The sequence below is a fragment of the Chlamydotis macqueenii genome, chromosome 26 (genome assembly GCF_036417535.1).
Source record: "Chlamydotis macqueenii isolate bChlMac1 chromosome 26, bChlMac1.mat, whole genome shotgun sequence".
Classification (NCBI taxonomy): Eukaryota; Metazoa; Chordata; class Aves; order Otidiformes; family Otididae; genus Chlamydotis; species Chlamydotis macqueenii.
Window position 1 is genome coordinate 5101340 of NC_141581.1, and position 277200 is coordinate 5378539.

The window sequence follows — 277200 nt, forward strand, 5'->3', positions numbered from 1 at the left end:
GGCTGTGGAGAGCAGAGCGGGGGCCAGATTGAGGAGGAAAGGATCATGGGGTGGTTAACGGTACCTGAATCTGGGAAAGAAGTTGGGGAATATGGGGGCATGCAGGCCCCTGTGGAGCAAAGTCACCAAGTCTGCTTTAGGAGGTGGAGTAAGTAAGCCCTTGCTGCAGTCAGGACAAAGCAGGTGGCAGGGGCAGTGAAGCAAAGCCAGAGCGTATGAAAGGATGGGAGAGGGCAGTTGGGGTACAGGGATGTGTTTAATAGGGCTCATCCCAGGGCTGTTGGATGCTCTTGTTTGTGGCCTCAGTGGACACAAACGCCTGATGATCTTCCCAGAGTCAGCTCTTGCCTGACAGAGAGAAGGTGACTCATTCATACAGCAGAAGAAATAATTTACAGCGCTTATCAAACTGCAACTTCAGGTGTATTGTTCAGTTCCCTAAGTATTTAGGGATTGAAATTTCAGAGACAGGCACTCAAACTCACTGGCCTCTGTTATGTATTGTACTATTACAGATTATAGCTAGTTCCATAACACCAGTGCTTATTTTCACAGAAAAAGCCCTGCTGTTTCATAACATATCCTGCATCTTTTTATATCATAAATTTAGCTTCCTCTTAAGTGTAGATTTTTTAAATTTTATTTTACGCATGGATTTATTTTGGAGTAATCAAAAAAGATCCTTTCCTTTCTTTCATTAGTCTTATGCCCTTATTATAAGAAGCCAGGCCATCAGCATAGACTTACTGGGCTGTTTAATTGCTCTGCAGACACGGAGGGGTGCTAATAAGCTTTCTTTCAAGCATGTGTTCATATGTCAACACTTTTGCTTCTGTCAGAAGCTTAAAAATGGAAACAGTTTTCTCTTTAAGAAAACAGGACCCAAATAAGGAGATGATGGAGTGGTGAAGATTCCTCTAGTGAGTCTGTTCCAGCTCATTCCTTAGAAAGGCTGTGTATGAAAGATCAGAGGCCAGTAGATCTGGGTTTTGTCCAGGGGTCTCTAGGTTTAAAGCTCTCTACAACCACTTGAGCTCATTTTCCCTGTAACTTGGCTGGGTACGACTTCTTTCTCTGCCCAAGCTGTTAAAAATCTAAAACTTTACTCTTTGGAATTCTTTCAGTTGTGTGACAGATACAACCTATCCTTTAGCAAAAATGGAAGCTATCAAGAAAAAGATGCAGATGTTGAAGCTAGACAAGGAGAATGCCATTGACAGAGCAGAGCAGGCTGAAACGGATAAGAAGGCAGCCGAGGACAAATGCAAACAGGTAAGGAGAAATAAAATCCCTGATTGTGTGTGCACTGAGGAAATAAGTGTAACAAAATACGATGTTGCAACTTTCTGATTCAGAAAGCAAAAGAATTTGAAGTCGGGGTTTGCTGTTAATCTTCTTTTGAAGTCTTTTGCCTTTTTGTGATGTTGCACTTGCACAGCCAGGGCTAGGTATTAACCTCTCTTGGCAGCCATCTGAGTCTTTGCAAAACCAGCACTATTATTAAGAGTACGTTGTTAAGTTTTCTTGAATCTTACATAATTGCCTTAATTCTCTTATGGTTCTATGGAAAAGGCCTCACATACTCAAAATAAAAGCTGTGTACCTCCAACACCTAGTGTTAATACCTCCTGAAGAGTCAGCTGTGTCTAAACATTAGTTGAGCCTCTCCTTGAGGTGGATTAGTAAAGTTCCCTTTACTAGTCCGTGGCTCACAGAGTGCCCCTTAGAGGTGCCAGCTGTGACTCATCAGTAGGTAATGTATTATTTTCTCGTTAAGAATAATCAGAAATATCTTAATTAGAAATATCTTCTTTTAACTGATTTATACTGGTAACATTTTCACATTCTTTTGCTTTTCAATGTTCTTTATCCTGGCTATCTACCTCATAGCTGAGCTATAGTGTTTTCTGAACGATCTCGAAATGTAAGTTGACTACATTTAAGTTTCTTGCAGCACTTGTAAAATTACCGTGTCTTTTACTTTCACATCCTCTAAATGTGGCTGCTTCTACTGCATCTTCCAGACTGCTGTAATACATTATTAGCATTCATTTGGCCAAATATTTCTGGTGTTCAAGTTCAGTTTGAGATCCTGGATGATATATCTAAACTTTGAACAGACATCCGTTTAGCTAAAGCGATGGGAAAAAAAAGTTTCCGAAAGGATCAGCTGCTGCTATCTTCCCCTTCCACCTCCTCCACGAGGAATACTTGTCTCTTCTGTGTCATTGCAGTAAGCTTCTACAAGCTGCGCGCATCGCCCCGTGTACGTAGTCCCTGTTTCTTTCCTAGCTTCAGAGGTGTTGATGAGATGCTGCTCTCTTGGGTCACAGTTTCCACAGCTAGTCTTTCTGCGCTCAGTAACAGCCACAGCAGATTGTTCCTCAGAGCGGTGAGCAGTGATGGAATGCTTAGCCTTCCCTTACATTTAGTTATCAAAGGTTTATCAGAGTGATAAACGACACACTTGTGGGAATTTTCAAGTACCTGAATGGGGGTAATTCACAATAAAAAGCTAAAAGAGAAAAATAAATCTTTAGTCTTACTACTCTTTTCTGAACTATCTCAAATTTTTCAGCCTTGTTTTTTTAATGTGGGCGCTGTACTCAAGTAGTGATTTGAATGTCATACACAAAGTCAGCATCACTTCCTTATCCTGCTTTCCGTCCCTCCGTTACAGCATCCAGGCACGCATACTGTGTTCTCTCACGCTGTCTGGGTACTCTGAGTGAAAGTGTAGCAACGTAACAATGTTCACCACCAAAAATGCTGTTACAGCTATCTTAGAAGCTAGAATGAAGGAAGTCAGTGCGCTAAAACACAAACTAGTGTGAGTGAACTATTTTGATAGACTACATTTGTGTGAAGGCGGAGCTAAACGGTTAAATCAGTTTCTCCACAGACTGAACGGTTTTGTGTTGCAAATGAAACGATGGAGCAGATGGGTTTGCAGGCGCACCCTTATCAGCAGCAGGCCTCCTGATAATGTAAATTCTTCAGGGAGCACGAGACAGTTTGTCATGAAACAGTCTCCCAGCAGGTTATAAATAGTACCGTTCTGGCGTACGGTATGGATTTATATGGTATGGAGCATGGCCCGAGCCTCAGGGTGGGATGGAGCGTACCTTGTTGGCCCACAGTTAGCCATGGAATCCTGCAGGTTGGAAGGGATCTCCGGGGGCCGTCGAGTCCCACCTCCCGCTTCCAGCAGGCTCTGCCGCGAGCCAGGCCTGTTCCCTCCTGCTTCCAGACTACCACCTTTGCTTTGAGGTGTCTTGGACAACATACAGAAGATGAAGAAGGGCTTATACCACATCCTGTATTAAACCAGACCCTGTGCGTGCGGCGACAGGGAATCGTGTTCTAAGGAGGATGTGTTTTTAATGATCTTTCCCTGGCAGCTGCTACCAGTCATTCTCAGAGTCCTTGCCCCAGCAGAACTTTGATCTGGTCCTTTGTGGCTCTGTATGTTATGTCAGGTTAAAACTAAGGGTAAAGAGAGATTTTAACCATATTAATCTGTAACTGGAAATACATCAAAACTCACTTTTTTTTTTTTTTTTCCCCTCTCTTGAAAGGTAGAGGATGAGCTGGTAGCTCTGCAGAAGAAGCTGAAAGGAACTGAAGATGAGCTGGATAAATACTCAGAGGCTCTCAAAGATGCCCAGGAAAAACTAGAGCAGGCTGAAAAGAAGGCGACAGATGTACGTACCCACGGCTAATGATTTGCCCTGACTATGCTCTGTATATTTTGCAGTACATATGTAGTACATTGGTGATAAGAATGGCCGAGAATTTTTGTGTTGCAGTCCTTCGACGGGGGGATAGGAAGGGCAGTGTTGTGCTTCAGGTACACAGCCTCCCGTCCCCCTGCCAAAATGGCCTGGGGCTGGCTCTGCGCCCAGTGCAGCCCCTGCAGCCGGAGTCGCTCGGGGCCTCACCCAAAGGGGAGTTTGTAGCGCTGCACCCGTCGGGGGTTTCCGAAACGGGGGAAGTGTTTGTGGGCGGGAATTCTGTAGGAGAGGGGAAATTTCCTTTAGCCGAAGTAAACAAAACGGGGATCTTTCTGGGAAGCTGGGACAGAAGCAGGGATGCGCTGTGGCGTAAGGATGCAGTTTGGCATCTGCCACATCGCACGCCTCAGAGCCGGCCCAGCTCCCCGCGCGTTTTGCTGTTGGAACGGCCGGGCTTAGCTCCTCTCCTGCCTGCGCGGGCCCGAGCGCGGCGGCGCAAACGGGAGCGACCCTCGGCGACGGCGGTTTGTGGAAGCCCGCCTTCGGGGCCCTGGGGAGGGCCGGGGCGACCCGGGGAGCCGGGCCGTGGGCAGCGGGGTGCGCGCCACCCGGCGATGCAGCCCCCGGGGCACCGCTCCGGGCCCGGGGCCGCAGCCGCAGCGGGGACCCCCGCGGGAGCGGGGAGGGGGGCGGGGAGGGGTGGGGCCGCCCCGGCGCGCGATCGTCCCGGCGCTGCCCGCGCCGGCTGCTCTGTGTGCTACGTCACCGCCCCCACCTCCACCTCCAGCCGCGTGACGTCATCGGCCCATTGAAAGGCGCGGGGCCGCGCGCCGCCACGTGCAGCCCCTCCGCGCCCTGCCCGCCGCCAGCGCCGCGCCCATGGCCGCGCCGAGCTCCCTGGAAGCGGTGAAGAGGAAGATCCAGTGCCTGCAGCAACAGGCGGATGAGGCGGAGGATCGCGCCCAGGTCCTCCAGCGGGAGCTGGACCTGGAACGGGACCTGCGGGAGAAAGTGAGACCGCCCGGGCCGCCTGCTCGCCTCTCTCGGTCGCTCTCTCCCGGGCTGCCCTGCTCCTTCCTTCCTGTCTCTGGCTCTCTCTGGCTGGGGCGTGCCTGGCTCTCCCCTGCTCCGGGAGGACGGCTCGGCCGCCGGCTGCCTTCATTCCTCGGCTGTCCCCCCCTCCTCGCTGCTCGGCTCCGCGAACTCCCTGCGGAAACCGCTGGCGCTGCCGCAGCGCCTCGCCCGCGCCCACCGCCGGGCACGGCGGCGGCTCGTCCCGGGCGCCCGCCGCTTATCGCGCTTTGGGGCCCTTCCCTTCGGAAAAGGCGTTGCGAGCGCCCGTCGGCATCGGGAAGCGGTTACGAGTTTAGTAGGAAATGGCTGTTTAATTAGGAAAAAGCACTGCATGACAACGAGCGGGGAGTTCCCGCCTCTCGGCGCCGCACCGCTGGCTCCAGCACAGCTGGGAAATGTCCGAACTGCTGGAAAATAACTTTCCCTCCTGGTTTGCACAGAGAAATGAGAACTCTCCACTAGTGTGCGGCTCTCCCGGGGCTGGACAGCTGGTTTCACTTAGATTTGTGTGTGATCAGCCTTCCCGGCATCTTCCTGCTATTTTATCACATGTCAGCGAGTTAGTTTTACCGTATAAGGACTGCGGGCTGCTTCTGGGAGAGGTGGAGCCAGACTAACTCCAGCTTCCCAGTGGCCCCGTCTCCATAGCTTTGGAATCTTGGTTAATTAAAATATGACTTAAAAGTGTCCTGTCTAGTGGAAGGAGTCGCAGGCTGCCACATAACAGATGGCAGTTTTCTACATGATCGATGCCTTGTGTGTAAATCAAAGACGTTAAACACACAGCACTGGGTAGAAAATAAATGAAAGAAATGCTGGATAATGTCTGACCAGAGGAATCCTGGGTCAGCTTCCATTTGCATCAGTCGCTGAAATCCTTTCCAGGATGGTACAGCTATGAATGGAAACCACTTCCTCCAGCTTAGGAGGAGCGGTCAGTAACCGAAGTTGAGAAGCTGCAGCAAAACAGATATTTTTTTCAAAGTGTTTAACATAAAGCATAAAACAATTGCCCTTCCAGGATCTATAGCCCATAAAAGTGGGTTTTTAAAAAAAAAAAAAAAATCTTACACATAGCAGCCACGCACAGATTAGGGGACAATTAAGCGCGCAAACCTGGCAGTTACTAAAGTAGGGGTTTATTTTCCTTCAAGTAACAAGCAATTAAAGCTTAATAAATACAATTCATTGTTCATATTGTCTGTACACGAGCGTTTCTCCCAACAATCTCTCCATTTATTATCTAGTCTGGTTTTTAAACATTAATAGTGCTTCCAATTACTGTGCAGTTTATTCAATAATATATAAACAGACTATTAAGAAATGCTTTCTGCCTAATTCCTTAAGTACCACAGGAAGTAATGAAAAATAAAGTGAGCTTATTTTGAGAACGTATCTAATTTTGCCGTATTTATATTACAAAGAAGACTGACTCTCCCGTGCTGAGGCCAACTGTATCTGGCCAGCTGACCACATAAAGATTATATAGCAGTTGCAGGCTCCGGAGCCCATAATGGAAAATGAAATGGCTTTAACTCCAGCAATGGGCTGTGACAGGATATTGCTGCAATCTGTGATGAAACCAAGAGCAGAGAATTAGCTGTGAAGTTTTTAGAACAAGCCGTTATGGAAACGGTACAGTTTTTAAACTTTCCGGTTCTATGGGTAGATCCAGCCCTGTGAAGTGACCTGAAAATAGTTCTCCATCGGCAATCAAAGCCTTTGTTGCAGGGCAGGAATGATAAGTAGCATTAAAAAAGAAAAGAAAGGAGAAGCACACACTGCATACCTTGAAATTCCTGAGATGCCATAGTTTAAACAAACAAAAAGCAGAGACAGAAAGGTTCCTAGAGCTTCCCTGCGCATAGCAAGGAGAAGCCTTTGCAATTATAAGGAAACTGATCAGTTGAGAACGTTTGTCAGCCAGCAAGTGGCTTGTACATAACCTCACCTCTGCGCGCTTGTATTTTGCACAGGCTGAAGGTGAGGTGGCAGCTCTCAACAGACGTATCCAGCTAGTGGAAGAGGAGTTGGATCGTGCCCAAGAACGGCTGGCCACAGCCTTGCAGAAACTGGAGGAGGCTGAGAAAGCAGCGGATGAGAGCGAGAGGTACATTTCCTTTCCCCCCCCCCCCTTTTTTTTTTTTTTTTGTAAAAAATTATATGAATAAAATATTCCTGTACAATTTAGTATCTGCACGTGCTAATGCATATAGCAGATCAGAGACTCCGAATTTTTTTATAAGCTTGAATGAGTAGTTCTGTTAGTCCTGAAATACGTTATTCTATGCTCATAACGGGCCACGTTTTGGTTACAAATACTGAATTCTGCTGTAGGACCTTTGAGGCAGAAGTGCTAAAACACTTCTACATTAAACACACTTGCTTTGACTTCTGCAGAGGAATGAAGGTTATTGAGAACAGAGCAATGAAAGATGAAGAGAAAATGGAAATTCAGGAAATGCAACTGAAGGAGGCTAAGCATATTGCTGAAGAAGCTGACCGCAAATATGAGGAGGTAAAAGGGATAAGGAAATTATTAAACTTGCAGGAGAACTGTGAACAGCTTTGTCACTCTTCAGTTTGGTCATTCTTTCTACGCTTTTCACTGTGTGACGGTTCGACTTTAGAACATTCCCAAAAAGGAGTAATTTTACTAGTGACTTCAGCAGCACCTTAGATAGGTAATGCTAAGGACGCTGCGAAAGTCTCACTTATTTGGGGAAAAAGTCCGTCCTGTCTGTGCATGTATGTTTTACTTCCATCATTCAGAAGGAAAGCACGAGCAAAGTGCTTTGAGAGAAGTGTGAGAGCAACTACGGACTGGCTTGATCCAACTGTTATCTCTTTACAGGTTGCTCGTAAACTGGTTATTTTGGAGGGTGAACTGGAAAGAGCTGAAGAGCGTGCAGAGGTGTCCGAAGTGTGAGTAACTTCAGAAGCAGTTCAGTGTACAAAAAATGTCAGAGCTATATTGCATTAGGAAAATCTACTGCTGGTAGGCAGGCAGGCATGTAGTATATGTAGAAGAGCTTTTTTGTACCCTATATGCCAAATTTTCTCCTTTCAGACTTGATAATTACTTCACCTCTTGTATTTTTAGACTTCTTTAAAATTAATTATAACAGGGACAGTAGTAATGTATACTTTTTTTTTCCCTATAGTAAATGTAGTGACCTTGAAGAGGAGTTAAAGAATGTCACTAACAATCTGAAGTCTTTGGAAGCTCAGTCTGAAAAGGTTGGTTCTTTCAGTAAACCGAGGGACAGGGGCAAAGTCAAAACTTGTAAATAAAATCCACAGAAATAATGCAGAAGCACAACGGAAGTGAAAGGTTTAGCTGACTGCCTGTTTAACTGAGACGGTTGGTAACGCTGCGTCAGTTCTGCCCAAACCCAAGTCCCTAACCTGATAACGACCCGCAGCACTGCTTCAAGCCAGGACCTGAATCTCCCTTTCCCACACCAGTCTGCTGCCAACTGCTCTGGATTTTCTCACCTTGCTCTTTTTGTGGTTTTTGCCCTCAACAACGAAAATCGTTGATTTCATTAACGAGTTGTTTCTGACTAGTCTAAATTGGTACGGAGGGCTTCCTGTTCTCTTCCACATTCAGCCGGCTTTGTGCCACACAAGAAGCTCGGCCTATTAAGGAACTTGGATGTCCCCCGTCTTAAAATGAGGGTTTATGAACCAGAGTCTGAAAAACCTTGGCGAGGAGGAGAAAAGTATGGAAGGGGTGTGTGCAGCTGTTGGAAAAGGAAAAGTGGTTATACACGGGTCAGGGTTTCATAAACATTTATTATTGTTGCTACAACTTCCCTTAAAGAGTGTTTATTGTTTTCTCAGTACTCGGAAAAAGAAGATAAATACGAAGAAGAAATCAAGATTCTCTCTGACAAGCTTAAAGAAGTAAGTTTGCCCATCCCCAAACTGTATTTTGGCATCATTTTTTAACAGCATCCAGTTACTCTATTAAATATTTTTTTAGGCTGAAACTCGTGCTGAATTTGCAGAGAGAACAGTTGCCAAACTGGAAAAGTCTATTGATGACCTGGAAGGTATGAAATTACTCGAGTTTCATTTAAAAGGGATCCATTCCAAATCAGAAAATAAGATTTTAGGAGTGGGTATTAGATTTTACTGGGAAAGAAGTACTCGTCAGGCGTAGTGGTAGATCAGCGTGATGACACTGGACGTGTCTGACCCACGTGGTACCGCCTGGCTGGAGGGAGCTTTCCTGAAAGAGGTTCTCTTTCAAAAAGTTGGTAATTTTGGTGAACTCACAGATACAGGGACTCACGGGCTCTTTCTGTTAATAACGAGATCCAACCCTACTTAATCTGATTATGGAAAAATAATTTTGAGACATTAAAGAAAAGGAAATTTAGAGGAAGCTTCTGACCTAGCAGCTGTCGGGGGGATTTTTTGCTTTCAGACCGATACTCAATTATGCATCTGTTTTCTTCTTTTGTCTTCCTCCCCAACTGCTTTGGCTGCTGCCTTCTGACTGTCTCCGCGTCTCCTCCTGTGCCTCTTCTCTGGGCTGTTTCTCTGCATTTCTTGCTGAAACGTGCCTTCTGCCCTCGTGACCGGTAGATGAGCTGTACGCTCAGAAGCTGAAGTACAAAGCGATCAGCGAGGAGCTTGACCATGCTCTCAATGACATGACCTCTTTGTGATCTGCGCCCGGGGGGCGCCGGGGGCCGCTCTGACTCCCTGCGTTTCTTAAGCTTTTCTTGCCTGTAACACCTGTCACTTCTGTGCGACTCCCACAAGCAATCCTTCCATCTCCGGAGGAACTGAGCTCAATAAAAACAAGATACCTCTACCTTTCAGCTTCTGGGGTTTATTGCCTTATAGTTCACCCAAAATACACTAGTAATGACCCTGGAAATACAGGTCTGTCACGTGACACGTAAGACATGCCCAGAAAACTCACTAAATGAGAGCAATTACAAAAAACATGGCCACATTTTACAGTTCTGGTATTGTCTTGAGCGCGAAGGTAAGCGAGCATGGTTTGTATTTAAGGAGCAAAGGCTGTAAAATGGTGTCTGGTTTAAGTCTTGGTTTTTTCTTCTTCCTCCCCAGAAAAACTTGCTCAGGCGAAAGAAGAGAACTTGGGGCTGCATCAGACACTGGACCAGACGCTAAACGAACTGAACTGTATATGAAAGGGCGAAGAACTCCCAGCGGCCAAGAGAAACGGAAAACTCATCGCATTTACCGTATCATTCCTCTCTCTTTCTCTCTTTGTATCCTGGAAAAAACAACTAAGTTATGAACAGTACGGCCACCCGTAAGGCTCCGGGCGTCCCCGGGCGGCAGTCCCACGCCAGCAGCGCGGCCCCGAGCCCCTCCGGCGCGCTCCTCCCGGAGGCAGTGGCTGCGGCGGCCAGGCGCCCCCTCCTCGAGTGCCGATTCCGCAGGCTGTCGCTGGCGTGGCTGTAGCTGTTCTGACGGTTGGTTGCTCGTTTTTATATACGCCCCGTAGAAGCTGTGCCCCGGCAGTAGTGTCGCCCTCCGCGGTTCGCCTCTTAGTGACGTTTCATATTAAACCATTTCTCACAGTACCGGCGTCTCCTCCCGCTCTTTTCCCAGCGCTTCCGTTCGGGTGACGTCACGACCCCGCGGGCAGTTAAAGACGTGATGTCATCGTTTAACCGCCTTCCGCCCGCAGCCGGAAGTGACGCTCGGGCGGGCACGCGGAGCGGGGCCAGCCGCCAATCGCGCCGCCGCTTACACACCGGGCGAAGGCCGCCCTCCAATGGGGCCGTGCTCTTCCTGCCGGGCTCTGCGGCGACGCGCGCCGGGCTCAGCCAATCAGCGCGCGGGGGGCGGTGATGGGCGGCGGGCGCGGCCCGTGAGGCGGCGCGGGGGGCGGGCGCGGCCCGTGAGGCGGCGCGGGGGGCGGGCGCGGCCGGAGGGGCGGCGCCCGCGAACATGGCGAAGACGTACGATTACCTCTTCAAGCTGCTGCTGATCGGCGACTCGGGCGTGGGGAAGACGTGCGCGCTCTTCCGCTTCTCCGAGGACGCCTTCAACGCCACCTTCATCTCCACCATCGGTGAGCGGCCGGGGGTCCCGCCGAGGGGCCGGGGTCCCGCCGGGGGCCGGCTGCCGGCTGCGGCTCGTTCCGCCCCGTTCCGCCCGGCGGAGGCCGAGTGCGGCGGCCGCCCGTCCCGGGCCGGGCCGCGGGAGCGGAGGGGGCGGGCTCAGCCGCCGCGGGCGGCCCCGGCGGCCGCCGAGGCTCGGTGCTGGCTCCGGGGCCGCGGTAAGGGCCGGCCCGCAGCCCCGGCTCCGCTCCGCTGCTCGGGGGTCGGGGCCGGGTGGTTGGTACCGGTACCGGCACGGCCGCGGTGCCGCGGGTCGCTCTCGGCTGCGCTGCTGGGCGGGAGCTGCGGCGGGGTTCGGCTGGCGCCGCTGCGGGGAACGCGGGGCAGCGGGAAGGGCGTTGAGCTGGGCTTCGGCAGAAACTCGCAGTAACCGAGTTGCTTCTCCGTTCAGGTATTGATTTTAAAATCAGGACGATAGAGCTGGACGGCAAGAGAATCAAACTGCAGATCTGGTAAGGCTCCTCCGCCCGAGTTAACGCCTGATAACCGGCCTCTGTGCCCGCGGGGTGGTGCTGCTGTCGCCAAGTCCTCGCTCCAGCTGTGCTCTGTACCAGTTTACAGTACTGTGTCTGAAGGCTGGTTCAAACGAAACGAATTAAAACTTGTGGTGGCTTTGAGCTGAGCGTGACGGTGCAGGCGGTTTGCGTGAGCCCCTGCGTTCTCTCTGTTCCAGGGACACCGCCGGGCAGGAGCGATTCCGAACCATCACAACCGCCTACTACCGGGGAGCAATGGTAGGAGCGACACGGGCGCGCGAAGCATACGCCAGGCGGGTCAGCTGCGCAGTCGCGCCGGCTGGCTTTAACGTGGGACGTGCGCAGCTGTCACTCTTCCAGCATGTAAACTCTGCCTGGCTAAATATTTACAGTTGTGCTCCTGGTTCAGGCGGCGCTGGAGCTGCGCTGGGACAGCGTGGGGGCTCCTGGAGGCAGCAGCTTTGCTCTGTGACTCACCCCGTAAATACGTGTCCTGCACACCTTATCTAGCAAGGCACAGACCGCGATTAAATGTTATGCAGAACTGTCAGTGTTAAAAATAGTCTGTGTGAAGTTGCTCCTTTCTGCTACAGACAAGGCTTTAACTCTTGCTTAAACTGCCGCTAGCTGAAACAGTCTGTCTCCTTCCTTTCAGGGCATTATGTTAGTCTATGACATCACCAATGAAAAATCTTTTGAAAATATTCGGAACTGGGTCAGGAATATTGAAGAGGTAATTTCTCTGTTCACTTACTGAATGTCAAAGGTGCTGTTTCTTCCTCCAAAAATAGTTGAAACTTAATTGCTTCAGAAACGTTAAATTTCTCTTGAATCCGTGTGCTGAAGGGCGCTTGGAAACTAAATTGAATGAAAGTCAGTAACAGCTCCTGGAATGTCTTGGTTAACAGCAATTCGTTGTGCTGTGGGGACTACAGCCCTTCTGGTGAGGAGGGGACCTACAAGTTGGTGTTTTCCTGCCACGACAAGTGAGCTGAGAGCTGTCGCTGTGCAGGACACGCGCTGGGCTGCGGCGGTGAGGGCCCTGCGGAAGGTGCTTAGCACCAGCATCTCCATATTGAGCACTTGTGCCTGCTTCATCTTTCTGACAATAGTTCTCTCAAACCGCCCGAGCCAAAGTCCTTTCTTTGGTCTGTTTCTGTCTCAGCACGCCTCTCCAGACGTTGAAAAAATGATCCTCGGGAACAAATGTGATGCAAACGACAAAAGACAAGTTTCTAGAGAGCAAGGGGAGAAGGTGAGTGCCGTAGCTTTAATGTGTTTCAACTTAGGATTTTTCAAAGTGTAAAAGTTGCTTTTGTTATCGTCTCTGCTTCTCTGGTACTCGTGTGGCATTTCTGAGTGGAGCTACTGAGCGCTCCCAAGGCGTAGCTGCAGTACGCTTCCCCGCTCGGATACAAAAGAGGAGTCTGTATGAAGAATTCCTGTCAGTGATCTGGTCAGGATGTGTTAGGTGCAAAGCAACAAGCTGTTTTGGTTTTTTTTTGTTTTGGTTTTGTGTTTTGTTTTTTTTTTTTTTTTTTTTTTTTTTAGAAAAAGGAAGAGCGAGACATTTAGGAAATGTCTCTTTGCGGCTGAAAGCCAGTGGGACAAGGTAGACAGGATTAGCTTTTCTGGCATCAGGTGTTGCTTTAGTCGAGGTGCAGAAGGTGCTTCTGTGCACTGCAGATGTTACACGACTGACAAGATATCTGTGCAAGAAAAAAGGCTGAGACAAGGGAGCAGATTAAATGTGTACAGAATGTAAAGCAGCAGAGCGAAGCCCAGGAAGAACAGATGCTAATAAGAGTAAGAGTTAGTTCCTGATTTCTGTAAATTGTTCTGCTTGAGTAAATCCCCAAGCTGCTGCGACGCGCGCCCAGAGGCGCGGATCCTGCGCGGCTGGTTGTATTTAGAGCTGTTCCCGCCATTGCCCAACTAACGTGAAACCTGCTTTTGTTCAGCTTGCGGCAAGTTTTGGAATTAAATTCATGGAGACCAGCGCAAAAGCAAATATAAACATAGAGAATGTAAGTACTCTAACCTTTCCCTTATATTTATTGTCGTCTTACGTGTGCAAACAAGCAATAAGCACGTTTGGCCGTCCTGGCTGGGGGCAGAACTCAGTTGTGAGATACTGCAGGGGGGTTGTTAAGTGCGTACCCGCGCGTTTCACGAAGGCGTTGTCTAACCAGTGTTATGCTGCTTTATTTAAACTGAACTTGGTGCTTAGCGCGTAACACAAGGGTGTTACAGCAAACCGCGCTAGAGCAGCGCGCTGAAAACCTCCGCTCATGTCTTTGTGTTCCATCACGTGGCTGCTGAAGGGCGGCGTTTTGCCACTCTGAACCCCGGCCGTGCCCCGCCGTGGGGGCCGTGTGCCGTCGTGGCCTTCAGGCTCAGGAAGGAGGTGGTGGAGTCAGCAAATGAGCATTAAAAACTGGAGGGGGGGGGGGGGGGAAGACTGAAAACTTGATTTCTTCAGGTGTTCAGTGTATGTAGAAACTCAGGAGGGCGGCTTATTGCTAAACAAAAATGTTAGAATATATTCTAACATAAAATATTTACCAACCTAACTGCTTTGCTTGTCACAGGCATTTTTCACTCTTGCAAGAGACATCAAAGCAAAAATGGACAAGAAGTTGGTGAGTAACCTTTGCTTCATCCATGCTGTATTTAAACAGGGGAAAAAACCCAAAAGCCAAACAGCGAGTACTGATTCACAGCGCATAAAAAATATTTTGAGAACTCTTTTATAGGGGATGCACTGAAGGTTACAGAAATTTATTTTTAGTTTTGTCAAGCTGTGCTCTGACCTTGGCTGATAAACAGTTGTCTCTGCGTTTCAGGAGTTAACGATGTTTGAGATTTTCCAAATAAAATTATCTTTTATTTGTTTTATTGAAAGTTAAATGAGTGGTAGAGCAGTTTAATGATATTTCTTGCTCTTGCAGTCTGAAAAATGGAATCAGATAAATTAGAGCTAAAGGAGGCGCACTTCAGGGTAGTCTTCAAACTAGCACGTTTTAAAATAGGTGAAGAACTAATTAGTGTTTTGGTAACTTTTGCAAAAGCGTCCTGAGAAATGATTGGGCCGCCTTTCGTACAACAAATAAACGTGCACTGATGTCAGTTTGTTCCGTACAAAATGAAGCTAACGAAGATTCCCTCTGCTTGCACTGAGCACTGCACCTTCACGTGACCAGGCGCGTGCTGACAGAGCCGTGATGCTGTGGCTCCTGCTGACGATTCCCAAGTCTTTCAGCAACAGCCAAACATGTCTCGTAATTATTATTTTTTTTTAAGTCTCAGCTGTCTTCTGAGTTTATAGAAAGAAGAAGTATAGCTACCGTGCGTGGTAGTTGAAGCCAGGAGCAGCAGATGCAGTTCAGTGACTTCTCGTAATCGCTGACACGAGGCTCAAAGGAACGAGCGCAGACTCCTGTTGACGTTAGTAACGGTTTTGTGTATGGCAGGCTTGGTTCAGCCACGCAAGCAGACGAAGCACGGATGCTAGATCTTACAGCAGCGCGAGAAGCTGTTAAGTATAAATAAATAACTTAATATTCTTTGCGTCTTCAGGAAGGCAATAGCCCGCAAGGCAGCAACCAGGGAGTCAAAATCACACCAGACCAGCAAAAGAAAAGCAGCTTTTTCCGATGTGTTCTTCTGTGAGGGACACGGCCTTAATCTGAGCGTCTGCTCGGCTGAACTGGACTGTGCCTGTTCTGAGTGAGATTTCCTCTGTCTGCGGACTTAGCGTTTTCAACATACCTTGTCACTTTGTGACCACCTGAATAAGAAATGGTTTATTTTAATAATTGTCTGACTCTTCAGTTTTGGAGATGAAACAGGTTTATTTTTGTCAGATTGCCACTGGGCATGCGTGTTGTCTAGCAGAGGGAGTACAGATCAGACGTGACCTGTGAGACAGCACCTTTGCTGACAGGCTGCAATCTTTCTGCTCCTATCTGTAACCTGTCCAAATTAGAAAGATTAAGTTACGATCAAAAGAAGGAACTGAAACGCCAATGTTAATGAAGTACAGGTATGTGTACGATAGGTGTGCATATCCATGTCTGTAGATGCACGTAGAACAGTTGCATCAGAACATCGAATAAATGCACTTACGTAACAGCCAATACCTTTCTGAAGGTAGAAGGAAGCTTTCTGCATCTCCACCTCTTCGCTCCTACAGAGAAAATCCTGTATCTGCCTGTTACTTATTCAGTTGGTTATTCTAGACAATCCGCAAGTACAATTGAAGTTTAAAAAAAAAAAAAATTCCTCCTTAAAGGAATATCTATTTTTTTAAAAAACCAAAGTGTGCTGTAAATATAATGGATCCTCACCACCAGGAATTACTTTATCCATGTTAGACCTGACCACGCGTAATTAAATACTGCAGACGTTCAGACGCGTTTAACAGGAGATGGTAGCTGCAGTGAGTCCCGTGCGAGTGATCTGTCGTCTGCTCCTGGAGAGACAGACCCTGGTTCAGGTAGGGACGCTTCCTCCAGGTTTGTACCGTTCCAATGGGCGGCTGCTCCGGTTGGGAGTGGCTCCGGATCCGCCGTGACGTAGTAGCTAGTTTAAAATTTTGACAAGAAAATGTATTGCACTGCTTCCAGTTGTGTGTTTTCATGCACACTTGCTCACATATGCAAATAAATGATGCACATACGAACACTTTCTGAAAACAAACTTTTTTAAACGGAGACTTGCCTTGCTGCTGTGGATCGATCGTTTCCGATTGCAAGCAGCAACAACCCTGTTAATAGCGTGCATCAATGCAAATGATGTTTAGTCCTCAGTGGAAATATTCTATGTATTTATTCCTAGCAACACAGTCTTTTACATTCCGATGTACAAAATGTAACGGCCAAGCAAAGCTCCGAGGTGGCTAATTGCTGCCAGGTCAGAGGCTGTAAGCCTGGCTCTTAATTAGACTGACGAAAGGAGCCGTCAGAGCCGCCTACTTCAGAGTCTGCTGTCGAGTGCTGGGAGTTACGGTGTGTTTAATTCAAGCGAGCATGTCGGCTGTGTCCTGCAACTTCACTGGAATTGTTAACATGCTTTGTTTACATTGACAACTGCACTTAAGGAGAAAATTAAAGCTGATTTTAAAGTTAAATGAATTTACTCACCAGTTTTGTGTTCTTCTGGCCTCAAGGTAGCAATTGTAGGTGTTACTGTAGTTACAGATCTGTCAGATTCGGAATTAAACGTTGGAAATCTGCAGCATGCAGTTGGGCTCAATGGGAATATTGCCTGTACTGGTTTATATGAATGCATTTTGTATGGTAACAACCTTTTTTTTTTTTTTTTAAATAGCTAGCAGATTACAATGAGCTCTGTTCACAGTTAAAACCATACATAAAGCTTTCCTCTAACCAGAGGTGGGTTTTTTTTCTTCCCTTGTGGCTTTTTCGCCCGAGGACTTGGTGCGCGTGCACCGTAGTGGGTTACACGCAGGTGTATTTGTAGGATGACATCATGTTAAGCTACTGGAGAGCCTCCTAGCCAGTGTGGGCTTCCCAGTGTAGTTAATACAGAGCTGCAGATGGGAGAAGCTGTGCTTCTATCTGGGGATCAGGATGCTTTTAAAAGATGACTTTGTGTATGCCTCAAGAAATTGTTGAGGCAGAACCGGGGAGGTGATTAAGGCACGGCCTGAGTGCTGTTTTCCTACACCAAACAGATCTGTGTAACGGTGTGGGAAACGTGGACCGTGTCACATCCATCCTTCTGCTTCAACGCAGCCAGGTGTTGCAGTCAGAGGCATTTTCCAAAGCCGCTGGAAAAATAAGTGGTCAGTCTAACTTGATACCACGAGCCGTCTGCCACGATGCGGGGTATTGCCTGTTCCCAGTCTCTAAATCAATAACTTGTCTTGAGGTGAGAAAGAAAACCGCATTAATTTTCAAGGGGATCGAACTGGAAGGATGGAATTGTGTTTTTCACTCCTCATTTTCTAAATCTGAGTTACTCTTTTGCATTCAGAGCCAGCTCTTTGTATGTGAACACCTTGTGTTTAAACTTACGCCAGTTGTTGCACGTTTATGCACCTAACTTATAGCGTGATTTCCTTTTGATTGGTTTGATTCAATTAACAACTGCGTTATTGCTCAATCTCAGGAAGTTTCACGCCGTTACTGTGACTACAGTCATCACTGTGCTTCCAGGGTGTACTCTGCACAGAAATTATATCGGTGTAAGCAATACGAAATGGAAAATGCCAGTGTAAGACAGGAGAAGGCTAAAGACGCTGCACGTGCACGTATGCTTGGCTGTGTGCCCCGAAATACGGACATTGGATTTTGGAGAAGTACAATGCGTAGTTGGTATTTCCATCACGTAATTAATTAATTAATACTGTGTTTAAGTATGAATGGTCAAAAGAGGTACCGTGTAAATACATACAGTAGAGTATTTTTATCTAAGCTTTCTTCAAGGAGGAAAAAATATCTGAAATTTGATACAAAAGTTGTAAAACTGAGGAATTTAAGTAGATCCAAAAAACTAACTCTGTGCTTACTACACATTCTCAGTGTCGAAATGCCACTAGAAGGTCAGGTAACCCATTAACACTTGGTTTGTAGAGAAACAAACCTATTTTTGAGCGTGTTCTCACATTTCCTTACTTTGATGTGTATCTTAGAGTTACGTGGTTGTCCTTATTTTTGAGGCTGGTCGCAATATTTCACATCGTCTTCACCCTTCCAGGTGTAGACCTGCCAGTAGCTCATCTGTCAGTAAACGGTGGAACTGCTGGTTTAACGCTTTGCCGTACTAACACTTACGCTGTCTCGGTTCTGTGCTGACAGGCGCGTCTGACATTCCTCGACATCAGAGCCTTGGGCCAGCTTCAGGTTTTCAGCCTCAGATTTATAAATCCTATGGATTATTGTAAGTCTCTACTGCTGTGAAAATTATTTGGTCTCTCCTTTCATGTGAGATGCTGAGAATTGAGGGTTTACTGTGGCGGCGGCGGTGTCTTTGGCTGATGATCGCACTCAGAAGCTGCTGTGATTTCTTGTTCTCTTGGACTTGAAACGGCTGGGTTTGTGCTGGAGGGGAAAGGGACAAACAGCCGCGTAGAGGATGGTCTCCATTTGTACTAAAACTTTATAGGGGATGAAAGAGAACTATGACTGACTTCTGTCTTCATTTGTAGATGAAATGAAGTCTGTCCAATGGAACGTGGATGGTAACGTGCAGCCTGATTGTCTCAGGCTGCCTTATTCTCTCACCGATCATCGGAGGTTTCGTTTCTGTAGGCAGTGCAAGTTTAGTGGGCTGGTCTCTCTAGTCTTTCTGCAGAAACTGTATGCTCTACGTTGAGCGTGAGTTGGGGCTTACAAATTTGTTTTGAAGGAAACTGAATGCCTCCAAATATTTTTTTAAGTAACTGTAAATTGCATTTTTAGAATGACCACTCTTGGCTGCCACCCTTCCCACATCACTGCTTTCTCCAACACTTCTCGTTGATATTCATGTTTGTATGAAAAACAAAGCTGTGGTTTATTACGCTATGTATATTTTCCTCTGTTGTACAGGACCCCGAGCACTGCATAAATAAACTTCTTACAAAAAGAGAATTTTACAAACGTAGTTTGAGAGTCCTGTTCATCATTTGTGCATACGGGTTCCTGTGTGGAAAATGGGGTGTTTCTACAAATGGACAAGTGGGACAGGAGCCTGGGGTAGGCTCTTTTGTCCTGTAAAGTACGATGACTTTTCATTACAGATTCTGAAATAGAGAGCTCTTGATGATGTTCTCAGAACCTGCAAAGGGCTTCTGTGACCTGCGAGGAGAATACTTCAGCAAATGCGTTCACTGGACCATTTGTTAAGACTGTAGCTGATCAGGAGTTGCTGACACAATTTTTATTAACTCTAAGTTTTTTTGAAACTGTTTTCAAGTTCTCTTACTGGTTAAGGCATTTTCTTAGGAATTTTTTTAGAAGCTATAATTTGCTACAAGTTCCTTTACTACCTGGTGATATCTGAACTTCCAAAGATACTTCCCATCTCACCGTCTAGGCTAGATTTGCTCTAACTGGGAGGGAGATGGACATTTTGTTAAATTACAGGGAAATCTTGATGAAGAGCTTAATGGATTGTTCTTTTTAAAGAGGTAAACAAGAGACAGTTCTCTGACGGGTTCGGTTACCAGAAATCGTCCTCTTTGCTCCCCTCCCCTCTCTCTGACAGCAATCTCGGGTGGAGCACCAGTCGTTGAAGGTTCAAGAGACATTTCCATCTACGTGGTTCGCTAGATTCAGATTCGGATGTGAAATGTGCTGTTAAAAAAAGGAAGTAAAGATCACTTATGTATCACTCTTCTCTAGTCGCTATAATTAATCCTAGGGCTCTATTAGAAACTGGAAACTTCGTTTTGCGAAGTACTTGCAAAGAATCGGTATGTTAAATGCAAGATCTGAGTGCTGCTTTGTGTAAAATGTGCATCAGAAACCATATTCGGACGGTGTTACGCATTGCGTGAGCTAATCTCACGTTCTCCTCAATGGGGCCTAAGTGCTAATATTATCTTTTTAAGTTACTAGGACTTTTTGCGTATAAACAGTACATGGGAGCATCAAACAGCAAGTCAAGAAGCCTCCACACTTTGTCTCTTTTCCCAATCTTTCTGGTGGGCACCTCCACTAGAAACTGTCAGGGAAGAGCGGTGATCTGTAACGGCTGGGGAGATGTAAAACAAACAAACAAAGAGCAATTTTGTGTTTGAGATTAAAAGCAAACACTACCTGAGGAAATCTGGAGCTCGTATTATCATTTGCTGAAAGTCTTCCAAAGACAGCTTGCCATCGTTGTCCGCGTCAGCTTCGTAAATCACCTTTTCGCATGCAAGACGAACTTCTTCCGGGGTAAGTTCATTTCGGGTTAATTTGTTAACGGTTTTCTCTAGATCTGATTTGCATATGTAGTCATCGTTGTTAAAATCTGTCAAGGGAAATAAAATTAATTTAAAGTGACAAAAGCCAGCATTTTACGTTGCCAAGATCTAACAGGAAGGGTTTGTCCTTGGACAAAAACGCCAGAAGCGTGCTGCGCTACCTCCCACCTCCCCCTGCCGCAGCCACCCTCCAGATTTCTGGGCAGCCAAAGCCCTTGTGCTGCGCTGTTCCAGGCGGCCCCGCAGACAGAAGTATTTCTTAAATGTTTATCAGCTCTTGGAAACTGCAGATAATTTGAGGTTGTAAATTTTGTAGTAAATCCTAATCTCAAGTAAATAAGAGGAGACGAGACAAAATGCTAAAGAAGACCAAAAGATTCTAGGAGAGCGAGCAGGCGTTCAAATGCAGTCAAAAGAAAAGCTGTATTAAAAATGTATCCAACAAGAAATCATTCTGGTGGCAGAATGAATCTTTCGCATCCCTACATGAAGCTGCAGGATGTTTCCAAAGTTTACTTTTTATGCATGTCTCACTCACCATAAATTTTAAAAGCATAGTAAGCTTTCAAATCTCTGGGAGCCATTTCACTCAGCACTGAGAACATGTCCAAAAAATCATCCAAAGTCAGATTGCCGTCTCCGTCCTCCGAGAAAACCTCTGCTATCCGCTGGCGGAAGGGATTGTCCTGGAAACAGAGCAACAGGAGCAAGGGAAGGTCATCTTCACCAGCATTTATTTCAGTGCAGATAAGACGCAACTGGAGCGAGATTATTTTTGCTGTAACTCCTTTTTGGCAAATCCTCCTCCTTCTGCTATTATCTTCTTGTCTGATGTCGTATCAGAGGCAGACGCAGCTGCAGCTGCCTTTAACCTCTCTGCAGTTTCAGGGTGTTTTCAGGGAATCGCTAAAGCTTCCAGAAAGACTTTTTACTTCAATAGCCAAAATGTATTTGTATTTCAGCCTCCCAGCAATTAGCACTGGATGAATTATTAAAAAAGAGCGGATTAAACGGAAACGTGTCACTCGATTCCAGTTGTGTTCCTTGCTCTCACCTTCAGCTCTGGCATGCTGGCAATGAGTTCGTAGGGAAGCGTCACGTCTGGTTTATCGGTGTAGTCGAGCGGAACTAGCTGCGGGGCCAGATCTCGGTATCTGTAGAACAGTCTGGAAGAGAAAGAGAGGCTTGTTTAGGGAACAAGTTGTTTAGACCACCGAGAGCAATGTGTTTGCCTTCTCCACGTCGCGCTTCACACTTTGCATCCTTTACCAGATGGATGATACCAGTTGCTAAGTAACATTTCACATGCTTTGTAGTTGTTGGTGGAAGAGACAGCGTTAAAAAGAAAAACGTAGCATAACGGGTGAAAAATACACAGCCTTCGCACCTACAGAACGATTAGGTGAAAGTGCTTGCGCAGGTCAGGCAGCCAAATCGCTAGATGCTCCGTGAAAACAGATTTTTAGGAAGTTTCAGATTTACTTCCACAGTGGTGGCAGCGGCACTGAGCCGGCAGTGCAGTTAGGACGTTTTAACGCTGTTACGTGTTTATAGAAACAAGGCACAACCTGAAGGTTCACCTCATCACTTTCCAAACGCACAAAAACTCGTGGCAAGGCAGAAGTGATCTGTTTCCCAGGTCCGCAATGAATGTGACCAAAAAGAATGGGCTTCAACTGGAGCATGAAAGATGCAGTTTAAAAGTCAGTATAAAACCCTGAAGGAAAAGATCTGGGACCGACTCTACCAGGCTTTTAGCCACCTCAAGTATCTTCCTGTTTTCCACAGAACTCGGGTTCAAGAGACAGAAAATGTGCATAACAATTTAATGTATGCAGCAGTTCTTGAGCATGCTGTTGGCTTCGGTTCTCCTGCTGGAATAAAGATCCCATTCACAGCTGTTATCAACAAAACAATAGGGCAGAATTTTGAAAGGGATCCTTATCAATAATAAATGTCTCATTCATGACACAGTTATGGCCTCTACTTACTCTGTGGCAAGGCAGACTGATTTAGATTTCAGTGCTGTGTGCGTTATTATCTGGGGAAGGATCTTTTACAAGAGGAGAACAAGTTCAGGTTTTCAGGGAAGACAGAACAGAACTCTGAACCTGTCCTTATCAGATCCCTTGGCAGAGATTAAACGCAGTATTTGATGAGGTGCGTGAAGGCTTTGGGAAAAATGCACCTTACAGTATCAGCATAATTATTTACAAGAAGACATGAGGAAAACGTGAAGAAAATTTGACAAAAACATTAAGGTTTTCATAAACCAGGCAAAGTATTTCAAAGAATAACAGTATATTTTGAAGCATCTGACATAAAACAAGGTGAGAGGAAGGTGGATGTCACTGGCAAAGTGTGAGCTAAAATATAACTTGTTCCATTTGTTTCTGATAAACAACGAGAGACTGCTACCTTAATATGAAATTTAGAATTCTGGCTCAGGTCGATAACACAGGGAGTTTTTACACACAAAATGCATATATAAGACTCACCTTAGAATTTCTTTCCTTGTAAAGAAAGTGCAGTCCTACAAAACAAGAAAAGATACAACATCATGACAGTTTTTAGCATGCGTTGGCCCAAACTTTTCCCATACAGGGACTTAAATTAAGTTATATTGTAATATAAGTGTCCAAGCATTCAAACTTTTTTTTTTTGGTATATAATTAGGAGTATTTTATAACCCTTCTTCTTGATGTAAGAATCAAACTCTGTTACTAAGAATCTTTGCTGTAATTAGTACTCCTATTTATTTTTTTTTTAATATTGTTTTTAAAAAGCCCTCGTCATTCTTCGATGTGCTGTCCAAAGAGCCATTTAGTTTGTTTTATACCTGATATGCATCTAGTTGCTCTGGAGTGAAAACGGTTTGCTTGTTGCCCATTTCTGGCTCTGAACGCTGACTCCTGTCCCACCATTCTACCCTCAACGGCACCTTTGCAGGAGCTCCGGACAGCCGGTTATTAAAAGCCACAACAATGAGGTTCAGGTGTAGCAGCGGATCGAGTAACCAGCTTCCCTGGTCCACAGGCTGCGAAGGATCATAACAGGAGCGTTTCATCGAGTCTTTAGTCTCGCTGCTTGCGGCTCTCGCCCCGCGCCGCTCGCCTGCCTCTGTGCGCACCACGGCCTCACCTTGCGGTAGTTAGCCAAACAATTAACAGCGTCTTCTCTGTGCTGCCGAAGCAGCAGGTAGACTCTGCAGATGATACTTTTTCATTCTTTCAGATACAGTAAATGAACTGAAAAGTGTTAGCAATGTCTTTCTTCTTTAAGAATTAACAGCAAGTGCTGGAAATTAGTCAGAGTGGTAGCAGCCCCTTGTCCTTTCCTGACACTAATGGTAGTTTGTACTGGAGGGGGTTTCTATAAAGTTTTCTTGCTGCCTTTATTCTGCATTGTCTGCTAATACACACCACCACAAGTTAATGATTATTAATAGTCCGTGATACATAAATACTGATATGCATATGGCCTTTACACTGAAAATATGAGTATATAGTTCAGACGTAAACAGAAACGTGTTGTTACAGGCTGTCAGAAATATGAAAAACAAGGGGGGGGAATGAGAAACTGACTGCCCAACTACAGCATGTGGCAGGCTGCCTTATTTATTGATCAAGGGCAGTGGCAAAACCTTCATTTCTGGGTCATTCCTACCCATTCTGGGTGAGGCCCTGCAGCCGGCGCAAAGTCTATTCCCCTCAGGGAAGGAAGGTGCGCCTTCAAACAACCAAAAATTATTCAGTCCGGCGTGGATCGCGGTGCGTGGGGAGGGTTGGGGCTGGTTTTTGTTGGTTTTTTTTTTTTTTTGCTCCCGGCGCAGCGCGGACCTTGGGGCTTCTCCCCCGGGCCAGGCTCGGCCCGTGGCGGCTTTTCCCTCGCGGGGGGAGAGGAGGCGCCGCCGCCGGCAGGGGGCGCCGCAGTGCGGCGGGCGGCGCGGCGGGCGGGCGATGGCGGACTACGAGGCGGTGCAGCGCGGGCCGCTGCGGCTGAAGGGCGGCGGGGGGCCCCTGGGGGCCGGCAAGCGGTGAGGCGCGGGCGGAACCGGGGCGGCGGGCGGCGGGGCGGGCAGCCCGGGGCTGGGCGCTGACCGCCCGTCTGCCCGCAGGAAGAAGAAGAAGGCAAAGGACAAGGCCAAGATCCTGGAGCAGATCGTGAGCAGCAAGAAGCAGGAGGAGGAGAAGAAGCGCGGCCTGGACAAGCGGACGCCGGCGCAGGTGGCCTACGAGAAGATGCAGGAGAAGCGGGTAGGGCTGCCCTGCCTGGGCCAGACCCCGTCTGGGGGCTGCGGGGGGGATTTAAAAACCCCAATTGACCCCTCAGATGCAGGCCGTGAGGGGCTGCGCGTGCTGGAAGTAACCGGCCTCTTGTGTCTTCCTCCAGCAAATGGAGAGGATCCTGAAGAAAGCGTCCAAAACCCATAAGCAGAGAGTGGAGGTAGGTGACATTATCCCGGTGTCCTCTGGCCAGCAGCTGTTCACCGGCACACGGGCTTGTTGGGCTGGAGGAACAGTTTCCCCTTCGCGAAGCAGAAGCGGGGCGGCAGAGGGTCCTGTGGTTCAGCGGAGGGGATGTCGGCACCGGACACTGAATGGTTTTTTCCCTCCGTCTCTCCCCTAGGACTTCAACAGGCACCTGGATACCCTGACGGAGCACTACGACATTCCTAAAGTCAGCTGGACTAAGTGAAGGGACTGCCTTTGGACGCTTTGCATCGGAGTTGTGCTTTGTTTGTACTGAACGGGGTTGCCGTGCAAATCTGTGCATTCTCCTTACTGAATGTTTGATATATCTTCTGAACGTTTATGCCTTTGTCTTATTTAATTGTTTTGTTGTTGCTTTTTTTTAAGCCACATGTTCAGCAGAGCGTCTCGGCTGAGGAGCTCTGGTTCGATAGGTGCACAGGGCTGGTTTTTTAGCGCTTGAAGCAGGATTAAGGCCAAAATCAGTTGCTGGAAAACGTTCCTTTATTTGATAGTAACAGTTCTCCTTTTTGGAAGTGAAGAGTTTTTGACAGCTTCACATGGCATAAACCTCGTGTAAGGTATAGAAATGCTGTAATTTCTTTCTGTCTGGAGTTCTGTCAGGTGGGGGGGTTCGTTGTAACTTGTAACTGCGATGTAACTTTTTATTAAAATGCTGCTTTCATCCTTTTTTTGGTGCTGACTTGCCTATAAAACCAGGGGCGATGCACTGACAAAACAGTTTGCGTGTGGAGTTTTTTAATTGCCTTGCCTCTGAGAGATGATGTGTATCTTGATGTTTGAAACCCTAACATATATCTTAAACTCAATGGTTTTTTTTTTTTCTGCACTCCAAATATCGCCCCTCTGCGGTCACTGGTTGGGCCCTGGGAGCTCCCACCTCAGCCTGGCCAAACCTCCCCGGGGGCTGCGGTCCCCCGGCCCGGTGCTGCCCCAGCGCTGCGGGACCATTTCCCGCAGGGGAAGAAAAGACCCCCGGGACTATTTAACGTGTCGTAGCCATGGTGCCCTTCCGCGGCGGAGCCCTGCGCGTATCCCTCCCCGCAGCGGCCGGGACTCGTTTCGTCACTTCCTAGCGGAAGTGCCGGGGCGGGAAGCGGAAGTCGGCGCGGCTGTGGCCGGGCGACACGGCGGCCCGGGCGGGAGGCGGCGGCGGCGGCGGGGCGATGTCGGCCAGCGCCGTCTACGTGCTGGACCTGAAGGGGAAGGTGAGGCCCGGGCTGCGGCGGGGGGCTCTGCGGGGCCGAAGCGGAGGGGCCTCCCCCGCCCCGGGCCGCGGAGAGGGGCGGGCACGGCCCGGGCTGCGCGGGGACCCGGGGCGCTGCGGCTCCCCCGGCCTCGCGGGGCTCTGCCGGAGCCGCTTTCCCCTTCCCGGCCCGGGCGCCGCGGGGCCGGGCGGTGGCCTGTGTCTCCTGTGGTGGCTGCTGGTGCAGAGCTGCCAGCAGGGCCCCTGGGCGTCCCCCGGGGTAATTAATCCCCGCCGTAATTGGAGGTAGCCTGTCTCTGAGGAGCTGCGTGTTTTCCTATCTTAAAGCGTTATAGGGCGCGTGCAGCAATAGGTGGAAAATAACTCCAGAGAACACAAACACGGGAGTTTGCAGTGGAAGGCTGGGATTTGCGTGTTCAGCAAGGTGTTGCGGCGCTGCGATCCGCATCTGCAGCGCGTGTGGGGGCTGCAGCGGGGCCTGCGGACGTTTGGAGTTGCTTGAAGAGGCCTTCCAAATGTCCTGGGTGTTGGTCTCGCATGGTAACATCTCGTGAAAGAGAAAAAAATGCCAGGAGTTTGTCGCTCTCTCTGTAGGTTCTCATCTGTCGGAATTACCGCGGAGATGTGGACATGTCCGAGGTGGAGCATTTTATGCCGATCCTTATGGAAAAGGAGGAAGAGGGGACGCTTTCTCCTATCCTGGCACACGGAGGAGTTCGCTTTATGTGGATCAAACATAACAACCTGTATCGTATCCTTTATCCTGCCGGCAGCTCCCAGGTGCTGACAGGCCAAGTGCTGCTCTGGCGTTTTTGGGTTTTGTCTAGATGCAGAGCTGGAGAAGGGGTGAAGTGACATGCGGAGGCTCTGACCTGATGGTAATTTTATACTTTACGCAGGGTCACGTGCAGAAAAGTGTTTGTATTAATTTTACTCTAATAAATTATTTCCTGAATGTTTATCTTTGTATCTCATTAGGCCAGAGGTACGGTTAACTAATTAACACTTAATTTTTTGGCCAAAACTGGTTGTGTGAAGGCTTTGAAAAAGGCGCTTAGTAAGCGTTTTTCTGGAATGATGACTTTGAATGTGTGTTCCTGAACGTCCTCTCTCAGTCGTTGCAACTTCTAAGAAAAATGCTTGTGTATCACTGGTGTTCTCGTTTTTATATAAAGTAGTTCAGGTGAGTACGGAATTGCAGACGTAACCTCCGCCGCCTCTTCCGCTCAGTCTGTATCTGATGTAAATAGCAGTGCGTAGAGCTTTCACGTTTTCCAAGAACTCGATGGTAATAGCATTTCTACTTTATATTTGATTATTTTATAGAACTATCTTCCTAGCCGCTAATAACGGGATTGATATTTTGTAGCTGAGTAGGCAAAGGATGTGACGCAGTGCTGTAAGTAGTTGCACAAGACCCGAGAACGCAGAGGAGAGTTGTGAATTTGATGCATGAGTAGTGGCAGATCATAGAGATCCTGTGCTCCGTTCGTCTCTACCCAGCATGAAAAATATTTTCCCCAGAAGAAATATTTTTCGTAATAGTTCGAGTTGCTTCTAGGATTCTCTAGCTCTGTTTTAATGGAGGTGGGTTTCCTGGGGGTAATCTGAACAGAATGCCGCTTGTGAATTACGGGGTTTGGTTTGGGGCTTTTTAAGAATTAGGATTTTAGAAGCAAGAGCACGTTCCGAATGCGCTGTACTGCCTCGGTTAATGTCCTCCTCCTTCCCCTCCCTCCTGTCGCTCTGTTTCAGGTTTTTTCTGAATATTTCAAGGAGCTGGAAGAAGAGAGCATTAGGGATAATTTTGTTATTATTTATGAGTTGTTAGATGAGCTTATGGATTTTGGGTATCCACAAACCACTGATAGTAAAATTTTACAAGAGTAAGTATCATTCTGCATCGCTTACAGTGAGAAACTCCTTGGCAAGTTTTAAGCGTTCTAGTCACAGACAAATGTATCAAAAAATATTAATTCTCACCTTTTCACGCCGATTATGTGGCTGTAAAGGTACATCACTCAGGAAGGTCACAAACTTGAAACTGGAGCTCCGCGTCCACCTGCCACTGTTACAAATGCTGTTTCCTGGCGATCGGAAGGGATAAAATACAGGAAGAATGAAGTGTTCCTGGACGTTATAGAGTCTGTTAACCTCTTGGTGAGTGCCCGTAGCGTTTAACGGGGATTGTAATCGGAGGTGATGAGAAGGGCTGACTGTCTGAAAGCCTGCAGGGCTACGATGAAAAGCCAGACTGGCTGTGGCTGGTGTACTGTGACGCTCAGAACAGCGTCAGTCCTTAAGGCAGAGTGTTCCTGAGGACACCCAGTAGGCAAACAATGCTTTACTTGCGTGCACTGCTGCTTTCTGGCATGTCCTTTCCTCCTCCGTCTGTTCCCAGCACCTCCCTCACCAAATTCTACTCTGCTGGATTAATTTCTCAGGAGGGGGGTGGATGGGGAGTATTGTTTGGTGTCACGACATATCGCGTCAGAGCAATCTTACCTGTCGTTTCGTTTTTATTCAGGTCAGTGCCAACGGAAACGTGCTGCGGAGTGAGATAGTTGGATCCATTAAAATGCGAGTCTTTCTCTCGGGAATGCCAGAGCTGCGCCTTGGTTTGAACGACAAAGTTCTCTTTGATAATACAGGCCGTGAGTGTTTCCGTGATATCTTGGTAATCGGGAAAAACGTCACCTGAAGCCCTATATTTTGGGATGCTTGAGGTTCAGCTGAAGGGATTTGTTTTAAGATGATAGAAATACTCCCGTTATCATTGTAGAAAATCACGTTAGGCCTTGTCTGACGATACCAGGGAAGGATGGAATACCGCGGTAACCATCTAGGCTCCCTCACCTCTTTCGTTTGTTGAGACTTCTGTAGTCCTAAAATCCCACAGCAAGCTGAGGAAGGTACTGGCTGACAGGGAGGAATGTCAGCAGGCCGCTGCTTTACTGTGTAACTGGCTGCGATGAGACTTTGGACATCATTTGTGCAGCACTTTGAAATGTGTCTTTTCTGCTAGGCGGCAAAAGTAAATCAGTAGAACTGGAAGATGTGAAGTTTCACCAGTGTGTTCGTCTCTCCCGCTTTGAAAACGACAGGACCATTTCTTTCATCCCGCCAGATGGAGAGTTTGAACTCATGTCGTATCGTCTGAATACGCACGTAAGCCTGGATGTTAGCATTTCTTCTTCATGATAATGTTTTAGATTGTAGGCAAAAATGCTAATGGCTTTCCCTTCTTTTTTTTTTCCTTAAAGTGTGGGCAGCATAGTGGTTTTCAAGTCAACCATTAATAGCAAAGCTTTGTGTTGGCTCTTCTTGGAGGAAGTGTTAAATTATTAAATATTTTGGAATGCAAGTGTCTGTCAGGGGTTAGGCTGAGCCATAGCTTTTTAAACTTAAAATTCTTGTAACGCTTGGACGTTGGTATGTCAACGTTTGCTCATTTGTAGAATTGTTTGTTTGGGGTTTTGAAAATAAAAACACAACTTGTTTGTTATTCCGAACACCACAGGCTTTCTGTTTTCTTAGGATTCAGGTGCTGAGTGTAGCTTTTTGGGGAAGCAACGTTTTCCTGGCCGTGTCAGAGCACAGCCTACAGTTGTTGAGTGTTTTTTCCCCGTTAGGTAAAACCACTGATCTGGATTGAGTCTGTGATTGAAAAACATTCCCACAGCCGCATCGAGTACATGATCAAGGTCAGTTCTAAAATAATTATGGCTCATTTCAGTCTTCTCTTTCATTTGCTTTCAAAGCTTGACCAGCAGTGTGTGCGTTTCTGCACAAGCATGTAGTATTTCTGTAGGACTTCATCTTTTCGAGAATTTCATTTCTAAGTTGCGATCTCTGTGTTACAGTCTTGTTCTCGCGAGGTGGATTGGGGTGGAGGGGAGTTGCGTGGCTCACAGCCCTCTGAACTCACCAGCACTATGGAAATATTTAGAGGCCTACTTTTCTGATTTATTTGTTTTATTTTTTTTTTTCCCTTCTTTAGGCAAAAAGTCAATTCAAGCGTAGATCAACTGCCAACAACGTGGAGATTCACATTCCAGTTCCCAACGATGCAGACTCGCCGAAGTTTAAAACCACTGTTGGAAGTGTCAAGTGGGTTCCAGAGAACAGTGAAATTGTCTGGTCCATTAAATCTTTTCCAGTAAGTTATTACTAATAGTGTAATAATTAATTACTTCATATTCCATGAATGTTCAGACTCGGCGTAAAGCGAATTGTAATAGTATCAGAGAAGTAGAACTGGCCTCTTCCTCTTTTCCCTTGGAGGAAGGCTTGGAACTTGCGAACAGCTGTTTCAGATGCTGTTTGTGTTTTGTGTTTCACTGGGTAATTTTTCAGGACTGGGTTAACGAGCAGATTTTTGAGCGATGCCTGTGGATGCTGTAATCCCTTGGCCCGGATTTAGCAGCAGCTGCTTTAGTTTGTCGGGCTGTGCTGCTTGGGTGGTTCCGTGAGCGTGAGCTCTTCCGAATGCTGGTGCTGCGGTACTGCAGCTGTCTGTCACCATGCAATCAGAATGGTCACCGGCACAAAAAAAAATTTTTTTTTTTTTTTTTTTTCCTCCCTTTGAGTATGAGGCTGGAAGAAAACAAATTATGCCTTGGGGGGGATCCTAATTTAATCTGCATTTTTTAAAAAAAGCATTTTTAAAATAAAAAGAAGTGCTCATTTTTAAGCCCTGGAGAAGAGCTGAAATGAATAGTGGAGTTCAGCAATTTGACATTAAGAAAACCACTGGTATCATTGCAAGCTTTTTTATGTTTTGTTTCAAGAGAAAAAAAAAATCTGTCTTTTTTGGGCAGGGTGGAAAAGAATACCTGATGAGAGCTCACTTTGGACTTCCGAGTGTTGAAGCTGAAGATAAGGAAGGAAAACCTCCCATTAGCGTGAAGTTTGAGATCCCGTATTTCACCACTTCAGGAATCCAGGTGAGTAGTTGAAGTACCGGTAAGGTAACACGCTAGGCGCTTAACACACACGTTTTTCTCATCATCTTGATGATTCCTCTGCAGGGTTACCCAGAAACCATTTTTGACCCCCAAAAATTCTTTTCTTTTTTGCTAAATGCCGCTTGGCTGACATGGGAGACTTCATTTCTTAACGTGCCTTTCTTTCCAGGTTCGCTACTTGAAGATCATTGAGAAGAGCGGCTATCAGGCTCTCCCGTGGGTTCGTTACATCACCCAGAACGGAGGTAAGTGCAAGGCAGGCGACTGTAGATATCCCCAGCTCGCAGATTTTGTTTCTCCAGCATACGCCTGCAAACTGAAACGCACAAAACCAGTTTGCTCATATTCTGCAAGGTTAAACTGTATGGTTTAGGTACATGTTAGATTAAGGTATGCTGCTTTTTTCCAGTCACCTTTTTGATGTCTTAACGAAAGACCCAGTGGGATAGTTCGTTATTGCTGTTCACAAGTATTTTGTAATTAAGCTGGGATTCGGTGAGATTTTTTTGAATGTAAATTTAAAAATAAATTGCTCACACATAGCATTCTGCCAGCTTTGAGATGCATAAGGCACTGTCTACTGTTTTCCTAATCTAATGTTTTCTGGCATGGAAGCCTGACTGTCTGCAATTACCTTAATCATTTTAGAGCTCGTTATCGTGGCCATTCTAAGCGAGGATCTGGTTTTATTTTTTATCACTTCACCCCAATTTGTTGATCTGTTTTACTGCTTTTACTGAGACAACTGACTACAAAAGTTTTGTGGTTTTCTCTCCTTTACAGACTACCAGCTTCGAACACAGTAAAACACCTCGCAAGCGCCACAGACCACGAAACTTCAGGCCTCAAATTTGTTTGCGGAAGCTCCTGCGGTACTGAGAGCTGTGAATGTTGTTGCCAAGGGTCTTGTTGCTGCGATCTTGGATTGGCAGGAGAAAGATTGGAAATTTACCGTTTTCAGTAATGTGTTTGAGCATTTGAACCATTAGTATTGACTGTGTGAATATTTATTTCATCCTTAGAACATGCTGATCTTGCTGCTAAGTGCTAATTACGTTAGGAGTAGGAGTTACCAGCGCCAGGAATACAGAATGAACCTTGAGAATGTCTTGTCGATGCCTTGTCCGTTACACTCGCAAAGTTTCTAGTGTTTGTATTTTAGGATCTCTAAAGACACTGGCAGCGTTACGCTACAAATTAGGGAGATGATTGTGCAATTAAATGACTGCTGAACACTTAGTTGTATTTAGCCCAAGGTATTTATTTTTTTCTGGGCATATGGGTGCCTTAGCTCATTCAAAGCTCTGTTAACTTATAAAAATTTACAGAATATGAGTAAAAACTGTGTGAAGTCCAAAAATACTATTTGTTCTTTGTGCATGGTTTCAAAACAATCAGAACAATTTCAAGTGAAGGGTTTGTAAACAAAATTATGGGTTTGTTAAAGACGAAGTTAATTGAGAGCAAGAGATCACAGAAGTAGATGTCCATGGGAGCAGCTCTGTGGGAGCACGATGATTGCGAGGCCAAGTTAGCCAAAACGCAGACGGAAGAGTTTCAACCCTGTGGTACCCCTGGGGCGTGCAAACACTGTGCCAATTGACTCGTATTTGCTTTTTTATAATTTCTATTTGTAAAACAAGTTCAAAACTGTAATACGTAGGCATAAGACCTTAGATTAATTAAAAAAAAAAAGACCAAAACCATTTTGGAGGCAATGAAATTTGTTAGGAAGATTGTTTTGTTTTTTTTTTTAATTACTATTTTTTCAGATAACAGTAATATACTCCAACCTCTTCCTGAAAATTTATTTTTGTTTATGAAGAGGCCGATTAAAAATACAGTTGCCATCTTTCTTCCAGCTTGCCTTTGTGTTAATTTGGGGCAAATATTTCCCTTTTTCGCTATAGTTTGCTAGAATTGTTTCACTTCATTTGCCCTTAGGGGGATGCTTGCTTTCTCAGTCTTTTCCGTTTGTAAACAGCTATTACTATAACTTCCTGGCAGAATGGGTAACAGTTCAGAATGTTTTACTTAAAGGTATTATTTTTCTTTACATGCTGTTTTTGGTTGTGTTTTGGTTTTTTGTTGTTTTTTTTTGTTGTGTTTTTTTTTTTTTTTTTCTCTGAGAAGCTAAGATTGGCAAGGGTGTACATAGTTATTTTGATTTTTCAGAAAAATTTTGACGGTTATCAGTATTTTCTTTAAGCAGTTTTTGGAATGTCTTGGTGCTCCTGATGTGCTAAATTTAAACCATCAACATCTACGTATATGTCTGCAAACGTGACGTAGTACACTGTGTGTGTGCAGGGTTCTCCACACCGCTCTGTCCACGGGACAGCACGGATATCTCAGTCCTTGTCCCCACTGAACCCTTGCAGACTATATATTTGGATGTATCTGTACAGTATGTGCTTTAGGAAAAAATCGGCTAAATTCCCCCGAGGGGCAGCTGCTGTACCGTTACAGAAGATCTGGCTCCGACAGGACAGGCAGCTGAAGGTACCTAGGCGATAACCGGCCAGCTGGTTGGGCAGCGGTGGGCGCGGACGCGTGTGTTCTGGAGTAAGGGTACTGCATTTGTCACCCAGCAAGCTTCATGTTGAAACAAACAATCACCTTGTTCAAGATCTTGGTTCCACTACTCATTCTCATTTGAACAATTACGCTTACGACTGGATGAAACGTTTTTATATTAAAGCTGTAACTGGTTGACAGACCACTTTCTGATCATTCTTCCAAGTGTTAGCTTTAATTATTTGCCTGTACAATGTGACTCTTGTTTTCCTTTTGAAGGTTGTATTTTGCGGACCAGAACAGTGTTTTTCTCATATTTTGTCGCAGTTTAACTCTGTTTTGATGACGGGGCATCAGCCGTGCTTGTCCAGGAAGTAATAAAGGGCAGAAAGTCCTCTTTGAATCCGTCGCAGCTCGCTCGCTCTTTGTTCGGTTTGGTCTACAGTTGTAGCCTCTCATCGTCGCGTGCCCTCAGTTCCCGTGTGAGGCCTGGATAAGTGGAACTGAACTCCAGCAAAGCTGGAATTACTTGTATTCCTGATTTGTTTACCAACAACTGACAAAATCTTTACTTTTCTGTTATTGTCTGCAAATTTGCAACATCATAAAATCAGTGCTCATGAACGCTCTCTGTTTCAGAAAGCAAAAAAGCAGAACCCCCCCCTCTTCATCCGTTCTGTGTTGGAAGGTGGGGTCCCTGTGTACTCAGAGGCAGAAATGGAGATGTGATCTTGTTCGAGGAGTAACTTTCCTTTAGTTTTTAGCAACTGCCAAATCGTTCTTACCTTGGTGGCTTCTCTTCTCTGCCTCGTGGAAAAATGTAAATTTGATGGTCTGCCACGGTGTTACAGATAAGTGCCTAATGTGAAGTACTCCACACGACAATTTGCATAACTCACGTAAGCGGTGAAGTCTCTCATCTGGCTTCCCAGCTCCGTGTGGCTGCCTAGCTGTGCTACCTGGAGTCTGGAGTGTTAAAAGACCAAATTTCTCAGGTGGCTCTGAAAACGCATCTGTGTTCCTCACACCAAGCCAGCGAGGTTTCAATGTTCTCCGCAGGCTGCTTTTTGTAGTAAGTAGGTTTTTTTTTCTCAGCAAGCTTAAGTGCGTTTCCCCTGCTCTCTCCTTATCCCAAACTGCTGGCTCAGAATATTTCGACAGCAGGAACCATTCCCCCCTCTCCCCAGGCACGCAAAACCATAACCTCATCTACGTGTTATTTAATTGCTGCCTGATTAGATAGCTGTTCGTCAAGGTGCGTCACTGGCGTAAACGCGGAGCTTTATTTCCTGCAGCAGGGTGTGTGTATCTGATAGCTTGGCTTTCTTAGAATGAAAGATTGCAACAAACTACTAGGTCTAGTTTTATTTCCTTCCCCTCCACGGCCAGTTCTGCCAGTAGATGGCATTCTGAGCATGCTGCAGGGTTCCCGTTAATTACCAGAGAGTCACAAACTCGGTGCGTACACAATGTGTCTTTTCATTTGGAAGGTATTATTTGTGCTCCTCTGAGCTCATTAAAAAAATCTCCAAACCTATATTTTTTTTAAGGCTTATGAAATACGGTCTTTGGAGTTCAGCGACTTCTCATTTTAGTTTGACAATTCTCTCTTAACCTTATTTCTTTCTGCTACTCACGCTGCTGATAACGGCAATACCGCGAAACGGAGGAGAGGGCACCAGCGCAAAGGGAAGGGATGAGCAGCTTCTCCGAGTTCTGCGCTGGGGGTGTTGGACGCTGCTGGGGCACAAAATTCAGACTCAGCTCGAGGTCTGGACATAGGAAAGAAGTATCTTTCCCCCCCCCCCCCCCCCCCACTTGATTACCTCTCAAGAAAACTGGTTGTCTTGATAAAAGAAGCCAGAACACACCTTCCAATCAAATAAAATGGGTGCATTAGAGAACGTTCATTCCACCTCTGTCTTCCAGCTGGAGTGGGGTCTTTTGTTGGTTTTCTTTTCGGTATTGCTACTCTTCCTTCCTTGTTTCCATCCTTTTATGCCTGTATACTGTTCGGACTGCTTGTATTTGCTTCCCAACTCTAATCTGAGCTGGTTTTGTCTATAAACCATTCTCACACATAACGAGAGACGATAAGACTTCACCCATAATGAGTTTGTCTCGGGTTAAGAGGCTGCACCTGTTTATTTCCGAATTTATATTTTGCGACAAGAAATGGGCTAAACCTTGGCACCTCTGTCTTCATCTTGTGCCAAATGCAGTGTGTTGCAATTCGTTCACTGCTTTTTTTTTTTTTTTTTTTCTTCCCCCCCTCTGTGGTTGGCACCCACTGCTGTTTGTAATTTCAGCAGCCCTGGCACGGCGAGGGTTGATGGCCTTGCAGAAAATAGCATGAGAGAGCAAAGTTAAGGAACAATGTCAATAATCTTAATTGCTATGGTAATTAATTATACAACAATGTCATTTATGCTACAGGATAAGTTGTGCTGAAATCATGAACGATCGTAAACCTTTTTTTTTCTGCTGAATTTTGTGTAATGCGGAGTGTCAGACCAGTCATGCCCTTCCTACGCGCAGATAAAACTCTAGTAGTTACGGCACGTTGTCTTGACTCAGCGTTTATGAAAGCACAGTTAGTCACATCTCTCGCCCTACTCAGATGCAGGAGGTTCCCTTTTGTAGTTATTTCACTTTGTCATTAGCGCATTGGTTAAAACTTTGGGTCCCTCTCTATTTCTTCCCTTCCTGGGGCTGTGATCTGAGCAGCAACCTTGATCTCGTTGGCTCTGGCAGCGCAGGGGCTGTGTGCAGACCGCGGCCAGCTCTGGGTGTGGGCTCTTCACGACGTGACCATCGCTCCGGGCAGCAGCGCGTCCCACTCTGTTCCTTGCGCACTGGTTCCTAACCGGAAAAACGTAATGTGTTTTTAAAGACAGGGCTTCTAGCTAAACTGGTTCTATGTGTGTTCCCCTGAAAATGAAGGATTCTTGTTTTATTAGGACGCGTTCTGGGCTAAGTTCCCGGGAACTTGGTGCAAACAGCCATCTGAAATTGAGATCATCAATAGTCCCACAAAAGCAATGGCATTGCACAGGAACGTTAAAGCCGCTCTGCTGCTCTGTGGTTGTTGGCAGGCTGGTTGAACCAGAGGATTTGGATAATATTGAGTTTAATATCAGAAATTACGCCCAGCTTAACCTTCTGACCTCTCTCTCCTTCCACTTCTTCCCCCTTCAAGCTGCCAGCTTTTCTTTACGCTCGTTCTGGTCTCGCCGGCTGCCCTGGCCGTTGCGGCATTGTGCTGATGCAACTTGGTTGTGCCGTAGGTGGAATTACTCTGGGCTATTCTCAAAAAATTACAGACCAAAACTGGAGCCTCCAAGTTCATTTGCAGGCTGATGGTCAAATAAATAAGCAGAAACAGGCCTGAATCAAATGATCGGCAACGTGAAGAACAAGATGCTCCCAAAGTCAGCGTGCTGGGCTACAGCCTGTTCTGGAGAAAGTTTTGTAGGCTTAGTTCAAATCTTGGCTGCGGGTTTGTACCTTGGATCAAAGTTTTGTTGCAGGCCCTTCTCCAATATAAAGCAAAGAAACGTAAAACAACAAATATCTAGTGAAATCCAAACACAAGCTGCTCTATGTTATGCTACAAAAATGAATGAACTCTGCCTCCCACCCTCTCCCACTGTGGCTTGCTGTGAATAAGCGCTGCTCAAAGGAAACGCTCGCAAGAAGTTCTGCCTCTTTCCAGCAGGAATAACAACTGAGCAAGGGAAAACACTGACTAGTTCTGTCGCTGCTCTTCCAGTTGGGCAGGTGTAGGTGAAGCACCACTTGGTCTTTTAAGCAGCATTGAAAGGACTTGCCCTTGGCACAGAACTGAAGCCCAAATAATAAATTATAAGGCTTTTAAAATGTTTTTCTATTCAGTTAAGGAAAACTCTCTTCTGTCTTTCATAAGGAGCAGCCTATACCTCATTTGAGGCTTGCTTAGACCGTCTGAAGCAGCATGGTTGTTGCACCATGAATTTTGAAGGACAGAAGAATATCTAGGGAAATCAAGCATAGATTTCTCATTATGAATCTTTAAGCCCCTGGGTTCCAAGTCATTGATGTGCACGGGTTGCACTGCTGGGAAACCTCGTGTGGAGCCTTATGCTTCAAATTAGAGAAGAGGACAAATCTCATTCCAGGTTTTTCCACTTTGAGCCTTGGTTAAAGAGCTCGTAGGAGCTGCGGGTTCCTGCCCGTGTTCTGGTGAGTGTAACCGTGCTCCCGCAGGGAATGAGGGATCTGAGAATCCTACAAATCCAGGAGCGAGCAGAGGTGCTGGGTTTCTTGTCGTGTCCTGATTTAGGTTTTGCCGTGAGGGCTTTGTGAGTGGGCTGGCAAATACCCACTGGGTGCTGGGTAGGAGAGCTCAACTGCGCTGTGACATAGGCAGTTAACAGGTGATACAACACCCAAATCCAGCTGTGCTTTTGTATTTTCCTTAAAGCTCCTGGAGTTCTGCGTACCGGTGACTGCTGTGGTCTGGCCAAGGAGAAGTGACAAGGCTACCCAGACAGGAAGAGTTTGAAGAAACTGCAGTGTCAAAGTTGGAGAAAAGGTTTGGGGGCTACGAAGGAGGTCTGTTTAGAAATGCCCACCTTATAAACAAATGAAATCTGCTTTTTAACCTTCAAACATGAAAAAAGTGTCTGTCAAGTTGAAAAGGAACATGTTTCAAACTGACAAAAGAAGATATTACGGTGTAAAATTCCACTTTTCGCTGTGTTTGTTTAGAAAAGGACGTACCAGTCAGCCCTGCCCCGTGCCAGCGGTAGGAACCCTTTACTACCAGCGCGGAGCTCTCGTCTGCGTTCCAGCCACCTCTAATTCCTCCCCGGCCATCGCGAGCGCACGGCTGCAGAACGAGTGTTTATTTTCCTTCTTGCTTATTTATTAAAACAAAAGCACAAGACAGAGCGCTTCTACGTGTTGTGAACGCCACAATTGTTAAAGTTTCCGCGAGGTCACGAGGGTCCCAGATAACATTAGCAGCTAAGTGCTATGTTGTCCTTTTGTCTTATCAACAGGAAACATCTTTACCAGCACAGGAACTACAGCTTTGTAATTGGCCTGGCGCAAGAACATGACAGTATTTTCTCATCCTATCAGGACTCGGATATTTTGGGAGCTGGTATATAAAGCTCGCGGCACACAGTGTCTTTCGGACATCGGGAACAGGTTCATGGCAGAAGTCGGTCTGCTTTGCTATTTTAGTAGTTGCTATAGTTGCAACATGAACGATTTTTTCTTGCCCGGCATGGTTCAGGGCGGTATTTCATTACAGCTCATGTGTATATTTATATTATTCAAGCGCAGATGGACATATTTAAAGTAATTAATGTGGTGATATAAGTCTTGTAAAGCAGCCTTTAGCAAATAAACAAGGAATCCGTAACTCATTTCAACGCAGGCCTTGTGTAGCGTTCATTAAATGCTCGCAGACTTCAACGGTGCGGGACTGAGCTCTACCCAAGCAAATTTGGGATCACTAGATGATAAAATGTCGTGTTTGGGCTCTGCAATAAGAAGCGTTCTGCGTGCTGAGTGATCTGTGTGTTGAAAGGAGCAGCCCTTCTGCCTCATGTCCAGCAACCTCCAGCACGAGAATGAGCTCAGAGCAAACAGCGTTTAAACGGAGCCATGAAGAGCTGAGCTGGAGGGTGGCCAACACTGCAATTAATATGCTGTCCAGAATTACACCACTCGCTGATTATTGCAGCCCTCACTCCGACCATTTGATAAAGCCGGAGTGGTTTTTTCCACAGCTGCCATCAGGCTTTTGATCCAAAGTAGCTCCCATCTGAGTGACTCCTGAGGAGGAAAAAACGACGGCAACAAACCCCAAAATTTGTCCTAAAAGGTGTATAAGGAGAAATTCTGATACTGGGAGTTTGTTTTAATCCTTCAGAATAAGCAGTGCTCCCCACTGCACTGCACAGTCCATGGCTGCTTTATAGAGTTCCCAAAGTCACATTTTCTAACTTCCACTCTGATCACAATTTTTCTTAAACGGCCCTTAGCTTCAGCCATCAACGTAATTTCCACACGGCAAATTCTTCTGCAGAGACGGGCGACAGGATCGCTTTGCTATCGATAAACCTGACGTCTGCCGTGAGGAAGGTCAGGATTTTGTGTTTCTTTTTATTCTCTAACACAAAAGGAAAACCTCCGCGGTTTGCAGGCTCGTGTCAGTGCTCAGCTGGGCGCACGGGCTGCGTCTGGCACGGGGCAGCGTCCCTCTCCGACGCCCATCCCTGTCCCCAGTGTCCTGACGGCTCCGGGCAAAGCCAGAGCCAGGGAGCTGGGTCACTCGGTGAAATTCCGTCCCCAAACTTTTCCCCGTGTATTGTGTCAAATGCCAAAAATACCAGGGGCTGATGACACAGGAGTTATTTCAGAGGAACTGACACCCTGCACAGATGGGCGCTGTAAGAGCTTTTTTCCTCCCTCTTGCTCACTCTTGCCACGTGCCGGCGGAGGTGCCGGGAAAGGAGGCAACGTTTGGGTTCCTACCTCAAGGTTTGAGTAAGCGGGCTCTCCGAGGCGGTGGCGGTGAAGCAGCTTTCTTTTTGCCAAGCACTCTTTTGTGACAGGATAGCCGGAGGGGTTTAGATTAATGAAGTGAAATTCTTTTGTAAGCAAACACAATATTTTTTTTTTTTTTTTCATTGGAGTAGGAACATGACTTCAGCAGAGAAAAGAAACAGCAGCTGCAACGGCTGGAAGGTACAGCTAAGGAAAGTCAAGTCAGAAAATAAGTGTTTGCTTCCAGCTGAGAGTGTGTGTGTGTCTGTGTGCGTGTATTTGCTGCTGGAAGAATTGCTGCAGAGGTCCTTACGTGAAGATGGGGACACCTCCCCCAAAAGCTGCACCTTCTCCAACAGCTGCCGTCCCAGGACAGCTCCATGGGGATGGCGTGGACGCCGCGCAGTGCATGCCATCACAGGTGATGCCGTGAAGGACCACAGCGGTCCCTCGCCTCCAAAACTTCGCAGTAAGCCTTCCTAGAGGTTTTATTTCCCCTGCTGCCCTCATCAAAGCTCCTGCCCTCGCAACAAGCCGCACACCTCCACACTCAGTTTAAATTTCCTGCAGGTACCATGGGACGTCCCCGGCTGCGAGCGGGGCGCCGCACGCTGAGTCAACCCGCCGCTGTGCCGAGGGAGGCTGGTGCCCGGGTGCCTCCGTGGGCAGCCGGCGGCAGGATTACATCTGCTCTCGGAGAACTTCTCACCCACGTTTCCTGCATGAATCCTGGGTGAGAGTGGCGGGCGGGCGAGGGCACGGGGGAAGCCAGCGGCGTGGGAAGGCATGACAGCGCATGGTATGTCCTGTCCTGCCTGGTTGGGCAGCTGGTACCAAAAACGTCCTGTTCCCTGCCCTCTGTCCACATACACGGCCCGTTGCTGGAAATTCTGCCTCTTTTTAGGACTAAGCACCAGGTATTTGCCACTTTCCCCTCCACGACGTTGCTTACCCTTCCCGTTGCCATACGGGTTAGAAGCTGTTGGCTTCGTGCTTGTGTGGGGGACACCGGCCTCACATCTCCTGGCTTCTGATCATCTCCTCTCCCCATACCCACAGAGCGAGAGGGAATATAAATGTTCCAGCTGCTTTTCCCTGCATCCCTAGTGCAGCTCCAAAGGGAGGCTCTCCGTGTGCCTTTTTACGGTCCAGCACGGAATCGTGCCCCGTGCTGGCTCCCATCAGCCACAGCCTTCAGGTCAGAGCCATCAAAAAGCTCCATAAGCAGAGGGAAGGTTTCCAGACCGTACTGTGGCTACGGGGCCGTCTCAGGGCACAGGAGGGATTAGCAGGTGCCAGTCATAACAGATTTCCTTCGAGATCTTATTCCTGGCGGTGCGAGCGCTGCTCTCCGAGGCTGCCCAGCGCTGCAGCAGAGGTTATCGGCACAGCAGGGCACTGCACCAAGCCCCTGTCCTACAAAGCAGAGCTTGAAGGAGTTGGGACAAACCTGCTGGAGCCTGGGGAGCGGGGCACGGCCACGCTGTGCCGAGCAAAGGTTTGCGTTTTGGTGGAGCCTGGCAAGAGCGGTTGCTGTTAACTGGAGTTACCAGCGTTGTGGCAGTGCTTTCTACGAAGGAAACGCAACTACAGCTGCACTTTGCTCACGAGAAGGGTGAGGCACCCTCTTCAGATTTAGCAAACCCAACCTTCTGCAGGGCTTTGAGAGGCTGCAAAGCACAGAGTTTGTAGCACCCTCAGGGTGGCGAGGCGTCTGGGGCTGCAAGCCTTGGCCTCTTTTTTTTTTTTTTTTTTTTGGTGGCTCTGTCACCGCTTTTGTCTTGGTCTGCATCGGGGAAGGACAGTTGCAGCTCATTCCCACGGGCCTGCAAAGCAGCAACGAAAGAAATTGGAAAAGTTCCTCAGAGAAAGGCAGAGAACTGTTGCTGTTGGTGTGGCTGAAAGCGAAAAGCCTGAAGCCGCCTTTGGTCCGTGTGGGGAGGGGACCATCTTCTTGTTTCTCTGGTACTCTTGAAAAGAAACAACCAGCTGCTTCCCATTTCCTGGGCTACCCGGCCCGGTGGCTTCAGCAGGGAGCAGGGGCTGGCCCGTGTCGCTGGGGCATCGGTGGCACCGCTCAGCAAGAGCAGCGAGCACAGCAGTGGGAAAATGTCCTTAATATTAATTTCTATTAAAAAAAAAAAAATCTCCAGCTTGTTTTAAACTGGTTTGACTTTTTAAGCCTACGTTAGAATGAAAGCAATTTCCCATTCCCATTCCCATGCTGGGGCGTCGAACCTCTGCAGTAACAAAGAGCTGGCGCTGAGCACGGGGCAAAGGAGAACGAACCTTTTCTATTATTCTGCAGAAAAATACACTCCTAGAGCCCTCTGTAAAAATACCTTTGGGCAAAACAGATTATTTTGACTTTGGGCAACATCATTCACGAAACGCTACGCCGCAAGTTTGGTCTGAAGGAAACCACACGCAATTTGACTCTTTATCTCGTATCGGCGGCGGAGAGCTCGGTGCGGTTACAGTTCTCCTCATTTCTGAGAAGAGAGGATCATATTTAATCATTGTGTCAGTTGGCACAAACACCGTGTTTGTAGTGAAATGCTAAAAAACAGCGCGTTTATCTTTCCCTCGATCAAGATCCGTACGATAGAAGCTCTTAACGTTAGAACTCATCAGTGATGAGACATCTGAAGGGCTCAGCTACCCGGCTTGTTTACTGTCGCTTATTTTAAAGAATGGGCTGACCTCTCCTGCCTAATATAAAAAATGCGATATCAGTAATCTCCACCCTAGGGCATGCGTTCCTTGGCAGACTTGCTTTGGCTCTGAGATATTGTTCCTGGGCTTTTTTGGGGGGGGATGATGATGAGTAACTTGCTTCGCGGAGCAGCACATTTCAAAACCCAATGGCAGGTGTTGACTCGTAGCACGTCCTTACCAGCTGCACGAGCAGAGGAGCCAAGAGCAATTTGGAAGGGAGAAGGAGATTCGGAAGCCCGGGGAGAGCACTGCGATTCCCCATCTGACCCACGCCAGAAGGAACGGAGAATTTCACCCGCCGGTTCCTGCAGTGAGCCTGGCACGTCTGCGTGGAGCGCTGCAAATCTCGGGGATGCTCTTGCGTACGGCGATACGACGTCACCCGCTGCCGAAACGGCCCTGGTATCGACCTGCCCTGGTCCGTGTCGGTTTATTGGCGCTGACTTCTGCAGTGGTATGGAGCAGCCCCAAGCACGGGAGAGCCTCCCCTGCACCACAGAGTGACCAAGCACCATTGAGAAAAGTCAGTCCTTGCCCCAGAGAGCTCCCTTATCCTTCACTCATAAATCCAGGTGGGTGTTAATCGCTTCTGTACGGCCGGCATCCGTACGATACCCACCTGGCACAGATGTGTCAGTGATAGCAAAGGCTGAGCGCTCAAGGAGAGAGGCAGTGCCATTGGTGAGATGCAATGAGTTTTGTGTGTGCTCAGGATGCAGTTCCAAAAATGACAGTAAGTTTGAAGAATTGCTTTTCTAAAGGAAAGGCCATTTGACTTCTCAGAAAACCAAACAAGAGGGACAGGGGTGTCGTGTCCTTCTCCAGCAGCGTCCGTTGGCTCCAGAGGAAAAGAGGAGGGCCACTGACAGTGCCACCGAGTCATGCTGTGCCAGCTCAGCCCCTGCATCGGGAGCTGTACAGCAGCTCGCGCTGTGTGGGTCCATTGCTCTCGTAGAGGTTTGAGTTTCAGTGGTTTCTAACGACGTGTTCAGTTGATACGAAATTGTGGAGGAGTTGAAAACTCAGTTGTGCTTTTGGCAAAAGCCAAGCCAAGCGACAAGCCCATCCCCCAGGCAGCCCTTAGCCTGCACCCTGTCCCTCAAACGAGCCATCACCCCCCGAAGGCGCCTGTTCTCCTCCTGCCGCCGACAGCCCGTCGCTGCGCCAATGCCACGGTCACGGTCTGCAGGACCATCCCTCTGCAGAAGCATCTGGGATGACAAACTGAGCTGCTCCTCTGCTGTCACATTCCCCTCGCTCCGGAAGCGCTGGCACACGGCCGAAGGCGGCGGCAGTGGCAGGATGGACAAGGCACTGTCGGCATCGCGTCGCTAGCAACCCCTCCCCACCACGTCTGAGCTCACAGCGTCACAGGAGGGATGGGCTGGCTCACCAGCAAAAAAAAAAAACAAACCCCAGTCACAAAAATCCCACCCAGATGAACCCAGGATAGGACAGCTTGTGAGATTTAGAGTGGTGGGGTAACCCCAGGAGCCTTGCGCTTTGTTCTCCCACCTTTTCCAGGCTGGAGCCCTCAACGGGCTTTCCTGGGAGGGTTAACTGGGGCGTGCTTGCTTTGTGCCGTTTGGTATTGGGCTAGTGAGAGGTTCTGTTGTATTTATACACGATATGCATTTATACATACAGCAAGGGGGTTGGTGGGCCCCCCCCCAAATATGTTGAAACATTTAAATCCAAAACCCTACACTATTGGCTAAAGAGCTGCTTTTGTACAGAGGTCTCTGTATAGTCAAGAGCCCTTCTCCTATCGTGGTCTTCCTCCAGTGCACCTCTCAGGTAAAATCATGAGGGTCACGTACACACAGCCCTATGTACGTGTGTGTGTGCAGACGCATGTAAATATCGATTCTATAGAGCTGGTTTATATATGTTCTACGTATAAAACCAGATATAATTTAACCAGAATGCAATGACTTAAGTGTGCTTGCTCTAAAAGTGAAATACCAATAAAAGATGAGTTACAATGCTGTAAATCTCTATCAGTCAGGAAATTGGACCTTTGCTCATAACAACTGCAGCACCTCGTACTTGCTGTCCACCACAGTATTCTAGCAGAAAGCTAAAAAACCACCAAACCAACCTGAGTCCAGCACAGCGCTGCTCACACGAGGGAAACAACTTTCACTTACTTGGCGGCTGCGAGGGAGCAGGTGTGCGGCGAGCAGCCGGCCGAGCCGGAGCCGAGTTTCATGGCTTGCCTCTTGGGGAAACGGAAGCAGAGATGCACACACGTCGCAATTCCACTGGCTGGCTGGCATTTCGCTGTAACCTGGAAGCTTTTTCTCTCTCTGGAGGCTTTGGTGTCTCCTGTCTCGGTGCGTCTCGGAAGGAGGGAGCTGGAGGTCCCGTTAGCGTAAATGGAGAGCTAATGCTCGTAGGGTTGAGTTAATACTTTGACATTATGTTGATTGAACCCAGGTACAAGTCCTAAAGACAAAGCCATACATCCTGAAACATGAAAACCGCTTTATTTCGTCTGTCATCCTCTTCCGAAGTATTCTGAGCATCTTAGAAAGGCTTCAGCTTCCTTGGCCGTGGCCATATGAACTGGATTGCCAAAGGAGCATCTGCAAAGATCCAGGACAAACCTACCCCAGGAAAAGTCATTGCTGTGCTGCAGCCCTCAGCTGAGAACCCAGGCAAAGGGCAGCTCGCACAAACGTCGGTCGGGAGGAAAAAAGGAAAGAAAAACACAACTTGGGGGGAGGAGGGGGTTGGCGAAACACACCTCTTGAAGTTTTTCCTGCAGGTGGCTTCAGTTTCAAAGGCACTTGTGCACTTTACGACAGAGTATGTGGCTGTCCACAGCCCCTTGAGGTTTACTGAGCGACTGCTGGGCTGCTGGAGCCGATGGCAGGGCTTTATGCTGACACGTGGCGGACAGAACCGGCAGCTCGGCGGCCTGCACAACAGCCCAGGTGGATCCAACGGCAGCGTCGGGATGAGCAAGGAAAGCAACAACAGCAGCTTCGGCCTTCGAAATGCCAGCTTACAGCACGAAAGCAGTGAAAAATAATTCTTCACTAACTTCTTGTTTAGGAAAAAAAAAGCAGCCCACTTCCTTTAATGACATAGTAGCTGACAGTGGTGCTTTTATGGCTCTGTCATAGCCAGGGATGAATCACTGGATGGAAGCCCAGGGACAGGCTGTTCCTATCTAAAGGTTCCCATCCCAGAGGGTCACTGTCACCCGGAACAAGGTGCTGCTCTTGCTCTCTTTCATGTCATCGGCATCGGCGATTCAGCTGCTCCGAACCCTGGCAGGGCTGACCACCGAGACAAACCCAGAGGTCTGTGTGTCACCAGCGCAGCCATGGACGACGGCAGCTCCATCCCAGACCTGGCTTTGGGCTCTCGCCACCCTCACTGCCAGCGTTACGGCCGTGCCACCACTGCCACCGCTCGTGCTCCCCACCATGGCCAGCCAAGGTGTCTCTGGAGCTTATCAGGCTCCTCTTCCATTGTGTTCCCTCCTAATGCAGTTCATATGCAGACATTTCCCTTCGCAGGCATCCGTTCTTTCCAAATTCCTTACATTTTGGATTCTATATCCCTGGTTTTGATCTTTTGCAGTAAAAAAATGCTTTCATTTGAAGCTTCATAGTGAGGGCTCAGTGCATCTGCCAGAGCTCCTGGCACCGTTAGTGTCCTGCAGGAGCAATTACTTTCCAGTGAGTCTCTAAAATTGCTTATTTACTTTCACTTGTATGCCAAAAATACTTTAAAATCAGGACAGTTTTTTCCAGTTACACAATCACCAGAAATATCTTGAATCCATACACTTCCACTGCGGTTCAATAGTCAACCTGAAAATAGTCAAAACCGTTTCTAAAGTACGTAAAAAGCGTTCTCTCCCAGAACCAAGGCTTCAGAAGCTCCAGGCGGCCAAGTCAACGAAGGCTACAAAGCAAAAGCATCCCCCCTCTTTCAGAACGACGCGGGGAAAAGCGGCAGCGAAGGCACGGGCAGCCAGGCTCTGCTGCTCCTCAGCAGCTTCCTGAGCGGAATTATCGCAGCCAGCCGCTTCTAGAAAGTCCTTTCATGTCTTTTCATGTCGGGTTTATTTACTGCTCTTGGCAAAACAAAGCGACCGTTGATTTCTGACGAGCCGTGAGATTTAGGATATTTTTCCATTAGAGCTTTTCAATTACTTGTAGTTAATTTAGAACATTGCTGTGGGACAGTAGCTGCTCCTACCCCTTCGGATTTATCAAAAGCACCGATAAAACTCAGGTTTTGGCAATCCCAGTTGAAGTATCAGACCCTCTCCCCTCCCTGTCTTGAGGCCACAGGTAACAAAATGGGCAACGATCTTCTCAAGATCTCAAAGCACTTTGCAGTTTGAGGGCTCCGGTTGTTTTCCTTACTCATGCATATTTTAAATTCCCTTTTAAGTTTCAACGGTTTGCATGGGTGTAATTCACAGCAGACTGGGGCCTTACATATTTTGCATACCAACGAGTTATGTGAGTCCAATTTCTGAAAAAAAAAAAAAAAAAGAAAGAAAGATTATATGAGCATTATGATGCAGTTGAGGAGTAACTGGCTGGGGAAAAAAAAAAATTACAACAAAACCAGAAGGATTGACTTTGTAATTTTAAGCGCATGTTCACAAATGAAAGCAAGCATTGTGTCCACCAACAATGACCAGAACAGAATCAGCCTTTCTCCAAACCCGCTGAAGAACCATGGTCTTAATTTGTAGGTTTAAGTTACTAGCACTCTTTTATATATATAAATATATATATATATATATATAAGCCATCTAGACTTTAAATGATATTGCAAAAGTAGAAATAGCATGATAAACCTTCAAAGCAGAAATAAAAAAGAACCTGTGTTTTAACTTAGCGTGGAGTATTTATACAGCCGGCACCGTTTAGTCCGGCATGTTTGAATGAGTGCAAGTCTGTGGTCGCAGTTGTGTATAAAAATATTGTAGCCTGCTCCTGCTTTAGGAACTAAACTCCAGTTCCCAATAGCTCCCTCTGTAATTCTCTTTCCAAATAAAAGGAAGAACTATTCCTGGCTCGTAACGGTGTATTTCTGTGGCTTCTTGAACTATAATGAAGGCAGTCTGGAATGTTAAAAATTACATACTCCGTGCCAGCTCTTTACCCACGGTAATTTAGGCTTTAAATGTTTTGAAGTTTACATTTTCAGTCTGTTATTGTACAACTTTTTAATTAAAATGTTGCTGTAGTCCAGATCACTAATGCTCCTTGCTCAAAGATCCATTAACATCTATCTTAAAACCACTACTTAGGGAGTTTGATAATTTTGGTATCGAGGGCTAAGGCCATCTGCTTGGAAAATCATTTGGTTTTTATTTGGCTCCTTCTAATTGTAGAAATTCAAAGACATCTTTGATAGCCACTGGACTCCAACAACGGAAACATCAGTTCTCTTTCCGTAAATGCTTCAGTGCGCGTCTCTACTGTAGACTAAATCTTGGTGCGGCTCAAGATATGATCTGCCAAGCTTGTAGCTGATGAATCAGGTTTGGATTTTCCCTGTGCGCTGTAGAGACAAGATGTACCATTGATGCTCGTTATCATCTCAGTGTTTTCCCATTGAAATGCTACTAAATAAATCAGAAAAATGTGACAAGCTCACTTGGGGCTTCTAGATGCCATCACAACCCAATAACAGCTATTCTTAGGATTAATAGCAGCCTGGACTCTTCTTACGATGAGCTGTAGCAGAGTCTGTAGACATTTATGCCCAAAATACACCTTCACATCTACATCCTATGTACAGCGGGAATTTAGTCCAGTGCCAGCGAGAGACACAAAATCTCTCAAGTCCCTCAGTGAGGGATTTTTTGGGGGGAGTCGGGGGCAGGGATGAGTGGCCCTCCTAAAGGCAGTGTCAGCGCTTGCCCAGTTTTTGAAGGAGATTCCCTCAAGGATGGAAACATCTCAGCTGGCTCTAGGAGCAAGCCAGCAGAACAGCAACAGCTTCGTGCTAACTCTGTCCATTGAAGGGGAAGTCAGAGCCTTGCAGCTGAAACAGCTGTGTGCTTCCTTGTGCTAAATAACTCACAAGTTCATTACATTTCGCCCAGGTTTAGATTCCTCTTTGGTTGGAGGCACTTGAATACACACCGCACGTGCGTGCGTGTGCATAAACATACACGTACCTCTCCACGGGACAGTGTTTCAGTCCCGAGACATCGCCTAGCTCACAGCGGCAATCTTGTAAGTCCTCTACCTGAAGCAGGTCTGCTCCCTCTGAGAACTCATTAAAACCTGTTGGACCCCATAGCAGGAGGACCCCAAAATGTGGGAGCAGACACAGAGTCTGCAGTCCAGGAACGCGGCTTTCTAACGGGGGGAAGCACCCGGTGCGCCCTGAGTCTGTGTAATGCGCAATTCTGCAGCTATTATTCTATTAACATTTACAAATTATGGTACAATCGTAACAATTTCGAGCAGAGCATCCATGGGATTTTTATGCAGCTCCCTCCACGCAGTGTAAATGACCCCTAAGAACTTAGAGAAACCTCTGGGCTGCTCTAAGAAAAGAAACAAAACCCCAAGCCCACAGTCGGTCAGCCCAAAGGTACACTGAAAAATACAGCGGACATCCTTAGTCTCTGACCGTGTTGCCTGCGGAGGCTTCAGACCTTGACTTTTCTCACCCGACACCTTGATATTCTGCAGCTGGAGAAGCAAACCCCTCCGACATATCAATTCGAATGAGCTCTCTTCGTATCCACTGCGTGCTTTCATCCGCAGCGCATCTCCTGCTGTGACACGGAATTCTGCACCATACCTTATTTTTAGCTATGAATTTTGTTTTTCAGGTGTAAGTAAAACGAGGTGTTATTATTTCCACATAATCAAGGCAAAAACAGTTTCACTTTCTTTGAAGCTTTTTATCTCCCTACAACTGGATCTGAATCTCTGACTTCATCACCACAACCCCAGAGCCATAACCACAAGGCCACATGGTCCCAGAGCTGTTTTTGGAGGTGGTAGTGATGTGAGTTATTTTAGAAGCTGCTAGCTATAAATTTCAGTTATATTTGAAGGAGGGTAAGTTAGCTTTGAAAGCCCTTGGTGAGTCTGTCCTTCAGCGGCTGGTGGGCAATTACCGAGGCCACTGGCAAGAGCGCGAATGGAAGGCTGGCCTGCAGTTTCTACCAGAAACCACCAAGTACAAACAAACAGCAATTGTGAACGACAGTTAAACTAATTGTCCTTGTTGGTATTGCTGTCCCAAGACGGGCCGTGACGCAGAAAGGCAATCTGCACAAAGCCAGGTTTTCATTACGGTGAGCTCCAAATAGCATCAAAACAAGTCCATTTTAGAGCGCTCGGCTGCGTGTGATAAATGCAACCCAGCCACCTTGAGTCTTTTTTAAAAAGGCTTCACCCTGACCCCTCAGTTCACGACGCATTTTTGCACTCTTGGTTTCCTGCCCGAAAATAAACGTGAATCTGCTGTTGCATACCACTTGTTCCATAAACTACACAGGCAACTGCTACGATTGTAACTACAAAACTCACACGTGCAAAAGAAAGATCGCCTGCCAAAACGATACCCTGCATTTGAAAGACTTGCTTGCCAGGGTTCATTCAAAGGAGGGTGCCCCTGGCACAAGCAAAGCCCAGTTTGGGGGTGGCAGGAGATAAAAGCCCCAAACAAGGTGCACACGAACAGCAGAATGAGTTGGCAAAAACTACAAAACGCCACATTCAGCCCTTTCACATCTAGAAACTGTTTACATTTTTCTGTTCTCATAAGAGTAATTTTCAACTGCAAAAGCTAACCACATCTGTGTGAAACGTAGATAACTTCGGGAGCAAAACGATTTCAATCAGAATAAGGGTCATCTGAGCGACGGTGGTAGTTAAGCGTTCAAGATTGTGCTTGATACACCCAGTTCAGCGTTTCATTGTCGCTGGTGTAGCAAAGCACAGCGGCCTGAGCAGCGTTCTCGAGCTCAGTAGAATAGACATTGATTTTACTCTCTTCCTTGTGATACAGATGAGCCTTCCTATTGGAGATACTCGCACACAGCAGCCAAGTGCCAAGGAAAGACGGAGGGACAAAAGGCTGCTGTCGTACAAAAAAAAAAGATGATCAGTCTAAAAACTAGAATTTATTTTTTCCTTTCTATAAGGCTTCACCTAGTGGTTCAGGGTGCGACTGGTGAGACTGAAGGACTGAAGAGTCATTTAAGGAGGAAAAAGAAAATAAGGGGGAATTCCACAAATCTGTAGGGCTGGAATAGCATTAACTGGCCATATCACCCCAGGGTGGGATGAATTCTCCATCGCTCTCTCCTTTAGAGCCTCACCATTCCTTAGCCTCCATGCTCAACCTGTGGATGATCAGAACTGAGGGGGAGAATAAACACACCTTCCTGCCCCGCTAGCAAGAAGGGCAGGCCAGGGAAATCCTCTTGTGCAGCGAACCTGCTCCCAACAACAACCATCCTCGTCCCGCCAGGGTCGGAGTTAAATACTGGTAGCAGAGGCCAGGCACCTGCTGTGGATGGTTCTTGTTCATGCCCAGGGCAATAAATAACCCTTAAGGTGATGATGACCCAGACAAAGATGAGACTACTGGAAATACTCCTAGAAAATCAGAAAATCACAGAAGGTTTATGTTCTGGAGTTCTCATCTACGATTCCCAGTCCTCATTATTGACACACACAAGAAGTCTCTTTATGGTAAGATTTCTTAGCATATTGTAAAATGTCAGCTCAGGAGAAAATAGCATTCTCAGCACCAAAGGTCACATCTATTCTGATACTTGAAAGCATTTTTGGAAGCAGGAGTCCCCTTGGAATTACAGTGAAAAGTCTGCAAGGAAAAATAAAACACGAAGGCCCTAAAACGCACGGGTAAAGGCACCGATAAAGCGCAGCTGACCTCTTCTGTCGTCTCTCAGGAAATTGGAAGGCAGTTGTGCCTGCTATAACTATTATTTAAGGGTTGAGGAATGGCAGCGTTTGGAGACTTGTGCTCAGCGCTGGACACAGGCCTTTTGCTGAAGAACTCACAACAGCCATTTTGTCCTGGTTTCCAGGAAGGAAAGGTTGCTCCTGGAGCCTAAGAAAACTGTCACAAAAATCTCAAAGGAAAAAGAAAAAAAAAAAAATAAAAAACCCCAAACAAACAAGGAAAACATTTCACTAGAACCCATCTTTGGAAAAATATAAAAATATTTTTCCATCCAGAGAAATAACTATAAATAATGTTGGAACTATTAAAAGGGTGAACGCAGAAAAAGGCTATTTACATAGGAGCATTTTGTGCCGTTTCAGTCTAATTTGTCACCGATGTAGGAGCCTCATACGTTAGCTGGAGGAAATCCAGCGCTTTCAAAGGTTTTCTGTCAAGGCTTGAAAAGTTGCCAGTTTTTTTAATGGAGCCGAGCAGTCTCAGGCCTGTTGTTCTCAGAGATTTTGCGAGCCAGGGCCGCATGTTAGCAGGAAACAGAGCCAAGTGGGCTTCCTGAGCGTCTGAGAGAGGAAACACTGTAATAAGCATGGAGGCTGTGGTTAAAAATAACTCTGGTATATAAAGGCTGCGCAGGATCCCCTCTCGCTCATACGCGCCGCTGCCTCTTGGCTGGCTGCTTCGCGCTGATTTCATGTGAATGGGACGCTTTGCCATCTCATCGGAGCAGGTGGTTTTTAAGCAGAAGACGACAGAAAAACAGCCGGCGAAGAAGCCGCGCGCAAGATCGCTCTTGTTTTGCACTTTTTCAGTAAGCCGGAGCCCAGGCTTTATTTCAAGAGCGCCGGCGGGCTGAGCTGAGCTGTAGCTACGGACGTAGTGTTTCGGTATCTAACTTTAGGCTGAAGTAAAAGTTATGTTGAAAAATAACTCGGTTCTCTGTGATATGAAACTGAAAAAAAGGGAACAGGGTGAATCACGCAAGCTCTTGAGCAACAGAAGAAAGGGCCCCCTCCGATTGTCACCGCCGGGCCCAGCGCGGCCTGGACCACTTCTGCTACGGGAGCTTTAATCCCACCCTGTGCCCCCCCTGCCCGGCGTTGGCCAACTGGAGGAGCTAAATGTGGCAACCGCCAGCTGAAGGGGTTGGCCACCATCAATCAGGGTTTCGCAGTCCCCACGCTCTGGTTTCCCACCAAGCTGAAGGCTGCCTGCTTCTCCTCGCTGAATTAATTTTGCATAAAATTAGACCCATCTCTTTTCTCTCAAAGGCAGCGATTTTCCTTGCAAATCTGGGATTAGAAACACGCGGGTTCTTTGGCAAATTAAGGCACCCTTTTCCCTGCTGTAACCTGACACTAACATCCATACCGAGCTCCATTCTGAACACTTCTTTGTAGCCCACATCGTGCTGTAATTGGCAAAACACATTCTTCCCAGGCTTGTATTTTTATTGCAAACATTTCTTTGGCACTTTACGTGGCGAATGAAAAGAAAATTTCACAACTCGTCCTACAAAGTTGCATTGTGTTAGGCTGTCCCTTGAAAAAGCATTTTATTGCTCAAGAATAGCTGTAACCGTGCAAGGGATTTCAACAGCGTTATTCTCTTAAACTATAATTGCTGTATACGCTATAGCACCAAATATTAATAATTTTGATCAGTATCAACCCTGGCACTTAATTCCACCCTAGAGCTTCTTGTCAGCAATACGCGTGACGTTCCTTGAAGGCATAGCAGCTGAACAATTCGGAGTAAATTTTCAGGTGGATGAAAAAATAATTCTGTTTCTGAGTAGAAAGCATCTTCTACCAGACAAAAAGCACTGTTCCTAAGCTCAGATGCATCCAGGAATTTAAATATAGAAATATCCTAAGAGGTAGGCATTAATAGTTCAAGAAAAAAAAAAAACTAGTCACAACAATGGACATAAGTGTCTGGAAAAAAAAAGTCTGTCCCAAAATATCCCACTGGAGTTTCAAAGCATAATCATAATGATATAACTAATTGTGATCATGGAAAAAAATATATACCATGCTGAATACTTCAGTGATCTAAGCCTGAAAAGGCTTTCATGGCCCAGGAAGACAAATGAGATCAGCTGCTCTATACGTACGGCCCGTCATGCAAAGACGCCCGTCTTTCTCTGGCTGGCTAATCCACCGCACTGTGATTCATGCTTCCATGTATTCAAACAGGGAAAGTCATGCCAGGCAGCGAGCAATACCAATTAACAGTGTCACAGTTAATGAAATGCTTGCTCCAGTATTTCCCATTACTCAACTGCAGGACATATGACTAATAAATAATACAGGTGCAGCACAAAGAAGGTATTTCATAAACGAGAGCTGAACCCCACGTGTCGGGCACGCCAAACGAGGCTTTCCACCCTACTCCCTGTGTGAACTCCTACTTCGTGTGTTTGGTGAATAAACCTCCGCTTCTCAGATAAAAACATGAACTATAAAGATATTCTGCCTGTTAATGAGGGAAATAAACCCAAAGCCTTCCTCGCTTCTCAGTAATTCTCTGCTGGTGGCTGGTTTTAAGCTTTGTCCAGTCCTCTCTCCCCCTCCCCCTGGTAAAACCTACGAACTTCAAAGTGACAAAAAAGATGGCTGCGAAGGCGGCCATCTGCATCTGCCGTGCTGACTCAGACTGCAACAGATCTCACAAATCAAAAAAGAGAGAAAAGTGCAGCTGATTACTTCTTTGAAGTTCCCTCCAACAGAATTTTTTCCTGCAGTAATTAAACCCCAAACACAGTTCTCACTTCTGAAACCTGGGAACTTCGCGTGTCGTATAAGAGTACTAATTGTCCCGAGTGGACATGGGAGGTAAGGCATCGGTTTACTTTTTCTCCTGTCATCTCCAACCAATTATGGGAGCTCTTTCCTAAAACGCAGACCAGGGCAGACATGGAGTTTCCTCTTACTGGGCTCCTGACCTCGTGGAGGCTGTTACATGTTTGTGAAGAGCAACAGTCATTTTACTGAATGAATTTTTCTGACCTTGTGCTCCTATTATTCCACACCCTCACCGCCCGTTTCTTAAGCAGAGATTTGATTCTGCAATAAAAAGTATTTGCCAAGAGCTGAAATCTGCTAGTCATAATCCGTGGCTGGTAGTTCAAGTAGTTTCACCGATACAATTAAACAGGCATGCAGAGGTTTTGAAACTGTGGTATCATTTCACAGTGCTGCGAAACAAATAAAAGATCTCTCCAATGTGTTTTTAATTGACATCTGCAGTACGACATATGTGCATCCAGCACGCACATCAGTAAAAGCTGGCAGCAGCACAGCTACATACCTAATCAAAGCTGATAATTTAAAAGCTGGCATAAATTGCTTAGGTTAGAGTCTCCAAATCAAAAACGACAAAAAAATCATCTACAGCTGAATGCTCTCATTCCCCACACAGCAAACTCGAGGAATGATATATAATTACCTCGATTAAATTCATTAACTTAAAGCTGATTTTTTGCACGATTTACTGAACCATGAAAGTACCTTAATGATGGGAACAGTATTTTCTTGAGATTTCTGAGAAAGGTTTCCTTAGTTGACTTATTTATTGACATGGAATTGAAACTTCATTCTCCTCTGCATCCATGCTCTGCCTGGCTAAAGCGTGCCATGGCTGAAAGCATCTGTGCTTTATGTTTGCTCATCGTTACGAACCGAGCTAATAAGGCTTTCGCTAAAGCAAATTAAGATTGCCATCACAATGAATGGAAATGATAGGACTGTCAATAATCACGGCGAAAAAGCGGAAGTGCTAAGAAATATTTCTGTTCTCTCTTTGGGAAAAAGCCAGATGCTGCATTCAGATCCGACTATAGCGATGTTGAAATACTTTCCATTCCAGTAACCAAGGAGGATGTTAAAACAACTGCTACTCAACTCAGACAAGATTAAGTTGCCAGGTCCGAGTGAGGGTTTCGAAAGAACCAACTAAGGACATCTCCAGATGGTTCATGTTTATTATCAATCCATTTCGGAACAGCGGGGAAGCCCCAGGTGACTTGAAGAATGCTAATATTATGTCAATATTTTAGCAGAGTAAACAGAATGACCCAGATACGCTGGCAGTGTTACATAAACCTGGGCAAAAGACTGGAAGGACCTGATCCTTAAAAAGAATGATAAATAAAGAGGGTTTAGTTAATCACAATGGCTTTTAGCAGTGTTTTAAGGAAGGCAGCAGTGCTGATGCAATAAGGAAATCTCTGTGAGGGTTCGCCTCCGTGCAGTACAATTTTCGCAGCAAGAAACAAGAACACAACAAATCAATATGGTGTGCACACGCGAACTGGTCCAAACACAAGCTGATACATCTTGAAATCTAATTTAAATTTTAATCAAGCAGGTTTATTAGTTCTTGATCTTTTTTATCATCACTTACCATTCGACGTTGTTAACAATGACCTGGAAGAAAACAGAAGCTGTTACTGATAAAGTCCTAGGTGACAAAGATCAAGGAAGTGCAACATAATTTGAAGAACATGCCATTGTTTAAGAATTATTGTAACTGCTTCACTGCCCTGGCAGAAACAAACACCGTGCCCGGCCGTAAAGACAAGCTTCAGGCCATACTTCTAGGAACAAAAAATGCAAGCAGCTCTGCTTTTTGGCATAGGCAAAAATAGTTTCCTACTCAGTCCAACAGACAAAAAACTGGGGCAGAAAAATTCCTCTGCTGGAGACGGCCATTGTCAGGTGCCTCTTCTCCTGCTACCTTTTTGCGGGCTCTGCCTTACATCCCTGCAGCCCTAAATAAGCCCAGTTGTTCCAAGCACCTAATGATGCTTCCCAGCCCCACACCACAGCCTCCCAGGGCTCTGTTCCCCCTTCCAGTCTCCCCCCGCGCCCCGCGTGTTCTGCTTTCACTATTGCCATGAAATAAATTGAGTCCAAAAGCCTGGAGCCAGCCCCGGGTGCAGACCGTACGTATGTGGTGGTGGTGGTGGTACCCTTGAGTGGGTCACTGAGATGCGATGGAAGAGCTGGGGAGAGGAGGGCTGTCCTCACCAGGGAGATTCCAGGGCAACGCCGTGACGGAACGTGCGCAAGTGCAGTCCTTGGCTGAAGAGAGGTGATTCCTGTTCATCTGCCACTCCACCTTTCCAGTGCTCAGACCTCAAGAAATCTTTGGAAAACATGCACATAGTTCAAAGGAAAATCTCAGAAGATATTAAAGGAAAATATGTCATACTGAAAACTTCATGAGCCCCATCAGTTTATCAAAGAGATGGTTCACCTTTGGTTTTAAGTCCCTGAATGGGAACTAACTTGAGTCATAAAAGGTCTGGTCAAAAAGGTTCCTTTATCAAATTAATTCATGATATTACTTTAACCAGCCTACATTATTATATCAGTCTCCCCAAATGAAGACATGCCTCAAATTAAGACATACCTCTCTGACAAATACCCGTGTATTTCATTTTATGTGTTTACATCATTTTATCACCTTCCTTGAGAGCAGCCTCTAAAAAGTACTAACTTAGCATCTGCAGTTTAAATTAGCAAAAATAAAAATTGTACAGTCAGCACAGCTATGGCAATTTGAGATGCAGGCAGGGAAATCCTCCAGCAGGGCTTCTCCCGTGTAAGTATGAAGGGGTTGGTGACAGTGTTGCAGGTGCTGTGGTCTTGAACAGTGGTGCAGAGGTCTCACTCTCAGCTCGTGTACCCTGCTATTATTAGCTTGGGTGTAGGTGCAGTCAGGACTTTCTGTCCAGGATCCCATGAGAAAAGAGGGTTTTGTTGGTTTGCTGAGTTCTGCAGTGACTCAGAGGGCTCCAGCAGCCAGGTGACATGGGCATTCTCACCAACAGCCCCAGCTCTCTTTCTTCTCTTAACGTGTGGAATCCTGACTGCCATCCCTTAAAAAGTTCCTGTTGGTGTAAAAGCAACAACAGTGATCAGTAGCAACACCTAGAAAAATCAGCTTCGCCATAGAAAAATGGTCGAGCTGGTGTTTACTTTGGCTGGAAGACAAATCACACATCATTTAGCTCTCCCCTACCCGCAGCAGATTAACAAATACTTTCTAATCTCACATTCTTCACATTTATACACCAGTGGCATCGCTCCTGATCTACGCTGCCATAAGTGAGATCAGTGCCAGGGTCTTGGATTTAGATGTTTCAAACAAGCGTTGCACACAGCAAAGAGCCAGAAAATGTCAGCACAACGATCACGGACCAAGTGGAAGGTCATGGCAAAGTTGTGCTCAGTTTGTGCAGAACTAGTGACTCACAACGTAAATAAATTCTCACATTCGCCTCACCAGGTTTAGTACAGCTATAGTTTAGCCTCACCGCTTTGCTTGCAAACAAAAAGAAACTAAAGGCAGTGAATTTATTATTTGCTGCACTTGGCTTTCATCCTCACTACCCACTAAACGTTTCCTTTATGCAAAGAAAAAGCACAGTTAGGTGAGAGAATCAGTGCCGTGCTATAAACAAACATCCTTCCAGTGCCCACTGCAAGACAGCGTCCGACCGGAGCGTCTCCCTGAGACGTACACATATGGCTGTATATCCTAGAAACAAAATATTTTGTTATAGCTGCTGCTGAAATCACAAGCACATAAACTGACACAGACAGCGGGGTGTGTTATCAAGGGAACATTCACATTCATTCTGAATTCATCAGAGTGTATTTTCTTGGCTGACTCACAGCACCATATATACATATTGTACACTCACTAACATTTTATTAGAGGAAAAGAGTTTACATTGAAAGATTACACAAGTGTGACATTACAGAGCTATGAGTCATACATCTTTGTGTACTTCGTTACCATGCACTCCGTGTATTGATTCTGCTCCAGTCACAGAAGTTTGGCTGCTCCTCCTGGCCATCCTGTGAACTTTTAGAATAAAAAGTATAGAAAGTTAAACAAGAGATATCCATTATTTTAAAACATGTGTAGCTATTGAAAAGCTCATTTACTCACCCTAGCAACCATCCTTTCCCGAGACTGCTGCAGGACGGGCTCTAGCAAACATGCCCAAAACGCTTCCGAGACCCAGCGCCCACCAAGGACCATCGCTCCTTCCCCTCATGGGGCACACGGCGCGTAAAAGCGCGAGTTGTTCTCCTGCGCTCTTCTGATCCCCAGCTCACTTAGAAATCCTTTTAGAAGTGACTGCAAAGGAAATACGGAGGAGGTAAGGGGAAAGCATAGCTCTTTCTCTGAACAGGCTCTCAAAGAATCGCTCTGCCCTGCGATAGATCATCATTTTTCCTCCGTTAAGAATTGCCACTTTTGCTCTTTCGCTCTTGGACGACTGCCAAGCAGCCGTGATGCTCAAGAACGGGACTCTGGGGCACATTATCAAAAACTATTGGAGAATAGCTCCTTCAGACCGGGCATCTGAGCTAGAGACCAAGGTGAGGGAGGAGAACAGTCTTCCCTTCTGAAAAATCCAGCCCAGGACCATAAATTGGCTCTGAGTAGAGGGGATCACAGAAGCTACTTGCATTATTTCTCTCCTAATGTCACAGAGAAACGTTGATCTTGGCAATCTCTGTGCAGCAAATGGAAACTCTGCTAGACCTGAACTTCCATTAAACGCAAGTCTCCAGCATTTTCCTCGCAGGGAGACCATACCAGAGTGGCATTGACCACCTCTCTGTCCCTACTGGGATGGGTCTGTGAGACCTGAGGGCGACCAGAGCTGGAGGCCCCGGTCACCAGCTCCCCAGTGGGTTTACCCACGTGGAGCGGGACATCTGCCTCCCTTGCTGTGCTCGTTACACCTCCCACTCCCACCCTCGTTTTCTGGGTACAGTCCCACCACGTGTCCCGGGGTGAATCCAGGCTGTGAGGGGCGGAGGAGACCCAAGCCCTCATTCACGATGTCTTCCTCAGTGTCCCTGGGGCAGGGACCCCTCGGTGTCCCCCACCCCTCAGCAGGTCCCTCACAGCCTCCGCTGGAGCGTAGACCCGCCAGTGCCCCCTCCTGTCAGGGAGGGTCCCTTCGTGTTTCCCGGACAGGGTCCCACCACTGAGGTCCCTCACAGCGTCTCTCAGCGCATGGTCCCCTCGTGTCAGGGAGGGTCCCGGGGCTGGGACGCCCTCCCTGTCCCCTCGGCTCACGAGGCTCCCTCAGCCTCCCCGGCACAGGGACCCTCCCCGAGGCCGGGGTCTCCGCTCCCCCAAACCCGCCACCGAGGGGACCCGCGGGCCGGGCCGGCCCCGCTCGGCTCCGCTCCGCCCCGCTCGGCCTGGGACCGCCGCCGCCGCCTCCTTTTATACCGGGGCTAAATTTAGGCTGCGCCCGAGCCGCTGCCTCCCGCCCGCCCCGTCCGGGACGCGTTTCCTTCGCTCCCTGCAATTGGCCTGGAGGCGCCCGCGCCCGCGTTATAAGGTGGGGAGGGAGGGCGGCTCTCCGCGCCGCGCCGTGCCGTCCGCCGTCCCGCCCGGCCGCACCATGGCGCTCAGCGACACCATCCTGCCCTCCTTCGCCACCTTCGCCAGCCCCTGCCGCGAGAAAGCCCTCCACGAAGTGAGTCTCGGGCCGACATCCCCCCCCCCCCCCCCGCCGACCACCACCTCCCCGACCCCACGCCATCTTCCCGCCGCCGCGCTGAGGCCGGCGCGGCTCATCGCACGGGTGGGCGGCGGTGCCGCGGCCCCGCTTCTCCCTAACCCCCCCGCCTCAAACACCACCTCTAACCTTCTCCTTTTTCTTTCTTCCCCAGAGGTGGAAGTGTGACCAAGAGGCCAAGACCCCCGCCGGCACCTGGGGTGGCCTCTCCCCGCGCAAAGAGGATGAAGACCTCAACAAGGTGCTGGATTTTATCCTTTCCATGGGCAGCGACAGCTACGGCCAAGGTGCTGCCGGTGGGGACTATCCCCCTGCCCAAGGGGAGAGCGGTGGCTTTTACCAGACAAACCCGTCCCCGGGATGCTACAGTGCCCTGGAGCAGGGCAGCCCCCCACCCTACAACGCCGGCATGGTGCCAGAGATGATCCACTCCGAGATGGACTCCAACTACTGCCCTCCCGGCAACGTCCACGGGCGGTTCTTCGTGACACCCAGCTTCGGGGGCCCGCAGTTCGTTGAGAACATTAAGCCTGAGCCCGATATGGACAATTATGGACCAGTTCTGGGTCTGGTGCCCCAGGCTTGCCCAAAGATCAAGCAGGAGGGCAACGTCACCTGCATGATGGCTTATGAGCAGCCCCGGGTGGCCAGCTCCCCCCAGATCCCCGGAGCAGAGACGCCCCCGCTGAGCCCCGAGGCTTTCATGGTGAACGACTGCCACACGCAGATGATGTGCCCCTCGTCCGTGTCCTTCCAGCAAAGCTACCACCCGGCCTCCGGCTTCCACCACCCGCAGACCCATCTCCAGTACCAGAGCACCTCCCAGTATGGTCTTACCAAGGACAGCCTGAGCGTACAATCCAGATGCATGCCCACCCCTCCTTCCTCTCCGCTGGAGCTGCTGGACTCCAAACCAAAAAGAGGACGTCGGTCCTGGCCGCGGAAGAGGACTGCCACTCACACGTGCACCTACGCCGGCTGCGGGAAGACCTACACCAAGAGCTCACACCTGAAGGCCCACCTCAGGACGCACACAGGTAAATACGACCAGTTGCCTTCATCCGGAGACGCGATGCTTGCCGGTTGCGATAGCCGCCTGTGTAAAACAGTTTGCAGCCTGAGCTTTAACCCTGTAGTCTCTCAGACTCCAGGAGTATTTGCGGTTGAGCTGGGACAGGTGGTCAGATCTTTAACGTCTAAATGTTTTCCTATGCATACATAGATCAAAGCTTTTCTAAGGGCTTCTCCCAAAAGGAATTTCTCACAAGATTTTCACTGCGGGTGTAGATTAGTAATGAATTGCCAGAGCAGTCTCGGGGCTGGAAAGCACTTGGATCTTGTTGTAGAAGGGCTGGGTGGCAAACGAAAGGACGGGCTGAGATAAACTCGGAAGGCTGCCGGGCACGCGATGCTGCCAGCCCGTGGGAGTGCCGCGCTGAGTCACGCGCTCTGTGATTTCTCCAACAGGTGAAAAGCCCTACCACTGCAACTGGGAAGGCTGCGGCTGGAAGTTCGCTCGCTCCGACGAGCTCACCCGGCACTATCGCAAGCACACCGGCCACCGGCCCTTCCAGTGCCACCTCTGCGACAGGGCGTTCTCCCGGTCGGACCACCTGGCCTTGCACATGAAGCGGCACATGTAGCCCCGGAGACCCACCTGCCGCCCGTGGACCTTACTGAACTGCTCAGGTGCAGAAGCGTGAACAAACTTGTAGCTGGTACTACGTAGGGAGGCACCGAGGCTCCGGCAGTGGGAGCTGAGGAGGATTCGACACAAGGAGACTTAGCCAGGCATCTCCTGCAGAGCATTTGATGTGAGCGCGTCAGCGAACCTGCCGTCCCGGTCAGCGGAGCGGGGGTATTTATGCAGCTTCTGTGAAGGGTAAACTCCGTAAGACTCCATACAGACTGTAGAGAAGCTGTAAATATGTTTTATTTTCCGATTCTAACTGCCCAGTCCTAAGCTTTACGAGACAATGTTTGTATGGAAACTGCCTGAAGTTGACCCTAGAAGAGATTAAATGAATGTTACTGTAGCTAACGATGTTATTTTAGATCTCGGTTGAAGGCATGGCTAAGAGAACACTCCTATTGTTAGACTGTTTGTTTCACAGGTGCAATAATATTCTTGTTTGCCATGATCTACACTAGAAGTACAGGGCTTGATGTCTTGTAAGAAAATAACCTATTTTACTGTAATTTTTTTATATATTGTAAATAATTTTATACAATGATAAATATTGTATATGTAAATAGAAGACAAATGGGTATTTTGCCTATTTCTGTTTTTATAAAAACGTAATTTTTCAATGTTTGAAAACATTTCATCTTTTTAATAAAATAAGTTTTTAATTGCTGTGATTTTTATTCTCCTTTGAGTTCTCCCTGCTACTTTTCCCCCCATGATGGCTGGACCAACGACCACCTGGGTATGTTTTAAATTACCAACCACTGTAAGAAGACGCTTAAAAAAAAAAAAAAAAAATCTGAGTTATGGATTTTTCTAAAATAGATAACAGAGTACGTAATTCATTCTCAGTGGTAAACAAGATACAATATGGTGTTTTATCAAAAAAATGCAATAGGAAAGTAGATCATATTCAAAATATACTTCCTAAAAATGGTTAAGTAAGCAACACTGTAATTTCAGTCTCATTTCTAGTTTATGCTAGACTATTTTAATAGCATCCTTAATGTTTTCCAGATGCAGTTATAGTTTTGCCAGCAGTGTGTGGGTTTTTACTATAAATTTAAACACTGCATTTTTGTAATTACGGAGGCTTATTTTAAGGCATTCTTGTACATAAATTATCCTTGCTCTCAAGAGCTCGGTGCAGAATTCCAATAGAACAGTAGTGGAATTTAAACATAAATTCACAACCCAGGTTGAAACACCTTCATAACTCATTCCCCAAAACTTAAAATCACTTAATAATTTTGCATCCCACCTAGATCTTGGGAGTTGAGAAAGATACTTACTACTTTGGAGGAAAATAAGTTAGCCAGGAATCCAGATGCTGAAAACTAATTTGAAACAAACTGGGTACTGCAACAGCTCCGGCAGTAAATAGCTGCACCACGTCAACCGGAGCCCCCCAAAAAGCTCTTCCACAGCTGTAAATGAGATCATAACAGTGCATCGATGAATTACTCTGAAAATCTAATGAGGATCCTCTGCTTGTACAGCTACGGTTTAGTGGGGAGCCTTGGTACTTGTCAAACAAAATCACTGTTAATTAAGTATGTAGAGTCAGCTTAATATTGGGCATTATTTCTTAACATCTGGGTACTTGGAACTTGATTTTAATCAAGGTTGTGACATTTTCCTGACTTTACAAGTCAGAATACACAAGAATGCAATCAACGGGAATACATTTAAACTAACTACAAATATAGCTGTTGTTCTGTGAAAGCAAAGTCTGCAGTTGTTCATGTGGAACAGATGTACTTTGGGCTCCTAATCATCGACATGGAAGAATGAGTTCCACATTTCACTTTTATAGCTCTTTCAAAGTGACAAATAAGGGAGGTTTAACATTTCTTCATTAAAAACAAAACAAATTTATTTGCTAGAAAAAAAAAAAAAATTGCACAATCTAATTCCAGAAAGTGAGGATGACTTAAAGATGTTCTAAAATTAGCACATTCATTGTTGCAACAGTTCTAGGTATTTCCTTCTCTTTCCCCGTAGCCGAAGATTTTCATATTTCAGCATGTCCTTTGGTGTTTATAACTTCAAGAACACAATTTTTGAGATTAATTCTTACCCTTACCCTTTCCATAGTCACCTGGCTTTCCCTCGCTCTTTCTGAAGAACCTGGAAATGGTTTTAGTCATTCCCAGGTTTCAGTGATACAGTGCAGCCTTAAACCATTCTCTCTTTTGTAATGGAATTAAAAGAGACGCAGGGGTTTGAGACCTCGCTGCCGTGGGCAGGGCCCAGCCCTACATCTGGCTCAGGAAGGGCCCCAGACAGAGCTCACCAGCAGAAGGGCAGAGGTTTGGAAGCATCACACCACGCTTCCCTGGCTGTGCTCATCCCCAGCCGTCTCTGGTGACCTCGCTCAGAGGCAGGGGAGCAGGCTAGGTGGCCTTTCGCTCTGGCCACTTCCAGTATCCTCCCGAACTACACGGGTGGAAAAGCTACAGCCGGGGAACCGGCACAAAGCAGGAATGCTGCACAGTGCCTGCGTGCAGAGATAAACGTTACTGCGTTCACCGACCCTTAAAAAACTCACTCGTGTGGCTTCTCTGTAGCACCCACTGCAATGCAACGGGTGCTCCTCCTCCGGTGCCTCTGCACGGGACTGGTCAAGCTGCCCTCCACTGCAGTCTAGCTGGGAAGGTCGTAACCTCTGCACCTCTTCGCTAGAAGGTCTGCAGATAAGGCACTTGTTATCTGCGTGATGCCATCTTACCAAACAGCTCTCAAATCATGATGAACGGCGCAGACGTGCTCTGCCCTGTGCTGCTCACGATGTAAAATGAGCAGGTTGTGTCCTCTGAGCTCTGAGATCTGTTGCGACTCCACTGAAAATAGGCAAAGCCGTCCGGTTACACATTATTATTATTTTTTTAAATAAATATAAAATATATAAATACAGGCCTCTGAAAGTGGGGAGGGATGGGGACACGAAACACTAATAAAGGCTCATGACCAACTTTATTTTAATTGTTTAAGGGAGGGCATATATGATAATTTCTGTGCGGTCTTTACAGGAAATTGCAGGTTCTTGAATCTTGAGATAATCTTGTAGCATAAAGAAAGAGATGCTGATCTCATTCTTCTCACATTCTATTATGAGTAATTGTCAACTCTCTTTTTCTTCTTCTTTTTTTTTTTTTTTTAATTGCCTTAAATTAGTACATCCAAAGATGTGTTGATGGAATTCCACCAACCTACCAAGCCTCCCCTGGCCAGCAGGAAATCACTAATGCCCTGCAACATCTAATACTGAATCATCAGGTCATCATCTTGTAAGTAATTTTGTTTTGAAGGACTTGGAATCCCAGATGCTCCCAGGGAGCACGCAGTGAAGACCTGCCCTTTCCATCTGCAGCTATCCTGGATTTGATTTTGACACACTAGGAAAACAAAAAAAAAAAAGAACTCGTAGTTAAACCCGATGGGAGGAAACGTAGAGTCCGTTGTAAACAACATTTTCACACATATTCTTATAAGATACCACAGTGATGGGCTCACTCTGCTTGCAAGATAGATCGCCAGATTAGATAGAGCACGTTACAGAAACTAGCAAATCCTGCACGATCCTAGTGAAAGTTTTAGCAAATATTGCTGAACTCGAGATACCATCCAGAGGAGTTACTGGTTAAAGGCAGTTAATTCCACTCGGGGTTTCAGAGTGCTGTGTTTCGCTACGCTGAAAACGGTTTTTCTCTCACCTGCTGACTTCAGAAGAGTCAGTTAAATCGGTACTGCATGGGAACTCTTCAGAAAACACCGTAGCACGGAGGCTGTTGCTGCTGAAACAGCACCCAGCACAGAACGGCGTCCTGCTGCCTTGCGGGGCTGTCGTTGTCGCGCGGCTGCCTTCCCGCTCTCGGGGGAGACGCGACACCCTGCAAAGCCGCCCAGCACCACCCCAGCACCCTGCGAGCGAGCGGGCAGGATGCTTTCAAATCAATTTTTTTTTTCAACCCTAAAGTGGAAGCCTGGACTAAAAACCCTCCGGCTTTTCTGGAAGTTCATTTTAGATTTGCAGTTTTGCAGATGGTCACGGCTGGGGGAGTTTAAGCTTTAAATTTTGGCCGTAGCTCACCTCGTGCAGGGATGGGGGCATTTCAGCCTGTCAAGTCCTTGGTTACTCACAGTCGTTTACAAACTGCCTGAAAACACTGACTCGCTCTAAACTTTGGTCCTCCATCCACAAGAAGTGCCAAAAAAAGTTTGTCCATTCTTCAAATTATAGGATTGCGCGGTTCTGTGGTTTTCTGTGGTAGAAGCTCTGTGGTTTCTAAAGCTATTTTGTGCACCTATAAGACAGAGTAGCTGTTAGGCTTTTCTTAAGTTGAATTTTCGAAGCCAGAATCCCATGCTCTAGCAATTTCTTTTGCTATATTTAAATAAAACAACTACAACAAAGTCATGTAGCCATCGCTATGGTAACTAGCAGTGTTGGGGGGAAACATAAAGAGGAAAATTCGATCCAAACTCCATGTAATTTAATAAGGAAAAAGCTATCCCCATCACTAACATCCGACATGTACTTGGTGGCATCTACAAACCTTAAAATTCCTGTGTGTCCTCACAGCCGCGCTCAGCTGGGGCTGTAACAGGTCCCACCTGGCCAGGACTCATCCCGTGTGCCAAGGGCAGAGTGGGTCGAGCTCCTGAAACCGGCTGGGACCACAGCAACCCCTCTCCGCCACGACTGAAGAGCCAGGCTTAGGCACACCTCCGTTCCGAAACGCGCTTCCCATCAATTTGGAGGAGAAGGAACAGATTTTCAAGCCAAACACCAGTAACGTAAAGCACGCAGCCACGCACAGTTCACAGGCCCTGAAGGTACCTGGCCCAACTCACGTGTTCCCAGAGACTCCTCAAAGCTCCGTAGTGTTCAATCCCAACCAACCAATTCCCATCACTTAGGCTGGGATTGGGAACAGCCTCTGCCACAAAACAGTCTTTAAACTTGAAATGCACAGGGGCAGGTATTTATCCTCAACTTGTTAGGCAGAAAATATGTTTGATTTAATCTTTTGAGGTCTGACTTTTCAGCCACAATTATTTGATCTTATAATGTATATTTAGACACAAAAAAAGAGTCATATGCACTGCTTTATGTAATGAAAATGTATTAACTTTACCAAAACCCCCTTTCTAAGCACAGGGACTGCAGGAGCAACACACTTTTCATTTACTCTGTAAGCATCGTTAGCATTAGTTACCCGCTTAAATTAAAAATCCTTTTAGCAAATCAAAAGTATTCTGTCCTTTGTAGTAAGCATAAATTCAGCAACGCAGAAATTGCGGATGAACTTACCTGTTACGGTTTTATAATTAGAGATGGTATCCCTTTAAATCACTTTTACTTTAGTTTCTTCCACTTCTTACAGCTCAGAGCATTCCTGGAGTTCCGACCTATCATTATGTCATCAGGAAACATCTGGAATATCACACTGGACATCCCCCGTGGCATTTAATACGTTAGGCGAGGCGTAACTGAGCCTGAGGCTTAAACACAAAACAAAACACACAAAAAGTCCTCAAATCCCAACAATCACTTCTTTTTTCCCCAGACTGTGCACGATGACAGCATAAGTGGGTTTTGATTTATTAATGACTTTATAGCATAAGCGCTTGCAGAATAAGGGATACGGGACGCCTGGGTGCCCTTCCTGCGGGTGGAAGGGATGGGCAGAGAGCACCCAGGGCTTTGGTCCTCTGTCCAGTTCCCTCCCGCAGAGCTGTGACTGAGGACAACGGACGGGAAGTTAAACAGCAGAAATGTGTTTGGCAGAGCGTTACGAAAATTCATCAACAGGGAAGGCTATAGCATTTGTAAGAGACACTGTATCAGCACCAATCAAAAGTTTTAATTGCAGTGATTACGTTAAAAAAATGCTAACGAGATAGGAGGTAAAAGATGTCCAGAGTGACTGAACCGATAGTCACGTACAGCAGACAGGAGATGCAGCAGTTTTCTCCCCACAGCGCCTCCCTAGGAAAAACACGACTGCAATTTCAGTGGCGAGGATGGCAGCAAGGGCTCCGAGAGCTCAGGCTTCCAAAACGCAAGCTGGTCTTGGGTCATATTTAGGTACAGCCAACAAATGCTGCATTTGTTTTTGAGGTTTAACAGCTAGGCTGGCAGCTTAGAGCTCCTTTATGTCTGAGTTTCCACTTGCCAATGTTTCTTCTTGAACAGGATGCCCAGGCTTCTCTTCCCTTCCCAATGGGGAGCCTCTCGGCCTCTGCGCGACACCCGGTACAGGGAATCCTTTTGGATTAGGCACAGACAATGCGGATTAGGCAAGCACTTGGGGAAGTGTGAGGATGAGAATGTTGTACTTGTCAGACTCCAAAAACCCAAGTGGGAGCAAAATACGGAGTTGCAGCTCGCGTTTTTGCAAGCGAAGAGGAGCATTACACGACAAGAGAACCTGGGTAGAAATTGTGCCTGGCTGTGACACGCTACAGTAAAATCCTGGCTTCAAAATGTCAGCGTACTAAAAATATTGCTGGACAGCAATTTCAAGAGAAACCTGCCTTGGCAATCTGGTGTTAACCGTGCCAATGTGTGCAGAAGCAGAGTAAGTAAAACAAACAGATGGGAGAAGAATGAGTCAAAGTGAATAACGCCGAATGGTATGATAGTGAGGTGTGTTTTTCCAGTGAGCAGAAAGGGTTTGTCTCTGGTGATCTCTCTAACCCCTCCCAGTATAAATTGCCTGGATGTTTAGCATTGCGGCACACAAATTGTTTTGGAAAGGGTGCGGCGTTGGATTTTCTGACTGGTCTGTACGGACCAAATGTGGCCAGGACGATGAAGAAGGGGAAGGACAGGAAGGAAAACAGTGCGTGGAACGCACCAGCCAAAAGGAAAAAAGATCTCAAAGCAGAGAGTCAAGCAAGATTCACAAGTTTGACACAGAAGCTTGTGGAATCATGGACCAAAAAAAATAAAGAAACATTGCCGAAGTCTCAGAGCTCCAAAAAGTAACTTTTCATTTATTATATTAAACAATAACATTTCTCTTATTATATTAAACAATAAACACATGAGATGGGTTAAAATTAAAATACCTTTCAATTTGTTATGATATTTGAAAGATAAATATAACTACAATAATGTACATATTTGGAGACATTAGTCAGATTTAGGTCAACATTGCAGTTTCCACTTTGTGTTTCCACCTTTTTTAGGTCAGACTAAAGAACGTTGTATGAAAAGGGACACCAGAAGAGCACTCTATAATTGTAACACCAGAAGGAACCACAGTCACTAGGAGTTTTCCTTTAAAGTTAAACTTAAAGGGGAAGGCAGAAGTTGGAAAAACGAAAAATCCATTTTATAACAAATTAGCCTTTATTTATAAAACTTTCAAGTAAAAAGAGCAGTATATCAACTGATCAAACAGGTGTGTCGATGAATAATAGTTAACATATTTACTCCAAAAATAAATCTTCTATGATTCCACCATACTCCAAGCAAAATTCCTTTCTAAGAAAAGATGTTTGTTGTGAAGTCTACAGAGATGCAATGGTTGACACACAACAAAACCTTAGCCGTTCCACTGATGTACAAAGATATTTGAACTAGATCATTATGAGCACAGATCAATTCACTTCAACAGAGTTCCAACTCTAAATGAGGATTAAACAGAAATGAAATTCCTGAGAGGGAGGAATAAAATGCAGAAGAAGGGGGAAAAACTCTTACACAGAGGAAAGCAACAGTTCTACTTGGACCAAAATTCCTTGGGCCTTGGTTCTACAGAATAAATACTCTTCTCCATGGAGAAACACTAAAGAAGAAATAGTAACCCCAAATGGATTACAAGAAGAATCCAAGAAAAGTGCATTATCTTTGAGCATAAGATGACAAAATAATTTCAACAAAGTTTCTGACAACAGATTTCAAACAGAAATTTAAAAGAAACAAAAAAGGTTACGCAGTCAGACACAGCTTGGAATTTCCTACCCTTTGAGAGCACGCTACATGAAACAAAATACAGTAAGGACTGGTGATCCTCATAGGGCAGGGATTTCATAAGGGAAAATTTGCCAATGTAAAAATATTTCATACAGCGTTATTGTAGAAGTACTTACTTTTATGAGCATCTGTTTTTATTGCAGAATGACTGCTATGTTTTACAACAAGCCTATTTGAATATAACTTAGGGAAACCACTCGAGGCAAATGTGAACACACAGGTCTATAAAGGATCATGTGGGTAATTCAATACCTGTGTCCTACATGCAAAGTCTGCATGCGTAGGTTCGATGTGAATAATTGTCCGTCTTTCCTGTTTTAACTGTCGTGCCTCGGTGCTGTGTGCAATTCATGATTTTCCATGAGTCATTCCAGCAGTGACGATGCTCTGTATAAAACACACACATGCCACTATAAAAGCCTACTAAACTCTTTGTGATTGCTCAGTGTACCACGGAGTCTAATAATTTATCTGAGTAGAAAGTAGAATCACCTCCATTCTTTCCTCAAAGCCAAGAATGCAATGGATAGTCATTCCTCCTGAAGGAAAAGCTGAGGTGGAAACGGAGGAAAAACAGAGCTGAAATCCAGATGACAATTATGTGCAACCTATATAACTGGAATGAAGCAAGAAAAACATGTTTTCCACCTTAGCGTGCGACTGTTTGGGGTGGGTGTGTGTGGGAATGGCTCCTTAAAAATAATCTTTAAACCAGGGGGAAGAAAAAAAAAAAAAGAGAGAAGTGACACTACAAGCAAATGTAGGAGAAAAAGCATTGCCTCAGCCTAGAGAAAAAAGAAAAGATGACATGACCATCGCATGCAAGAAGATCAGAAATTGAGCCTACGTTTGAAAAAGACACTTAAAAAAACCCAAACAAATGTGAAATCACATCCAGTGCCGATGATACTCTCTGCCAGGTTTCTCTCTTACCCTTGGCACAGCTAGTGAGCAGTTTCTCACGTCAATGAAAGTAATCCTGAAACAAATTTATTACAAGTAGTCATTTCTCCTTTTTTTTTTTTTTCCTTTCACCAGAACTCTGAAATTCTAAGAGCCGTGATCTAATCTGCACTTCTGTAAAAATTCCACTTCTGTATCCATCTCTGTTGGGAGAATACATACATACAGACGACCTTTAATATATAGAATATATATGCATATTCTACATATTCACTGTATATACACCTTTTATGTACAGCACAAGTAGCTATATACTAGACATAGCATGTGGACGTATAGAGTATATACACACACTATTATTACATTATACAATACACTATATATATATATATATACACACACAGACACAAGTAATATGGATCTCGATGTACGCTGTATATGCATCGTGTATACTCACATTTTGTACGTCTTGCATTGTATCTCTATTTGCTCTGCCCAAATAGCAACAGACCTATTTGTGCTTTAAATTTCACCCTTCTGGAGGAAGATGATCAGTCTTGCAATAAAAGTTTTGTCTTCGAAGAACAAGTGCAGGTATTATACAAAACACTGAGTTGCAAGCGTAAGGGAAGAATGTGGGTAATCTTCCTTTTTATAGGGAAAGCCATTAAATACAACGGGGAGAAATCACAGCTAAGTTTTCTCCTACTGCAGCGCCTAAAATTCTGAATCAAGAGTGTTTCAGTAAACCTAAGGTTACTAAATCTAACACATCGTGCACAGAGGACATGTCCTGTCCTTGTTCATTCGCTTGATCTTCTGCTACTGTCCAAGCAAATAGGAAGAATGTGTCAATAAGGAAATAGGAAAATGAGCAACTAGTTCTAACACGATATGGAATGCTAGGTTAATTCACATTTCTGGCTTCCTGCCGACCATCTCGAAAACACCAACTCATTGCGTTAGAAGCGTTATAAATGGCAATATAGAGAGCACTGACAAAGTGGCAGAAAGTCTTGTTGTGGTACATAACTCAGAAAATGAATCAAGCGATTTACCTCATCCACCCTGTCCCACTGGAGCGACATCATCCCAGCAGTAGTCCACAAGTGGTTCTTCCTTTCTAAAATGGCACTGCGTATGAATGGGGTTTTATTGTAGCAGAAGACACCGCAAAGGCTCAGGCTCAAATTAAAGTGAAAAGGAGGATTTCACACATTAATACCATTTGTTTAACTTCACTGAGAATCCTGCAATTTTGAAAATTGCTCTTTCACAGCAGAAGTTTTATCTCACGTTAGCTATAGACAGACCCAAGTTTGCTTTCAAAGACTTCAAGTCCTGTACACCAACAGAAAAAAGAATTTGTTGACATTTGAGTATGTTTGATCATTTAATCTAACAGATTTTAGAGAAATACTAGAGTGGGAAGGAATTTCAAATCAGGGTCTGTAAAATTAGAAACATCTTCTCCTGCATTCCAAAGAGCTCATTAAAAGACAGTTTTAAAGATCATTATCTGGTGGGTTTTGATACTGGAATGCATCTTCTCCCCTTCTGAGGGGAATTAAAAATTCACGGTATTTGTAGTACCATTAGTACAGGAGACACATAGCAAACAGGGAATGGCGAGTCCTAAAACTGCACTTTGAAAAATGGGGTTTCAGTTCTGTCATACGTGTTGCTGCACATGTAAATGAACAGATGCGCGTGCGTGTGTCTGTACACACACAGACACAGGCTCCTCACACACCTACTCACAACAGCCTGAGAAAACAAACGCCACATCCTCGCTGCACTTCAGAGCTGAGAACTACTCAGAAGTTTAAAATGATCCAATCTGGTTATTATCTCTGTGTAAGGAGAGCATTCAGAATAAGGCAGTTAAAATAGAAGGGGGAAAGATTGCTTTCAGTCAGTGAACAGGCACTATCTTTGTATTATGAAAAATAAAAGTAAGGAAGCCAAGACATAAAAAATATAAATGCGTTAAAGATGATGAAGGAATACCAAATTTAAAAAAAAAAAGAAAAGAAAAAAAATGGAGAAAATGTTACAGGTAAGGGCTGCATCAGTGAGATCACAGACTATTAAGCTTTGTATCCCTACAGAACCAAGGGCAGGAAAGCAGATACACGTTAAGGACATCTTCAAAAATTTTGTGCTAGATGTCTATTCTATTCAGACACAAAAGTCCAAGGCAAAGCCAACTGAAGTTTTAGAATTCCTGCAATCAGAGAAGGCATTTTTCGTAAGTAAATAATTCACAGACTTATAAGGACTTATTTTATCTATGACATGTAAAACAAATTCTGTGTTGCCCTTACCAGGCGGAAGTACCGAGTCCTACAGGTGTACGCAAAACCTGATCCTCTTGGCCTTACGACCGCTAGCCATACCTTAAAGCCAACCCAGTCTACCAACAGTTCTGGAACTTAGCATGAACACGTATTTGGCAAATAAAGTACGCTTCAAATTGGCCTTATCTCAGCTAAATTACGTTTGATCTGTAACCCCATCATATAAGATAGGTGGAACTCAAGAAACAGAGGTAAAGACCGTCTCACATGTCAACAAATAACACAGTCTGCGTTCTGGCGGCTGGAGCAAAAGAGGGATGAACGCTGCTCAAGCTTAGTACCTTTTCCACCGGTTGATTTTACACAAAAGCAATTGTATCACAGTCCTGCAATCATATTTGCTTATGGGATAAAGCAAGATTTTGCCTAATGATTTAATCGCCAAATAATTTGTCCAATTTACTACAATTGAGTTAACTCCCTCTTTTACACCACCGCATACAATGATTAAAACTCAATGCAAACAAACATTTAAATGAGAAGAACTACTCATTCATAGAGGTTTCAAAGTGGTATTTGATACAGTTCACTATGTTTATCTTCATCGTACAGAAACTACCAGATTCTTTTGTAAAAGCCGCATCTCCTGGACAAAAAGGGACAATTTAATAATGAATTTACGCTGAAGACTTTGACATAGATGACACAGATGACCTACTGATTAGCCTACAACGAACTATTAAATAAATGTAACAAGTGAAAGCTAATTCTATAAATATTATATTTTTATGTCATTTTCTTTGAAATTTACCCTGCAGCCTCAAAACCCCAATGGAATTCAGGCAGTAAAAAGCCAAATTCACAAGTTGCAGGTTACTATATGCAACATTGTCTTTCAGATAAAGAAGCTTTGCTTTCAGTATCTTCGGGTCATACGTTCAATTTCTTACAAGCAGTAAATTTTATCTAGAAGATATAATACAGCTTATACAGTGTTTCCTGCATATTACGCACTTGAAAAGCCACACAGAGCCTGGTTTGATGTAACCAGCCAGTCTGGTTTAGAATGGAAGGTGACTAAAATTATTTTTACAACATAAACCAAGAATTTAGTATTTTTATAAAAGCCACGTTTAGAGGTTTCACTCGGACAGGGTGGAGCCACAGAACCTCTATTTAAGAGTTTGGCATATCAGCCTTACTGAGCGCAATAGCCAGCTCAAGGTCTTCTTGTTCTTGTCTCCGCAATCGAGCTAGTCTTTCTTGCTCTGCTTTTTCACTCTCACGCTTTGCCCATGCCAGCTGCTGTTCTTCATTTCCAAACTAAAAAACGAAAATGGAAAATAAATTAATACATTTACAAAAAAAAAGCTAAAAGAAATTATGTGAAAAAGACAATGAATCAGACTTATAGAATATATGAATCAAGTATTCCAAGCTGTCTTAAGGTAGTTCTTCTGGATTAAGACAAAAATTCACTCACTGATTTCCTCACTTCATCCTTTAATTTATTTCCTTAATTTCTTCCTCCTCCCACCAGCAAACTAACCCATCCGGGCTGCACGTCCCTGCATCCATCTCAGTTGTGTATGAAAATGGCCAGGGGACTGGAGCCAAACAAAAACTCCACAAACACAAAAAAAAGCAAGTTAGTGGTTTGGGAGCACAGCAACCTACATCCATTTTTAAGAATAGTAAATAGCTGGTAAAAACCAAAGAGTTATTTACTCTTGTGCAGCTCCATCGCAGAGTTTTATTGTAGTATTCCTCGCGAGGGGTGAGGGGTTTTAATGATGACTGTGGGAAGTTTCAGCATCAAATCAAACCAAAATGCGCTTCTGTTAATGTTCATAAAATATGTGCAGAGTTTTTCCAGCAAGAAATAATGTAAGAGAATCCAATTGACTTCAGCAGAAAACACTAAGGAAATACAACGCATTTTAACGTTCAGCTTCTAAGCCTGTTGGAGCTTCCCAAAACACATTTACCTCCTGCAGCAAAGCCAGTCCAAAATTCTCTTCCAGTATTTACCACTGATGTATGCAAAGGTTTGCTTGCTTGAACTTTTTGCACAAAATAAAAGTATTTTTCTTGACATAATAAGAATTTAAAACCAAACTGTGACCTGGTACTGTTTAATTTAGCCTTCGCTGGAGAGGACGATGTTAACAGAAGCCTTCGCACAGCTGCGTGCAAGTGTTTGCTTTATATCCTACTTCAAAAATTCGCTTTGTACTATCTTTTTTTTGAATGTTCAGGAAAAGATTATTTGAGGGTTTTTTGGAAGAGAAAGCTACATGGAATTTACAGTTTCCATTTCAGCTGCACAAGCTGCCCTGCGGTCCACAACACAGCGACTCTGAGCACGGGGAGATACACCATGGCAGCTGGTGCGGCTCCACCTTCCAGACAAGCTCCAAACCTTGAGCTGCGTGCTAAACGCCCCCTGAAGTGCCAGACCTACGCCCAGCTGCCTGTACACTACACGACGGCCTCCACTCCTGCCTCTTTCACTCTGCATTGTACTTAAAATTAGTATTTTTTAAAAATGTATCTATTTAAATTTCTTTCAACCCAAGTCCAGTTCTTATTTACTCGTAATTTAGTTAAATTATCCTTTATCTACGTGCTTCTGGATGCTCAAAATTCCTCATTTTATTTCTCCCAATATGATTTTTTCTGATTATCTGATGCAAAAAAGAGGATTATTTAAAAATTACTTTTCTTCAAACAATACCCCTCTTTTGCTGCTATAAAAATTTAGATGAGGACCTTTGCATTAAATGTTACTGAAATACAATAAAAGTGCCACATGTTTTATGATCTTTTCCTTTTAAAATGAAGAAAACCTACTATAATTACTCACTTAAATAATGTTAGCTGACAGGTACAATTTAAAAAACTCAAAGATTTTTAAATAGATTTTTTTTTTCAAGACACAGTAAAGATGGGCTCAAACGGAAGTAGGACTTCACTTTTTCCAAGAATTCAAAAAGATCGTATAGCTGGGATGGAGAATAAGTTACTATTTCCAGAAATACAATAAGCTTTGGTCAAACCCTCTGGGGTGTCTTTTTTTTTTAAAAAAAAGTTGAAAAAACAGTTTTACTTCTATAGCTTACATCTTAGGATAAGTCTTCCAAAGCCTATGAGAGTCCCAATTATGACTTGTTTATGGTACACAAGTTATAGTTTTGTGGTTAAAAGTGCTGAGTAAATGAAAAAAAAAAAAAAAAAAAAAAGGAAAAATAGGCAAGTGATTCACTGGAAACAAATCCACAAATCCGGGTATGCCTTCTTACAAACGGTTAGCATCAAGTTAAATTTTCAGAAGCTCTGACCATTAGACAGCAAAATACACAAAAGTTCACCATGCCATGGATTGCTGCACAGCTTACCACCAAAAGGTAATGTAAAGCAATTACAAGCCATTTAACACCGTAACAATTTTTTTTGCATATGTCCAGGTTTCAAGAAGTCTATAAATATGTATCACATATCTGTCATTTCTCTAAAAACCTTTTTTTTTTTTCCTTTTTCAGAAGTACAGTGAGACTCAAGGCAAAAATGAGGAAACCAGGAGACTGCGGTGAGACTAATCAAATTCACAAAAAGCTGCGCTGACTGGTGTTTACTAAATTACCAGATTATATTAAAAGAAAAATTTCAGTTTAGTTCCAAGCTCTGTTTCTTGGAAATGCAAATACTTTCTGTTGGTGGAAAGACTGTTTCTCTTGTTCTGTAAACTGAAGCTTGAACCTAGAAATACCTGAAATACGAGCTACCAAAAGACTTTGTTTTGTTCCAGAGTTGTATTTAATGCCAGTGCAAGAGTCAAGAATGCAATGAATATACTTAAACTCTGTGCATTAACTGCCAGCGTCTCAAAAAAAAGCGCTTCTAGAATCTGGTGAGGTCCTCATGTTCCTTATTTACAACAGTAACGAGTTCCAATTAAAAATGAGGTTATGTGATCACTCAAACCTACGCAGTTCTATTCTGCTCTCAGATTCCATGGAGCAAAATCGTGTGTCAAGACCTTCTGTAAGTGAAACTGCTTTTAGTTTCCACAATGACCAAAGTGTCCCAGATATTAGGCAAAGACAGGCACAATATTTTTGTTGATTACAAGGTACCTAGCACACTTCAGACTTCACGGAGAAGGATTAGGAATTACCAAGTGTGGCAACATAACTGTGTTACAGACAAGCAAAAATATCCTGGTAGGAACAGAGGCACAAGCCTCTCGCTTTTCAGTCAACACTTTTTTTTCCTCTTACCGCAATAGAAAGCAATTCACAAAACCAATTAAAAATTAATTTCATTGGATGAAGTGCCACCTAGCAGTAATTATAAGTGGCAGCTCCTTAAGATCTCATTTTCCCTACATTTTCCTTATCTTCTGAAGTTAATCTCACCTCCTGGAAACCTGGTGGCACAGCGAATTTAACACTAGAGCACCCACTCAGATGGGGATCAGAGATTTTGGTTAATCATTTGGTACAACCACTCAGCGTAAGCCACACTGTTAACTTCAGAAATGCAGTCTGTAAGAAGAACAATAGCTGGGTACCGGTCATTCCATTCCATTATTTGTCTTTCAGTCAAGGAAGAAATTAGATGTGGTTCAAGAAATTTCAGATAAAGCAAGTTTTGCGTCTTATTTTTATTAAGAATGTCACCATTGTGTATACAATCACAGAATTTAACTGTGCAAATTCAACAGGCTAGTACTAACTGTGGTAAAGCATACATCGGGTCTTGAACTTGGACATCTTCAGTATCATCGATAAATTAAAGCGCTGAGGCCAGCTAAAAGTATGCACAGATGGCCTCAGCTAACAATATCAAATAGGAAAGTGATACACATTTACTATTAACTAGTAACTGGGGGGAAAAAACATTAAAAATAAGCAACCTGAAAGATTCAGCTGAAAGATCTCCACTTGTTGAACACTGCGCTGTGTCCATCGGAGTTAATAACAGATTAAGTTGGCAACTGTACTGCATGGCAATGTGACAGAACAAAAACACATGAAAGGAGGAAGAAGCCCAAGGCTGTGGGTGGAACAGATTTCTATCTACTCATGGAAGCAGCAAGAACCACACTACTACTACATTTACAATGATTTCCAACTCAGTATCATACCTGCCACACTAAAAACAAAGCCAGGCTTTTAGGAACCCTGATATTTTTTAACGAGTGGGTACTTGGCTTTGCTTTCAAACTTTCTGATGCTGTCTTTTGGAGTGCACTATGGATGTTTTGTATCGGTTCTACAAAACATTTTCGTGTTCTTTGTTTAACAAGGGCTTTTCTACAACATCAGGAACTAGAACAAAATTCAACAGCTAGATTTCCAATCTCTGTCTCGTATATGGATCCTTATGACAACATTCCATCATATACAGCAAACAGTGCGACAGGATTGTCAGAACTTGTTACAAACAGTTACAAATACTTCATGGAATCCTTCCCTTCAAGGATTCACTTCTCAGGATATAGTGAAATCGCTATATCAACGTTTTCAACAATTGGTTTGAATCTTTACATCATTGGCTCCCCAAAAATCAGTTTACAAAATCGCCTCCATGCAACAAAAACAATACACAGAGTCTGCTACAAAAAAATTGGTGAGTAAAGGCACACTGTGCTAAAATAATTTAAATGCAAGTAAACCCTTTAAAATTTAGTATGAAACTTCTTTTTTATTGAAATAATGCCTTTTTATTACAGAAATATTAATACAAAAACAATGAGGACAGCATGAAGGTACTGAGAGACAGAAGCCAGTGAACAGTAGGTTTGCAGTTAAAACAAAAACCCAAGAGATTGCTGCAAGCAGAGCAGAAAGTGGTTTGCTCAGAGACAATGAACTTAACTTACAGAGCTGAAGTCTGCAAACCCCAAGGAAGAGTCTTTAGAAGTTTTACTTGAAGAGGAGGGAGCAAATGGATCTTTTCCACTAAATGGGTCCCCAAACCCCTTTTTACTTTGAAACGGGTCACTGCTGTCAGCCCCAAATGGCTGGAATGGATCATGGGGCTTGGGAAAATCTGAAGACCCAAGGTGGCTTACAGGAGTACTTTTACCTGGAAAGTTTAGGAAAAAACAACAAACAAACAAACAACAAAAAACAAAAGGAGAAAAAGAGAAGTTACTTACCACGGACAATGCAAACCCCTGCAAACTTCCTGCATAACAACCTGAATTACACACATTATTTGCATTAATAACGCTGTATTTTTTGAAACCTCCAATTCTTTGAACTATAATTTAATAGGAATCTTATTTATTCACATCAGGATACACATACTAGCAAAGCACAGCGAAACGGAGTCAGAACCCCACATTTCAGAGCATGTTCCTGGCATGTCTAAGACATTTTAAGAAAGGACTTTGGTAGGAGCTCATGAACTGCATACACTGGACAGTATCTGCCCAAATCTGTCATAATCGTCATTTGTCAAAGAAGAGAAATAAAGATCAGCAACCTTGTACTAAATAAATAACCTACCTAGCAGCCTGTCTTCACCTGCCATTAAACCACAGCTCAGCCTCTCCCATCCCAGGGGCCAGCCAAAAGTCCATCTTCCCTGCGCTCAGCTTGCCAGAACTGGAGCCCTCTACCATCCGCAGGCTCCGCACCGGTGTCCTAATGACCGCACGGGGTGCAGGGGCCTACGGTCCTCACACAGCCAGGCACAGATCTACAGGGCAGCTGAAGGAACCATGCAGACTCTTCTCTCAGTGCTAACATCACACTTGGGCCTCAGATGCAACACTGTGACCACTTGCAGGCACTGCTTCAGGGAAAATGCAACACCAGAAAGTCCACAGCTGAATAAGCAGAGAGGAGGCGGCAAGGAAAACCAGGCACGTGCAGTAGGAGATATAACTGGGTATGTTCAGTCTTCAGAATATTCAAGGGGAACCTGATCATAGCGCTGTAGGCAAGCCTTCCATCGAGAAAAAGGCTAATGGATCTAGATTTTACCAAGAGAGATTTACATCAGACAATCTGTAACGTTTTTAAAATTAAGAATACTCGAGACTGCCTAGGGAACTCGTTGCATTCCATCATCACGTCCATGAGGTTAAGATACAGTTTCTAGATATCACATTGGTTTAGCTGCCTTGAAGCCGGTGGATAAACTACATCTCTTAAAGTTCACTCCAGTACTATTTACACAGCCCAGTACCTGCTCCATCCCGGTTAACAGATGTGGCAAGGACATACGGATCCCCATCCAAGCAACCACACGTGGGACTTCTAAAGACAGGCAGATCAGACCAGTGATTTGTCCTTCATGGAAGGAAGTGACAAAATACACAGGAAATACCAACAGCATTTGCTCTCCCCACAAGCATGGACCCCTCCTTCACCACAGTTTCCAACTGCCTGTCCTACCAACGTCTTGCTCTCTGAAATGGAGTGGTGCACTTCCATCCCGCTCATCACCGTGGCCTTCAGGAGACCTCACCTTTAGTTGCAGTTACGCAGTGTTAGGGAACTAAGCAAACCTGGTAAGAGATTAGTAACTCAGCATTCTGTATGTACTTCTCCAGATAAAAGAGCAAATTATTTTAAATTATTTTAATTTACTTAAAATTATTTTAAATTACAACAAGAATTGAAGTATCTGCACTTCTAATTTAAGGTCAAGGCAGAACAAGAGTCCTCTACATCTTTTTCTCCTTCCTCTATTGCCAGTTAGTAGCAAGCAAATCCCCCCTAGTATCCCTCACTCTATGCTGCCCCAAACCAATTTTAACTGACAGAGGCAAAAATGACCCATTTTAAGCTGCCCTTTTCTTTGGTTAAATCTTCTGTTGCTGAAACCACTTTGTGGAGTGGGTGACTGTTAATACAAACACAGGGTTTGCAACGTATTTGCTCAGCAAACCTGTTTTTAGTAGGTGGCCTGTTTAATGTTTTTGCACGACGTCCCTAGTGGTTTCGGAACATACACAACGAGCATCAGAGTTTCTCATGCTTCATCTTCACAACGGATCACAAAAAAACTCTGCTGTAAAGGAAATGTCACCATGAATACTACAGTTACTGCTAATAATATTGAAAATTTTCATTTTGTGTCCTGAATGCCATTTTCTTCAGATTTTTACATGCTGAAGAATAGCACAGGGTATAATTTTGTTATTTTGAAGAAGAGGTGAAAGAGGGAAACCCTTATAAAATCAGGCTTCTTTTTTGCAGAGCAGTCTTAAGGGCAGTGCCCAGGCTGAGTACGCCAATCCTGGCCGTCACGACAGAGCCCTCAACGAGCCCTCTTTCACTACGCTTCCTACATCGCTTACAGTTTGTTTTATCCTGCCACTCTCAGCAGAGAAGGTTTTGAGGCCTGGCAGAAGCTTGTTTGGTTCAGTTAGATGTTCAAATTTACTCATTTAGATGCCACAAATTAGTAATAACACCACCAGAATTATCTTTCTGACATCCTTGCTGGCTTGCAGCAAGTGCGAGTCTCCCAGTGCAGTAAGCGTAGACTTCAGTACACAAAGATTTTTGTATTCCTGTGTTTGGTATGTCAACAATATGGGTACAGCACTTCCATAATGTAAAGCAAAAATACCCAAACCACATTAAAAAGTCACCAACTGAACCGAAGGGCATGGGTAAAATCGTAGTATTGCAAAATGCACTCTTAGCAGTAACTGAGAGGGCATGAATCTTACGCTCACTGGAAAATGTCACCTTTTTACACCATACCGTTCATCATTTTTGAGGTATGGCAATACGAAAGTGCAGGCAAACAGTTGTAACCCTTACTTATTTGATTTTTCTGCTAATAGTTTCAGGGGAAAAAAGTTCAGAAAAAAGCAAAACAGGTCCTATTCTGAAACCACAGCAGTTTCAGCAGTTACCCAAGTGGTGCACCCAAACCACACCGAGGGCTCACTTCAGCAAAAAGAGATGCTGAACAAAATGGTTTACCACAGCAAATGCTGCTAACTTGTAGTGAACTCCACCCATACGAAGGGTTTATCTAATTTCATACCCCACAGCAAACTTCAGGCTTTGAGATCTAGAGTTCAAGGCAAATATCATCTCACTGGCAGGACACAATTACAGAATGTGTCTCGCTGAATTACAAGACATAGACAATAAAACAATGAAGTGAAACATTTATAGTTTTCTCTACATTCTGTGTTTCAACAACAGTCCTAATTTTCTGCTTAAAAGAGCATCTTACTGAATTATCAGAAGCAGCACGTTTTTGTGTGTTTCAAGACTGGATGATGCACGCTCACAGGCAAACAGGGCAGAGCTGAGATGACACGAGTTTAAACTTTCACTAAACAAGCACACTCCTTTCCAGGAAACTTTCTAAAGTGAAAAATAGGCTTTGAGAAGTCAGAGTCGTGCTACAAAGGATAAGTACTGGCAGCGTGAGTTAAGTCCATACCTGTGATTATCCTCCAACATGTAACAGCAGGGTTCCTACCTCTCACATCTTTCACACGGCAGAGAAAGTGTTACTCTGGAAAACTTCGGAGCCTGGCCAGCACGTAAGGTGCCCCCAGCACATCTTTCTCTTGGCCCTTCACCAGATTTATGTGCCATTCCTAACTCACTGTGTTTTTTTACCTTGCTGTTAAATTATCTAGCTCTGCCACTGATGCAGAACAAAGCTTTCATAAAGTGTGAACTTTAGGAACTCATTAGAAAAATCATTGCTAGTTTTCAAAATGCGCTTGAAGGTTAGTTAAATTCAAAGCAATTTTCTGCAGAATACTCAAGGGTGTTTGTGCTCAACAGGAGCTATTTCTGCACTGTATTTCAAACCCAACTGTTTGGTGATAAAGCTCTTTGCACAAAATCACAACATGTATCTTTAGTAACAGAAGGAAGAATTTTTCCTATGCAAAAAAAATATCGAAACTGGTTTTGCTTAATATTTGCAAAATTTGCACCTTGAGCTAACCCATAACTCTCCCATAACTCTGAAAATTTTAGCTTAAGAGAAATACTCTGAAAACTACAAGTGTCTCGAAAGGTGAGGTTAGAGAAATCGTTACACATGCAGCCTAACATTTGTTCTGAAACAGATTCTGAACAACCTCTTTCAACAATCGATACTGAAATATCTTTTCTGTGAGAGATCAGCATAAACAACAGAATCAGAGCGTGAATGGAATTTTTAGTTTGTGGCTGGGCAGGTGCTCCACCCATGAGTCATTTATCCTACTCAACCAGGGATGCCTGTGCTCTAACGCAACCGTCAGGTTTTCTAGAAGGCATGAAAAATAAAAAAAGTTTTCCTGTCAGTCAAACTTTGAGGCTGAATTTTTCACTCTCGGCTGCAGATGAGGACAAAAAAATAAAGGTAAACAGGCACTGCGCTGCTTGTGAATAACCTTGGGTACCCAAGAAGCTCTGAGGAAACAGGTGTGTGGTACCACTGAGAAATAAACAGGACACTCCCGTGCTCCTGTGACCGCGCAACGAATGAAGATCAGAACTCTACTCTCCTCTAGACCAAACGATTGATCTCCACAACTTGAATATGCCTGTGCAAATAAATGCAAGGGAGTTATTTTACATTTTTTTTTCCTGATTAATACAATTCTTCCTTTTGTTCGTACCTCCTGATTACATCCCTTATACTTAAGAGTAAATTTCTCAGTAACTTCATATCCTGGGGACATTGCACATGGTGCAGGTCACAAAGAATGGCCACAAAAATGTGATGAGTTTAAACAGTAAGTATTCATTTCTCTTTCAGGAAATCAAATAATTGAATGCACACAACAGAGCATTCAGGCTTTGGTTTGCATGTTTTTTGAGCAAGATACTGAACAAACTGTGAACTCTTAATTTTCATCTAATTGAGACACTGAAAACACAGTATAGGCACACAAACACTCCTAAAAACATTCATATGCCCAGTTCAGAAAGCAGCAAAGATCTGTGCTCTTTCTTCCTCACTGACAACTGTCAATATGAGGTTAAAGTGCTCTTGCACTGCTTTATAGATGAAAAATAAGTCTAAAATGGTAAAAACAGTCAAACCATAAAATGCCTTAAATTTAGAGAAGTGACACATACGAAAAAGAACTATATTTATCATTGACACAAAGCAGGAGGAAGCATCAAATACAAAGGAAGACAGCAGCAGAACAGGGCTGTACAAACACTGCCTTTCCGTGAGCTGCCTGCATTGCCCTTCTGATTTGTGCAGGCACAGTGGTGGCTGACAACATGAAGCATCTGATCATGCACAGCAGTAGTAAGAGGCACCTAAAAGGGTTCAGGGATGCAAAAAACGTCCCACAAAGTGAATCTAGCTCAGAAGCTTCCAGTTAGATAATCCTGGTCCAGGCAAGCCTGGAATATGTGTGCATACTCCACCTGGGTACCCACACACTGAAGCTCTGAAGGCAAACTGCCTTCAGAGTATTTTCTTTCAGTATTAATTCTTAATCCTGAGCACTTAAGTGGGCAAATCTATCTTAAATTTACCTCCTAAGGTCCATCCACCATAGGATCAGAATACTGTTCTGTGAGTTGGCTGTTAACTTTTCTTGCATTTCTATCTTCTTTGGGGCTGACAGCAATCTCCTCCTGCAACCACACTTGTGAGGAAAGTGCAAAGAATCCTCACCCAAAACCAGGGAATTATTATTTCTGTAGATGATGGATTACAACACGCATCACAGCTACAAGTCTTCAGACTACTTCCATCAAATATTAAGATTCTGAAGATCTTCACAGATCTTGAACAGATCTTCAAGCCCTGACCCCTTTTCCTATTTGTTAAGCCATCAACAGGCTCAGCTACAATTTCCCTTTATCTGCCAAACGGCAGGACTCGGTCAGTCCTGGACTCGGTCAGTCAGATTTAGCTTAAGTCAGCAGGGACCTTTTCTGACTTCACCGGTGGGACAGCAAAATACCTCTAGCAGTTTTGCAGTTTGTGATTTGGTAAAAAATACTGAACGCTAACACCTTGTCTGGTTAAACTTACTATCAATAACATCATTACTATTATTTGATAATTTCTAGTCACTCCTATTAAATACTGTGTAAACTCTTGTGCTCACAGCGAGGACTTCTGGGGCTCCACACAAGCCAGGCATCTCTGAGTGATCAAAACTGTGCTTCCTAATTCAAGGGCTGGCTGGTTAGTCCCCTGTTTTGTCTTCTCAAGACTTTTTCCAATATTTTGACATTTCAAAAACACGACCAGTCGTAAAAACAATGTGGGAACGGAGTTCTGAACTCAAAGATAGAGGTGTTAACCACTAACCTCTGAAATGCCAATTTATAAGAGCTACAAAGAACAAATGGAACAACAAACAAAGCCAAAACTCTTGACAAGCTCATTGTGTGCAGGCTGGAATAACTTCCCAGTATTCCTTTGAATTCCAAGTTACATAGTATTTTTCTGCTATTTATGGATTGGTATCCCAAAGAAAAACTGCATTTTTAAAAGTACATTACCACTGAAAAAGTTCACTATTAATACAATACCCACCACTTTTATTAGCCACTAATATATTTAATATAAATTGTAACATTTACACAAGCTAAGAAAAGCTAGTGTGATAAAAATAATTGGTTTTATTAAATAATCATTGCGAGAAGAAAGCACATTGAAATTGGAAAGTATGTTTTCTTCCTGCTTTTTTACGATTTTTATATTCTTTCAAGGTTAAGGAGGTCAAAACCGCTATAAGCAAGCAATAAAAATTTAGGAGAGGTTGAAGGTTACACACTGGTTAGTGGTGAAGGTTCTTCCACTAATATCACTGGTTAACAGTACTGTTATAACCGCAATGTGGAATGCATGGTGCTGCACTTAAAGGAAGTGGTAAGGGTGGGGCAGAAGCAGTAGGTCCCACGATCAAAGCACTAGAGCATTGAATTTTACTTATAACCCAATCACTGACACCCACACAGCAACTTCCTGTACTTTAAAAAAAAAAAGAAAAAAAGAGAAAAAAAATCTGTTTCTCTCTTTTTGTAATCAACAACTTTTACCTAGAAACTAGTTAGCGGTGAACTCTGACTGATTTAAATCTGCAGCTCACGGCAGAAAACATAATTGTTAATCTGTGAGAACCTAGAAAAACCATTTTAACTGACAGGTTTCAGTGTATCAGCTCTTTCAGACTTTTTTATTCTTAATTACACAAAAGTCCTACAAAACGAAGAACTAGTGTAAGAAATATAAAGGGACAAGAAGTTCAGTAGAGCTAAACGTTACAGGGAATTCTCTATGACAGAAAACAAAATGTACTTACAAATCTACAGAACTTAGCTATGTTCTAGGACAGCTTGAGAAAACAATGTGCACTAGAATTTAGATCTCTGTCACAAGGCACCTTTGCTTGAGTATGTCAATAGACACTACTATTAATTTTGTTAATATAAATAATTGTCTTGTTGTCCATTTATCATAGCTCATTATCCAAAGCACAGGCCTGTTTATATCTGGATAATTTCCGGTGCTTTTTGAGCATTATCCAAGCTACAGCATCAATAAATATCGAAAACCTTCCACTTCTGTCTGAAGAAACCTTCAAGCTCTCCAGTACCACTTGGTGAAGATCAAATTACTTAAGCCAAGTCCAGGGGAGCTGTAGGAACCCTAATGTCCATCAGGAACTTCACAGGCTATGAATGCATCCCTGAGGAGAAAGAACACGTGCATAATCCCTTGGGGATTTTTATTAGAACAGTCTAGTCAGAAGAGCTAAAGAGCTTTTTCTTAGCTGATGTTCCTCAACTTAAAAAGAGAATCTTAAACCAGTTAAGGGAGAGAGATAGTGATTTTTCAAATCTTTGCATGTAACAGATATGTTGGAGCTTTGATGTACACTGGTATCCCAGCTTGCTTCTGAAACACCTTCTCCTTGTCATTATCTGGTTTTATTCACTGATTCATTAGCCTTCCTCCAATTCTCTTTAAAGATTCTGCACTTTACCTTGAAATAGTTATACTGAAAAAACACAGTAGAGCACTTAATCAGAAAAACAAACATGAGATTTCTCTTGGACCAAGCAAACGACAGTTTAAAACTCTGTAACATCTGAAAGATCTTCAAAGGCTTGGTTCAAAACAGAGTGAGAAAGAAGGATCGTGACTTACGAAGAACAGAACAAGTGTAAGCCTGAGATGCAGGCTAAGATACAACTTTAAGGAAACAAGTTCATGGTTGCCATCCCCTCTCTTAACCTTAGTTTTTGAGAAGGGAAAGATACGGATCTGCAGGGTGCCTAATCCGTGTTCACACGGTAAGCGTGCGCCTATCCCTGCCAGACAGTAACAACCAAACAGCTGGGAACTGAAGCATCTGCTACACAGTCAGCAGATCACAGCTGCTTCTCAATGTCCAAGCTTTGGAAAACAAACACACACCAACTAAAAAACAAACCAACCAATCAAACCAGCCAACCAGTCTTCACTTTACAAGCAGCCAGCAAATAGGTCAGGATTTATAAGGCCAGACAACGATGACCCACTGCAGTCCTGCTACTGACAAAGCTGGCAGCAGCAGAGAAGTTCCCTCAAGCACGGTATGAAGGCCACCTCCAGAGCCTTTACAGGAGAGCAGCTAAGCTAAACTACACACTCCTTTTACAGGTTTTTCCAGGTGCATCTGAAGCCTTTTGATCAGATCACCACTAACTGGCAAACAGAGGCTACTGTCTCAAGTGCTAGCCCCATGCTCCGTTCCAAAGGTTTGCTCTGCCTTTGTCTTCAAGAAGCGAGATCTGCTGCACATCTCCTCACTCCTCTGGAGAAAACAGACACGGGGCAAGATGGGAACTGGGGCACACTTTGGTCACAGCCTGACCATCCAGGACACCCTGCAACATCCCAGTGGTTTGATCAGACAATGCTTGCATGTCACAGAACTCCTCAAAAACTTTGCATCTACGAAAGCACTGAATTAGGAACAAGCCCTGGTGGATTTTGCTAGTTTCCCCTATCAACAGCTACCTGGGAGATCAGGCAGCTTTCAATGCTCTGCAGAAATATCTGTTAGTATTTTCTACTTGACTGTAGAGCGCTGAAGACGAGTAAAGCTTTAGATCAGATCTTCACTGCACCTGGCTAAGAGAACACAAGCAAACCAGAGAAGTGCTTTTCAATATTAAATATCTGCCCCCAACAGAAAGAACAGTTTTACTAAAAAGAATGTGAGCTGGGAACAGAAAGGCAAACTATAGATTTGTCTGGTAATAACGAGCATTTATTCATCCTTCAGTGAGATCTTTATCACCTACTTGTTTTTTAATTAAACAGACCAATGAGAAAGGTAAGAAACAACGGAAGTTTCTTGTCTGTTGTTTGTTTTCTGAGCAGCGTTCCCATTTCTAACGCACACTTGCACGCCTGTATCTCTTGCTAGAATCGCAGTTTATTACTATATAATTTCTCATGCTTCAAGTAACCACTGAAGATTGCCTTAGTTGTGGAAGGAAGGGAGGAGTGTAACTGCATAAGCACGAGGCTCGTTTGCTTTAAAAAAACCTCTGCTTTGTTTCCTCCTGAGCCTATTTTATCATAACAACATTTGCTTTTGGTAGAGCAGCGGAACCTTACAAATACTGTGTCTCCTAAGAAGAGGGGAAAGCACACATTTAAACAATTTTTTTAAAAGACTGATTAAAGGCTGAGTGCACACGTCTAAATTAAAAACAAATTATTAAAGCAAAACCTTCCTCAAAATTCCTCAATATGTACAAAAGAAGGAGTGAAGGGATATAAATAAAAAAAAAACCCCATGTAGGTGAATCAATCCTAGGGCATTTATTTCTCATCTTTGCTGCTACTATTACACTGTATTTGCTAGGAATAATCATGTTTCAAACAAGAAACAGCAAGAAACCACATGAAAGAGATAATATAGGTATATTGAGTATTTGTTTGACTCATTCAAGTTTATATAGGGCCTTTAAACACTGAATTATTTTCTGTAGACATTTCTTAAAAAGATGGTTGCTTATATGCTTTCCTTGAAAATCAAACAAAGAAAGAAACACAACGTCATTCACAATGGCATGTAAGATTACCTTCACCTCTTGTATTTCTGCTTTTATTAATTTGTGTCCTATTAGCTGATATTTGTCAGCATTACCTACTATGGGTACGGGTTTTTACATTACTGAAGGCTCTCTAGTACCTCAGCAGCAGAATAACAAAGCACGGAACAGGCTGCTTCAAGAACTTTTCCACAATCCTCGAGCATTTCCTGACAAATGTAATGAATCCTCACCTACACAGAACCTCATAATCTGATTTCAGGTTTTTTAGTGTGCATCATCATCTCCTGAGCAATGAAATCACAGTAATAGGAACAAACTAATGCTGCTGCAGTGGCCTGCTTGTAAATCTGCTGTACTAAAGAAGATTTTCCAAACCTTGGATCAGTCTATGGGACAGTTAACGACATCTTCAGGATACTCCAGTAACAGAAAGTACTTTTCACCTTATCCAAGGGCTAGTTCTAGCATAACTGGTTTGCAAAACCAGATCAACAATACCTGTTACAAACAGGATGGGTGCAGGGTGCATGCTTTGCTCCAAAATGTAACAGCAGAAAGGCAGACAATCCACATATTTAATCAGGGAGGCATTAATAAGGGATCTGCTTTCTTTGTGTTATGCTTCCCAATATTGTTAGTGTGTACAGGAGAACACCAGCTATTGACCCACACGTCTGGTGCAAAATTATGTGCCTATTCATAAGCAGAATCCAGCTTTTTTTTTTTTTTGAGCCAACTAAGCACTCACTGCTAGTATTAACTGAACTATACAACTGCTGTTAAAAGGAGACTTGAAACTAACAGCTCTAAGTGGCTTCAGTTCTTAAAACAGTTTCACCGGTATCTGAATATTTTGAAAATCAACCCTAGGGAGGGGGAACAAGTAGAAGTTCAATCTCCATTAAGAGAGATCTTATTTTCAGTTCAGGAGATTACTACATCTCTAAGAATTTCCATATGTAATGGACTTGAAGCAGGAACAAGCCGTATACTCAGAAAGTGGTTTATATTTAATTACTGCAGCAACGCATGAACCCAGGAGTGATCACAGCCAGACAGATCAGGTCAGGTCTGTCCAGCCCTGCACCCTGCTCTTGTCAGAATCTACTGGCAGATGCCTCAGGAGGAACATCAAAACAAGGCAGACACAGCCATGCTTCAGACTACTTGCAGACATTCAGCAACACAGGAGCCAGAGAGAGGACTTGGGCTTTTGGTAAACTCTGACATTCCAGTTGAATTTTTCTTCTGAGACTTATCTAGTTCTTTTTTAAGCCCATTTAAAATTTTTCACATTCTGCATATTCTCTGGCCAAAACAAAAAAATTCTTCAATTTAGAGTACTGTATAAAACCAAATCTCTTGTTTATTTTGAAGGTGCCATTTACTGATGTCATTTGTTGCCTACTTGGAAAAGACAATTTTTTTTTTCCCCCCATCATAAGTGATTTTTCAGATCTGTCATACAACTCCCTAATTATCTGTTTTCCAGTCTGGTTTACTGACAATTCCTGACCATTTACTGATAATCTCATACCTTCCTCCAACGTTAAAATATAAGACAATGACCTAGAAGACTGTCAGCTTGTCCCTGCATGCAATAATATACAGAAAACTGGGGGAACTGGCTATTAAAAAAAAAAAGAAAACCTCCTTACCACTGGGTGGCTTGGGTCGTGGAGGGATATTTTTCTTCGGTGGTAATGCTGGTGTGTCTGATTTGCTTTTGAAAGGGTCATCTGAGAATCCCACTCCTCCAAAAGAGGAGGTGAAGGGGTCTGAAGCTACTGACTAGGTAAGAAAAAAAGAAAAGAAAAATAATGTAAGCACACTGTAGAGTTTCTGTTGTTTCACAAAGGTGACAAGTTAACTCAAGTAAAAGCATTAACTTCAAAAAATGAGGACAGAATTACAGAATTGGTGTCAGTGGTGCAAGAGGCTACCACCCACTGACAGAGGTGCTAGGATCTCATTACACACAAAAGTACTTATGCTCTTAACCACTTAAGTACTTCTGCAACTTTTAGCCCTAGTAAAAAGCTGACGAGAAAAGTAAAGGGAAGTAAAACTCTACTTTGGCCTATTTGGCAGTGAACGGTCATAGTGCAGTCCAGCCTTCACTCTGATAAACAGAACCGTGATAGAAACTGGAAAAACATGGCAGTCTGCAGAACAGATAGCTTTTCCCCAAGCTTTTCTTAAACTACACAGTTATCAGTCTTTTTTGTAAAAGCTCAGGGAAAATTCCAAACCCATAATTTTTAATCTTTCTTATATTTAGCTGGTTCTTGTGAAGGACACTCCCATTGATTTAAAAAGGCACCAAAAAAGAGGACATGCAGGGAAATTTATCATCTTGAAATGAAGAAAGAGGGGTTTTGCAGGCAAAGCTAAAGCTTGCAGAGGGACCTCCACCGAAACTCCTAACTCCAGCCAAAGACATCGGTATTTGTGAAGGCTGCTGCCACCTAGCGGAGAGCTAACCCCCCCCCCTCAAATCAGTAAGAAAAGTTAGAAAAAAAATACAAGAAGTTCAATTAGTCAAAGTGATACGATAATCTATTTTTTGTTAACATTTACTCTAAAATTTTCAAGTGTTATTGCGGAACTAAGTGTAAAAAGTTGGGCAACTGTAAATTCCAAACTCCATCTCAGACTGCGACTGACCCAGGTGAGGAGGTAAGGACTGGTTCTGGCTGAAGTACTCCATCTACTCAGTTTACATCGAGAAATCAAGGCAACAGCAATCCTGTTAAGAGCTGTGAAATGCCAGCACACCACATTTTCCACCTGCCTCCTGTTCCCTGTCCTCATCGAGAAGTTTAAGTACACGGTGGGATACCATGAGAGATGAAATATCCAAAAAGCAGACGTCAGGACTTAGAGGAAGGTGGGACACTGAGATACATTAATATCTGGAACACTACCTTTTCTGACAAGTAAAAACTAGAAGTTATTTCTTTTACTCCTCTGGCATTTGAAAATGTTTGTGAAACACTGATGTATCCCTGCTGACTCTACCAGTCTTGGTAAGACTTTGCAGTATCTGAGCTGGATGGAAAATGCTTTGCTAAGTAACTGCTGAGACTGAACGGAAAAAAATAACAGAAATGTGTTGTCAGCTGAAGAGTTACAAATTATCTCACAGCCTTTAAAAAAGGTAATTGTACGTAAATTTTTTAAAAGGACAGTTGCTTTCTTTGTAACCCTTACCTTTGACATCTGACTGAAGTCTGCAAATCCCTCACCACTACTGAAAGCACCACTTCCAAACGGATCCAGTGTTCCAAATGGATCTGAAACAGATACAGGAAAAAACCAAAAAAATTAAAATAATACTTAAGAATTATGAAGAACGACTCTGTGCCAATGAAGTACAAAACTAGGCAAGTGATTAAAAAACACTCGCACTTTGACCTGGGATGAGATGTTAAAAGAGAGTTCTATAAAACAGTGGGTTTCCTACCAGCTGTTTGGAGGAAAAAAAGTAAAATAAAAGAGTGAAGTATATAGTCTACATGAAGACTTTATGTTCATAACAGGACCACAATGATACTTGCCAAGACATTTTCTTTATTCTCAACTTTTACATTTGATTCTTCTTTAATAAGGAGATACCTCCTTACTAATCCTCAGGAGAAATTTTTTTTGCCTTACCTGGACCTTTTGAAGAGATACTGGAAGACGTAAAAGGATCGCTGCTTTCAAAAGGGTCAGGCTAAAAAGAACAGATACACACAATTACTGTTCTGCTGTACTGTGCACTTGTATTTTTATGCATATCAAAATCTCATACTTTAAGACAAATTATTTCAAATTTCAGACCACTCTGTTCAGTGGACTTATAGTAGAATAAAATCAACTGATTCACTACGTGACTGCACAAATAGAAACATCGATGGGATGGAGGTAATGGTGTGAACGAGTGGGTGCTGGTAGGTTGAAACTCCCAACAGAGAAAAAAAAATTCCACCTAACTGCATTTTCGTGGTGAATATGCATCATTATCACAGAACTGGAAAGAACAAACTGCTGATTGCCTTAACAATCCATACTGAATTTTAAGAACAAAATTAACAATCTTTCATCAGTCAGGAGCAAAGTATTTAGTGGTATTTTGTTCTTTTAGCTATCAGACAATAAACTTGTCAACAGTAAAGAAATCTGTTATGTGTAGACGTAAAAATTACTGACCTTTGAGGGTAAAGCAGGGGGTTTTGTGAATGGATCTGAGGTAAACGGGTCACTCTTCACGGGTTTCTTGAAGAAATCCTCAGGGGCAGAACTACGAAATGGGTCGCTTTCCTTAAACGGATCACCTCCAAACGGATCTAGAAGGTGTTCGAAAAGGTAAACAGAATGTAGCACCTAGTGTGTCCACAGTGAACCATTCTCTATTTGACCAATACTCACTGCTTTAATTTTTCTTATAAAAACAAGCAATGCTTTGGTAAACCTGATAAACTCCCAGATACCTCTCTAAACAGGCTGTTAACTAAGTTTGACCAAGTAAATGTTTCTATTAAAGTTACGAACTTAATAAAGACTGACATGCATGCTATTAACATACTGATCCTGAAGGCACACGCTGCCAAGTTTTTAAGTTCTCACATGCAAACCAAAAATCTGACACCAGAGCTTAGAAATCTTTGTGTTTGGCTACAAATTGTTTATATCACATCTGTCCTGTCATCAAAAGGGCTATTACCTGCTGGAGCAGGTGGCTGTTCTGCAAAAGGATCATGCTGGAATGGGTCACCTATGCAGAATAGAAAAACCATTTGTTTTATCCTCTATTTAGCGAGATGATAAAGTTTGTGAAAATATAATTTACTCAACAACTGGTCTTCAAGGTCTCAGGTAAGCCACTGGTCACTTACTGCCTTTGAAAGGGTCTGCTCCCTTAAATGGATCAGATTTGAACGGATCTTCTGACTGGAATGGGTCTGTATGCAATTCTTGTGTATTATTGGTAAACATCAAGGCTTTATTCTTAAACGGATCATCCTAAAAATTAAGAGGAGAAACATTATAGCAACTTACCATGAAATTCTATGGTATCTTGGTTCCTGTTTAAAGATCTTAAAAATGACTTTGTAAAGAACTTTCTGAATAAATGGCTTCTAAGCAGAAATAAATACAGAATAGAAAGAATGAGGTAGCTCGAGGCTGCATAGAACATCAGAAACATATACAGATAAAAACAAAAGATTAAACTGTTTCTCATATTAATATATTCACTTCTCAATACTTAAGTAAAAAAACCCCAACCATCACACTATCAAAAAAAAATTCTTCTCTTCCAGTTATTTTACAGCTCAGCTTCAGGTAAGACAGCTACTTAAAAGAGAGTCACAAATCTTCCGTGGACTACAAACACAAGAAAATACTACTGAGTAGTCATGCTCAAGATTGCTGCTTCTTAACTCACTCTTGATCTTAAAGCTTCAAGAACTGATACCACATTACAAAACACTAGACGGCAGGAAGAGCGTCACCTCAACATTTTGATGATAGAGAGGTTTGTCAGCCGAGGGCAACCTATAGCCTTGCCAAGTTACCAAAAAATCCAGTATGAAAAAGTAGCAAACTACAGTTACGAAACCTCTTCATCGCACTCGTTTGCATCTCATCCCCTTGTCTTTTGCCTGGTTTGGGTCTCTCTGACGAAACCCCTCCTTGCACAGCAGCCGTATGTCCATTAACAAACAAAGCCTCTCAACTCCAACCTAAGAAGTGTCTAACAGTTACACTGCCTCCGACACTAGAAAGACACCAGATTTCTTTCATCCCTTTACAAGATGCAAACGAAGAAGTCTTAATTAAGACTTCCCAGAACAGCGGGGAGGGAAGTGGGGAGAGGAGGAAGAGGAAGGAAGAGTTAACAAACAGGAAAGGGACACAATGGTTTAAAAATTTTACTATGAACGTATACTGGAATTTTCTTCCAGTAAGTGATTCTTGGGTTTTGGAAAGAAGAGAAACATCTGGAAGTTTCCACTGGAAATTAATGTTTATGCAACCCATACAAGCAGAGAAAGTAAGCACTAAGTGTTTTAAGGTCATAACTCTCAATGTATTGCTGTTTTTAATCTACACTTTTCTTCTTTTGAGCATTTTGTTTTTACAGAGAAAGTGTAAAGTAGAGCACAAAGCTAGGACGCCTGCTGAGTATTTATTAACACACACTATACACGAAAGATATTTAACTTCATACTAAACCCCCAGTAAATACTGTGCTTACGAAGATTCTGGAAAATACGCTTCCCTAATGAGGAAGCACCAAGTAGACGTGCAAGTAGAATCAAGGAGGTATGCAACTTCTATATTTAAAGCAAAAAAAAAAAAATAGACTTAAAAATGAGAAACATTGTGATTTAGAGTAATTTATTAAATATTGAAATCTACAATAGATACTCAAAAGAAATTGACTGGAAAAATCTTTAAGAATTTGAAGGATCTTACGAATTGGGGAAAAAATATTGACTAGAAGAAAACATAATAAATGAGATAAATTATGCTGGAATTGTTCAAGCAGAAGAGAGCTATGTATTTTGGGAAGGAAATACGTTTTTTACTGGAATATGCAATAAACATAGCTCACTGCAAAGGACAAATTTGTACAGCTTCTTTTGGAAATAACAAAGACATACATGATTAAAGGTAAGTTCACAGCAGGTGTCCCCTTGGTAACCAGAGAACTTGCAAGAAAATAACCAAGACACTTGAATTGGAAACAAAGTCCTACCTCCTTCCTGAGACTAAGGAAGGTTAGAAAGCAAGGGTGAACACGACCTTTTCTTTGTGTTTACATAATTACAATTTGGTTACATATCCATACTGTTAGACAGGCATAAAAGCCTAGCACAAAATCTAACTCAAAGCTTAAAAATCAAGGTTTCCATGAGCATGAAAATCTTTGCTTTGCACTGAAGATTGATACCTTGCAGGGATCACGGTATTTACTAACATACCAAAAGCCAACTAAACAAACATCTTCACAATTTCAGACTAGTTGCAACTCACAAACCCTATTATTGTAAAACACACTAAACAATAGGAAGTCTTCTTTACCATAGCTCCGTAATTGCTTCTTTCTGTCTGCCCAAGGCCTTCGCTTATGTCCGCTAAATTCGTCAGACTGCCACTGTGAATCCCATTGAGAGCTTCGTTATATTCTTCTATACTCTTATTGACTTCTTGATGACTCTCTTGAAGTTGAGAAAGTTTACTTCTTGCCTAAGCAGTGACAAACGTTTTAGTATGTTACATGCTAAACAACACTGTCCTTCTTGCAATCTCTTTAAACATCATTGCAAAATAGTTGTATTTTCCCCTGACCAGAGCTGAAATTTTCCTGGCTCAGTCTGGGAATTAAACTACTAAGCACCAGTCAAGAAGGCTTAATTTCACTAGTATTTTTTTCCCCTTCTGAAAAATAATCTTTCTAGTTGATGTTGAACTCTTAGCCTTTCACTAAGCAAAAAAGAAGTTGTATAAACGTCAGTGAATACCTGATTTATTTCTTCCTGTGTTGATTTTAAAGATTTGATTATTGTTTCAAGCTGCACTTTTCCAGCCTGGATACTCTGCTCTAGCTGAGTCTCTTCTTGCTGGAGGCGATTCAGCTCCGCTTTTGCTCTATTAAGGTCATCTTCCTGTGATTTTAAATCTGACTCCTGAGATTGAATCTGCATTTTTAGTGATGAAATCTGAAACAAAACATTTTAAAAAATCAGAGTGAAATTTGAAAGAAATGTAACTCAATAAATTATTAATTTAGATTAAATAATAGAAAGTTGTAAAGCAACCTATCGACTCCTAAGAAAGATAACAAAAACTTAATAAGAACCTCACGCTTCTTATCATGTTACACAAAATCCTTTATAAAAGCACATGGGGCACTCAATAAAACCAAGAAATATTAATATATTTTAAATGACAGGAATGTCATACAATAAAGATAATTAAAACGTGCTTCTTAGATGGCTACATTGTAGTTTCAGAACTTGGCTCCTTTTCCATTCAAACATTTACCAAGTACTATAAAGTTGATTTTTAACACTGACGGAGAAAGGGACCCCTGGAGATCATCTGGCTGAACCCCCCATTTATGGCCATCATTAAAAGTATTTAGATTAGCAAAACCCTTTCTTGGACCTCTACATTTATGTGGAAATTGCTATTTATGGTAAAAATTAATTTTAAAAAGCAAGCTTACTCATTAAATAAATAGAATTTCCTTCAACAAGAGACACAACACTCTCCAGCATGTCCAGAATGAACATACACTCACCACCTGTGTTTCTTCCTGACATTTCTGCCTTACATCGTTCAGCATATCTTTCAGTTTGGCTTTCTGCTGATCCATTTCATCCAGGCGGTCCTGGGCATCTTGCTTCTGAGCCTCTAGCTCTTGCAAGTTACTTGTCTCCCTGTCTAAATCATTTTGTAGTTCCTGAGGAAAATTACACAGTTCATAACTTACATTTAGCTGTTGTCTTACAGGAATGATCAACCACAGACAAACAGGCTATCCTAATTATCAAAACTAATACTCTTTGAACACAATTTCATAAATTAGTGTTAGCTAAACACTAAGAAAAAAAGACGTTTCAAACTGTTCAGGTATCATTTTCTTACATTAACCAGCATTAGAAAAAAACATTTCTGATGGGCAACAGGAAAATAAAGATCCTTCTTAAGTTAGAGGAAAATTCCATGAAAGGAGGAAAGACTTGCTCAGAAGCAACTTAAGGAAAGACAGAAGAATGCTTAATTCTCCATATATTATTTCACATTAAAATTAAAACAGAGTTTTTACCTGAACTTCATTGGTTTTCTGTCTGATTGATTCTTCCTTTTCCCTAATGTCCTGCTCTAGAGAATATTTTTCTCTGTAAGACAAACAAGCACAAGTATTCATGATTAGTTAAATAATATAACACACCCAGGCGCATGCACAAAAATCAATTACATATTATTCTGGAAACATCACACAGCCAAAAATGCCAGCCCATATTCTGATACATTCTTTAAATAAGATCAATTAGACAACTAGTATTTTTTAAAAAATAATTGATATCTGTTCCATAATCAATCTTCTGAAGTCACCTGGCAGAACCCAGGCTGGCTTCACATAACTGGCTAACTGTAGGGTATCAGTGGGAGATTTGCCACCAACTTCAGTGACAAGCAACGCTAAACTGACTAAACAAAATTGACTAAAACAAAACAAAAGTAACAGATACATCGATACTATATATTTAATTGGTTGTCCTACTTCAAGTTTTTCTGTTAACAGCTCACAACTATTACCTCTGCAGCTGTGCAATTTCTTGACTAATATCATCCAGTTCCTTCACTCCTGTAAATTCTCCTGATCCAACGGAACTTGAACTGTCCTGTTAAGAACATAACAGTCTATTAAAATGCCAAGCCGTAACAGAAGATCTTCCTTTACAAAGGCTGAGGACAAAGGTGGAACAAAATCCTCACTATGTGCATTTGCAAAACTCTACGGAGACAACAAATTATTACGCAAAAACTGAGCGTGTCAGAATTCTGTGAGACAGGAGAATTTTCCCTGTGTCCATTTAACGGACAGGATAGCTGAAATACACAGCAGTTAAAGGACAGGCACAATGTCAATGAGTAAACTGCAGGCAATGCTAGAAGTAAAATTCAGAACCTAAAAACTCAGCTCTGCTACAGTCAATAGCAAAGCTTCCAGGGAACTTAATGAAATCAGATGGTAATTGCAGTCTTCTTGAGCCCTGACACAAATTAATGCCCATATGTGCAATTATATCCAATTTCCTGCAGTGCAGGCAACTTCTACAGCCATTCAGGTGTAGATCAGGGAAGATGCAAAGGGTACCTCTTGCCTTTTAGGCAAGAAAATTGTCATTAGAAGTTCTTAAGAAAGGATCTCAGTATTTGGTACAAAATTGTTGTTATAAAAAGGATTGCTAATTCTTTGAAAAAATCACTGCAACTGTGCAAAAACTGCAACACTGAACTCACTGTTAAGTACGACAAATCAGGAGACCTCCCATTTTTAAACAGCATTTTAACAAGAAGAAAGTACAGTTTGCTTACTTCGCTCCCTTTGAGATTGTTGTGATAACCACAGAAAGCTTGGCTTTATTTAATATAAAAAACCCCAACAACCCAACCAACAAACCACAAACAGATAGCACAGTAAAATGTGACATTTTTTGCGGAAACAATAGGTGAATATCCAGTTTAAATAAGTCCTCATTTTTGAATAAGCATTTCTTTTGTTGATATGCCATTAAGTAATCACAAATAGCAATGACAATCCAGAATAATTCTTCAAGCTAGCAAATTAAAATCTTCTAAAATCACTTTTATATTTTCAGACTAGACACAGATGTGCTGAGAGACCTGTACTGTACGCCGTACAGGATCATAATTAGGTGTTATCCAATTTGATTGTGAAATAAGTTAAAACGAGCTGCTGCATAGATTGACACAGTTCATTGTTCACATGAACCGAAAACGAATCTGCTGTGTTCACAGTAGTATATAGTTTATTTCATGCTATATTCAACTAAACCGCAGTAGATGGAAAAAAAAAAGATGCAACGAACTGAAAATAATGCGAAGCTTAAAGCTCTTGCACCAAGGTATGTTTAGCAGCCACAGCTTCAGAGAACTAGTACATGAGTAATGTTAACATGCATGCCAACACCGAGTTGCCTGTCAAAGAATTCCTTGACAGACCAATGCATCTCAAATTTTTGAGGGAAGCAACACCACCAGATCAACAGCCAACACTGATAACTTTGCACTATTGTGACATCATCATCATGCCAAGAGCCAGTGTCACAGAACACAAGAGCAAAGAGACAGGAGAAGGTGTAGAAATAAAAACATTTTAAAAGTTACACGTAGTGAATATGAACAAACTTGCATTCCTTTGGACATCACAATTACTCACACGACGCATTTCTGTTAGGGCTGAGATCTCAGTTCCTACAGGGGTCAAGTAACCTGACAGAGTCTACAGAGAAAGGATATAGGAAAAACCTTAACAGGACCAGAGCAACAGCCACAAGTGAAATATATTTAGAGCCTAAAAAGCTTTCTGGTTAGGGAAAGTAAAAAAGTAAAGGAAAATAGTATATAATTTACAGAAAAGATGAATCTATTGACATGACAGAAGTATTTATTCACTTCAGTTTCAGAAATACACTAACACACCGTTGAGGAAAGGAACAAAGCCGGGTTCAGTAAAGGATGAGATGCTCCAGTGAAATGGTATTAACAGCGATGGATACAGGACCTTGGACCGTCACGCTACAAGGGATGAATCAACCACCAAGTCCCAGAAACTAGGAAGTCATCACTCTTCATTTTGCCATTAAAAATTTCCTCATGGGAGGAATTTGGTACTGATCACAGTCAGGGACAGGCTACTAAACCAGCTTTTAATAGTTGCTTTTAACAGTTCCCTGAAGTTAAAAAACCCTTCTCTATCATAAAGGAATATTTTTCACGCTAGGCTTTTCTCAGCTTTATTATTCCTTTATTTATGGAATATTCCACTGCATTGTTCCTCACCATCCTGTGCTCTTAAAATTTACGTATATTTTCAAATGTTAAATAATTTTGTAAGAGGAGATTAAAAAAAAAGTTTGGCAAGTCTTCACCATAATATTACAAAAAAAAAAAAAAGTACTAAATTGATACTCCAAGTCCATTACTTTCAAAGCACATAAGCTCAGTATTATCTACAAATAATCAATGGCTCACCTGGATGGGAGTGTTCCTCTCTGAGGGAGGGATCATATCTGGGGATAACACTTGCGGAGGATCAATCCCTTTACTGACCTTCTGTTGAATGAGATACATTGCTAGTGCAAACTGATCTTTGCTTAGCTTTCCCATCTGCCTGGTGTCTGCCAAAGCCCTGGTAAAAAACAGATCACACGTATAAACAAGAAAAACTTATTTCTCCTCTACCACACGTATACCTGTAATTTTCTTTTGATGAAGCCTCATCAGAGCTTGCTTATTCAGGAGAAAGAGTGCCCTAAACAGAGCTGTATTTTATTAGATACATTTAACTGAATAGACAGCAGTACTCTGAGAAACTGTTCGGAGCGCTAGAACTCCAAAAAGCAATCACAATTCACAGACTGACCTACACCCCCCTCCCAGAAAAGCAGAGTAGTTCTCTCTCCCTTGTTCTTCCATATAGCACACATATTGTAGCACGGCAGTAGGACAAGTAAAAGAGGTTGGTGGTTTTTTGTTTGGTTTTTTTTTTTCTTCTTCAGTGTTAGGATCAGCATGCTGGCTGGATAATCTGAGTTCTCAGACCAGTAAGATACAAAAATACAGCTATTAGGGTATTCTTACCATATATGTGCTAGGAGATTCTGAGACAGACCTGAATGCATAAAAATGTCCTTTACTTCTTGGCCACTCACAAAACCATCCATGTCTGTGTCTGTTTTTAAGAAAATTTCGTCGTATCGCACTTTTTCAGATATTGGTACTACCCAATTCACAGTCGGCTGTAAAACAAAGTTTTATATTTCAAAAGAAAGACAAACAGTCTTTATCAACACACTGAGTATATATGACATTGTTCAGAGCTGGATGCGTTGAACATCTTGCACAATCAAATCTGATTGGTAAACAGATATTTGCCCTTTTCCTGTGAGTGTTTTAGCTTAATACTTTAAATCTGAATTATAAATAGTGACAAACAGCTATTCATCAGTTAAAACCCACTCATTCTTTGGAAATATGGACACAACTAGCCATACTAAGTCTCTGCGCTAATAACAGTTTTAGAAGGTACCTTAACGATTTCTTTGGTATTAAAGCTGACACATGAATAAAACCTTTGTGTGGTTTCCCTTTCTATGGAAAGTGAAAATTCCCCTTAAGATTCGCTGCCTCACGGCCACTCTGAATAAAATTAACCTGCTTCTCTTACGTTCTTCCAGGTCTTACCATTCTCATTTCATTCTCTCCATCCAAATCACCCAGCAACCAGTACATTTTCAGAAAACTGCCCACGAGGCAGAAACCAAAAAACAGTTTTATTTTTTCCTGCAGTTTATTGATAAAAAAGAAAAGAAAAAGAAAAAAAAAGAAGAAAAACGATTTGTACCTGTGTTTGTTTGATGCTGTGCTTGGGAGACAAACTCCCTGTGCTGTTCAGACTGTTGACACTACCATGAGATGGGGTAGAACGGAGGCTGTCTTTTGGTGGAGGACTCGCAGGAAGAACAGGAACTGCACCAGGAAAGATAGGCGTCTTCTTTCTTTTAGAAGGTGGTATGAGAGAAGGGGGTAATAGTGAAGGAACCGGCTCTTTCTCAAGAGCTCTATAAACCAAATGCATTGCCTGCAAAGGCAAAAAGGTCAGATAACATTAACAATTAGAAGAAAAAGCAACAAGATTTTCCGGTGTCGGTCATCTACATATTAGTAAAACAAAGACAGACTAGAGATGTAAACCAAAGCAGATAATTTCGATTGTAATTCCAAAAAGTTTAATCTTGGTGACACAGGCAAGAGTCAGTAGATGGATTTCAGAAAGATCACTTAATAGCTCCATGTGAACAATTTAGATTAGAACATTCGACTGCAGCAGAGAAAGCTGCAAAGCTCTTCAGAGAAAACCGAGCGGTTTGCTCTAGCAGAGACACCGTTAATTGAGAATTTAACACAACGTACCACAGCAAATTCGTCCTTGTCCAGGTGACCATCTTTGTCAATATCACTGAGATCCCAGACCTAGAGCAGTGATGACAAAAACCATCATTTAGAGAACAAGTTACATTTTGCGCTTTTGATGTTAATTGCCATCATATTAAGCATGCTCTCTAAAGACTCCTAACAGATTTTTGTGAAGATCACATTAGTTATATTAGGCCTAGCTAAACAGTCTCTGATGAAACAGTGTTAGAGTTTTCCGGAGAGGTGAATCAACACTGACTCTACAAATCTGGGATGCTGCACAGGCAAGTTTTTCGTCTATGTGGCAATCAAGGAGTCACCAAGTTGACTAAAAACATCCAGAGGTGGCTTTGAGGATTGTCCAGAGGGTGTGGGCTAGCAGACTGTCCAGATTTGTCTTATAAGAGTTAAAATATTTTAGAAAAGTCAATACATTTCTAATTTGCATCCCATTCCTAAATTTCTAGTTTTCATTTTTAGTCAAAACAATCTGTCCATCCCTTAGAATTTTCTACAGGAGAGAATTTAAGCATCTAGCAACTTTAGGTCATTATTGGGCAAAGTACAGTCAATGAAACACACAGGAGATTCAGGAGGATACAAAACCGTGTACCAATTCTCAGCCATCAGCTAACACTGTTTAATCATCAGTACGACCTGGAGACAGCAGAGAGGACAGAACGCTAAGACTGAGGCTCAATTATCTGAACTCTACTCCCAGCTTCATCACTGGAGCCCTGTACAGTTTTAAGCTAGTTGATTACTCCTTTGCCCATTTCCTCAGTCCCCTATCTTATCCATAAACTTTTCTGGAACAGGAAAAAGCTTCTTGCGTTTCTATCGTGACAATAACAAGGAAAAAAACCAAGTCTTTCAAGACTAAGTACTTCACAATATTAAAGCACAGAACTAAAACAAGTCATATTTAGATTTTGTAGATAACAGAGAAAGAGGCAGTTCTTTCTGAGAAGACGAAAGTATCTAACACAGGTACAGCTCTTACATAGAATGTATTCATGCTCAGCCATATCAATGTGCAAAACATTAAAGAATATTTTTTAAATGGAAGCAGAAAAACACTTTAAGGAGGTTTGCTTCTCTTCAAATATGCAATGGATGCACTAAATTCAGATCTCGGAAGTATTTATAAATATACATGAAAAAATACTTGACAATTAGACAGCTACAATAAACTAGGATGTTTAAAGTGTTCTCTTGTACAAACAGCAGATAGATTCAATGATATGTCTAATAGCTTGTACTTGGCAAAATGATAAAACAGTGGACTGTAATGTTATAGAAGTTATTATGATTTAGGAGACGACTTCTTGTTTTTAAACCACCAAAATCATAAATTTCAGCTCTTAAAATGAATATAGTGAAGCCAATCTACTGTAGGGTCCAAATTACTACTATTATTTTTATTTCTAAGTGGAAGACTTCAGAGCCTACTTAATGTTCTTGCTACATGGCATGCACTTGATGCAAAATCTCAGCCAACGCCTGATCTATGTTGATAAGTTCCATTTAAATATTTAACATTGCAACTATGAGAAGCTAAATAGAGAATAGCTAAATCTAAACAGCATACTTACCCTTCCTAGGATATCAAGAGGTAGCTTTGAATTCATCAGTACTGGTTTTACTTTGTCTCCTGAAAGTAAACCATTTACTGGCAAAAGGCTTTCAAAAATACCATCAAACTTTGCTTTCTCTTCCACCTAGTTGGTAAGAAATAGCCTGAATAAGTAAAAAAGTGTGCCTGTGTGAGTGTTGAAAATGAGATCTTGCAAGAAATTAAGACTGGTCAGTAATGTATTCATTCTAAATTTCCAAGCTTTCTTGCAAGTGCCACCATGCTGTACTGCAATGTAAATGCCACGGAGCTAGACTCAGGGGGTTCATTTCAAAGCTAAGGTTATGACAGCTAAGAGATTTTAATACGCAGCATACAAGACGTGTTTCTGTAGTGTTACAAAAGGACAATGCTTTCTGATTAAAACTCTTTAAACCAACTTTGACAAACTCTGTAGAACTAAAAACTATTCTTCCCAAATAATCTGCTTTCCACTTTAAAGTACAACATGCAAGTGCAAAAAAAAATAAATAAATCAGCATTGATTTTATTAAATTTCTCCCTTTGAGAAAATGTTGCATCTGAAAATAAACTAAGTACAAATATTCCCATGTATGTACCAAAAGTTGCTTTTTTTCCCAGTGATATATATTGGTGTATCACTGAATACTAATTAGAACACATGAACCCAAGCTTTAAATTAATACTTCAGGATGGATTTGGCGAAATGCTTTGCCGTTCTCAGTGGGGTTCCTTTATACAAACATGAAAGTGCCTACTATTAGGATTCTGGAAGAAATCCAGGCAGAAGATTAAAATTCATTGTGTCTTAAAAAACATCACAGCAGGGGTTGTCAAAGGCTTGTTTAACACTTATTTCAAATATAAAACTACAGCTCAATATTCTCTATTGTGCACAAGTCTCATCGGAAAGGGAGGGCTTCTGAAATGGGAACTACATTAGATACAGAACTCTCTCACTGGGAAAGTTACAGACAAAGAAAATATTTACTTTTAAAGAATGGATGGAACGTGTTATCTTTTACACTTACCCTAACAGCCCAGTGAGTCTCTGTTGAAGGTGGTGCGATCAGCAAAGGACTGCTAGTGTCATGCTAAAATTAAAGAATTTTTTTATTTAGATGTATATGTAAAAATACACACACTTCCACCTCTAATCCTTACTAATTGCTTTAAGAGATGCGTCATACAGATGTAGCCTAACTACACTGAAAAAAAGAAAAAAGGCTGCACATGAACCCCAATAAAAAAATAAGTCATACTGATTTATACTATTACAGTACTTTGATAAGGACACGGTGCGTTAGGTACCCCACCCCAGAACCAAGAGAAGCTAAAGGAGGTCCCAAGCGGCGACTGCAGGCAAAGCTGCAGTACTTTCCTACACACTCCTCTTGACTGGGGCTGGCACATATTACTCAGCAGGACAGGACTACGGCAGCCAGGACTGCAGTTGTCTCACGGAACAGTCTGACAGCAGCCTGAAGTCTCAGAATCATGGCATTTGTGAAACAGAAGCTCCAACTGAAGCCTTAGTTTTAATGTAAAACATACATACATTTAGGTATATATTACTTACAAACTTAGGAGGTGGCACAGTCAAGTTCAGACTGCTCAGGTTAACATCATGGCCATTCTGTGCACACGCTACAAGGCGCAACGCGACATAGAAACCCTACAAACAATAGTGCTTTCTATTAAAAAAGTTACCAGTCTAAAACCCTCTCCAATAACCCATTCACGATTTTTACTGACACTGTACGTAAGCAACTGAGAAAAGTATGGAAACAACAGATATACACACACATTCAGTTATCTGCATAGCAACAACTACCCCAGTGCTTTGAAAGATTATTCAGGAAAAACAAATCCTAAAATCTCAGTGTATATTTGTTAAAGACTCAATGACCATGTATCTATATATCATGCACACTGCTCATTTACAAACCAAAGAGGGACAGAAAATTAGATCCAAACTTCTTCAGCAGCCTCAATGAGTAATTTTCATGGTTTAACCCCAGTCAGCAGCTGAGCACCATGCAGCTGCTTGCTCACCCACCCCCCTCATGGGATGGGGAGAAGAATCAAAAAGAAAGGAAAACTCGTGGACTGAAATAAAGACAGTTTACTAGGACAGTAAAGGAAGAGATAACAGTAGTGATAATAACAACAATAATAATAATAGCAGCAGCATACACCAAATGAACGATGCACAGTTTCTCACTGCCTGACAACGGAGAAAGCCCATCCCGAGCAGTGACTACGGAGTGGAACCAAGAATAATGATCTTGGAACAGCAGTTTCCACATTTCTGCCCATCAGCCAACCCCCACTTATATACTGAGCTCGACATCTACAGTATGGAATATTTCCTTTGGCCAGTTTTCGTCAACTCTACTGGCTATACCACTCCCAGTTTCCTGCACGTTAGCAAAACCTGGGAAGCTGAAAAAAGTCCTTGATCTCTTAGCAACAACCAATAACATCAGTGTATTATCAACATTCTTCACATACCAAATCCCATAGCAAATCCAAAACACACCAGCTACTGGGAAGAAAATTAACTCCGTCCCAGCTGAAATCAGGACAGCAGTATACGTGGATATGAGCAGTGCTTGGGAAAAAAACCTCATCTTGTAAACAAAAACATAAAAAACCAGCTAAGGATAACTACTAGAGGTCTCAGGGTTCTCTTGAAACAAGGCTAACCTACGGAAGGTAACAGAACAGGTCTACTGGCACATTTCATTTACCTGCTTATCCAAGTATCCTTTACCCTCCGGGTCAGCCAAATCCCATATCTGTGGAGATACAAAAGAAAAGTCATTGCAATCTTAAAATAAAACTTAACTCAGCTCAACAGTTCATATTGTATGCCTTCTTGAACTGTTACTTGCAGCTTTCAAGTTACAACACACAATGTGATTTAACTCCCAAATGTGTTACACAAAAGACGATTTTTCCTTTTAGATTCCTGTGAAACTCAGAACAATACCTTGGAGCTATCACCAATTCGTCGTTAACCTAATGTTCAAAGGATCTGATTTGCATTCCACCAAATTCCTTTTTGCCAACTCCTTCTGCTCAATGTTAGCCACACTTAAGCAAGTGTACAAATAATTACTGCATTATATAATCCTTTCAACTTACTTTTCCAAGGATAATATCCGAGAGACCGGATTTCTTAAGAAACAGTGCAGCTTCACTTGCCCCAACTCTCCCCGTATACGTTGGATCTACCTGAAAGATAAAAATCCACATTCAATTGAAGCATGTCTGTAACAAAAGCGGAGATAAGAAATGAAATGTCTCTTGTTTCTAGATCAAAAGGAGTTATACAAGCATGCATTACCACTCAGGAGAGAATTTACAAACGTTTAACACTGCAATGGGGAAAAGGAAGGACAGGGAAATCTTGGGGATGAGGAAATTGCACTTTTTTTTTTTAAGAACTTACCTGTTTGTAGTAAGTTTCGTATAATGGATTCCCAGTAGAAAACTGAAAAACAAGAGAAATGTTAAGAAAACAAAGAATGAGTCTGCAATCAGAGATAGCCCACCTTTAGAGACTGACAGAAAAAAAACCACGTATATAATTGTGTATTACTTCTACCAAAGCCAGAAAATGGTATGTTAACTTGCTGTGTTCCAGACTGGATACTTGAAATCTAAGAGCGGATAATAGCAATCCCCCAAAACCCGCAGCCAAAAGACTACCATAGTTCTCAAAACCTCTTATTCGCCCGCTTTCATACTTATACTCCCACTTTTAATTAACAACGCTATATGGTAATAGGGTTCTGTAGAACAGCTTTGAACTATTTGCCAAGGTATTTCAGATCACAGTTTGAGAACTACTGATATCAAAGGCAGAGTTTTCAACGTAATGCTGACTGGACTACCTCCTGCACCGTATATACACTTATGGAATGTTTTCAGCACAGTTATATACACACACAGAGACAGAGCCCTGGTACCAAAATACGCCTGTATCTGTTTGCAGGACTAGGATCTTAAACTGGAACAGAGTAAAAAAAAAAAAATAGAATGAATTGTTAATTAAGAAGTGTCATAATTCCTGACAACGACGTTTGAGGATTTCAACTTGGTGTTATCCCTGCGTTACACCAAAGCAGCAGACAGAGTGAAGGCAGCCCTGCCTTCACACTATACTGCAGAAGCGGATTCCTATTCCCTCTTGCTGACATTCCAAGCAAACAGGAACTGAAACATCAACACCCACCTCCTCACTTGCCTTCTACAACTGCCACCCAAAAGTTCTAGCCATGTGCAAGTTATACCTCCACACCATTCTCCACCCTCGGTGCCAAGAGTGAAAACGTTACAAATCTACTCTCAAACAAGTCATCCCTTGGAGCAGTCAAAGGCCCTAAAAAAACAAGCAACAACACAGCCCAATAAACACAGTTTAACGACTGAGATGCAGAGATATCGAAACATCCTGAAGCCTGCTTCAGACAACCGCTCTCCACCCACAGGATACAAGCCAGACACCTGGCAAATTACTATTTTGCGCTAACTCTGGCCACTGGTATGTCATCTCCCAAATGCTACCTTTTTCCTTGTTATCCTCATGGACTTCTGGATGTTCTGCCTAAACTGAGGTGAAGGGAGGCAGGAATATGACAAAATAGAAGATCTATGAGGAATATAAAGCTTTATTTTACACAAAGAGAATCTTCCTGTAAGTTTACAATAAACACACCAAATCTTAATCCAAGGAGCTATCCAAAATAACTAAACTCTCAATCAAAGCAAGCGAACATGGAGCCCTTTCAAGATCAATTGTTTTATTTGGCTAGAAAGATCATGAATTTTCAGAAGAGCTTCTTAAACATCTTAAACGTACTTCACTTATATCCGTCAACAAAATAAGCCACTGCATTCTCCATCAGAACACTCTAGAAGTTCTTGCTCTTCCAGAAGCTGGACAGGAGCTCAGAAGAAAGCTGCAACCGTAACTCATAAATCTGATTCATCTTTTTGCTGGCTTGTAAACGAGCAGTAGAGATAAGCACTGTGTTCCTGTCCAAAGTAGGAAACATCACTCAGAGAAAAGGTGGAAGCAGGAAATACTCCGTCCAACTCTGAATAAAACGTAGTATGCTTTAGTCAACTGTCACCCGACTTTACACCTCTCGTTTATCAGAAGGCTCAAGGAAGCTAGCCAAAGACCAACTACAAGCTCCTCCAACTAATTTGGCAAGTATCCTAGAGCATGCAGACTGGATTCAGACCAAGACACAGAGCGAGGCGCTCCAGCAGCAGTACTGAATGATCTCATCCCATCATCAGACATTCCTGTCATCCTCATTTGATGTTGTCAGCCATGACATACAGCTGCCTTACCTGACAGAGGTGGCAGGAATCCACGGTGATCCGCTTAAACGCTGTGAAGTTTCTTCTACAGCAATATATTCACCCAAGTGCTGTTGCAAAGACTTCATCACCCCACTCCCTACTTGCAGAATTTTACAAAGATTAAGCCTCTCTGACCGATTTACCCAAATGACCGTTATCTCCATGATGAAGCAGACCAGACAAAATGGGCTCAAGTGATAAAAATAGCAACGCTGCCTGTCTCCCCATCACCAGGAGTGACTACATCACTATCATTCAAAATGAATCTGTAATTTGATGAGATCTAGAACCTACACAAGACAGTGTCAATGCTAGCAATCAGAGAAAACCATTTTGAAGAGTTTGCAGTTGATGGGTAGTCAAAGGATATAAGCCGGTATACAGTGCTGCAGTTTGACTTACAGTTTAACAACTCTCTGGTTTCTACGCCTACTCCGTACTCTCCCAAATGTCACCTATGACCAACCTTTACACTGTCTCCCAAGCAGACACTTCAGAACCCTGGTGTCTTGTTGATTCACCTCTAACTTGATTTCCTGTATGAATCTGAAGTTCGAGTCTCAAACCTGCACTCTCACAGTAGATCTGGTACATGCGTTTGTGGTACACAGCACACACGCATGGATAAATCTCCATGCCCCTTAACACAAGTCTAGGAAAGAGGCAGGCGTAAGCTCCTGCCACCGGAAAAATTAATAAAGCCAGTTCCTAGCAGCCCTGTTTCCTGAGGTTATCTCAGGGTCACAAAGAATCCTGGATCAGATGAATTCTTTCCTTCGTGTCCTCCTGTTTCACAGTTTTCTTTCAGCCACTCTCAGCACATCATATGATGGATGAAAATAGGCACTGTGAAAGGGGAAAAACTGAGGTGTCCCATACAGATGAAAGTCAAATGACGGTTGCTGCTGCCCTAGAAAGATTACCTTGGCCCTTACTCTACTTGCCGAGTACCCCGAGTTGTCTCAGGACTCTGACTGATCTGCGCTGTCCCAGTATCTCTAACATAATGCTCCACAACCTCCAGAGCCTGTAGGTTGAACATGCCTGGCACAGTGGAAAGACCTCTGATAAGGTGATCAAACATTCAAGAAATCAAAGTTATCAGAGGTGAATCAACTCCAGCTTCAGTTGTTGTTTAGCTCCAAGAAGTGACTTCACACGCTCGCTCTTCAGCTGTTTTTATGCACAGCCAGTTGAAACAAAGACAGCTGAAATGTTAGTTTGCGTACTGTCAGACACCTAAATTACCTTTCATAAAAGCATAGCTTCATAGAACAACAGAACCATAACAAAATTCGTTTACGAGAACAAATGCTGGAACACTTTCATATGCTTGATTTACCCACACTGTTTATAGCTCCTAATATGTTGATATTAATATTCCGACATCTTTCTGAGTGAACATGCTTCAACACCACAGCACAGGTAACTCTCCTATTCCTTTCAATGCCATCTCTGGCATTTATTCCAACTAGCACATCTCTCTAAAGTAATAATGAAATTGAGGCTATTAAAAGAGGAAGTTTATTCATTTCCAGAGAAATTCTGTTTACTGTTCTGATTACAGCTAGATTATCCTTTACAGTTCAATATAGAAAAAAACCAAAAGTTTTAAAACTAGAATGCTTCCAATGAACTAGCTGGAAGAATAACAGGACAAAATAACTGACATGTCCCCAGAACGTGGCCCTTTTTCCCCCTCAATATATTACGTTATACAAAAAAAGACACTCTTAATGCCAGACTCTCAAATATCAATTAGAATGTAACCAATATCTCAAAAGCAGGATTTCTAGTATAATAAGTATTTGAGACATTTTTAGCAACATACCATAAAAGAATTAAATTGTTGTGCAACTTCTAAGTCCAGAGTTTGTTTTGCACCACGTTACTTCACTTGAAAACTTTTTATAACAGTTTGTACGTTCAGGGATGTTTTCAGAGGCTCCTGAACATGTCCATTTAATTAAACAGGTGTTAATCAGGACTCCTACTGGTATTTAAAAGCTAAAAAGCTGTTTGCTCTCTTAATAAGACACACAGCAAACTACCTATTACCCAAGCATCACATAAACTCCATTGAAAATTAATTTTCAGAGTATCTTAATTTTCAGAGTATCACAAATAAAAGTCTATTATTAAAAGAAAATGTCTATATTTAAACAATTTGAACTACCAATAGCAGATGTTCTGAATCCCTGACTGGCCTAGCCACAGCGTAGAAAACAGTTTTAATTTCAAGGCATTGGAGGGTGGTGGGGTGGTGTTGCTTAGTTTTAAAGGAAATAAGTAAACTGACTATCTTCACACGAGCATGGAAAAGAACAAGCAGTGATCACGTTGTTCACACTTGAATTATTTGGGTGAGAAATTAATCAAAAAACTTCTAACAGTAACAACAACAATCTACCCAAGGATCCCAAACATTAAACCAGGGCTCAAAACAGCTTCTTCGCAGAGGCGTGCCACCCTGCTTGTGAGACAAGCTCCAAGGTTCAGGGTCTTCCACTCCCCTGCAGAAGCCCCATTCTCCTGCTGACTGACGAAAAATCTCTTTTCATTCCTACATACCGAGTCCTCTGCTGGAGTACCTGCGCCTACGGCCACGTTACCCGCGCACCTTCCAAATATTAAGCACAGTCATGACACCCCAAGAGCGAAAGGCGGCATTAACCCCGTGTTACAAAGAGAAAAACAGGGTGACGTGACCAAAGTCAGAGTCCCGAGCACAGAGCGAGCCCCATCCCTCCCGCAGCCCGGCCCTGGACCTCAGACCACCGGGCCTCATTCATCCCGTAGCCCCAAGCCAGAAGCTGCAGCTCGGGGAGGGAAAAATGTTCAGAAGCCCTCGGTGCAGCCCTTCCCCTTCCCCATGGGGGCAGCTCCGGGGCCTCCAGAAGGGGGAGGGCGCCAGCGCCTTTTGTGCCCCTACAGAAGCCCCGGGAAGCTCAGCCCCGGCCCGACGACGGCGGGGCACAACCCAGGGCTGCTCTCCCCGCTCGCCCGGGGCCTGCTCCCCGCCACCCACCGACCCCCTCCCCTCCGCGGGCCGAGCCACCCCCCTGCCGCGGGGAGAGGCAGGGCCTATGCCCCAGCGCCGACCCGGCCGCGGGCGCTCCCGCCGGCGGGAGGGGGGCCCCGCTCAGCCCTCAACCGCCGGGGCCTGAGGGCCGCGCCTCCCCTCAGCCGCCCCCCGGGCAGGGTCGGGCCGGGCCGGTTACCTGCTGGCTGAGGGGGATGAGCGCCGCCATCTTCCTCCCACTGATTCGGGCAGCGGCCGGGGCGGGGGGAAGGCGGGGCGAGCGGCGGCGGGAGGCCGCCCGGCCGCGCCTGGCACGGCCGGGCCCGGCCTCGGCGGGCGGGGAGCGGGGCCTGCTGGGCAGCTGCGGTCCGTCGCCGGGGGAATTCGTCGGGCAGGTCCAGAGAAGCCGGGAACAAAGCGGTCGCGGCTTATCGGGCCCCGGCAGCCGTTCCCCACCCCGCCGAGGCGGGCCCAGCGCCCCGTCCTGCCGCAGCTCAGCCCCGGCTTCCCGCAGTCTCTGCGCTGCCAGCCACGGCTCTGCTCCAGCTGCCTCCGGCGAAGCTGGCGGTGACCTACCTACGATATGGACAAAGTAGGTCTAGGGAAGACTGCAGCTGCCCTGTGGAATATTCTTCCAGGTAACTGAGTCAAGGCACTGATCGACCTTTTAGAGAGATGACCCGCATCCAGCTCTCTCCTGGACAAACCTAGTTATTTTACTTCATTACACTAAACCTCATCAAAACAGACCTCACCAAATTAAGCTTCCTCTGGTCTATGATCAAATATTCAGCAAACAAACCAACCAAAGTTAATAAATCCCTGACTGCAACTTAGCAGCCTGAATGAGGCTAGATGGTGGCCATATAGAAGCTAAATCAACAGCAATTCGTTTAGTAAAAAAGGTAAAGGGCAACTGTCATTAACAGTGTATTTCAATAGCTTTCAAAGTTCTTCACCCCACAGCGTTACTGGAATTGTTTTACAGGGCACAGCACTCGAGACAAGCAGAGGCAAAAGAATTTGACCTCAGTCGCCCCACAGACTAGAAACTGGCTGGGCTGAAGTCGGGGCTTCCACAGATCCTCCCACTCCTTATCTTCTCACCACACTAAACGCTGCTCAGCCAGTGCTGGGCTCGCCAAGAGCTAAATGCAGAAGCTTTGGCTCTGGAAGTTTGGGTTCAGTTTTTGTTAAGTTTATAGAATAGTTCTTGGGGAGAGCAGAAAGACCGTCACTGAACGAGTTACAAGACAGGTCAGACAGAAAAATAGGCACATTGTTCACTGTTTCAAATTCCACCCCCCATTATAAAATAAATAATAATTAAAAAATATTTTAAGACAGTTTCCAGGCACTGTATATACTCATTACAGATTTTTGAAGGGGAAAAAACGTCTGAATACATTTAAACGTCTAACAACAGACCAGTTAGAGTACCGTCACACAGGTCCCACACCGAGACAGAGCTGGAACGTTCCATCAGCAGATAAGCGACGGCAGAACAGCCAGGCACAGCCGCCCTGCGTTCGCGGCGGCCGTACAGCTGCAGTAATCCCTGAAACTCTGACAGGTGCACAATTACTACAGAAGCTTAGCAGAGCTTATCTCCTCCTTAGTTTGAAGGCTGTTGTGAAACATGCTTCACGCATTTGACATGCCGAACCCGTTAATGAAATATCATTAAAAGCTTATTATGATATTTTCTCAAAAATGAGCATGAATTTTACATTTAATAGGAACCCATGAAAGTGTAAAACAGTTCAAAAACCTAGTGCTTCATTACATTTTAGCAATGTTAAGATACAGTTAATTTAAAAAAGTTAACCTTTTCTATAGAGAATTTAACTATGTTCTGGTATTTTTATTAAAAATAATTCAAACTTGTCATGAAATTTAATGTTGAATTTATAAAAAAGTCCTGTTTTAATACAACTCCATTGGTGCAGATTTCAACAAGCTACTAACAAGATATCAAAATCCGTAAGTGAAAAAAATCCCTAAGTGAAAAAAATGTGAAACTTCTTTCAAGCAACAATTCAAGCTCTTCCTTCTCAACAGTGTTTCTCCCTGCTCTATCCTGTCCACATTCTTTGTTTCTCTCTAGCTTTTTCTTCAACTGTTGCTGAAAGTGTTTTTCTTCTGTAGCTTGCTCTCTCTGTCTGCTTTATGTTAATTTCCTTTTCAGGACCCGGATATTAAGATTTTATTTTTGTGCACCAATAGGTTCTTGATCAGGTTAGACAGGGGATTTTTTAAATGTGGTAATAAAGAACCAAAACAGACACAAGAATTGCGTGTTACCTTAATTTGTCCCCATGTTTCATCTCCAAAGTCTTCTGCATAAACCTCATCATCTGTTATCAAGAAATTGTCAAAAATTGTGCCAGCTCTCGCCTTTGAAGGAATAGGGAAAAAGAAACTGAGGATGCCTCTAAGAGTTTTAATTTTTTTTTTTTAAACAATATGCTTGTATCATATAGTCAATATAAAGTATTCATGTTAAGAACCCCATAGATTTTTGCAGAATTTGGTGAAGAATGTTCTGGTTTTGGACAACCATTTTGAAGAATCTAAAGAACTTCTTTTAACTTCAGGGACCTCGCTGCTCTTTAAGAGGTTTTAAGTCTCACTGCTGGCTACCCAAGAACCCAGAGATGCAGGAAGATCTCAGAGGCACCCCAGAGGGCCGTTTTCTCCTCATTAATCTTTGGGTAAGTCAGGAGTAACAGAGCTGCCTGAAGCCTCAGTTACACACCTCAAGTCGGGTGCAGTAAGTCATGCTTTACAACACTTACACAAATCAGTTTAGGGCCCTCACTCACCTCTAGATGATTATAATCCATACAATAACTACAACAGAAGATCAGAGCACCTGCCAGATTTTTCAGTTTTGTACATATATTTAAACAAAAACAAGTTAAAAGATATAAGTCCCTAAGATCCCAAGCCAGTAGACAGTGTTTATATGCAAAGGGTAAACATGTTGCTATATACTCTGTGAGATAAAAGTTCTTTATTTTCCAGTAAAGGCTTCTCACCTGCCAGATTTCTACTCCAATGACACTAGTATTTTCACAGCTGTAGATAACTGAAGTCTGGGGAGTAATTTGGATTGTCAGTCTGTGCAAGAGGCCAGACTCCTCCATAAGGCCATCTGCCTTGGTTTCCATTCCCCCTAGGATAAACCACATGTTCTGAATACAGCCAGGCAAAGAAAAGTTGCTTAAAGCGTTATCCATAGCTACAATTATGAGATTATTTATACTCTGTATAGAGGATTTGTGACCATAGGATAACACCACCTTCCATTCACAGCATCATCCCCATCTTCAGGTCTCTCAGCACCAGTGTCCACGATGCATTTGGGTTCGTCCCAATCCTTTAAAAAGGCACAGGAAGGTTAAGAATGAAAAACTAGTGCACAACTAGATCAAATGTGCATTCAGTAGAAAGGAAATAATCCAGTAACGCAGAATAAGGAGAGCAAATTTCCACAGGTGTCATTTGGATTCAATCATCCCACTCACTGGGTTTCCTCACTGTTGGATCATTAATTTTCCCCAGCAGCAAAAGATCTAGATCATCTTCTAAGTTGCCAGATGCAACCATTTTGTTATCAACTTTTACTTCACAAGTCTCATCTGGCCTTACAATCGAGGTATATAGATGTGTCTATCCATCAACCTGGGTTTAAAAGAAAGCAAGTTAAACCTTAAATATAACTCTTAGGAACCACCTCGCACCGGAATAATAATACTGATTTCTAATGGTGGGTTTTTTTCCCCATAAGCCGTAGTAAGAAAAAAAAAAATTCCTAAAGTCGCTTAGAGGAGGAAAATAAAATTAATGACATTTTTCACATATGTCTTCCAGTCCTCTCATCTGGGTCTCAGAACAAAAGTGAATGGTTGCAAGAAAACACAGTCTGTATCTGATTGGCAAGAGCAAGTGTCACAAGACTGAAAATAGTATAAACTAAAGTAATGATTTTAGTTAATATCAAATACAAGTTATTTACACGCCAAATAGCTACAGCACATAAAAAGGATTTACTACATAGGTTAAAGGCAAAAATATTGAACAACTGCTGAACAACTACTTTTACTCTCAGCTCACTCTAATCATTTTCAGTTATGTCCTTCAAATCAGCTCAGAATGTTTGCATAAATATGTATTTTGTTAATACATATTTAGAGATCTCTCAAGCATGGGAGAGCTAACTTGTTACAGTCACATCTTCATTGTTTTAAGACAGCCTTCCTTTGTCTTTTTTCCACTATTTCCACAACCATCTTTGAAGAACTGCATAACAGCAGTGACAGTATTTTAGTAAAGAAATAACTATAAACTCACCAAACATGACGTAATAATGTGAATCCCCACTTTTTCTGGTCCAAGTTTGATGAAGAAAACCTTAACATATCCCTCACTGCACTCTATCTCCTGCTCATGTTTCACAATGTACAGAATGACCAGTCTTCACTTCATCACTAGGTGGTTTAAATCGTGAGGATAGCACAAAATTTTGAGTTTTCACTAGTTTGCAGACCTGTAAAGATATTAGTAGAATATTGAAACTTACATTTTTCTCCATTTGCAAAGAAAAAAATACTTTTATTGCTATGTACAGCACATCCATAAAGGCCAATCCCCAGCTCCTGAGATGGCTCCCACAGCGCATGGTGAACGAAGCCCACTTACCTCTGCCTCGCACCGGATCCCCCGTGTGGATGAAAGCTCCCTGCAGCGAGTTTAACCTTCCCCCGGTCCGGCTGGCACTCTGAATTAATCCACCAGCTCTGCCGGTTTGCTGTCCCAAAAACACAAGTGGGGTCATTAAGCACGGTACAGCGAGGGGGGCCCCCTCTCCCCCAGCTCACGTACCCACAGCCGCTACCTGCCCCACTCTAACCCCCCGCCCTCGCCCAACCTCCACCCACAACCCGCTCCTGGAAACACACCCTGGCCCGGGCAGAGCCCAGCGCGGCCCCGAGGAGCAGGGCCCGCCTGAGCGCGGTGGCCGGGGCTCTCCCCCCGCGCGCCCCTCCGGCCCGGCCGCCGCCATGGCCGCCACCCCCCTCACACAGCAACAGCCTCGCGCCCTCGACCAACACCGCTTCGCGCCTTCAGGGCCCCGCGCTTTACCACGGCGCGCCCTGATTGGCTGCGCTTTCCGGATTTATTATGCAACGGGATCAGATTGGCTTAGCGCCCCCGGGGGCGGAGCGGGCTGCCTCGTGCCCTTGCGGCGAAATGCATGTTGGGGCTTGTAGTTGGCGCTCTCACGGGCCAGCTGCAGTATGCCTTCTTGGGATTGGCTGGTTACGCCTAAGCACCGCCGGCGGCCTCTGCGTGCAGCCAATGAGGTGGCGGGATGTTGGGGAGTGACTGTCGCCGGGTTGCAGCCCGGCGCTGACAGCCCGGCCCCCGGCTTGGGGGAGCCGCCGCCGCCTCGGGGCGTCCCGTCCCGAATGGCCACGATCGCTCGGGCGCAGAGGCCGCCCGCGGGCGGGGGGCAGGTGAGGCGCCAGCCCTCGTCCCGCCCGCCGCCCTGCCCCAGCGCCAGCCGCGCTCCCCGTGTACCTGGGCAGCCCCGGGCCTCGGGCCGGTGTTCCGGCCGCCTGTCGGGGGCGCCCGCACCGGAGAGCGGGAGGAGGTGGCCCGGCACAGGCCGAGACGAGGGCAGGGCGGCGGGGAGCGGGAGGATGTGCTCGGGCTGGGGAGCGGGGAGCTGAACCGGGCCGCCTGCCTCCGCCTCTGAGGGCCCTTTGCATCCTCTCCTCGCAGGGACACAGCGGTGCTCCCTCCAGAACCATGGCAGCCGGGCGCGGCGTCCCGCCTCGCCCCTGCAGCGACCTGTCTGCGGCTGACACAGAGCTGGAGGAAACTGGAAGAGCTCCCTTCACCCGCAGCAGGTTCCTTAAAGCGCACAACGAGAACACATGTGGAAGCCAATGGTGCCAGACATCGGGAAGCGCGGTGCGGCCAGTGAGCGCACGCGTAGCAAAGAGCACTCCGGGTAGCGCATCCCACACACGGTTGAACTCGGCGCTGAGGAAAGTGGCACAATTTGAAAGCAAAATCATGAACCGAAAAAAGCAGATGGAATTGCAAACCGCTGCCTTGGGCCAGAAGCCTTTGGATGAAGAGTCCTTCTCCTCTGCTTCCAGTCAGGAACACAGCGCAAGGGGCAGGAAATACCTGAAGAAATACACTGCTGCCAGTGGAAATGTGAGCCTCAGTAGTGGCTCTTCTGAGGAAGAGGAACGCATCCAAAGCCCTAAAAAGAATGTTCTGGTTAAACAGCAGCTTAGTCTGGATGGTGATGAAATGGAAATGAAAGAATTGCTGGAGAGCTCTCCGGAGCTTTCCAGTGGAAATGAGAATCGGAGGGTTGTTGCAAGTGATTCTAAACAGGGTAGAAAGGTAAATAGAAGTGTCACTGGCACGTGTGTTCTTACTTACACTTTTGTGACATTGTGTTAAATTGGTGGGTCACTATTTAGGTAACACCACAAACGAAATTTTAGTTTTGCCTTTCTGACTTGCTCATTACATGATTTAACTTCAGTTCACATTTTAACACGACTGGGTTTTACCCATTATGATCTGTTTTCTTTTTTAGTGATCTACACGTAATAAATGAAATAACACATACATCTCCTTTTCATGTTCCTCAAAAGAGTAAGGCTCCAGTTTCGTCAGGAGTGCCTCCTCCATCCCCTAAGGAAATTTCATCGCCAGAGGTATCTAAAGCAGCTTCTTTTCAGAGCGAAGACTCGGAGGAAAATGGCTTTGGTAGAGTTAATTCACCACCACCTTCACCAGCCAGCAGAAACCTGCCGGTACGACCTAGTATGAGATCTCAGCCGCTGTCCTCTTCCGTCAGAGACAATGCTGTGGAGGTTACTCTGCCTGCAACAGGCCACAGCAGGCGAAGCCAAATGTCACCCGAAAGTGACAGAAGTGAAATCAAGTCGTTAGATGAATTGTTTTCTGGAGCTGATGCAGAATTGACCAGCAGCAGCTCAAGCGGTAAGTGGTCTAAAATACGGTCCGAGTAGACTTGGCGTGAATTGTACTAATGATCTACTGATAAATTTGCTAATAAACATGGCAGATGCTCACTCTGAAAGGATTCACTGGTGTAATTATACATAAACCAAAGCTTTATCGAAGGAATTGTGTTGATTTATTTATTTTTTCTAGGGTAATACATTTCTATTTTTCTTGTCTTTTGGTTTAATGGGTTCAGTTTAATGATGCTTCCCTGGGTGACGCTTAATTCTGATGACAAAACAATTACAACCCTGTGAACAGTTTTCATGTATCGGTGTGACAGCGTTCTAAGGGGTCTGCGTTAACGAGGGGCGGCAGGAACGTCGGAGCTTGGGTTAGCAGATCCCCGGGCAGGCAGAGGAGGAGACGTCCAGAAGAGCTGCTGCTGCGTTAAAGGTTGCGAGTGACTGACTGCTGTTGGTTTTTGGTGTTACACTTTAAACTAGGAATGTAGTATTGATGTATTTTTCCCCGCTTTTCTCGCTTAAGGGAAAGCGTACTGTAATTTTTATGCAAATTCTCATGACTATTTGTCATCTGATTGCAGACTTCAGACTAAATATCCTGAGCCTTGATGATTTGGCCCCACATATCACCAGTGAAGCAGCAGAATTAAAGCAGAAAGTAAGTAGGAATTCCCTCCTGGCACGTGTTTCCATTCTGCTTTTGTGTGCTGGAGGGTGGATATTCTAAAATGAACGCCTCTGGTCTGCTCCTGGGTGAGCTGAGGTGGGCACCTTTCGCTAGCTGCAGGGGTTGGATCGGGATTTTAATGGCTGCTGAAACTTGACCAAATGCTTTTTGTGTGTGTCTGCATTTCCTTACGAATTGTAACAGCACTGCACAGTTTGCCAGGTGACAGAGAAAAGCAGCATTTTTATTTCCTGATAAAGCAGTAGCTAAATCTCAGCGATACGCAGCAGAACAACGGAGGCATGTTCTAGACTGTATCTTGTTGATTCTCTTAAATACAGATGTTTTGTTTTACAGGGAACAGACATTCAAATTACTTGCGAATCAGACAGAAATCCGGAAGAGGACACATTCGTGCTGGAAAAAGACCAAACTCCTGGTGAAATGACAAGTGCAGTAGCTGGTATAAACGATGCTTCTGGAGGGGATATTGAAAAAACCGTGAGTGAAACAGAAATCTCCGAGCATTTAAGTGGAGTTTCTGCAGATTTTCCCAGACACAAACAGGATTATCTCGATGATGATGAGAGAACTATTAATTCAGAATATTCTGAAGACTTTGAAAGGTCTCTGTCTACAACAGACAGGGAATCTGCCTCAAAAACCTCAGAGGAACGTTCCGAGAGCCGCACGTATTCTGGCAAACGCCCATCTTCAGCACCATCGCCTTCATTTACCAGAGCGCGGCGTGAGCAGGTGCACAGAGCGACTGTCAAAGACGCTGCCGTTCAGACGGTGCATCCCCCGTTCAGCTCTCGCTGGGCAAAGAGTGAGTTCACGAGATAGCGCCCTATTCAGGCACTCTTCATAGTTTTATATTTTATACGCTAGCCCAGTCAGCCTCGATAAGAGATTTTGATTTCAGTACGAGCTTCCCCTAGCTGACATGAGATTAAAAAACTTTCTAAAGCCCAGCACTTTAATCTGCTATCTGTAGAAAAATTGGGATTGGACAGTAGAATTAGACTTGGAACTTGGTTTTTGCTAAAAAAGAGGAACAAGAAGAACTCTGGATGGATGAGTGAGCTTTAGCAACAGAGCTTGCCCAAGTAATGTCCTCAACAGCAGTCAACATTTTTATTGTGTTTTTACTGTTGTAAACAGTACTAAGAGGGTGTGGGGTGGGTTTTTTTTTGCATTGTATTTATTTCTTGGGAAGGCACTACGGCCGTATTTACAAAAGACAGACGTGACTTTCCCTGTGTCTGAGGGGCAGCTCCTTTCCTCTCTCTCTTTTCTGAACAGAAGTGGGAAGAGCCACTTCTTGCCACACTTGAGTGGAGGAGAAAATAGAAACTGGGGCGTGCTTGGAAACAGGAGCTTCCTTCAGCTGCAAAAGTCTTTACTTCTACTCTGTCTAGGCTTAGGAAAGACGCCTGCTGCAACGGCTTGTGCTGCAAACATCAGACTAACGAGCTGGTGGAGGTCATAGAAATATTCTAGCGCTTTTTTGGCTGACAGAATTCCCTGTAGGGCTCTACAGCAACCCATGTCCCAGCAGGCCGCTGCAGGTGAACCGAGTTCTAGCGCGAAACCTTCCCCCCCTCCCAGACCTGTAAATGTCGTTTTATCCTATACGCAGCGAACAGCTCCGCGGTACTTGACCCACCTGCAGGGAACAGCTACGTTGATCCAGTACCGGTTGCCAGTCACGTCATCAGCGCAGATGCAGTAGAAGGTACTGAAAAGCACGTTTCTTACTGTTCTGTTTTACTGTGTTCTACACATCTGACCCCTGCCTGCATTGTTCAGCCCTGGCTGTCTGACCGGAACACACCTCTAAAATCTGTACTCTCCCTTTCTTGCAGCCTTGACAGCCTGCAGCCCATCAGCTCTCGTTTTAAACGCCATGTTGAAGCAGCACTTGATGCTGACTGAGCAGTTTGTACAGAACATTCACCACCTTCACTTCTCCCTCGTGGAGTCGTTAGAGAACGAGACGTTCCACTACCATACCCTGGAAGAGGCTAAAGAGGTGCGTAGGAGAGGCCAGGCAGCAGCCTTGTACATTCCTTTCCAAACACTTCCAGTATTTGTGGCAAACTGATTTTCTCTGTGTATTATTCATTAATCAGATGAAGTTCCTAATATCATTGAACACCTTTTGTCATAGAAGACGAATAGCATATTGCTTGTGCCCATATTAATAACACGCCGGGAGCTTATACAGTTAAAAAAAGACGAAAGACTTACTGGAGGCCAGGGTTTGAACGAAGAAGCTTTCTGCTGTAGCATTTAGCTGTCCTCAAACGAGCGAGGATCTTCCACTGCAGCAACAGAATTACTGCTTTCTGTTGCCAATATAGAAAAGTGCAGGTGTGGTGACAGGAAGATTCATTATTTATTAAATACTAGAAATACATTAGTATATTCACTTTTTTGCAGTACATCAAGAATCACAAATCCCCACCTCTAACCATTGAGCAAGCACGTGAAGAAATTCTGAAAGCACAGGAGGAAAATCTGCTGTGACTCTTTGAATGTTAAATAAAATTTCCATTTACAGATCTCAACCCTTCCAAAGTGTACAGCTCAGTTATAAACTACGTACTGGAAGGATCTGTCCTAACGGCTGTGTATCTTCTTGTACATAACTTATTTTCCTGTACCGGGATTTTTTACAAATATACGCGATAGAGGGACAGGCAGGAGCCCTCAGCCAGACGTCAGTGTTCAGCAAAAAGAAACCAAGCAAACGCTTCTCTTGGAGGGAGTGTGGTAAGACACCACAGGACAGCATGGTTACACGGAGAGCGCGATCCGTGATCACATCTGCGATCACGGGAGAAGTGAAAGTCTGTGCTACGGCACCCAAGGAATTTGATCACAGCAGAAAAATACTCGCTCCTGCTTTTAGTGCCGTACTTAAACGTGTTTCTATGTCATCAGCCCTGTCAGATTACTACAAAACCAAACACGGGCAAAGTGAAAATAAATTCAATACGAAAAAGGCTTACAGCCAACATCCTGAAATCCATTTACTCTGAAATAGGAGCCACCGCTTCGTTTTTATTAAAAAAAAAAAAAAAAAAAAAGTGTTTATTGGAAGGCAAAACAATAAAATTCACAAGTTGATAACATACAGGTGTCGTATGCCGATTCACAGACAGTTACAGTTCCACAACTACAGCAGATCTAGAACACACTGGTATTTCACCGTATCACTGGATGGGTTTAAGAGGGTTTCTGCTCTACAGACGACTCTGGAAGAGGTTACCACCACGCAGACCTCAGCAGTGGAAGTGCAGTGTAAGGGCCTAACATCTTCAGCTGGTGGTCGCTGGAAACAGTTACAAAAGGTTTTTTATTTTTTCTCCTCATTTAGATTAAAGGAAGTTTCCAAGAATGTGTCATTGTTAGAAACTTGCAGAGCAGAGAACACCGATTCTCTTCTATTGAGCTAATTAGCTTTTATTAAAGGGTATATACAAAAATATAAAAAGCTTAAAGAACGTCTTCCATTACAAAGCATCGAACATCCCTTCGAGCGCTCGAAAAGCTACGACAGTTAACCCTCGTGTTCTGAGCAGCGTTGGGACTGCGGCGGCTGGTGTGTAGGGGCGTTAGGTTGTGTGGTAGGTTCTAACAAGCTCGCGCAGTGCTCATAGGTGACCTGCACTGGAACTAGACGCTTCACTCCCCATTTAGACATTAGGATACACTGCTCAGCATCAGTCTGACTTGATCCCAAGGCAGCACCCCTCCACTTCAAACAGAATTAACCTTTTGAGAGAAATAAACATACATTATGGAACTAGAGAGCAAAAAACCACATCAGATAACGTCTGTATTCCACAGGAATGAACGAATCGCAATCCTGCACCAGGGACGGCTTGGCGGGGGTTTAATTCTAGTATAAAATGGGTAACTAATTTAAAAATTTTGCAAAATAAATGGAAATTCTTAAACTTGCTAGACATGTCATAGTTACCACCGGCCTTTTTAAACACTGAATGACAAGTGTTGCAGTACATGTCATAGCTTTCCATTTTTCACCATAGTTTTAAAAGTAATTCATTTGTCACTTCCTCCAGGCTTTAAGCCGGATTTATACAAATTTAAAGTTTTGTGGAAGATGCAAGACATCTTTCTTCAGAGAGTCTTATTCGGGTGGTGGAGGGTCTTGCGTGTCACGCTTCACTGAAACAATAGGGAAAAGAGTTCTTACACATTCTGCAGTTCCTAAGCTGTCTGAAGTGTTTCATGGAACGAGGGCTCTGTTAACAAGGAGTTTTTCCTCCTGGGCTTTGGTTGAACCCATTTCATTACACAGCCCTACTGCGGCCGTAGGCAGAAGTGACTTTTCATTTAGCACGCCAGTTTTTTTCCTTTTAGTCACTGGCAAGTGTCATTCTACGTAACACAGACTCTCCGCAAAAAAAAAAAAATATCTCGTTTGGGTAATTGTCTTCATCTCATGAGAAGCGCCTCCACTTTTCCTAAACCCTTCCTGCACTACAGCGACTTTATCACCAGTTCTGGCTCGGGCAGAACACAGCGCTAATCGTAGGAAAACTGGAGTGGGGCAGGGCCACGCAGTAAACGTGGTTTAACGTCCTTCCCACCACAAAGACCTTCCTGTCCGGGCTGCCGCCCCTCCTGCGGCACGGCTCCCTCCGCTGCCTTTGGGATCGCTCCTGGTTTTTGACGGGTAACGTGGAAAGACACAAGCTCCTGGTGTCGCAGCCAGGAAGGGGCTTACACAGAACGGGCTAATTAACATTTCAGAAATTAGAATACAACACACAACTCATGAAAAGGAAGAGCTGCTGGGTTAATCAGAGTGTGTGGCTACTTACCTGTTTTATTGTGCTCATTACATTAGGAAGAATTAAGAGTTATTAGTCTTTTGATTTGGGTTGACAGTAAATAGGACAAAACCGTTACCAAGTCTGCGCAGTTTTTAAAATTGCTTAGAAACATTCACTTACATTCATCCCTGGCCTTCATGCGGGCGATAAACGAGTAACTTTTATTTCTTCGGTAGTTTTCATAAGGGTCATCTAACGCAACTCCCACTCCTTTGTATTGATCCCATTTGTCTCTGATGTCTCCTCCTTTAATTGGATCCTGAATTCCTTGTTCCTTGGCTCCCAGTCCACCAGACCCACTCCAGCCTGCAGAAAGGACACAACATTGCAGTCCTGTAACTGTTTTTTATTACCAGGATTCTGAAAGACAGACAAGTGTAGACATCTTGGAAACAACCAAAGAAAGCATCAAGTTGATTGAGCAAGATGGCAACAGAGAGCCTGAAACAACACACGGACTGTGCCATTTCCTTCCAAAGCATTAATATGCAGAGATTCCGGGAGCTGGCAAACATCAGCGCTGTCCCTAAGAACTTTTAAGATGGCGAGAGAACAGCCAGCGCAAGCCCAGCCTGTCCAGTCAGCCTTGCTGGTCTACACCACCGGGAGATGAAATACCCTGGGGGAAGGGGGGCTGTAAGTTCTATTTGACACCAAACCCGCGTCCCTGTCTTCCAGACCCTTCCCAGAAAGGCTGCTCCACGTTCTATCCTTATGCTGCCCTTGGAATACCGAGGGATAACTTATGAACATGCATTAATTAATCGCATCCAAGAGTTTGGTGCCTGATTTTGTTTCCTGGCTTGTGTAAGATTCCAGAACAACCTCTTACCCATTTTCACCAGCATTTGATGGCCTTTATTTTCTTCTCCAAGTCTTGATTCTGGTATAGGAGGCCCAGAACTGGAGCCCAAACCAGCAGAAGAACTAAGGAAACCAAAAGAACAAACTAAGAACAAGTGAGCCCGTTCCGACGCAAAGCAAGGCTGATTACATTCGGTTAAACATTAACACCCACTCTCTAAGCCATTCTTTTATAAAGCCATAGGTTACGGAGCTATAAAGGTGCCACAAACACCCTACCGGCTTCTCAGTGCACGGGAAATCAAACGCTACGGTCACCCAGAGTACTGCGAGGATTCCTCCTGCTTCCTCAGGAGGCATCCGAGCCCTTCCTAGCTGCAGCGTTTTGTTACACGAAAAGCCACCACAACAGCCTGATATTCTCTCTATGAGGTCATACAGCATATAAATAGTTTCTAAATCTGCTTTCCATCTTCCTTCCTGCTATTGTTTGAAATGCTGAATATTCCTAGCTTATGAGAAATCCCCCTTGTCGGTCCTCCTCCCAACAACCCAGGTAAAGAGAGAAATAAACAAACCAAAGACTTACGGAGGAGTGGGGCTGCGAGACCGGGACCGGCGCCGCCTTCCTGGGGAGTACGATTTCGATCTCGATCGTGACCGCGATCGCGAGCGGCTATGAGAAGAGCGGGACCTGCTCCGGCTTCTGGAAAGGGAGAGCACAGGAGATCAGATGCACGAGTTACCAGAGCAACACCTGGGGTTCCTCATTCCGCCCTAAGGACTCAGCCCATTGCACTCTACCTGGACTGTGAGCGTGAATAAGATCGTGACCGAGAGCAAGAGCGAGACCGTGACCTCGAATAGGAGCCAGATGATTTTGAAGATCGCGAATTGGACCGGGAGGATGAGCGACCTCGGCTTTTAGACCGACTGCGAGACCGAGAAGGCCCACTGCACAGCAGAAAGAGAGAAACTCCAGTGAAACTCCTGGGAGAAGCACAACAAACTCCAACATACTTCTCATCAAATTCAAATTACACACAAACATTGTATTTCCGCAGACAATCCAGTGAAAACTGGAGTGTGCAAAAACTATTTTCTGCAGATTAGAGAAATACCAGCAAGTTGAAACTCAGTTATTCCAGCAGCATGTCGCTGAACACTTTCCCCCTGCAGTTAGCATCTTCAAACGCACAGCATGCATCAGAAGGCAGCAGACAGGATCTCTCACCTATTTCTCTTCTCCTGACCTTTCCTCCGCCTCGCTCTCATTTTAGCTCTGAAGAACTCGTACAGTCCGTTCTGCTCCCAGCCTTCACTGCAATAAATCAACCACACATAGAACCCACATCTGTAAAATTCAGCTTGGACCAACGGAGACGTTGGGGAGTTCCGCTCGGTTTTGTTTGTAGGAAACACAAGGGCCTGGGCAAAAAGGTCTCGCAAATCTCAGTGTAAGAGCAAACAGCGTGTGCCATTTAAAATACAACACGAGCACCCGTTTCAGCATTAGAAGAACCAAGACACAGGCGAAGGAAGAGAGAGGCGCTCCGTGGTTTGAGATAGCTTCTCAGGGCATTTTCCTTACCAGATCGTTAGCTACACCTACTCTTACCTGTTTCTAGGCCTGTCATGAGATGGTGGACTATAAAATGCCTCAACCGCAGCCAGGAGTCTCTCACTGGGGGGCATTGGGGGTGGAAGACGTATGTCTTTAGGATCTAAAGGTTTATACTCATGATCTTCAAGCTGCCGGAAACAAAACAAATTACATTTGTGTCACGTGTCGTGGGGTGGCTACCTGAAGAGATAAATAGAGATTTAACTGCGCAGGGACCTTGCGTTTCACTACTGGATAGAAAATGGTGCAGAAATAAGGACTGTGCAGATGACCCAATGCTTTCTCCTGCTACCACTACCAATTTTAGTTCTAGAGCACAGCCAGCACCTCAGGGGCTGCAGCGTTAACTGGATCGCCAGGCAGGGAAAATGCAGATCTCATCTGTCCACCTTTGTGACACCAGCGGCTGGATGGAAGCCTGGCAAAAGCTGGTGTATGCTGAGAGTAACACGGAGTTAGAGATGGGAGAGACCTATTTGCCATCTCAAACACAGAATGCATGGACGTATCGAGGTCGATAAAGATACGTTTCCTATTCTTTACCGTTCTTTCTTTGCATACGTAACATTGGCATCGCAAAACATCTTTGTAAGAAAGAACTCCGAATACCAAAAAGTAGTGCACAGTGGCCACACCAGAACTGCAAGGTTCCCAGCCATCTGCAAATCAATGGGGATTTCTATTTTCTAAAAATGAGGGTAAGACTTTCAAGAGTAAATTATTTCTTTCACATATATAAGCTCAAACTGCTTTCACGAGGACACAACATTGAAAACGTTACCATTTGCACTGCCTTCTCCCCCCACTCCTGCCCGTGAATGCCCTACAACAACTTTAGCTGAGGGCTGTTGGATGGAAATTTTTGAAATTAGAAATATCTACGTTAAACTCTCCCTGCTATTGACCATGGGATCTCGATCTTTTAATCCCACTGGGGGCCGTTGCAAGCACTTACTTTTACAAGCGGAGCCATCAGTCCAGCAGGAAGATCAAAGTAGGGAACGTTTGGCACCAGACTGGGATCGTCATGGTTCATGTGCGGGGGCCCCTGTCGCCGCATGTGAGGAGGCTGCCCGTTAAATCCATGCGGGGGAGGCCCAAAATCGGGGTGCTGTGGCCCTCCCCAGGGGGGATGCTCGCTGATCCCAGGATGAGGCAATCTGTGACCAGGGTGATGATGAGGAGGTCCAATTTCTGCAGAGTGGGAGTTAAAACATTTTATTTAGCTATAGAGAAAGGAAGGCAGTCAGAGACATACTTCAACTAGTGCATTTATCCTAAAAACCAATCTTGGCACGCAGAGCCTTGCAGATCCGGAGAAGCAAGAGAAGTGCAGAACTAGAGGCTGGCTGCAGGCCCACATCCATGAATATCTTGCGGTGCATCTCCCTCCCTGGCCGTAGCAACCACTCTCAAGACAGCGGGATACTTCAGCCCTAAGCCACTGCTCACTTTGGGACGTACTGTGGTCAAAAAGTACCCCAGGAAACACACGCTGCAGAACAAAAGGCTTCAGATGCAGCAGGGCAGCTACTGGTGAGATCTATTTCTAAATACGCAATCGTGGCTCATGACGACCTGTAATTAGTTCTGTCTCTGTGCCAAATCAACATGTGAAAAGAAACAGATATGGCAGGAATTAACTCACATGAGCAGGTGACAAGAAAATACTTTGTTTAAAGAGGCGTTTGGAGAAGAGGCAGAGACAATATTCTGGTAAAGTAGAGAAGTGAGTGACATCCATCCACTCACTGATGGACGAACGATTTGCCACGAGCACCAGGGTGCCCTGCTGAACTCACTGCACTACACAGAGGAAAACGCAAGACTCAAAATCAGCAACATCTGCAGCAGGAGCAACAGTTTTCCAGGAAAAGCCGTTACAGCCACTGCCCAGTCTTCATCAGAACTTGAACACAGTCTGCGTTGTCCTTGCTTCACCACTTTCCTAATCTTCGCCCTCTCTTTCAGTAGATCCCCTCCTCTAACAACTTCACGTGAAGCAACAGATGTTTTGGATCACCACTACAATCCAAAACGGAGCATCTTTTCTGAGCTTAAACCTTAATTCGCCCAGGGGAAGAAAAGCTCTTCTCCCTGCTTCACTACCACAACTCTTAAAATAACTTACAAACTCAAAGAAAAAGAAAAAAAAGAACAAGAACAATCTCTACTGAAGAAGTTAATGACAATCCTAAATATAAAAACGCAAATCCATTGCTTTTCAGTGTTTTTTGGACTTGGGGAATTGAGAATCTTTTAAGCTTAAAATAGCAACTCCCACGTAGCAACACAGCCGCTCTTTCAGGTGGGCTGTCGTACAGAACCACACTGATCTCAGACGTTGCGCTGACAAGATCGTTCCAGAACGATCGTAACTTCTGCACGTGAAGTGGAAACAACACCGGGGCAGAACTCTACCAGACCTCACGAGGGAGCCCGCGGCCAGCTCCGAGCCACGAAGGCCAGGCAGGGAGCGCACCGACCGCGCTCACGCATCCCTGCGCTGCAGACAAGAGGGGAGAGCCGGAGGTAAGGGTCATTTCACCAGCCTAGCAAGACACACAGCATTAAGGCAGACAGAGAGAGCGCTCTTCAGTTAAAACAAAGAGAAGTAAAGAAGCGCGTGGATGAATGTATGCACAAGAACAACTGCTTCCAGCCTGGCTTCCTCTAACTTACGGAGACCACAGCTGAAGAGCCCTCATCTACGGCCTGATGTGCAGAAGACTGAATCTACAAGCAAATGCTGCTTCTCACATTTGAGCTTCCTATTTCTAAAGTGAAATGGTGGCAGAGGGGCTGCCTGTAGAGACGCTGACTTACGTTTGGATTGCAGTTTCTGGTTATCTGCATCCATCTGCAAGGAAGCATCTAACTCTGCCTGTATTTCCTATGGAGCTGTTAGCAGTAGCTTCCCAAGTTCAACATTTCCCAGGAAAACCACAACAGTTCACCAAGAATAAGCTGTCACGTCGCAGCACTGAATAATTTCGTAACGGCAATCAGCATCGCAACATAAGAAAACCTGGCCTGGTACACACTTTACCTTGAGGAAAATCCCCCTGAGGGTAATCAAAACGATGAGGATAAGGAGGCCTTTCAAAGGGATGGCGAGGTGGAAACTCATCCTGCATGAAGCGAGGTGGAAAGCGGTTGAAATTATGCGGATGCGGGGGCTGGTTGAATTGGGGATGTTGCTGATGTGGAGGAAATGGGCCTCTGAAGTGAGGTGGCCGCTGCATTCGAAATGGAGGTTCCCTTTGACCCCCACCCCATGGAGGTTGTTCATGCTGGTTGTTCCATGGTGCTTCAAACTGGTTGTTCCAAGAAGGATCGGGCTGGTTGTTCCAAGGTGTCTCGCGCTGATTGTTCCAGCCTTGATCTCTCTGTTCGTTCCACATTCCTTCATGGTTGTTATTCCACGGAGGACAATGAGGTGGTCCCTGGAGGTGAAGGTAAGATGCCTGGTCATTAGGCTACAAAAACAAAGCAACAAAAACCACCTACCTTTTTAAAGTAAATATAGCCTGGGGGCAACACACACAAGTGAAAGAACTTCCCAAATACAAAGTCTGAACAACTGCAGCTTCAGAGAAAAGACAGGAAAAGACCAAACTGTTACTGAACCAAACAGCTCAGTACTCAAGACAGTACTTGTTCTGCTCGTCCATAGGGAAAGCGTGATGGTGACCAAATACAATTTATACTTTGCCTTTGCTCAGAATGAGACAGCTCGGCATTTGAATCTGGATTTGTTACTTTTACAGCTTTTCACCACGCTTCCACAACCAAGAAGGGCATTCTGAACCTCTGCCTCCACTTCCCGGTTCAGAGCTGTGTTCCCTACCTGTTGTTGACCCCAGGGTGCAACAGGGTGAGGTTGGTCAAACCAGGGTGGTTTATTTGGAGGAATCTGATCATGAGATCCAGGGCCACGTGGCCCACCCGAGGCGGGATCCTGCACTCCAGACCCTGTTGTGTCGTACTCTGTAGAACCAGCCAGAGGCAGCTGAGATTTACCATCATCTGAAACAAATTGGAGACTGTTATAAGCATCCAGGTCACGTGTAGTTAATAAACACCAGCACACGTACGACAGGCTCCATCTGAATTTTGCGGGATGTGTAAACATTCCGCCACTGGGAGAGAGGATTTCTGATTTGTTTAACATTTGTCTGTTTGGTTCTTTTTATATTCAGGCACCAGACTGCACCAGCTGCAAGCCTCCAAACAGTTTCAGGCTTTTGCCCAAACCAAACCAGTGTACCACACTACTTCACTACTGGAAAAGGAGAAAAAAAAAAAATAATTCACACTGTTGCCACCCACTGATTTGTGCACAGGTCTCCAGAACAGGCGAGTACCTGCTTGCGTAACCGGAGCAGACGGTGGAGCCGAGGCTGGTGCTGCGGTGGGGGCTTGAGGTGGGGGCGTTGACTTCACCTCGTTCTCCAGCGGCGGTATTTGTATTTGTTGCTGCTGCTGCTGCGTTAAACTGTTTACAAACTCTTCGTGTTGAGTTTTCAGGTTCTGAATCTGCTGTTGGAAGGCTACCTGTACAGGCTGTACTACCGTTGCGTATTCAGTGATCAAATTTGCCTGATAAAATGAGATAAATTAAGCAGAAAAAGTTAACATCGTACCTAAAACAGTTCTCCTATCTGCTCTTTCAGAATCTCCTTTCTTGCTTTCCATCCCCTCCCAAGAGATGCACGAGAACGCAGGACAACCTGCTGGCAGGAAAACCTACACCGTGAAGATTTCCAAAACATTCTCTGCAGGCCAGAATCCACCGTCTGTACCAATGCCCAGCTTTCAAATACAGCTAAAATCAACAGCGTTCATTACGAACGCTAAAAATGAACAGTTCCTGCTGCCACGACAATTCCTATGCCTGCTGTACACAATTTAAAGCAATGGTTTCTTTAGTTTTCTTTTTACCAAGCATTCATTTCCATAAAGAGAGAACACACTGTCAGGTATGTACATGGCTGTGGCAGTTACAAACGCAGACAGACAGGATCGTATCAGCAGCTGCATTACTGAATATTTGAAATAGCAAGGTTATATTTTACATTATTTTTGTAATCCTTGGTGAAGGACTTCAAGGAGGGGACAACAATGACATGAGATTAATATTTACCTTTCAAAAAAGGAAAACATTTCCTAAATTTGTTTTCAAAATATTTACATAAATAAGAAAACTGTTACTTTTGTGGCTAACCTGGTACTGGCCAAGTCCAAGAGCCGGGCTCTGTAACTGCTGAATAATTGACTCGTCAAAGTACCCATTTTTCTCCCAGAGTTGAAGAAGCTGCACAAATTCAAGAGTGAAAGGTTTCAGAAATGACGAACAATAAGAGAAAAACTGAGGCACAGCATTTTAATGTCTCTAGCTTTGTCAAAAAACCTAGGATTTCGGCACTTCTCTTTGAACCACCAAAGATGCATTCATCATTACAATAACTTTTAAATAAAGCCTCGGTACTTTTAAACTCTAGTTTACACAGGAACCAAAGCACATTCTGTGACAGACTTTATAAAAGTTAGACTAGAAAAATCTCAGTGGCCCTCTTCCATCCTCCAATTTGTGAATTTGCCTAGGACTACCCTAACAAAGCACACATACAGTTAAACCAAATGCAGATACTCACTCTGGCAATTTTCTGTTGCTTATCCTCCTCCACTGCTAGGAAACTGGTACAATAAATAGGCACAACCACCTTCTGCAAAGCGGCCAGAAGATCTCGCGCTTGCTTCCGCTGGCTTCAAAAAACGGATGGGAAGAGAAGAGTTACTGCCTTTCACAATAAGACTAAGAGTAATTGTAATATTAAATTCATCCACGCTTCTGCTGTACTAAAAGTAGTGGATTCATGAGAGCGCCCTCCTTTACATTTTTACTCTTGTCTGGAGGACAAATACACAAAGTAGTAAAAGCTAAATTTGATTATTAAGGCACTAGGTCTTTGTGCCAGCTATGGACATCTTCAGACGGCTGCTAAAAATAATCAACACATTAAAAATTAAAAGTGACTTGTCAAACTAACACAGTATCTAGCGGAGAGAGGCTTCACCAAATTAATCAAAACATCAAGCTGAAAACTACGATTTAATTCTTACCAGTGATGCAATACATCATTGATTAAGTAGATGAGGTGTAACCGCAGCTCAAAGTGAGCTCCTTCAGCCGTTATGCGATTGCGCAGGTGCCCAGCCATCAGCTCGCAGTGCGCAGGAGACTTTGCGTTACTGAACATCCAGTTCTTGCCAGCCTTAAAAAGGCAAATTTAAAATATTTTAAGTTGGTCTAACGTGCTCACACTATACAGACTTCCTAGAGCTCTGAAGTAACTGTAGGAAGGGAAGTTTTCAGGTGACAGCTACCATCTCACCTACCACACAACAAAACACTAAAGCTGCTGTTTACTACACAGACAATCTCAAAATTCAGATTGTACCGAATCCACAGCCCCACCAAAGACCTGCTCAGACTTAGAGCACTTACTGAGATTGCATCTTTCGTACAAGTGTCAATTATCGGCTGCAACAAGTTGTCAAATTCGTTCATATCTAACTGGGTTTCCTCCAAAACTTTCTGCATTTGTTGCTCAATTGCAAGGGCTACTGCTGATGTGACTTGTTCCTGGAAAAAAAAGAAGAAAAAAAAAAAAAAAAAAAAAAGAATTATATTACATCCAATATTCTTTTGGAGAACGAAGCTGCTGTATCCCCGTCCTCTTAACCGCAAGCAGCCACCTCGAAGACCAAGCCCCTTTACGAGCAATGTGACCACATATAAAGGCTGCAGTGATTGGGTTTTGAGAAGAAAACTCTCCTCATTCTTCAGGAAAAGTCCCGTTCATTTCACCTCTAAAATCTCTCCATCATGAAAGAATAATTGCAGAAAGCTCCTAAACGTATAGAGGCTAATCTAGGCACACTGCCTTCCTCCAGGAGGCAGAAACCAAGTTGCAACACCCAGCTTGTGCCAAGTGCCCCGTTCCCCTCCACCCCCAAACAGAACCCACCTTAGAATACCCCAGGCTGCAACGTGTCGCAGCGCCCAGCAACCTGCAGCACTACACAAAGACGAAAGCTGCCTCATTTATTCCACTCTGCAGAACAACACGGCTTCTCGTATAACAGATAAGCTGTCATAACCACAACCCAGTCTTGCTAGCACGTCGGATACGTCTGTCTTAAGGAGACGACGGCAGTTGCCACAGAACACAAATAAGCAAATAGCTCTCTCCTCGCTAACACGCAGTGCCGTCAGCGCTAGTCAGCAGGAAGCCTTCCTCTCCTCCTTCACTCCTAACTTTTACAGCCACTGGCGGGCTCGGATAAACCAGGTGAGAGCTTAAACCAACCTGTCTCATGGCAAGGAGATGCTGCTCCTGCTGCTGCAGGTTCCACTGACTCTGCTGGATAAGTTCCTCCACGGAGGGAGTGCCCTGAGGAGCTGGGATGGGCGCAGCCGGCGGGAGGGACGGCTGCGGCAGCGGCTGGATCTGTGCGGTGGCCTCGATATCTTGACTTTGCTTGCACAACACTATCAGACAAAGTAAATTTTTGTTGTGGTTTAGCCCCAGTCGCCACACGGTTTCTCGCGCTCCCTCCCCCTCCCCAGTGGGATGGGGGAGAGAATTCGGAAGAAAAGAAAACTCACGGGTCAAGATGAAGAGAGTTTACTAGAATAGCAAAGGAAAGTTAATGTAATAACAGAATATAAGGATATAAAATATACAAAATGAACAATGCAAGATTTCTCACCACCCGACGTCCCAAAGACCGACGCAGCCCATCCCGAGCAGCGATCACGGAAATGAAACCGAGCAGCAAGCAAAGGAGTGAGAGGGAGAGAGCAAGAGCCACATCCATCCCAGCCGACCCCGCTTTAGACTGAACGAGACGTTTAAGGCACGGAATACTCTCTTCGGCCAGTCTGGGTCAACTGTTCTGCCTGTATCCCTCCCAGCTTCCTGCACTTGCACGCTAGCAAGACCTGGAAAGCCGGACAGTGACCTCGGTCTCTTTCGCAGCAGCTCCTAACATCAGCGTGTTTATCAACACTCCTCAAATACGAAATCCAAACCACACCAGCTGCTGCGAGGAAAATCAGCTCCATCCCTGCCCGAACCAGGACAACTTCTAAAGCCTCAAAGAAATCTGTGGTCACCAGCCCACACGTGAAAACGTGCTGGTTCTAAACAGACCCTCACGCTTTGCGTAATTGATTAACGCCGAACAAAAATTGTGAGTCAAGGGTGGATGGCGCAGAACAGGAGTGTCAGCAACTCCTTGTGCGCTTGGACAGCAATGACCCCAAGCCAAGAGCAGCCCCCGAGCTGCCCTCCCTGTTCCTGAGGGCCCTCCGGGCGCTGAGCTCGGCTCCCCGCACTGCCGGCACCGGCGGTTCACCCCTCCCTACCTCCAAACCCGCAACCGGGGGGGCGTGAAGAGCCGCGGGCAGGGCTCAGCCAACCACCTGGCGCTGAGAGGGCAGGAGGAGGCTGCAAACCGGTCCCGGCGGGGCCGAGCGAGGCCAGGAGGGAGAAAAGCGGCTCCGCCAGCCGGGGCCGGCAGCCAGCGGCCGCGGGGGAGGGGAGCAGCGCCCGCCGCGGCCATGAGCGGCCCCGAGCCGCGGGCCCCACTCACGCTGCTGCTGCTCCAGGGCCAGCTTGTACTTGTAGTAGCCGTAGAAGTCGCCCCCGAAGAGGAAGGAGAATTTGGGGTTCTCCTTCTGCTTCTCCATCGTCATCTTCTCGAACTCGGGCCCGTTCCGCGCCACGAACTGCGCCAGCTTGTCGATGACATTCCGCAGCTCCTGGTCTGTGGGGAGGCAGCGCCGTCAGCCCCCGCCGGCCCCGCCACGCCGCTTCCCCCCATCGCGCCCTCCCCTGCCCCCGCCGTCCCGTCCCGCGCTCACCGTCGGGCGGCAGCGGCATCTCCATGGCTGCGGGACAGCGGGCCGGGCCCGCCGCTGCTAGGCCGCACCGGCCGGAAGTGCCGCGAGGCGCTACGCGCAGCCGCGCTTTACGGCCCCGTCGCTATTGGAGACCGGCGCAGGGCGCGTGCGGCCGTTTCCCGCCCGTCACGAACGAGGCGCCGCGGGCCCGGCCTGGGGAGCGGGAAGCGGGGGCGGTGCTGCCGGAGCCATCTTGGCCCGGAACGGCCGAAATGCAGCTGCCGAGGAAAGAGCGTGCAGGTGCTGTGCGGGACGTCGCTTCAGCAGTGTTGCTTTTCCTAAGTGGCTTCATTTCCTGATGCAGTTAAATCGAAAATCTACAAGTCTTTCCTGGTTCTTAACTTCCCTGCACCCGACACTCCCGTTATTTTTCAAAGTGAGATAAAAATACACAACTACATACCTGCTGGATGCAGGAGAACATTCCTTCAAGTGCAAGGAATCAGCTTCACGTCCTCGTCGACAGGTACAGGGCAGAAATCGCTGAACTCCCTCCATTTACGCGATTCAAAAAACCCCACCACACTTGCGAAGCCGTTCAAATGAGAACTAGGCATCAAAACTCAAAAGTGGGGCCCAGATAATTTTGGTGTACTTTAATGTTTTAGGAAAACTGCATCTACAAGTGGAAATGATAAGCCGGGAATCGTAAGAGGCTAAAAGCAAACCGGAGTATCCTAACGCTCGTCTGGAGCTGTAGTCACTATCCTAAATTCTGGGCATTAAATTACACTTTACAGGATTTCTAGTCACACTCACAGACATCCTCACAAAAAGGCAGAACTTTTTATTCTTAACAAGACATACTATGAAGGCCCCACTTTATTATCTACAGAATATAAAAACTCAGAAAGATGGATGTTTCCATATATCCAAATAACAAATAAGAGACACACAAATCAGATAGAATCTGACCACGATTCTACATCATTCTGCACTCCGGGAAATAAGAAACTTCAAAATTCCTGCTGCCCGCTTCCATCCCAACACAAACATCACACGCTGAAGCCCACGCAGTCCCCGTCCAGGCTGCCACGCTCCTCAGCACAGAGCAATGGTTTCTCCACAAAGTGCTCCAAAGCTGCAGTTACCTCACGGAGGCGTTTGCCAAAAACCGTCTGAACACCTGACTTATTTTAGACAGGAAAGCGCACCGGTACCTGGAAGTCACCAGTGAGGTTTCTTCCCATCACCCCGTACAGAGATCCCAGCTTCAGCAGCGGTATTGACGGGCTGGAGCGGCACGTTGCAGACAATCCAGCCAAGGAACATCCGGAAGTTCACAGAACAAGAGTTGAAATAGAAAAAAAGGAAAACAATACAAAAGCGTTCATTTGCTTAAGTGACAGATTTCCTACAGTAAGGAGTGCGGGGTTTATTTTTTTGGTAAAACCACCCATATTCACATCGATTTATGGAGTATCAACATAAAAAAAAAATTAAAAAAAAAAGAAAAATTGAAGAAGATAGGCGGTGACTGCCATATTTGCACTTACGTATCTACATAATACGATTGTATCATACACTTGCCATCTCAGGATTAACAAATTTGTTTTACCAGCCTGTACCATCACCACAAAGATATTTCAGAATTATTTTTAACAGCTTAGAACATGGTTCAGAAATGGAAGCCTTAGAAAAACAAAATTTTCCCTTTATTTATATTGCACCTTTTTCACAAAGAGCTACATGGCAGAAGTTCCTTCTGCTGCAAAATGCTACATCAGAAAAATGTGGGTTTGAACACAAGAAATCAGGAATCGTCATGAGTTGACCCCAAATTATCGACGCTATTTTTACAAATCACTGTATACTACAAAGCCTAAGTATTGCCTCAATTTTATTTAGCATTTGGTTATTTAAAAACACAAGCATTTTACCAATTGATAAAGATGCTCTGATCACTATTGGGTACTAAAATTGAATCTGCAAGGGAAGTATTTTAGAGAGACCTTCAAAGAGCACCAACTACAACAGAAAACCCACACGTAGCGGGGAAAGATTGGTTTCCTTCACACTGGTATTTCTAGAACTATCCAGGACTGGTTTGGGGAGAACTTTGCAGTTTTGTGATGCATTCACACGTATGTTAGAAATGCACAACAGAAACATTTCTAAGGATACCAGTGCCCAGCGTCCCAACGCTAGTTACGGCATCCAAACCATCGCAGTTTCCACCTAGGGAAACATCCCACCAGCTATCACACCCGTACAGCAAAACATGAATCCAATTTCTCCCAAGTGGCCGTTACTCCTGACGTGTGGCGCTCCCAAAGCTTCCCGCACGGAAAAAACCCAAACCAAGCCCCTTCACTTCGGTGTAATAACAGGGTCGTTATACGTGATTGTCTAGATACGCCCTTTTTATTCCAGTGTTTCCGTACTTTCTACGGACCTATGTACATAATTAAATACGTCATTAATTTACAAACCATGTTAAAACAAATGTTTCACCTTGCCAAACAAAATCTCCCAGCGGTCCAAGATTAAAATATATATTACAACAGTACCAGAAACTTCCTTTACCTGAATGTGGGCATATTGCTTAAGGACTCGGATTCAGGTACTCAGCAGAACCGCCTCTCGTTACTGATTCACTTCACCATTTTAATTACATGTTTTGCCACACTAAATTACCCCTGCTGACCACAGACCTGAATTAGAAGAGCACGAACGCTGTCGCGCAGTCTCCAGGGAAGAGATTCACTCTCCGGGCCCTGAAGAGATTATATCCTCCTTTTGGGTCAGTCCCTTTTTGCTCTGCGAGTACAGTAGTGCCTGCTTCAGAGGCACAGCGAGGCCACGAACCCAGACGGGAATCTGGGACGAAGTATTTTGAACAGAAAGCTCTCACCTGCTGCCGTACTCTTGTCAGACAAAGCTGAGCAAGCTTTGTCTGCGTGCAGAAAAAAAAAGAAAAAAAAGAAAGCGTGCAGCGCAAGCTTTCTCTGCAAAGAGTTGCAAAAAAAAAACCTGGTTATATTCTTTCAAAGGAAACCATCTGAAGATATGTAATAAAGCCTCTGCTCTGTGAATACAGCATGTGGAGCTTCATTCCAAGTAACTGTTCAAGTTGTATGAAGATGGTGCAGCAGCAGACACACCAGAAAACGTGCAGGGGAGCTCACAGTACGTCCCTGGGGCCCCCACTGCCACTTTTTGGGGGTATTTTATCCCCCTGTGAAGTAGGGAAGAATCATCCTTATGTTCCAGATGGGAAACAGAGGCACAACGAACACAGTTAAGATGTGCAGGAGGCTAACAGTTTACAGCTAGCTCCCTTTGAAAGCAGCTGGAGAACTTCAGCCCCCTTAAAAACCTCAGCCTAAATGTCTCATCCTCAAATCAGTCTTGCGCAGAGCCAGAATCTAACCCAAATCCAGAGTGCACACTATCCTTATCGCAGGTACGTGAAAGCACTTAAATATTGGGAAGTGAGCCTCAGAAATACACATTTTGCAGCTTCCCATATTAAAAAGAAGTAATTGTACATAAATTAATACCGGAATAGGCAAAAGCAATTTCATTTGAAAGAATGCTTTTCCTCATTGTCTTGTTCTTGTTAACCAGGGTTAGGGAACAGTTTATTTAGATTTTCTACACTAAAAGCCCAAGTTCTAAGCTCGTATGAACAGATTCTGCTCCAGTCAAACCAGGGAAGTTTTGCTCACAAGCATGAGCAGCGTATTTAACCCATCTCTGAAGTTTCAGGACCATTTCCTCTTTTGGACTGCACGGTGGAAGGCAGTCTGCATAACTGCCCCCATGGTCAGCCAAAAGAATAAGATCCGGTTGACTTTGCACTTAAAAACATATTCTTTATTATCCAGAAAGGAGCCAAATCATCACCTCACACCACGGAAACGGTCATTTTTAAAGTAATAAATAAGAGGAAGGAGTGTTCTGTACCACACCCTGAATTTTGTCACCGGCATCCACCGCTATCCACCTCTCTAGTAAAAACATAATACTTACGCTATCAAAAATCTCACTGTACAACAGCTTTCCTGTTAAGGAAAGGAGGCCCCGAAAATCTTCTTTTGCTAAAGTAATCATGATGTGATTCAGCGAAACCCACGTTCAGCCAGTTTCATTCCTTTCATGCACAAATGCAGTAACTGATGCACAGAAATCAACTCGTCCAGAATTAAGTACGTTCATTTATACTGTCAGTTCTTCACAATCATAAATTATCTGTTTACTGCCAATTCAAATAACTTTTTTCTTAGCAATTTACTATTTGAGCGAGGGGAGTTGCAGGAACACAGCAGGATAGAAAATAAACTCTCTCTGGAAAGTAGAAGTCAGGCTAAATGCACACAGCAACTCCAACACCAGTAATTAAGAAATGTAAAACAATTAGGGGCTAAAAAGATAGACTTAAGAAACAATTAAGAATGATGATTATTCAAACTAATGTATTCACAATATATTAATCATATAAGAGAGCATAATTTACGCATGAAACTAAGAAGAAAACACCTTAAACCTTTCAATTTTTAAAGCAACAAAAGAGTTTTTGAGGAACAGGTGTGAAGCAAGTGAAAAAAAATAATTGTATTACTCCAACACTTTATTTGTGAAGGCGTTTTCTGTACTGCCAAGGAAGAGCCACGCCTGGAGTCACAGGACCACATCATTCAGAAAACAACGACCATCTTAAGGTTTGCTCGTTACCTGCAGCGACTGGGACAACATCGGTTTTAGAGAGTTCTGTTTCTCTATGCCTGAAGTATGCTTCCTGAAGAGATGGATCTTTCCACTGCCTACTCTTTCAGAAACACTTCTGGTTTGTCATCAAAAATGGAAGCACAAAGTAATTAATACCCAGATGAAGTTTCGTAGTTGCTCCAGGTGAATCCCAGCCTACCTGTCTGCAACTGATGACTACGTCAAGCCTCCTCAAGCAGACAAACCAGACAACCAGAAGCACGTCTGAAGTTTCACTTCTTTCTGAAAGTCTCCCCTAAGTATCACTAAAACACACTAGAGAACAAATTAAAGGTGACGTTACCAGCGTGGAAACAAAATACTGGCCAGAACTTAGCTGCCAAAGGAATCATCAGCTGACAGATTCCGAAGAGGAGCAGTGACAGCAGGTATCTTACTCTGAAGTTTTGTTCGGGCATTTCACCAGAATCTCTGCACGAGAGCTACACTACGCGTTTAGTTCCAGTGTCGATCTAGCTGTTCCACCTCTACAGGTCCGCTCAGCGGAAGCTGAAGGTCTGTACCGCTTTCACTATACACGCACCTTCCCTTCTGCAAAAAACTGTACAATAAAATGGCTTTACATTCATGGATGTACGGAAAGTTTCTGATAATGCTGGGGACACTCTGATATCACAGTCTCTACCTGTTTGCCAGGGTTCTATATATCAAAACGGTTTAAGTTGTAGGCAGTTGGATAGTTTTGCCGATTGTACTGGAAGTGGTCTGTTAAGATATTGGTTCGACCGTACTGGTAGTCTCCATGTTGTGCGAACGCCGTCAGTCCGTTCTGAGACTTTTCAGGAGTGTTTCGATGCCTGTCCAAGTTCACAAGATCTGCAGTTGTAACTGGAAGTAGCTGCTTCTTTGCTTCTTGGTTTGCATCGTATTTTGTCTAGGAAAGAAAGAAAGAAAATTTTTCTTAGGTATCACCTAACATATTAATATAACTAGGAAAAAAACCATACAAAACCAAAAAACCAAGCCCCTTACCTTGTTATATAAGAAGACCCCTAAGATAGCTGTCATCATCCCCAGGACATTGGTGCTGGTAACCGGATTGCGAAGCATTATAAGGGACACTGTGATGACCATGATTCTTTTTGTGGCATTTGCGACGGAGTAACTTAGCGGGCTGATCAGGTTAAGAATGCTGAAGGCAATGACGTTCTGGGCAAAATTACAGAATCCGCTGATTACAAGCAGCATCAAGGTCCAGGACCAATGAGACATTGTGCTCTGTTATAAAGCAAACATTACAAGAAAAAAAAAAGAAAAATCTCAGGTTTCAGATAAGAAACAAAGAAGCACAAATAAAGAAGCACAAATACAGCCTGAGTCACTTCTCACCTGCCTTGATAGGAAGAACAGCTGCAACTTAACTCTGAAGAGGCACCCAAGTACGTTCCGTTGTGCAACTACCAGCTCTGAGGAAACACCTCCCTACGTACCCTACCACGCATTCTGCGGGCACGTGTCCCTGTCTCCAGCTCCTAATTCCTGAGATTTACGCTGTCACATAAACTGCCTCTCCTAACCCCGACATGAACTCTCACAGTAAATACTATGCTTTTTTTTTTTATATTGGTTTATGAAACAATTTGCAGGTATGTCACAACAGTTCCTTCCGTGCTGATGAGGAACCAGGCTGAAACACTTAAGCGCCCTTTTTTTTTTTTGTACGAGTGGTGGTGTTTGTTAGGGTTTGGTTTTTTTCCCTCTTCTCTTTCTTACTAGCAAACAGTTTCCCAAATACAACACTTACCAAGTCATTCTCTACTAAGAAGGAAGAAAGATCTACCAAAACCCACGTCGGGATCATGAAGAACACAGCATGGCACCCAAGTATGTTCAGCAACCGAAGATGATGTATTCGGGAATCTCGTAACACCTGACAAAAAAATCATTAAACAGCCGTTCTTCAGCTACCGCCCACGTCAGCAGCAGAGATTCAGGAGCCGTGTAACAGTAACAGCTGTACGTGACAGACAAATTACCGAAACAAGTAAATACTGCTACAGTATGAATTTTCTACAAGGACAAACAAAGAAAAACCAGATGCCCGTTTGAAAAACAATGGTTTCCCGAGTCGTGGCTCTCAGTATTAAAAGACAAGAACACAGTTTAAACGCTACACAACTCAGACTTCATTTTGTAACTAAGCAGATTCGAGACATACACTTTAACTTTGTTTCTAAGATTTCAAGGAGCGCCTAGTGTTGACACTGACTCGTTCACTACAGAGAAAGGATCTGTAGACACATCCACAGCTTTCAAATGAACTGTTAAATTTAACCACTATCAAGCTGTCAGCGGGAGAAAAAAAATCCACACCAGAGAGTGAAGAAAAGGCTCGGGATAAACCCCTGAGCAGCAAAACCATTACCTTCTTTGAGAAGATGTTCTGGAGTGAAAAACACAGAGTAGCAGCAAGCGCACTGATGAGCCCCCACATGTCAAAGGAAAGTTCCGTGACGGTGGCCAACAGGACACCAGTTATTATGGGGATCAGAGACAAGTACACCTGAAAGAGGCATAGAGAGGAACAGCTTACATCTTCTAGGAATTTTTACTTTAACTGAGTTTATACGTACCACTGATTTGGGGAGGAAAGGAGAACAGAACTTAAAAGGGATTCACTTTTATAGTGCTGTAGCTTGAGGAAATTAAGTGACTACAATACACGCTATAACAACTCCGACGTATCAGAGAGCATCACCTCGCTCAACATTTAGACATGTTTTCTTTACATTTACAACAAAAGGAAAAGGAACTTGTAAAATTCACATAACCTAACTTCAATCACCAAATTCACCCAGGTAACCAAAGCCTGAGCTTTGATCCCAGCCAGCAGCGCACACCACAAACCACCAAGAGAAGAAACCTCAGCAAACCTGTCCGCACCTTCGTCGTCTGCTTTTCCTTCATTATGATCCGCGAAAGAAGAACCACCCATATTGGCATCGTCGCTTTCACTGCGAACGGAAAGAAAACGTCGGTGGGGACGCGAAGCTTGGGCCAGCCCCACTCACCACCATCAGCAGCGGCTGAGCACTGGGGACGGAGGAAGGGCTCAGGGCCAGACACGAGCTGGGTCTTGGCGCTCCGGGACACGGTGCCAGGCACCCAGAGGGGCACGGGACACCGCGCCGCGCACCCAGAGGGGCACACACTGGGCTCCGGGCCGCTGCACCCAGCACCGCTACAAACATGCACTGGAGACTGGGACACCGCGCTGGGCACCCACGGGGGCACAGGACACCGCGCTGGGCACCCAAGTGAACACGCGTTGGGGCACAGGACACCGCGCTGGGCACCCACGGGGGCACAGGACACCGCGCTGGGCACCCACGGGGGCACACACTGCACCAGGCACCGGCACAAGCACCCCTGGGGACCGGGACACCGCAGCGGGCCGCCGTACAAGCAGACAGCAGAGACCGGGACACCGCAGCGAGCCCCCACCGGACTCGGGATCACCCCACTGGGCTCCAGGCCGCTGCCCCGAGCCCCCGCACGAGCACAACCGGCACCGGGACAGCCCAGCCCGCACACGCACCGGGCCTCACCTGTGTGCGCGTAGGAGACCGGGACCCTCCAGAGCGAGACGTGGGCCGAGACGGAGGCGAAGTACTTGCCGAAGGCCAGCGGCAGGATGTAGCGGGGGTAGGCGCGGGGCGGCAGCTGGGCCGGGCCGGCCGGCGGCACCCGCCATGCGCGCAGCAGCGGCGGCAGCAGCCCGCACAGCCCCAGGATGTGGAACAGCGAGACGGTGACGGGCCGCGGGAAGCCGCCGAGCAGCAGCTTGTTCACCACGTTCCCGCCGGCGCTCAGCCCGTACCAGGCCAGGCACAGCGCCGACACCCGCGCCCCTTCCCGCAGCGCCGGCCCGCGGCCCCCTCTCCCCGCCGCCGCCGCCGCCCCCCCCGCCCCGCCGCCGCCCCCCGCCGCCGCCGCCAGCGGGGCCGCCATGGCTCCCTGCGCCGCCCGCCCGCCGGTAAAACGTCACCGCCGCCAACGCGTCGCTTCCCGGGGCGGGGCCGCCGCCTCGGCGGCTACGGGTGCCGGCAGGAGCCGCTCCCCGGGCCCGGCGGGGAGCCGCCCGCCCCCGCGCACCGCCCGGTGGGACCGGGAGCCCGGGCCGAGGGGAGGCCCAGGTGGAGCCCGTCGCTTCGCCAGACAGGAGCCCCGCTGCCCTGCGGCACTTTGGCCTAGGCCCGGGGGAGCCCGAGGGGACAGAACCCGGGAGAGAGCGGGGGGGGGGGGGGGGGTGTGTGTGTGTGCAAAAAACGCACTAAAAATTTGTAAAAATCTCCTCTCTGCTCTGGTTTTACAGGAGGAGCGTGCTCCCCAGGGGAAGGCAGGCCTTACGGCTGTGCAGCCGCCGCCGACAGCCTCAGAAAACCTGGGTCAGGCACCCAGAGGCAGCGAGACTGCGGTTCCCGGCCTTGACCAGCGCCTGCGGGAACAGGTAACGCTGGCGGCGTAGATCGGTGGGCGAGCACCGGGGGACGGGGGTCTAGAGCCTCCTTCAGCCATGCGCTCTGTCGAAAGACATTTCTACGTCAGCCACGTACCTACAAAAACATGCACTTCAGGTAACGGTGAATGCCCAGAGATTTGCAGCTGAGCCATTTCGTGTCATCCATTGACAAGAAGAGAGATGGCATTGTATTAATTTGAGATTAGAAGAATAAATTTTGTAAGGCAGGTAGGAGAAACCATGGCAGAGAAACTGAGTTCATGCAAAAATGAGAGTACACAGCAGATACGCACACGGTAAACTTCATTTGAACTTGTTTACAAAATTGACAAGAAAAATATCACCTTGTAAACTTATTCACATTTGTTGGAGCTCACAGAACTGGTTATACTCGCATGCTGAAATAAAGATTGTCAAGCCTCGTCTCACCCTGGACAACATCCAAGTGAGTTGACCCTTACAGCAGAAACAAATTCGGTATGGAACACGATTTAAAGCTTGCATTGTGAGTGATTTTCTCCAGCGGTTTTGTACCACGAGGGAAGGGGCTGGCTCTGCTACCTGACGCTCCCTCAAGCAAAGCGAGCATCAGCACGGCCAGTTTGCTACGAGAGCTGGATGTCATTTAAAAGTGGTGATGAACCGAGGGCATCGCCTCACAGAGTGTGGTCCACCAGGGCCATCGATTGCATCAGAAGTGTAAGCAGCGGAGAAACTGATGGGGTTTATATAAAGTGTAAAGTAATACTTTGTAATTTCCTGAAATTTGCCCTGTATTCAAAGGCCTCAAAAGAGCACAGACCCTGTTCTTCAGTAAGACCATTCAGGGAAAGAGGGAGAAGGGGCAGGGGCAGATAAGATGCACAATATTTTTTACATAAACAAAACCCAAGCATTTTCCAAAGTGACCAGCTTCTTACCCCGCCACCGTCAACTCTGCCTTTCTGAACTGCAAGGCAGTAGCTTTCCCAACTCTAGCACACGCTGCTTGACCTCATCAACTGCAGAAGGACAGAACAGAAGTAAACTGAAAATACACTTAGAAATGTTTTTCGGTAAGCACTTTCCCTGGTTTTACTTTCAGACCTCAGATTTCAGAAATGGAAGCAAACAGACATCAGTGAAGATTTCTCAGATGCCCACACATTTCAACACCAGTCCAATCACAAAAGCAGTAGGTTTGAACAAGAATGACAAAAATAAACCAAACCTTAGCAGTTGTATTCCAGGGAACGAACCAACCTAACGCGTATCTGGCAAGGAACACCTTTTTAAAATAATTTCAGAGCTTGACTCTGCTCTCAAAGACAGGAGAGCTCTTGCCAAGGCTCTTCTCCACAGAAGCGAGATCCAGCACAAATGGATTAACAGAGTTAACATCACTAAACCTAGAAATATTTTTGGTATCGTGTCCCCTCCCCTTTTCCCCTGGACAGAAGCCCAGCACTGGGGACTGCAGAAAACAACTAGTCCCAAACATTAAAGCAATTACAGTTAATAGAAATTCTTAGCTTTCTATACTGAATCAGGCTGCTTTAGAAAGCATTTTAACAATTAGGAATTATATATTACAAAGTTACTGAGGAAAAAAAGCTGAACTATGATCTTTGTAGACATTGAGGTACGTTAACAGCAATTGGGTGATCAGTCTCCAGACCCTGGATGCAACCAGAGTTAAAAAAAAATAAAAATAAATCCAACCTGTGCGACTGAATACCACCAACATACTTGGAAGACATCTGGTATATCCCTAACAGCCAGCTGCGTTCGGCAGTGTCGGACGGGGCTCGGCTTCACCACACCGCGCCGACGGCTTCTCGGCGTCGGCCATCGCTTAGCTGGTCTGAACTGAGCAAACTTTAAAAAAATTAATTAAGTATAAATAATTCACAAACTGGTTTGTGCAAATTTTTTTTATTTCCACATTTATATCACAATGTGTCCACTTAAAGGACCAAATAGCAAAGTTGCTCCCTTCTGCATCCCAAGAACACAGAAGTCTAGTTACTGTACATTCACTAAGGCTCTTTGTTTTTGCAAATTGCGTTTATGATGGATATCCATAAGGCAAACAATATCTAAAGGAATGGTAACAAGTATATTTCCAGCATACAAACAGGCTTCCTTTTTCCCTCTCACAGTACAGTTACAAACTTGTAGCACCCTCATTACATTTAGATTCTAGAAAAGGTGATTTTTCTTTATTGTGGTTTTTTTTTTTCTTTTTTTTTCTTTTTTTTTCCTAGAAGTTTGCAGGAAGGGAAAAGGAGGAAAAATATTTGGCTGGTGGTGGTGGGATCAAAAATATCGTTAAACATCTAGTTTTTGCAGCATTTTTCAGAGACTGGATTTAAACTGAAACCAGACTAAAATATGTGGATGCCTATGGAATGTTGAGCTGAAGCTGGTCTCCCAGCCTGCAGTGCAACACCTGCTGTTTAAAACCCAATCTCCGTACCACATGACTTTAAAAAACGCAATCATGTTCAGAGATGTGATACAAATAAAACTACAGTTTTTGCACATTGTCTCTTGAATATCTCACTGCCAAATAAAAACCCAAATCAAGTCAAATAAATAGATGCATATTTTGTTAAGGTAACTCCCGCAATTTTTCTCTGTACCTGCCTGTAATAAGATTCCGGCATTCAGAAAGTGCTGGAAATCCTCTTCGCTTCTTTTGGGGACTAACACTTTTTTATAGCTGGCTCGCTCTAGAGTTTTGAACTCAATTTATCAACCTTTGTATGCCTTCCTTTGCAATTGTTAGTAAACTGGTAGCAGCATTTCACAAAAGGAGAATTTAAAGGAAAGATCTGTGAAGAACCAGCTCCCTCACACCCTCTGCTCGTTGGGCCTGTTTGTCCAGGACAGGAGGCTTTCTCCCTCTTTAAGTGGCATAGTGTCTGCCGTTTTTGCTAACTGCAGATGTAAAAAGCATTTTTAGCAAAACCTGTACTCAGTCTAGGCAGACGTAAGGCAGGATGTTCAATCTACCGTCATCCCCATGCGGATCTAGAGATATGCACTGTGTCCAATCATACCAGTTACCCTGTGTGTCGTAACAACCGTTCACGCCCGGCCAGTTATGTTCGCGTATTCTGTCGAGGTCATCGCTTGTGACCTCTCTTGTGACGCCAGGCAAGTCTGTAGGTTTGCTGTTAGGAGCTAGAACGTGAGTCTTTCTAGCCTCTTTCCTAGTGCTTTCCTCCTGCTTTAAATACTCAGACATGAAGTAGTGAGCTCCTGGAGTCTGTACTCCTGATGAAGACAGCAAGCTACTCTGTCTGTTTAAATACGACTGAATGATTTCGTTTCTGGATAATTCTTTCCAGTTCGTTTGTTCAAAAGGGCTTTGCAGGTTGGGTTTTTGCTCCTGCTTTTCCGTTTCTGTCCTGTGCTGTTCAGTAAGTGCAGGGATTTCTACCTGCAAAGGATCTTTCTGTGTTAAAGGTTTTATCTGTCCTGTCATGGGATCAAAAGTGAGTTTTCTCTCTTTTAATCTCACGGGTTTCACGCCCCCTTCTGTCACGTGCCCATCCAAGTTGACTGTATAGTCTCTGGGTCGGTACCTTTTCTTCTTTTTACTATCGGAACCTGAAGCAGCATCATCACTGTCCATTTTTGAAGTGTCCTGTGAAAAGCCCATGTGTGGCGCGAGAGATTCCCCAGGGTGGGAGCTGGTTTTGCAGCTGGGAGACGTGTGCTGTTGAAGTGTCCCTGCTGTATGCCTGTGCTGGCTTTCGAACGGTACCTGCTGCTCCTGCCAGTGCTGAGATACCTCAGTTACCGATTGCTGAGAGAACTCCAGTCTTTTTGCTGGCATTGGAGGTGTTGATGGTTGCATCAGGGATGGTGGCGGCGATGGCACCTGTGCAGTATCTAAGAACTGAGACCTTTGAGATGGACTAGGCATTGAATCCTTTGGTGAGTACGTAGTATGCTGCCGGGCAAAAGTATCATGCCTAACGTTTCTAGGGCTAAACGAGGAACAGCGAGGACTCTTAGGTTGGTGCGGTCCTGTGGTTTCTTCCGATTTATCATGCTGCTGAAGCACTGCAGTCTTTAATAATGAGGAAGTGCTTGAAGGTTTTACAAGTCCTGGAGAACTGGTGTGAGGTTTTACAGCATTTACTGGGATCTTATTGTGTTTGTCATTTTCACTGAGTTCTGTCCTGCTGCTTTCAGGCCCTGCATGTAGATTTACATCTACAGGACTAGGAAAATTTTCGGGACTACCTCCAATTCCATTCGTTGGAGGCGGGGAAGAGTTTTGTAATACTTCATGACTAGCTTTGGAGACTTTTGGAGGGGGGCCCTGATGCCCGTCCCTGTGTTCGCCTTTCTTTTTTCGATTTCCCAATTTCTCTGGTTTTGGAGAATTTAGTTTCTGTATATCGTTCCTGCTTTTCAATTCGCTGATTGGCTTTGATCCAGCCACAGCAGGAAGTTGCGCTTCTGGTTTGCAGTTGTGAGCACCACCGTTTGCTGATCCGGGTGGATTCGGCAACCCTCTTGGCACTGGCTCATTCTGGGTTACAGGTTCTATCAACTTTTGCCAATTCCGCAACAATTTCTTGGCACGTTTGGCAAGTTCCTCATTGGATGTCTTCTTCCTCACCTCATTGATAAGCCTCCCAAGTCTCGTTTCCTATAAAGAGACAAAAGTTGTTTTACAAACAGGTATCATTCTAAACAAAATTCTTAAGGTGCATTTCTGCTCTGTAATGCTTACCCTAAAAAATACCTTGTTAAAAATCACTAAAGATTTAAGTGTTGAATTAATCTTTTTAGAAAGGATTAGTCCCGTTGGTCCACTGCTCTGCCACGCAACATGAAACCTGCCGTAGGTTTCAAGTCAGCCTGTCTTTATTCCCTGGCTAAAGCACCAGAGCCGTTAGCTGTGAAAAACACCAGAAATGAATTCTTTATTCTTTAATTGGCAGGAATCTCGAGAATAAAGGTGCAAGCTCAGACTGGAGGGGAAGTGCAGCACCCAAGGCAGAAAAGGCGTGTGTTCATCACAATGAAACCGTAAGACCTGCAGAAAGAGGCAAGTGGAAGAAGTTCCAGAATCTTTGCCTGTTGACAATAAAAATCTCAGTTTCACAGACCTGACTAGCCAGCGTGCGACTTATGTCCTACCTTCTTCCTCCACCTCTCCTCTCCCTTCACTCCCCGGTCTCTTGGAAGGGTATGAAAGATCGATTTAAACAAGCATTCCTTGGGGTGTCCCAAAGTGGTTTCGTAAGCGAAAGGAAGCGTTTGACTGTTCCCAAAGCACATTTGAAAACAAAGAACTGTTCCACAAGTCAGATTACTTAAGAAAGGCACTTCAGGGGAAAACCTAGACCAGACTCTGACAGAAAAATGCAACGTGTTCCGATACAGATGTTGAAATACAGCTAGAGTTAAGTGATAGTTAAAAGCAAGCAACACCAATAATTTCAATATAAAAATTGAAAAAAAATTTGTAATTTAGCCAAAAAACCCCTTCTTTGGGCTGTGTTTCTAAGAGCGGCCAGTGAGACTGCAGTTATCCCACCTGATACTTGCACCTAATCTCGCCAGCTCCATCAGGCATTGGCACCTCCTTACCCGAACAGGAGAGTAATTGCATAGACACACAGATACTCCTACTTCAGATTCTTTGTTGCTTGGTCACCAAGCATCTAAAAAGGTGAGCAGTACTTCAGCAAGCACAGTGATGCTGCTAAAATCAACAGAATTAATTAGTAGCAAGTAGTGATTAATTTAGTGCCCTACACAAAGAGGAGCGGTGCGACACGGAACGCTGATCCGAATCCAGAAAGAGTCACTGTGTGTGCACTGAGATGTCAGAAGCAGCAGGACAGGGACAAAATAATACCTTAATTGTGAATCGTTTGCAATCAATCTATTGTTTGAAGAAAAGCTTTTATGGAAATGAGATCGGCAGAGAAAGTCCTTTGACACACACAAAAATCAAGCCACGTTCAGAGGGGGACATACCTCAAGTGCCTCTTTGGTAATGGGGTATTTCTCCAGGCTGGAGATCACTTCCAGCACTGCCACCATGTTATGGATCTGCAACAAGGAAGACAAAGTCACTTCACGTTTCACGTACGGGTCTTCGTTATCAAATGTAATTTCAGACCTTCCACTTTATAATTGCTGGAAGCGTTAATCACAAAATTACTATCACACTGTCTGGCTTCAGGGAGCCGATTGTTCAAAGAATAGGGACAAGGACACCTTACTGACCTAGTTGGAGCCTGCAGGAGCTTTAACCAACATACACTTATGTAAAACTAAAGGAAACAGGAGCCATCAAGCCAGCGTGACGTACTAGCCAAGTTCTGAGACCCCTTGCCAAGGTATCAGTTAATTGTCCTGCAGCCTAACTGGAAGCAAGCACCAAGCGGACCAAGGAGAGCAACAAGTCAGATCAGAAATCTTGCATTTATTCCTTTAGGCACTGCGTTAGATTTACACAAGTCACCGTTCCACAGTTTTGCTCAAGATACTGATGCTTCCTGGAGCTACACACCAAGAGTCTACCAACCCAGGTCTGAACTCCTCCAAGTTGAGGAGCAGAGCTGAACCAAGCGTGGTGCCCAGCAGGTGTCCTCAGGCAATCGCCCAGCGCCCGCCGGAGCAGGCCTGGGCCTCAGCTGCCTTCAGAGCTCCCCCCTCATTCAGCACTGTATTTCCTGATATGTCAGATGGCGAGGAGCGACTGCAGAAATTCACATTACATCAACAAAGCATGTAGCAGATTTTCTGATGGGCTTCACCGCAACATTTCCGTATGCATGAGTACGCTCCACACAAAGGCAGCTGCCACAACCTGTAGACGTTAAGCGCAAGTGTGATTTTAATAATTTCTATCAGAAACCTCAGACCACACAAAGATTCCTATTTCCAGTGCCTGATCTTAAAAGCACTCAACCCTGGAATTTCTAATTCCCCTCTGTAGATAGATTTAAAAGATAAGCAAAGGAAACCTTGAATCACAGTCTCATTTATTGCTTAAATTAATTTGTGACTCAACTGGACGTGAACAGCATCTGAGAAAAACCTCGCAGCAAGAACCTCTGCAGGGATCCCACATTATCCTGAAGTCCTATCAGGAGCATAATGAGGCAGTCCTACCTTCCCAGCCACACACTCTGCTGCAAGATTCCTCATTTTAAAAAGACTGCGGGGTTGTAAGAATTAGCTTTTTCAGGTCAATTCTGCCCTTCCATTAAGATACAACAGGAGAATCAGGAGCTGAAGTCTCCGGCTTTCAGAAAGTCTTGTGCGTACAGTGTTTTTGCTGTCACACCGGGAATGCTTAATGCTGGAGATACTTGGTTAAAGCTGTCAGTAATTAAACACTTTGCCTGACTTTTAGATTTATTATTATCACACTTATTTTAAAAGTCTCTAGAGGCTTTGAACGATTTTAACTCTTGCAGGTTGTAAAACCACCTTCAGACCAAAGACAAACTGATCTGTCATGTCTTCTCTTCACATCTCTGCAGTACGGAAAGCCCTACCGTCCAGTCAGGTCTGCTAGAACTCCACTTAAGCTTTAAAGCAGCAACAGCACGTATCTTCACATACTTGAGGTCATACTATTTCGCTTCAGTACACCTCCCATGTTTTGATCCTTGCCCTGCCCTCGGTGCCTAGGAAGGATGGCTTAGCACCACAGTTTAAGTAATACATAACACCAGGGTTTGGTTTTTTCCAGTTTCTAGAACCAGAGCACTTAGAACAGCTAATGTTCAATTCCGGGAGTTTCCAGACAAACATTTTTATCACGCAAAACATGATAACTCTCCTTCCCAACACGTGTTTTAGACTATGAATTACCAGGGTGCAAAAAGGCTCTGTGTACTGCACACACCGATAATCGGTACAATTATTTATGTAGCTACTGGTAATCCCCAAATATTCATTTTCTAAATGACAAACCGATGGCAAAAAAAAGGATCATTAGTCTATCAAAAGGTCAAGATGGGGAAAGTGATATGCTGGTGTATACACACACCCACAGAAAGATGAAACAGGTCAGGGGATTTCCAGTAACAGCTTTGCCTTTGTCTCAGAACACCCAAATACGCGTGCATGGATGCCCCCAAATCCTAAATCACCGACTGAGGACCAGGTCTGCACCAAGACTGACAGGCTGCTACTTCGGTCCCTCCTTCGAGGGACACATGGTGCCAATTAAGCCAGTGAAAGCAGCCTTACACCCCGAGCCCGTGCTGATCACTCAACTTCTGGTAAAACACAAAACACTCATTTTGGATTCTTCACACATTTGTAACCAATTGAAAACACGCTGTCGCACTGAAGCAGTCGCGGCAAGGAGCACGAAGGCTCACACTCGAGATCAACTGCAAGCAGCTCCTCTCAGTTTTTCCTTCTTTTTGACCTGCAGGAAAGTGTGGTTCTTAATAAATAAATAAATTTTCAGGCATGTTCAACTGCTTTGACACCCTTCCCCAGCAGTTTTGCATAGTTTTCTTGGAACGCATCATCCAAACTGCCATAAAGAGAAGCTTATAATAAAAATAATATTCGCTTATTTCAAAATAACATAGACTATGAAATTTCTTGCAGTATAGTTAAACACTACGATGAGAACAAGATGATCTCCCCAAAACACCTCAGGTATCACCTAGTCACTGCGCAGACACCTATTTAGTACCCAGCAGCACACCAGTACCTTTACCTTAAACCATCTGCTACTGGCTTAACAAAATTAATATATCATCACATAACTGCGCGAGAGTGAAGTCACAAAACCCACCAGGACATCACCCGACTTTGGGTCATTAATCATAACTGATTAATGCAAGCTGCAATTCAAAACGCTTATTGGCTACACAGCAGACAGGGAAAGTAACATAAAGCAGAGCGGGAGGACAAGGGAGCTGGGCAACCTCGCTCTCCTCAGACACGAGTTGAGGGTACAATTGCATAAGTCAGCGTCTCAGGAACTTACACATCATTTTAGTTTCTATTTGCCTTTGTCTACTTACACTGCAACCTGTACTACCACCCGCAAAACAAGAACTTCTGTGAAGGAGCCCCAGGACCTCGCGTTTAGGAGACTGCGGAAAACGGCTAACAATAATTTATACGGCATTTCAAGTTATCCCATGCTATTCCCACGCTGTGGAGATTGACTGGCACAGACTAATTCACTCTAAAGTTTACTGGAGAACATCTGCTTTGAGTCATCTACGGTAATCCTTTCCAGCCAACCCTAATGACAGTCACAGAAAACAAATCTTATTTATTCCACGCAAGTCTCCAAGTCATGCAGCCGTACTCCGGAGCTTACCACTAGTATCCGAGATCTCTTCCGAATTAAGCACTAAATGGTTTTACTACGGCCTCAGACAAAAGCATGGCTTTCTGAACGCTCTGGAAAAAATCAAGTAGCTTAATTGCCTGTTTTTAAACTGCATCTTAATCATATTTTAACTTTTATAAATCAAGAACAATTCAGTAACTAACTTCAAGGTTAAGTGTTACACTGGAGGATACAAAGGATATAAAGGGTGTTTGGGTTGGGAACGCTTAACGTACAGCTGTTCCCTGCCACCTCCAATTCTAGCGCCTCCTTCCCAGGCCGATTTGAAAGCAGCAGCAGACCCAGCACCCATGCGTGAGCTGCTATCACCAGCTCCACGTGCTGGCGGTGCAGAAGCGCTCGGACTACCAACCTGTGGGAACGCGTTTTGTGTTGGACTAGCACACTCAAACGTTACGCTTTGATTCTCTTCCCTCATCTACAGACGAGTCCAGATGCAGACACAGAGTGAGCAGTGTAACGCCTTCCTGTCCTCCTCAGGACCGCCTGGACAGACGGACAGCCTACATCTCACCCCGCTGCTGCCTACGAAACAAACGTCACAGAAACGTTCAGTTGCAGCCCTTCGAACAAAGCAGTTAAGTTGGGTGTTTTTAAATGTTTCACAAGGATGTGTCTGAAGATCTTTGCGTGCGTGACTAGACCACGACAGACGACAAACCAGATCTGAGTTAGCAAGGATGATGTTGCTGAGAGACTTAGTTATAGGACAAGGAGTAGATATTCCCTCGTAACGGGAAAACCCGAGAGCTCGGTGCACAATTACAAAAACAAGGCAGTGAAACTGCTAATACAGATTTCTATCCTGCTGCATTCTAGCTAGAAAGGCTCTTCTAAATCACTTGCATGAAGTTCACAGAACAGCACTAAAAGGTCTCTTGACACAGCACCATCATCATCCACACAGGTCACGTTAGCATCTTTAAAAGTTTCTAAAGGGTATCTACACTAGGCCTAGTGTGTCCAGAGTCCCCAGTCACCAAAACTTTTCTAAAAACAAGTGTAAGGCTATTGTCCTTCGGAAACCACAGGTTACAATAATCTGACTCCATAACAGGCATTTTGAAACGGACTACCCAGATACAGCAGAAGACACTGGCTTTGAGAGAACGTATGCGTCACCATACTTCAACTGATTTCCTCAGAATACGCTACAAATACTCAATATTTCGCTAGTTTCAAAGAAAGTACTTCGGTAACGCTTTCCCTCCTGTAGTATCAAAGCAATTTTACAAAAGCAAGCAGAGAAGCAGACCCACCGTGGAAGACGAAACAGGTCTTCCTACAGATACAAATCCAGACCTCTAGTGCCAAGCTGGCATTCTGTTGGCAATGATACACAGAAGTTCACAGGAGCATTTGTACCATTTTTTTTTTTAATTGTCTTCCCTCTGCTCCTAGGGACAGCAGCATTTTATTGGACAGTTATAAAAAGTGTCATGTTTTCATATGTGGCATCTATGGGCTGTGCATATCCTTAGGTAGCGCAGCAATTCAAGAAAATCCCAAGTTCAAGGTCAGTATTGCTGAGATGGCCAGGGAAGCAGCAGTGATTCACAAGGAGGTTCAGCACCAGCTCTACAGGTGATGCCATTTATTTCCTCCAAAGCCGCCTGGCAAGTACCTGCATCTAAGCACCAGCTCCTACCCCGGACTGGGATCTCTGATCAGTACTGGATCTTGCCCCCAGCACTGCATCTGTACAAAAGCTACTTCACTGCATAATCATCTGAAACACGGAATAAGAAGTAAGAAGAGAAGAGTTGCTATTCACAGTAGGCTTTATTTAAAGGCAGCAACAGCAATACAGCAGTACAGTGCTTATTTAGCACTTCATATCGGACGCATCGGATACCAGACACTAACAATACAGACCATGAACTGTAAACTACAGCGTCATTTTTTCAAAGATACAGACCAAACACACAAAGTTAGAATTCAGGTTACAACCTGCTGGTATTCAGTTCAGTTCCCCCGCAACTGAGCTGTTAACACTTTCCCCTACCCTCAATCTGACAGGATGATGTCTAAAGACAGGGTACACGAGACACTACTCACAGAAATGACACACCAAAAAGATGACCATGCGCTGTTTTGTTCATAAGTATTGAAAATGTTTGAAAGTCAGTTTGCTAAGTGGAGTTCAAACATTCACCAGTACACAAAACATATTCTTAAAGGTGGAGGCGAGTTTTCTAATAGTCTTTACTAAAGTAGATCTTTAAACACGAAGGAATCAATGATTTGGGTTGAAAGTCTTCCACTGAGAGCCATCTTCTATGACAGAGAAATTCACTTGGAGTCCATGCTTTGAAAACTGATCAGAAATTTGTGCTGCAAAACAACAGGTTTACCTGGAAATACCCCTTGACTAGCCAGAACAGTCACAAAAAGTGTCTAGGCACAGCAAGCACTATCCTTACCTCTGGACTTAAAATCTCCAGGTCTAATTTAAAGAGTCAAAACACTCTGCATATATTTTATTCGTACTTAGGCTTTATTTAATGGTAAAGCATCATCCAGATACCGTTCCCATATATACTTTACAATGCCAGGATCACCAAACACGAGTCAGGTCAGATTCCAACAAATGACCATGCTGTGAAGAAAACAGCAGACCTGAAACATTTCACTGCAGTGAGACAACAGTTTAACCCTCTGTACCTTTTGGCAGAGGGATAAACTTCCCCCATTGAGGGAAGCCCTCCTGCTCTAAAGGAAGATATCTTTAAGGCAAATAGAAAACAATCAACAGAGTAACTTTTCTCCGTTCATATTTATTAGCCAATAATTGGAAGACATTCTTGTTACTACAGAGAGGAATAACTGTCTGTCAACATCAGCATTCACTTAACATTTTGTATAATATAGGAACTGTACCCGAGGTGCCTACCTCTCAGTTGGACATGAAACATAGAAGACTCACTGCAACACGACACCCCACGCTTATTCCACCTCCCACAAAATAACCAGAACAAAACAGACCATGAAGTCGGGCAAAACCTTTTTGGAGGGGAAAAAAAAAAAAAAAAAAATATTAGCCCAATTTAAAAAGCCCAGCAGTCGAAGTGAAGGTTAGTTACATGAAACACTATTAGACTGGGAAGACGCGTGGCACAAACTCAAGAGAAGGGAACAGCGTAAGAAGAGGAGCGGGTACTGCGCACCACAAAGCCAGGCAGTCACTGTCACGGCAGGGCAGAACTCGGTCTCAGTGGTACCTACCGCGGCACACTGCAAGCAAGATGGCTTTAGTCTTGTTTTTCACTCAACACCGTACTGATACAGAATGGTACAGGAATCACATTCAGCTGGAATTACATGTCCATCTCAAGGCGCCACAGCTCAAGAGCACATACAAAGAGGAGTTCAGAGGAGAGCAGTGATAAGAAGTTTTGAAAACACGGTTAATAAGAGAAAATTTAAGTACTCAGTATACACAGTATTGAAAAAAACAGGGAGGAGACATACAAAGCTTGAAATAAGCCTTCCTAGGCATTATTAATCATAACAAAGAAAACGGTGATCAACTGACTTCATGCTTACTGCCCGATTTGCAACAAGACACTGATTACATATTAGGAATAACCAGAGAGCTACCAGTGCCCTCAAATAAGCTCTCAAACAGTTTCCATAGCCACTGCAGAGGTTTAGGAACAGATGAGACAAGTCTGGAAGGAGTTGTTTCATACAGGTGATGGCACTTCGGTGAAGGTGATGGACCACAGAGCTCCATTAAGTCTCCTCCAGTCACGCAGCCCTGTGATTCACACCTGGGGATCACACACCGAACAGCAAGTACCAGAATCACACTGGAACACCCAGTCTCCTTCCCACCTAGTCCCAGCCAAGAGCTGACTCAAAACAGTCATTCTAAATTCTGTCCTCTCAAAGAGATACACACAGGTAGTTACACAGAGACGGTTTTATTATAAAGGACAAAATTCAACACTCCAAAATTCGCTGCCCCTCTGGCCCGTGCTGCCCCACCGCACAGGGCAGGCTCGCTATCCCAAGTGAACGAGATCCCAGAGGAAACGCCCAAGGCTGCCCCAGCCTTCGCAGGCGGCTCATCACCGCTCGGGCTCTGCAGTCACTTCATCTCACCACCTCAGCCACCACACGCTTACCTACATGCCAGCATCTGAGCACATTTCTAAAACAGCACGGTCCTGCCAAAACAAAGCACAGTAAAACAATAACCATGGAAACGATTAGGTTTGACCCAGCCCCATGCACCCACTGCCCTCTGGTATAAATACCGCGGATCACACGGCCAGCTACAAACGCGTCTAACATTTAGTGGAACAACATAGCGTGTCTGTCAGAACAAGACCTGCCAAGTGTTGAGCCGCACAACCAAAGAGTACCAGATAATGCAACATGTCCCTCTCCAGGGGCTGCAGATGATTTCAGCACAACAAATACAAAGCCTAGTCACTCCATTGGTCCTAAGGACATCGAAACACCATACAGTCTCGTCGTAGATACAATCACCATTTCCCACCCTCTTCCACCTGTACAGAAACTTTCACAGATGAATCTTGGTAGTTACTATTTATTATAAGCCATGAACTGAAGTCCAAAACCATTGCTTAAAAATTTAGGGAGCCATCAAACGAGGCTGCCCTGCAATCAGAGTCACAGGAACAACTGGTCCTACTTCAACAAGAGAGAAACGCAGAGTTGGTTGAGTATTCAGGCAGAATAACAGAGACTATACAGAAGCCTCAGCCTTAGGATGTGCCCCCTTCTGACTGATCACAGTCTCGATGCTCTCTAGGTAAGGACAGATCCAGACGTCTGCAGTTACTTGGGGAAGCGAAAAGCCAACGCTGAGAGTTAGCGCACGGCAGTGGGGTGCTGGCAGAGCCGGACGCTCCCGGCACGGCAGCTCTCCACCCGAACTCGCGGTTATTACCTACCTGCGTTACGGTAACAGCAAAGCCAGACACCAAACCAGATTATGAGAGTGACCCTTAGAGGCATCGCCTGGACAGAATCGTTCTGCAGTCACCTGCTTCATCTTAATGCAACCCAGAAAACTAGTGAAGATCTAAAATTACGCAACACACACTTAAGGACTTGATGAGAACGGCTTCAAAGCGCCAAGAGCTTTCTGAAGTTCTTCAATATTATGTTACATGGAGTATCTACCCAGAGCTGTTAACACAGAGCAGTTGATATCTGAACGTAATACAGAAAATCCCTACTGACATCACCACAATATAAACTTTTCACTCTTTTCTTAAAGAATAAGAGCACCTATCATCATATTCATGCACTTTTAAATGCAGCAGAACAACTTCTTTCAAAATGCTAGGGAAGCTTCTCAGCTGATCCTTAAAGGATAAAGGAAGCTAAGGTTGAATACACTGCATTGTGGAGTTTATTAATTCATCACACAGCAGTACAATACGCTTGCACGACTGCTCTCAAGCATTTAAAAGCATATTTGTCCACAAAGTCTGAGAACAACAGTCTTATAAATTGGGAAAGTTTTAAATACCCAGTTTGGAGAGAAGTCACTGTATCCTTTCAAAGCAATCACTGACACAGAATTTCCATCAGCACGTACCACAGAGAAGTTTTATTGATATAAAAAAAAAAAAAAAAAAAAAAAAAAAAAGAAACAATTTCCCATCTCCTAGAATTACTGCTCACCAACCTCTAGATAAAAATGCTGCTGCCAGTCACCCATTTCCAAATACCCCCGTTCTCTGGAGACTGTGCAGGTCCTTAGGAGGATACAAGCTGTTGGGGAAAGCGATGATCCCCAATAACCAGCCGAGAATGCTCGGCCATTCCATCCGGTGGCACGACCGTTAGCAGCTACCTAGAAACAACATGAGTTTTCTACCTTTGGCTGGAAAAAAAAAGCAAGCCTTTCCCCAAAGGACCATAAGCACACCACCTTTATCTTAGAGCTTACAAGTTGGAGGGCTACTTTAATTAAAGATCAGCTCTGCTCCAGAGCCAATTGCCCAGTGTGATCATGACAGGACAAAAGAACCCAGTACCCCATCCGCATTTTTTATATTTAAACACACAACAAGCTGCAATCTGGCACTAGTTATTTCTAATCTAGTAACAAAAAACTTTACGATTTCCACTTAAGAAAGCTCTACTGACACTTAAGCCCCTTGGCAGCCTGTCTTAAAAAGTCCTGTGAAGAAAATAATACACAAAGTCTAAAAGCAATCGATCGTATTTCGACAGACTGAAGCTCTTACACACGTGGCAACGGAGACCGAGTTCCCCTGATGCAGGCAGATCCTTAACCAGCGCGCCTGTCCCGTAAGCACACAAGCTGCTGGCACTCCGCCTCTGCAAGTACCTTTGAGACATCACCTCTTGCATCTTCTCTTCCATCTCCCTGTGCTCAACTCTATTCAAGAATCAATTGCAATTTCTCCAAGGATAAGCTAAAACACGGAAGGATACATTTTTCTGGAACTTTCGGGCTGATAACTTACATACAGACATAAAAGTTTCGCGTTCCTTCCCATGCCATTCACTTACGCAGCACAGGCAGGGTTGCACGCTGACCGTGCTACCAGCTCAAAGAGCTCCGCTTAAGTGACGGCTCGAGTTACAGAACCTGGGTGCTGGTTGTACGTGCACTGGACGTTTGTTTGCTGAAGAGAAGTTACGAACGTGCAGCACCACCCTGGGAAAAACTCATGCTCCTCTACCTTCAGAAGGTCTCTGCTCCTTAAAAAAATAAATCAATCTTGACCTGCAGTATAATCATGATGCTCTGCAAGCTGATTCTGCATTAAGGCTGTATGTGAGAAAGCAGCTCCACGGGAGCGCCGGCTGTGGCTCTTAGACAAGACTCCCACCTCTGCAGAGTCATCCTTACAGCACAAGGTTTCAAAATACACCCAGTTGAGCGTGCTGCTGAATACTACCGACCAGCTTGGACGCAGGATTCCTCTCCTCCCCAGCTGCTCTGTTAGAAAACCACTTTGCTCAGGAAACCAGAACTAATTGTGTTTTACTTCCAGTGACTCCTCAATAGAAATTTCTACCACCGACTGTTTGGACACGCTGAAAATTGTCTACTTTGATACTAACAATCACACTTAAGCATGCACCACTGCCCTGTGAAAGCCATGCCCCAGAAAACACTGACACGCTGTTAAGTTTAGCAGATTGCACCTCAAATTAAAGCAATTTGCTAGCTCTTAAATATTGTTCCAAACACCGAAAGCATGAATTACCTGCAGAAACAATAATGCTGCTGTTAGAATACTGAATAAACAAACATACTTTTATATTCAACTGAATACTTACCTTTACCTTAAACTTTTCTTTAAAGACCAAGCATGTAAGTGGGGCCACTACACGGATCAAAGAAAGTTTATTTGAAGTTATCACCAAGCACAAAATGGGCGAGACGAGATAGCAGAAAGCGTTATCAGCCAAAACAGACGGGGAGGGTTTTTATACTGCCATTAATTTTAACACCAAATCTAACATCTTGGAGTAACTATGCCTTAAAAGGAGTTCTTATTAACATAAAATTTCCACAGCAGGCAGAATCGATTCCTTCTTTCCCTGTCCTGAAACTTTTGTGGTTCCTGAAAAAAAAAAAAAAAAAGAAAACTCTACTTGTCAGCTGCAGCAGTTCCTTGAAGAAACTGGAAAAGGCTCTCCCCTCACAGGATGCCGAGAGAAAAAGCTTCAGCTGCTCTGAAAGCACTTTGATCAGGAGCCAAAGGAGCCAGGATGACAGTGCTGCTGTGTCATACAGCCATACCAAAACCCCACACCTTACACACTCCTGCACTGGGCTCACCCTCAACTTACTGCACAAAACAAACTGACAAACTGGAGCTTCTATCCTAGGTCCAGACTTCTGAAACATAGGCTAAGCTGGAGGTCTTCATATTTTCTAAGACATAGATTGTGTCTCCCCCCACTTGGGAGCTTTCGACAGCAAATATTTTCCCTCCCACCCAGGCCAGTGTCAGGCTGTGGTGCCCGAGCAGCAGGAGCCGATCCAGCTGCACCCCGTGCCCGCCCCACACCAGCTCCAGCCATCGCAGGACGGCTCAGCTGCCTCAGCTCCCGGCTCTCCTGGGTTAGCTGTCCGCAAACACGCACTGCGATGGCTTCACACAGGGTCCTGGGTGCACCAGTGGCCACGGGAACACAGCTGCCCCACGTCAGAGCAACCTGGGAGACCGCAGCCTCGGGTTCTTTGCTGCCTGGGCAGTCTGGTTCTCCTGGCAGGATGCACATCTTGCATCAGCTGTCTTATAAACCTTGTGGTTCGTGGTGACTGTCAGTATTATTCCTGATGTTTGTTTTACCTACAAAATGCTGGTTCTTCCATTCAGTTAACTGCTTCACGGTTACATCAAGAACCACGTGTCAGATTAGTTATTTCCCTCACACCGCCTCCTCCCTCCAGCCCGTGAGCAATCAAAGCGTTCGTTTCTCACCAAGGGTCCTTGCTGCCGTGTGTGCTGCAAGATTTTATCACTTGTATTTGAAAAGCCCAATCTCCTCTAATGAAAGAACCTGACAAACTGAAGGGTGTCTGGCTGGAGGGTGCTTGTACAGCCTGGGGCTGCCACTACCCTCCACCACCTCTCCTAACCGCACACGCTCCCCCAGCTACCGCTCTGTGCCAAAACTGCCACCTCCCCGAGCCCACGAGGAGCCCGGGCAGGGAGAGCGGCCCCAGAGGAGCCCCCTTGCAGGTGGGGTTTGGCCGAGTGAGCTCCTCGGCTGTCCCGGTGCAGGGAGGGAGCAGGGATGTGCAGCTGGAGGCGGGGACGCAGACGGGGATCGCAGCAGCCCTCCTGCCAGGTGCGGCTCCGTTGCCAGTTTCAGCTGGTGGAAGCGCGCAAGTTTAGCCCACATCAATTCAGTTTTTATGATCTGGAGCATAAGCCACACAGCCTTTAGTATAAAGTGGTTTACTCTTGAGTTGCAAAGCTCACTCAGCAGTTACTACTCAGGAGCATCCTCCTGGCTATCCGTAAAGAAGTTTCCCAGCATTTATCCCAGGAACACGTGCCAAGCACTTGCATTACCGCATCACAACTGAACAGGAGATGATTCCAGACATCTGTGAACCACGCACAAGCGACAGTGCCAATAAAGCCGCCATAAGGCATCCACTCATCTCCAAAAACACAGGCAGGTGTGGTTAGCTTTTACAGGGAGCACACACCTCCTTCCTAGGACGTCCGGAGCCAGCCTGCTAAGGCAGCAGGGAAGCAAACGGCGCTCCACTGCTCAGCTTCCCTACTTATTTAAACACGTGAACACCCAATTCTGCTGCCACACTTGTGCCAGTATTATTTGTAATGCACCAGAAGTTTACCAGGTAATTGAGCTACACCAGAAGCTACCTGAGGAAAAAAAAAAATATATATATATAAATAATCTTTTCTTTTTTAAACCTTGATCAATTCCTCAGTTCGGTTCACCACATGATCCTGCAAATAGCTGCACTGGCACACACAAAATGGGTGTGTGTAGCAGGAATAAGAAGTGGGTGTTATTAAAATTGTCACTCCAGCTGAAACAAACACTCCAATTACAGCTTCAGAGCAAACGACTCCTGCCATCATCACTGCAACCTGTGGAGTTTCAAGGAATTCACACTAGAAAGGCGCTCTGGCATTCCCCCCGCGCTGACCCCTCCACCCAAACTCCCTGCTACCTTTGTTTGCTCGGATTTTGCCCCAGCAGCCCCTGAGCGTATAATGGTCCCACTACGGCAAGGGGCACCGCGCAAATGAAAAGTGTTTAACTCCTCTACAGCAGTAACAGTATTACCGCCAACAACAAAGTGACCGGGACTATACGGGCAGCTAAGCAGACAAGCGCGAACTCAGACCGGGTAAACTCAGTATCTCCGTCTGCATAAGCGTCCCAGGCACTGCTGGAACACACCTCCACCAGGCAAAAAAAGCCACTTTGGAAAGAGGTGGGCAGGAGAGCCGCAAAGCGAGGCCAAGAGCTAAACTATACCACCACCCTGGAACCCAGGACCGACACGATAACGACACTTCGGAGCCTACAGGTTAGGAAACACCACAACCACTCGCATGGTTCACCACACGCCTGAAACACAGCGACACACAGAACGTGCTACTACCTGAAACACGGCGAGCTACAATAAGGAACTAAAAACGGTGGGAGGTACGACGGGTTCTAGCCTCTTTGCACGCTGCAGCTTCCTCAAAACTGATAAGCTCATTAAGGCCTCACAGAAAAGGATAAAGCTAAAGCAAAAGCCATGCCTAGTCTACTTTCGCCCACACGTAACACTTCCCTGCCTCCACAGAACTCACCGAGGCTCTCCCGGAGCCTTCCTCCACTCCCAATACTTCTACTGCCACAGCAGTGCCTGGCACCTTCTCCCTCCTTTTTCAAACCCAGTTCTAGGAACCGTGGTTATCACTGATGATGGAGACTTTTGTTTCTAGGGCTTCGGTAAAGCAATCGATAGAGAAAACAGTCACGGAAGCATCTTTAACTATCCAGCTCATGCATCAAGCGGAGGATCACCCCAGGCCAAGGCACTGCTTAACATATTACAACACCCGGACCAATTTATTATTAATAACTCAGATCACAGACCTCTCCCGAAGATCTGAGCACCAGGGCCAGCTGAGATACTGCACGAACGGCAGCCTGATTTACAATCAGCTCCCACCACACAGCGAGCATCTCAAACCAAAGCCGGGTTTGCATCACAGAGAGGTATTAACAGCAAATAATTAAATTATTGTCTAATATTTAAAATCAGGAAAGCATTGCTACATATTCAGGATGAGGAGCCATTTAATTGCAAGCACAATTCTACCAGCCAGTTGGAAATGACAGGCTTTCCCACAGAGCAAAAACAAACCGCTCTCATTATTCCTGCCATCAGTAATAAATTCCCTGAAGAGCACGGAGCACGATTTAACAAGGCAAAGGTGTTCTGCTTGGTGGAAGAGGTGGTTTCTCTGCGCACTGAGCCCGAAGGGAAAAGCCTTGCTTCTACCAGAAACAAGGAACATGTAAGACCTCACACCGCTACGACAAGGTTTCGGACACTCTTCTCCAGTTACTGCTTCTACACTGTTCTTCCAGGAAAAGGATTTTTCCTGCGAGAAAAGTCACGGGTCCACCCATCATCGTGGGTGACACCACTAAACTCACGCTCTCCTCCAACAGGAGCCTTGGTACGCTCTCGCTAGCACACAGGCTTTGGAAGGAGACTGATGTTGATAATAAGTGCCGAAGTCGTGTAGCAGAAGTAGTTTGCCCATATGTTTTTTCAAGGGGAAAAGGCTGAATAAATGAAGACAGAATACCAGACATCCCGGGTGGCTTCCAAGATGATGCAATTTTTTAAAAATAGCTTACTTCTTATAGGTCTCCTTTAGAATAGAGGTTACCCGTGTAAATTCTGAACTGTGCGAAACCAAGTTATAAACATATAACGTCTCAAGTGCTAAATCACAGAGTGGTTTGGGTGGGAAGGGCCCGTTAAAGCCCACCCAGCCCAACCCCCTGCCAGGAGCAGGGACATCTCCAACCAGATCAGGTTGCTCAGAGCCCCGGCCAACCTGGCCTGGAACGTTTCCAGGGATGGGGCATCCACCGCCTCTCTGGGCAACCTGGGCCAGTGCTCCACCAGTGTAAATAACTTTTTCCTAATATCTGATCTGAATCTGCCTCCCTCTATTTCAAAACCATCACCCCTCGTCCTGTCGCACCCGGCCCTCCTGAAGAGTTTCTCCCCATCTTTCTTTAGGCTCTGGGAGCCGCTCTCAGGTCTCCCCGGAGCCTCCTCTTCTCCAGGCTGAGCAGCCCCAGCTCTCCCAGCCTGGCAGGAGAGGGGCTCCAGCCCTCTCAGCATGTTATCGTCTTCAATGCACCTGTACAATTCAAACATTGCTCCTGAGTCAGCACAGCTTTATGTAGCAGTTCAAGATGAACAATCGGCACAGAAGATGATTTCTCAAAGCAAGCAGGTTCTAAAAGCTTGGGGAAAAGATTATTTTGACTAGTTCAACTCAACGCAGGTGGGGAAACTTTTTTGTTTTTTTTTTTTTTTTTTAATTTAAGGCAGGACCTCAGAGTTAACCAAGATCTGTATGTGCCACAAAGACCTTTACAGCTACACTGGAATGAATATCCACAACGGAGAAACGGCTTCTACAAGAGAACGTATCAGTAAAGCTTAAACTTACAGCGCCCCACAGTAAAGCACTACAAAGAACCACATCCTCCCCTACAAACTCTCAGAACTGGACTGCTCTTCGCGCACCTGACAACGTCAGCGCAGTTTTCACCCTCTCTCCTCTCCAGAAACACGCACAGACGCACACCGACAATTATATTGAGAAGCCTGAATGAAATCCAGGCCTCAAAGCTTGACTTTCTTGGTAAACAAGGAAGTCGGTCACAATAACGAATACTCTAAGTTTGAACGCAAGCACTTCTTTTAGAAGACTCTAAAAGCCAGAAGAAAGCAGCCAGAGTTTTCCATGAGCAGTCGCAAGCGCAGCAGCTCGAAGCTGCATTCACCTCTTCCTGCAGGAAGAGATCAGAACAGTTCCTTACGCTTTTACTTGGTGCTCAAGTGCAATTAAATCCAGAATCTGCTTTAAAGCATGTTCACAATTTAACTTCCCTCCGTGAAAATGGCAGGACAGGCAGTTCTACCAAACGTTTGTGATGTATTCCATGTGCTCTGGAGAAAAAAGTGAGAGAGCTAAGCCCGCACAACGGATCTCAACCGCACCACCTCTGCTCTCCTTCGAGGAAAAGGTTAAAATGGGAGACAGCCCCCTGCCTACAGGCATTCCTAAACAATGGGCTGATTTTTCTGCCACCAATTATTGCCCTGGATAAGTATCAAGTATGTAGAATTACAATTTAACATACATTACTCCTCAGCTTACGGGGCTGCGGACCAGCTGGAAGCTCAGCAGAGCTACTGGCCGATGCTCCAACTTCCCCTTGCAGACAGCTGCCCGGTTATTTCTGGTCCCCCTCGTCAGAACCAGACTGCAAGCACGTTTGCAGCATAATGTAACATTAACGTACGGAGAAAAGGGAAAAGTATCCACCACAAAATACATCTCCCGCTTGCTTAACTCCACTCAGCCACGGTGTTTTAGAAGGTAACACCAGAAGTAGGGGAACGAGTGCTGCCAGCAGTCTGGAAGTCAAGAGAAACCATAGATCTGTCAGAGCTTTAATCACGACGCTCGCTTCAGCGCAAAGAGAAAAATTTGAGGCCACAAAAAGAGAACTCAGAGCAAACAAAACTCATGGAGAGCACTAACTGGCATTTCAGCAAGAGCCACGGTAAAGTACTGCAACCTCAAACAACTTGGACACTTAAAAGCCCACAGTTACCATTACAATCCATTCCTGCTACTCGAACGCGTAATATTGCGGCTCGTGACAAACGCGCACCACGGGGGATCGCTACAGAAGCTACAAGGTCAGGGCGATTTTTCTTCAGTTTTCACATCACACACAGGCCACTCCAGAACGTTTCTAAATGGCAAGAACTTTATTAGCTACTTTAAGAGTTCAGTAGAGGTCTATGACAAAAAAACACTTCTTCAGACAGAAGCAGGTACGACTTTAATAGAAACAAAATTCCACTCTGCATACCCAGCCTCCTGGAACAACACACGCGCGTGCGTTCAGCCCGTCACCCCCGAAGCTGCCCCCAAAAACCGCAGACGGCCGAAACAAACCCACCTTTGCGTCCTGCTGCGGCAGCTGTTCATCTAAGATTCAAAAATCTGACAGATTGCAGGCTCTGCAGTCCTCTCGCGGTAATAAACGCCTAAGCAGGGAACTACTTTAAAGTGCCAAAAAAACCTTACGAAGAGTAAACGATGCTTTGGATAACCACCGCTTAAACGTCAAGGCCACTTATAGGTAAAATACACGCTGACTCCTGTGCACGCACTACATCCCAGAAGGAGCAGATAAGCTCATTAGCGCGCTGTAGGAAAGGATAACAGCAAGGACCGAGGCTGCTCGGTGCTGGAGCGGCTCCAGAGCCCTGAAACCACCATCGAAGCCCTCCCGGCGTGTGCAGAACCTGGGACAGCCCAGGGGCCCCCGCTGGAGGCGGCGGCAGGGCCCCAGGAACAGGTGGGCGCCCCGGAAGGTGCCGGTGGAGCCCGGCCCAGAGCCCCCTGCAGGCCGCACCCGAGCCGCGGCCTCGCGTCGGGAGGCCGCCGGGCCGCACGCCGCATGGCCGGGCAGCGCCGGCCGGGCCCCGTGGGGTGCGGTGCGGCGGGGGACGGCCGCGGCCCCCTGGGAGGAAGCGGGGAGGAGGCCTCCGGCGCCGCTGCCGAGGCGGCCCCGCGGTGCCGGTTCCGGGGAGCGGGGCGGCGAGGCGCCGCTGCGTGCGGGACCCCAGGCGGGCAAGGCGGGGGGGAAGCTCCCCGCTACCACCCGCAGCGGGGGCTTCCGGTGCCCGGGGAGGAGCCCGGCCGCAGCCGCGGACCCGGCGGGAGGCGAGGCGGCGGCGGCAGCGGGCGCGCGGCCCCGGTGTCCCCTCAGACGGCGGCGCGGGAGCCCCGGGGCGGGCGGGCGGCTGCGAGGGACCGCGGCGGCGGCCCGCGGCTGGAGTCCCCGCGCTGCCGGCACGGGAGCCGCGGGGCCCGGCGGGCCGTACTCACGTTGCTCTGCGGGTCGATGGCCTGCAGCAGCCGGTCCCTGATCTGCTGCGGGGAGGGGGCCGGAGCCGCTGTCATTGCCTGGGCGAAGCGGGGCGGCTGCGGCCGGGGCGGGCGGGCGGCGGGGCCAGGCCGGGCCGGGGCGACGGTTCCTCACTCGCCGGCGGCGGCCTCCTCGGGGAGCGGGAGTCGCATGTTCGCTCCCCGCGAGGCGGGGGCGGCGGGGCGCGGCCGGAGGGGCGGACGGGGGACCGCGACGGCGCGACCGGGCCGGGCCCGATCGTTCCGCTCGGGGCCAAACTCAACTGGGGGCAGGAGCCAGCCCCGCGCAGGGCACCCTGGGACACGCCCGACGGCGCGCCCCTGACGCTGCGCCGCACGCACCGGCGGGCAGGGAGCACACATGCGCAGTGGGTTTTGCAGCGGGACGCGCTTGCGCGGTGGGCGGCAGCGGGCCGAGCCTGCGCAGTTTGCGGGAGCGGCGGGACGCGCGCGGCGGAGCATGGCGGCGGCGGCGGCAGCGGACAGGCGGGCGCTCGGCCCGGCGCGGCGGGGACAGGAGCGAGCCCTGCGGCCCCGCCGAGCGCCAGCCCCCCCCGTGCCGCAGCCGGCGGTGCGAACCGGCCGAGCGGGCAGCGCTCCCCGGCCCGCAGCGCTTCCGCGGCGGCCTGGTGGCACCGACCCTCGTGGGGAGAGCGGGTTCGCGTGAATAATCATCGGAAATAAACCATCGCTGCTCGGGTGTTACAGACCTAACGGAACCGTAGGGACCTGATTCCAGGCTGGTGGGAAGGTAATAGCGGCCCTTTTATTGTCAAGAAAAAAAAATGAAGAGTAAAAGTTTTTTTTGCAGCAGAACTTCGTATTTTCGTTATTTTCAGAGCAATGGGTAGGGCAACAAACTTCCAGCGTTACCTGGAGAGAGATAACCGTACACAAACTGAACAAGTAGTTCCTTATGGAGACGTATTTACCTCCTCACTGCTGTTGTCTTCATAGAGGAGAAACCACAATTAAAAAGCACGTCAGGTTTTCAGAAGCGTGTAAGACAAAGATGGGCTCGGTACAAAAGCAGCTGTGCAACAACAGCCTTGGAGCGAGAGGCGTCCTGCACCACGCTGAGTAAGCGCTCAGCCCCGCGTTTAAACTTCCCACAGCATTTAAGAGCAGCTCAGGACTAGCTAGGAATTTTTAAAGCACCTGCTCAGGAGCTGAATTTTAACCTTTCTTCTTTTAAACAACTGAAATCTTGAGGAGACAGTCACAAAATCTATTCAGAGCAATGAAATTGCCCATATTCCTTTACCAGTAGAGTTGATCATCTTTGATTTCTTGTGTTCACTGTATTCCAGGCGCTGCCCAGAGGGCAGACTGTCAGTTCTGCGCAGGATCGACCATTTTCCTGAGCAAGAATTAAACTCTCGAGTCCAAAACAGAGCCCGAGCGCTGCGGCGCCGAGTCCAGGCAAAAATACATGAAGTACGTAAGTTACAGACAAGACAAGGAATACGTTTAAATTTAACCTAGGACCGGAAGCGTTTCTGGACACTTGGATCTACGCTTGAAGGATCCTTCCCTCCATACTCTTTGCTTTTTTTAAATGTTTGTTAGAGCAGGGCATCTTCCCTCAAGCTACCCTTCCCCCTTCATGTTTAACGTGAAAGCTTCAGTTAACGCAAGAGAGGGCAACTCTAATAAACTGCGGCCAGTGCCTATCGCTCGTGCCTGACCGCATCCAGATAAAATCCACGGTATTCCCTAAAACCCGAGCCTCAGAATCATTTGAATGAGGCCTCTCTCTCCTTCTCAACAGCCAGTTAAAGAAACTGAAGCCGAGGAAGCTCCACAAAGAGCTTACAGTTTGATTTAAAAGATTCCCAGCCCTGCACGCTCTCTTCAGTTACCTCGGTGATGCTGGGGAAGAGTTGTTGGTCAGAGAGGCTAACTTAACATAAATAAAAATAACACAAGAACCCAGACACGATTACAAGACTAGATAAAATTTCTGAAAAAACACACCAATAGTGAATCAACTTCTCCTGGAACAGAATTAACACAGCATCAGATGCGTACTTTACCCTTAAATAGAACAACTTTATTCAACCGAGTCCAAGATTACTCCAAACCTGTTCCTTAGGATTGGGTTACAGAATTATTTTTGTATTTTTTCTTATTCAAAATCCCTTATGTATTGCTCAGGAAAAAAACAAAAAAAAACCCTGATCTTTGAAACTTTAATTTCAAAAGCATTTTGTTGGCAAAATAGTGAGAAGGTGAGAACCTCATTTTTTCTTCATCCTTTTATATTCCTCCGACTAAACTAAAGGGAAGAGTGAGAAGCCACGCCAATACTTGGCCAGCTTTATAAAAATGAATCAAGAAGTGCGACTTCCACGTACCCTGCGCAACGGTGACGCTGGCAGACACAGCGCAAGCTGGGAGCGACGCGCAATGCGGAATTTTAAGACTGTGGTCTTCGCTCATGCTCCAGTTCTACCCCACACACCGGGCACCGCACTCTAAGCCTAGCAAAACAATTTACATTTCTCTTTATTTCAGTAAAGTTGAAATCATTTCACTCCAAAATGCGGGCTCGGGGGCCTAAAGGCTCCACCCGCCGGCAGCGGGCGAACCAGCATGCACCGAATTACTGCGCGCCGGGCTGAGGAGGACGAACGTGTCCTGTCCCTTGAGCGCGTCGGGAGTTTGTACCGAAGAACAGGGCACAGGCCCGGGGCTGCATTCTGAAAGCGTTATCATCTTTTACTTTACAGAAAAGGGATGTTTCCAGCCAAAAGTCTCTTCCAAGTTAACAGGCATGTTTGCGGATGACTTTCAAGATCCGAACAACCTGGTGGGTGCAACAGAAAAAAAAAAAGCAGATGAGAAGCGGGTGCTGCTGTGCGCAGCCCCGCCAACGCCCGTCCAGCTCACAGCACCAGTGCACATCTGGCCACCGGCTTTGCTGCCCCCACACCAGCCCATTCCCTACCTGAGGGCGGAAGGAAAGCAGCCCGCTCGCCTGCCGCTCGGAACTAAAACCTGTTTGTTTCCAGAGCCTGTTCTCACAGCTGATTCCGCTCTGTTACCACACTCTGGTGTGGTTTTTTCCCCCCCGACAATGATAAACATCCCAGAAGTTACAGGGAAATCCTGACTCAAACCATGTTTTATCTCAGCAGCCCACAACAAGGAACGCTGTATGTACGGCGAAATGACACATGCTGGTGGAGAAGGTTTTCTACGGGTCCCCACGTCAGCAAAAAACTGCACAGTCAGCCAACGTCTCTATTTCAATCTTCAAAAAGTGAAATGAAAAGGAATTATGGAACGATAGAGCGTGAGAGAAAGAGATCTGCAAAGAGAGACACAGGCAAGAATACCAACACCTATGGCTTCCTATACAGGAATTACAAGATGCTGTACGCTGTTACTTACACAATCATGCAGAACATCATGAATACGTTCCACAAGGCAATGAAGATTCGGAAATATCTGAGACTCAGCAAAAACTCTCTGATATTGTCACCTAAAAATCAAGAGAAGAAATTTTTGACGTAAAAAATAGCTAATACACTGGCAAGTCACATTTTCCACACTGCCTGGAAAACACAAGCAACTCTGACACAGCAAATAACCCCAAAAGACGAGAGAACAAAAACCTGAAAGTTTTAGGCAAATGATCCGTGCTATGCTCAGTGCAGCCCTACGAAGGGCATGTGGGAAAATAAACAATAAATGATAAAAAGGAGTCACACTGCTAAGAAGGGAAGGACAGCCCTCTGTGGTGGGTTCCAGCCTTCGCGCCACTGTTAACCAGCAGAGACAGAAAGGAGCAACACAGGCACGCACACCGAAGCGGGAACGCGGTTGTGAGCAGAGCAGTACCTCTGTGGCAGAGGCACCTACATTAAAAAATGCAGAAATAAATGTACATTTTTGTATTTCTCCTCAAATCGCCAACTGGGGATCGACAGTTAGCACTGTCATGCCTGTACATACACATCAGGGAGGCAAATTTTAGCTTGCAGTTTAGTAAACCGGTTACTCCAGCCACGGAGTAATTCACACCCAGACGAAACGGGGTTAAACTTGTACTGTGGTGCCTTGAAAATGCTTTACCCGAGAACTCCCTACGCTCCCGGGCGTATTTACAGCCGCGAGCAGAGGGCCCGGCCCCCGCTCCGCGGCTCCCCGCTCCCCTCCGTTACCGGTCGTGGGTTCCCTCGCCTCCTCGCCGAATCCCTCCGTGTCTCTCTTCCTCCTGCGGGACACCGAGGGGTGGAAGGGATCCGCATCAGGCACGGTGAGCGCACCCCCCCTCACCCCTCACCCCACACCCGGCTCCCCCCGCCTCTCCCCGCCCGCTCACAGCCTGAAGTTGAGCACGGCCCCGGCGTTCATCAGCAGCGTCCTAAGGGCGAGACAGACAGACAGACAGACAGACAGACAGCGTCAGACCCGGCCGGGCCGAACCGGGCCGCCCCCATCCCGGCCCCGGGCCCCTACCCGCAGAGCAGCAGGTCCCCGATCATGGCGGCGGCTCCGGCGGCGGAAGCGGAACAGGCGGGCGCTCCCCGGGGGTGGGAGGTGGCAGCGGGAGCGGGGCGGGTTCCGCGCCCAGACGCCGTCCCGCAGCCCCGTTGGACGCGAGGCCGCGCCCCGGGACGGCCCCTCCAGAGGCGGGGCCGGGGGGGGGCGAGCGGCGGAGGGCGGGCGGCGGTGCCCGCTGCCGCGGCGCCATGGAGCTGGCGGGGGCCCTGCAGCTCGGGGAGCTGGCGGCCGCCTTCGCCGCCCTGCCCGTCTTCCCGCTCTTCGACGCGGCCTACTTCATCGTCTCCGTCCTCTACCTCAAGTACGAGCCAGGTGAGCGCGGCCCCGCGCCCTTGGCCGCCCGGCCCGGGCCTGGCCGAGGCGGGGGAGCCTGGGCGGTCGCCCCGTCAGTCAGGGCCGGGGGCGGGCCGCGCCGGGCCGGGCGGGGGAAACCGCGCCGGAGGGGCGGTGAACGGCATGGGGCTGTGGGGGAAGAGCAGCTACGCTCCCCTCGTGTCTGCCGAGGCATAAACCTGACATTTTTTTTTTTTTTTTCTGCGTGGACAGGTAACGCTGCCTGCCCCGAGTCCCGTTTGTCAGCAGCCGCGGTGCGCCGCGGACTCGGGGCTCAGAGCCCTGCTGCGGTGCTTTTTCAGGGTGCTGACACGTGTGTCTGAACATAAAACAGAAAATAACCCAGAACTAGGCACTCTGGTTTAGAAAAATAATCTTGCGTTTTATTTAAGATCGGATTCCAACCACATTGCAGTATTTAAGGTCAGTCACTTCTTTGCTACTGCCCCAGGACAGGGGATAGCTAAGGCGTTACATTTCTGTCCCATTGCCTGGCTTTTCTGTTCTTGTGGCAATACTCTCCTCCTGTTTATATATAAAAAGGCTGTAAGTAAAGCCGTGGTTTTTTCCCCCCTTCCACACCGGGCCATAATCTGTTCTCAGGCACCCGAACTGACCTTGCTTTGTTTCTTCTCCTGGGCTTATCTTGTAAAGATCTACAGATCTGCATCGCAGCTCTGACTTTCTGCACTGTTGCAGTCTGACTGTGCCTTGGCCTTTTCCGAATGCCATCTTCTCTATGTATTTTTGATAGCGTGTGCACCCTTCGTGCTCTGTTTCGAGTGGTTCCAGTGTAACTGCCTGATGACTGAGGAGAAAAGAAACCCCCACGCTTTGGTATGATTTTGAAATCCCCCAGTTGTCAGATCTCCGTGCTGTACAGTCTACACACTGTTCTATTTAAACTCCATGGAAACAGAAGTCACTTACAGCTGTCTTCCAGCATTAAGTCCTGAGCAGAACAGTTAGCAGGCTATGAAAATAGCTTTTAAAAATATGTAAGCCCAGTAATCCACTTGGACGGGATAACGCTGGGGTGTACTTTTCGCTAGATTCCTACGCTGCTTCATCCCACAGCTCCAACGCTGAAGATCAGTGTCAGGACAGTAATGTCCTGTTTCCTCCTTGGAGACAGCATGGCTTCATGGAGCCAAGGAAAAACAAGCGTTACTAAATTTAAGCCTCAAGCTAAACTTCGGGTTCCTATGGAACCAGCTTCGTATCACGGCTGTTGCAGCTGTCTCGCTTCCCCTGTGTTTTCAGCTGGCTCAAATGTCTTTGAGGATGGAAGAGTCTGGCAGTCGTCGTTTTAAGTTATGCTGATTCACCTACTGCTATTTAAGGAAGGCCACTGTTGACATAACATTTTAGCATTCTCTTTTTTGACTGCCTGTTACTGGCTTACTGGTGCCTGAAACGCTGCTCAGAGCACTCTGCAGCAGTTTAACGCCATGAAACAGTCTTACAGAATTGGTGTAACTGAGAGACTTCCTTCAGGAAGCACAGAGGTGGATGGAAATGGCTGGAGGAATTTAAAAAAGGCAATTGAAAGCTGTGGGAGGAGACCGTAATGTATTATCAAACAGCAATGCTGTTTTATATCTAGCTGTATTTCCAAATTAGTACAGGAGCAGGCAAGAATCCTCAAATCCTCTTCTTTCAAATAAAGATTAAGAATTGCTGTTCTATTTTTACAGGTTATCTTATGAACGAAAGAGCTGAGCAGATTGTTCATGAATTCTAGAGGGAACCTAGGTTGAAGCAATGGAGAGAATGGTACTAGTATGCATTTTACTTTTAGACTGTAAAAAGACATTGATTTCAAGGGAAAAAATGTTCTTTCTGCTTGCACCAAGTAGCAGCAAATGCAGGAGAGAAACTCTTAGCCAGTTCCTAAACTTCTAATGGCTCAGTGAAACCTTTCGGAGGGCCTGCAAGCTGAGATCACACATCATTCCTTGGCAATATCTGGCACTTGTCCAGGCTTCACAGAATACACATTTTTGTATTTTGTTTTACAAGCTCTTTTCTTTGACTCTGTCAGAGAACATGCACTGCAAGCCTCTTTCTTAGAGGGTCTTCAATTATTTGCTGAATCCATCTTCTCATTGAGAATTTGCTTCACAGGAGCCGTGGAGATGTCTCGTAAGAGCCCCTTTGCCTCCTGGCTTTGTGCTATGCTTCACTGCTTTGGAAGTTACATACTTGCTGATCTGTTACTTGGAGAATCACCTATTGATTACTTCAGTAATAACTCCAGCGTCATCCTGGCCACAGCAGTTTGGTGAGTCTTTTGCCCTTCACCTCATTTATTAAGCACGAGACGCCGCTCGCTGTGCACGAAACCATCCGGTGTGACGGGAGGTATTCCGTTTGTGCGACACGCAGGTATTATCTTGCTGGGGTCTTCCGGGGAAAGAAGAGGTGGGATGGGGTGGTCTTTGAGTCTTTTGTATTCCTAGATCTAGTTTGCAGTTTCTCTGACCAGTTGTCCAGAGCTTTGATTATACGGGTTGGGTCCAGTCCAGTCGCCGGGCATTTCTATTCACAGCTGCTGCAGCTGGACTGCGGCCAGACTGCAAGAGCAGCATGCGCTGCACTGATACCACAGAGGGGAGAGGAGGGGCACGCACTGAAGGTTTGGGGGCATTTTCTTCATCGTGTCAGTGAAACGTGCACAAAGGAACCACAGTTACTCCCCGTTTAAGTTCCTCGGTGCGTATCGGTTGTATGTGCTTTTGCCTGACAGAACCACCACTCCCTTCTCCCTGGCGTAATTCGGGCTGACACGGCAGCGTTGCTAATCAGTGCTCTCTGTACGTCCCACATCGGGGGGAACAAACGGTCTGCAAACTCTTTGTGTTTTTGTTCCAGGTATTTGATATTCTTCTGTCCCATGAACCTCTTCTACAAGTGTGTTAGCTTTCTGCCCGTGAAGCTCATCTTTGTGGCAATGAAGGAGGTGGTCAGAGTTCGCAAAATTGCAGCTGGCGTCCACCACGCTCATCACCGTTACCACCACGGGTGGTTCATTATGATGGCTACCGGATGGGTCAAAGGTGAAACGTGAGATACTCTTAATGCAGCAGGGAGGCACCCGGCCCCGTGGGGAGGGACGGGAGGATCTGTCAGGGAAACTTAAGGTGGCCGCATCGCCCAGTGCTGACCAGCAAGCTGGTTAGTGAGGGGGTCAGCTGGCTGCAGTCAGTCAAGCTCCCTGGAACACAGGACGCGCAGAATGGCTGTTGGTTGAGTCATCGTCTAACTTTAACGGAGGCCTGGAAAGCTGGAGTCGCTCTGAAATACGGGTGTAGAACTCGGGAATTCTTTATTCTTTCTCCTGTGTTCTGCTGTCTCTGGCCTAGCCTGTGCCTTTTCAGATGGCTTCTACCAGTGTGGAAACAGCCCAATCAGTTTTCCTTTAGCTTTTGTTTGGATCGAGCGTTTGAGCTTCAGTAAATGGAACAGAGGCAAACGCCCTTTCCGTGCATCAGGAAACACTTTACGGAACAGTCTAGGAAGCGTTTGCCCTGCTCTGCTGTTTTAGGCGAACTTTTAAATTTGGGAAGAATGTCATGGACCTTTTCTTCCCCTTAGGTTATCCTTATCCTTATCCCTCGGGGAGCTGGAGAAGACAGCAGAGCTCTCTGCTGCGGCAGTTCTAGCTGTTCACTTCTGCTGTTTCACAGGTTCTGGTGTTGCCTTGATGTCTAACTTGGAGCAACTGCTGCGTGGGGTCTGGAAGCCAGAAACAAATGAAATTCTTCATATGTCCTTGTAAGTAGGTAGCCTGTCAGTTCTCTGTCAGACCAGAAATGGAATTTAAAGAACCATTCAAGACTGGATGGAAATGATACAAACCTTCTAGAAAACGTCTTTATTTCTCTTCTAGCCCTACAAAGGCTAGTCTGTATGGCACAGTCCTCTTCACTCTGCAACAAACTCGCTGGCTCCCTGTCTCTGAAGCCAACCTCATCTTCTTTTTCACCATGTTCATGATAGTTTGCAAGGTCAGTTTACAGCAGGTTTGCTGCTAACAATTCTACAGAACCAGAGAAAAAGTAGAGACTTAAACTGGGGGGGTTCACCTTCCTAAGCCACTATTGAAGCTGTACGTGCGAGGAAAGATCTGCTCAGGAAATTGTAGGCTAAATTCTCCATGCTATGGGCAGTATGGGAGAAGGTCCTTGTGATACAGCCTTGAGTCGTGTAGAATAGGGACTGGGGTAACTGGAGTGCTCCTCTAGTTCGTATTTCATCGTTTGTGTGCGTGATCTTTAAGTATTCACTGTTCCATGGCAGGTTTTCATGACGGCAACTCACTCTCACGCCTCACCTTTTGCTCCAGTGGAAAGCTTCCTCTGCCCAGTTTTCTTTGGCTGTTTTTCCAGTGGACAGACGAGTCATCATGAGGATCAGCATGCGGCCTCCCCAGAGGTCTCCCATCCTCCACCTGCTCCTGCAAAGTCAAAAGAGGAGCTAAATGAAGGCACAAGGAAACGGAAAGCAAAAAAAGCTGAATAAAAAAGCAACCGCACAGTAAATAGGCCAAGAAAATTCTTCCAGAGCTGAGTCTCAAAGCTACCTGTGACCTCCTTTATCCTCCACCTCGGACTCCAGGGGAGAGGTGGAAGCCAGGACACTGCCAGGCGGGTCCCTGAATTTCATTTGTGCTCTCTGTGCTGCTGCTTGCTTCTTGGGCTCTGTCTCTCTATTCTGATCAGATTTTCAGGGGTTTGTAAGTTTGTGCCAGGCTGATAAGTGATTGCCAGTTCCCAAGCTGTCAGCAATTATGATGCATCGTTTTCAATTGATGTGAAAGCTTTCACTGTGTTTATTTATGAATGGTTTGTGCTCCTGCAACTCCTAAGTTCCTTCGAGTTTTCATTGACGTTTTTGATGTCTACCAAAACAACAAACTGTTTACACACAATCAATGTGGAAATTGGATTTCACGCTCAAGGAAATTCAGTGGTCTCACATGAACCTGATCTAATTTTTCCTAGCTCCCACATCAGCCGTACCTCCAGCTAACGTGACATTTTACATGCAGTGAGGACACTGACTCTGGTGTCCTAGCCAAACTCCATTTCTCTCACCTGAGTTCCCTCTGATCCATAATGGATAGAACACTGTCGCTTTCTTAACTAAGTCTGTGTTTGGCGGAGCTTTGAAGCTGTGAATTGCTCCGAGTGCTACGTATGGGTACTGTTATTATTTTAAACGGTCGTGTAGCGCTGCTGCACGATGTTAACAATACTGTGTCCCACCTCAGACCTGAGCATATTTATCTAGGGAAGCAGCACGGTTCTGGTTTGTTCGTAATCCTGTGGGATACAAGAAGGGGTGTGAGTGTAAATAAGTATTTATTACTATTTATTTGTAATTGCCAGTGCACCTAATTCATGGACCTGAAACTGGCTTTTTTAAAAACTTTGCATCTTTATATGGAGAATTGGATACTTCCAAGTATGGTCCTAAGCCCGCGGCTCCGTGCTGGTTTGTGCTGGAAGCAGTGATTCTGGTGTGCTAAAGGACAGCCTGAACACTCCCACTGGATGCAGGAGGGAACATCTCCTGTATTCTTAAATTAAGATATAAAGGCTGAAGAAACAGATTTCACACCGGCTGATTAAAACTGCTTGAAGGACTGATAAAAGCACACCAGCTGGAGATATCGACAATCCGTTGTGGGTCCCTTTCGGCCAAACTGCTGGTCTGCGAGAGCAGCTCGTGCTCAGTGAGTGAGGAAGAACATGAAATGCCTTGCAAGGCTGAGGGAGCAGTCTGTCAGTTTGTCCACGTTCTGTTTAGTGAATACTGGCTTTTAGACTAGTTCTAAGCTCTCCTTATCACTGATTTCATTCTTAAAAGTGTCATCATCCAAGGGCTGGGGTCAGTGCGGTGAAAATGGCAGGCGTGGGGATGTAGCACTGGGTTTGCAGTTAAGCAGCATGGTGCCATCCCCAGCAACAAGGTTTGTGGTTGTCATCTTGCAACTGGGAATATAAACAGGAAGATTTAAGAAAAGCTGGGGGGGGCGGAGCAGCTTTTGTGCATGTCCCTGTTCAAAATTGAAATTGATGGTTAATTTAAAAAAAAGTTACTGTACACAACCAGATGAAAGCCAGTACAAAAGGTCAAATGATTGGTGGGCTTGGGTTTTGACAGTGCCTTAATTTTGTGAGTTTCCCTCCCCTTCAGTAGAAAACAGGAATTCTACCTGACACCTCGACTCTCTGGTTTTGCAAATACTGGTCTAATGAAACCTGATGTATCATTAGCATGCACAAGACTGTAAATGTTCTGGGATGTCTGATTCAAGGGGAGTTTTGTTTTGTAAAAGCCATCAACAAATAAAAATTGTGAAGTGACTCTGATTGTCCGCTGGCACGTGAGGAGATACGCGTGTTTCTTTTACTCTCACCAGTCTCAGAAGCCACGCGTTCCTTGATCTCCTTAAAGTCTCCTTGACCCGATGTCAAAATGATTCGAGCTGAAGAGAGAGCTCAAACTTTGATGCGTCCTACACGTACACCTGAGCGCGTTATAAATTGAAATAACGCGGTAAAGGGTCCGTTGCTTTTGTTGTATTTGTAGTGTTGCCATCTAAGCAGACTTTCTGAGATTCCAGGGAGGGAAATAAGGAAACTTAACTTGCTTTGGTGTTCATACCAGTTGACTCTGTCTTTCTTTTGTCACTGTAAGAGGAAGGAGGACATTCACCTGGGACACAAATATACACACGCATATAGAACCACACACACACACGCAATTCCAGCATATTTAGGTAGAGTTTCGGTATTTCTATTTAAAACTGGAAAAAAAAAATGCTTTGAACAAGTGTGACTATTTATTTAGCGTGGTACTCTTAGCTGCTCCTTTTTAAGTGCCAGAGCCCGTGCTCTTCGGAGTCTTTTGGAGTTGTATCATAGCTGCTAACCAAGAAGAGATAGGAGAAAAATTCCAAGAGATGCTAAAAGTAAAGCTCTCTAGACCTTCAAAGTACCTTCTCTGGAATGGGATTAGTAATGAAGACAACTGCTGTGAAGAAGAGTCACAAATTTCATTTAGTGAAGCCTTTCATAGTGAGAGAGAGCTGAAACCTTTCTTGAATTTCCATGGCTCAGCGCTGGTGAGCGTTGGTACAATTCCAGACAGGCGTCCTTCATCCCCAGAAGCAAAGATGGATCTTACAAAAGCAGTGTATTTTAACCCTTGCTGCAGGGCCACTGGGCTTCACAGGGCTGCTGCTGCATTTCTGGGAAGCCCTGTGTTACCTCTACATACGCTTCCTCCTTCAGACTCTGCCCCAACCAGAATGAAAATGGAGCTGGGCATTTCCTAGAGGGATAGAGCACAGAGATGGGAGCGAGGAGGAAAACACCGCTCTGGTCTTCTAGAAAAGCCCGGAGCCCCGATGTCTGTGGTGCTGTAGATGCGCTGGGAATGGCTGGTGAGGAGCAGCAAGAGCTTGACAGGCTGGCACTTTTGGTGTGGCAGCAATCGTCCGACGTTCGTGATTTTTCAGATTTTTTCTCATCAGAACGTTTCATGTGGTTTAACCATTCCGCTCTCCTGTGACATCCATTTCAGTGGTATCAACAAACTTTGCTTGGGACCAGGATGGAACAACAACTGAGCAGGCTGATGAGAGTAGGTATTTCAAGTGCTTTGAGAAATCCTGCCGTGTCCGAGTCCCATGCCGTGCTGGCTGTGCAGCACGTTCCCAGCTCCGAACTCCACGGCAGCACAGGGTCGGAGAGAAGCATACCAGGGCTTAGACTGCCACAGGACAGACGTCATTCCCTCCAAAGATGTTCTGATCTGATAACTCCTGATACGCACTCTAGTCAGACGTAGCTAAATTTAGCAACATGTTGACGGATGGCTTTTCCTGCGTTCTGTTCTGAAACGGAATGCTCACATCTCCCTCTTTTTTTTTTTTTTTTTTGTAGCAATTCAATGGGAGATTGAACAGGGTCTCCTCAATACCCAGGAGAGCAACCCATATTCCTCAGAAAGGTTGAGGATTCCAACAGACAAATTGGGCAAGGGACAAACAGTGAGCTGTTACAAAAAGAGGACAATCCGGACAGTGAAGCAAAACAGCTGCTCAGCAACCTTAAAGCAAAAATTGCAAGCCCTTATCCCAAACACCTCAAAGTACACACTCTGGCTTACAGTAAAGACTCTGGGAACCCTCAACGCAAGGAGAATAATAAATACCTGGAACAACTTGGTGAGCAGTTCACTGCTGCCACCAATCACCACGTTTTAGAGAATCTTCGATAAGGAGGACAGATCAGCGAGGAGCCAGGGCAACTTCTGCAGGAGCTGGGCCACCACACAGCTCTGTGCCTGAAGAACTGCCGGTTTTTCTGTGGGAGACAGAAGTTATTAGATAACATTTTTCACCGTATTAGGCAGAACAATGATAAAACGCACACAGCCCTCATCCTTCGTGGGCCACCAGGCTGTAGAAAAACAGCTGTGATGTGCAAACTATCTGAGCAGGTGGGCGCTGTTGTAGGGCAGCACAGCGTAGTTGTGATTCGTTTGCTAGGGACGTCCCAGCTCAGTTCTTCCATTCACAGCCTGCTGAGGGACACTGCTCTCCAAGCGCGTTTAGCATTTGATTTGCCACCGCTTCCAACCCAGACCACGCAAACTTGCAGTGATTTAGTCTTGTTCCTCAGTGAACTCCTCCTCACTGTCTCCCGCTGTGGCACACAGACACTGGTGGTGTTCCTTGACTCTGCGGAGAGATTGCTTCCCGGTGACAGGGCTCACAGATTGCACTGGCTCCCTACAGGCTGTCCTCCAAAGGTCCACGTCATCATTTCCATTTCCACAGCAGAGCCTGATACTCTGAAAGCCCTCCACCACGCTGTGCCTGAGGCTGAAGCGCGCTTTGAAGTAGGGCCCTTATCCAGTGAGGAAGGTGAGGAGATGCTAGCAGTGCTCTTAGCGTCAGAGAGAAGGCGGCTAAGCCCAGCTCAACAGGCCCATTTCCGTCAGAGCTTCTCTAGCGGCAGACAAGCCCTGCTCTTCAAGCTGGTCTTTCACCAGGCCAGAAAATGGGCATCTTACATTTCACCTTCAGAACTCGTGATTGCGAGCACAGCCCCGGACGCCATGCACTGTCTGTGCAAGAGACTGGACAAGGCACACGGCACCATCCCTGAGGCTCACGTGCTCGGCTATATCGCCTCTTCACGGTGAGCACTGCTGTAGCTCTGAGGAACCAGCCCCTGCTGCATGGGGAATCTGTCTAAATACAGCCAAAACCAAAGCTCTCAGTTCTCTGGGCCTGTGCATGTGTTCATACATGTATTTAACAAGCATAACATTCCTCTCATACCCAGCAGCCTATCTAAATTATTGTCTTGAAGGGAGATGTTCTGGGATTACTCGGAGAAGGAAATCAGTCTCCATGGCTTACCCAGGGTCTAAGCTCTCAGCTGAGCCTGCCACGCGTCCCTGTGAGTTAGCAAGGTTTTTGGTGACTAGTACTTTGAACTGCCAGAGAAACCACTCACCCTCCCACTACAGGCCAGGGTAAACAGCAAGGAAGAGGAGAAATAATTTCCTTTCAAATATCACACTTCACTTGCAGAAATGGGCTGTCAGACATGGAGCTGAAGGACATCTTATCCCTTGATGATGAAGTTCTCTCAGAGATTTACCACTGCCACCTTCCCTCAAGTAAAACTATCCTGCGCCTTCCTCCTCTCCACTGGGTAGGGCTACGCTGTGACATGGGAGAGTGCCTGGCAGAACGGAAGGCAGATGGCTTCACCCCTCTTTGCTCTGCACACAGGTACTTTTGGAGGGCAGGGAATGAGAAGCCAAACTTCTGAGTACGGTATGTCCCCATCCTGGGCTTTCCAGCACCCTGCCTGGACTCCTCTCCATTCTTAAACTCTATCAGTGCTGAGGCTCACAGGAAAAACAAGCTCTACCTCCATGTTCCAGTACATCTATTACTTTTTCCCTTCCCAGACAATTTGTTGGAATTGTGCAGAATCGTTATTTATCGGAAGAAGACCAAATCCACAGACATTTTCTCCTGGCAGATTTCTTCAAATGGACTTGGAGCTGGGGAATGAAGAAACCTCCCACATTGCCACACTTTAGCAGGACTTTGGATGCTGACAGGAAGGTGAGGAATATCAGCAGACATTTCCATACCTGTAAGCTCTGGACCAGGGCTCTGTGTCTCCAGACTGCTGCACAGGGTCTGAAATCAGAGAACAATGGAAATAATAGCAAATTACACTACTCAGTGCTTTCAAAAATCACAAAGATATACATATCTACAGAGAGAGATACATTTAAACAGATATCTGCAAGGAAGGAGATCTACAGTCATTTTGCAAACTATGTCACATAGTCTTCCTATATGTAAAAGGCTCCTGCGACAAGGAAGGAAGGAATTTATTGTTCACATCTGCAGAAAGGCAGCCTGCCTTCGATTGTAGCAAGAGAAATTCAGAGTAACGAAAAACACTTCCTGCTGAGAGGACAAAAAAGAAAGTCCTGGTAGTGCTGTCTGGCATACCATGAGATAGCATCCGGCACCGACGTTGTGAAGGCAGACAGACTAAGCCCCAAGCCGTGCCTCAAACCCCCTGCTCTGGTTGCTCCCAGGTAGCCCCTCAGCCGCTCTGGTTCTCTGATACTGTTGCAAATCTGAGGAAGTTGAGTGAATTGCCATTTCATTTACTTAACGCTGGACGAATTGAGGAGCTGAAACAGGATGTGCTGGGTAAGGACTGGGCAACAGCGGGCATAAAGTGCTCTGCAGAGGCAGACTCCATGCCTACGGCCATAACCTTTCTGCACAGCATAAATAACTGCTGTGAGAAGGAAGCTTGAAAAAGAGAAATAAGCTAGCTTTTACAAACTGTTATCCTAGAATTATCACCACACTCCTTTAGTAGCTGAAAGAAATTATCTGGATCCTCCAAACACTGAGAAAAAAATAGATAAAAAACCTAACAAATTAAAAAAAAAGAGCATTTAAGAGGCTAAAGAAGGAACTGTGACACTGGGAGCCCTCTACTTCCTCATTTGCCTGTATTTTACACCGTAGCCTTCCCTATTATTCAAGTTCCTAGCTGGATAAGGCCAGCTTATTTTACGTACTGTACATCACATAAAATACAACTGCGGTAGCTCTCACAGGCCCACCACAGTCATGTTCTAAACCCCTTTTTTCTCTCTGCCCTCTTAGGAGCAAGTACAATATATACAGAAGTGTTGGCCAGGCTTCTTTTTTTTGCGCCTTCTTACCCGGAGGTCCTCGGGAAGCGGTGCCAGCAGTGTCTGAGCTGGTGCAGTGTCTGTCCCTACCCTGTCCTCCTTCCACTGTGCGGATGTCTCCAGCCACCCGGTGGGCCTCTGCGCATAACGCTCACCGGATTCCTCAAAGGTAGGATTAGTCCTGCGGACAGATACAGCCCAAGAATATATCTAATCATCCATCTGTTATGAATGAGATCCAAGAAACATAATAAACAAGCAGAGCAGGAAGGAGAGAACATCTATTTCTGGAGAAACAGGGTTTTGCCTGTGAGCTCACACAAAGGCAGGAGAAAGGTCCGTTTGCCTTTTGCTCAGTCACGCACCAGTCCCATTCACAATGGCTTTAACAAACGAGGACAAAGCGGGTCATTTTGTCGTCAGAACAACAGAAGCACACACTGACCTAGATATGTCTGAGGGAACCTAATCTTGCTCTTCGCACAGACTGCGGGGTTCAGACAGGGTAAGGGGGTTCCAGCCGGGCAAACACAGCATATTAGCAGTCGCAAAAGGTCTCTTTTCTGTCTGCGGTATCAAGAGCAGCCTCTCCTTTTTGTGTCTCGTGGCAGACGTCAAGTGATGGCACTTAGTTCTGATTACCGGCTGCTGGCGGCGGGTTCCCGGGATGGCTCAGTGCTTGTCTGGAATATGGAAGTTTTTGAGATGCTGCACACCCTTCCTGGGCACTCTGGTGAGCCTTCCCCACTTTTCATGGCTGGAAAGCTTTTTTCATAGCTGAAGAGAGCTCTGACAGCTTGGCCATCCTTGAGCTACAGGCACACAGACACCTCCTAGCCGCCAGCATTCTCCCAGTTGCTGAAAGCACTGAGAATCTTTCTGTTTGCATACCCTCCTCTTATTTTATAGCTGAAGTGAGGTGTGTGAAAGTGTTTGGAAAAGGAGCCTGTGCTTTCAGCTGCTGCCTGCGCATCTGGAATTTGATTTCGGGCAGAGCAAGGTTTGTTATCCAGGATACACATATCAAAGAACAGCCCTCACATCACCTTCATGCGGATGAGGGGCACATGGTTGTGTATTCTTCCTCAGCTACAAAGGTATGGCCAGTTTTTAACTTAAAGTGTGCTGAAAGGACGAGAACTTTAGAAGCTACAGCCGCAATCATGAAGTCTGCAGACAGAAAAGCTACCTCAGTCCTCGCTACTCCTATCTCTTTTGCCACCTCTTTACTAGGTCAATGCCTGGCACCCGGAGACAGCAGAACTCATCTTCCAGATTTCTGGAGAGGTGTCAGATCCACAGATGTGTTCTGCACTGTTCGGCTAAGGCTGCTGATTATGACTGTGTCTGAAGGAGGAACGCTGAGTCTGTGGAACAGCAACACCGTCGAGCTGAGATCCAAGTACCAGCTCTCCGGGCTACAGGAAGAAACACCAACGTCCAGTGCTCTCAGTGGGATTTAGCAGGGGATCTCTATCCATGGTACACATCTATCTGTTCAACTTTCTTACAATATTTTCTTACAATATCCAGGTTTACTGAGCCAGACAACAGATCTGGTAACAACGGGCCCTCCTTCTCCATTCTGAATAGAGCATCCTCCTCAGACTTCCATATCCTAGTTCCCAAACGGAGCAGCGTAACCCTTTTCTATCCTGCTGCACTTCACAGCTTTGCCCGATACCATGCAGACAAATTAAGTTTCACTGCTAGTCTATCCTCTTTCCTTCACAAGAGAAGCAGCTCAGCTTTCGGCTTCCTCAGCTCCATAAATCAGCAACGAACATTTCATTGTTGTAGGCTTTGAGGAGTACGTGCGAGTGTACCTGGCAGACTCAAAGGGATTCCACAGGTTCCTAGCAGCAGATCTGGAACACGAAGGAGTGGTTCATGCAGCTGTAACTATTGTTACTGCTTCTCAGGCTGCATCTGTCCAGGTGGGAAGGAAGGAAGGAAGGCTGGGCAACTTCCCAACCTCTTACAGACCCAGCTTACAGAATACGGCCCTGATCCAGTAAGGGGGACATCTTGAACAGCACCCCGTTTGGGGGTCGGATGTGCAGCTCTGAAGACGTTTCTAGTACTGACATGCTTCTGAGAGGATGACCATTGCGCGTTCTCTTTGTTGCTTCAAGCCTTTCTGTTCTCCTTCTGACACTGAACGGAGAGCACTTCATCAGTTCAGAGAGCCAGCCTCACCCAGTGCACGCCAGAGGCCTGAAATACTATTTCATCTCTGAAACGCTTTAAATTTGAACTCCCCCTCCACGACCAGGAGCCAGACAGAATCCACAACATCTGGAGCACCACCTCTTGCCAAAGAAACAGGTAAACAGCCAGGACAGGCCAGGATCCCTGGGATCTAACTGGAGATCTTTCAGAGCAAAGGAAGCAAGTGGGCTGAGCGCCTCCAGGTGCTTCATACACTTGGTTTAGAGTACGTTGGTACCCGTAGTTGCTCAGCGTTTTGCCTTCTAGTGTTAGGATGCTATCCTTTGGCTTTACGTACGTTTCTGTACAAGTTTGTTACGGTATATTGTTTTACCTCTTAAACAGGACTAAGGAAAAAGTAGCTCAGGCACTGACTTCTCCCCCCGTAACTCTTCCCAGGTGCGGAGTTTATCAGACCAAGGGCTGCTGACTGACATACTGGACAGCATGGGAGCACCAGTAACATTCCCAGCCCTGTGCACTTTGGTTTCTGCCTCCCACAGCGCACCGTATCTAAGAGTGTGGAACCTCATTTACCGTCGTCAGCAAAAAACCTTGGCACCTGTCCCAAATACAGGCTGCGCTGCACTGTCCCATGGAGGGAACTACGTCTGTTTTACCCAGCCTGAGGACAGACGTAAAGCTGTCATCTGGAAAGCCACAGAAGGTGAACTGCGTCTCAGAAAGATTGCATTAAATTAAGCCTGCATTCGAGGTAGGAGGAAAACAAAACAATTCACAGGGACAGCAAAGGTAAGGTTGGCTTTCTGAATATCAACAGGCATAGTCTGCTTCCTTTCTGCTTTTTCTAAGCATGAGATTCAGGAAAATTTGTTTTAGGCTTGGAGAGTTTTTAATCTCCTCTCCAAAGATTTTGTCTACAATTGCTTGTTATTATGACATGGGAAACCTGGAAATATGAATAATGTGCAAATTATTTCACAAATAATTGTGAGCCAATCATGAGTCCCTTCTGAGGGAAGCATCCATGTGCAGTTGGAGTAAAAACACTTGCTGATTTCCTTCTGTTTCCCAGCTGAGGCGTGTGACATACTGGACACCTCTGCCCGAGTGAGATGCCTGGAAACAGCTGAGCAAAACCGGCTCCTTTTCACTGGGCTTGGATCTGGAACAGTCCTGGTCTTTCCACTGAACTCCAGGCAGGACGTAGCATGCACCCCACCTCCAGAGTCACAGAAACCAGTCAACGACATGGCAATCAACAAGCAGGAAAAGCAGCTTGCCATAGCCCACAATGATTCAGTCCTCGTGGTGGATATTATCCCTGCGGATCCATGCGCAGTGATCGACGGGCCCGCCTACACCTTTAAAGCCCAGATCCCTGGCTCTCTGATTTCCAGAGTGGCTGTCCTTGCAGATTACAGAGTCCTCTACGGCCTGACTAGCGGGGACTCATTCCTTTACATCTGCCCTCGGGACCAAGTTTTTCCTTTGGAAGGTCACAGAAGCCAGTTCTCTTGTTCGGAAAGCAGCCGCGGAGAGCGGCGGGCACTCAGCGGATCTGAAGATTCTCTGCAGCACCTCTGGGCCTTGGAGTTCTGTCAGCAGGAACACGAGATGTGCTATTAGGAGGCACTACAGTAGTAAGAGAGCGTCAATAGTCGATTACCGACTGCCCTGAGCTGGCAGGGAGGATCCAACTGCCAGGATTCCCAGCTCTCAAAGAGAACACCCACACCCTGCACGTTGCTGTTCAGAGCGACAGGCAGCACGCTATTCTCAGCATCTAGGCGTGATTTTAAGGCATCCTGACATCTAGACAGACAGCACCGACACCTTGACAGCGCAAGTGAATCGGTGCTGTTAACACCGCTCTGAGGCTAAACATGAGCCACAGGAGTTACTTATCTACAGCTCGTTACTGCTCACGTAGCCGGTGTAAGCTAGATGACACAAACCAGTGAAGAAAATGAGACTTCACAAGTTAACAAGAGCAACAGAAGGGATAAATTGGGCCAGCTCAGGAGAATCCAGTAGGGCAAAAAAAAAAAAGCAATGGAGGAGACTGGATGAACGCTGTTGCTCTTTCACCTGACAAAACACAACAGACACATCTGAGCTACTCCCTTCCAGAGGTGGAACAACGGGCTTTTGTACAGCCACACCAGGCTCCCTTTCCTGCACAGCCTCACAAGCAAGGGCCTTTATTTTCTGATACCCCCCATCCTCCTTTGAGGATCACTCTTGTAAAAATCTTTATTTATTACCTCTGTTCTTACGCACCGAATAACCACTGAATACTCTGAAGGCATCTTCACTTCAACCTGTATTTACCAGCACCACCATCTAACCCTAACCATCCATTTCCAGCCCACCTCTCTCCCGAAAGGCATCTGCCTTCTCAAAGGATGATAAGTGCTTGTACACTGGGTCGCTGCATCAGTCCGTCACAGGCTGGGATGTTGCAAGTGGTGAGTAACTGTGAAATGCTAACAACTGCAAGAAAGTCTGTACTCCTTCCTGCGTTAAACAGGCGTGTAGCACCCTTCCTGTCATAAGGAGGGAAACGTGTCACACAGCGACAGCCTGTACGAGTGTCAGAACAGAGGCTGTGAACTCAGAGGCAGCTTCATTAGCCTCGCAACTGGACGCTGCCATTCCAGCACACGGCAGAGAAGAACTTTTCTGGGCTCAAATATCAGCAGCGAGTTTCAGGACAAAGCAAGAAAGGCCTCTGTAAGTTTTTATTATGCATATACCCTACAATGCCCCAAGGAAAAACAAACAGCATGGCTTATTCCGCCCCCCCACCCCTCCTCCTTGCTCTTCATGCAACCCAGTTCCACCCAGTTCAAGTTGTCTGCTGACAAGGGGCCATTTGACAGAAGTGCCATATTTTCAGTCCAGCCCCCCTGCACAGTAAACTCCTCATTCTGTGTTTGGTTTCCACAGCTGGCTGTACAGTGCGCACACGCAACTGCTAACGGAACCGTACCGACTGCAGACGGATTTGTCTGCAATACCAAGAGTTGGTTACACAATCCGTGAGGAGTTTCACTGCCCTCAGACCACCCCTCGTCAGTGCAACCCACTCCAGAACGTTGTACGGTAAAATCCAGAGAGAAAGATGGGCAAAACTCGAACAAGCTGCAGCACCACCAAGGAAATTCTTCTGGGAGCCTGATTCATACCAAAAAGCTCTCTCAGACCTGTTCAGCGGTGTCAAAAGCAAAGACGAGTACGATAAACCCGCATCCACACCCGGGACTGAGCTTGCAGGTTTCTCTTTCTGTCTTTTTGCGTTAGCGTCCCGGAATCGCAACACCGAGCGCCGCTGAAAGCTCGCTCGCGGTGGTCACCCAGAGCCTGCCGACACCCTGGCGCGGCGCCGCCGCCGCGCAGCACAGCGACAACCGCGTAAGGAAGGTGAACAGGAAAAATAAACCCCAAACCCGCCACTGGCAAGGCCCCTTCCAGCACAAACCCTCCCACGGCTCTGCGGTTTCACCCAGCTACGCCGGAGCAGGCACGGCCGGTGGGCACCACCGACCGCGGCCCGGCCGAAGCTGAGGAGGAGGAGCAGCCGCCGGCGGGCACCGGGCACCGCGGCCTTCCCGCGCCCCACCTCGGCGCTCCCCTTCCCGCCAGGGCCACCGGTTCCCGGCACAGAGGCACCGGGGACTCGGGCCGCCGCTGCCCCCTTAGGGACCCAGCTCCAGCCCCCCTCGAGGCCGCTCACCGGGGCCGGGCCCGCGCCGCTCCCCCTCCCGCCGAGCAGCCGCCTGGGGCGCGGTTCCCGCCGTGACCGGTTGAACGGCCGGAAGCGGAGCCGACGGCGGCCGCGAAGGTTCCGCGGCGCGGCGCGCGCCGTGCGCGCTGACGCAGGCGTTCGGCAGGCGTTCCGCACGCGCTGACGGCGGCCGGGGGTTGGGGGGGGGCGGACGCGGGGGGCGCGGTGCTGCCCGACTCCCAACATGGCGGCGGGGGGCGGCGGCGGCCGGGGGGGCAGCGCGTCGCGCTGGGGCGGCGGCGGCGGCCGGGCCGCGGCGCAAGAGAAGCTGCCGGTGCATGTGAGTGCGGCGACCCCCCCCCCCTCTCCGCAACCCCCGCGGCCACCCCCGCCGGGATCGCCGTGATTTCCCCCTTCCCTCCGCCCCCGCGAACGGCCGCTCCCCGCCGCCCTCGGACCCCCCCGAGCCCCCCGGCTCCGGGACGGCCCTGCCCTCCCCGCCGTGACCTGCCCCGCCCCGTCCGTGGCACCGAACCCGCCCCCGGTGTCTGTATCCCCCCCGCCCCGCGCGCCGGTACCGTGGGGTGTCCCGGGGCCTTCTCCCCCGGTACCGCGGGGCACCCCCGCCCTCCTTCTCCGGTACCGCGGGGTCCCCTGGGGCCTGAGTCCTCCTCCTCCGGTACCGTGAGGCCCCCCTGCTCCTGTCTCCCCCTCCCCTATGCCGTGCCCGCCCCCCCGCCCAGCTGTTCTCCCCCGGTACCGCCGTCACCCTCCCCGGGGGTGCCCCTCTCCCCGGTACCGTGCCCCGCTCCGTGCCCTGCCATCTTCCCGCAGCACCGCGAGGCCCACCCTCCCCAGTACGGTGGGCCTGCCTTCCTCAAGGCCTCCTCATCTGGTAGCGTGTGCCCCTCCGCAGGCTGCTCCCCTTTCCCCGGTGCTGTGGGGCTCTGCCCGGGGCCCGTTCCCACCTCCCGCAGTGCCAGGGGGTGTCCTTGCCTCCATTTTGGGGCGGTGGGGTGCCCGACGGCCTGTTCCCCCTTTCTGGGCCTCACCTGCGTTCTCGCTCTGCAGGTAGAGGATGCGCTTTCCTACCTGGACCAGGTGAAGATCCGCTTCGGCAGCGACCCCGCCACCTACAACGGCTTCCTGGAGATCATGAAAGAGTTCAAGAGCCAGAGGTAAAGCCCAGGCCCTGGCCCCAGGGCTGCTCCAGGGAGCTGCTCAGCCTGTGCGGTGGTCTCTGCCTTTCCAGGGTGCCCCAGCCTTCACACCATCTTTCCACCTCCGCAGACACACAGGCCACCCTGCTGGCCTGTCCCCCATTCGTGCAGTCGTTAGACACCGGAGGTGGAGGGTCTCTGTCCATCCCATCATTTTCCAGAGACAAAATCCACCGGAGAAGGCAGATCTGTTTTAGTTCCCACTCTGAAACGCTGATCTGGAAAATAAGCGAAGCAGCGTGAGTGCAGAGCCTCTCCGTGACCTGCCGGCCCTAGAGGTGATGGCGCTCTCGCCCGTTTGGGGTAACCTGCACACTCGTATCTCCTCTCTGCCGACAACGCTCCCGGTACGAGGCTGCAGTGGATGGTAGTCATTACCTCTGCTTGGGCTAATTTCTAGGTCTGAGGTTGCCAAACTTGTTTGTTAAAAAATTGTATCTCTAAGAAGTCAGGCTGCGGCTTCACTGAGCAACCTGACCTAGTCAGGGATGTCCCTGCTCCTTGCAGGGGGGTTGGACTAGATGACCTTTGAAGGTCCCTTCCAACCCTAACCGTTCTATGATTCTATGATTCTATGATTCACGTACCTCTGTAATTTGCTGGACTTATATTTCCGATTTGGACGCAAGTAACAAACTCTTCTCGTTTTAGCATCGACACACCTGGAGTAATTCGACGTGTTTCACAGCTTTTCCATGAGCATCCTGACCTCATTGTAGGATTCAATGCTTTCCTCCCTCTGGGCTACAGGATAGAAATTCCAAAGAACGGGAAATTAAGTATACAGTCACCTTTGAATAGTCAGGTAGGTTACAGAGCTCATACTCGCTAAGTAAATTCTGTTACGTGTATCACTGTACACATCTCTTGCACAGTTTAGGCTGCGTGGATTTATTTGTATCGCATGTTGCTGAAGTTTTTAGATGGTTTTCAGTCTACGATAATAGGTCTAATATAAATTGAAATATTTATTCTCAAACTAGTTGTTAGTTTAGCACTAGAATGATATTCCTGCATGAAGTGCTGCTTCAAATACTTCAGGCAGATTTGAAAACCGAAATTGTAATTGGCTTGACTCATTTATATAGATTCTCAGTGCGGGGTGTGTGTAGTGACAAATTTCCAAAAGAGATCCTGGAAGAATCGCTTTTCCAGTCTTCCACGGAGAAACTGGGAAATCTGTTTAGGCCATAGGCAAAAAATACGTCTCAAGTACTGCCACGCAACTGCTAACAGCCTGCAGTGAAAGACATCTGCTGTAATACCGATGGAGAATATTGGCCTCTGCTTCTTTGTAGTTGTTGTTGTTGTGTGGTTGTGGAGGCTGAAACAGAGCTATTACCTGAATTCTACTGATAAACTTGTGGTTTAACTCTAATTAGTAGCAGTAAATATCTTTTAGATCTCAGTTCCCTTAGATCTCTCTGTAGCTTAGAAATTCAGAATCTTTAAGAGCCTTACATTTTAATATACTTCTTAAAAGTGACAGTTCCTCTGAAATAAAACAGCGGCGACAGAAGCTGCAGTGCGTGTTGTTTGGTACACCCTCTCAAGGGTAGTGGCTAACGCAGCGACAGTCGACAGCGGTAATGCGTCACATGGTTCATAGCCAGACACGACCTACGGGAGTTTTTAACGGATGATGTTAGTAAACTAGGTAGGGAAATTTATTGGCTAATTAAATCTTTTTTCTTTCTTCTTCGCTGGGTAGTATTTTTAGCTAAACAGCTCGAAAATCCTGATGCTAGATTGTTGAACTTGCATCTATGTTTCTCTACAAATCACTGTCTTGTGTGTCTTATGCCACTAGGTGCCCTCTGAGCCGGTTCCCAGCGCTCTCCCTGGCAGCGGGCTGTTGTTGCATTACTCCCAGGAGAATTCACACAATCACAGTGACTGCTCCGAGGAGTTCAGGCAGCAGCTTCCATACAAGGAAGATAAATCCCAAATTCCTTTGGAGTCTGATTCTGTAGAGTTCAATAATGCTATCAGTTATGTGAATAAGATCAAAACACGCTTCCTTGACCATCCAGAGATTTACAGATCCTTTTTAGAAATTCTTCATACTTACCAGGTAAAAAGTCCTCCATATACGGGATTGTGGGTTTGCAGTGTAGCTGTTTGAGTGGCTGCTGTCAAATGAAATGTCTGCCTATTGAACAGGCTTGCACAGTTCCCAAGCACTAGCCTTAGTCCAACAATTCCCTCATAGATATTCACATGAAGTGACAAAAGTGTGAAAATTGTAGAATTTTCCCGGGTTCGAGGTGTAAAGTAGTTGTATCTAGATCTGTCTTTACTAACCTTCAGTCGACTGAGCGATACTCTGTGTGAAAGGATGCACTGCGAGACCCTTGGGCTATCTGGTAGTTATTTCAGGTTTGTGTAGCGTAAGGTTTTTGGCTGAGTTTTCTTGCAGAGCGAAGAATGTTTTTGACTCTGTTTAACATCTGTGTGTATCTTTTTCAGAAAGAACAGCTGAACACTAAAGGCCGACCCTTTCGAGGCATGTCAGAGGAAGAAGTGTTTACCGAAGTAGCAAATCTGTTCAGAGGGCAGGAGGATCTGCTCTCTGAGTTTGGACAGTTCCTCCCAGAGGCCAAAAGGTCTTTGGTACGTGTATGCTTAGAACGAGGCAGAATACTGAATGCTGGCTGTTTGTGTGTAGAATACATGAGGAAGCTTTAGGAATGCAAAACACGATGGAAAAACCTACAGCCAGTAGATGAACTTTGCTCCTCTTCGTCGTTCGCAGTTTTGCAGAACAGACGACTTACCTACATGCTCTCTGTGCTGTTCAGATGTGTCGGATTCTTTATTTGCGCCAGTCGAGAAGAGAACATTGAAATCATTATTTGTTTGCTTCAGTTCACAGGGAATGGACCGTGTGAAGTGAACAGTGTCCAGAAAACTGAGCATGAGAAGAATCTGGAGCAGAGTAAAAAGCGATCCAGACCGCTGTTGTTGCGTCCTGTTTCTGGCCCAGCAAAGGTATCTTTTAGCAAGTGAAAACTTAGAGGAACCTGATATTACTCATTGTGTTTAGATAATTGCTTAGATAAAGTTGTAATGAGTAGTATCTTTGAGGTGTGTAGGTGTTAGGTAGGAGAAATAAAATTGGAGGACTTGACACAGCAGTGCTGGATCTCTATTTGGGAAATACAGAGCTTCAGCCTTTGCAGAGCGCTGTTACGCGTCAGCAAAGAGGAATTTGATAGCATTTCAGTCACACCCTTTTGAGTATAACTGCTTGTTCTTTTGACAGAAGAAAATGAAACTGCGAGGTACCAAAGATCTGTCGGTAGCGACAGTGGGAAAATACGGAACGCTGCAAGAGTTTTCCTTCTTTGACAAGGTCAGTATTTGCCCTGTCCTCACATTCTGTGGACTTATTTTCATCCTTTTTTGTGGTTATTAATTGGTTGGTTTGCTATACAATCTGTCAGCACGTAGCAATTGCCTGACTTTTCAAGTGGTAGAGAAAGACAGACCAAGAGAAGAGAAAATAGATGCGTTTGGAAGATGAATAGAAATTGGTAATTAACCTTTTCCTGAATACACGTCTCTCACAGACATGGTTTTCTCTATTTTTCAATGATGTTTCCTCATGGTACCATCTGTAGTTACTAGATTTTCTTTTACACTTGGCATTTTTTTACGTTGCAGTGTAGACAGAGGTTTGTCACTGTACCCATGGTTCAGACTATTTAGAATACGAATTAAATAAAAGTGGTGTTGAAGTGATCTGATAATTTCTCTCTAAACTGTGCTTTAGGTGCGTAGGGTGCTGAAGAGTCAAGAAGTCTATGAAAATTTTCTTCGTTGCATTGCTCTGTTCAACCAGGAGTTGGTCTCTGGCTCTGAGTTGCTCCAGCTAGTTACACCGTTTTTAGGGTAAGTTACTGACTGTCATCTCCGCTGTGTCATATTTTTTAGGTCTTACTCTGTTACTTTCTGCTAGACATTGTGAACTTCATTACTGAAGTTTTGAATTTAACTTCAGAAATATCTTCTAGGTAGCAGGCAAGAAATTGAAGGCTCGTCCAAAAAGATGAGTAATAAAATCTTAATCTTTAACATATCTACACAGCTCGTAAAGAGCGTTTTGAAGAGGACATTTAAAGCCTCGCAAGCAGCAGACCACCTGATGTTATACTAAATAATTGAGAGCAGAGAATCTCATGAATTTTGGAGGGTGATCTCTGTTCACACATAAATAGGTCTAGCTCTGATGTGAGCCTCCTGTGCTGTTTGGCTTCCAACAGAAGGAGAGTCACATGGCAAAGCGACTCCTCAGTTAAGGCGAATATTTGTGAAGTTATGAAGGGAGGTTCTTTTCCTGCTTAAAGTCAAAAAGAACATAAAGCAATTCAGAGAGAATGATAACAGAGGTAAAACGTTGGTGAAAGATTTATTACTGGAGTGCTAAGTTTGTTTAGATTTTCTCCCTCACTTCTATGGCACATGTTAGCTACCCTAAAATAGTCAGAGTGAAGTAACAAAATACACTTACTTGTGTTTTTGAAGGAAATTTCCAGAACTCTTTGCACAGTTCAAGTCCTTTCTTGGCGTGAAAGAGCTTTCGTTTGCTTCTCCACTGAGCGACCGATCTGGGGATGGAATGAGTCGGGAAATTGATTATGCTTCCTGCAAACGCATAGGATCAAGTTACCGGGCTCTCCCAAAAACCTATCAGCAGCCCAAGTGCAGTGGAAGAACAGCCATTTGCAAGGAGGTACTTTGGGATCAGCCTGTTCAACCTCTGAACACATACTGCACTTACATAATTTAAGTGGGGTCATTGGCACTGCAGCTTCTGCGTGTGGGCTCCCCTCTTGAATGCTGATTAGTCAGCTTTAATCTCACATCGGTTATTCATCCAATTGATTGAAATAAGAGTATCCACGTGCATTTTACTCATTTTGTCTAAGCCCATTTCAAATCGCGTCTTTCACTTTAATGTCTTTTGAGTCTGTGTGCATACACAAATTTATTCTGATAGAAAGAAAATAATATTAAATAGCCTGAAATTAATTTTCCAGCAGTGGACTAACGTGGCCTTTAGAAACAGTTTTTCTCCTGAAAGAGCCCTGTGAGCCAGTGTCTTAGGCACTGTTCTCAGTGAGAGCAGACATTGCAGCATGTGTGCTCCCGCTTCTCGCTGTTGCTGGCAACTCTTACCTCCTTTACTTGCAGTTGCTGATTACGCAGAGTGACCTCTGTGGTTTGTGAGATGATAGTGAAGGTGCTTTTGAGCTTTTTGAGCAGGGCCTTGGCACAGTTCCACACAGACCTCTAATCTTCTGAGGAGCAGTCATGACCGTGCCTTGTGAACTAGGTCTGAAACTTCCCATAGAAACTCAGGGAAGAACTGTGCAGAAATAAAACAGAAGTATCAGACCCCATGAGAACAGCTCCGGGCTCCTAAGGCTCAGTTCAATGTCATGTCTTTGCGCTGTTGCAGGTGTTAAATGATACCTGGGTTTCATTTCCATCCTGGTCTGAAGACTCCACTTTTGTCAGCTCCAAGAAGACTCCTTATGAGGAGCAGTTGCACCGCTGTGAAGATGAGCGGTTTGAGGTAGCTCTGCCACTGAGCTTCTTTTCTGCCTATCTCCCTCCTCCGAAAGCAAACCTTCTAGCTCTGAGGATTTTGACTGAATTAATTGGTGGCCAGCCACTGAAAATTGTATTCCTGTTTGTTAGTTTGAGCTAGAGTTTGGTGTTTTCAACTTTCCTAGAGTCTAATAGTTCTTTCTAGATATGAGTGCAGTTTTAAAAAGCATGTTACCTTTGGGACAACTGGTGGAGGTGTATTTTCCAGTAAGAAACCTCGCTGATGCTTCTTAGCTCCACCCAGTGGGGATGGAATGCATGCCACAAGCCTGCACGCTGCTGGGCTCCATTTTCCTGCTATGCCTGTTCTTACACTGTGTCTTTTGTGAACGCTTGACAGTTGGATGTGGTCTTGGAGACCAATTTAGCCACGATACGTGTGCTGGAGAGTGTGCAGAAAAAACTGTCACGACTGACTCAAGAGGATCAGGAGAAATTTCGACTGGATGATTGCCTGGGAGGAACATCAGAAGTGATCCAGCGCAGGGCCATCTACCGCATCTATGGTGATAAAGCACCAGAGATCATTGAAAGTCTTAAGAAAAACCCAGTTACTGCAGTTCCTGTTGTTCTTAAGAGGTAATTCCCTTTCTGTGTTCTCCTGGCTTCTTTAAGAAACTGATAAAGAATGTTTGAAGCATTTTTAAACAACTGTTTTCTGTAGATGTTGTTTCAAAGGATAGCTCATCTTCAGCGGTGGTGCTTTATTTATTTATTTATTACTTCCAGGAACACTGAAAAGTCTTTGGTGCATCACAGTTGGCTACATTAAAAGTACTTCTGTGATTCTACTTCGTGTGTATTTCCGTGGTTGCCTTTTTGAGCTGAAATAGATTATACTTTTATACAGATTGAAAGCAAAAGAGGAAGAATGGCGGGAAGCCCAGCAGGGTTTCAACAAAATTTGGCGGGAGCAGTATGAGAAAGCCTACCTGAAGTCCCTCGACCACCAGGCCGTCAACTTCAAACAAAATGACACCAAAGCTTTGCGCTCCAAGAGCTTGCTGAATGAAATCGAGAGTGTCTATGATGAGGTGCGTATGCTAGTAAATCATCCATCCTATGTGTTCTTCGGTTATAGTATGACCTAGATGTTTACCTCGCGCCTGGGACCTTGTTGAAGTGGTAGTGCTCTGAAGAGTTCTCAGCCGAAAATGACTGTCCCGAGCACAGCGTTAATACTGGCTTATTTCTTCTGGCAGGAATGGCTCTTGAGCATGGATTGGAAGGATCTTTATCTATTTGTCTCTTGATTACAGCATCAGGAGCAGCATTCAGAGGGAAGGAGTTCATCCACAAACGAGCCTCATCTTATCTTTATTTATGAAGATAAGCAAATTTTGGAAGACGCGGCGTCTCTTATCAGCTATTTTGTAAAAAGGCAGCCTACCATCCAAAAGGAGGATCAAGCAACCATTCGGCAGATAGTGCACCACTTCATACCTGAGCTGTTTTTCTCTCAGCCCCCCGAGCACAGTATTTCTGAAGAATCAACAGATGACGACAGAGAAAACCATCAGGGGCAGAACCTGGATACTCCTGAGCTACGCAAAAAACACGTGCCTGGGCCTCCAAGCAGTCCTTTGGAGGCAAAAGCAACCTTCTGTGATGTTACAGCTGCTGAGCCCCACAACACTCTGGATGATGTTTACAGTCTATTCTTTGTCAACAATAATTGGTATTTCTTCCTCCGCCTTCATCAGACTCTGTGCTCAAGGCTCCTAAAGATTTATCGTCAAGCTCAGAAGCAGCTTCTAGAATATCGGACTGAAAAAGAGAGAGAGAAACTCCTCTGTGAAGGAAGAAAAGAAAAAAACAATGATCCAGCCATGGAACTAAGACTGAAGCAACCAAGTAAGAATAATCCAGGACATAGTCTATTGTTAACGCTCTGATACTCGTGCTCGGTTGTGTATATCTGAGTTACCGGGACCCGCAGGCAAGTCTGTAAGGAATGTAGAGGTACAAACCTCTGCCATCTGTGTGATTTGTGGAGACAGCTAATTTAATAGGATAGCTAGTTTGTCATTTATCTTCCGAGGGCTCTCCTGCATAGTCCATAGAAACTTCATGTGCTCCCACTGTTGTCAGATGTTCTGAAGTGTCTCACATTAATCTGTTACTTTGATTTAAAACGAAATAGTTAACTACATGAGGTAGCCATGGAAGTGCGTAAGATAAAACTGATACAGTCTGTCAGCACTCCTTCAAGAGAACTGTCTGTCTGTAAGCACGTTCTTGGTTCTGAATGTCACGGTTCTTGAGCAGCGCTGTCCCTCGTAGTTCTTGACTTCACTCTGCATTTTTCCCCTCCCCAGGTGAGGTGGAGCTGGAGGAGTACTACCCTGCGTTCCTGGATATGGTGAGGAGTCTGCTGGATGGGAATATTGACCCAACGCAGTACGAGGACACTCTGAGGGAGATGTTCACTATCCATGCCTATATTGGCTTTACTATGGACAAACTGGTGCAGAATATTGTCCGCCAGGTAACTAATTTGGTAGCTGTGCTGTGTGTTTGGGGGGCTGCACGTCCCCCTTCTCTAGACAGATAGGTTTCTCACAGGTAATGCAAGGACTCCCTAAACTTCAAACGAATTCATAGAAAACATATATGTAGGGGAAACACGCTAACGGAAGTTCAGTGAGATACTTCTGCTTCAGTACAGGGACTGTTTTTAGAGGATTTACTCCTCCTGGCCTTTTACAACATTTTTTGAGTTTCCATCTTTTCAAAATCCTGCCATTGCCAAAATACATCTAAGGCAAAAAAAAGGTGCAGTTCTTTTTGCTCAGATCTGCCCTCTAATTGTAGTTGTTACAGTTAAGGCACACCAGCCCCTCGCTCTTCTCTGTTCCTTTTATTGCACAGTAATGAAAAAGATTGAAATGTGTGAAATCTCTGGAGTTAAAACTTTGCTGTGCTGAGTTTTGTGCTCCTTTTGTAACACTTGGCCCAGACTTGCTGACTGAATTCCCCCTTTTTTAATGGAAGCTTCACCATCTAGTGAGCGATGACATCTGCTTGAAGGTCGTTGAGCTCTACTTGAATGAAAGGAAGCGAGGTGCTGCTGGAGGTAACTTATCCTCTAGGTGTGTCCGGGCAGCAAAGGAGACCAGCTATCAGTGGAAGGCTGAACGCTGCATGGCAGATGAGAACTGTTTCAAGGTAAGAACTTGCTGCCAGGGAACTTCATAAAGTGACTGTGGCACTTTACCTGGGAGAAATGGGATTGGAAGCTCCGAGGCCACAATGGTGAGAGCGAGCGATACAGAGAGAAGGTACCAAAACCAGAGCACAGATAGGAAAGTAGCATACTGGCTCACTGAAAAGCCGTGCTGCTTACTCCTCTCCTAGTTCGTATTTGTTGTCTGAAGGACTTGCTGTGAATATACAGCGTTTTATTGTGAACCCATGTGGCCTACGGCTTGCACCTGTAACTTTACTACAGGTAATGTTTCTTCAGCGGAAAGGACAGGTGATCATGACTATTGAGCTGCTGGATACGGAAGAAACCCAGACAGAAGATCCTGTGGAAGTCCAGGTAATATTGCAGTGACCATGGAGTCTGCTGTACCACAGACAAAGCACATGTCTAAGAATGCTTTCCTGCTTTCTTGTTCCAAACTGTGAGACTTTGCTAGGAGAAGTTTACCTGGGAGGTGGGAAGATTACTTGTAGGGCTGTGGTCATTGACAGAAATGGGTATGTTAGCAAAAAAGCTTCAACATAAATCAGCTTGGGGTTGAGTGAGATACCAGCGGCTTCACAGAACGCAGCTTGGAAATAAACTAGTTCTTTGCAGCGGTGTTTGTTCTGACTTGAACAAACACTGACTTGAAATTTCTCTCTCTTGTGTAGCACCTGGCTAACTACATGGAGCAGTACGTTGGGGTAGAAGGAGCTCCAAACAACCAGAATGATGGCTTCTTACTGAAACCGGTCTTTCTGCAAAGGTGAGCACGTTCCCTCTCCTGAGTCACACCTGCAGCAGCTGGTCCTGCTTCCTCTCTGCGTGGCAGTGACTTTCGGCGATGTGCCGTACCATCAACTCTAGGGAAACGTGCTCCGCTTTGAGTCCAAAGGGGCTGCTGTAGTCCAGTGCACTACATAAGAACGCTGAAGAAAAAATTTATGGTCGCTGCATTGAGGTTTGTTTGTGAAACCGCGTTTAGAGAGGAGTGGGACTGGCTCAGCAGTCCCTTCTGGGAAGAATTTGAGGTCTCATTTGTTTCCATTCCACTAAATACCTGTCAGAGTGTATAGGGGAAGATCCTGGAGAAAGTCTGAAAGCTAAATGTGGAAATACACATTTCATACCGTGCTGTCAGCTCTGCTAGCTTAAGAGCATGGATAACCAAGCGTGACACCTGCTTTGTAATCCTGGTTTTGTTCTAGAAACCTGAAAAAGTTTCGCAAGTGGCAATGTAAGCAAGTGAGAGCTCTGCGTAGCGAAGTGAAGAGCTCCTGGAAGAGGCTGATCGGGGTGGAAAGTGCCTGCAACGTGGACTGCCGGTTCAAGCTCAACACCCACAAAATGATGTTCATCATGAACTCGGAGGATTACATGTACAGGCGGGGAGCGCTCTGCCGAGCCAAGCAGGTACATCTCCTGTTACTCCTCTGTCGCTCGAGCAGCAGCAGAGGTTGAGGATGTGAGCCAAAACACAGGTACCTACAAGAAGTCTTGTGGCCGAGTTCCTGTAAACTACACGCAGAAATTACTGCTCCATGTTGGATGAAACACGGAGGAGAGCTGGTAGATGCGCTGTACTTTGATTTAGTTTAGCAGCCTTTACCGTGCAAATTTTACGGGGGAGCGGCTAACATTAAAAAATAGAGATCTTTGAATGCAGGCATGCAGTTTCGTGTTTTACTGTTTGTGTTGTGTTTTAAAGCACGCACATCTCAGACAAAGAGGCAAAGGTTTCGGCTTCTTCCCCAGAAACCTCTCGGTGATCTTTACTGTCCTGCTTTCAGGTACAGCCCATGGTGCTGCTGAAGCACCACCAGCAGTTTGAGGAGTGGCACAACAGGTGGCTGGAAGAGAACGTGACCATGGAGGCGGTCGATGTGGTTCAAGACTGGCTAATGGGAGACGAAGACGAGGAGATGGTGCCCTGTAAAACAACTTGTGAGACGGTGAATGTCCATGGGGTCCCGGTGAACAGATACCGAGTTCAGTACAGTCGCCGTCCAGCTTCACCGTGAGAAGAGACTTGTTTCTGGGATCCAGACAAGTAGGAGCGTGGCTGATGAAACACATTTACTCTGCGAATAGTGGTGGGAATGCAATCTATGTATTAATGATATTTATCCAAACAGCATTTTACTTTGGATTATGATGTATTTTCCATATGGCATAGACTTGTCTCCTTGCAGTGTAATCCTCCAGCCATCACAAAGAGACTTTTAAAAGCTTTATGGGAAGAGGGCTCTCGGCATTGCCACACACGTTTTAGTAGTTTCCTAACTTGAGGCCGCTGCTGACCAGCCCGTAGCGGAAGGCCGAGTGAGGGGGTGAGGCTGTGGGCGAACTACCAGTCGTGGCTTTGCTGGAGAAGTGGAGCTGGGCTGGTGTTTGAGCAGATGCTGGCAGCTGCTTCCACGTTGAAGGGTTTAATGTCCCCTCCCTTTCTGCGTTTATGCCGTCTTGGAGCCTGCAGAACTCTTTGGTGTAACCTCCAAGTGCCGGGGGGCTGAGAGCACCTGGCGCAGATTGCTAGCCCCGCTACGGGCTGCTTCGTTATCGATGTGTACTAATCAGGCAATGAATGCAGTATTTGCTACTGGTGCTGTGGTGAGAAACATGCCAAAACTGAGAGAAGAGTGAACAGCATACCAGACACTCTAACTCTCACTCATCAACGAAGTATTTTGGAGCATAAACTAAGGGGAAGAAACTCTCTGAGCTGCATTGCTAGGCAAGAGCCCGATTTGCAGCGCAAGACGGCCTGGCCCATCAGCTGCCCCGCTGCAGACGCGCGCCGCATCCTGTGGCGGTGCTTTGTGAACTTAGGACCTGCTGCAGCCTCTGCCTTCTCAGATCCGGAGCTGCCTGGAGCACGTGCGTGGGGAGAAATATCCATTGTGAGGTCTGGCCTTTTTCTTTTCTTGTCTTTTTTTTTATTTTATTTTATTTTATTTTTTATTTTGCATGTTTATTGGCAGCCTCTGGAGACTGCGTTCTCGGGCGCTTCGCTTTCATTCCGCATGCCTGGACTTGGTGGTTCTGCGGGCTTGCCCCACTGAAATAACATCAGCAGATGGAGCTCCTGCGGCACAGCGTTTGCGCTGGAGCTGCGATTCGTCCCGGATATTTGCTGTTTCTGCTGGCTCAGCACAGAGGCTCTTTTTGCAGTGACACATGGAAATCTGTAACGGGTGCTGTTAGATCCAGCCACAGCCATCGGAGACGAGCTTTTCCACTGAACTGTCTGTACTCCTGTCTAAGCCTTTTTGAAACAAAACCTAACAAAAACCTACCCCGAACTGTACAGAATGCTACATCGATTGTCTGACTTAATCTGTTGAAAAATCAAGAAAATTCAGTTGTGTCTGTCCTGCAGCCCTGCTGTGACTTCGCTCTTGTTTTTCAGGGGCCAGGGGCAAGCACGCTGTCCATGGAGTGTATTACAAACATAACATCTTGAGGCAGCTCCAGCCTCCTTTCAGCTCTGCTTCCAACTTTTTCCTGGCTTTTGGGGGAATAACCCCTCCACCCCGATATTTTTCTGTGGCTTTGATTTTTAGGTTATAATTTCTGCCAGACCTAAGTAGCAGCCTGTAGGATTGGTCCTGGGTTATTTCCACTGTACAACATTTGGTTTTGCAATTGTCTCACTTGACAGTAGAAAAATTGGCCTTTGGGGTATGTTTAATAGAAAACTGTACCGACTCTTTGTCTTTTTTTGCAAAATAATCTGTAGGAGGGAAGGAGGGGGGCCAGTCTCTGGCATTCATGGGCACTTGCACAACCACTGCCAGCGGAGGACTCTTCATCAAGAACTCATGTTCTCCTTGTCTGGGTCTCTCTTAAATTTTGGTTACTGAAATGAGCTGAAGGTCCTTCCCCTGCTCTTGTTGCAGTAAAGTGATAAAAGACACCGACCCCGTAGCTGTGTGAGGGCTGGGCGGAGGGACGGTGAAAGCACAGCGTCCCCCTTTTGCTCCCAGACAGCTTGACGAAACACGCCTCAGTCCTGTTCGCTTCTCTGCTGGCTCCCAGTGGAGATGACATCTGTGCCAAATTCTATGGTTTTCTGACACAGAGAAGTGTTTACTAGAAAATAGGTTTCAACTTGTGGCTTAAAATGCATTAGATCCCAAGCGTACCAAGGCGTGGAGCGTAAGGTGCCCGTGCACCGTCCTGTTCCATCTCCCCATTTTTAAGTGTACTTCAGGTATTTTTAAGCATCCTTATTTTGTAAACCTTAATTTATAATCTGAACAGATTAAGCAAGACTTTTGCCCTTTACAGTGCTATTGTCTCAAAAACGATCGTAGCAAATGACGTGAATGGAATAAGCGGGCAGCGCAGGTCTGAGAGTGGCTTGCTAACGTCTGAGAGTTCAAGCTCGACCGCCGTGTATCTGCTAGCACGACCTCGATTCAAGAGTTTGTTCTTCCGTTTTTTTGAAGGATCTTTGCTTTTGGGCTTGTAATTGCTTTGCCAGCTCTTTGAATGTAGTTTTTTTTTATATTTATTTGCACATTCAAGTAAAATAAAATATTGATTTTAAAAGTCTGTGGCTCTCACCGTTTTAAATTAATTTAAACTTCCTGACCAGCCCCAGATTGATTGTCTTCCACCTGAAACTGAATTTTAAATGGTAGAAAAATGCAGTTGAGAAGCTGGATGAGCGTCCCTCAGGCAGTTGCAGGAGAGGCTGCAGGATCTATGCTTCAGATGTGTGCCGGCTCACTTCCGCTGGGCCGGCAGGCAGCGAATCTTTCACCTCACCCACACGGAGAAGTGAGAGCCCAGAAGCGTAGGTAAGCTGGCGCGCCAGCTAACAGAAAAGGGAGATAATTCTCCTGTGAGCAGCGCGCGCTAGGAGAGCGCACACAGGATCTGTGGCTCTGTTCTTCAGCCCTCTCTTGGAGCACAGGCCCGTCCCTGGCTGAGAGCACGGAGCCCATGGGGTGGCATCGTTGCTCCACGCAGAGATGGGTTTCAAACAAAAACTCGGTGCAGGGCCAGCAGAGCCTAGCTTTGTGCGGATTGGTTTATTTCTAGCAGCGCCTTTGCCGTGAGAGGTGTGGCGCAAAAATATGGTCCAGGCCTGGCCCCCACATATTCGCACGCTAAATACAACGGTCAAAAAAAAAGCGACTGATTCCAGTTCCGAAATCTAGAAGCACATCTGCTACAGGTTAAGACAATGCAACTCCAACCATGAAAATAACCCTCCACCCGCCTTTCCCTCCCCCTCCCCAAATTCCTGGGTAATAACATGTTTAACTGTGCTCCCTGTGAACTCTGCACAACAACTGCGGGTTTTGCAAATGAAGCTGTAGTGATGTGACCCAGATCTGATAGGAGTTTCCTTTACATCATTCTCAACACTTCCGTTGCCATAACAAAAGGCGACTCTGCTGCCTGTGCAGCGTGTTCCTTGCTCACGGGGAAACAAGCTGTTGTTCTCCCAGTAACGATCCTCTCATGCATAAACTGCATGGGATAATTTCATTAAGATGACGGTAGGGGCGTCTCAAAGGACGCAGTCCGCTTTACACGAGTCTTCTCGCAGAGATCCTGGACGTCTCACAAAGAGGACGTTCCCTGTGCTGAAGGGGAGGGACAGCTAGGTCTGACACCACCCAAGAGCAGTTGGAGAGCTCAGCAAGTGGACAGCTTTGGCAATAGCAAAGAAAGATAGCTTCAAAACATCTGTCAGGTTTGCAGGACGGAATAAGAATGAATGGTTTTCTAAATTAAATTAAGAATTGCTAAAGGGAGCACCTGAATTCAGTATTTAGTATTTCAGGACTTTTCTTTAACGTTTCCGTATCACGGTGACACAAGAAAGGTGAGGCTGTGAGCCAGTGAGAGGTAGTCAAGAAGTATGTGTGTAAACAGGAGTTGAGCTTTTCTTCCTGCTTTACTCATTTCTCTGGATTAGAACTAAGTAACTCCATCTGAATGAAGCTAGGGGTATGCTCTACCTTCCACTCAGCAAAATTAAAGACTAAATTAAAGTCTAGGAATTCTAAACCATACCTGTGCTAAAGGACGAATCCAAAAAGAATCACCTGAGACCCCGTGCTGAAAAGGGATGATGTCCCTGTATCAGGGGAGGGAGCCCCTACCCCAGCGTCGTTATCTAGCTGAGAAAGGAGCAAAAGTAGCTATCCCAGACCATCTAGCGAGTTGTAGTGATGCTAATAAACTTCAAATATTCCTGAAAAACAGCTTCAGGTGGACTGCCTACACTCTGAAGTGAAAACTGCAAGCACGCAGAAGAGCAGTTCTGAAAAAATACCCATCTCCTCAAAAGTATTAACCAGCACGAAGCTGACAAGCAGTGAGGAGGATGCGAGCACAAAAGGTGTGGCAGAACCAAGGGAAAAGGCTGGGTGGAGTCGCAGTAGAACAGGAGAGCTGTGGGACAGGCAGAAGAGAGGAGAAGCAGGGAGATCCCCTGGAGCTGGATCTCAGGGTGATGGTGAGGAAGTGAGAGGAAGGGGAGCTGGTGTGATGGCAAAGTCAGGAAGAGTGCCCAAGGCAGGAAGTCATCTTGTACGCGCCAGAGCCTGCAGCGACAAATCTGGGGTGGGGGGGTCATAGAATCATAGAACGGTTAGGGTTGGAAGGGACCTTCAAAGGTCATCTAATCCACCCCCCCTGCAAGGAGCAGGGACATCCCTGACTAGATCAGGTTGCTCAGAGCCTCATCCAGCCTGGCCTTGAACGTTTCCAGGGATGGGGCCTCCACCACCTCTCTGGGCAACCTGTTCCAGTGTTCTATAACTCGCATCGTAAAAAATTTTTTCCTAATTTCTAATCTAAATCTACCCCCCTCTATTTTAAAACCATTACCTCTCGTCCTATCGCAACAGGCCCTACTAAACAGCCTTTCCCCATCTTTCTTGTAGGCCCCCTTGAGGTACTGGAAGACCGCTATCAGGTCTCCCCGGAGCCTCCTCTTCCCCAGGCTGAACAGCCCCAACTCTCTCAGCCTGGCCTCATAAGAGAGGTGCTCCAGCCCTTTTATCTTCATGGCCTCCTCTGGACCTTCTCCAACTGGTCCATGTCCCTCTTGTGTTGGGGGCTCCAGAACTGGACACAGTACTCCAGGTGGGGTCTCACCAGGGCAGAGTAGATGGGGAGAAGTAGAAGGGATCCAGTTCAAGGGGCCGTTGTTTCTGTTTCAGCAGTCAGTGGAAGTTTTCTGTGCCTTGTGGTTCTGCGAAGGCTCAGATGCTCACAGAGCCAGTGGCTGGGAAAGGCAGGGCCAGCGTTGCATTCATGGAAAATGTGAGGTTGTGCTGACACTGGTGGAAATGCTTCGTGCTGCTGGCGCTAAGGCAGAGCTGCTGCCTCCGTGGTCAGCCGCCGCCGCTCGCGTCTGCATCGCAAACGCGAGCTCAGCCTAGGGCAGGTAGCGGCTGCAGTAAGATTTCAGCCTTCACACCGGCTGGCTTGCAGTTGAAGAGCTCTGGAGCCGCTGGAACAGAGCAGAAAGAGCAAGCCGCATTGTTTGCCTACCACAGCTCGCTCTTGCAAGCCTTGAAGACGTATAGGCCAGGCCAGGTGGTGTTTGCACCCTCCCTCTGAGCTTTAAAAGCCCTAGCCTGTTCTCCAGCATTACATCTTTTGGGTTCAGAGCCACGGAATAAAAGAGCGCCTTCTCCCAGGAGATGATCTATTGCACAATGAATTACTTTAAAACCAAATTGTTCCCCCACAGGGCAGGGATCACACGACTTAAAGAGATGTTAACAAGCCGTGACAAACCTCTGGCATTCGCATTTTCAGGCAAGCTGTTCTGCATCTAAAGCAGTCACTAAAGATCACACAGCATCTGAAAAATAAAGGATACAGCAATGAGTAACCTCTCTCTGCTCCACTCCAGAGACCTGGCCATAGGAAGCAGGGCTGCAATTCGCACACTATCTGAACCTGATTATGTCTAATTTTTTGCATACAGAGCATGGAAAGGATCCTGGCTGAGGCACGGAAAATATGCGGCCACATGAGTCATTCTGTAATGGTTCATAAATCCTGAGAGAATCACAAAAGCAAAACATGTAACATTGCATCTTCCCCATCCCTGCCAGTGGAACTCCACCTCTCGACACGCTCGGCACAAAGATGTGGGAATATGGTGAAAGCAAAGGAAATAGGATCATTTTCTCCTTGGAATAGAAGAATCTCATCAAACAGCAGCCAGGCTCAGATTTGCAACCTTCACAGAAGAGGCCATTCATAAGCTGAGGAGAAAGAAATGAACTGCTTCTCAGGTTGCCAAACCAAATTTACAGTTCCTACTGCCTGGATTCCAGCTTCTGTCTTTCCTCCTTTGCAGAGCCAGGCAGGGGACCGGAGAGCAAAAGCCTAAAAACCAGCAGCCTCTCAAGCTACGACCTCCTGCCCCACCGGCCCAGCCGCTTGGTGATCACTGGGAAGGTCATGCTGGGGCTCTCACACAGGTGACGGGAGAGGATTCGGGACTTTCCCAGCAGTGCCGTGCAAGGCAGAGCATGGCAGGGGGTAACACTCTCCAGGAGTTAAAGAAGGGAGGGACGAAGCAACGAAGGATCTTAAAGGTTCAGGTAACGTCTGCCAGTCCCTCTTACAACGTTATTCGTGTCGTCTTTTCCGTACAACCAGCAAGGTACGCGGCAGCAGCGCGCCGCCCTTCCAAGCTGTTGGCTAACACAGAGGGCTCAGCCCTCGCCGGGGCTTCCTGGGTGGAGACCGCACATCTTTGGAAAAACACAGCTCCTCCTGGGCAAGAGTGACTGAAATTCACCATTATCTACCCACCAGCAGACTTCCCCTGTACCCGTGTCAGGCCCCTTTCCTGCTGGATGGAGCTGCGCTCGCTGTTCCTGGGGGTTTATCAGCGGAAGCGCAGCGTCTCCATGAGACCTCCTCACTTATCGTCCCTGTGTTACAGCACTCCAGGCTGGTGGTCACGCTGATTCTTTCAAATGCAAACACCTCTGACCCGCAGGACTTCTGATCAACCTCTGCAGTGACATCCAGAAGGAAGGGCAGGAGCTTTGTCCCCTGTTTAGCCAGGGAGCAGGAGCAGAAATAAAGAAACAAGAGAACTCTGGAAGGCCCAGCCTGATCTGGGGACGCTAAAGACCCTTAACAGCTGCAAGAGCCCTGCGTACCCCCTGGGAGCTGAGGAGGTTTCTCTGCATCTGCAGCTTTCCTGCAATTCGTTTATGTTTCTGCGAGGGGATGATTTCTCAATCTGCACTCCCAAAAGCATTTTGAAGCAGGGTGTGGAGAAAGACCTCGAATCTCACACAGAGCCACTTGGGTCTCCTTGGGTGGAAGGATGCGTGACACTGGAGGTCAGAAGTTCAGTTTACACTCTAAACCAAATTCAAACTGCATCAGATCTGACCACATTTGTTATTTCCAGGAATATTCTGGAGCCGGAAGGAGGCCCAAATGAGTCACTCGAGCCATCGTCTCGCTCTGACGGTGAAGCACGGCCCCAGTACGCTCTGGATCTGGCTACGCATGCCCCTCCCAGCCCAGTGTCCGACACTGGAGCTAAGTCTCTGCTTGGGCAACGCGTACTCGTGCGTGTCGTGACAGCCCCCCTACGCCTCATCCTCCACGGGATCAGCCTGGTGCTTCCGTCAGTTAAGGACTAACAGAAGGAAACGCGTAAGCAGGGTCACTAACACGGCCGTTCCCACGCAGCTCCGAGCAGCACTGCGCTACTGGATGCTCACCGGCATGGAGACCCTCGGGAACGGGTGGCTGGCACACAGGATGGTGCTGTGCTGGGCCTTCTGGGGACTCTGCCTGGCCTCTCCAGACTACGACGGTGAGTGCGCGTCTTTGGGTGAAAAATCGCTGCTTCTTAAAGTACTGGATGCTTGGTGCCTCTATGAGATCCCTGAAAATGCATTTTTGTAAAGCTGTCACACGGGAGCACGCTCCGGGCTTTGTGCGCATGCTAGTGGGAGCAGGAGGTGATAGAAGGTGACACAGAAGAGAAAGAAACTGGGGGGGAAGAAACTAGAAAGAGAAAGGAAAATTAGAGGAGAAGTAAATCAGAGAAGACTTCAAACCAAAATCTTTAGCTAAAAGTTGGACTCCCACAGCCATGACTTTACGCTGGGGTGACCCCAGATCTTAGGAGGCTTTTGGAAGCCGGGCAGAGGAATTGCTCTCTGGTTCCCCGGGCCTGCTGACAATCGTGTAACAGAGCAGCCATCTGTGAGCCGTGGGAAACCACGCAACAGAGGCACCACGTACGTTTTCAGTAAGGTTGCTGATGGTTTCTCCTGCACACGTAATTCTGTTGGCTGGCTTTTCCTGCCCATCACACAGCAGCATTTTACAGACTGCTGCCACTGCTGGGGACCCCAGCGTAAACACAAACCTGTAGCCTTTGGGGTAAGCGCTACGTATGCAGCCTGCTCTGCAAAGTCCAAGGGTAACGGCACAAACAGCGAGTAACAGACTGCGTTTGTCTGACAGATTACTCTCAAAACAGCACCAGCGAGCAGGTAACGACACCAGAGATCACACCGTGTCCCCGAGCCATCCCCGGGGAAAAGGCGACCATAAATAACATCACATACCTGTTGATCCACGAGGCCACGCGCTCTCAGCTGGGCAGCCTGGTCACCGTGCGCCTCATCCCCTGCCTCTACACCTTCGTTTTCCTGGTGGGGCTGCCGTCCAACGGGCTGGCCCTGTGGGTCCTGGCCACCAGGGCCGAGAAGCTGACCTCCACCGTCTTTCTGATGAACTTGGCTGCAGCAGACCTGCTGCTCATATTGGTGCTGCCCTTCAAGATTTTCTACTATTTCTTGGGGAACAACTGGTTCTTTGGCGAAGGCCTGTGTCGGCTCACCACAGCTTTCTTCTACGGGAACATGTACTGCTCAGTGCTGCTGCTCACATGCATCAGCGTCGACCGGTACCTGGCCGTGGTGCATCCTTTCTTTTCACGTTCTTTCCGCACCCCCGCCTTTGCTGCCTGCACCTGCACTGCCATCTGGCTCTGCGCTGCTGTCCTCACCCTGCCCCTGACTCTGCAGCAGCAGTCGTATCCCCTGTACGGAGCAGATGTCACGCTCTGCCACGACGTTCTCCCTAGGCACGAGGACGACGGGTATTACTTCTACTACTTCATCTGCCTGATCGCCTGCGCCTTCCTTGCTCCTCTGGTGGTGATGCTGTTCAGCTACTGCTCGGTATTGCGAGCCCTCCTGGACAGCGGGAAGCGGTACTCCTACTCTATGAAGCTCACAGCTCTCGTGCTCTTCACGCTTGTGGCCTTCTACACACCCAGCAACGTTCTGCTCCTTGTTCATTACTCCAGCTATAACTCCAAGCTGTACGGCAGCCTGTACATCAGCTACATGGTGAGCCTGGCCGTCAGCACCTTCAACAGCTGCGCTGATCCCTTCGTCTACTACTACGTTTCCGAAGACTTCCGGGAAAAGGTGAGAAGGAGATTCTTCAGTCACAGAAAACAAACCACCACATCCCTAAAAACCTCCAAGGAAACACTCCCTCAAAAAAGTTCCAAAGATTCACTGGTGTAAGCCTCCATCCCCGCTCCCAAAGCACTCACAACACACAGTGCGGACAAGGGAAGGACAACACGGGGATCCCAAAAGTTTCCTCCAGAGCAGTGAGCAGTATTTCCAGGAGACAAGTCCTTCCTCCTGTCTGTATAGCTAAAACTGAGTGAACCTGGACCACAGGATTCCTGGAGACGTGTGGAGTCCAGACAAGATGTGGAGTGCTGAACAACTACAGATCTGTTACTGGGACACTGCACGCAACTTCTCCTCTGGTCACGCGTTGCCAGGGATGCTCTGGCCAATACACCTAGGTCTGCTTTTCCTAATGCATCCTGCAGACTGATTCCTATTTGTGTTCTATTTCTTTTTCTGCTACTGACTTGCTTGCTGTCCTTGAACACATATTCCCTTCACCTAAAACAAAAAAAAAGAAGAGAAACTTGCAAACCTTCCACCATTTCAAAGGTACTAGGAGGTATCTACGTGAAAGGTACTCTCCTGAACGAAAATGTTCTGCCAAGAGAAAGTAGAGCACTGGCTCTACTTTCTAGCAAAATTCATTCTTGGCTTGATCAGTAAGCAGCACCACAGTAAGGTCAGCCCGTTGTTGGTAACAAGTGTAAAAGTCTCATTCACTTATCCCCGTTTTCGCAAATAACCCTTGGCATCCATAATTTGTTTGGGGTGAAGGTTGTATTACTGGATTTTAAAAACCCGTATGTCTCTTGAAGGGAAATATTAAAGACAGAATTGAGAAAAACCTCACTCTAGAACTCCACGCTTCTTTCGTGTAGCGTCACACGCAAGCCAGAGCTGTCTCTTGCGAAACAGAGCTTGTTGCGTATTCGACAAAATGCAGCCAGCTCATCTCTCAGACACAACCGGGGCACGTCCCAGTAAGCAGCAAGGTAGAAAACAAGTGATAAATGTCCATAGAATTCCTGAATTCGTTAGTTTTACTGGTACAGACATGACTTCTGTCCTCACCATAACCTGTGAGTGAACAAACTTACAGCCTACAACGCAAATAAGAAGAGACAGACAAGGTTGTCTTAAAATCAGTTTTTAATAAAATATTTATCAGAATCTAAACCAAACCCTTTTCTGGACTCAGACTTGCTAAGATCTGTGTGAACAAAACAAAACTGGTCATAGAACTATTTGTATGTACACGTATGCGCGGGGGCGAAAAGCAGGTGAAAAACTAGAGCGCGTCTGCTCCGGTGCAGCGCTGCGCGCGCAGAGGATGCGCCAGCTACTGAACGAGGAGACCCGGTGTAGCCAGAGTTATTGCCACTCCGTTAGAAACAAGTACTAAGAAAAAAAATCCCCAAACCCAACCCCAAAATCCAAACTGAGCTGCGTTTTTTCCTAAACAGATCATCTATTCACAGCAAAGAAAACCAGGTTATTGCGCATTATATGTCAACAGTCACCGACAGCAAGGCAGGTGCTGTTGTTTCAAGGATGTTCTTCAGGCAAGCTGGACAGTTTGCTGGTATTTGTTTTCTGCTGAGGCTGATTAAGAAGGAGGGCAAGAGGGAAGACCAAAACACTTGGAGGAGAAGGAACAAGGGAACTATTGCTTTAAAATAAATACCGTGGTAATGATTACTCTGCATAATGTACAGTTACAAATATATAAATATTAATTTCATTGCAAGGACTGCAAGCAAAAATCACCGATAAGTAGCACTGCTGCAGCTTTTCAGTAACATAACTTGGTGTGAGCAGGAATCTCTGTGTCTTACGAACCCAGCGGCACTTTTCTGTCTTTGCAATGAGGGATCATCAGAGCCAGGAAAGGAGAAGCCTCTCCCTGACAGAGGGGGTCAAATGTCTCTTAGCCACAAAGCAGCAGCAGCAGCAGCACCTCTGCTGTCCTTGCTGGCTTTCCACCACTGAGCTGGTCTCCTCCTTGGTGGAAAAAAAAAAAAAAAAAAAAAAAAATTTAAAAAATCAAACCCTTCTCTCCAAACTATGATTGGCTGGGCTTCACAAACGGGAGTTTTCAGTGCCGAGGTGTCCCTGTGTTCTCAGGGACAGGAGGGGGACTGATAAGCTTCAGAGTCAGAACTGGCCAAAGCCTACAAGTAACACTGAGTCTGGCCAGGCCACGCTGTGGCCAGTGGTTCTCACGGACCCAGTCCTGGAGTTTCTCTACTCCAGGCAGGATTTTGAAGAATGGAAGAAAAATAATCTAGATTTTTTTTTCCTAGATAAGGATTAATGATAATTACAAGAAACAAGAACAACAAATCTGGGACAGGGGAAAGCTATGGACAGAGAGACTATGAGCTGGGGTGGAGAAGAGGGCAGAGACCTGCTCCTTTACTGCAGTGACAGGGGAGAAAATGCAACCACAGCTGCAATTGCAGGTTCCTTTATTCAATTCCTTAAATAAAATGACTTTTTTTTTTAGCTACAGAAAGGAGCTAGTTTGGTGTGGCAAGACCAGGGGGAGATGGAGGCTGCCAAGAGCAGACGAACCAGTGGTTTCCCTGGAGGTGCCCAAGCTGTGCAGGAGCACTCAAAGTGAAGCCAGGCTCCAGAAACCACAGCTCATCACCTCACACACTGTCCTGGTCTGCCTCTGTTAAGGACACCAAGGCTGCTCTGCCTTTGCCCTCCGAGGGTCCAGCTCTCTCTGGCTTCTATTCTGGTTGTAAATAGAAGCAAGACTCCTCTGCCGCTACCAGGTGAGAGCACTGGCACACAGACACTCCACAGAACAAGGCCATGATTGATGGGCTGGCACCACCAGGAGGAATTCTTTAGCTGGCAGCAATGGGGAGCTGTATGCATCTTGAATTAGAACATTATACGTGCCAGAGCCTGAGGAAAGTGAACAAAGTCTGGTTTAATACTTGGCTGAAACTCCCTACCTTCATCTCCTTGTCCCCAGTGGTGATGCTGTCTGACTGCCCGAGGATCTGTGAGAGGACCAAGCAACATAAAATGACTTCAAATATCTATCTAGAAGCATACAACGGATGCAACAAGAAACTACAGCCAGAAAGGAACAACGGACAGGAGACCGAAGAATCCAGACCTTTGGTCCCACCTTCTGTGGGAAGCTAGTGATCAGGGTGGCTAAATGTCTCGTTCTCCCAGACTCAAAGCATTAAACAGCCGAGGCTGGAACCAGCAAACAGCAGGGTTTGTATTGTGCAGCTTTGATATTTAGAAAAGTAAAAAAAAAACCAAAAAACCAACGCTCTTGTTGCAGCTCACACTAGGTCTGTTATTTATCCAGGGGATAAATATTGACTGTGTACACAATAGCCAGCGTCTGCCAGGCCAGTTGCTTACAGGGGATGGAATTTAGTTGAGAGGCATTTATTTACCTGCCAGACAGGAATGCTGCTGCCAGTGCTTTCGCTGTGCTGTGCGGACACAGTGAGGACACGGTCTGTCCATGCACACTGAAGAGACGTGGCAGAAACCTCTGCTGAGGAGCAGTGGGTACACAGGGGCAGGAGCCACGCCGAGATCCTGCGAGCAGAGCTCGGAGCAGCCGTGAAGGAAGGCTTGGACGCTCGCCAGCAAAGCACTTCTGAAATTTCTGGGAACTTCAAGCCCCCAGACCTCCATCATGTCAACTGCATTCTGCAAATATCTGGCCCCAGACAAAAAGGACTGGAAACTACACACGCTCTGCTTCTGGGATATCTCCTGTTTTGTCCCCATGTGGACATTTTTCTGGAATAAAATTGCCTTTATTCTGGAATGGAATGTCTATACTGGGATATATTCTTGTCATGGTTCCTGTGTAAACAAGCCCTAAAAATGAATGGAGCTGGGCTTTTTCCTGTTTCCATTCACCAATAAACACCCTCAAAAGGAGTTTCCACCCCGCTCCGGGTCCTGGTAACAATAGAAGTGGGAAGATAAAATATTAACACTATTTTGCAACAGGCAATTGCATGTAACTCCTCCAAAGAGAACAATGCTGCTCCAGGCAGGAAGGGAAACCAAAAAATCTTGGCTCCTGCACTTTTGGAAACACAAAGCTTTTGTTTTTAGTTTTACCACGTTGCTTGGGGCAGGTCAGTCTAAGGGAGTCCAGCCTCTGTGACACCAGTGATTTGTACCGGCCAGCAGACCCTGGGCCTATGCATAGATTACCACAGCCAGAACAATTATTGTAGCGGGACCCTACTGGGAGCAGAATAAAAGGGACTGGTGAAGTCAGGCAAGCGTTTAAAAGGACTGCGCCTCAGGTCAGCTTTATTTTCATGCCAGGGTTACAAGGAGGAAAGGGGCTGAGAAGGCTGCACGCAGCCCTCATCAGCACGTAGTGCAACACGAAGAGGGCTCACCCACCGAATCCCGGGCACCGCTACAGCCGGCAGCTCCCCACCCGAAGCCTGCGGGCACACGGTGGACAGTCAAGCCTTTCAGCCCTGACAGGGGATTTCAGTTTACTCTGGTAAAACGCACCTCCCAGCAACTTCCCTGAACACGGAGCCACTAGGGAAGTTCTTCTGTTGTGGGACGTTATTGTGGGTGTAGTAGACTTACGGGCTGGGGAAGATGATCAGCCTCTTGCTATGTCATAATTAGCAAAACACACTGGTTTTTATTATTATAATTTGAGAGAAAACTTCTCAGCCATCTTTCCTCAAACAGCAGTTCAGCTAAGCACAAGGCCTGGACTTAGCTTCTAAATGTAGCTAGGAAATGGCATTTGCAGTATCCTTGGAGTAGAGAAAACACTTTGAAATGCTCTATAGGTTTGAATTCCAGCCTCTATTTTTCTCACCTAGAGGGCACAGCATATTGGTCTCCCATCCTTGGAAGTACACCAAAGAGGATGCACAAAAGGCAGGAAAACTGACAGAAAAATAACGCTGAGTGTCCCCCTTCGCGCTCCAGATCCCCCCCCTCGGGGCAGCAAAGCCTACAGTTCTGAGTGCATCAGGAAGTAGTCATCGTTCGGTTTCTGTTCTGCAGCAGGTCGTCTGTAGGAACAAACTCATACAGGAGTTGATTCTGAGCCTCTTCTCTTCACTTAAATTATAGATTTCTGTTGAAAAGAGGACATAATGAAGAAAAGTCACTTTCTCATTACATACCTCTGCGAAACATCTCTGGGGCTGGGCAGAGAAAAGTTTAAAAGGTCACTTTTTATTCTGCTAGGGATGGAGACATTCAGGTCACAAAGCCTTTTATGTGCTGCCCTAGCAAGATCTTGTTCCTGGTGATTCCTTGCTAAAGGGGTGAGCAAGCCAGCTGTAAGAACGCCCCTGTTAAGGAACTGAATACATTTGCCCCAGTCCATGAGTCAGTATGTTATATTTTGGCTCTCAAACCAGATTTACGACGCCCCGCTCTCCAGCTCACCATTCCACTGTGGTCACTGCTTCCTGAACCTTGTCCGCTTCTTTTAAGGTGCTTGCCGTTGTCAGCTCTGCGACGATCTCAAAAACATCAGCTTCCGACACGTAGGGGTCTGGGTCATACTCGTAGGAGTAGTACGACAGATCTGTCTGTAACGGAGGGCCTTCCTCTGCTGGAAAGGAAACCATCGTCTCAGGTTTTGGTTCAGACAAAAGAAACTGCATGTTGGCATCACAGATTGCATCACAGAGAAGGGGAATGACATAAGAGGAAAGGAATTTTAATCGAGGCGGCAAATCAGGGGCTAAATGAGTGCCTTATGTGAGTAATGGAGGCTACTCGTCGATGGACTTGCACGTGCATGCTTAGATTCACATGCAAGGAGAAAAGCTGCTGTAAATCAGAATTTTCAATTCCCCAGTTTGAGATCTGGGCACTGGAAAAAAATATGAAAGAAATCACATGGGAAAAAAAAAAAGAAAAAGAAAAAAAGGACCTTGTAATTTGAAAAAAAAAGTCTTAAAATCTCATTTTAAATTATCTAATTAACTGAGGTGCTTAAGTTAAGAACCAGTTCACCCCGAGACCTGTACATAGTAAGACAAATTTAAAAGGTTCCTTGGGAATGCCAGATGTCACAGATGGGTTACTCTGCATCTCTATCCTTTGAGTAGGTCCAAGCCAAGTACCTCCGTTAAGGAGACACCAATCCACATGAAGATGTGCAACGCGCGGGCTCTTTTAAGCATTGTTTTATAAAAGTAAGTTACAAAGCTAGAGGACAGACTGAGATGGAGTAGTTTACTTGGTACACGTCATGAAAAAGATCAGTGTAAGCAGCTAGATGTCTTTTCAGCCCAACAAGAATGAAGATTTTGGCACAACAGGCCAGGAGTTTACACCAGAGCCATTCCCTTCTCCCTCAGTCTGAACCAGCAGTAGCTGAAATCCATCTGCTTCAGCACAGTCACACACCTCTGGGAAACTCCCGTCGCTGAAGACAGGAACGTGCACATCACAGGCGGAAACACTCCACCTCCTTGCACTCACCCCAGTCACTCACCCCGTACGTACCCTACTCCAAACAGGCTGTGCCTCTCTCTGCTGGGTGGCCGCTCGCTGCCCAGACTGCGAGACAAAACTTCGAGGAATACCAACAGGTCCTCGTTTCCTAAACCGTTCCTCGAGCCAGCTCAGCGGTCCGTCTGTCCTGTTTGCTCTCTGTATACACTGCTCAATCCCAACTAAAGCGATCGCTGAACCACAGCTGTTGTAAGAGAGGGAAAGTCCCCCTTCCCCCCTGCTGAAAAGTTGGCTTTATTTAAGGAGGACACTCAGGAAGGCCTTTGAAAGTGTTTGTTCTCTAGAAATAAAACATCTGAAGGCTCTTCCCTGTTGCCTCCCATATCCTCCCAGCAACAGGCCCAGCCCGAGGCAAGGGAACACTTGCTTGAAAGCAGAGTCAGTCTCTATGTTCACTTCTTGGCCTCGTCCGTGTGAGAACCTGCCAGATCATGAACTCGTTCTATGAATGGATGATTGCTGTCCACCAGGGACAGAATTAACATCACAGACCTCACTCTTCCCAGGAATGCAGCACTGGAGTCAAAGCAAAGATGAAAGGCTGACATTTCCTGTTGCATACAAACCACTCCCCCATCTCAAACGTTTGTGCCGAAGCCAATGTTTGCTGAACACCGATGGGGTGAAAGGAAAAATGGCCCACTGCCAGTTCAATCAGTCCTAAAAGAACAGCGGTCCTGTGAATAATGCTCCTGCCAGGGAGTGTTGTGAGATGACTCCACCTGGAAGCAGAGTTCACTCCGATGTTCCTGTTAGGAGCTAGCGATGGGTGATGGCATTTATTTTTTTTTTTAAATAACACCGCCACCAAATAAAAGTATAATAAGTCCACTTCGAATTTTCTTTCAGCTACCGGCCCTTCTAACTGCTAGAGCAGAACTGCACAAGCAGCGTCGCTCCGGCTGTGGAGAGAAGGCCGGGGGCCAGGCAGCATGGGGCTGGGCGGGCTGCACAGCAGCGCTGACACCACCGAGCACTGCTGCCCCACACTTGGATATTGCTTCTCCACCAAATCCGTGTCGAATCACAAAGTTACCGTGATATCAACATACTGTTTTCCAACATCAGTGGCTACACACTCAGCACTTTTGGCAGAGAAGATTCAGGCAATTTCAGAAGAGCGTTAGTGATCTATGGAAGCACCACTTCATCAGAGAGATGGTATCAAAGCTCCTGAGGGTCCCCAAGCCTCTGAAAATGCACGTTTTTGTAGCCTAGTGTGACAACGATGTTAGGAAAGTCACAGACAGAGAGGCACTCGGGATACCGATACTCCAGTTGGCAACCAAAATCCTGCTCCAGGAGCCTTCAGTCCAAACAAATACGACTGGAACAGGACGTGAAAGCACACTAGCAGAGCTTCAGTGCTTAGAGGGAGAGGTGGGTCAGTGCTACTCATTAAAAACCTGTGCCATCCCTCTAATTCTCAGTAATTTACCTGTGAGAAAAAACAGCTGAAGAAGAGGATTCAGACATGAGTTGTTTCAGCTGAGTCCTGTCACCCTGCACACTTCCCTCTCCATCCAGAGAATATTTCTAAAGATGTGAAGTGGATCTCCCCATCTGTACAAAAAAAGGCTGCAGTTCTGGGATCAAACCGCAGCCGCTCTGCCTCACTTGCTGCAACATCTGCTGCAGACTTTTGCAAGGCACTTTAAAAATGCTTCCACAACAGCTAGGTGCTGCAAGAAGTGCCACATCCTGATTTTTCCGGCCCATCAATATACAATTGCTTACCTTGAACGGCGTAACTCTAAAGCTGCTTTTTATTCTAGCAAGCTCACTGGTGTGCGTGGAACTACGCTGCCAGCCTGCTGGGCAGAGTGAGCCCGAACGCATTACGAAGTCCCCCACTCCTTGCTGGAAGGAAGCTGGCTCTCATTGTTTCCACTGCTGGGGTGACAGGGACAAGAGCTAACAACGCAAGCATCAATCGAGCCAAGCTGAGCCCGCACAAGTCACATGGCAAACACAGAAGGCTTTCAGACAACACAAATACCACGAGGTTCTCCAGGAAAATGGTATTTCCTGAAGATTAACACACTGAGGCAGTTTCATCAACCTGCCCTAAGCTTGATTTGGCTCCTGGAGTTTTGCATCCTTTTAGGAAATCACAGATTTAGGCATGGCTCATCAAAACTTTCACTAGAAACCCCGAGCACCTGAGCAGACTTAAACCAATCACATGCTTCAATGCTAACAAAGCAGCGACTCCAAAAGAGACCCGGGCACAAGGAGGGATTCATTCATTTGTTAAACTTTGATTCCTGTACCGTGTGGTTGACCTGAGAGGAGCCCGGAGGATTAATGAAAATCACATGCTGGGCGCTTTTCCTGGTGCAGGATTTAGTCAGTTTTAGCTCTGAATGCTCACTCTGCCATGGCTGCTCCGCCACTTCAGTTGCTTCCAGGAGACTCGGCCGGAACACGCTCAGCTCCTAGAACAACACCAGCTCCAAACGCTTGCGCTTTCACAAACATATCCTCCTTACGGTATATCGGTTTGTTAATCTAACATCTGTATCAAAATGCCACACACACACACACAAAATAATCAGAATTTCCCCTTTTGCTCTTACTGATCATCTGCTGAGCCAACATTGCTTTGGTCTGTTCCGAACAGAAGCCAGAGGGTTGTTTTTCCTCAGACAGGTACTGGCAGTTCAGAAAAACTGTTCTGAAAATTTTTGGATTTTGGACTATTGTCAAGTTCCAAATGTTTTTTTCCCCAGGTAACCATATTTTTACTATCAAATTTTTATTAAAAAAATAATGTAATTGCAGTCCATTACTGGAGACCAGCAGCAAAACACTTGGTACGGCCTCGCACACCGACAGCGCCCTACCGAGCAGTTTGGGAATGCTGCCTTAGAGGGTTCGGATTGCAAACAGAGTCTCCATGCTGCGTACACCGCATTTTCCCAGAACAAAAGGCAACAAGCATTCATCGCAGTTCCTCCAACAGACAGCAGTCTGTTCTATAGATATGCACTCTCAGTCCAGAAACAAAGGGAGGGAAAAGGAGAGACACTAAACGCTGTCTGACTGACTGACCTACAGAAACAGCCATAATGAAATACTCCTCGTGTTTTTACACCGGAATACGAAACTGTCTGCCAACTTCTGCAGAGCAGAGGAAGGCCGAAGAAGAGGATGGCTCTCTCCTGTCGGACACACACTGGTCTGAACCCTGGTCCACAAGGAGGACACGAGAAGGCACAGTGTCTTCTCGTGAAGAATTAACTTGTTTTACCGATTTGTTAGGAGAGTTGGAGGCCAGGAGAAAATTAATGAGTGGAAAGCAGCCAGGAAAAATCTAGTCCAGTTTATTTACTAGAAACAGCATGAAACAAACTATTCTATTGACCCTCCACTGCTTCTTGGTGAGATTTATTGTGAACCATGAGAAAGTTCGACATGAGTCTTGGAAAAAAAGTGTATGAATATAAGCACCAAATAAAATGAGCAGCCAAATTCCTTACTACTCCATCTACTGACCTTTACATTTTTGCTCACTAAGGCCCTTTATTCCAAACAGCAGCTCGGAGAGAATCAAGACTGCCAGCTCAATTTTTGCACAGAACTGCTACAGACAAAGTTAATCCACCTGGATTCCAGTTCTTGCAACTGTTTGGTCTGTTGTCATGACCTGTTCAGTTGTTTCTTGAAACACATTACATCAGCCTGGTTTTCAATGTGATCTTTCCAGCTTAATATTGATCACAGAGCGTGTGTCGTTCAAACACAGCAAGGCTGAGAAAACAGGAGGGCCACTCGCCCACTCTTGCGAACAATGACCTACATCTTGTACACGCGCTGCCCAGAGCGGGTATCCTGCCAGATTTCCGGAAAGGAAAAAGACTAGAAGAGCTAGTCTGCTGTTGAATAGTTATCATCCTCACTTTCCCTGACCTCTTCATTTTTTCTGATGTCTGTTCCATCTTTTCCAAAACATAAGGAAATTCAGCATCTTTACTTAAACATGCTTGAGAGCCATCTATACTTTCATACAGTGACAGGATAAACTTCAACCTTGCTAAAGAAAAAGGCCCAGGATTAAATGCGGAGGTGCGATAGTACCTGCTGGAGTTTGTTGAACACTGGGTTGCTCAGCTGTGTGGGAGTGTGTCTCCCTTTCTTCTGGCAAATTCTTGGCTGTAAATAAAAAGAAAAATAAATGCATGGGCCATAAAATGTGTTAATTAATCTCTAGAAAATGTTTGCATTTCCAGAGGTGGCATACTCGGTTCACAGAGCTGCTACACTGCACATCCTGAAAGCCCACGCAGAATCTCCAAAGAACGTTACATTTCATAGATGTCATTTTTATCTAGGAGTACTCACTTTAGATAAAACACTATCACTAATTTTCTCTGAAGGTCATTCTGATCAGTAAAACATGAGAACAGAAAATCAGTTACTCTGAAGTAAGCAGGAAGGCAGTTGCTCTTATAATTTAATCTTATGCTTTAATACTTACAACAGTATGAGCAGCAAAATAATACATCGGAGGTTTTGCATTCTCCTCTTTTCCCTACCGCAGCTATGTAATTATAATTTGCTTAGATGAGGATTTGTGGCGTTCTGCAACTAGACTGTAACAGAAGAAGGAACTGAATGAAACCTACAGGCAGAACATTGAGACATGGGCATCTGTTCTATCCTCGTATTATTCCTGCACGATGCTACTTCCATCTGGCAATGGTTCGGGTAGATCTGTCCATCCGAGCCACACACAGGCTCCCCGTCGTAGCCACAGTCTCGCGAACACATACACTGCTCAAAATACTCATCCTCCAAGCAGCCAAAAACGTTATTGCACGGTCCAGAGTGAACAAAGCCTGAAAATTAAACAAAAACATCCAAAGCAATATTTTTGTATAACATGGGGAAGGGAAGATGGGGTGGCAATTTTCTTCTGTTTCTCTGATGTAAGTTTTCATGTTGAATTCTGTAAGACTTCCCATAGGAATTTACAAACTTGGTCGAATAAAAAGCTCTGCGAATAAAGCTGTCCTCCTGAAAAAGCCACACTGCAGAGATTCCAGATATAGGATAATGCAACTATTTTGTATCACACAGAAGACAGAAAGGAACATAGAGTTTCTAGGAAAAGTTATTCACCTCCCTGATGCACGAAACTGTTCAATCTTCCTATACAGTTAATTGTGGATATCTGTAGTAAGATATTTTAGAAAGAGAAAACCAAATTGCATTTAAAAGTTTTTACCTTTGTTTGTTAACATCTCACCTTGTGCAGATTTTTCCAGAAGTATACATTATATCTTGCCTCTGAAGCAAATAACAGTCACTTTGGTGACTGAAGAGCAGACTACGTTGGTCTGTTTGGCTGTCATAAGTTTAATACCGCTCCCCACAAACCTCTGGAAAACTTCTACTAATACACATCATGAAATAGAGCATTTTTCTAAATACAATTTTGGGTTCTGAACTCCTGGACAGCATACCCGTGGGCTCCATTTTCCAAAAAATCTGCTTGGCTTTGGTGCAACTTACCAACCCACTGGCTGGCTGAGCTCTCCACCTCATTGCATGTTGGCCCATCACAGAGCTCCCGCGCCAAGGGACTGTTTTCACTCACGTTGTAGAAACGAGTTGCTTCAAAAGCTGCAGGCCAGCAAGAATGAGAAATCACAACCGAGCCTTATGCCTAGAGCTCTGATGCTGGCAAACACCAAGGGAAAGCAGGCACGTACCTGGCTCGTAGTAATCATACACTTTGATAGGAACAGGAGCTGTTTTCCCAACTATATGCTCTCTGAAAGCTTGAAACTTGACACAGGTCATGCACTGGCTAGGAATCTGCATGAAATGATGTAAGAGACTCATTGTAACAAAAACTGCACTTTCATAGAAGAGACAGACAAAGAAATGCAGCGCATGCCCCTACGGTAACAGGCTTTGCGGACACATCTCCAACACTAGGTACAGAGGCAAAGATAACGAATAAAAGCCAAACAGGATGAATTCAAACATGATACTCTGCCCACCTTTAAAGCGTGTACTTGCCATACAACCATGTCAGAAAGTCCAACCTGAAACTCAAGCTGGATTCTCTGACTTACCTAACACCACTGTGTCACCAGCCTGCTTGCTAATGCAGCCAGCGAACGATTTTCTGCTGAGAGCCAGCGCTCCTTACCCTCGCAGGTATGTGCTGCGAGATCTGAGTTAGACCCATGCCCAATCCACTGGTCCACTACCATTAGATCTGATTGCACTCATGCCCACTCCGCTGGTCTTTTGCCTTTCACTGAAAAGCAACATAATTATAGGGAACAATTCATTACCTCATCAAAATAAAAAAGGACTTTTCTTCCATCCACTTCGTATCTTTTTAATCCAATTTGCTTGTTCATCAATAACTGGGGAAAAAAAAAATCAAGAGGTTTATTGTAATCTCATTTTATAGAAAACAGTTTGAAATTAGAGAAGACTGCTTAGAAAACTGATCAGACACTAAACCTGAGGGATTTCTTCTGCCGGAATAGGATGTTTCAGTAAGAGAGAGGGGAAATGCAAAGAGGATTGCAGTTGCTGTCACACAACAGAGGAAAAAGCCACCAGTGTTCTTTTCTGTGACCTGATGAGGAACGCGTGCAAGGTGCACAACGCTGAGTGCTCTTCCTGGTCCCCGGCGCGTTTATCTCCCTCGGACTACACCTGACACACCATCCATAATCTAATCGAATAGCTCCCGGATTGTTTGCAGTACCAAGGCTCAAGCAAGACCTCAGAGACCCCAAAACACTTGATAAAGTCTCTTATTTACACTCCTTCAGGCTGCCAGGGAATTATGCTCTTGGATCGCGCTGGGTATTAAAGGTCCCCTTCTCCCACCAGCTGAAAAATCCAAAACATTCTTCTGCCAGGAAAATTAATCCTTACATTTGAGAAGAGCAGCCATTTGAAAGAGCCCTAGGCATCCTCCCTTTTGACGAGTGGGGTCAGGCCAGGCCTCTGCTGCTCATCTTCTCTCCCTCTGAGGCCGCAGGATTTGTGATTTGCATCGTACCAGTCAAGCCCACAGACTCTCTCTTCTTACGCTTTGTATTTATTCGGACATTCTGCATATCTAAGGAGTACCAGAACACAATCCAGGAGTACTTCCCACCTCTGAGGTGCTACTGCCCTTCATTACTGCCCAGCCATTTGTGAAAGTCCTCTAAGCTCCCCTCCTCCTGCCAACTGCAGGTTTGCGTGTACATCCTGAGGCCAGTCTTCAGAGGAAAGCGCAAGAGCTCTCGTCTACAGAACTGCTGCACCGCCCCAGAGAATCCACTATGTCCCTGGTACACAATGCTAATGGATCACCTCCAAAATGTAAGTGCTACCAGCTGATACATTTCTATCACATCTTATTTTAAGATTTCCCAAAGGTACTCCTATCATTTTCCGTATTTGGCACACTAATACCTCAGTGTTGTGACTGTCACGCTGTACGGACTCGATCAGTCCATCAGTCGTGACTGTTTTGATGAACTGTATTCAGAGCACTTCTGTCATGTGAGAAACAGTAAATCCAGGAACTGGGAGGATGATGGCCTGTGGAAAAAGGACGCCTGTGTTTAAATCCCAGTCTGGGGAGCAGAGTAAGGGCCAGAGCAGACACTTTAACCTCTCTGTCAGACAGTCCTGTTTGTGACACAGGGATAATATTTCCTTGGCTTTTTTTGTTTGTTTGTTTTAAAGGTTTCTAAGTTATTTTGAGATCTTAGAATGAAAACTGTGTGGAAAGGAGAACAAAGCGTCATTATTACTATCGCGTATTAGAAGGAATGACATGAAGCAACAAGCATTTCTACTGAAATTTGCCTAAACTTGCTACCACCAGCTTTAACCGTGAATTTCTTCAGCAGAGCGCTTCCAGCTGTAAAACCCTGCACACAGCTTCCTGCTATTACTGTAACAAGCAAAGGAACATGTGTTTAAGTCCCACACAATATGGAAAGGGCCAATTTAATTTGTCCTTATAATTTTAGGGGCCTGATGGTGGCTGTTATTACTCAGCAGTAGATGGCTGCAGACAGTCCTTTTATGAGGGCTCAGAGAGGCTGGCGCCACCGGGAAATGCTCAGCTCAGCTAAAGTTGCATTTTTCTGGTGAAGCTTGATATATACCAGCCTGTGGTGACCTCCTGACCTTGTCGACACCCAGCATTATTAGAAGGATTTGTGGCTGCACAGCCGGGGGGCTGCCCTCTACGTGCAACAGAGCATTCATTAACCATCGCTGCCCCGGAGCCGCACGTGGGTCTGCTCCGCGCACACTGCTCCCTTGTGAGGGCAAACGGAAATCTGATTTACAGCCCTGCCCCTCCTCACCACGGAGAGAGGGCAACGGCTAGGGTAACAAGAAAATGCAGCAGTGGGAATGACAGGGCTCTGCGGAAGGTAGTGTCCAAAATACAAGATAAAACTGGTACCGGGTCTTCAGTGGAAGAATTTCATTTTTGTCAGCATGATCTGGATACACATTTGATAGCCATGAATAAATCCTAGGGGTTGTGTCTGCATCTTCACTCTCTACCTACACATATGCTTGAGCTTTATCCCTGCATTTCATTTTTACAGATGCAAAGGGTCTCTGCAATAAGAAAGATGGAATTCAGCTCTTCAAGGCAAACGTTCCCCCTTGAAGATGCAATATCCTTCCCAATTCAGCAAAATCTCCTACTGCCCAAAGGAAGTAATTCTGTTCTGGTTCAGGAAATGGACTGCCCAGCACTGAACCCTCTCTTCAAATTCAGGCACTAGCTACGTAGTCTTTTACCCAAAGAACGTTCAAAACAGTGAGTTTTGAACCAGCTCTTTTGTATCTGACAAGCACTGAAGAAGTAACCATGGCACGAAGTATCTGACATCCTTCTGAGATTTCCAAGAACTGAATTCTGATCAGCTGTGTGCTGCAGGAGCTGAGCCTTTCCGGTTAAGAAAGAGAATCAGCTCCTTTTCCCATTAAGACAGGGGGAGAAAGGAAACCAAATCACCTGCTGTTCTGTGCCCAGAGACCCTAACAGATGGGCTACGCTGGGGCTCTGTTGCTTCTCTACCCGTGAAGGCAGGAACATAACATTCAGACAGGTGGGAAGATGCCACAAGAGAAAGCACAAAGCAACCACTTCATCTGCTTGGTGCTAGAGAAAGCCTAATGTGCTGCGAGCTCCTTCAGCTTTGAGAAAATCGCTCCTGTGCAGTTGCAGGGCAGCTTGCTTTTACCCTCTGACTGCTTCCATCCAGAAGGTAAGAGAGAATAAGAGGTACTGCAAACAAAAGTGTTTTAAAACACTGTACAGTTAAGTTCATTGGGGAACCAGAATCGGAGTCTCCTTGCAGAGTGTATTTCCTAACGGCAATCGTGTGTTCACAGCTGCCTCCAGTGCTTCCTCTGCTCGGACCACGTACAACATACCCTGAACGCAGGTCGGTGTAAACCATCAGCACAGCACAGGAGCAGATCGCTGCGTGCAGCAGCGTTTTAGTAGTGACTAAACACAAAAGAAGCGTGTTTGGTTTACAGTTCTTTATCTGGGACACCTGTCTGGCCCAGCCATGTAAACAAGCCTCATACCAGAACACAGCTGCCTTGGCAAAAAGGAAAAAAAGTTCAGGGACTGAAATGACAGGACCTACACAGCCCCTTGTAACACATGAGCTTCGGGGGCCTTCGCAAGACACTCAGCCTAGAAACTCTTTAACTCTGTCCCCTGCTGAAATTGATAAAGGAGATACTCACTCAGTGAGAACCTTGACAGTGAGAACCCCTATTTCTGTAATTTCTTCTTAACTTGTTTCAGGAAAAATCAGAAACACAGGGACTTGTTACTTAACCCAACAAATCTGCAGTTCGTCTGTACTGAAAACCTCTTTGCACTCTTTGCTTCAACTCTTTCCCTCCCTTCACTCCTCCTTTTCCTCTGCTGATAAAACATCCCATGGGTTTCACACCATAAAGATATCCTGTTGTTCTCCTCCTGTCCCATTTTGAGTTCTCTGGTCCTAAGCCAAGTTTCCATCCATATTTTCTCTGTCATTATTTACGTACATTACTGTGAAAGAGAACTTATTTGAAAGCAGTACAAACGGCTGTCACTCTAGCACCTTCAGCAGGAGGAGATAAAATAGTAGCAAAACCCACTCCAGGCCTTCTCACCTAATTTTCCTCCGTTTCTTACCACAGGGATACTGGAGACCTCCACTGGTGGTCTCGCCTTACCCGAACAGCCATATTCAGTTTGTTGCACCATTTGTTGCATGTGAGAGAGAATATCCCACTCAAAGGTCAACAGGCAAAGAAAAACGGATACTTTGAAAACAGAACTCTCAACATGCAGCTTGTGAACAGATATAAAATAACTGTGATATTTCTTTTTACAGGAATAATTTCAAATCTGATCCACACACATCTCCGTACAAAAGTATTCCAGCACAGCTCCCTAGTACTGAAAGACTGCAATTCTCTTCTCAGGGACCAATACACAATTTTTTCTGGCTCCAGTGACAGCCCTGGAGACCCCCTGACAGCAGCTTTTGATGGAGATCGTAAGCCCCTCAAGAGGAACGTATTGGTCTCATTTTCTCCAAGAAAATGTATTGGTGTTTATAACATAAAATTAGTCAAAACAAGTGAAATGCTAAAGAACACAAAGTAATGTGCACCTTTCCTTGAATTAGGATGTCAAATTAAGCTGCCTGGTCTTCACTACGATTCTACTTTAAAATCCTTTCCCCAAATCCCTCCCCTTCCCAGTATAATGATGATCAACTTATTAAGGGAAGAGATCTTTCGGAAGCAAAAAACTTTTTAGCTCTTACCGGTTCTCAAGGATGCAAGGATTTTACACCTCCTTAGTTACACAGTCCTTAAAAACTCTGCAGCATGAAACCCACCAGTGAATACACTGTAATGCTTCCACAAAACATCAAGTAAAGCTAAAGGTCCCAGTTCATCTCCCCTAGAGGGCTGGCTGGGTAAGAGGCACATTCTGTCCACCTCAGTTTGGCTGGCAATAACCACGATGTTCTCCCAGAAGGGGGGGGGGGGGGAAGAGGCAAAAAATTCCAAGACACAGAGCCTCCAAAGAAATGGAATCCAGATGTCAGAGATAACACAGCGCACTAAGAAGCCATAAACAGCTCCTGTTAGAGCACATTTTCGCTTCAGCATTTCCAAATGGGTCTCATTTAATTACCGTGCACTGTGCTCAGGAATAAGCCTTCAGTTGGCCATATTCGGTAAATTTGTTAATCTTGCTCAGAACTTCTGTTTAATCTTTTCAGATCAATATTTTTTGACAAGTGAAATCTGCTGCTCCCTCAATTTTAATTGCATCTTTTTAGACAATGCTTTAACATCCAATGACATTTGCTTCCTATTGCTCCCCAAAGGGAATCTCTGCCCATGAGCGAGCCAGGTCCTGGCCCAAGATCACGCCTGGCACTCTCGTTACAACATCTTACCTGCTCTAGGCTCTCAATATCTGCACGAAACCCTGAGAACAGCGGCACTTCCAAGACAGCCATGTTAGAAGATCCGGAGTGCAGCCATCTTCCCGTGAGAAGAAAAAGAGAGAAAGAAGGAAAACAAACTTAGAATCCAAGATAACAAATGGTACATGGACAACTTGGGATGGAGAATAACTGAAATAAACTTCAGAGGGAAAAGGATCTACTCTTCTTTGAAGGACTTGTTGAAAGCCACACTCTACTTGGCTTTACAAAATCCTCTCTTCTGCTTTTTTTTTCACCAAAAATTAAGCACAACTCACAGAGGTCAGATGTAGGAGATGTTCAGGCAAATAGAGGCAGAAAAGCAAGAAGGAAGGATGTAGTCTCCTGTGGGGCTGCTTGCCTTATTTTTCAATTAATCACTGAGAAAATGCACTTGGTAAAAGGAAAGAATCGCTTGGAGTAGAAGAAACTTCTGTTCTTTCCTAAGCGGAGGGCTGTAAACAGATTGGGGCACAAGAGGAACGTTACCTCCCGATACTAAGCAGAGTCCGTGAATCCTGAGGTTTCATAAATGGCCATTTCGCTCCAGCGTCTAACTGATACCGAGAAAAGTATCTTTGCTAATGAGTCAGGAAACTCACACCCAGCGCTGAGAAAACACAGCACACAGCTCCGGGATCAAATTGGCCAGACCTGAACCGGCTGCTTGGAAGCCTCTCCATGGAGACCTCCCCAGCCAGGGTGGGTGCGTTTGCTGACGCTTCGCGCACAGCCAGCCTGGATGCAATGCCACAGCCAAGCTGACACGCCCACAGTAGCACGAGATGTTCTGTGGACAGACACAGTGGGCTCTGTGTCAGACAGTTCAGGGCTGACAGTCTCGCAGAGACATCAAGCCTTGTTAATCCCGATCTAATTCCACGCACCATAATCCCTAAGAAATCCTGTAGTATCCCTGTACCTGCATTTTTCCTGCTTTCCCTTATATCAGTCCTCTATTTCCCATACTGTTTTCTCCCTAACTCCTCAAAAGTGCCCCAAGGACTTCACTAAGCATGGTAACACTGAAACAATTGCATTCTGAAGAACACTCCCAGCTCAAAATGTTTCAGTTGTCATCCTTAGATGCATGCCTCTGTTCACGTTGCCTAACTGAGATGATGAAGGAGTTAAAAGAGCATCATTACAGGAAGAAGGGGAGAAAAGGGAAGATTTTCATTTGCTTTTGTTTTCTTTCCAAGGAATCAATCTCCTTGGACTGGGCTTCCTCTCAAATTTCTGTCTTTGCTTCAGCAATTCCCAGGGCAGAAGTTTCAGAAATAACAACAGAGAGGTTGTGTTGACGCAGGGCAGCCTCCTTGGTTACAGGCACCTTCGAGGGACTGACAAGCCTTTATAAGCCTACCTCCCAGCACGAGCTGCAGCGCTTTGGCACTGGGAGAGGAGGTTGAGAAAGTGAAATTGTGTTACATTCAGCCAGAGCAAACTTTTGGATGATGAGTTTGAGTTGCTTGTCACTGGCTGTTCTTACCGGAGGGAGGAAGAATTAAACTAGGCTGAAAAATGCCCGGCCCGGGATTTCACAGGCCTGTGGCAATCAGAGGCAACGCATCTGCCAGCAACGCGGCCACATCAACAAGGGGCACGTGTGTTGGCAGAGATAACAAGATCTCATCTTTGCCGGGAGTCACTGCAACTGTTTTCAGGGCTGTAGTCACTGTACGGGCTTTGCCTCTGCAGGAAGGAAGGGGACAGAAACTGATAGGGGAGCAAAAGTTTTCCATTTCCATGAATTACATCTGAGCTGTTCACTTGACTGCTACTGTTTGAGTTCAGTGAAGCTGCGGCCCCAGCACCTGCCACGCTCCCAGTCACAGATATGCAGACTAATGATGAATTTCTTGGGAATGGTGTCTTCTATTATACAGTAGGATGCTGCAAGTCCTCCTTATTTACTTTGGTTGTGGCTTTCCCTCTTTTGGAACAATTTTACCACAACCTCCTTAAAAACCAAAACATTTTGTAAAGAGATCAGCAACCCCTGATAACTGCAGCAGTACTGACGTGTTTACACAACAGTGTAAACTGAATTTCAGTGTGGACTGAATACGTCAGAAACTAGCATTGCTGCTGTTTGTCTACAGGCAAGTTGTGTTCTCTTAGTATCTTAAGTTTCCCAGTCTGTAAAATCAGATGGAACTGCTAACGTCTTTGCAAAGTGCTTTGAGAGCTAGGAATAAAACATCCAGAGCTTTAGTATCATGCCATCTTTAAAGACTATTTTCAATTTCTTTATGCAGAATAAGGAGATAAGCAGTGAGCTTTAGAGAGCTTACTAACAAATATCTGCAAATACTTTGTCTTTACCATAGATTCAGAATTCATAGCACAGCAACAAGCATCTTCTGCTAGGTTTTTGGTATCCAAAACTGAAGGATAATCAATTAAAATCAAGTCAATAATCTTTATAAAACTATCAACACGTTTAACACATGAGTTAACCAGTTAAAATTACCTAGGTCTTTTAAGCTTTTAAGGAAAGTCTGTTACTGAAGACCTAGAAAATGATCCAGAACTTTTTCTTTTGCACCTGATACAAGCAAATGACATTCAGCTTGTCTTCTTCAGGCTTTGGAGAGCTAATAATGAAACTTTATAATAAAAACCCAAGGTGTTGCCCTCTTTGTACATTTTCTTCCTGTTTCTCTACCTTTGACATATACTTAGCACTAACATTAACAATGCTTGTGAATGTCCGTGCAATAACTCTGTCCGACAACCACAATTATCGTTGAAATTCTGTGTGCGATGTGTTCTATCTTACACTGTTTGCGATACAGACAGTGTAACAAGAAAGAATTTGCTATTTTTCCTGTATCAGTATAGATGTGCTGATCAGCAAACTCAATGGTCTCTGAGAAACAGGCAGCACACGATGCCGGCTGGCATTTCCTACCTTGTACACGTCTCCAGTATGACTTTGTATTCCTGGTGGTCCTGATCTGAAGCTGGGTCATCATCATCCACCAGTGCCCTCTCTCTGTGCAAGGCTTCAGAGCGATTCTCATCTGGAGAGACAGGCCGCAGGAGATTTGGAGCTTGAAGATGCTGCTCGGACTTGGGCTCCTTCAGGTTAACCAGGAGCTGGAAAGCTGGTTTGGCAATAGGATCAGGTACATTGTAAGTGACATCAATCTGCAGCAGAAAGTGGGGGCGGGGGAAACAAAACAAAACAAAAATCAGGGCAGTTTCCTAGCATCTACAAATGTTCCCCAAAAAACCAGATCTCTTCAGAGAGGTAATGGCAGGCACACAGGCAACAGAGGCTTTGCAGCACAGCTCTACATATGTTAAGCAGTATTAGAGCAGATTCATAGAATTAAATGTGATGTACGAGAGTGAATTAAAGCAACACTATGTTATATAATTACTTTGAGATAAATTCAAAGTAACTCCTTCCTCATAGCAAACTGGGATTAAAAAAAGCAGCAAATAGGCTGCGAGTTTAGAGATCACTTGGCTCACATACTTTCTACAGCTCCGCGGCAACTTTACCTGCATCAGACAGCAGCCTTCACCTTTGGCGCTCACAAACAGCCCCGTTGGAATACTGGGGATCTGGGGAGAATCCACAGTTAAGACACAGACAAGACATTGCACTCAGAATGGAAACGAGTATCAGTTTTAGCTTTATTCTCTACAAGATGTCTTTCCGGTTATGAAGGAGATTGCAGAAGTGAAGGCTTACTCTTTTCAGCCACCTGCACTTAGCAATGGCAGAAACAAGCAGCAGCACAAAAAAGCACGAGGCATTAGTTACAGTGAAAAATGCCTTTAACTGAGTGCTGCCTCCCTCACATCAGATCCCAGCCACAAAACCCCAGAAAGGCCCAAGATCTCATTGTTTAACTTGTGCTTTTACCATTCCTGAACTTATCTGAGTTGTCATTCAGAACTCAGTTCGCATGGATCGCTTTAAAATTTGGCCACGTAAACACAAAACCACCTACCACTGCCGTCTGCAGGACTTTTTTGTTCATCTTGTTAAGCTCAAATGTCTCCTGGTAGTCTAGATTAGTAGAAGCCAAGGAAATGGTAAGGTTGACTCCTCCAACGTAAGAAAGGATAGCGTATTCAGCCAGAGCCTGCAGCGCTACACATGTGTCCTAGGGATCCGAAGAGGGAGAGATCAGAATAGTGAAGAATACAGGAGCATAGCGTTGTGCTGTACAATCATCAGCTTCTGGTAGCAGAATCTTCCTTACTAATTCAGACAGCAAAAGAAATAACAGGTTTTATTCGCTTTTGCTATCAAAGGCATCTGCAAGGACAAAGTCTGGGTTCCTTTCAAATTATCAGTCCCAGAAGGAAGCAGTAAAGAGCACTGGAAAGTTTTTCTTCTTACCAGGATGCAGACAGTTTCTGTCTAGACTCTGGATGGGAACTCTGCATTGACTCTTCCAGAATTGGTTGATTTCTACAATTGATCATGCGTGCATTGACGCTACCTTTTTCAGAGGCAGCCCACCTGAGTAGATGAGAATCCTCCAAGTGCGTTCCTTTGCTGTGAAAGCCATTTTACTACAGGGAGCGCAGAGGCCACATCTCCTAGGAGCGTGTATGTCAAAAGGGCATAAGATGTCATTTCCACTTCTGCAGAAACAACTGAGGGAGGGACAAATGAAAAAAAAAAAAAAAAATCAAAATACCATTTGGCAGTGAGAATCTGGACAGGTCTAGAGATAGTTCTATGAATATTCATTAACTGAAAAATTAAAAAGAAAAAGTTAGAAGTCTGTAGAGGCAAACACAGGAAGACAAAAATGAAGTTCAAAGATGCCTGCACCCAAGATACATCATCTTGCAGAGATATCTCTGCTTCCAACACAAGCTCCTTCCTTCACACAATAAATAATCTTCTTTCTGCTTGAGTGTATGCCATAAGTCATTTCTGTCCCACTCCAGTTCCACTTTGCTGCTGCCCATACTGTATTCCTGTCAAAGATTTTCATACAATATCCAGTTGGAGCCTTCCTGAACACTGGTGAACCTACGTCATAGGAGAGGATTCAATGGCTTTAAGTCGCTTGGAAATGGACTGTTGTCACGTTGATAGGCACAGCCTAGGAAATAGGCTGAAACGCCAGTGACTGACAACAAAAGCTGGGTATACAATCTCTAGGTCCATTTGAAAATACAAAGTGAAAACAGCTCTAAAATGAAATGTATTTGACTTCTCTCAGATTTCCATTTGAAATTATTCCTCCCTGATGGAATCTCATATGCCTTTCACTCTTCTGTATTACTCATTGTTTTTATAAAATTGGAGTGAAAAAGGGTGAGATAGCTGGGGCTGAAAAGCCAGTACTGTCTTGCCCACATCCAGCTCCGGCTCTCATTTGCTCTTGAACAGCTCTTTCAGCATAACATTACCTGCCTCTCGTTTCATCCACCCCCTGCCCTGACTGACTGCCATTTGCAGAATACCTTGTCTAAACAAGCTTTCTTTGAGGACCAAAGCCTTCTGTCCCTCCAGAAACGCTAACAGATTGGGGGGGGGAGGGGGAACAAGACAAAAACAAAAGAAAAAAAGCAAGGGAAATTTAAGTGTACTACATAAACAATTCACTAGAGTACACACAGTCAGTGGCCTGCTGCTGCAGCCCATTCCCTTATCTCTGGTTTTGCAGTACAGGTACCTGATTGAGAGAGACCATCATTAAATCCCATGAAGGTGTCCTCATCGGTAACAAGAGTTCCTGTCAAGCTCCAGTGTGTAAAGCCATCTAGAAAAACAGGACAGCGCAATACGTATGTTATTATAGCAGCTAAGCCTCTGTGTATTGTACTTCTGCATTGACTCAAAGAACAGATTCACGCCCTGAACTGTGCTGTCCCTCTGTGTAGACAAGCATCCCCTGGGCAAGAGGCTCCCACTGCAATTACAGACAGCTCAATGTAATAAGTTAGGTAATTCTTGGATTAAAATACACCATCAGGGAACGGGATGTGTTACAAGGCAAACTCTGTAAAACTTCTCTCAACCAGGAAAGGCACTGCAGAGCCTCTGGTATGCTTGCCTTCCTTCAGCACCAGCTGCGCGTGTGGAACTCGGGTACTCAGACCTCTGCAGAGCATCAGGAAAACTTTTGCCTTGCAAGTCAAATCGTGCCGTGAGGAAGACCTCACCTCACAGCCTCTACCCTCTCCAATAGCTCAGATATGTTATTCAAGTTGCAAGGGCTTTTTGCTGGTTCCCATAAGAGGATTGCCAGTTCAGGAACTTGCCAGAGTGGACCCAGGAGCACGGTACCTTGTGTAATAGCCATGCTGTTCATCTTCCGCAGCGCCACAGCAGCGGAGGGACTGTGCAGCAGTGTCAGGGCATACGCAATCAAGGCAGTAGTGTAGGGGTCTTCTGCTGAATACAAATTGGACTCCAAGAAGTCTTTTGCTTTGTCAACTGCTGTTCTTTCTTCCTATATTTAGAGGAAAAAGCCCAGATATATTACCAGCCTCTATACCTCAGCAGTTAGAATCACTTTATTTCACATTACTTTGTGGCCATTAAAAAAAAAAGAACTAGGAAAGATGCAATTTGCTCTCTGCAGAACGACACTAACTTTCCTCTCCCTAATAAAAGCCATGCATCACAAATTCAGAAAAAAAAAAAGGAGCAAATAGCATAGCAGGAATGATCTAAACTAACGCCGAGACACATTTATTCCCCCCTAAAGCTGAAGACATTTCATGCCCCTGCGAGGCAGCAGATGAACAGAGCAGAAGTGAGCTCTCTACTGTATGTTTGATTGTGTTCCTGACACTCCGGAGCGTCTAGCAGACGCCAGAGGATAATAAAGGCCAAGGTTCCCAGGGGTCCCTGCAGCCCACAAACATCTTTTATTAACTCCCTCAATGACCTCACCATGTAGGAACGTGGCTCTGATAATTTATAGAAACAATTTAATTGGACTTGATGTAATTTGGTTTCCTTTGATTTCCCTGTGGCACTAACCTTCCCCTTCCTCATTTCCTAGCTAAGATCATCAGTAACACTTGCAAATCTCCTCTAGGAAAACCATTAGATCCACATAAACTGCACTTCCAGCAAATAAAAATGCTAGGGCTGTCTTGACACACAGCAGCCTAGAGAGAGCATCACATCACTTCTCAGAGGGGGCACACTGCTCAGAGGGAGGCAGGCAGAAAGTTACTCTATGAGCACTGGAAGATTTTTTTTTTTTTTTTTTAAATTTTTAATAAGGTTGAAGGCCTTCCACTCCAACAAGAACCGAGGGTTAAGGGGTATCTGCTTGCAGTGGCAGCATGGTCTCACTTTTCAAGCTCTACAGGGATGCCATCGGAAGTACTGAGATTATCAACAGAGTTTTTGAATGGATATTGCTCTGTGCACTGGCTGTTTCAAAATCTCCATAAACTCACTGGGTTTTGCAGGAATGGGCAGTCCTTTTGTCTGAGTATAGATCAACAAGACATGCTGCAACATCCACTACACCTCCTGTTTGAACCTTCCAGTTCTACCTGTACAGACCTACTTGCCCACCACCATTCCTTCCCTTGGCTGTCGACGAGCAAGTGAAGAACTGTATTTGCGGCTTGCTCAGCATATCTGCAAGTGGACATTTTGCCAGTTCTAGTTAGTGGGAATGTTTCACTATACTGTTATCTGAGCATCTCCATTCTAGTAGAATTGCACGCAGGCAAAAATACAACAGAGGAGAGGAACACTGTTTTTACCAGAAGTTTTAAGAAGGAATCTCTAAAACGCCAGTTGCACTGGAAGTGATTTTTTTTTTTTTTTTTACTTCAGAAACGATGCAGCGTAATTGCACGTTCCTATGTAGCTATTCTTTTTGCTGTAGTTTTCCTGTTCGGTCTCATTACAAAGAAGAGAAACATTTTTCTCCAGAGTCCTCAATCCAGCACGTTACAGGAGTGCAGCTCTCCAAAGACACTGTAATCTAATAGCAGTAGCATTTTGGCCACTGTAGCAAAGGCAGACTGCAAAAGTTTTCTTGATCCCCGAAGTCGACGCGGCCCTGGTTAAACTGCTGTTAGCACTAAGATAGTTAAAGTTTTTTTTGAGCATACGCAGGCAAGTTACTAGTAGCTGCATAGGCTGCAATCACACCTTGACATTACAAGGCAGAAAACATTTTTTGCAGCCATTTCTAGGAGAACTTAGGGGATGGGGCTGCAGGGAAGAGTTTTGCTCTGGTAGAATAATCCTTGAACCGATGGTTGAAGGATGGGAGATCACCTTGAATAACTTCAGAACAGATTCCTTAACTTTAGAATAATCTCAAGGCTTCCCAACAGCCTCTGTTACCTGGATGCTACCGTTCTAGTGAGCATAGACCCCTTGAAAGTGAATGGCAGTAAAATCAAGTTTAAAAAGAAAGCAACAGAGATAATTTTTAGAATATGTAGAACATGAGAGCTATTTTAACTAAGTTTATGTTACCTCAGACGTTACACCTGTTTCCAGAAGAGATGCAACCACATAAGCTGTCAGGGAGATCTTACCGTGGATTCCACCCTGGAGGGTAACAAACACAAAGCACCGGATGAGACTAGAGAAAAGGACACTGGAGAAAAAGACTCTTGAAGCAAGTCAAAGAGTATGTTATAACGATAAGAGAAGTCATGGCACAACATAACTTATTTTTCTCTGCATATAAGGAGTATGAAATTTAGGAACCCCACCCAACATTGTAGCTTCATTCTCTAGCAGTAGCCTGAAATACAATCAACAGACAGAACTCGGTACTCCGAGGCATGACTCTGAAGTGTTCTGCAAGACGTGACAGCTTGGTTTCCATTCTCATGGGACAGCACACAGATTACTTGACAGACTTTTTTAAACTGAAAATCTCCTAGTTCTTCCTATACTATCCTAGCCTTTCAACTGCAATATTCCTACTAGGCATAAGGAAACTGTATCACTTCACGCTTTGATAATAACTTCAAAAATGCACCTATGGCATGATTTTGAGCCTGTATAGTTTTTACCTGAATGTCCTTATTTAGTATCCTCCCCATAGCAGGAAAAGAACCGTCTTCCTTCTGATGCTGGATGATCCAGTCTTTGGCAGTTGTTAGTTCTTTTGGGTCAATGAAAATAAACCCACGAGATTGTGCAAAGGACTTGAGGACAAAAGCTGTTAGCCTGTAAGTAAGAATTTATCATCTTTACTGAGAAAACAAATCCAGAATAATGTATCAGTAAGAGGAAAAACAACATTCTTAGAAAGCACAAATTTAAAAAACCTTGTTAGGGAAAGACTAAATATTGTTAAAAAAATTAATGGTACATAAGAGCACCTAAACACTGTCCAAACTTCTGGATAAGAGCAGGATTAAGAGTCAACAAATTAAACCGAAAAGTATAACTGGAAGATATTCTTGTCTCAGTTATGATACACTCTGAAATTCAATTCCCTTTTAGAGGTGCTCATCTACTACCCAAATTAGTAAAGCTTTAAAATTAAGAATCAATCTCCTTATAAATATCCCCAAAAATATGGAATTATTTGTAAATAAAAGAGGGGAGTAAATTTTCCAATTTTGTTACTGTCTTAATATATATTAAAAAAAAAAAGAGAAATCCAGACTCATTGCTGAAGTCTGAGGCTGCGTTAGACTTTGTAGAGAATTAAGACTTAAGAAAGCAACGGAAGTGTTTTTGGAATTCTAAACCTCTGACATGCAACAAGTGCGAATTCTGGACAGCTTTGGGAGATTGAATCATTCATTTTACAAGCCTCTGAGGAATGGGAGGGTAGAAAGCATGCTGCCTGGCAGGGGATTTTTCAAGTGTTAAGTAATTCTGTGTCACCATATTTTACATCTAGGGACTGGGAGATGCCAGATCTGAGATAAAAGTTTACTATCTTAGAAACAGTGAAGCAGCAGCATCATAAAGTGGTACTTGCCCTCAGATGAGTTCATGAAGAAAAATCAGTTTAAAGCAAAATAGAGAGCAGATGGAGAAGCCAAATGAGAGCATAAGCAAATGAATGAAGACTAGAATCTACTACATCTGATACATTATAGTCAACTGACACGCTAATGTGATGTAACGTGCAACCTTAAAGGCCACGGTTTCCTAAGGGGGACATTAGTGAGATGAGCTGATTTCTCAGTTTCATAATTTCTGGCTCTCATATTGTTTGACTCTGAAAGGTCCTCACTTCAATTCTCAGGGCATAAATCCGTGCCATTCCATTGCATCCACCAGGGGATATAAAGCACTTGGGAGAAAGACTTCTTTGGGGTTTTTCAGGTTGGTTTTGGTGGTTTTTTTCCTACCCTAGTAGAAGCCCCTGCCATTTCTAAAGACAGCAAGTTTCTCTGTATATGGTTCAGGAGGAATTAGGTGCTTCCATGCCCCACACATTGCTACTCCAATTCCAGTAGACCAAACGTGATCCTTAACTTTAGCTTCTGTGCATAAAGCCTGGACATATGACTAGATGTGATTGCCCCTGGGTCTTGAAACAGCTATAATACGCTGCTAGGTAGTACGAACACTCAGCAGCACTGAAACAGTAAGTCTATAGTCATTAAGTATTATTTCTGTTCTCCACTGTGTGCGATACCATGATGGAAGCTGGAAAATCAATCTTCTTTCCTTGCCAATTGTGTACTTTTCCCATTTAGCAAACACCGAATTTTCTAAGTCTGTTTTAAATAGCAACTCACCACATACTCCCCGAGGAATCCCTCTCGCCAAAAGCACTGTATGAACCATCTTGTCTCTTGTAGGTCAGCTGGCGCTGGTAGCCTGGAAGTCACAAAAGAATTGGGAGAGTCCAAAATCCTCACACAGAGAAAAACAAGTATGTAAAGGGAATGAAGACTCAGACCATCTGGCACTAGCATAAGGATTCCGCTGCCCAAGGCAACCTCTGATTTTGCTGCGATAGAGTCAGCTCTGGGTACGTAAGCCGAGGCTTATTCAGAAATTCGTTCAGGCTAACATCTGTAAGATTACAGCTCCTGCATTTTGGCTAGTAGAAATGTTATAATTTGCTTCTCAAACCTGTTTGTCTTATAACCATGAACTGCCCATCCTAACAAAGCGCTCCAAGCCTCTACATCAGGGAATACGGAATACACGCTTTGCTAAAGCTGTTAAAGGCCCACTGGGATCAAAGCCTTCAGAATGAGTATCTCTGCCACAGAGAGATGTCAAATCTGCAATAAGCTCATGTCACAGACAGGTAGTGCCTGCTTAATTCTCCCATCCGTGAGTAGACGTTTTATTCCACACTGCGAAACATTTTTATGGGAACAGATTACTTTTCCATTTCCCAAGGCGAAGTTTCTTTGCTGACCTCTCCAGACACAGGCAGCTCCACAGTCCCCGAGGAAGGGCTGCCCAGGACTCCTACACTTTTTCCTGTTGCCCTACAGCTTTCTGAGGCTCATAGGGAATGTAGAAAGAATGGTTTGAAAAATAGGAGGAGCAAAGCCCTAGAGATTAATACTGCTCTTGTAGTAAAAACATCTTTGGGGGTTGTGGGATACATACAAGTAGGTGATAGAAAGCATAAGGAACAGTATTATTTTTTTTAATTCTTCCAAACAATAGGTGTTACATTAAATAAATTACTTTTCTTCTACATAGACCTCAGATATAATTTACTACTGAGCACTTCCTCCTTAAATCACTCCTAAGCATTCATTTCCAATGTGCTAGATGGTCAAATTAAGTACTGGTATTTTTTAATCAGTATTATAATTTTCTCTGTCCTTTTATTCCAATGTTCACTTTGAGTTGACTTATGCTTCATTGCTCTTACACTTATTCTGCTTTGCTTCCTAGGCTGACAATGGCAAAGACTTTATGCCTTGCCTGCTCTTCTGAAATCTTCAGTTATCTAAATGCTCCTCTAGATGTCTGGACTTACTGGAGAGGTTCACCTTTTCAGTTTTCACCTGTTCACCTCTTTTTGTAAAACTGCATTGTGGGAAAGAAGAAAAATTACTGACTAATTTAGCTCAGGTCACCTCTACAGATTAGGGAATATAGGGAAATCGTTGAGTATCAGCACTTTCTGTGATGGATGACTAAGCGATGAAAAAGTTTTCTGGCTTGGTAAATCACAAAAGCCTTCTAGAGTGAGCAAACAGGCTTTCCCATCTAAACCTTATACTTGGCAGGGCTCCAATAAACACAGAGAACTTTAAAACTCTTGAGGATTTCTTCAGTAAGGGTTAAGGCAGTAAGGCAGGCAGAGTCTGGAGCCAAAAACCTGGAAGGTTTGCAGATTCATAAAAAGAAACAAAAGCAAGTGATGTTGCAAAGGAAGCACTGACCCGGACTATTAAAGAATTCCCTTTGTCTTACTGCTATCAGCAAGGACAAAAATTACACATGGAACGATGGTAAGCAAAGGAAGTAGCACTGGGCTTTGGCTGCTGAATAAAAGAAATACATTACATACTACATTTTATATTGATATTTTCAGAGGAGAACCACCTAATTCTGTCACCTTTGATTTCATGACATGACTATTGTCTGACTCATACACAAGGCGGTTTTGTCCCTTTGGGTCAATCTTGTTTTTAATGATCTCTGAATTCTTGCTTGTCCTGAGAACACTATTTAGTTATAAAACCATTTTGCACGTGGCTCTTCCCAAACAAATGCCGAGAAAGACAGTGCATAAAAGATAAACTGCTTAGAGCTGTCTAGTGAGATAGGGCAGGACATTGAAAGGACAGATAAAAGTCTTCATTATGTGGCTCTAGGTTAAATATTCTGGATACTAACTTTTGATTTTGGGTATACTGTTACTAAGAAAATCCTCTTAAAAAAAGATAAAGTTTAGAGAAGAGCCATGTAGTGACTAAAGGACTGCAAAGACCATTTATGACTAAGGCAAAAAACTTTAACATACAGATTTTACTACATTTAATTTTCCTTGACTTTCTGAAATGTTTAATCATAGAAATAAGCTGCCTAAGGTGGGGTGGGGGGGCGTGGAAAAATGAATAAGTGTAAACTAGGAGCTATTGACGGGAAACACAGACTACATATGAAGGGAAAACATCTTGTCATCAAAATCTGTTAACCTGTGAGATTATCCTACAAGCAAACGATGAATGCTCATCACTTGGGATACTCTTAATTAGAAAGTACAATGTGATACTAGTAAAACTTTCTTCTACCTTACAAACCTTTTCTCCTTCTATGAACTGTAAGTGTAACAAGTTACCTTGAACAAGGTAATCAGTAGCTTCACTCTCCACCTCATGGCTGAGTTGCTTGGTTTTCTGCAGATATTTCAGGACAAAAACATTAGGAGCAAAATGGATCATGTTCTGCTCTCCACATCCAAACGGTAATCGCAAAAGATTGTCCAAGTTATTCAATGTAGGACCCATCACATCTCCTGTTTGAAAGAGAGACAATACATTCCGTATCAAGAAATTATGCTTTATTTCCTTTTGACGCCCTAGGATTAAATCCCACGTGGCTACACTGATTTCTACCAGCTACACATAGTCAGCTTAAATAAACTGCACCGTCAGTTGGAAGCCCTTCCAATGTTAAGTCTTAGCCCTTCAAGCTCTTGCTGGAATAAAGAAATCTCACATTTCAGAGTTTGATTATCCATAACTCCCCAATTTAGATTACTACATTAGCACACATCACAAATTGTGATTCTGATGATTATGAAATGAATACCAGGAATTCTAACAGACGGTGCCTCTGCAAAGCCCACAGATGATATCATCTGTAACTCACTGTCAACTCAAGTAGGGTTCAAACAAGCGACCAAAAAAAACCCCCCATACAATATTTGTCCCGGAATTATACACCTTTGAAACTGCCTATGACTATTTTATCTGGTCTGTATTACTCAAACACTAGCCAGAAGCAAGTAACAGCTGGAATATCTCTTCATATTTGATAACTAGTACCTAGTGATACCTCCTCATAATTGATACCTATTATTGAAGCCGTAGCTCTTTCTGATCCTGGAATTATGTTGTGAGGAACTCCAAGAGTAAACGCTTCATTGTGATTTTCATCAGTCTCTTCTTTTCTCCAAATTTTAAACTCTCCCATTGACCCCCAGCCTGTGGAAAAGCCAATGTACTTCACCTCAAGCTGTTTGGGGACTGTCCACTCCACAATAATAGACTCATTTAGCACCTGAGTACCGTGGCCAACCTGAAAGGAACAAAAAACCATACAGTTCTGAGAACTCACACATATGAAGTGAGTCTGCCATGTGTCCTGGGACCCAATAACTTATGCGTGCATCAGAGAACACTGTAGATGCACCTTTCTCTTTCCCACCCACAAAGCAATCCAAGGAAGTTTAATGAGAATCCCACAGGCTTGACCTCCAAGGCTTTCACCACACTTAGCACTAAAACCATTGAAAACCGACATCCTGAGAACATAAGCGTAAGGAAGGTGTGTTCTGATTAAAACAGCCTGACCGAGACTCAATATAGAAAAAGCAACAGGAAAGGAGGTTTCCCCTTCCACAACAAGCCTAACAAAGATCTGCTGTACGTCTGCTCAAACTCTATTTAAGAAAGCAAGAGACTTCCAGACCATTATATAGATAAATTCACTACCTGGATAATTCCATTTTTCCAGCTGATCCAGAAGCTGCGGAATTCATCCCAGGACAGGATACCAGCTGTGTCCCTGCTGACCACTGGCTCACCCATTTTGCTTACAGAAATCCATGTTTTAGTATTTTGTTGTCCACCAATAACAATCTCGGTCATCTCCGCCATGTCATGTGGACCAGAGGACAAGGCCAGGTGAGCGTCATTGTGTGCTTTCACAGCAATGTCAAAGTGTGTCATCTGGGCAGGTTTCTGCATGTACTGGTACTCGTATTTGTTAGGTGTAGAAATGTGTATTTTCTCTAGTCAGAAAAACAATGGAATGTTGTAAGAATTAGAGCTTAGCTCACATACTTCAAAAATAACCCACAGCTAACTACTAAAATTTAAACAAACAGACCTTTCCTAAGTACGTGTTCTTTTTTCCAGCTTGTCTTAAATAGACTATAAAAGTATACGTGGATGTATCATCCCATCTTCTATTTATAGATCCCCTTCCAATACAGAAGATCCCTCAATTCAAACTGCTCAGCTGGATTTATTATGAAGACTGTAAGCGATTTTTCAGTTCTAATCTAGTGGTCAAAAGCATCTCTGTTTAGCTACTGGAGCCAACTCTGAGCTATCCAGATCTCAGGCAGAAAGGACACACTGATTCCAGAACTGAATTTGAAAACGTCAACTGAAAATACAGTACAGTCACAGTTACTGTCCACAGTGCTGAATACTTAAACTGTTTCCTAAAGTAAAGGAATTTAATTGCCATTTCCAGAAATCACTTGGGCAGCTAGAGCAAATCCATAATTAGCCAGCCAGGTAAGAAAGACTCTTTATTCAAAAGTTCCTCCTACACACCATAACTCATCAATCAGAGAGAAATGGAAAGAAAGATTTTATTTTTTTTTTTTAATGAGATGAAGCCACATGTTTCTATTTATAACTAAATCAAACAAACTTAATATCCGATTCAAATAATGAACTCACCATTTGGGCAGAAGAACACACTATAGGTGTATTCTCTGGACAGTCCCTCTGGCTATACAAAGACAGAAATCCATATGTAAAAATACAGTGCTTGGATTAGCAGTTACAAAATACCTAAGTAATATTCTGCTGCCGTACGGTATTTTATATCCCTTATCGAAAAGTTATTGCATTGTATTCTGTTAAGAGATATGCTAACCACTACCAGCGCATCTCACATCATAGAATATTACTTAGATTAACACAGCAAGCTTATCTGATAAAATTTCTATCCCTTTTTTTTTCTGAACAGTATTGCAGGTTCACCAACATGAACTCAGAACCAAATGGGCTTTTTGTACACATACCACTAAAATTATTTCCAGTCATGTAAACATACCATAAAGCAACTTGAGATCCTTATAAATCTATTTGTGCTTGATTAACTACATAAAACGTTTCATGATTTGCCCAAGAATTTATATATTTTCCTGAATTATTACAACTTCATATTTTTTTACCTCAATAATAACGCTACTGCGAACATAATCTACTCCCACTGGGGTCCTTTTCTCCAGATAATTGTCCTCTGAGTGCTTGCCATTCTTTAAGGTCTGCATCCCATCCTGACAGCAGTTAGTTCCACCATAAGCAAAAGCTTTTGCTAAGAAACAGAAGGGGAAAAAAAAGAAAGAGATTTTGAGATAAGAAGATCTTCAGGAGTTCAAGTGAAGATCTAAACTAATGAGATACAGTTGATCAACAACACGTCAAGTGTTTTGTAATTACAGCTCTCATATCACCTTTATTCCATATTTGAATGGTCACATCTAAAACTGGACAATATTTGGACAGTCACAGGGCAACAGAGGAACTCTTTCCTAGTTTCCAGTGTTGCACAATTTTTTTACTGTGATTATTTGCTTGGAAGATGTACAGAATTTGTTGTTATTCTCTTATTTTAAAATTTCCAGTGATCTCTTCAGGAAGATGTAACAGGTCCAAACCTTACACGACCACTTATCACACAAGAAGAAAACTGATGACAAGGGAACCTCCTGGGGTTTGTTCATAGAGACTCCTCAGTGCATTACAGCTACAGAATCTCTAAGAATCAAATGAGGTTGAAAAGCTAAGTTGGCAGCAAGTGGAAGGAATGATTCCACTTTGGGGCACTAAGAAAACAGGAATTTTCTTCTGAAAGAGGAATAAAAAGAAACACTTGTAAAACTCCTTCAAGCAGCAAGCTATTTTTATTTCTATACTACCAGTGATGTTGCTCAGTCCCAGCTCACTGAAGGACAAAACGATAGAGGTGGGTTTAGCTTCCCCGGGGGCAACGCACTTCTTTCTTGTTAGATGGTGTTTCCCAGGATGCCCAACAAACTTTATGCCTTTTGGAACAGAAATCTTCACGTGGACCTGTGAAAATTTTTGAATGCCGTTTAATGCAAATTTCAGCTGCAAAATCAACCAATATGTGTGAAAAAAATTGGAAAACCACAAAATACTTAATGAAATCGTAGTATGCACAGATTGTGCATTCTTCAGACTTTCCAGTAATATATTTGGCTGACAGCATTGCTTTCAGCTCAGCAATTCTACAAGTAGTTCAGAATGAGCTGGAGCTAGACAAATAATGAATTTGAGAAGAAAACATCTAGGGAGACAGGATTTCTTGGGAAAAAAACCTTCTTTCAAAGTAAGCTACTTTCAGCAGCTTTCTGATTATGAAGAAACTTCTTTCTCTGTGGTTCAGCATTAGTTTCCTAATTGACTTCCCTGCATTTTTCCATATTTGTACTCCTGAAGTGTTGCAAGACCCTTCAGACTACTACAGTTGTTTCAAGCTAAAAGTAAGCAAAGCAGTGACACTCACTCATACTGAAAAGCAGTATTTTTATCTTGTTCAAAGCATGCTGAGCTTACCGCTACATTATCCCTGTATCTTATCTACCATAACTTGTAGCTCACTTAGGAGATTCTGATGATAAAACAGAATATAGTAACTTAGCAACAGGACTAAAGAGGGTGTTACCTCCACACAGACAGCTAAGTAATTGTAGACAGTCAGGGGGATTTTGGTCTGTTCTCCCCGGATGACGTGGTACGGCAAGGTGAAATCGATGAAGAAAGGTTTAAATGTCTTCAGCTCCGTTTGGCTGGCAATGCCCAACCCCTTCTCTTCAGACAGACCCACAGCTTCAGTTATCCACGTAGTGATGGAATCTGGCACTTCCACATGCAGCCGTGCCTCTCCTGATGTATCACTGCCACAGAGAACAGGGAATAACACGGGGTGATCAGTTAATGAAATGCTTTTCACCCAGAGCCAAACATTTTGTGGAATTCCCTCCAGATCCAAACTTACATCATCGCATCAGTGTCTGCTTTGAACAACAGTTTCTAAAAGGCTCAATGTTTTCTATCAGGCTTCTTGATACCTATGCATATTTATAAGGAGCAGAATACCAAGGAGTTGCGTCTGCAAAACACAGTCTAACATACAAATTCTTACTGAGTTAAAAGCTGTACAGGCATTTGCAGCCTCGTTAGAGTTACTTTTCTTAAGGGCAAATGAATGTCTGCACTAGGTCAAAAAAAGGAAGGAGAAGGGGGGCAAAAAGGAAGGAGAAGGGGGGGCAAAAAGGAAGGAGAAGGGGGGGCAAAAAGAAGGAAGGGGGGGCAAAAAGGAAGGAGAAGGGGGGGCAAAAAGAAGGAAGGGGGGGCAAAAAGAAGGAAGGGGGGGCAAAAAGAAGGAAGGGGGGGCAAAAAGAAGGAAGGGGGGGCAAAAAGAAGGAAGGGGGGGCAAAAAGAAGGAAGGGGGGGCAAAAAGAAGGAAGGGGGGGCAAAAAGAAGGAAGGGGGGGCAAAAAGAAGGAAGGGGGGGCAAAAAGAAGGAAGGGGGGGCAAAAAGAAGGAAGGGGGGGCAAAAAGAAGGAAGGGGGGGCAAAAAGAAGGAAGGGGGGGCAAAAAGAAGGAAGGGGGGGCAAAAAGAAGGAAGGGGGGGCAAAAAGAAGGAAGGGGGGCAAAAAAGAGGGGGGGCAAAAAAGAGGGGGGGGCAAAAAAGAGGGGGGGGCAAAAAAGAGGGGGGGGCAAAAAAGAGGGGGAAGGGAAGAATCCTAGGTTGAGGTCCTGGATAAAAACACTTCAGCCATAATTTATTTAACAGCTAGCGAAATAAAAGTAATTTTTGTTGGAAGCTATTACCCCTGTATACATTGCCACACTGCAGACTCTGCTCGAACATCAGCGCAAATGAGAAATTTTCCAGACACCAAGTTCAGCAACTGTTTGTCCAAGGGAGCACATTTTGATTCAGAAGCATTTCAGTTTGTTGGTTTTCAGAATGGCTGACCCAGAAAATTTCCAAAACCATAATTTTCTTCCAATGTGGATTGAAACTCATTACTAAAAGTTGAATTTCTATTCTGAGTATTTAGCTTTACTGTGCACATCACAACAGGATATCATAAACGTGGTATTCTCTTCCATGCTTTACAATAATAGAAATTCAATTTTGTTCTGCAGACTTTGCTATTTCCCTCCTGCAAAGAAGCTTTGGCCTTGCCTGGAACAGAAAACATTTCCCCTAAAGCAAGAACAAAAGCTATTTCATGGCTCAACTGGCAGGATGATTGGCGCAGTTATGAGTACACCCCGAGGTTGTTTTCTCTCAAGTTCTTATTTATTCCCCAGAGCTGGGTACACACGCTGCTAGCTCTGTAATCTTTTGAGAGCAACGTGCATCTTAGTTGGCATGGAAAACAAGAAAGCAAGATCTTCAGAAAAATCTCCGCAAGTCTACAACACAACACGCTTCCAACGCTGCAACACCTTCTGATTCATATCCAGGACAAACTGGAGGATCGCGCTTTCACTGCTTTTCAACTGAAGGTTGCTCACATTTTCGGCACCAAAGAAGTATCTGCACTTTCATCATCTGAACCAACTGCTTGCAGCTCTCAGAGAGCCTAAGCTATTGTAACGGTCACTAACTAGGCAGCATACCGTGTACTGGTCTGTGTATTTATATTGCAGTAGGAAAAGGATTAAAACAAATAGTTTGATTAAAATCTAGAGATGACTTTGCCTTTGAACAGGCATGCTAGGTCCAGCCAGTCTCCAAGCTCTCTGGCCAGTGAATGTGGTTCCTCAGCTCCAACTAGAGCGGAGACCCTGGGAAATGCACTTGGCCTGATGGCACCAAGTCATTTTAACTTATTTTAAGCACATCAGTTTCTTAATACCTACGACTTCATCCTAACTGGAGTTAGGTAGCTGGTACCTGCAATAAACTTCAGCCCCGGAGAGCAAGCAGAAGGGTGTCCTCGCTCCAGAACTGGCAGTATTCCAGTCTGTTTAACCGGACAATTTGTTGCAGCTGATGTTCTTTCCACTGGGATTTCAGCCCATAACCAGCATTAACATTATTTTCACACATGAGGGCACTTACTCTTCTGGGCAGGGGGCCAAAGTACACACACATTTCCAGCCATTAGACCCTCCAGCCAGGCTCTAGGAATTTTTAGAATTGGTTTGGGAAGTTGACATTAGGTTTTTGTTTCTTTTCTGAGGATTGTATATTACAAACAGTAGAAGAAAAAAAAAATACATTCTTCCTATTCAAGAGAATTGAAATCAAGGAATGCTCAACTCAGTTGTTTCTAATGAAATGAAGTGGAGAAAATGCAATCTGCAACTTTTTATTCCACACTCTCCCACTTATAATTAACTGCCCCAGCTTGCTGAGGCCCAAACAGGCACTTCTGGAATTCTTTGTGCATTTCTACAAAGCATATTTCATGCTCAATTGAACAGATTTGAATACACTTGCTGCAAGTTCCTGTCAAATTTAATCTATAATCATTTATTGAGAATGAAGTTTACTTGCAAACCTGGAGAAGCCTTTTAATAATTGCTTCAAATCATCGGAGATGTATTGTTTCTGGGACAGATTAGTTACCTGTTTATTCATTTTTTTTTAGTTCCAGTTGTACCAGGTGGAAACCATGATTTATTGGGCAGTAAATTAAGGTTTGGGGGAGATGCTCTTGCATCAGAAGAATTGCTCTGTGCAATTTAGAAAACTCACCGGTGCACGGTTAGGCTATATGAGCATTTACAGAAGCAGTTAGTCTGCCTCCATCTCCTCACACCTATCACCCTGGGATAATTTTCCCATGAAAGCATACGCAACAATTCATGCTAGAATAGGGGTGGAAAGGAAGAAAAACACTAGCACTCACTGAAGTTGACATTTCTGGATTACCCTAGGGTCCAAACACAAATCCAGACCCAACTCATCCCCCACTGTAAAGGGAAACCGACACTTCTGAGAGGCTGGCCTTGCCCCTTGACTGTGAACTCTGGCAAGATTTCCCAATACCCTTCGCTCTCTTAAGCGGTGCACAGAATTCTGGTTCATACGAAGATTTTAGCATAAAGCTAGAAGTGCATCATCACTTTATATCTTACAGCCCTTTTTATCGCAAGAGTAATTGACTTGCATTTCCTGTGAGGCAAGTTTATGTAACAGGTAGTTCCTCACAGTAGCTAATCACTTCAAACCCACAGCCTCACTTGCTCTTCAGTAACTTGTTGATACACCCTTTCCATAAATTAGCAAAACCTAGAAGTGTATTGAATCAAATCATTGCTCCTTTTCTTCCCTAAAATACTCCGCTGCTGGTGACACCACGGTCACTTACACACAGCTTGCAATGTATAAACAACCGGTAGGTTCACCCTGAAGTAACTGAGGACACGCGAGACCAGATGAAATGTTACTGGAAAAGATTATTGATTAAAGCAGTAATGAAGAAAAGCAACAACAACAACAACATATCAGAGAAGGCAAATGTAACTCCAGAACGTTTTAAATAGCTTTGTTTTCTGCAGTTGAAGAGGATACAATCTTCAGGATATAATTAAGGGAACTCCCTGTCAATACCTGACATTGAGGCAGTGCCAAATCCATGTTTCGGGAAAGAAGGTTCTTTTTCTCTTCTCTGCTCTGCTAGAACAAGAAATAAGTCCTTGGCAATCAATTCTTTCAATAAGATGGTTTTAACAGTAACTGATAAATCAGTGTTATCACCTGAATGCGGCTCACATGACCAACCAAAGCTCTAACTAGCACAGAATCATAAAAAAGTGAAAGGGTGTGTCATTCGTAACACAAATTACATAGTCTTTCCAAATAATCCTGTTGTGTACGCATACATCAAATAGTCTGGAGACATGAAAAAAAAAAAATCTAAAAAAAATAGTATAAATAAGAATCTTAAAACCTAGTGTAAATAATGTAATTAAAAAAAAGGTTTTATGATCCAAATTCTCTCACCGAACAAAACCAAAGGGAGCATACAGAGCATGTGACTTCCCATGATATCGCGATATGGCCTTACTAATAGCAGTTACTACAATCACTACTTTATATTCACCTCTATTTCTTCTCTTAGAATTTTCTTGATCTCTAATATTTTCATAATTTGTTCCATTTTTCTACATCTGTGACGCTTCGTTATCTTTTCTTAACCAGCCTCCAAAACCTACTCTAAGAGAGGTCACCAGGCGGTTCAGAACACAGGGGAAGGCACATCCTCGGTTTGCAGCATTAGTCACAGTACTGCATGACCTTCTTTCTGCAATCCCTCATTTTATTTATTTTGACCACCAGCTGAACGGTCAAAATAATGAGCCGCGAGCAACTCTGCAAAGCAAGAGCTAGCTTGCAAGTATTGACAAGCAGCAACTCATTCACACAAAGCTGAGATACGCAAAGAGTTTCAAATGATCCTTTTAAAGAATATTACTTTGCATTCTTCAGAATTCTTTTAAATTTAATGAAGTAGTGTCGGTTACTTTTTTGTTAGGTCTATCAAGACAAAAGAAGAAAATTTCCCACCACCACCTTGGCTAAAGTAAGCAATTTCCTGGGGTTATGGAGGTGGGAAACAGATGAGAATTTAGAAAAAAAAAATAATGAAGAGCATCACAGACAATACATTTTAAAACAAAAATATTACCTTGGTGTTATTTTAGAATGCATTGAGGCCACCAACGTCCCAGTATGTGGCTGGAAAGCTGGGACAGCCTCATCCGTGTACATGCCTCCGTTCTGTCTGTGGTTTAAGCTGACTATATCAGTCATTACAACCAAGCCTGTTTCCTAGACGATAAAAATGAAGACCACAAAACAAAAACCAGCAAGGAAAAAAAAAAAAAAAAGAATTACACATGTACCAGTAGAAACTTTCCTGAATAGAATCCTCCAACCCTATTCCAACATTTATGGGGTAAATTTCAATTAAAACTTGAGGATTTTTTAAAATTTCATATAAAAATGACTGTTAATGTGAAAATATGTAAGGCCTTTATAGGCAGAGGTTTTACGAGAAAATTTGTTTGCTTGGAAAATGCATTTAAACTAGTATCTAACATCACTGTCAGGCAGCTACAGGTGAAAAATTATTACACATATTTTTCCCCTAGAACATTACATTACAGCTTTTTACCCTTCCTCAAAGTTTCCAGTGTGTTCTGCTGCAGCTAGCAGGCAGCTCTCACATCAGCCATCACCAGTTCTACACTACCAGGAACGCCAAGCAAAATGGAAACTGTCCACACGGCTTCACAGTCAAAATACGGGATTCGTAAGAAAGCTGTCTGCCAGCTCTGTCCCCTAAATGCGCTTATTCATAAGAGACAGCAGTTCCCAGACACCAAAGGGTCTATGAGCTTTGTTCTCTATGTACACCCCAAATTGTTACAAATAGGTATACAGCAATGCAAACATACCAGCTACTAACACATGGATCTTTCCCCAAGAGTTTACGCTTCTCAGTAAGAAAAAAAAAAAGCATCAGAACAAAAACTCCAACAGATCACAGGGAGAGAAAAAGCAGTGACTCTTGCAGCAGTGGACAGTAATGAGGATTTAGAGTTTATGATTAAGAGATCGAGGCATTAGGGGAATATGTGGAAGCCTACGAGGCTTAAGACAAGACAACAGAACATTTTAGCTAAAATTGCAGAAAGGACAAAGAATGAAGAGACAGAGGATTAGGGCAACATTATCAAGGATACAAAGAAAACATTGCTGATCTTTCACACAGATAGACACAGGCAATAGGTTTAAAGGATTTCCAGAGGATAGTCTATAAGGGACAGGCTGTAAGGAAAGACTCATGTTCCACCTTCCTTCCCTGTCAAAGCAACTGCAGAAGAGATCTGCATGCTCACCCGTGCCTGGAGGAACCTTCCGGTTCCCCGTCTGATTCTCCAGAGCATCAGCATGAGCTCCTTCACCCAAGAGGATACCTGGCCCTTTCACCAAGACTAGCCAAAATCAAAGCATGTTTCTCCAGTATCTCTGCTGGAACAGTGTACTCTGTTCTCAGAAATTACTTTTCAGCCTACCCCCTGGAGAAACAGCTCTGATGGGAAAAAAATAACAGCCTATGATCGAGCTGAAAATTATTCTGCAAACATTAAAGTAAAAAAGACACTCCATAGAGAAGTGAGGCTGATTCTTCCTACTGTAAACGCGAAGCGAGCATCCTTGGTGATGTCCCAGTGCCAGGGAAAGACAGAAGATCTACGGCGTCTACGTGAGGACATGCCTGGCCACCAGAAGTGCCCTTCTTCCTTCGGAGCTCCAAAAGCATCAGACACATCATATTCTGCAAGCTCTTGAAAAACCTGCAGGGAAAGGGAAGAGACTGCTGTCCTTCGGCACAAAGGCTACTTACTAAAGATAAAGCGCAGACAGCAGTATTAAGAAAAATACATCAGTGCCGTAAGCTTCCTTTTACCTGACTGGCTGTCAGCTGAAAACCTGTCTTCAGCAAGTAGACACTTTTATCCACAGTGGCAATGCAGACGCAGCTGGATTTTGCAGCTCGGACCTTGATGTTCACAATGTCACCAGGTCTGGTCTCATTTGCTGAGAGAACAACTGCAACCTAGGAATTTAAGATTAAATCCCATCACGTGGACTCACAATCAGCAGACAAAACTACAAAGAGTAACCAGACACCACCCCTTCCTCCTCACTAACTACATTGCCAGTACCTGATTTTCAAAGGAGGGCTTCACAGGGAACTGCAGGCTGTCTGTGACCCCTTCTCCGTTCTCCCTGACGTAATACACCAGAAGACGGCCCAAGGGAGCCATATTGTGAACTACTGAGAAGCGGAGGAATGTCACGCAGACTTCCACCTCTGCTGCAGGGCTACTGGTAGGTGCTAAAAATTAAATTGTAAAAAGGACAGTGTTATTTAACAAAATCACTCTCTTTCTGCTCCATCCAAATGCTGTAAGGCATAGAACTCTCCACCCAGGACTTGCATCCATCCCTTGTTCCTGTTGCACACGTTCTCCTTGAACTCAGAATCTCTTCCCCTCCCTTTTCTTTTCCTTGTATAAGCTGATAGGCAATTAGCACCCATCACATAACGGGCAGTATGGAGAAGATCGATAGAGAACGACTACCCAGTGGTTTTTTGTGACATAAAATCAAGGAAATAAACAATTAACTTATCAAGCCATTTAAAATAAACAAAAGAGGGTATCTATTGCTGCAGAATGCTGCTGAGAGAAAATGCAACAGCTCAGAACCAACGTTCAGTGCAGAAAGTTATTACGAATTCTGAAACCACTGATCACCAGAGGCTGGGCAGGTACACATCTAGGGAAGCTTCTTTCACCTTTCCCCTAACTATCTGAAACTGGCTGCTATTGCAGACATGTTACTAGGAAAGACAGACTTTTTTCTTTGGCAGCTGTTGTGTGCATCTTCCCAAGCATATAATTCTTCAGATTTGTATCTTTCTGTTATTCCTTGTACAAACTAGGAGTCCACACTTCATTTCCCTTCCCCATGCTAACTGCATGACCTTCTCCTTCAGCCTGATCCACGCTATCAGTCTCTCTAATGTTCTCTTCCTCATTTAAGCTCAACTACGTTAGTAAAGTGCCCCAGCCCCATCAGATGCTTCCCCACCACTCAGATGATCCCAAGCCAAGCACACTAAGAAAGATTAGAGTTTTCTTAACATAGAAAGAACACAGAAAGACTACAGAAAACTCTTCAAGACTTATCCTTCTTGGAGAAATTTATCTTTTTTTTTTCTATATGACTATGTGTGCAATGGATATCACTATTTTTCTTGCACAAAATTTTTCTATGCCCTATGAGGAGGATCAAATTTAAAAAAAAAAAAAAAGAGGATACTTAGCTTTGTGGAAAGGTATTTTTCCCTGAAAATAGAAAATAGGGGCAAGTTTGCATTTCGCATGCTAGCTACCTGTTCCTGGGAAGCGAGTGATACCAATGTTCTTCTCAAAGGTGGCTCTTTTGCTCCTCTGCTGGGTGATGTTACTGGGCTGCAGTCCTGAAAGGACAATGTTGCCTCGTGATGCCACTTCATAATGTAGAGTGAAGTTGCAAGGACATGTGGACTTCACTGCAATCCAAGCCTCCTCTCCTACCTGCACCCAGAGACAGAAAAGCAAAAGTTCTGGTCTGTTACAATGCATGCTTTTTTATTTATAAAGCACAGAAATCTATATGGGTTTCAGTCCACAAGAGATGGGACCTCTCTTCTAAGAAATGTAGCATTGAAAAGTACATTACATTAGCACTGTCTTCATGGACTGTTCACAATAAAAGAGTCTGTGCTCAGCTCCTCACTCCCTGCAAGTCTAACAGGAGAACAGGCTGGGGGGTTGTATGCATTAATGAAAACAATAAAGGAATCTCTGGAATCCTGAAAGTAAAGCCTTTTGGCACAGAGCAGCTGTCAGAATTGGTTGCATTTTAGTCACCCCTTCGGTAGCCCAGTCCAAAAAAGAAAGAGGTGGGTTGGGGGTGGGAAAAGATGCATGTTCAATAGTCTTTGCAGTTTAATTGAGATTATACATGGTGACTACTTTCATTTGGCAAATACTAATTCAAACACAACCAACGTGGCAGGAAACTACTGGGAACAGATCTGAGGGAAAACGCTTTCAAATTACACAAGTCCTGATATTAATTTGAAAGCCTGGCACTCAAGGAGCTGCCAAACACACAAATAAATGAGAAGGGAGTTGGGTAAACTCACCTGATGCCTGCAATAGGCTTTCAGAGCAGCACACTGACTTCCTGCACTTTTTGTGCACTGAAGTCCCATACCCAGAGGTACTCGCTAAGTACTGAATCCCCTGGAAACAAAATCCCCCAAATACTGCCAGTCTCAACAGAACAGACATCAGTGCTCAGCCACAGGATTAGGACTGGGTCATGTCTGGCTGAGTAATAAGCCTTCTGTGGAGCAGCTGACTTTCCTAGGAACACAAACTTCTTGCTTCTGGGATTCAAGGAGCAGCTAACACTTGTGTTAAGTAGGATTTCTCTTCAGCAACTTCCACTCCTGATCCTCCTGCCATTTACAGCATAGCAATGCTCAGCTGAGACTGTTAAGGCTGAACAGCAATGTTAAATCCCAGTGAAATCTTTTGAAGAACCTCAGCACTACCAGTGTTAACTTGCCAGAACGTACATACGGTACACACCAAAATGGCAAAGACTTGAACACAAGGAACCGCTAATTGTTAAATGCAGTGAGAATGCCACAGAGTCCAAGAAGTGCCTTGTGACATTAAATATTTGAAGTATTAAGAATTCCCCAGTACAAATGATGAAACAATTCATTAAAAAATGAATGTAGCTAATTGGAACACCCAGTAAGAGCTGGCAAAGCAGGGAAACAGTTCCCACATCAGCTGGTCATCCAACTCCTAGCTTTCCCACAGAAGAATTAGTTCTAATCAGGTTATAATAAGAACAATGTGTTCAGATTAGCAGTGTATAATCCCCTTTCCATACCTCAGGAAACTTGTAAAAGATTAATTAGCCATTAAACTACCATGAAATGCAATGATAAAAAAAAAAAAAAAAAAAGGTCGTATTTGGATACAAAGAGTCTGAAACCAACCTGACAGATCTGATAATAGAAATCTAAGTGTGTATATTGCCGAAACACAGGTGTTTTTTTTTTTTCCCAAAGCAATATGCAGACCCTCAGGGCATCTTCTTAGGTAGAGAACAAACCCTAAACAACTCTCAGTAAAACCCTATGCAACAGAAATCATGGTTAAATCAGATCTTTTCTTTAGGAGAGAGATCATGACAACTTTTATATGGAAGGACTACATTTTTAGAGAGGCTTTAACAAAAACTACAGAAGAAAAAAAGATAACTGTGCATAGTTCAATAACTGAAGACGACACAGATTCAGCTGAGATTTAAACTGGATGTTTTAGTGAGACTACATAGCCCTAATTTGGATCTTTAGTAATTAAGCTACTCCCATTAACTTAACTTCTAATATTTCAGCATTTGTTGACCTGAACTAAAGCATATAATTTTCTCCAAACACTTAATATGTGACTGTTACTGGAGGTGCACAGAACATAAATTCAAACCTGGAAAACTTAAATGTTGTCAGTGCATAGGGATCCACCCTCTCCCCCCTGTCCCCACAACAAAAAGGGAAATGAGATGCTGCGCAAAGCGCCAAAGGCCCTTTGCTTAGAACCGTGTGGAGCCCACATTTATTTGGTGGCTGAAGTGCAGCTACTTCAGCCTTTGTAGTGGAAACAATAAACAGGCCAGGATCTCAGAAACAGAAATGGCTAGAAATAGTTAATTACAACAAAGTACTTTAAGCTAAGAAATGCAGTTGTTGCCATAAGGGAATATGAAACCAACATACCTGGAAAGGTTTATCTGGTGCCTGGAGCTGGATGTGACACTTGCTGGGCGAGTACCAGCTACTGATGGACAAGTAGTTTGGCAGATATTGATCCCCAGATGGTTTCCCATCAATCGCTGTCACTTTGGTCTTAACAAAAGTTACATCTGAATGTTATGCATGCATAGAAAGTCTGATTTGTACTCTCTTCTTACCCTGTATCCTCACCTCCCATTTTATACTTTCCAGCTGTTCTTCTCTTATCATCTTTACATAGCAACAGTACTCTGCAAATATTGGACCCTTACTACTATGCTAAGCTGTATTTGGAGAAGCATCTTTTCATGATGGTTACCAACATCAGCTCTATTGGCAGCAAGAAACAAAGCAATTGCTGCATTTAAATCAAGAAGTTGAAGCCAAGAGGCACTGATTTCCTGTTTGTAGCACTGATTTATAAAGTGCAGGTTTGACAAGATTAGTTACATTAGAGCCTGCTAATCCTATAAAGAGCTTTCACCCACCTCCAGCCAGACATATTGGGCAGCTGTAGGGATGGAGGGGATTTCAAACTCCACCAGGCCATTTCTTGATACCAGTTCACTCATATAAACGTTGTCCTTTGGTGTGAGTTCAGCTTTAATTCGGATAGTGACTCTGTCAGCTGGACTTCCATCAGGGTAAGTGACCTCTACCTACACGGTGTTTCATTTATAGAACAACAAGTTTTACATTATAGGCAATTCCAGTCAATGACAGAAACAGTAGGTGGGAAAAACACACCAGAACATGGTGTAACATCCTGGGATCAGGTCAGTATAACCTTACATCAGTCACATGTCCATGTCTCTACTTTTAATCTTACCTTTCCTTTGTAAGGCAGCCCGGGTTTGAACTGTTTTCTGGTATCCTTGGAGTACTTGATATCAATCAGCTGCTTCTGAACAGGTGTTGAGTCATCAAACGTAACCTGCTTGCTCCCATCAGAGCTGATCACGGTGGCCCAGATATTGACTGTGCCTCGGAAATGTTCTGGAACATCAGCTGGCATCATGTCCTTCACACACACATCGAAAACAGCAGAGCCATCGATCTACAAAGAGTGTTGGTGAACATTCAAAAAGGGCCTAGAAGCCAAATCTAAAGCATAGTCACTTGATAGGAGTTTGTAGCGGTATTTTAAAGGGTGTCGAGTGGAGGGAATTAACTGGGGAGTGGGTGAAGGAAGGAGGAAAGGACGCAAGTTTCTTTTTCTTCCCTTGTCCATAGTCTGGACTAGCTCTGTGACAGTCCTTCATTCTCATATTCTCCCTCAGCCCCATATGATCTAAAACCAGATTAATACTATACCACAAATTCTCACCCTCCCAAATAACAAACATACCACGTAAAAATATATAATTTCTTTTTTAAAAAATGCTTATTACCAAATGATCACATTTATTCATTTATTTTCTGATCTCCCACCAGTAACATAAAATAGAGCTGTGGTGTTAACTTCAAAGAGGGCAGATCAGGCATTTTATTGCAGCCGACTCAATCATCTCCCTCACCTGGGTGGTCTTGAGGACAGGGTGCCCCACTTCATGCCTGTAGTACCCTACGCCATTTATAGTCATATTGACAATTAACTTTCCTGTCACTGGTTTTCCAAATGTATATCTGAAATGGAAAGATGATAATTAATAACTTCCAGCTGTATTCTGCTTTCCTGATTAGATCAAGGCTACTACCACGTGACCTGCATGTCTAGAAAACAGAAAAAAAATATCACAGAAGATTTTTCCAGTTTGTTATTGTTAAAGTGTTTTATGAAGGCTCTTATATAGGAAAACTTCTGATGATGACCAGAAATCATCTGAAAAGTCTGCCGCAGAGGAGATCCAGGCTCCAGTGACTGCACCATCCTGTGGCTGTACTACAATTTACAGTAATGAAACTTCATCTGGGACACGTTCCTACCTGGCATGGACAGTTCCTTTTTCACACAGTGAAAGGTCACGAATGTAGCGAGGAGGTTCAATCAGCAACTCAAACTTCGGTAATACTATGATGGAAAGAAATACAACAGAATCTTGTCACGGAGATCTTACTGCACAGATGATAGCAAAAGCATACATAGCTCTGACAAGATCACTGCTCGTGGTCAGATGAGGGCAGTGTAGCTAACATGAGGCAGGACAGCACTCAGCAGAGCACAAATCAACAAAAGTGGCAAATGAAGACCATCTTGGCAAGATGACCTTAGCAACACACCATTAGATTTTTACTTCAGAGGGATCTGTATTCCAGGATTTGAGCCCAAGGTTTTTCACTTAGATACACAGTAAAGAGGACAATTCGCTACCAGCTCCTCCACAATGTGTTGGGAACAAAGCTGAGCTATTAGCAGTTTCAGTGTCTATAAACGCTTGTGTGACCAGGTCAGATGTCGTAGATGGTGTGCTGGGTATAACGATGTCCACCTTTCAACAGAGGGACTTTGAGACTGAAAAGGGGGTAGCAAAAAAAAGAATTCAAAATTCCAAAGAGGGCTCTGGGAAAGAAGGGGAAGCATTGACAGACTGAAAGCATCTTAAAGAGTTTTCCAAAGCAAAATTAAATATTTCTTACATGAATAGATTGTGCAATATGATACTCCATTTCAAGTCCTTTACTTTATGAAGTGTGGAAGACAGAAACAAAGGGCTTGATCAAGTTGCAAGTGTCTATATCCCTGAAGTACGTAGCCTTTAAAGAATTTTTCCTCAAGATGTTTTAAATACATTATTTCTCAGGTGTTTCATCTCAAGTAAAAACATTTCATAATGTTTTGTTCTTCCAAATGCACAGGGGTTATAGTCAAAGTTGACTTGGATACAACTCACCATATTTCTGAACTTCAAAGGATTTGTTGTATGTGTGTCCCTGCATCTCAGCAAAGATGAGCCATTCACCAAACACCGGCTGATCAGACAACGGAAAACTCATATTTACAATACCTGAAAAAGGAAACAACACACTGTGAACTCTGTGCACTCATCAGCCCTTGAAAGGCTTATTGTACACAATCTAGTATAAGCAGAAGCGAAGGCAAACAACAATACAGTGAGAAAAAAAAAAAAAAACCCTGAAACTTACCACAACAAAATGGCTTCAAATTGTTCCACTCTATCATACGAGACCCCCGAGGATCCTGCACAGCAGTTTAGGAATGAGAAACATCACAGTGAAAATGAATATCACTAATATTTAACTCAGTTTGCAGCAAAGAACTTCATTTTGTAATATACACACTTCTCTAACAGCTCAAATGTAACTAACATCTACCAAAAATTTTCTGAAGATACTTTACCAGGGGGTATTTGCTTTCTAAAATTCAGTACTCATTTAAGGACACGGTTTCTATAAGCAACGCACACAAGTAAGCACTGTCAAGCGGTAGATCTTCCATCTGTCTTAAGAAACCTATTTTGGATGGGATGAAGTGGCCTCTGAAGACACCTTCTTTCTATTCATAAAGGGAGTCGTACAGCTAGCAAGGCAATTTTTAGATGACAAAGTCAGATGAAATTAATCCCACTGTTTTTGTCAGCATTAAATCTGTGACTGAATGCAAACAAGAGAAGAGGGCAAATTCTTCTGCTTGCCGACAGCTAAAGAAAACACATGTTTTTTAAAAAAAAAAAAAAAAGAAAGACTAGACACAGAAGGAACCTCTCATTCACCTCATAAGGAAGAAGACAGGAGCACCCTTTCCTTGCCATGAATTTCTATTGTCCACTATCATAATGTTTGGGTGCAGAGATGAGATTGGCCCTGCTATATCAGCCCAGCCAGATGAAGGATAGGAGTGTGTCTGCATTGAAAAGAAGGGAGAAATTGAGTGGGACTGTTACATTTATAAACCCCAGTGAATCTAGCCAATTCTTCTCAGGCTGAAAAATGGGAATGGATTTCTGAAACTGAAGTAGAAAACAAGTATATTTGTTGGTCATAACAAAAAAGCAAGACACAAAGATCAGTTAAAGACACAGGGATAGAGATTTTTGTGCAGGTTACAGTTGGGAATGGCCATAAAGGACTTGAAAAGGTACAGACATGTGACTTGTTCCTCTTGAGGCTACAAGAATCTTGTGCCTCTACAGGATACATGCTAGATGACTGGCAGACAGATACTCACCACCACATAAGCTTCAATCTGAAAGAAAGAAAGAAAAAAAAAAAGAATAAAAGGCTTTATGAAACAAAGCTACTTTTCTGCTTCTTGTGATGAACTGCTGAGTTGACATAAGCAAGGTATGATGCACAAGGTGACAGAGTTTAAACATCTCTTTTTTGGTAAGAGTAGCCTGAGAAATAAACATTCATTCACATATCTAATTAGAAAAGTAATACTTTGCATATCTGTGCATTACCTAAATAAAGTGCAAGACTCTGACAAATTCTCCAGATTGCTTTTGCATAGTTACATTGCATTTACTAGCTCTACAACAGTGTATATTCATTCTCCTTCAACACTCATGTGACCAAGTGAAAAAAAACTCGTAAATAATAACAAGCAATCACAAGATATGCCTAAATAGAATAAGAAATCCAATTATATTTCTGCATAAATGGCCATTAGAATAAAATACAAGTTGTCAAGTTCCATCATATTTTACAATGTGAAAGAAAACGGTTTTCTTTACCCTGTCATTGACTGGTCTCAAGTCAGAAGTCACCATAAAGAGGTTTATCAACACTAAAAAAGGAAAAGAGGAAATTTATTAGTAATCACAGCTGACACTGAACAGAGTATCTCATCTTAGAATCTACCGGTGAAAACAAGTTTTGCTGGAAAGCAGCCCTAGCATCTGTCAGCCTCTCCAAGGTCGCTTTACCTTTCTGCTTGGGTTTATAGACAGGTTTGTCAGTCTGGATGAACACGGACGATCCTTTGCTATCAATGGTCACTGTGGTATAGTTGTGAAAAATGTAGCCTTCCTCTGCTAGATGCCGGTTGCCCCACACTTTTAGATGTGCTTGTCCACGAAGTCCTGAAGGCACCTAGAAAACAGACCATGAGGTGAGGAAGACACAGAAAAGCCTTTGAGCTTTCTGGGGAATATAACTGACGCTGAAGTGAGCAAAGAGCAGCTACCTGCTGCACTGCAGTGTAACTATGTGTTAGTAATAAAAAGAAAATGAAGAACATACTAGATCTTTTACAATGTATAAACTTCAAAGGAGGCAAAGTCATGCTAAAAACATGTCAGGAAATTCTCTTCTACTCTTCCTTCATCACTCAAGCAAAGTGATACTCGATCTCCATGTGCAGCTTTCACTAAAGGAGGTGTGTTACACGGCAAAGTCAACCATGCTATGGCAGACATCGCTCTACCGATAGAGATGGAAAAAAAAAAAACCCACAAAAAAAAAAAGCCCCAAACATGCCTGCATATTGTCAACCAGTTGCTCAGAGAAATAAGACTTTAAAAGTTGTGTTAGATTAAAAATTACAAAGTAAAAAATCTGATAATACAAAAATATGATGATAATAGGTCATAATTTGAGAGTGAAAAAATAAAATAAATAAAACTGAAATCTGCAATGACACTGTAGCTTTTATTCAACAGTGAGTTACAGTCTTTGGATAAAGAAAGTAATAGCATTTGGTGTAACTGCTGCTGTTTCCTGTTACATAGGTCTGTGTTCTACCTCCTTGAACTGAAAGGAACACTTTTGCATTCGTATATTAGCGCAGTAGGAAGGGGCAGGGAAGCAGCAAACCCTTTCTAGTACCGAATTCCCAGTTTAACTACTGCCAGGACAGAGCAGCATCAACATTGGCCATATCGTAATTACCGTGAAGGCAAAGAAAACTCAAGGCATGCCACCAAGGCAGAGGAGATCCCATTAGGCATGACAGACCATCACTGAGCTAGTTAGCCTTCTGTAAATTAAAGGCTTTAATTTACTTATAGGCCAATGATCTTTTCAAAGACCTAAAAAGAGGGATGGAAACAAAGATCCTGTACTAGCATGGAAGCACAGCCAAATTATCTCACAGAAACTATGAAAATGGCTTCATTTTTCTCTGGATGGTATCCCTTAGTCCTACATACAGCATAAACTAAATTACTTCTTTCAAGGAACAGTGAAATCTGAATTGGTAGCATTTAAAAAAAGTGATTTACTAAGGTAAGCATATGTAATTTCTTTTTAATGGCTACTGGAACCCTTTGCCAGAATTGCATTTAAACTCATCATCACTTCACTCCACCACAGATCCTCTTTGGAAATAAAAAGTTCCTCTCATTCCCTCCATCTCTTTCGTATGGGTAAGGTTCATTTTATGGACTATGCTGGTGGCAAAAATACTGCTAATGTCAAAGGCTAAAATATAGACAAAATTGGCAAAAGCCTATGTTTTTTAGCTAACGTAGTTGTACCAGAACAACTAGCAGAGACACAAAGTTCAATAATCTGCCACTTCTATGGATTTCTCTGGTCTGTCCAACGCTCCACGTCACTTACACAGCAATATGCACTGCCATTCTTACAAAATAATCACAAGGTAAAACTTTGTGTTGAGCAATGACCCACATATTCAGCCATTGATTTTCTCCAGTGGTGTAAGGGCCTGACAGATGAGGTGTGATGGATTAAGCTTTGTTCTTTTCCCTCTCCACTCTTCCTCTTGCAAAGGTTGCTTCCTCCTTAGTGTGTGCACCAGAACATGCCCTGTATTTATGCCGCAGCTGCTCAGAGTGCAATGCCTGATGTGGCTGAAGGCAAGCCCCTCATGTTTTCATCAAAAACATCTTAAAACAATTGACACTCACCTTCAGTTTAATTGTTCCTTTATCTAAAATGAGAAAGAGAGAGAGAATTATTCTTTGCAAGCTGAGGTATTAACATTTTAGACATTTGCAGCTGAGTGAGAGGAGACCCCATACCACAGAGCTGCTAACTGCAATTCCTGTTTCATTATGATTTCACCTGAAGCAATTTTCCTGCATTGTGTAAAACAATCTGCAGGGTGAGCACGTCGGACCTAGCAGAGTTCTCCAAAACAAACTTGGCCCACATTTATTTACAATTTTTGCCCAAGGTAAACTGCAAAGTGCTCTACGGTTAGAGATTACTACCATGGCTGAGGGTTCAGCACAGGGCACCCTATGCTTACAGAAGTATTTTGCTGTAAAAAGGACCTGGCCTCTCTGGGGACTTGAATAATTCTCAGAACAAACACTCATAGAATCTATTTTGATTGCTGGATACTGCCATACCTAAGATTTCTCTTTACCATATGTTGTCCATATGTGTAAGCATCACTCCCTTTGAATTACTTAGCAATTGTCAGCCAATTTCAAAGACAACAAGGAAAGGATAAAAATCAAAGACAATCTGTTCCAAGAAGGGAAACCGCTTTTATATAACTCCCAGTTTTTACACACAGAAGAGTTAAAAGACGATGGTTAAACAGCCTGATTGTCTGACCCTTGTCTGCATTACAGCTTACACCACTACTAGCAGTGGTAGAACAGTGCTACTGGACTTCATTTTGACTAATGTAAGTTCATTCAGGATGAAGCTGTACACAATCAAAACACCTTTTGTCTTTACACACAGGACAGAGAAGTATCCATCTTGGATTTTAAAGACTTATCCAACTGCACAAATATTACCACCTCTCAGCAATACTCAGTCCTGAAGACAGGGAGATTCCAAATCCAGTACTCATTTTCAAACAGGGGTAGAAAATGATTATGATGTTGTAGATGATATATTTTTCTTGAATGTCAACTTATGTTATTCCTTATACAGCTCCCCAGCACGAAACATTCGGGTTTCAAAATGAAAGAGATCCACTATAAAACTATTGAGTATCAATTATCCAGGGTCTCTGCACCTCTTGGTGTTCCAAAATTATCTACCTTGGATGTCTGAGATCACACACACCAAAACCACATTAGCACAATCAACCGAGAATGTTCAGCAGTAGTCAATGAATTAAATATTAGTGTGGTTCCAGTTCCGTCATCACCTAGAGCAATTCTCTAAGAGATACTGATGTGCTCCCACAGCACCTCAACTCACAAGCCAGTTGTCAAGTTCATAATAACAGGAACTTACCCAGAACTGTTCCATGGCCTCGTGACACAGTTTCTCCTTTGACAACTAACTGAATCTGGACTGTTGTCTCCTTGACAGAGTTAAAGATGGTTACACTTATAGCTTCCTCAACACCAGATCGGAAAACAGAAGGTGCCGCAATCAAATAGCCCCTGAGGAGCAAAATTGGAAGTGGACAGTCAAGAACAGCAACAAAAGTGTGATCTTTATTTGTGAGCCACTCTATGTATAACAAAAGGAAAAGAACAGACTACTCTGTAATGTATTTGCCCCTGCAGGGTCACATCTGTGATCACCAGCAGTCTAGACCTATACATAATACACATGAAATGAACACAGAATGCACATAGAAACAACGAGCGCCCAAGTGACTTACACATACTTAGTATTTAAATGAAAACAGGAATATTGTTGTTTATTGCATATATATTATATAAAGTTACTAATACATTATACATAAACAAACTAAATATACAACTAGTTAATCATAAAAAGTGGAGGTTCATGAAAGAATAAGGAGGTACTTGAACCTCCTTAGTTTTGTAGATAATGCCTTGTTTTGAAACAGTTTAGATACTGCTAACATTTTCGCCTCAATTATTTTTCATGGCTCCTTTTCATAGTTCAACTTGATATACAAAAAAAGAAGCGACCCTCAGTGCTGATACTCAGCACTTTCTGAATGTCAGACTTGCATATATGTAACACATCTGAACGTCCAGTTTATGCAGGAGCAGCCCAGAAGCTGCAGTTACAGGATTGGGCTCAAATTCTCAGCTGTGCTACCACTTTTTTGTTTGAACAGTTATACCCCGCAAGTTTAAAAACCCCGGCAAAACCGAATTATTTTCTGAAACACACAGTTTCAAAGCCACCCTAGACGACCTCCTGTACATACCACAGTCCTTGTGTTTCTGAATGGAATCTGTACTGTTCCTCTGTGCTGAATGGCACCGTGCCATGAACTTGTCAACTAAAAGCGTTACAGACTCTGAGCTCTTTGATGCATGGGGCTGTAAGCAGCACATTTATATTCTCTTCATGACACACCTTTCTGGGTTTTTCTTCTACCCAAAAGGATTTTTTAAAATGAGGCAATTCCTCATACGACTCTTTAAGCCAAATTTCTCAGCCCATGCCTTTCTACAGTTCCATGAACCAGGTTGCTTTAGTTCATGATTAATTATCACTTTGGGATGAGGATGATGGTGTTTTACAGCCCCCAAGTCATCTTTTATCAAATTCCAACCCCATGTTTCTCTCTCAGCAGGCCTCATTGCCATGGAGATCCCATTACCCCCAAAGGAAGTTCAGATCTCTGTGGCATCTGAGTTAAATTGCATGGGGTACTTGCAGATTTAAAACCTTATGGTTGCCAGGTTTGAAAATTCATCAGAACAATAGTAAATAACAATTAAAAGTTACTACTTAGCTTGCAAATTCTTGGTACGAAAGACATTGCTGATCTAGTTGCAGAGAGAGAAAGAGTACCATCCGCATGCAGTATGAAATGATTAGATTCAAACTGTCACATAAGCACAGCACTACAGAGCCATATGCGAAGCACATGTATTCACATTGTTCTACACTGCTGCAACGCTCTCTGAAGTATCCGCCCGTGGATATGGCTATTAAATCACTTCATAAGTGGCATTTGAATATTAAATATTTAACTTGGCAATTAAACAGTTAACTTGACAGTGACTGGACAGATCCTTTAAGCGCATTTGACTAACAGCTCTGTCAGGTTACACCAAAACTTGGCAGGACGTGAAATATTTTCTAGTAAGCAAGTGAAAATAAGTTCTCCATGGCACTCAGTTAATGCAGCTAGCCGACGTTGACGGGCTATAGTTGACGGGCTATAATAAGCGAGGGATAAAGAACAAAGCGAACCTTAATCAAAGTTAACCTAAACACACTGGAAGGAGCTGCAGATTCAGTTTCTAAGAGCCAGAGAGCTTTCCCCGCAGTGACATGTTTCTCCTCGGATGATTTTCCCCACAAGAAAGCTTCACACGCTCGGCGGGAGCAGCCAGCGTTACCTTCAGCCATCCCAAGCACAACGGCAGCCCCTGCGCAACACCCTGGATTCCTTAAATAATTGTTTGCAGATAAAAGCTTTGCTCGCCGGAGGAGCTAGAGGCAGGTATTTCTAAGGAGGCTTTCTTCTTGCTTCCCCCCCCCCCCCTTTCCCTGTGCTATGCACTTTTGCACCGGCGAGTACGAACGTGCTGCCGGGCTGGGGACCCGCCGCAGCTCGCCCCCTCGACCCCCAGCCTCCCAAGGGGACTTTCCAGAGGCTTTTACGAAGTGGCTGGAGCAGCCACCTCCCGAGGGGTTCGTGTCCCCCCGCTCCCCCGGCCCCCGCCCGGTACTCACTGCCTCTCCCGGGGCTGGGCTGCGCTCAGGCTGCAGAGGGTCAGCAGGACCCCCCAGGCGCAGCCGGGCTCCCTGCGGGGCATGGTGCTCCGAAGCCCCAGGCCACGGCTTTCTCCGCGGGCAGGAGGAGCCTTTTGTTCCCGGCGAGCTCGGCCCGAGCTTTCCCCGCCGCCCCGCTCCCGGGCTCGGCTCCCCGGTGCCTCTGGCCGCCGCCCCCGCCGCGTCCCCGCCCCCGGGGCCGCCCCCTCCTGGCCCCGGTGCCCGCTCGGCTCCGGCCCCGGCTCTTTGTCTGCGGCTCCCCGCCTGCTCCCTGACAGCGTGCACCGGGGGAGGGGGCCGGGCCCCGCACCTCCGCCTCTCGGCCCCGGGACGCTGCTTGCCTCCGCCCGGTCCCCGGTGCGCTGCCCGCCCGGCCTCGGCGGACTCCCGGCTCCAGCCAGCGCTCCTCACCCTCGCCATCCTCCCTGCTGCCCGGACAGCCTAGCCCGGCCGGCCTTCAGCCCCGAGGGCTGCTATGGCATCGGCTCCTCTTCCGCCGAGCCCAGCCGGCCCCGGGAGCCCACCTGCCTTCCTCCTCCAGCCCCCGAAGGTGCGGGCGTGCCTCAGGCAGATGCAAGAGTCGCAAAAGCTCAGGTTCCCAAAGGTCCCGTCAACCTGGGCCAGGGCACAGCACCTCCCTGCACGGTCTGGTCCCATTAACGGAGCCTGTGTACTGCAAGGCACTCCACTGAGCGCTGCCAAAGAACTAATTTCCCACTCAAAATCCAGCGGCAGGACCGGTGCTCTGTCCTCCTCCATCCCCGGGCCCTAACCGACCCGTCTCCATCCCTCCGGCGTGAGACAGGAGGGGGAGCTCTCACTACACCAGCCTGGAGAAGAGGGTGCAGCGTAAGAGCGGCGCTGACAGAAATCAGGGAAAAGCATATCCAAAGCAACAGCAGGGACTCAAGGTGACAAGAATAAATGCCACCTCCCAACGATGGATTAAATGCCACATAGAGATACCAAGGAATTACTTCCCTGATCCTTGCTGGAAACAATCCAGGCAAGTCAGGATCCCAGATGTGCTTCAGCAGAGCTGAACTCTCACCCCCGGAATCAACGAAAACCCTCAACGTTGGTAGTTTGAATCATATTTTTGTTTTCCCCCAACACTACACATCCGGCTTAAGGTAAACTACTAGGAAAACAGAAATAAAATTATAAAACATTAATTTTTTTTCTAGGTTAGCTCTGTCATTTGAACCTCAGTTTCGTTTCCTCTAAAAATCACCGATATGGAGCCCAGCATATTATTTAGCAAAAAGGCAGATTTGTATCCAAAAGTCAACTTGATAGTTTACCAAAGGCCCTTTTCTCTTCCAGCTTCTGACAAGAAAAACAGCAAATCAAGATGCTAAAGCTGCTAAACTTTTCAAGTTATTTTTCTCCCTCTTGAAATTATTTCAATCACCATATTTTAGCAGTATCATTACTAGCTAACACATTTTCTTCAAGTCGGTGCATTCCCTCAAAACACAAAGTCATCAAAAGGAATGAGGGTTTCCCTGACCACTTCAGGAACAGGACTTCAGAGGCTGATCAGTCCATAGCCAGGAGAGCAACAAAATGGTGCCTACATTATAATCTTGTTTGAAACTTAGACTAATTTCAACATGACTTCTCTTAACAAAAAAATAAATCATTAAGCTTTTTGATAAGTTCAGATTTCCTTCAGTAATGGCTAACACTGCTAGATGTGCCTACATTTTCCTGCCAAACCTATCTTTAAACTGCATTGTCTTACTTTTGTGGAGAGGCATAACAAGTCTAGAAGGAAGAACAGATTTTTCAAATTAAAAAAAAAAACAACAACAACAACAACAAAAGCTAGGCCAGGGCTTTATCAAGTATGCCTCACCTGGAAATTCTTTATACCAGACAACTCAAGCAACAGTCTCAAATCAAAAGGCCTACGTATTTTGCAAGGCTGATTAGTTTTTAGGATTGGGCACAACAGTTGAAATCATAGCCAAGCAAGTTTGGAAGATTTTAAAGAAATCACCTATCTGAATCACTTTTATTATGTCAACAATCCTTGACTAATGTTTGTTTGCAGATCCTGTTTTAAAACTTGCCCTAGATGTCACGATCAGGGCGGAGAACTGAAGGAATTTTATTCAATACAATAAGAACATCAGAATTATCCTCTCACTACTGAACAAGAAGTTTTTAAAGACTGTTCCCCACCTTGGTAAAGGTCATTTTCATTTATTTTTAATGGGATTTTTCTAGCTATAGCTCATCCGTAGGAGGAGTTGCAGAACGTCTTGAAGCAGCTTTCAGTATTCTGTAAGCTGAATCCATTTTGCTTGCTGCTGTGCTATTGAAGCACAACTGCTCCTCTCTTGCTCACTTCATTGCTCATGTATCTTCACACGACAAAACAACACTACAAGAGCTACCAGGGGGCTCTTGTTTGCCCAAAATTGAAGACATGTGCAAGAAAGCATGAAGTCAAAAAGAGGCCCTCCTAACACATCTTTCCTCTCCATCTTATATAGGGTTTTTCCTCTGATCTCCCATTCCTCAGAAATGTATAATTGTACTCAGATAGCACTATTCTTCTTGTACCAGGAGCTGTATTAGCTACGTACTAGCTATGATGGCCAAGGATTTCAGGGAGGCTGTATCTATAAGAATAGGTAATGTGTTTTGTTAGATTATGCTCATTAGTTCAAGACATTAACACTCTCCACAAACCTTGCGCTAGTGTTCTTTGCGGTGATGTCAGTTCAATTGACATTACACTGGTTTTACATGGAATTAAATACAATGCCTGCCATTCAGATTTTTTAAGAGGTGTATTTTTCTACAAATATTTTGCTAGAATATTAGTTTCCTCTTCCTTCATACTAACTGCAAATATGGCACAGTTGAGATCAACATTTACTTGCACTGTCAAACCTAGGTTGCACTTCAGTTTACGATAGTCAATAAAATAACTGGTTTATAACAAAACTTGGCCTTTGAAACTTAACTAGAAATGGAAATAGCTGGATTGTCTAAATTTAAGAAAGTCTGTCCTTCCTTGCTGCTGCATTCTCCTTTAATTTATTCAAACTGTAGAACCACAGAGATCATCTCCCAAGCAAACCAGCTCGGCTTTATGAGAATCAGCTTAATAGAAAGTACATTAACGTGGGAATGGTTTGGTTGCTTCAGACAAGCAAAACATGCAAAGATAAAGCAAAATCTGGTAATTCCGAATTCTTTTTCAGCTTCATCATTTTCTTAGATACATCCACGGAACACTGTATGCCTCTATACCCTCCTGTCTGCAAAGCAGCAATACTATAGTTAGCCTCCTTCCTAAGGGTAATGCTTAAGAGCATGTTGGAATCCTTTGATTAAAGGCAAAATTAAAATGAAGCACCTCTGCTGTTCTCATGGTATAGCAGGCTAAAACTGAGGTAAAATCAAAAGAATTATTTTGATAATAGTCCTGGCACAGATCAGGTATGTTTTGGGTGAAACAACATCACGCTTTCAAAAAACAATTCTCTCTACACTTCATCGCCCATACCTCTTTATACAGCAGACCCACAGCTGGTTCCTTAGACACACGCCTGAGATCTATGGGGTATGTACCAACAACCCCACAAAGTGCCACTAAGCATCCACCCATATTTTAATCTTTGAAAGAGCTCTGCGTACGGACTTTGAAGAAGAAACATGGTTCAGCAATGAACTGATGAATGCGGCAGAGTACATTTCTAAAATGAAGCCCCATCATCTTCAGCATAATGCTATAGAACACAGAACAGTGTATTTCTACATTTCAGAAATCACAGCTAGAAATTATCATTATGTGGAGTATAGTCCTTTTAAATCACTGTTATTTTTTTAAAGAAGAGATTTATTCCAAATCAACGCTTTTCTATTTGATATTTACCAACTAGAAGAAATACCAGGCAATTACAGTCTCTAAAGACTGCAAACCATCTTCTAATTATGAAAGTATGTGCAATCCTGTAAATAAGGCTAGGATCTGCTTGGTCTGAAAAAAAAAAAGGAGGCTTTAGATATCATTTCAAACTATTTAGTTACTGAAATGGAATTTTCTGTGCCTGCCAAAATTAATCCTATTCAGTGTGATGCAACAGGTGTTGGAATTCCAGCAGCCGCCTGCAACCCACATCTGGTAATAGTTAGGAGTTTAAAGGAAGTTCTGTAAGAACTGCTTATGTATAAAAACTATTCATCAGTCAAATCTATGGGCCATATTCACCCACCGCTTGCACGGTGCATAGTTCAGATTTTTATTTCGTTTACAGAAAACGTAATTCTGCTCCTCATGAAATTTTAGGAATCTCAGGCAGTTGTCCAGGCTGATGTGAAGGGGGTTGGTCTGGCTATACTAGGGTGTCAGAAAGGTGAAGGAGGGACTGCAGTCTACAGAAGAAGGTGTGAATATATCTATATTGGTTCTGACTCGATTTAATTTCTATCCTGACTGCTTGTACATTCTCCTCATCATTACTCTGCAGAACAAAGAATTTCCCCCACCACGTCCCATCTACCCAGTAAATAAATTATGTGTAATGTTACAATTCAGACAGGTATTTGTCAAACAAAAAGTAGAGCTAACACTAAGCTGTAAATAATACTAATTCTTGAGTATTGCTACTTACAGCTGTGTCCTCTTTTGCTTTTCCCCCCTCAATTACAAAATTCAAATCAATAAGACTACTCACAAGAGTCTAGTAGTAGGATCACACCCTTAATAATTAGCCCTTGTTAACTGTCTCAGCATGAGTGCTGTTTCTAACTTGTCACAGAGGTGACCAGACCAAAAAGGCACAGGAGGCAACACTCACTTATTGAAAGATTTTGAGAATATATCTGTAAATTGTGCACGTAAGAAAAGACGCTACAGCAAAACCAAGGCTATTTAGCTCTGCATTAAGTCCTGTATGCACTAGATTTTGGTGGAAGATGGGCGGAAAAAAAAACCCCAAAACCAAAGGACAAACCGTCAGCTTTAGGGAAGCCAGAATAATTTGTCCCCTCTTCCCGATGGAAAAACATTTGTGTCAGTCATTATGTACTGCCAGACAAGAAAAAGGTCTTAGTTAATTTTTAAAACCTTATATTAAAGGTAAAAACCCCACACCCATTTCTTTAACTTCCAGTTTTGTTCTCCCTTTGTGTTTCTGCGACAGCCTCCTTTCTGTTAGCCAAACAGAGATATCTAATGTAGAAACCTGTAACTGCAAAATAAGCCTCCTATTGGCTTTGCCATACAAATGCAAGCTTACCAGCAGTGAGGATAATGTCTTTTTACAGAAACTACACCACCAGTCCAGACACAGAGTGGAAGAAACAAGACTGATCCTGCCTCCTGGGAATTCAAGCATCTCTAGAACAAAATTACAAGCAAAGGTTAATTAAAGGGCACATTCAAAATAAGAATACAATCTGAGTAGCATATTACAACAGGATAATGATATTGAGAATAGAATTATGAAATAGTTATGTCAAAAATGCTTATTGATCACCTACAGAACAGGAGAGGCTGACCTTCCACAGTAGTAAAACATTTTAAATTCCTGACAAAAATTACTGAAATAGTACAGTACTAAGAAATCATTCAGATGGGCAGATGCTGATTTAGAATGGGAATAGTGCACTGTGCTTAATCAGAATTGGCTGTCATTAAGACATTTAGCAAGAAATTACGTTCCAGTTTTCTACTCGGCCTCTACACGTGACTGATGCCACAGAAGTTTGTGCATAGTCTAGTGTTTGGTGGAAGTTCTACACAAATAAGGGAACTAGAGAGGCTGTGGTCTCCACACTTACGTACAAAATTCAGCTGGACACCTTTATAACTAGGAACAGGTGGAGGTATCATACAAATCATATTAAGTTGAGAAATTTTATTTTCTTCAGTTAGGTGAAGACAAATTTCTCAACACAAAACAAGGCAGCAAGAAAGAGGTAAGGGCTCTCAACATCTGTGGGTACTGCCTATACAGATGCTGTACCACCCTGTGCATAAGACACTGAAGCTGTCTAAGTGCACTAACATTGCTCTGTAGTCAAGATCCATCCTGGATCAGTGCCGCACTCCTGTAGTTACTTGCTTACCATTTCACTTACTGAAATACTGTCTAAAAAGTTCTGAAGAAATATACAACAAAGCCTGACTGCTGAAAGCATTAAGTGTCACAGACAGAACATGTTTTTGGGTAGCAGTCCTGAAAACTCTACTCTTCCACCTAACTTCCCACCCCCACATTCAGTAGATATTAAACAAGGAATTAAGTTCTGATATCCCACAGGCCATTTCCAAACACATTATCTATCTAAACTAAAAATTATTTATGTCTTAAGAGGGAAATTGTATTTGCTTTCCTAATGTATGAAATTTAAGAAAACTCCAGTGATCTTGCATATACACTAACACAGAAATATTATAAAAGAAACTGCTCAGAGACATTTGAGACTACTCTGCGAACCAAGTACTCCATCCTTGTACTTGCTTTAAAGACCACACACAAATGCAGCGGAAGAAACAACCTAAAATCACTTCTGTGAGTTGAACAGGAATGCTCGCACAATCACTGGAAATGCTCTTAATTGGTGTGGCTCAGTGGTGCATTTCAGAGCTGTTAGATCCTCTGCCGCTGTGGAACTCTTTTCATGTCCTGGCAATCACAGTCCAGCCTGCAGTTTGTTTATCATATTCAGTATGAGTTTCCGGATCTCCAGCAAAGTGGTATTTACTCCGAGGCAGGGAAGACTG

The 277200-nt window shown here is 45.0% G+C and overlaps 18 protein-coding genes and 4 long non-coding RNA genes across 47 annotated transcripts; 12 read left to right on the plus strand and 10 right to left on the minus strand.

The window, feature by feature from the left end:
* Positions 1–1027: 1027 nt before the first annotated feature.
* TPM4 (tropomyosin 4) lies at positions 1028–10381 on the plus strand. Of its 4 annotated transcripts, none has more exons than XM_086767045.1 (9): positions 1028–1272; positions 3579–3704; positions 6785–6918; positions 7209–7326; positions 7663–7733; positions 7973–8048; positions 8655–8717; positions 8797–8866; positions 9405–9636. In XM_086767045.1, exons 1-9 carry the CDS (start codon positions 1159–1161, stop codon positions 9485–9487), a joined length of 855 nt encoding a protein of 284 aa, XP_086623171.1. In that variant the 5' UTR covers positions 1028–1158; the 3' UTR covers positions 9488–9636. The 4 variants fall into 4 exon arrangements, with proteins under 4 accessions (XP_086623171.1, XP_086623169.1, XP_086623173.1 ...); XM_086767043.1 differs by lacking the exon at positions 9405–9636 and adding an exon at positions 9900–10381 and having other exon boundaries at positions 1125–1272; XM_086767047.1 differs by lacking the exons at positions 1028–1272; positions 3579–3704; positions 9405–9636 and adding exons at positions 4556–4745; positions 9900–10381.
* A 323-nt stretch (positions 10382–10704) lies between these two features.
* Positions 10705–16535, plus strand: RAB8A (RAB8A, member RAS oncogene family). Of its 2 annotated transcripts, XM_086767299.1 has the most exons (8): positions 10708–10875; positions 11316–11376; positions 11598–11658; positions 12056–12133; positions 12566–12655; positions 13362–13427; positions 13992–14042; positions 14980–16535. In XM_086767299.1, exons 1-8 carry the CDS (start codon positions 10752–10754, stop codon positions 15070–15072), a joined length of 624 nt encoding a protein of 207 aa, XP_086623425.1. In that variant the 5' UTR covers positions 10708–10751; the 3' UTR covers positions 15073–16535. The 2 variants fall into 2 exon arrangements, with proteins under 2 accessions (XP_086623426.1, XP_086623425.1); XM_086767300.1 differs by lacking the exon at positions 13362–13427 and having other exon boundaries at positions 10705–10875.
* Positions 16536–19066: 2531 nt separating this feature from the next.
* On the minus strand, positions 19067–24033 carry CIB3 (calcium and integrin binding family member 3). Of its 2 annotated transcripts, none has more exons than XM_086767712.1 (6): positions 23984–24033; positions 22816–22850; positions 21372–21483; positions 20856–21003; positions 20169–20364; positions 19067–19703 (listed from the first exon to the last, which is right to left on the minus strand). In XM_086767712.1, exons 3-6 carry the CDS (start codon positions 21384–21386, stop codon positions 19682–19684), a joined length of 381 nt encoding a protein of 126 aa, XP_086623838.1. In that variant the 5' UTR covers positions 21387–21483; positions 22816–22850; positions 23984–24033; the 3' UTR covers positions 19067–19681. The 2 variants fall into 2 exon arrangements, with proteins under 2 accessions (XP_086623838.1, XP_010118214.2); XM_010119912.2 differs by having other exon boundaries at positions 23157–24033.
* Positions 24034–24254: 221 nt separating this feature from the next.
* FAM32A (family with sequence similarity 32 member A) lies at positions 24255–25479 on the plus strand. Its single transcript, XM_086767714.1, has 4 exons — positions 24255–24353; positions 24435–24573; positions 24710–24763; positions 24947–25479. The coding sequence occupies exons 1-4, from the start codon at positions 24277–24279 to the stop codon at positions 25013–25015; spliced, it is 339 nt and encodes a 112-aa protein (XP_086623840.1). The 5' UTR covers positions 24255–24276; the 3' UTR covers positions 25016–25479.
* Positions 25480–25912: 433 nt separating this feature from the next.
* Positions 25913–33904, plus strand: AP1M1 (adaptor related protein complex 1 subunit mu 1). The gene is made up of 12 exons (XM_086767713.1): positions 25913–26018; positions 26612–26768; positions 27133–27200; positions 27773–27903; positions 28030–28177; positions 28545–28671; positions 29043–29185; positions 29650–29721; positions 30018–30176; positions 30838–30963; positions 31154–31229; positions 31768–33904. The coding sequence occupies exons 1-12, from the start codon at positions 25977–25979 to the stop codon at positions 31788–31790; spliced, it is 1272 nt and encodes a 423-aa protein (XP_086623839.1). The 5' UTR covers positions 25913–25976; the 3' UTR covers positions 31791–33904.
* Positions 33905–35306: 1402 nt separating this feature from the next.
* On the minus strand, positions 35307–51785 carry LOC147597581 (uncharacterized). Its single transcript, XR_015261196.1, has 3 exons — positions 51667–51785; positions 44910–47259; positions 35307–36363 (listed from the first exon to the last, which is right to left on the minus strand). It is a non-coding gene; the product is annotated as an uncharacterized LOC147597581 (long non-coding RNA).
* An 8297-nt stretch (positions 51786–60082) lies between these two features.
* Positions 60083–62620, plus strand: KLF2 (KLF transcription factor 2). The gene is made up of 3 exons (XM_086767607.1): positions 60083–60217; positions 60414–61296; positions 61727–62620. The coding sequence occupies exons 1-3, from the start codon at positions 60143–60145 to the stop codon at positions 61900–61902; spliced, it is 1134 nt and encodes a 377-aa protein (XP_086623733.1). The 5' UTR covers positions 60083–60142; the 3' UTR covers positions 61903–62620.
* Positions 62621–64608: 1988 nt separating this feature from the next.
* On the minus strand, positions 64609–113216 carry EPS15L1 (epidermal growth factor receptor pathway substrate 15 like 1). 6 transcript variants are annotated; one of them, XM_086767166.1, is made up of 25 exons: positions 113087–113216; positions 107941–107982; positions 107634–107723; positions 107237–107284; positions 106063–106158; positions 105515–105577; positions 104482–104607; positions 102884–102943; positions 102315–102551; positions 101552–101709; positions 100943–101099; positions 98480–98565; positions 97986–98058; positions 97458–97619; positions 96676–96873; positions 96236–96400; positions 94042–94168; positions 93870–93920; positions 93356–93492; positions 92819–92879; positions 92375–92457; positions 90820–90952; positions 79027–79232; positions 74342–74462; positions 64609–64789 (listed from the first exon to the last, which is right to left on the minus strand). In XM_086767166.1, the coding sequence occupies exons 1-25, from the start codon at positions 113114–113116 to the stop codon at positions 64674–64676; spliced, it is 2826 nt and encodes a 941-aa protein (XP_086623292.1). In that variant the 5' UTR covers positions 113117–113216; the 3' UTR covers positions 64609–64673. The 6 variants fall into 6 exon arrangements, 4 of the variants coding, with proteins under 4 accessions (XP_086623292.1, XP_086623294.1, XP_086623295.1 ...); XR_015261142.1 differs by lacking the exon at positions 64609–64789 and adding an exon at positions 68925–70323 and having other exon boundaries at positions 71898–74462; XR_015261141.1 differs by lacking the exon at positions 64609–64789 and adding an exon at positions 68925–70323 and having other exon boundaries at positions 70429–74462.
* CHERP (calcium homeostasis endoplasmic reticulum protein) lies at positions 79751–136903 on the minus strand. 6 transcript variants are annotated; one of them, XM_086767171.1, is made up of 18 exons: positions 136817–136903; positions 136546–136719; positions 135258–135439; positions 134393–134530; positions 134008–134159; positions 133539–133650; positions 133109–133198; positions 132249–132483; positions 131732–131910; positions 130931–131327; positions 128837–129075; positions 127876–128009; positions 127492–127578; positions 127062–127211; positions 126847–126963; positions 126286–126380; positions 125574–125759; positions 122962–124365 (listed from the first exon to the last, which is right to left on the minus strand). In XM_086767171.1, exons 1-18 carry the CDS (start codon positions 136839–136841, stop codon positions 124361–124363), a joined length of 2697 nt encoding a protein of 898 aa, XP_086623297.1. In that variant the 5' UTR covers positions 136842–136903; the 3' UTR covers positions 122962–124360. The 6 variants fall into 6 exon arrangements, with proteins under 6 accessions (XP_086623299.1, XP_086623297.1, XP_086623302.1 ...); XM_086767176.1 differs by having other exon boundaries at positions 122962–123922; positions 136817–136879; XM_086767175.1 differs by lacking the exons at positions 136546–136719; positions 136817–136903 and adding exons at positions 135661–135892; positions 136319–136497 and having other exon boundaries at positions 122962–123922.
* Positions 118315–123155, plus strand: C26H19orf44 (chromosome 26 C19orf44 homolog). The gene is made up of 8 exons (XM_086767179.1): positions 118315–118409; positions 118678–119316; positions 119574–119925; positions 120497–120573; positions 120940–121411; positions 122225–122320; positions 122451–122617; positions 123028–123155. The coding sequence occupies exons 1-8, from the start codon at positions 118362–118364 to the stop codon at positions 123112–123114; spliced, it is 1938 nt and encodes a 645-aa protein (XP_086623305.1). The 5' UTR covers positions 118315–118361; the 3' UTR covers positions 123115–123155.
* A 716-nt stretch (positions 136904–137619) lies between the features above and the next one.
* On the minus strand, positions 137620–145537 carry SLC35E1 (solute carrier family 35 member E1). Of its 2 annotated transcripts, XM_086767178.1 has the most exons (7): positions 145135–145537; positions 144470–144540; positions 143952–144089; positions 143331–143456; positions 142559–142804; positions 142212–142460; positions 137620–142127 (listed from the first exon to the last, which is right to left on the minus strand). In XM_086767178.1, exons 1-6 carry the CDS (start codon positions 145535–145537, stop codon positions 142227–142229), a joined length of 1218 nt encoding a protein of 405 aa, XP_086623304.1. In that variant the 3' UTR covers positions 137620–142127; positions 142212–142226. The 2 variants fall into 2 exon arrangements, with proteins under 2 accessions (XP_086623304.1, XP_086623303.1); XM_086767177.1 differs by having other exon boundaries at positions 137620–142460.
* Positions 145538–147943: 2406 nt separating this feature from the next.
* MED26 (mediator complex subunit 26) lies at positions 147944–170407 on the minus strand. Of its 3 annotated transcripts, none has more exons than XM_086767130.1 (3): positions 170079–170407; positions 152040–152114; positions 147944–150699 (listed from the first exon to the last, which is right to left on the minus strand). In XM_086767130.1, the coding sequence occupies exons 1-3, from the start codon at positions 170151–170153 to the stop codon at positions 149008–149010; spliced, it is 1842 nt and encodes a 613-aa protein (XP_086623256.1). In that variant the 5' UTR covers positions 170154–170407; the 3' UTR covers positions 147944–149007. The 3 variants fall into 3 exon arrangements, with proteins under 3 accessions (XP_086623256.1, XP_086623258.1, XP_086623257.1); XM_086767132.1 differs by lacking the exon at positions 170079–170407 and adding an exon at positions 152593–152969; XM_086767131.1 differs by lacking the exon at positions 152040–152114.
* Positions 159584–162754, minus strand: LOC147597582 (uncharacterized). Of its 2 annotated transcripts, XR_015261137.1 has the most exons (4): positions 162703–162754; positions 161926–162117; positions 161637–161828; positions 159584–161239 (listed from the first exon to the last, which is right to left on the minus strand). It is a non-coding gene; the product is annotated as an uncharacterized LOC147597582 (long non-coding RNA). The 2 variants fall into 2 exon arrangements; XR_015261136.1 differs by having other exon boundaries at positions 161637–162117.
* Positions 170408–170615: 208 nt separating the features above from the next.
* Positions 170616–171766, plus strand: LOC147597583 (uncharacterized). The gene is made up of 2 exons (XR_015261148.1): positions 170616–170868; positions 171075–171766. It is a non-coding gene; the product is annotated as an uncharacterized LOC147597583 (long non-coding RNA).
* Positions 171767–172144: 378 nt separating this feature from the next.
* On the minus strand, positions 172145–174714 carry SMIM7 (small integral membrane protein 7). Its single transcript, XM_086767238.1, has 5 exons — positions 174585–174714; positions 174448–174489; positions 174287–174339; positions 173514–173604; positions 172145–172926 (listed from the first exon to the last, which is right to left on the minus strand). The coding sequence occupies exons 1-5, from the start codon at positions 174608–174610 to the stop codon at positions 172911–172913; spliced, it is 228 nt and encodes a 75-aa protein (XP_086623364.1). The 5' UTR covers positions 174611–174714; the 3' UTR covers positions 172145–172910.
* TMEM38A (transmembrane protein 38A) lies at positions 174609–180316 on the plus strand. Of its 3 annotated transcripts, XM_086767237.1 has the most exons (7): positions 174802–174941; positions 176660–176738; positions 177090–177246; positions 177837–178021; positions 178652–178739; positions 178855–178972; positions 179265–180316. In XM_086767237.1, the coding sequence occupies exons 3-7, from the start codon at positions 177101–177103 to the stop codon at positions 179484–179486; spliced, it is 759 nt and encodes a 252-aa protein (XP_086623363.1). In that variant the 5' UTR covers positions 174802–174941; positions 176660–176738; positions 177090–177100; the 3' UTR covers positions 179487–180316. The 3 variants fall into 3 exon arrangements, with proteins under 3 accessions (XP_086623361.1, XP_086623362.1, XP_086623363.1); XM_086767235.1 differs by lacking the exon at positions 176660–176738 and having other exon boundaries at positions 174609–174930; XM_086767236.1 differs by lacking the exon at positions 176660–176738 and having other exon boundaries at positions 174733–174941.
* LOC147597584 (uncharacterized) lies at positions 178869–191742 on the minus strand. The gene is made up of 5 exons (XR_015261147.1): positions 191612–191742; positions 186261–186411; positions 185157–185205; positions 179299–179421; positions 178869–179004 (listed from the first exon to the last, which is right to left on the minus strand). It is a non-coding gene; the product is annotated as an uncharacterized LOC147597584 (long non-coding RNA).
* On the plus strand, positions 182940–184187 carry LOC104480907 (NACHT domain- and WD repeat-containing protein 1-like; the record flags this gene model as incomplete). Its single annotated transcript, XM_086767665.1, is given in 1 exon segment — positions 182940–184187. A coding segment is annotated over 1 exon segment (1248 nt), but the record flags the coding sequence as incomplete, so codon positions are not given.
* LOC104480349 (NACHT domain- and WD repeat-containing protein 1-like) lies at positions 186852–190041 on the plus strand. The gene is made up of 5 exons (XM_086767667.1): positions 186852–186963; positions 187464–187682; positions 188031–188167; positions 188841–188900; positions 189447–190041. Exons 1-5 carry the CDS (start codon positions 186852–186854, stop codon positions 190029–190031), a joined length of 1113 nt encoding a protein of 370 aa, XP_086623793.1. The 3' UTR covers positions 190032–190041.
* Positions 191691–206715, plus strand: SIN3B (SIN3 transcription regulator family member B). 2 transcript variants are annotated; one of them, XM_086767234.1, is made up of 20 exons: positions 191691–191828; positions 193204–193310; positions 193423–193719; positions 194004–194157; positions 195163–195426; positions 195822–195965; positions 196221–196343; positions 196618–196707; positions 197128–197246; positions 197880–198087; positions 198817–198933; positions 199309–199547; positions 199819–200002; positions 200228–200822; positions 201287–201456; positions 201963–202136; positions 202420–202512; positions 202830–202924; positions 203367–203571; positions 203949–206715. In XM_086767234.1, exons 3-20 carry the CDS (start codon positions 193634–193636, stop codon positions 204177–204179), a joined length of 3291 nt encoding a protein of 1096 aa, XP_086623360.1. In that variant the 5' UTR covers positions 191691–191828; positions 193204–193310; positions 193423–193633; the 3' UTR covers positions 204180–206715. The 2 variants fall into 2 exon arrangements, with proteins under 2 accessions (XP_086623360.1, XP_086623359.1); XM_086767233.1 differs by lacking the exons at positions 191691–191828; positions 193423–193719 and adding an exon at positions 192376–192472.
* Positions 206716–211579: 4864 nt separating this feature from the next.
* On the plus strand, positions 211580–214469 carry F2RL3 (F2R like thrombin or trypsin receptor 3). Its single transcript, XM_010125189.2, has 2 exons — positions 211580–211987; positions 212647–214469. Exons 1-2 carry the CDS (start codon positions 211885–211887, stop codon positions 213720–213722), a joined length of 1179 nt encoding a protein of 392 aa, XP_010123491.2. The 5' UTR covers positions 211580–211884; the 3' UTR covers positions 213723–214469.
* Positions 214470–214753: 284 nt separating this feature from the next.
* Positions 214754–270541, minus strand: CPAMD8 (C3 and PZP like alpha-2-macroglobulin domain containing 8). 4 transcript variants are annotated; one of them, XM_086767253.1, is made up of 43 exons: positions 270411–270541; positions 268029–268180; positions 266735–266757; positions 264791–264956; positions 264599–264651; positions 264091–264108; positions 263049–263103; positions 262796–262909; positions 261891–261975; positions 261482–261590; positions 260794–261021; positions 260453–260623; positions 259950–260078; positions 257499–257682; positions 256264–256436; positions 256005–256154; positions 255730–255891; positions 254217–254359; positions 253139–253201; positions 249225–249456; positions 248455–248608; positions 247708–247850; positions 247208–247259; positions 246227–246525; positions 245585–245810; positions 244849–245025; positions 242327–242408; positions 240635–240791; positions 240087–240161; positions 237915–238080; positions 237301–237387; positions 236130–236266; positions 235612–235767; positions 235157–235219; positions 234558–234796; positions 231611–231698; positions 226442–226516; positions 225848–225953; positions 225648–225758; positions 224759–224971; positions 224211–224285; positions 219051–219219; positions 214754–218733 (listed from the first exon to the last, which is right to left on the minus strand). In XM_086767253.1, coding segments are annotated over exons 1-43 (5544 nt in total). In that variant the 5' UTR covers positions 270494–270541; the 3' UTR covers positions 214754–218732. The 4 variants fall into 4 exon arrangements, with proteins under 4 accessions (XP_086623379.1, XP_086623380.1, XP_086623378.1 ...); XM_086767254.1 differs by having other exon boundaries at positions 219051–219216; positions 253139–253204; XM_086767252.1 differs by having other exon boundaries at positions 253139–253204.
* Between the last annotated feature and the right edge of the window lie 6659 nt (positions 270542–277200).

What these genes read in the sequence shown, in the direction of transcription:
- RAB8A (XM_086767299.1), top strand. Translation starts at nt 10,752, where the DNA reads ATGGCGAAGACGTACGATTACCTCTTCAAGCTGCTGCTGATCGGCGAC. An exon ending in CTAGAGAGCAAGGGGAGAAG is followed by an intron (nt 12,656 to 13,361) that starts GTGAGTGCCGTA and finishes GCTTTTGTTCAG; the next exon opens with CTTGCGGCAAGTTTTGGAAT. An exon ending in CAAATATAAACATAGAGAAT is followed by an intron (nt 13,428 to 13,991) that starts GTAAGTACTCTA and finishes TGCTTGTCACAG; the next exon opens with GCATTTTTCACTCTTGCAAG.
- EPS15L1 (XM_086767166.1), bottom strand. Translation starts at nt 113,116, where the DNA reads ATGGCGGCGCTCATCCCCCTCAGCCAGCAG. An exon ending in CTGTGCCACCTCCTAAGTTT is followed by an intron (nt 105,578 to 106,062) that starts GTAAGTAATATA and finishes CTTTAATTTTAG; the next exon opens with CATGACACTAGCAGTCCTTT. An exon ending in GGTTTGCAGACTTCAGCTCT is followed by an intron (nt 74,463 to 79,026) that starts GTAAGTTAAGTT and finishes TTCGTTTTTTAG; the next exon opens with TTTGGAAATGAAGAACAGCA.
- F2RL3 (XM_010125189.2), top strand. Translation starts at nt 211,885, where the DNA reads ATGCTCACCGGCATGGAGACCCTCGGGAACGGGTGGCTGGCACACAGG. An exon ending in GGCCTCTCCAGACTACGACG is followed by an intron (nt 211,988 to 212,646) that starts GTGAGTGCGCGT and finishes TTTGTCTGACAG; the next exon opens with ATTACTCTCAAAACAGCACC.
- LOC104480349 (XM_086767667.1), top strand. Translation starts at nt 186,852, where the DNA reads ATGGCACTTAGTTCTGATTACCGGCTGCTGGCGGCGGGTTCCCGGGAT. An exon ending in CACCCTTCCTGGGCACTCTG is followed by an intron (nt 186,964 to 187,463) that starts GTGAGCCTTCCC and finishes CCTCTTTACTAG; the next exon opens with GTCAATGCCTGGCACCCGGA. An exon ending in ACCAACGTCCAGTGCTCTCA is followed by an intron (nt 187,683 to 188,030) that starts GTGGGATTTAGC and finishes TCATTGTTGTAG; the next exon opens with GCTTTGAGGAGTACGTGCGA.
- TMEM38A (XM_086767235.1), top strand. Translation starts at nt 174,609, where the DNA reads ATGGCGGCGGCTCCGGCGGCGGAAGCGGAACAGGCGGGCGCTCCCCGG. An exon ending in ATCCTGGCCACAGCAGTTTG is followed by an intron (nt 177,247 to 177,836) that starts GTGAGTCTTTTG and finishes TTTTTGTTCCAG; the next exon opens with GTATTTGATATTCTTCTGTC. An exon ending in GGCTACCGGATGGGTCAAAG is followed by an intron (nt 178,022 to 178,651) that starts GTGAAACGTGAG and finishes GCTGTTTCACAG; the next exon opens with GTTCTGGTGTTGCCTTGATG.
- AP1M1 (XM_086767713.1), top strand. Translation starts at nt 25,977, where the DNA reads ATGTCGGCCAGCGCCGTCTACGTGCTGGACCTGAAGGGGAAG. An exon ending in GATAGTAAAATTTTACAAGA is followed by an intron (nt 27,904 to 28,029) that starts GTAAGTATCATT and finishes GTGGCTGTAAAG; the next exon opens with GTACATCACTCAGGAAGGTC. An exon ending in TTACATCACCCAGAACGGAG is followed by an intron (nt 31,230 to 31,767) that starts GTAAGTGCAAGG and finishes TCTCCTTTACAG; the next exon opens with ACTACCAGCTTCGAACACAG.
- SIN3B (XM_086767233.1), top strand. Translation starts at nt 192,377, where the DNA reads ATGGCGGCGGGGGGCGGCGGCGGCCGGGGGGGCAGCGCGTCGCGCTGG. An exon ending in CAGATGAGAACTGTTTCAAG is followed by an intron (nt 202,137 to 202,419) that starts GTAAGAACTTGC and finishes ACTTTACTACAG; the next exon opens with GTAATGTTTCTTCAGCGGAA. An exon ending in CGCTCTGCCGAGCCAAGCAG is followed by an intron (nt 203,572 to 203,948) that starts GTACATCTCCTG and finishes TCCTGCTTTCAG; the next exon opens with GTACAGCCCATGGTGCTGCT.
- CPAMD8 (XM_086767252.1), bottom strand. Translation starts at nt 270,493, where the DNA reads ATGCCCCGCAGGGAGCCCGGCTGCGCCTGGGGGGTCCTGCTGACCCTC. An exon ending in GGCTGCCTTACAAAGGAAAG is followed by an intron (nt 260,624 to 260,793) that starts GTAAGATTAAAA and finishes AACACCGTGTAG; the next exon opens with GTAGAGGTCACTTACCCTGA. An exon ending in CTCAGCCAGCCAGTGGGTTG is followed by an intron (nt 224,972 to 225,647) that starts GTAAGTTGCACC and finishes TTTAATTTTCAG; the next exon opens with GCTTTGTTCACTCTGGACCG.
- SMIM7 (XM_086767238.1), bottom strand. Translation starts at nt 174,610, where the DNA reads ATGATCGGGGACCTGCTGCTCTGCGG. An exon ending in GGGGACCTGCTGCTCTGCGG is followed by an intron (nt 174,490 to 174,584) that starts GTAGGGGCCCGG and finishes TCTCGCCCTTAG; the next exon opens with GACGCTGCTGATGAACGCCG. An exon ending in GGCGAGGGAACCCACGACCG is followed by an intron (nt 173,605 to 174,286) that starts GTAACGGAGGGG and finishes CTTGATTTTTAG; the next exon opens with GTGACAATATCAGAGAGTTT.
- MED26 (XM_086767130.1), bottom strand. Translation starts at nt 170,153, where the DNA reads ATGACAGCGGCTCCGGCCCCCTCCCCGCAGCAGATCAGGGACCGGCTG. An exon ending in CCATCGACCCGCAGAGCAAC is followed by an intron (nt 152,115 to 170,078) that starts GTGAGTACGGCC and finishes TCCTTGTTGCAG; the next exon opens with ATCCATAACATGGTGGCAGT. An exon ending in TTACCAAAGAGGCACTTGAG is followed by an intron (nt 150,700 to 152,039) that starts GTATGTCCCCCT and finishes GTCTCTTTATAG; the next exon opens with GAAACGAGACTTGGGAGGCT.
- CHERP (XM_086767176.1), bottom strand. Translation starts at nt 136,841, where the DNA reads ATGGAGATGCCGCTGCCGCCCGACG. An exon ending in ATCTCCTTGCCATGAGACAG is followed by an intron (nt 134,531 to 135,257) that starts GTTGGTTTAAGC and finishes TTTTTTTTCCAG; the next exon opens with GAACAAGTCACATCAGCAGT. An exon ending in TTGGACTTGGCCAGTACCAG is followed by an intron (nt 132,484 to 133,108) that starts GTTAGCCACAAA and finishes TCATTTTATCAG; the next exon opens with GCAAATTTGATCACTGAATA.
- CIB3 (XM_010119912.2), bottom strand. Translation starts at nt 23,384, where the DNA reads ATGAAACGCTCCTGTTATGATCCTTCGCAGCCTGTGGACCAGGGAAGC. An exon ending in ACAAGGAAAGAAATTCTAAG is followed by an intron (nt 21,484 to 22,815) that starts GTGAGTCTTATA and finishes TTTCTCTTCCAG; the next exon opens with ACTGTTCTACAGATACCGAG. An exon ending in CCAGCATGCCAGAGCTGAAG is followed by an intron (nt 21,004 to 21,371) that starts GTGAGAGCAAGG and finishes CTCTGTTTCCAG; the next exon opens with GACAATCCCTTCCGCCAGCG.
- C26H19orf44 (XM_086767179.1), top strand. Translation starts at nt 118,362, where the DNA reads ATGGCCACGATCGCTCGGGCGCAGAGGCCGCCCGCGGGCGGGGGGCAG. An exon ending in CAGCAGAATTAAAGCAGAAA is followed by an intron (nt 120,574 to 120,939) that starts GTAAGTAGGAAT and finishes TTTGTTTTACAG; the next exon opens with GGAACAGACATTCAAATTAC. An exon ending in CAGCGCAGATGCAGTAGAAG is followed by an intron (nt 122,321 to 122,450) that starts GTACTGAAAAGC and finishes CCTTTCTTGCAG; the next exon opens with CCTTGACAGCCTGCAGCCCA.
- FAM32A (XM_086767714.1), top strand. Translation starts at nt 24,277, where the DNA reads ATGGCGGACTACGAGGCGGTGCAGCGCGGGCCGCTGCGGCTGAAGGGC. An exon ending in CCCCTGGGGGCCGGCAAGCG is followed by an intron (nt 24,354 to 24,434) that starts GTGAGGCGCGGG and finishes GTCTGCCCGCAG; the next exon opens with GAAGAAGAAGAAGGCAAAGG. An exon ending in CCCATAAGCAGAGAGTGGAG is followed by an intron (nt 24,764 to 24,946) that starts GTAGGTGACATT and finishes TCTCTCCCCTAG; the next exon opens with GACTTCAACAGGCACCTGGA.
- TPM4 (XM_086767045.1), top strand. Translation starts at nt 1,159, where the DNA reads ATGGAAGCTATCAAGAAAAAGATGCAGATGTTGAAGCTAGACAAGGAG. An exon ending in TGGAAGCTCAGTCTGAAAAG is followed by an intron (nt 8,049 to 8,654) that starts GTTGGTTCTTTC and finishes TTGTTTTCTCAG; the next exon opens with TACTCGGAAAAAGAAGATAA. An exon ending in GTCTATTGATGACCTGGAAG is followed by an intron (nt 8,867 to 9,404) that starts GTATGAAATTAC and finishes CGTGACCGGTAG; the next exon opens with ATGAGCTGTACGCTCAGAAG.
- KLF2 (XM_086767607.1), top strand. Translation starts at nt 60,143, where the DNA reads ATGGCGCTCAGCGACACCATCCTGCCCTCCTTCGCCACCTTCGCCAGC. An exon ending in GCGAGAAAGCCCTCCACGAA is followed by an intron (nt 60,218 to 60,413) that starts GTGAGTCTCGGG and finishes TTTCTTCCCCAG; the next exon opens with AGGTGGAAGTGTGACCAAGA. An exon ending in CCACCTCAGGACGCACACAG is followed by an intron (nt 61,297 to 61,726) that starts GTAAATACGACC and finishes TTTCTCCAACAG; the next exon opens with GTGAAAAGCCCTACCACTGC.
- SLC35E1 (XM_086767178.1), bottom strand. Translation starts at nt 145,537, where the DNA reads ATGGCGGCCCCGCTGGCGGCGGCGGCGGGGGGCGGCGGCGGGGCGGGG. An exon ending in AGGAAAAGCAGACGACGAAG is followed by an intron (nt 144,090 to 144,469) that starts GTGCGGACAGGT and finishes TGCCTCTTTCAG; the next exon opens with GTGTACTTGTCTCTGATCCC. An exon ending in GGGTCTTCTTATATAACAAG is followed by an intron (nt 142,461 to 142,558) that starts GTAAGGGGCTTG and finishes TTTCTTTCCTAG; the next exon opens with ACAAAATACGATGCAAACCA.